This window comes from Scomber japonicus, chromosome 21 (genome assembly GCF_027409825.1).
Source record: "Scomber japonicus isolate fScoJap1 chromosome 21, fScoJap1.pri, whole genome shotgun sequence".
Lineage (NCBI taxonomy): Eukaryota > Metazoa > Chordata > Actinopteri > Scombriformes > Scombridae > Scomber > Scomber japonicus.
Genome location: NC_070598.1, coordinates 10161455 through 10412234, shown reverse-complemented (window position 1 = coordinate 10412234; position 250780 = coordinate 10161455). Strand labels below are relative to the sequence as shown.

The window sequence follows — 250780 nt, the reverse complement described above, 5'->3', positions numbered from 1 at the left end:
ATTATTAATTATACAAGTTTTAAAACAACATACCTAACCAAGTTTACAGTAGAAATAGCGTCCTGCCCCAGATCTGATAGACAAAGTAAAGTCTCAACATGTTTTGATTATTTGGAATTTGATTTATTCAGTCTACAGTTAAGTTATATTGTCTGTAAATTGTATTAACCAAATATGAAGGTATCTGCTTTGTCCTCAGCTTTTTATTGTTTCTATTTTTTTAATTAATTGCTTAGGCTGAGAAGTAGGAGAAACATGAAAGAAAAGAAGAAAAGTTAATCAGAAATCATTTGAAGACACATAGCCTATGGTTTTCACTGAACATACAATATGCACACTGTCAGGAATATAAATATTTTATTATCAACCTTGTAGTCATCGTCAAAATGTAATGTTAAGTGGTTTTAAGAGCCCAAGCACCCAAAACCCCCAAATTCCTAGAGCACTGACTCTCACTGATCGTAGGATACCTACGATCCTGTTTTGAAGCACAGAGACACTTTTTAAAATGCCATTTCATTTAAAATAAGGTGAGAAAAGACTTATTGTGTAGCTTGAAGTCAAACTTGTGCGACCTGCAGCCATGGATATAGCCTAGCAACCCCGTTACCAGGCAACAAAGCAGTGACTTCTACGACGCTACAGCTGAGAAAACTAAACTTTATCTTCGCTTAGTTCAATGTTTTTAGCTAAATTACCTTTCTTTATATAAAATATAGACCAGCTGCTGCATCCGGGCTTAATAGCTACTAGTTAATGGAAGGTAAACAGAAAGTTTAACTCAGTTTTAGACCGATACCTGCAGTGTAAATCTTCATAGTAGTGATTTACGGTAGGTTAAAGTTGCGTATGAGTATGCGTATTGTTAGCCCAAGAAGTAGCTAAAAGGTGAGTGATTTAGATGTCTTATTATTATTACATGAAGCTTTTCAACTATTACTTAACTTAGCTTATATGTCATCCTTGCTTTTATTAAGATACTTTTTTAGATATTTTTAAAGCAGCCAAAAAATAAAATGAAACCACCACACCAATCATATATAATTTGTCTTCAGATTGAGAGTGCTTTGTAACAATACATGTCATTGTATAGGCACCTGTTGTTGTTGTTGTTTTTTTCCATAGTGCCATAGACAAGTAAATGTCACATACAGCAGCCACAAGCAAAGGGCTCATTTTCATTGCAAAAAGGTCAGTGGATGCAGCCGAGTCCTTTGTAGGAATTTATGGAGATGGTGATGCCAAGAGGGGAGAGCAGAACAACTACAGTACTCTTACCCAGTCTAACCCCGAGGCTGCCGTCTCAAGGGAGTGGGACATCAAATGGGAGGAAGCTTGGAAAGCCGAATTCGCTCAGCTGTGAAGTGAAGGAAGCTACAGGCAAAGTAAAGTTGTGGCTGTAGTTGCTATGCTGATCAGCTGTGTGCACTTTCAGAATTCTCATACTGTGTGCTCTCTCTTCGTCTGTCTCTCTTTAGGTAATACACTCTAAGAGCAAGCAGCATGTGTTCACTCACGGCTTCCACCGCCTTCAGCATTTCTCTTGTAGCAGCACTGTGCGTTACTTGATGTACTCTGAGTCAACAGCAGCATTCATTAGCCTTCACACAGACAACACAGTCTGCCTCTACAAAGCTGATGGGCACAAGCAGACTCCTTTACTCCACTCAGCACGTTTCTCATTCATGGGCCTGACCTCTACAAAGGTATGTGGCTGTCTGGTGGGCTGGGGCCCAGGGCCAGTCTTCACATTTCTGGATAAGGATTTAGGCCCCCTTGATACTGCTTATGATGCCCTGGACATACGTGTGTGTCAGGCTGCGGAGCACTCTACAGATCTGGTGACAGCAGGTGTGGGGAATGTGTGTGTGTGGTCGGTGATGCTCATGAGGTGTAAGATAAAGATAACAGAGGGGCTGCAGCACAGCACCTTTACTCAAATGGCTCTGGCTACCCCTAGATCTGACAGGCCCCACAGAGCCTTCGTTGTAAGTGGGCGAGTCGTGACAGTGGTGGACCTTGATGCAGGGAAGGTTTTGGAACACAAGGAGGATCTTTGCTCACGGTGTGTGTAATGGTGCATGTGATATAATTAATAAAGGGTGTTATTTTCAGATTGTGAGTGGTGGAATTTAAATATTTGAGCATTGGCATTAACAAGTTGCATTTTGCAGGGATATTACTGCAATGGTGTATTGCTCTCACTTGGACTATTTGATCATTGCATCTCAAGAGCTGTCCATCAGAGTCTGGGGTCCAAACTGGGATTTACGCGTGGCTTTTGTAGGACATAATGGTAATAGTACTCCATATTTCTGTCCACATTAATGTCAATGTTGATTTTTTTCTGATTTCTGTTTCTTTTTGGTGTCCAGATATAGTGAACTCACTGTACTACTGCTCTGAATTAAAAATGCTGCTATCAGCCTCTGTGGATTGCACAATTCGTTGCTGGGATTTGGAGGAGGAGGATGTGGTCGAGTGCGTACACACAGAGCAGAACAACCCTCCACTGAGCATTGGCGGCACTAGAAAGGGAGACACCTTCTTCTCCTTCTCTAAGCAGGGATTGGACTTCTGGAACATCAGAAGCTTGTACTACCTCCACTGTAAACTGGGAAGTGATAAAGGAGTCCCATTGAGGCAAATCCGAGTCTCACATTTCCCTGCTCCTTTCCCTACACGAGTCCTCTGTGTCAGCGGTGACCGTGATATCGCTCTGGTGGCTGCAGAAACAGGAGCAGTGTTAACTTCTTTCAAGACAGAGCAGAGGATTTTGTGTGCTGACTACTGCCTGCACAAAGAGATTCTGTTGGTCCTGACTGAGGCAGGTACAGTGCTCCAAGGCAACACACTAACTAATCCAATAACGTTGATGCAAGAGTGGCGGGGGAGAGGCCAGGGCCGCTGGCAGCGGAGGGACCATGTGACAGAAATTGACGCCCAGAATCTGCCAGTCCCTGGTCTGGCTTGCTGCCTGGTGCTCTACAGTAATGTGGCTGAAACAGAGGGAGCCCTCGAGGAGTGGAGGAGTTTGCAGGATAAAAGAGGATTCAGTCACAGAAACAAGGCAGCTCCAGATGATGCCAAGAATAAGTGTGCTTTTTTTCAGTTTTCAGTACATTTCAAAGTAAATATTGCATGGTGTGTCAGTGAATTTAATTGTATTTCTGCACTTGAGACAGGTTTTTGATAATGCTTGGCCAAAGTGGAGGCTGTGTGAGTGTTCTGAAACTGGATGACGGAAAGGTATTGTTAAGGACACCAGCACATAGTGGCCAGAGAGTCACCACACTGAAGGTATACCCTGAGAATGGTTGCCTACTCTCCTCAGGTATGTACCAGTGTAAATGTATGGCTTTTTATGCATGTCAGTGTTCATTTAACTTTATCCACACCCCCCCCCCCCCCCCCCCCCCCAAGGTGAAGACATGACAGTGACAGTGTGGAAGGTGAACCCCTACGTTGAGGAGTGTCTCAGCAAACAACTGAGTGTGCACTGTGGCCAGCCTCAATACTACCTGGCAGCACTGGGGCCCCAGCTGGCCCTGACATTTCAAGAGCCTGACAATGGCACCTACAGCCTGACACACTTCAACCTGCTCAACCAGAGCTGGACTGATCACCCGCCCAGGGAAGGACATTTAGATCACATTACAGGTCATAAAGACAACTAGCTACAGTGTTTGTATCCAACATGAACTGATTATCTGCTGTGCATGATGATGTTGTGTTGTTTGCATGTGTGTGAGTCAACTGTTTGCTTGTTTTCTTGCAGGACTGTGTGTGTGTCCTGATCTGGAGGTGTTTGTGTCCAGCAGTGTAGATAGGACAGTGCGAATGTGGAACGAGGAGAATCGCCTCATCAGGTTGGAGCTCGATAGATAGATAGATGGATAGATAGATAGAAAGGCTAAATTATATACAATAACTAAATAAATAAAAATAGAATAGAAACTAGCGATATAACTAGCGATAATATACTATTTGCTGAGTAAGCACTGTTTAATAATGTACACTAATGTTCAGTACACTGAGGTGAATATTGCTAAGGCAGTAAGATGCATGATTGTTCATGGATGTTAGAATTAATCGTAATAATAATTTAATAATTTAGATATATATAATAATATGTATGTAACAGTTTATACAGACAGTACTTTTTGCTGACAGTGTTGCTCTCTACTGCAGATATCAAAAGGCCACATCCAGTATAATTTGATATATATATATATTTATAGTATGTACAAATAGTGCAGGTCTCTTTTTGTGACCCTTCCAGGACGTTCCAGCTGAATGCAGTGCCCGAGTGTGTGGCTTACAGTGGGTTTGGAGCAGAAATGTTCCTGGGCATCAGAGGGGACCTGTACAGGATGAGCTGTGCAAAATTTCTACCACACTACTACCAACAAATGGTGACTTAATAAGTTGAACAGGGTGGCTTGTCAGTTGTCTGTGCGGCTGATGGATGTATACATGGTTGGTTGGGACATTTATTGAAGCTGCAAAATGTAAACAAAATGTTCTCATTTTACATTCACAGCTGCTTTACACCTACAGTGGTGAGCCTCTTCCTAACATTCCTATTCTCAAGAATGAAGAGAAAGACAATAAGAGAAAGTAAGATTAATTCATATTACTTGCAAAGAATAAACCATAATTGTGACCTAATAAGCTCTGAACAGTATTGGTACAAACAGGACTGCTAACAGAGACACAGATGAGGAAGAGGAAGTAGTTGGCAGCAATCTATTAATGACTGAAGACATCAGCAGAAAGAAGGTGTGTGAAACAGCACATCATTGGCACACTGAAAAATTTACCTCAACAGCCATGTGAATATCTTTCTGTTTGTCTCGATCTAGGAGGATGAGAGCGTAGTGACCTCGAACATGGATCTCACATCACTCCTACTTGGCACAGTAAAGTGCAAAAAAGAAAAGCCTGCCAGTACAAAAGAAACCAGGAGAGAAGCCTTTGATTGCTACATGAAAATAATATATCGGCTGTCTCCCAATGTTCAGGTTCCTACCACTCCATAAACCCATTTTTCTTTTCAGTAGTTTCAAGAATATGCAGACTTTTGGTGAATATGCTTCATGATCAACTCACCATTGACCTTTCCTTTAATACACCATGGCAGTTTGAAGCTTGTTAGTTTAACCATTAGCTCAAAGATCTTAGAGGACACACATTTCTGGAGACACAACATTAATGTAAAAGCTTTGTTGTCCAAAAATCTGCACATATCTTAAATGATGATCTGCATTTAGGAATGTGCATAAAATTCTACCTCAGCTTTCAGATATCAACTATTTTGCATATGAATTTTGCACATTTTATCTGTCAGAGAGGGAGCCATATCAATCATGGTATGTTGCTGTGTTGTTTCAGGTTGAGTTGGAGGACACATTTGACATAAATACACTGCCATTTGTTCCTAAACCATACCGTAAGGAGCCCAGCAAACCACCTACATTAGAGAAGGTTGTCACCCCTAAATTGAACATTCCAGTTAAAGTGGAAAAGAAGTGTGAGGTAAAGGTAAGCAAATCAGTGCCTCTCAGTTAAAAAAATGTGGTGTCATGAATCCCATTTCATGTTGTATTCTTGTTTTCTCTTATTACTTTGCATGTGTCTCCTATTGTCTAGGAACAAGAATGTGAAAATATACAGTCTGATATAGTCAGTCAGTCTCCGCCACCGCAGGAGAAAAAAGTTCCAGTAATGAACCCCAAACCAAAGACCCCGATAAAAGTCAAGCCACAGCCTGTGCCACGGGTGAAAGAAGTTATCCCAGAGAAACCTGTCATAGTGGAGAAGGAGGAAGAGGTAAGATCATGTATTGTTTTAATTTCACGCAAGACAAAAGAAGACATAATATGTGTGCAGTTATGTATGTGTACATCTGTACTTTCATGTGTCTTGTCCCTGTAGCCTCAGGAGATTATTCCTCCCAAAGAGAAACCTAAACCCATCCTAAAGCCTCCTGCTCTACCTACTCCACCTACTCCACCTACTCCACCTCCTCCACCTCCTCGTCCTCCAAGAAGCCCTGAGGTCCCGTCGTTCCTCAAACAGTTTTCAGAGGATGGCTGGTTTAAAGATTTGTACCCTGATAATAAGGTAGCTTGTGACAATTATATCTGCAGTCCACCATAAAGGACAGTGGTTACGTTTCATCTTAATGTTTGTATATGTGTGTGTACGTATAGAGTGTCCCGAGCAGCCTGTCTCCAGAGGATTTCTCCTTGAAACTTCTCCAGTATCTAAAGACCTCTAGTGGTCCATCCAAGACTAAGATCCTTGCTGCGCTGCAGACATTGCACAGCCAGGGTCTCATACCAACAGACGAGCTTTACCAAAGCATCATTGACCTGGTGCCAAAATTTGCGAGACCTCAAATGGTAACATATGCCCAAGATTGTCAGTTTATTCTAAAAGATGCAGTATTAGAGTATGTTGTGACTATTTTTTTCCTTGTGTGTTTTAGTCACCTATGGAGCGGGCCACACTTGGTGAAATGTTGAATCTGTTGGTGCACCTAAAATCTGTCAGCCACAGTCTTGTGATGAAGCTTCTCACTCTACTGGCCTATAAAGAACTACGTCTCCAGTGAGTCTGTCAATGTCAAAATAACAGTTATTGATGATACCAGCACTTCTTTAGTGTAACTGGAAGTTTGTATCATTGTATTTTCTCATCAATAGAAAAACAATCCTGCGCATACTTACGGCATTAGGTGTGGATGAAGCTGAGGAGTGGCTGTGGCCAGAGCTGGAGAGCTGGGACTCCAAGCTGAAGGACAAGTCTAACATCTGGAAGATTCTCCATGGCAAAGCAGATTCTTGGCTGAAGTCATGGACCTCCAAATACAAAGTAATCAAGACATGCTTCAATGAACTCCTAATCTCTCAATCTTAATGTTTTGTTTTAACATCTGGAAAATACATATTCCCTATTCATTATCACCATCCATTAGGGTATTTTTGATTGTGACAAAAAGTTGGAACAGGTGTTGAAAACTGAGAGGCTCTCCCGCTATCTGATGTCCTTTACTGTGACATTAACTCCTGTAAATATGAGTACATGACAGCTTGTCACAGGCAGTGTTGTTGACTGGTTTTGACTTGCTACTCTAAGTGATTAACTGCTTTCCCTTTGGTCTCCACTCTCTCTTGGCTCTCTCACCACCATGCCACCAGGGACATAACCAGGATCGGCCCCTCAGGTGTGAAGCAACATGTGAGTCCTCAACCTTCACCATTGCGGACGTGCTGAATTACTTCTGCTGTGTCCAAAAAGAGGAGTTCAAAAAGGCCCGATGTGTTGCACCCACTGGAAAGAAAAACACAGTGCTTCTGCCCTTATATGACTGGTATGTGAAAGTCTTATATATACGTTTCTTCTGTATACAGTAGATGCTACAAATCTTTTACTGTTGTGTCTATTTGTGTGTAGTAGCTACCAGCCAATCCTTCGTCTAGGAGAGACTTACAGCATGGCCAGGATACGCAGACCCTCGGGTAAGATTTCACTTCACGTTTGGCAAAGACTACTAATTATATATCGCTGTTTGCTTCTGGAATAAATATGTTTTATAAAGGTCAAATACATTTATGTCTTGTAGGTATAATTTTGCCTCCCCTGCGAAGTCGGCCCTTTCTCATGCACTTTCCCAACTTCATTTCTTTGCCGTTACCCCGAGTCACTCTGTACCCCTTTCACATCTGCTCAGAGGAGGACTGGCTGAAGGCCTTACCGCACCGCTTCTTCATTCAACAGCAGTCTTATGTGGAGTACTACAGATGATGCCTTTTACCTTCTGTTGCCTTAACATTCCCATTTTTTATCATTAAAATGACTCTGAAAACGTTGCCTTTAGGATTGATTTATTGCGTGACTCACAGCATATAAATGCATTCATGTGGTACAAGGGTGATTTGGTACATTCATTTCCTGATGTTGGTGATATGTAGGATTCATTAAACAAGCTGAATGAATACAAAAATCACAATCCTGACCATTTTAAACAAATATTGAAGAAATATAGCATGACAAATTTGTAAAATAAAACAGCATGAACATTATTACAAGAAAACGCGGTCATTTGGTACAGAAGTCAGATTAACCTAAATATTTTGCAGTAACAATCATTTCCTATTTAAGGAAAACTTGTACAAATATTAAGCAAACATTCATTATAAAGTTATCCACTGTCAGACATACTGCAGCAATAGTTACTGTGCAGTACGCACATGCAGTAGCCCAGCAGATATTTGGATAATTGCCTTGTGTATAGAAAAGTACAGGCTATGAACTTCCCAACTATCTTACTAAACTGATTATAAAGCATTAACTTGTTTTTGGTATAAAACCAGCAGTGATTCATATGCAAAAGTTTAATTTATACAGTCATCAAGTGAAGTTATTGTAGTTTGGCACCTTTTGATTGAAGTGTTGAATTCCTGTATTGTCTTTGCCAAAAAGTAGAGGTTATGTGGTCTGAGTGTATGTGTGAGACTAATAAATCTTAAAAACTGCAGATTCCCGTATTCCAAAAAAGGAAGAAACCTTATCTCGTGCTCTTCTATCAGCCCACTAAACCAAATTTTGAAATCCATTTTCTGTTGATAACATGCTCCCAACAAGAACAAACCAATGTGACCCAATGATCTTTTCTTTTCCCCAATGCCACGGTAACGTGATATTGGTTTATCAGTTCATCATATCAGTTTTGGCTGATGTCTGTATTGTAGAGTACTGTCTTGCTGTCTTGTTCCATTCACGTTTTATTAAAAGAGAAAGCATAAATAAATAATAATTTCATGAGAAGGATTGCGATAAAGAAAAGGTAAAAAACGAACAAAAAAAGGATACATATTTTTTAAAAGAATACACCATATTTAGCATCTGACTATCAGGCTAATGAACATTGCGCTGCTCTTTGTCCACGAGCAATCCCACAAAGCACCTGCGTCATTGTTTTGGCCTCTGCTCTAGTCCAACAAGTCTTTATCATAATTGAGCAGGTCACAGGTCAGGAAGAGGTCAGAGCGTCCGCTGTCCAGCAGCACCTTGTTGAGCTGGCTGCTTGTCGTGTTGAGGTCTGTGGCTTCATCCAGCGGCCAGTCTAAGAGTTGGGCGCTAGAGGGTAGGTCAGGAAGGCCCGGCTGGTAGTCCTCCAGGGGGTTGGGATACAGCAAATGTCGGAGGGAGGGCATTCTCACTGCTGTCCTCAACAGGTCCAAGAGGCCAGCCATGGAGAGCGGATTCAGGGCGAATGCTAAGCTCTTGAGGGCTGAGCACATCCCCAGTGAAGGCAGCAAGAGCCCCAGCAGGCCGTCAGTCAGGCCACAGCCACTCAAACAGAGGTGCTGCAGGCTGCTAGAGGCCTGGGAGAGGAGGCGGCGAATAGAGGGCAGGGTGATTTCATCCAAACGGTTTTCACTCAGATCCAGCTGCTGCAGCGTGGAAGCATGATGGCTGCCGGACAGATAGGCAAGGTCGGCTGGACTCAGGCTCAAATATGGCAGCTCCAGTATCTCTAGAGGCTGAGGCAGTGAGCTGAAATGAAAAACAGGAGAACAGGAAGAATATTTAAGTTCTAATTAATATTCAATTAAAGTTTTAAATGCAATGTCCTATTGTTAGTTAGAGTTTTTGGTAGTTTTCATCTAATGGGGATTTAATGCCATACCTGAGTAGCACACGAAGTTGTCCAGGTAAGCGGAGTGCAGTGAGACTGAGCCGTCGCAGTTGTTGCAGCTGTGTCAAACCCTGTGACAGGTCCCTCAATGCCTCTTCTTGGCCAGGGTGGTCTCTACGAAAATCCAAATTACAGTAGTGGAGGCGGAGGGAGTTCAGTGCAGGGAAGTTAGAGATCATAGGTAGCAGCTCAGCCAAACCAGCCACCCCGAGACTGCTGTAGCGAATATCGATCCCCAGAAGACCCTGCTGAGGTAGAAGCTCTAGCAGGGTCTTGATGCTTGAAACTGAAATCTCCTCCACGCGGAGGTACCTGCACTGAAGCTTGAGGGGTCCCGCTGTATTCAGAGCCACACGGACACGCTCCCAAGAGCGAGCGTTGACAAAAAGATCGGCTCTTACATGCACCAACACATCAGTATCCACATCTTTTTCTTCACTGTCCTTTCTGCTGCCTGCTACACCCATCACTGTGCTCCCTCTTTTCCTCTCTACCTCCATCCTCCTCCTTACTCCCTTAATCAACTCCTCCTCACTGAGAACCCCAGATGATTGCATCCTCTCCCCGTCACTTATGACCAGCTCCCTACTGTCTGTGTTTGCCTCTTTGCCATTCGGTTCCTTTACCCTCTTCCTCTCCCCTCTCTCTCTTTTCACATCTTTTTCTCTCTCCAGAGCCGAAATCCTTTTCCTATCCCGCTCTCCTTCTCTCTTCTGTGCCCTCTGTGCTCCAGCTCTGGCCTGGACAACCATGGTGCAGAGAGCTACAGTAAGAGACCAGCCACCCATCGGGTCTCCCATCCCTCCCTCGTCTCCTTGCAGTCCAGAGAGGTCCAGAGCTTGCAGTGCACACCTAGGAAAGAGAAATAGGCCTCAGATGTTACAAACACTTCCTTCTCAGAGGAACAGACTGAAAGCACCAAGAACCAGGATTAACCGCCACCCCCACAGCCTCTCTCCTCAGGCAGTAGCTATCTTTAACAAGGACAGTGTATGTGTAAACATACCAAAAAGGGGTTACATCTGAAGTCAGACCTTTAAGATTTTGCTATTTTTAAAAATATTTAACATGTTACTGAATACATGTATTGCTGTTTTTAATTTTTTAAAATAAATATATGTTTTAATATTTTGTAAATAAAATCATAAAGTGGGCTTATTTGGAGCACACATGGGCTTAAATGGTGTCACATTACCAATAAAGCCCATGCTAGACTTTTGACTATTTTCATAAAATATATATCTACATGAGCTAATGAATACATGTTCAAATGAGAGATAAATCTTGCTTTATAAATAATGATCTCCCTTATAAATCATGTCAGTGTCCATGAAAAACACCTGAACATTGGTGGGCTTAAAAAAGTTAGAAAAGTAGTCAAAAAGTAATCAAATAAGTTACATTACTTTGATTAAGTAATCAAAATTACATTTCAAATAAGGTAACTAGTAATCTATTACATTTCTAAAGTAACCTCCCCAACCCTGTATACAGATTTGATTTTTTCATTAAATGAACATATACTGTACATTCTGTTGATACACATAGTTACAAAGTTGTTTGTGGCTATAATTATTGTTTAAGGTTCATGTTCATTGCTTTTCCTGTTGACATTTTGACCACATTGAGTTCCTTGTACTTGCTACTTGGCGAAAGAGTCTGATTATGATTTTTTTTTAAACAGATAGCCTAAACTACTTCTCACCCTTGATCCGAGAGTCCTCTGACAACTGCGAGTAACAGAGCCTGGATGCAAAGTCGGTTTGGGGATGTCTGCCCCCGTTTCCTTCGTCCTCCGACACGCAGGATGCGTTCAGGCCATCTCTGCACCAGCTCGCCCACAGCCAGCGGTCTGCTGCTTCTGAAGGAGGCCTCCAGCAGCGGTCTGTACAGCTCCCTGGGCACCCATCTCAGCCAGCAGGGCGATGAGCTGTGGTCACTCACCACCTCCCTGGCACAAAGGCTCACCAAGGAAAGCACCATTGAAGCGTGTAGCTGAAGAGCCGAGGTGATGCTGCGTCTAACTCCTCCGCACAGTAACTCAACACATCTGAGTGTTATTAGCTATAGCCGAGATTAGCTTTATGGTAGCAACTTGATGCGTTGTTGTAAAGCTTAAAAAAAGAGTTTATCACACCGTCTAATACCGCTTGGATTATAATTAACACTGATAGTCAACGTGGCGACGACTGCAAACCTTTCGCGGTTGAAACATTAAACGCTGGCACTTGATGGGAGCTAACCAACAAACTGAGGAAGCTGCTCCTGTGTTTACATTTTAGACTGACGCACGCCCGTGACGTAGCACGTATTGGAGAGACGTCACGAGTGTAAAGTTTAAAGCAGAGTGGGTCCTTCACAAAATGTCTTTGAAATCACTTAATTGAGAATATTAATTGGAATAAAACTTGGGAATTGCCACTAATGTTTTTGTTGATGTAGAATTATGGAAGCCCATTTCCACCAATGTGATGAAATAAAAATGCAAGTCATTGTCATGAGAAACAAAGACTTAGTATCTCAAAATAATCAGAAATGATCTCAAAATGATGACCTATCTTATGACTTATTAGCATCTCATTACTTTGAGATTTTAAATCATTATTTTGAGATAAGTCATTTTGAGATAGTTTCTCATTATATTGACATGGGCTTTTTTTCATCACATTGATGGAAATGCACTTAAATAAGATACTAACTGTACTTTTTGCAAACATTTTTTATTTGTCATTTCTATCATATGAAATAACAAAAGGTAACCCCTGCACACTTGCACTAAGCCACAAAGGTGTAATACTACTAATAATAATAGGCTGACAAACGTTATGATTCAATGCACAGGAAAAAAATACAAAAGCCACATTTCACACTACAAAATACACCAAAAATATCACAAATATCAAACATACATCTTATATAAACATTACTAAGTTAGAAAAGATTGCTCAAGAACTTATCTAACCTATCTGTTTATTCACAAAGATGTCAACATTAATGTCTCTGTTCCTTCATGATTTCCCATTTAATTTTAAACTTCTTAAAAATAATAAAATCTATTATTATAATCATCTATCAGTATTCATTTTACTGTTATTGTCCTTGTCGTTGTTTATGTAGTATTTCCTGTTACAAGCATATAAGTTACACCTTGTGTGGGGAGCTCAGAGAAATGCTGGTACATTTATTGTGGTCTTTGTCTGCATACAAAACAAGTAAAAAGTCACGATTATTTACTAATCATATCTACCCTCACTTTACATAACTCTGGAAAAATGTAGCTATTGTTTGGATTCACTTACTATGACAGGAATCTCTGCTCTCAGTTTTGTGTAATTAATCTTTCTATTACTCTGACACAATTGTATATTCACAATAAAACATTTTATGCAAAAAGACAAACTCTTCAGAGCTGACTTTCCATATTAAACAATATGCCTTTTCTATATTTGCATGTATAAACAAAACAACTCCTGTAAGCTTTGCAATACATTTATTTAACTATTTCATTCATTACAGCCTTTAGTTTGTGTTATTTTATTCTCCATTTCATACATTTTTTTGTATAAAACTTGTATTCATCTTCTTTTTTTTTACACCCAGTGCCGCTCTGTAGATAATCTGCATATTCAAAGCTTTACAATACTAAGCACCAAGCTCTGCATCCTTCCTGATGGTGCATCTATTTAGGGAGGCAATACTAGGAAGTGCTCTTGACTTATGCAACAATGTGAACATGGGGTTCAACCCAACTTATCAGACACTGTCAACGCTGCCAAGTTTAGCAGAACAAACCTTAACCTACAGCAGATTTCAGCATGGTTATGCTTTGACAACATTAGGACTATGCTGGGTATGCTATTTAGAAGGAAGCATTCCCTTTGCAATAACACAGAGTAGAAATACCACACTGCAAGTAAACTGCATCAAAATGTACAGAAGCATTGCCAGCTAAATGTACTCAAAGTATGAAGACTAAAAGTACTCATAAGGAATAAAAAAAGATGGATTCATTATTATCTGTAATACCATTTGGAAGCATTACCAGCAAATTGTACTTACAGTATGAATAGTAAAGTAATAAAAAGGTAATAAAATATGGATTCATTATTATGTGTCATAACATTTTAGATTTAATTAATTCCATGGTTTCCTTTTCTGCAGAAGTGTCCAGAAATGTGTAGAAACTGAAAAACCGTTTGCCAGACCAATGATAAAAGAGATCTGGGACAAACCCCTGCATGGTGCTGCTGCTGGGGCAAAGGATATATTACAGATATGTAATATATCCAGATGTACTATATCTGTACTTCATAAACTAGACTTTAATCACACTATACTGAACTTCTGTTTTATGGAGTACACTGACCTTCACCAAGACAGACAGATATGGCCAAGATCTAAACAGTGTGATTAGTTGCAGCTTTACTTAGTGTCTCTTTGTCTATTGAGTACAATTGAGTACTGTAGGCCAGGCAGGGGCCGTCAAATGGAAAATAAATGATATTATGTTTCAAGTTTCCAAAACAGAAAAAGGCCAAAGCTCCAGCAACACTTGTAGTACATAGAACAACTTCATTGTCAGGCCAACGTATTTCAGTTTGTGGCCTTCAGCGGGGTCATCATCAAACACATTGCAAACAACATTTACACAGGGTTGTATGAAAAAAAATATATGAAAATTTAAAAAATAAAATTACAAAATTCAAAACATTCAAATGTGTCAAATGATGGGGCATCTACATAGATGGATGGCATATGGTCTTGTAACTTCAGGCCAATCATTGTCACAGACTGGAAGAAACAACAGTATTTCAATCAAGAAACCAATCCAGATACGTCAAATACATATATTTTTAAAAAGGACACAAGGAAGGAAATATTAAAACCAATTTATTGTAGTGGGTTTTTAAAAAATGAAAAACTCTATTTAGTCTCTGGCTGATGTGTTCATTGTCTCTCCAACAGTCTCTGTCAATTTAAGCTTGTCTTATTTCTTCTGTACCATTTTGTCCGAGTGGAGCATCAGGACATGAGGTAGAGGAGGAAGAGCATGCTGTCCTACATGAGCCGGAGTCTCCCTGAAAAGCTAATTGTAGTGTGGAAACAGGACATCATTTAACCCTTCAGTCCCCAGTGGAGAGGTTTGTCCTTTCATTTGTCTTCACGTCTCTTTGTCCAGAGTTTCCACATCCTGTACATTTTTACATTCATGTCTCAGTTTGTCCACATTTATTTACAGTCTCACTTCAGAGCAGCATCGTGTGACCAGAGTCTTCTTGTAAATGGAGCAGTTCCATCTATATTCCTTCATCTCCATGCTTTGATGACCTGCAAATGAAAACAGAATCAAATTCAGCGATGAGACACATCAACATCAAACCTACGTTAACCTAACCTAAAATAATCTCTAATATATTTGTCTTCAGTTTTAATCACCATTACAACTTTGTCGATTCATCTTGTTGCAAGCTGAGAAATTAATTTAAAGCTAAAATTGAACTGAACAACTTAATGGATTAATAAAACACTTTTTTAAGGAAAGAATTTATGAATTTAATATATTGCTGTTTTATCATCCAACTCTTGCCACTCTATATTTTTGTGTAGCTCAATTTTAGCAAAAGTTGCTAAACGTTGCATGCAAAAGTTATTGATTGAATAAATTAATTACGGCATGTTAAACCCTAAAATTATGTAAGGAAATGTAAATAGACATGACTTCAGTAATTCAACTAAATTACATTATTCTCCTTAAACACAGTCACAGCTCAAAGTTCATTACAGTGCAGTAGTGTTTTTGTATTCAATACAGAGAATATACTTACTGTGAGACACCGTCGGGCGGTCCTTTGGTCTGTGGGGCTCCTATTTCTGCCTGATTCGTCTGTCTGTCCTTTCTCACCTTATTCCAGTATTTATATACTCCCAGGACGACAACTACACACAAAATGGCTCCAACAACCCAAACTGAAAATTTTGAACTCTCTGAAACAAAGAAAGATTCAGTTATTGTAATTTCTTAACAGATACTTATGAGACAAAAATATTTCATGATATATATATATATATGAATAGATATATATTATCTCTAATTGTTTGTACATTGAGACATCAAACTATATGAATTTCAATTAAAAACTCTCTAAAACCTTTGACTATTGTGTCATACGTGTCTTTTGTGTGAATGATGTCCTTGAATTCCTGCTGGGCTTTTATAGAAACATTAAAACTTGACTGGTTATGTTAGATGTTAGATATGTTTTCTACTTCACATAGTTGTCACTCAGACTCATGTCTTAATCCATGTTAGCAGCTTCTCTCAACGTCCAGTATATGTTTTATTAAACGTATCTGTTTAAGTTGTATCAAGCCACCACATGGAGTTGCATTATGGCTGCAGGTATTTTTCATAATACTTACTCTGTCTAATCAAAGAGGCTCTCCTGCTGTTTGTGTGAGTGTTGATGGTGCAGATGTAGTCCAGATCAGTGACGTTGTCTGAGAGCATCAGAGAGCTGCTGATGTTGTACAACTGCTGCTCAGTCCGCTGGACTTTAGTTGTGCTCTGGAGAGTCAGGCTGGATGGAGGATTGATGGACCAGGTGAGCTCAGGCTCAGGGTAGATCCCATCTGAGCTACAGATGATCCTGTTTTCTACCTTCTGAAAGTTGACTTCATGCACTGGAGCTGCAAATTATAATAATATTTTTTTTAAAGTTTATTTCATATAAAAATGCATTTGAAGTGATATAGTAACTGGTGATGTTTTCAATGCTGTACACAGACTGAGGCAAACATTTATATCTGCTGAACTCTATAAGCTTGATTTTCTGCAGGTTTGTGTATCACTGCTCATACTAGCTTTAAACCACAAAACAGATATTATTTTGTATAGAAATATATTCAGTTTGATAGAAATATGTTCAATTTGTATCAATTGTAATGTTATGTGATGGTAGTTAACCTTTTTGTTCATGAATTCACCAATTTCATAAGTTCTCCACACTTGAATGAATTAATGAACTACAAATATAGAAAAATTGAAAAACAATTTTCTTGATTACAGTGTGTATCTCATACCGTCCACTCTGAGGTTTATAAATGACTCATTGTATCCAGTCCTAGTGCTGGCGTAGCACCTGTATCTGCCCTCATCCCGAACTTCCACCTCTGTCAGCTGGAGCGATGCGTTTCCTCTGGAGATCTGATCCCTGAACAGAGAAGTCCTGCCTCTGAAGCGCTGGTCCTGGTGTGTGAGCCAGTTTTTAGTCTTGTAGTATGAGTGTACACTTTCTCTATTGTTTACTGCTGTCATGCTCAGCCAATGGATGACCAATCCATCTCCAACCGGGAAGCTGCACGGTAAGATACAGCTTTCCATGAAAATACAGGACACCTCAGTATCTGTGAAACATCAGGAAAACAGACATTCAGCAAGGTTCGGTCCAGAGAAAACAGCAGCTAATTGCTAAAATACACTAAACAAACATGGAAAAACATGTGCTTCTTCTTTCTGAACTTAATGTATCAAGAAACCTGTCATCTCTTTATTAAAAGGCACACTCCATAATCCACAGTTATTTAAACATAGTTTTGTCTAAAAGCAAAGTTTAACAACTTAATCAAATCTGGTAACACTACTACCAGATATACTACTTAAAATAATAATGATCTAAAAACTCTCTTCAAAGTGTGAATAAACAACATACACAGATATAAGATATAAGTTAATTAATTTGCTTTATGCAAACACATAAAATAATGATAACTCAAGAACTTTATTGGTCACATACACAAAGCATAAAATGCAATGTACTGTAAAATGTACTTTAGGAGCTCTGAGATCATCTTACACCTGGTAAGATTAATAAAAGATAAAGGATCAGACGCATGCTTGTCTGACATTTAGAGTTCAAGGTACAGTGAGTGACTGGTTTATGCTGAAGGTGATATAAACAATATACAGTAGAAGGTATTTAGCTGTACGTATAGTTTCTGTTTTATTGTATGTGCCAATATATTCAGACCGTTTTCTTTTGAGATCTCTGCCTTCACTCCTGTACAATGACAGTTTATTGTTACTCAACAGCAGACTTTATCTTCTCAAACAATCTACTTCCTACAGTTTTCACAGTTTTCTTTGCACATTGGTAATAAAACTACCTGAACAAGCTAAAAATGATTTGTCAATATAGCACCAGTACAAGATTGTCTTAACTTTACTCCAGTATTAGGCAACAAGCTTCAGCTAAAAACTGTCATATGTCAAATCTTTTGTTTTTTGTACAAATAAATGTGCATATGACAGTCAGCATATGTTTAAACATAAATATGATTTATGTTTAAACTAGAATAAGATCAGGCTGTGAACGCCTCACTCACCTCCTCTGACGAAACTCCCCAGAAAGTTGACAACCATTAAAAACAAGACATACTTGACTGCAGCCATCCTGCTTTTTAACTTCCTCTGTTGATATCATGCATAGTACTGAAAAGGAAAGAAATCCACCTTTGCACCCTGTTTCAGTCTGGCTGTAACAGTCAATCATTTCTAGTTTATGATCATTAACATTCATTCAATTGGACAGTAATTTTCAAAATCATAGAACATTAGAATGATTTACTTTTTACCTTCTCTAACTTCACCTGCACAAACTGTGTATAAAGGTCTATACAGAGGAGGTTTATACCATATAGACAGTTTCTGGATAAGAAGGTAAAGGAACAAAAATCATGTAATTGACAAGTAAAGCAAATAATGGCTGACTATTTGTTTCTTCATTTTCTGAAATATAATTTGATTTACACGAAAACAGAAGAGGATGATTGAAGCAACAGTTATTCTTAGACTTCATCTAATGTCTGGTGTGTTATGCCCTATGGGTTTGTCTTTAATACAGTCAGCCTATCACTATCCACTAGATTTTAAATCTAACAAGCAGGACAATAAACCTCTCTGTCGTAGGCCATTTCCTTCTGTGGTTATCCGGGGAGTAAGATTGTTTCAACAGGGCATTTTAAGCTTTGGAAAGACAGCCTACACAGTCTTTTTCCTGCGATCAACAAAGTTTGATACAGTGTCACAGCCCCTTTAATGCAGAGATCACTGAATGTGCATGTGTCTCCTCAGGCTGTAGCCCTGCTGCACTTTCATGGCCTAGTTTCTAGTTCCAAATGCCAATCAAAGCACAATTTAGGTCAATCCCTCCAACAAAGGCTGCCCTAGGGGAGAACTACCTTCACTGTGTAGATGGGGCTATAGTCAAAGACATCTAAAGGCTTACTATGAACATTTCTGGACATGCCTAACAAATGCAAGCACGTCCAGCTATGAACTTGTCTCTTGCAAATGGAAAAAAGGGGCACCAATAGCCAGTGAGGTGATTTTAAAAGTGTGGTGTCTTTTCTACCGTTGGAACTTGTTTGAATCAGCTGAAGTTTATTGAGGTTTTGTTTTGTGAGGCATGCAAGGAATAAGCAAATAAAGTTCATATGTATGGCACCTTCAACATGTACAAAATCATGACAAAAAATATGTTATTAAAGGCAACATTAAAAATATCAAACACACAAACAGCACAGGGCATACAAGATAAAATCACATTAACAACAAACAAATGAGGACAGAAACACATAAACAATTACAAAAATTCAAAGACACAGATGAGGACGTATGCAAAAAAGAAAAAGCAATCAATATATGCAGCCACTATTCAGACAAAAGCCTTAGCTTGAAAAGCACGGTCACCCTGAGTTTTCTAGTTGGTTTAAGGCCCAGGCAGAACATTTTGGTTAAGGGAGAAGGAGGTCAGCAGTATACTGAGAGGTTACTATCAGTCTTTTAAAGTGGATCCAAATTTTTATTGAGAGCCAGTGCAGAGAGGATACACTTAATATATGTGTGATCTCAGAGAAGTTTGATTTAATGAGATTAAAAAAAGCATGACAATAATCTAAATGAAAATAATCATCTTTCATCTCAACCTTGGTCACAACAGTTCTTAATTTAGCAATATTCCTCAATTGGAAAAAAACATGATCACATTAGCTGGCTGACATGATTATCCAGGGACACTGATTGCTCAAACGACCCCATATATACTGCTTTATATTTGGAAGAACATTTTCTTGAGCAATTATAAGAGCTTCTGTCTTATTTGCATTTAACTAAGGCAGTTGTCAGCCATCCAAATCTTGATGACAACCAAACATTCATATACAATGAACAATTAGTTTTTTTCATCAGATTTAAAAAAGAAATAAAACTCATCAGCATAGAAATGATAAGATATGCCGCAAAAAGTACTAATAATCTATCCAAGAGGTAGCATATGATGAGACCAAGTATAGAACCCTGAGGGACACCACATGACAGAGGTGACCCAGAAGTACCCAGCTGGTTTAACCTATTTAGTAGAATACCATTATCTACACTACAGTAACAACAGTAGAACTGAGGTAAAATAACACTAATAATAAGCATTTATTATTATCTGCACTGCCATCACTAACTTTACCAGGAGCCAATTCTGTTGAATGCAGTTCAAGAAAACCTGATTGAAATAAATCATACAGGATAAATGTTTCTGGAACAGTTATAAGAACGAAAGACTTAACATGCTGGTTGCAGTTGAGCTCGTTATCAAAGATAATACAGAAGACAAACATGTTTCCACCAACGCAGCCCCTTAAACTGTTGTAACAAAGGACTGGTTGTCAGTCTGAATGCAACAAGTTTAAGGGACGCATTCAAAAATGTTCTTCATTTGTATTTCTTAGCACCAAAGTAAAATACTGCCAACACTTCACACATTCTAGCTTAATGTCCTCTTCTTAACTATTTGTCACTCCATGGGCATGAGGTAGAGGAGGGGCAGGCCTGATGTACTGCATGAGCTGGAGTTTCCCACCCCCAAACAAGAAAAAAAAAATTAAAAGCTAATTGTAGTGTAGAAACAGTGCATCATTTAATCCTTCATTCCCCAGTGGAGAGGTTTGTCCCTTTATTTGTCTTCATGTCTCTTTATCCAAAGTATCCACTTCCTGTTGTTATGACTGTTTAGTAAGAAAATGAAATGCAATGAAATGTGAAAATCAGTATCAGTGATGTTTGAACATGTGTGAATGTACTGAACCAACAAGGCTTGGTTAAGGGGGAAGAGATCAGAAAACTGGCGTCAAGGCAGGTGGGCTTAAGGAAGTTCTGAGACACTGGTAAGATGTACATACTCAATGGTCTCTCTCCAATATAACTAAATATTAAAATATATAATACATTTTTACATTCGTCTCTCAAGTTGTTCACATAGGTTGAATACAGTCACACTTCAGAGCAGCACCGTGTGACCCAAAGCTTCATGTCAACGGAGCAGCTGGATAAGTATTCCTTCATCTTTATTCTCCTTCATTTTCTCTCAATGGAATCTCCTCGTGTGGACTAAAAATAAAATAGAATAAAATTAGTTTATTAGACACGTCAAGATCAAACCTACATTGAATCATCATCACAACTGTGTCAACGGATTCATCTTTTGAGCTGAGAAATTAATTTAAAGCTTGATTTGTACTGAAGAACTTAATGGATAAATTAAACATTCTTTTATGATAAGACTCTTGTCAGTTTGTATTTTTTCATTGTTTTTTTCATTCTGTCCTGTTTTTGTTAAGCACTTTTTAAATTAAATAAAACTCATCAGTCATACTGTCACATGTGCAAAAGTTATTGAATGTATGAAATGCAGCATGTTAAACCCTAGATGTAATGAAATGTAACTAGACATGAACACAGTAATACATTTAAATGACATGATTCTCCTTAAACACAGTCACAGGTCAGAGTTCATTACAAGCGATGTTTTTGTTTCATATAGAGAATATACTTACTGAGACACCGCTGAGACACTATTGGGTTGTTGTAGGTTCTGTGAGTTGCTGTCTGCCTGATGCATCTGTCCGTCCTGTGGGATCCTTCGATTTCTACAGTATACTCCCACGCCAACACCTACTACACACAAAATGAGTACAACGACCCCGAGTATAGTTCCAATCAAGCTGGTTGAACTGTCTGAAACAGAGAAAGAGTGTTCATTGAACTTTCTACAAACCAAACTTCCACAACTGCAATGACAAACAGTATTGCATCAAATGTTCGTGTGTGACATGTATTAAAATGTTTTCTTTTTTTTCAGGTAAAAGTTATTATATCTATTTTCCATCAACACATTTTATGAAATCTTTTCAATATTAAATACAGGATTTAATCCACTAATTGAATCTGAATCATATCCCTTATTGGGTGGCCGTACAGTGAGTGATGATATAGAGTGGTTTGTGTTTTCACTCACAGTTTGTCTGAGTACAGACAGCAGCTGCAGAGAGCCATATTTTTTATTTGATCATAGATTTAATGTCAATTAGCTAAAGCTGATCAGTATGAAGAGACAGCATATAGTTTATGCTTTTCATTGTTCTTTGCCAATGAAAAAAAGTGAGGAGAGATTAAAGGTTTAATTAGTGAGACTGTCCTTTTACTTATTTTGTCGGCATGACACATCAGACTATATATGTGTGGCTCAAACTGATGATTTGCCTCCTTGGTAAACGCATTATCACACATTGTAAAAGAAACGCCTCAACACTTGAAACCCTTTCAGCACGTTACTCCTTGTGGTACTACTTTCTTATTGTTTATCACATTTCTCCTGTACTTCCAGTCATTTCTTACCTACTAATTTAATGTACCCCTCCACTCAAAAAAAACATTTTTTCTTTTTCTTCTTGTTTCTGCAGTTGAACATTTGAGCTTCTCTGTGCAGAACGATGTATATGCAGAGTTTTCACATTCATCTGCTGAAAGTTTCTCTGTATTCACTGAAAATCTGATTTATGGGCAGGCCTGGATCACGTTAGTGCTACACTGAGACATCTAGTGGTGAATATCATGTATTACAACACGTCAGGAAAAGACAATCACACTGTATTTTATTTGTGTTTTGTGCTTTGCAAAATGATGACCTCCTTACTGAATCCCTGCTGGGGTTTTTTTTACTGTATATATTAAGACTTGACTGCTTATGTTGCTGCTTATACAGAGTCATCTCTTGTGTCCCATTCAGGGACAACAGTCAAAGACATATCTGACCTCGGCTGCTATAGCAACACTATCAGAATGCCTCTTGTTTTCCCCAAAAGGAGCAGACTCACTGCTTACCACTATCTCAAGGGGAGACAGTGTCTAAACCTATCATTTGGTGAGGCCTTGCTATGACCGCAAAGCCTAGTTTGACCCAGTGCATATTAATGATGGAAAATTCCCTAACAGTGTTTTAATCCATGTTCTCTCAACAACCAGTATTCATTTTATTAATTTATTAATTACTGTTATCACTTAATTACTTCCTGTACTGTGACATGATCTTACCTTCTATAATCCTCAGAAAGGTGTTTGTTATGTATGTCTCCTTAGCATTACTGAGTTCACATGTGTATGTCCCGTCATGTTTCCAAGACAAGCTCTTCAGTGTGAGACTGCCTGTCTTGGACACATCTTTCACCTGCTGGATCCACTCTTCTGAAGCATTGTACAGGATGTCGGACCTGGTCTGGGTCAGGATGGTCTGATTGTAGTTGAATCTCCAGATCAGACTTGTTAGGGAAATGTTGGAGGAAGTGCAGGGGATTGTTGTTTCACTGCTGGCACCATTCATAGAAGCTAAAATGAAAAAATTCAAATATGAAAAAGTAATCAAGTAATATTTTGATGCACATGGGTTGTTTTGACAAAGATTAAGACACAACAAGCTCAAGTTTTACCTTAAACTTTGACAAATGTAATGTTTGTTTTACCAAACAACATGCATTTGACATTCAGAACTGCAGGGGACATACTATTAACAATCAGAAACAAATAGTGACATGTAAGCTTAAAAAGAGCTAGATTACATTTGTAACTATCAAATTTAATCAATTTTATTTTTAGTGTATTAGCATAATAACTAATTCATATTATTGGCACTATGAAAGTTTTATAGCTGCTGTTTAAGGCACCACATGGAGTTGCATTATGGCTGCAGTTATTTTTCATAGTACTTACTCTGTCTAATCAAAGAGGCTCTCCTGCTGTTTGTTCGAGTGCTGATGGTGCAGATGTAGTCCAGATCAGTGATGTTGTCTGAGAGCATCAGAGAGCTGCTGATGTTGTATAGCTGTTGCTCAGTCCGCTGGACTTCCGTTGTGCTCTGGAGAGTCAGGCTGGATGGAGGATTGGTGGACCAGGTGATTTTTGTCTCAGGGTAGATCCCATCTGAGCTGCAGGTGATCCTGTTTCCTACCTTCTGAAAGTTGACTTTACGTACTGGAGCTGCAAGTAATAATTACAAATTTAATGTATACTTTATTATATATACGAGTATATTTGAAGTGGTCATGTGGGAAATAAAAAAAATAACCGTGACATTTTCAATGATGTACATTGACTGAAGAAAACATTTATATTTGTTAAATTCCCTAAGCTTGATTTTCTGTGCTTTGGTAAATCACTGCTTATACTGTAGTTACATTAGTTCTCATTCCTCTGTTTGTTACAAACTGCAGAGGTGTCACTGTTTTTGCACATTCTTTTTATAAGTTTTATTTTGTTTAAATCAACATTGTCACAAAAAATGTGAGACTGATAATTGTATTTTATGATACAGTATCTATGGAATATTAATTATTTGATTTTTGAAGTTAGAATACATGAAATCAATGCACATCCCTGTTTTGAATGAACAGGAAACAACTTTGAGGTGTCTATTAAACCTCATGCAAAGAAAAAAAAACATCTGTTTAATAAAAACTAGCTTTTTCATATTTTTTTCTTGAGCTGTTCTACGGACACCTTTTCACAAGTTTTGCAGCTATGAGTAGCTCTTTCATTTAATTATATTAATATATATCAATTTGTATCATACTGTACTGTTTGATTTTACCATGTATAATATAATTTAATATATTATTATAAATTGGAAACACAAACTTTTCTGGGTGACTGAATCAGCCCAAAAAACAGCTAGAGGAAACTAAAAAAACATTCACCAATTTGACACAATCTTGACACTCGAGTGAATATATGCAAATTGCAAATATAGACAATTTGAAAAAATTAGAAACAATTTCCTGTATTACAGTGTGTTTCTCATACCGTCCACTCTGAGGTTTATAAATGACTCTTCATATCCACGTATGGTGCTGGTGTAGCATTTGTATCTGCCCTCATCCTGAACCTCCACCTTTGCCAACTGGAGCGAGGTGTTTCCTCTGGAGATCTGATCCCTGAACAGAGAAGTTCTGCCTCTGAAGTGCTGGTCCTGGTGTGTGAGCTGGTCTGTGTTGCTGTAGTATGAATGTACATTTTCTTCAGTGTTCACTTTTGTCCCTTTCAACCAGTGGATGACGATTTCATCTCCGGCCTGGAAACTGCACTGTAAGACGCAGCTTTCCATGAAAATACAGGACACCTCAGTATCTGCAACACATCAAGAAAACAGTTCAGAGGAAACAGCAGCTAAATCCATGTGAGTTTTAAAACATAATAGAAAATAAAAATAGATCATTTTAAAGTTTAAATCAATGTATCAAATGTATCAAAAGCCTGTCAATTTGAAATTCTGGATGTGTGAAATCATCTTTGTGGATTATGGACTTTAATATTTATACATTAAAGTCTAAATTTAAACAGTTACTTAAACATAAATGTGTTTATCTTAAAGCAAAGTTCAACAATTAAATACAATCTGGTAACACTGCTACCAGATATATTATGGTGACAATAATAGAAGTACTATCTTAAAAGCATAAAACTGAATTAAATTGCAAATACACTTCTTGATATTATAGATTTTTGTATATAATGCAATCATATGATAAAACAGGATTTTAAGGTTTGCAGAAATGTTAACCACTTAACACACGCCCCTGTTTTTTATGCTGTTAGCCTAAACGACATGCCCAAGTTGTGAGCAGCACAGATCCCACATAGTTTGAGACTCAGAGATGTGTCTGGTATCATTGGAAAGGAAACACTCTCAGGATTCTTGTAAAAGTGTGATTCTGTGACTTACTGACAAAGAGTGGCAGAGGTTACAATGATGGGGTTGTTTACTCGCCCATAGGTTTTTATTACATATATATATTATTATTATTATTATTACATATAACCATGTTTTTTTTGTGTGGCCATATCTATCTATCTATCTATCTATCTGTTTATTTTGCTATAAGTCATTATGTTAAGTCGAAGAAGAACCAACCGTGTACCAAAATGCCGAGTGCGTAATGATATATGGTTCAATTCTTTTACGCACCGGGCGCACGCCGGTTACGCTTGGAGTTTGTATATGGACAGCCAAACTTAATAGCTTAGTGTCATCAGAGACATTATAATAAGAGAAGACATATCACTGAAAAAATCTCCCATTGAAATGCATAGGGAAACTACGTAACGCTAAGATGGCCGGTGTTTGCACATGTCCCGCCTCTTCTGGTGCCGTTGCTCCAATCATTTTGCTGGTCCTACGCGGTCACGTTTTTTGCGACACTTGGAAGTCATTTTCAACAGAGACATTGTAAAACACATGATCAGCAGTTTATACTACTTTGTGTACATATATTTTGTAATGCTTTATCCAAAATTGTGGCATGATCTGGGAAAGTTGACTGTGAGCAAACTCCTGTCTCTGCTGTGAGCGTAAGATGACGTCTTGCTGTCAGTGCCTGCCGTAAATGAAGACTGTCGTGAAGTATTGCGCATGCGCAGTCCAAGATGCCTGTAAGGAAAAAGGCTTTTAAAACGTTAATTTGATACCAAACCATCAAACCCTTTCAGCGATTATAGTTTGATTTTCATCGTGATTTCAAAACATGTGTTTTTTAGACCTCGGAAAATGGAGATACAGCTCTCTCCCTATTCATTTAGATAGCCGGTTGGTCTATGGCCAAATAGCTGCCCGGAGGCGTGGCCAACTTTGCCGCCGAGTGAGATCGATGACTTGCCTTAGAAGGACTTTGGTGTCATACACCGTTGGAAACCTCAGACTATTGGCTAAAAGGTTATCAACTTCATTTCACCGTATTTTTCCATAGGCTGGAACAGCTGTCAATCAAAGCCATGTCGTCATTGTTGTCGGTCACATGTCCTCATTGGCTTTGGAGACATGTACTGCCTAATCCTAAACACCGATTGGCTTGTGTGTGGTGTCGTCAGAAGCAGGAGAGGCTCAGGGTCGTAAACATCTAGTCACGTGTGCTCTGAGCTGGACGTGCAGGTCAGGAAATGACGTAAACGGACCGTATATGGTTTGTGTTATTACGTTACGTGTTGGACTAAATACATGGACATATTGAGGAAAGTATTCCGGTTTTATGGAAACGGATTTCATATTTCACAAGAATGGATACTTGGCGAGCTGTACAGAAAGTCCTGAGTCATAAGATGATCGTTGTGGATAAAGGGAAGACTTTGAAGGTATGTAGGCATTATAGCTTTTCTCACTTAGCTGAGTGGCTAGCCGAGCTAATCGCTAATACTATTACGGCTGTGAGCAACCATATAAGTCGTGGTCTTGAATGAATCAGGACAATCTAAGCTTTCCAACAATGTATGGTATGAATATATATGTTTAAGGGTTGGTGTTTAAAACATTCAGAAGAACTTGTGGCTACCTCCTAACATCCGTCCCGTTCCGTTGACGGAACAGCGTGCGTTAAGTGGTTAAAATGCTGCGAGATGAGAATGACACAGGTGTCACCAAACAACAGCCTGCAGCTTCAGGTTGTTCTACAGGCTCGACTACATTGTTTACGCTTTTTAAATGAAGTGGAAACGAAAGTGTTCAGGTTTCACTGTGTGAGTTACTTTGTAGGAGTGCAGCCTGGCTCTGCAGGATTAGTTAAAACTCTCAATATTTTCTTCTTATCCTTAATTTACTGTAACTCAATTCTTATTTTCATTCTTAATTTTCTTAATCCAAGATTATTTACCCAACAAAAACCTCAATTTGAAGGCTGACCTATGACCTGAATTAATTGACATCTGTATTTCTCAAATGTATTTGTAGATATTAGAAACTTCAAGGAAAGTATTACAGTCTGAGCTTGTTGTATTCATTACTTAAATTTAAATGTGTAGTCTGACTAACTCTTGAAGGTATTTGGCTGTGCATATAGTTTCAGTTTCACTGAATGTGCCAATTTATTCAGACATTTGCCTTTTATAAATTAGATGTATAAATACTTCTGCCTTCACCGCGGTACAGTGTGCAGTTTACTGTTACTCATCAGCATATTTCATCTCTATCTATCTATCTATCTATCTATCTATCTATCAATAAACAATCTACCTCTGATAGTTTTCACTGATAGTAGAAACAGTGTCCTGCACTGTTTTGGGACAAACATTGGCAAAAAACAACAAAACCTGCCTAGCTGACTGGCTACAAATTAGAAATAAGTTTACAAAGAGTAGAGATTATAACAAGCTTTTTGTACTTTTTTGGACCTTTTTAAGTTTTAATGTAGATCTGTTTTCATACACTATGACATGCATACATCACAATATACCAAGTTTAAACATATCTGTGATTTATGTTCAAAGTGAATAAAATAAGTGAAATAAGATCAAGCTGTGAACGCCTCACTCACCTCCTCCACCGAGACTCCACAGAAAATTGACGACCATTAAAAACACAACACACTTGACTCCAACCATCCTGCTCTTTAACTTCCCCCGATACCCATTAATGTTGCACTGCACTAGAAAAAAAAATGATGTGGGAGTGTCACAGTGCCAAGGCTGCCAACTGGTCTGACTGCTACTGTTGCCACTGTAATAAGATAATAATATGTGAGCTATCTGAAGTATTTGGCTCCCTGTTTAAATGCGGGTGAGACAGGCTGAGACACTTGCAAATCAAAATCCTGTTTACAAACTATAATACTTAACTACTTAAATACCAACACTTAATGAAAGAGCAATCTTCAAAATAACACCAAAGACACATTCGAAGGAGGAACTCCCTATATATAACCTTCAGCTGCTTGTTGGTATCACAGACAGACAAAAATAAAGGCCTTTAAAGCTACAGAAGAGACTGTTGGGGAAAATCTTTGTGTTCCACGTGTCATTATCTGGTCATTTTCTGTCCTGGGAGCAGAAGGTCAGGACTTGTCTAATTTAGAGCAATTCATCATTCTGTCTACTGAGGTTGGCTGGGATATACAGCGGTCGTGATAAAGCTGTACAAGTACATTTAAGTCTGGGTAGAATTTAATGAGGTTTGCACGTTGATCATGAAACAAAGTATTTGACAAATTGTCATTTTGACCACATGGTGGTGCTAGAGGGATAGTTTTACATCGTGCCTCCTGCTCCACATTTAATCAGGATTGTCTACTTTTATGTAGTTTTTCAGATGCGTTTCATGTTGCTTCTGTGTGTTGTTTTTTTAATTGGATTCATTGTTTATTAAGACACCCTGAGGATGGTTGGTGACAGATCAAAAATGTTATAGTCAAGGAAGACAAAGTACTAACATTTCACTTGTTCATTTGACTCAATCACAATAGAAAAACACTTAAGAGTTTCATCAGAGTGTTTCAATTCAGTCGTATATGAGGGCAGAATTAATACACAGTTGGGAGTTGGACTCAGTCATTTGGGAACCAATGAGTGTACTTCATTTCCTTTGAATGGAATCCTCTCTGTTGGAAAATCCTCTCTGTACAAAAAAAAATTCAGTGATGAGACATGCCAAGATAAAACCTAAAATAACCTAACCTAAAATCTCTAATATATTTGTCTTCAGTCTGAATCATCATCATCACAACTGTCAACTAATTCATCTTTAATTCTTTCCTGTTTTTTGCTAAGCAGTTTGTAAATTTAAGAAAAAAAAGCAGCACAAATAAAAGTTTCTTCTTATTTCTTGTCTCATTAATAAAAACAATGCAATGAATGAGCAGAACATGATATAAATAATAAATACAATTTGCATCACAAATCATCAGTCATACAGTCACACATGTGCAAAGTTATTGATTGCATAAATTAATTACAGCATGTTAAACCGTAAAATGATGTGAAGAAATCTGACTTAGTAATGAAACTAAATATCAATATTTTTGTATTCAGTACAGAGGATATACTTACTGCTCATCATTGTTGGGTTGTTTTCGGTTCAGTTTCCACCATACAAGGACTACTGCTACTACTATGCAAAAAAACACTACAACCGCCACACCTACAATTACTGGACCATTAGTTGAAGAGTCTGAAACAGAGAAAGGGTGTTAATAGAACTTTCTACAAACCAAACTTCCACAAGTGCAGTGACAATGTTCACATGTGACATGTATTAAAATGTTTTCATTGTTTCCAGATAAAAGTCATTACATCTATTTTTCTATACATTTTTGTAATCCTTTCAATTACAGTATTAAATCCGCTAATTGAATCTGATTCCTTTCAAATCCCTTATTTGATGGTCATAAAAATTATGATACAGAATAATTAGTCTCAACATGTGAGCCCCTTTAACATTTCATCACTTTGCTCATTTTTGGCACTACTTTCTTGTTGTTTATGATATTTCTCATGCACTTGTCTACTTCCAGTTTTCACATTCATCCGCTGAAGGTTTCTCTATGCTGACTGATTTATCTAGTGGTCAATGTGATGTATTACAACAAGTCAGGAAAAGACAATCACACTGTATTTTATTTGTGTTTTGTGCTTTGCCAAATGATGACCTCCTTACTGAATCCCTGTTGGTTTTTATTATACTGTATATATATATACTTGACTGCTTATGTTAATATTTACTGCTTATACAGTCATCTCTTGTTTTTTAATCCATGTTCTCTCAACAACCAGTATTCATTTTATTAATTTATTAATTACTGTTATCACTTAATTACTTTCTGTACTGTGACATGATCCTTACCTTCTATAATCCTCAGAAAGGTGTTTGTTATGTATGTCTCTTCAGAATTACTGAGTTCACATGTGTATGTCCCGTCATGTTTCGAAGACAAGCCCTTTAGTGTGAGACTGCCTGTCTTGGACACATCCTTCACCTGCTGGATCCACTCTTCTGAAGCATTGTACAGGATGTCGGACCTGGTCTGGGTCAGGATGGTCTGATTGTAGTTGAATCTCCAGATCAGACTTGTTAGGGAAATGTTGGAGGAAGTGCAGGGGATTGTTGTTTCACTGCTGGCACCATTCATAGAAGCTAAAATGAAAAAATGCAAATATGAAAAAGTAATCAAGTAATATTTTGATGCATATGGGTTGTTTTGACAAAGATTAAGACACAACAAGCTCAAGTTTCACCTTAAACTTTGACACATGTAATGTTTGTTGTACAAAATGACATTCAGAACTACAGAGGATATACATATTATTAACAATCAGGAACAAATAGTGACATGTAAGCTTAAAAAGAGCTAGAGTAGATTTGTAACAATTCAATTTAGTACATTTTGACAGCTCTTCTTGAGTGTTGCATTATGGCTGCAGGTCTTTTTCATAATACTTACTCTGTCTAATCAAAGAGGCTCTCCTGCTGTTTGTGCGAGTGCTGATGGTGCAGATGTAGTCCAGATCAGTGATGCTGTCTGAGAGCATCAGAGAGCTGCTGATGTTGTATAGCTGCTGCTCAGTCCGCTGGACTTCTGTTGTGTTGTGGAGAGTCAGACTGGATGGAGGGTTGGTGGACCAGGTGATTTTTGGCTCAGGGTAGATCCCATCTGAACTGCAGGTGATCCTGTTTTCTACCTGCTGAAAGTTGACTTTACGTACTGGAGCTGCAAATAATAATTAAAAACTATTAAAAATGTATTTTATATACGAGTACATTTGAAGTGGTCATGTGGGAGATAAAAAAGTAACATTTTCAATGATGTACATCAACTGAAAGAAACATTTATATCTGAAGCTTGATTTTCTGTGGGTTTGGTAAATCACTGCTCATAGTCTGTTTATTACAAACGAAGCAAAAGCGTCACTGTTTTTGCACATTCTGTTGTTTTTTTGTTGTTGCCCCCCCCCCCCAAAAAATAGAAACAGCAGTAAAGAGTTTAGCTCTCTCTCTCTCTCTCTCTCTCTCTCTCTCTCTCTCTCTCTCTCTCTCTCTCTCTCTCTCTCTCTCTATGTGTATATATATATATATATGTATATATATGTACACATATATAACCCTCCATCCAGCCTTACTCTGTGATGAAAACAAACTGCCATCTAACTTTTTTATGCTATTTTCAAGCTTTTGTCTTTAAAATCAACATTGCATGTTCGTCACAAAAACTTTGAGACTGACAATTGAACAGTTTCCTGTATTACAGTGTGTTTCTCATACCGTCCACTCTGAGGTTTATAAATGACTCCTCGTATCCACGTATGGTGCTGGTGTAGCATTTGTATCTGCCCTCGTCCTGAACCTCCACCTTTGCCAACTGGAGCGAAGCGTTTCCTCTGGAGATCTGATCCCTGAACAGAGAAGTTCTGCCTCTGAAGCGCTGGTCCTGGTGTGTGAGCTGGTCTGTGTTGCTGTAGTATGAATGTACACTTTCTTTAGTGTTTACTGCTGTCGCATTCACCCAGTGGATGATTACTTCATCTCCACCCGGGAAACTGCACGGTAAGACGCAGCTTTCCATGAAAATACAGGACACAGTATCTGCAACACATCAGGAAAACGTAGAGGTTCAGTCCAGAAGACACAGCAGCTAAATCTATGTGAGCATTTTGTCCATAATAGAATGTAAAAATAAATAAATTAATAATATGTTATTATTCTTCTTTCTGAAATCATTGTATAAAATGTATCAAGAAGCATGTCAACCGGTCAGTTTGAAATTCTGGTTGTGTGAAATCATCTTTGTGGATTATGGACTGTGACTTTTAACAAAATAGATAAAACACGGAAACAACAGTTACTTAAACATAAATGTGTTTATCTTAAAGCAAAGTTTAACTTCTAAATAAATCTGGTACTTCCAGATATACTACTTGTGATAATGACAATAATCTAAGAACTATCTTTAAAGTGTAAAACGGAATTAAATTGCAAATACACTTATTTATATCTCGCATGAAAAACCAAGAGATACACATATACACATATATGCATATTTAATATAAGGTATTAATGTGTTAATTACAAGTAGCATTAACATATGAATAACAATAATAATTAATGATAATTAATAATTATTTTATAATACTCATATTAATACTAATATTTGTTCTTTATACAAAAACATAAAATAATAGATACTTCAAGAAGAGTATTACAAGATGCATTTTTCTAGTCTGACTAACTCAAGTTGTTTATTGGTCAGATACACAAAGCTTAAAATTCATGCAATTGCAGTATGAGCCTTTTGTATTATATACAGCTGTGTATAGTTTCAGTTTTACTGTATTACTGTTTCTCAACAGCAGATTATCTATCTATCCATCTATAAACAATCTACTTCCGATAGTTTTCACTGAGTCGTAGAATAGAGTAGTAGTGTGTAGTTCTCCTTCACTGTTTTGGGACCAACATTGGCACATAACAGCAAAACTGTCTGACTGGCTACAGACTAAAAATCATTTTGGTTTGGGTCGATAAAGAACAAGTACAATGTTGTGCTAACTTTACTTTGTAAAATCTGTGTTACACAAAACAAGCTTCAGCTGAAAATTGTCACAAATGTCAAATGTTTTGTCTTTTGTACAGATACATTTGCATATGTCAGAAGATATTAACAATCAATAACAAATAGTGACAGTTAAGTTTACAAAGAGCCTATTACAACAAGCTTTCTGCACTTTTTTGACCTTTTAATGTAAATTTTAATGTAGATCTGTCTTCATACACTATGACATACAATACATAAAGTACAATATACAAAGTTTAAAATATCTGAACTATAATAAGATCAGACTGTGAATGCCTCACTCACCTCCTCTGACAAAACTCCACAGAAAGTTGACGACCATTAAAAACACGACACATTTGACTCCAGCCATTCTGCTGTTTAACTTCCTCTGATACCTGTTAATGTTGCATTGTACTAGAAAAACGAGAAAAAGAAATGAAGTGGGAGTGTACATCAGTGAGAGCTGTGATTCATGGCTGGTTGCAGGCTGCCTCTGGAAGCTGTGTATTTACATGTTAGAATAGTTATGAAGTGATAGCCCTGGACCCTGCATGTTGTATGCTGCTGCTTTATCAGACGCAGTAACTGGTGTTTGAGTTTGCACACTTGGTTAGCAGAGCGAGGTGTGAAAATTATTTTCTTTGAATGAATGAAATCGTATTTGTGAGATGCATTTGATGGCTATATAAGATCTTTTTTTCTTAAATATATATATATATATATATATATATATATATATACATATACATATACATATATTCCATGCGATGTGTTTTGTAGGTGCTTGTATTAATAATTAAATAGGCAGTCATATTTATTTGAGAAACCAAAATGACTATTGTGAGGTCTCTTTAAATTTAAATAATTTTCAATGATTTGAGTAAGTGGTTATTAAAGGCTTGTATTTGTGTTTTGTTGTTTAGTTTCACGTTGCTGAATGAAAAAAAGAAGTTGCGCCTGTCAGATACTTTCTTCCTTGTTTTTCGAGAGGCCAAGGGCTGCTATACTCCAGCTGATCTGTCTGCTACTGTTGTCACAATAATCAGATAACACGTGAATACCTGAGGTCTCCCTGTTTAAATGTTGGCATGACAGGCTGAGACATTTACCAATCAAAAACCTGTTTACAAACCATAATACCCACTTTGAAACAGTAATCTTCAAAAATAACACCCAAGACACATATTAGAAGAAGGAACTCCCTCTATAACCTTCAGCTACTTGTTGGTATCACATGCCTATAAAGCCACAGAAGAGAGTGTGGGGGAAATATCTGTGTTAATTTTCTATTCTGGGAGCAGTAGATCAGGACTTGTCTAGTTCAGAGTGGTTCATCATTCTGCCTACTGTGGTTGGCTGAGATATGCACAAATATATGTACAAAGGCTGGTGGGGATATTCTTGGCTTTGTGCAGACGGTCAGACTGGTCTCCTCTTTGGATAGCAAGTAACCTGTGTGTAGATTACATGACTTCTGTTAATTTTAATCGGCATAATAGACATTATAAGAAAATCTATGAAGCAACAGTCAGTGATGGTATTTCTGAAAACATAACACAATTATGGAACAAATGATGAATTATAGTTTTGACCACATGATGGTGCTAGAGGGAAGTTTCCTACTGGGCCACATTCAATCAGGATTGTTTTTTTTTTGTAGTTTTTATGGTTTGTTTCATGTTGCTTCTGGGTGTTGTTTTAAAAAGAAATTACAACTCTGTCTCCATGTTGTATATTCAGGATTCTTTCACTACGGTGGGTTACAACAGTGGTTCTTCTTAGGGAATTTTCCATATTTTGGGTCAAGCATGGGCTTTGAGTCCACAGTAAAAGCCACAATATCATCTCAGCAGAAAGATGTACTGCCTCTCTACTTGAGACAGTGAAGGCAACTGTCTGTGATGTTTTGGGGAATGCAGGAATTACCTTTAAGGATATGACTCCATACACCCATAGATGGGACTGGACTCCTGTGTACTTTGTCCACTGATGAGTTAACCATTAACAAATGCATTACATCCATAACAGTTTTCAATATGACCCTCAAGCGTCCTCAATTAGGTTCCAGGGGTTCCCCAGAAAAATGGAGAATATTTTAAATGAACTATTATTACATTAACTAGAAATTAACCCAATTATGTATAGGAAGGGTTATTCTGTTTGTAGGTTGTACACTCATCACGGTTACTCTACTAATCTACAGTACAGACACTTACAGAATAACTAAATCTTATCTGATGGGGATCCCTAAGACTACATTTTGTCCGCAGCCAGATGTGGATCATTTTTGGGGTCCTTGATACCAAAAAGGTTGAGAACCACTGGCGTTTGCATTTTGAGCTGATTTCAGAGATCTGTGAAATCAATATTTATTGGTTTGGGTTCATTGCGTATCAAGACACCATGAGGATGTCTATTTTTAATGTGAAAAGGTGACACATCTCAAATTTTCTAGTCAAGGTGGGCAAAGTACTAATATTTCACTTGTGTATTTGGCTCATATCACAATAGAAAAACAGGTTCACTTCAGTTATATGAGGGCACAGTTAATACACAGCTGGGAGTTGGACTCAGTTATAAGGGAACCAATCATTTTTCTTATCCCATGGTTCTACAAACAAGCATCAATCACAAATATACAAATAAATCTAGTTTAAGCTACATTACATACTTCACAAAACGCTGGCCACCATTGAAGAAAAACATGTTTTCCACTGTGAGACAATCTTCTGAACCAATAGGAATGATTGACAGATCGACACACAGAGCCACTAGTCTTGCTTCATACGTTTACAGTAAATGTGAGCAAGTGTTTGTGACTCATTGATAAGAACCTCATGACAATGAGTGAAAATGAAACAGGTGCATTTACTAGAAAATGATCACACCCTTACTAAACACTGAGAAAAGATTGTGAAGTGATTGAGAAGTTGTGAAAATACTCTTGGACTAAAGTATCCGTAAGGTTTGAAATACAATATTTGAAACACACAAAGAGTAAAAGCTCCAGTTTCTCACAATATGACATTTTATTTTAAGTTATTGTGTGACAGCCTCACAGCTCCAGTTTTTACTTCAGCTGAGTGACAACATTTCACCCTCATAGAAAAACCTATCACATCTTTTCATAAATTACAAAAATTCTTTCTGTTAAACAAAAAGATGACTTTACACATAATTTATTAAAAACATATTATATCAAAATACTCAATTTAATATTAATCAAAAGTTGTTGTTCTTTTATAATTCATTAAACCCTTTTATCATCTCTAGCTGCTCTTTCGATGCTATTCTATTTGTTCTGCTTTTACCTCCAGTGGTCGATGTTGTGACCTTGCTGCAGTCCCCAGACCTGAACCCATTAAAATCACTGCTGGGTGTCATTAAAGGTGCGACAGATTTGATCAGTTAAACCACAGGTTTGTTTTAATACCCAGACTTGTGTAAAGGCTCAGATACTTGCTGGTTTATCTTAATGTGTAGCTAGTGCAAAAAAAGAACAACCTGAAGTTAAACAATGAGACTGTACCTAGTAATTATTATTGATTAATTGTTACTTTCTCCATTAGTTGTTTGTTCTGTAAAATGTCATAAAACAGTTAAAATTACTCACTAAACAATTAATCTATTATGAACTGAGAGAGATATAACAACAACAATCAAAACCATCTACAGTGTAAAAAAAAACTGCACACCAAAACTAGGGCACAACAACCTTCTTGTTTAGTGCAATCATTTCATTTTCTGACAAATAAGTTATCATCAAGTTTTTGTCTAATTTGATTAAAAGTAGGTGTAATTACATCTTATTAGTTTTTGTAAAATTAAGTATGACCCATGTTTTTCTAGCTGTAATGATTCCTCCTGTTCACACTGACCATTGGAAGATCCTTTCATAATGAACTTACAATGTAAGTAATGAAGGACAAAATCCAGAATCCTCCTTCTGTGCAAAAATGTATTTAAAAGTTTATCTGGGGGTTGAGCATGGCTCAGCGGGTAGAGCACCCACCCCATGTGTTGAGGCCATAGCCCTCATTGCAGGTGACCCCGGTTCGAATCCCAAGCCAAGCGGTCTTATCCTGCATGTCATTCCCCCTCTCTCTACCTCCTGTTTCCTGTCTATCTCCACTGTCCTGTACATTAAAGGCATAAAAAGCCCAAGAAAATATACTTAAAAAAAAAAAGTTTATCTGAAACTAATTAGAAGCTTTAGTTGTCTCTTCCTCTTTTTGTTACTATACTTCCACAACAGCTCAACAGGGAAACATGTCAGAGGAAACACAATGAGGGGATTTGATGCTAAACAGATTGTAAATGTGGCAGATATACATGATATTAATACAGTAACTCAACTTTTAAATGAATGTTTGCTCTAAATTACTGTGTGTACTTTCAATGACCAGTATAAGCAGGAGGAGCGATTACAGTGAGGAAAACCTCACTCGAAAAACTGTGAAATTATCCTTTAAGACCATACTCATCTAATTTGTACTTTTTTTTGGCAAACCAGAACTTTGTCACACTTAAAAAGCTAAAATAAATGGATAAAAATATACTTCCTCATGGTGTGACTTGCTGTCATATTTGTCATGGCCATGAGTTAGGTTTGTGACAGTCACTTTATTGGTCTGTTTTTTGTTCTGGTTTTTCCTTCATTCATTTCATCTTTTTGTCCAAGTGTGGAGCACCAGGAGATGAGGTAGAGGAGGAACAGCATGTTGTACTTCATAGTCCTTCAAAGCACTGTAGAAACTGCACTGTGTGGTGCAGAGCTTTGCAGTCAAAGTGCTGAGTATCCTTCATTAATGCATTTGGATTTTCCAGTGAAGAAGAAACAAGTAAAATCATCTTTTCCTGAGATAGCAGAAGACCCAAAGCATGTGTTTGCTTTTCGTTTCCTCTTCATGTGTTCAAGTTTTATTCTTCACTCATACAGCATATGTGATTCCGCACTAGTTTCTTCTTCTTTAGGCCTGCAAACAAAATAGAAAATAATTTAAAGCCCTTAAACACTTGAAGTTTAAAATCACAAGAAATCATTATTTTTCTTAATTATAAATAATAACTTCTGCAAATGAGGATAAACTATGACATTAAGCATGAGAACATTTATTTTTTGTCTTATTCTCATTTCATTGCTTCAAGTCAGATCAACTTGACCCCAAAATGGAGAAACATACATCTTCTCCAAACATAGTCCCAAAAAGCATTTTGCCTTTAAGCTTTATCATCGAACTGATGCTGTGTATTAATTTCATTTCTATGAATTACAAAATTACACATACACAAAGTCAAAGGAGAAATATGTAACATTGACAGCAAGGGGTACTGCATGTTTCCTTAATTTCTGATAATATATTATAGTCATTTTATAAATTCGTTTGAAGCAGTACAGAAGATATATTTACGTTTTGTCATTTTGTTTCCGGTCTTGGCGCTGCTGTGTTCAATAGAGGGGAAATTGTTAGTGCAATCATATCAGACTCTTTTTAATATTAATGTTTTAAATGAGTAATTAAAATAAAAATGAACATATTTAAATCACAGTGTTGTATCATATATTGTATACATATTTTATCATGACTGTTTATTCCTTTAACCTTCACATTTATGAAAGTATTCATGTTAGTAAGACCCCTCAAATTCCCTCACACACTGACATAAAGGCATTTAAAATATTGATGAATTCTTTAAACTGTCCTACCATTGAAATGAATGCAATTAATAAAACATTCACAGGAAGAGGAAAAGCAAGAAAGCAAGATATAAATGTCCTTCACTGATGTTTGAGGCCTAACTAGACAGTTAGGACTTGACAGCAGTCTGTAAATATGTTTTTTTTTAATTTAATACTCCCAATGTCCCATTTTTACTTAATGTTTTATATTACTTCATAATACAAGAATTAAAAAAGGAAGTTCACCTACAGTACCTGCATTTGTTAAAACAATATATTCTATCTGTGTCTCTGTATTTTTTTCATGCCATTTAATCTCATGTTTCGATCCAAACCAACAAAGAACTGATCTACTAACAAGTATTGTGTGTGTATCCTGAGTCTGATATATTCTTCTGTGCTGTACACCTTTGTTATTTTACAAAACATATTTAAAAATGTGCCAGACTACTGCACTGACCAATAACAGTGATCATCTTGTCTCCAGATTGTAGTTCTGTGTAAAGTAGGAAACATTATCTGGGAATTTTGTGACAATCCATATCTCTAACCCTAACCCTAGCCAAAAGGTTATGTTCCTGCACATGCTCAGTGGAGTCTACCTTAATACAGGACTACTCTCTGGAGACTGAAAACATGATTACTGTTATTGGTCTTTGGAGCCATTTCTATACAAACAAAACCAAACTCTTCATAATGTACTGCCCAGAGGCAGTTGTGAGCAGGTGAGTGACAAAGATCTAACCACCATATTATTGTTTGCACCTGCGTGGCTCACCTCAAACAAGCCTACTAATATCAATTCAAATAATACAAATGAGAGGTGAAAGGAAATGTGTGTGTTTGTTGTTGTTTTACCTTTTTACGTCTCAAATATAGTATCAGGACTACTACTACTGCCGCCGCAATTACTACAATCACTGGAATCGCAACTCCAGCAATTATTGCTCCAGGACTTGCTGTAACAGAAAGAAGGTCAGTGAATTAAAATGTCAACCAACCAAACTTCAACAGGTACATTGACTACTACTGTAACTTGAAATAATTTCAATCACAGATGGTCTTCCTCAGGTTAAGATGAAGATGTGAACACAAACTTATAATTACGGTCAGTTTGTGATGAAATGTCATATCATTATCTCATGGTCAGTTAATCTGCTACATATACACCAGGACAATATTCCCAGTCTGTATCTCTCAATGTGAAGATCAATATTATACTCTATAAAGCACACAAGTTTTTAAAACTACATGTTTTGTGATTCATGTTGCCCCCTATATTATATATTATGATTTGGCAAATAAGTCAGCAAATCAGATAGGCATGCACCATGTCTATTGAAAGTAGAGTGTGTGATTCCTATCATGGATTTCTTTAGTTGTATGGTTTCACGATGCACTTCATGGTATTGAATAATGAGTTTTACTAAGCTACCTTCATGGTTTAGTATAGAAAGAGTCCAAACTACCCAAATATTAAAACAGTGATTTTATGTGAATAGTTTAATATTGCATATATTAACAGTTTTAGCTCAGATAGATTTTCGATAAGTATACTTGATCTTACCTGTAATCGTCAGAATGATGTTTTTTATGCGTGTCTCGTCAGAATTACTAAGTTTACATGTGTATGTCCCGTCGTCTTTTGAAGACAAGTCTTTTAGTATGAGGTCACCTGACTCAAACACATCCTTCACCCGTGACTTCCACTCCTCTGAAACTGTGTATTGGTTGTTGGACCCGGTCTGATTCAGGATGATTTGACTGTGGTTGAATGTCCAGACAAGGTCCGTCCATGGAGCGCTTAGAGCAGTGCAGGTGATTTTAGTTTCTGACTTTTCTGACTCCTCACTTTTTTCAGCTGAATTGAAACAATATACAAAAGACAAAATTTTAAAAATAAAACTTCAATAATAATAATAGAATAATAATAGAATTAACCTGATTTATTGGTGGAACCATAGTAATGGATTAGACACATTTCAGACATCTGCCGTTGTAAATAATTCTATGTCCAACAAAGAGGTGGCTGATGTCCTCCAGCCTACATACTTAATTGTTCTTCAGCAAAACTCTTTAAGAGGACGTATCATGCAAATTTCCACTGAAGCATTTTATACATTTCTCAAAAACATCCCTGCATGTTTGAGTTAAAATCTGATCCAAGATATGAGAGAACTTTGCAAATGGAGTATTCAGAGCAGACTGAAGCCCAGACTTTTGACCAGACAGATTTTTTACATACATACATTCACCTCAAGTTTTGGAACTTTGACATGTTTAACATGTGGCAATACAAAATACATCAATAACAGGAGATTACAAAGACATATGTCCCCTTTAACCTTAAACTGCTCACTTAATGTAAGTTGTTTTGGATGAAGGCATCTGCCAAAGTATTGCAGTGTAATACAGTAGTAGTTGTGTGCCATCTATCAAAACTGTTTTCATACAAACAGATACTTACTCTTTGTGCTCAGAGTGGCTGTCTTGCTGCTTCTCTGAGTTCTGATATTGCAGGTAGAAGTAAAATCATCAAAATTGCCTTCAAGTGTCAGCAAATTCTTGATGTTGTAGAGTTGCTGCTCAGTCTGCTGGACATCAGTTTTGTTCTCGAGAGCCACAGAATCAGGGCTGATCGACCAGGTGAGTTCAGGCTTAGGGTAGATCCCATCTGATCTGCAGGTGATCTTATTTTCTACCTGCTGAATAGTGACTACATGGACTGCAGCTGAAAAAAGGAGAAAAAAGGAGATGATTAAATTTACAGGAACATGATTTTAAAGTGGCAATGTAGGAGAACCAAACATTAGGTTTGGGAAATTCACACTATCAAAGTTTTTACTGTAGAATAATCTATCATTCCTCAAGTATTTTGTACTTTTATACTTCAGTCTGTTATCTCAGAGGCCCATCAATCAATGCTGGGTGGGACATTTTTATTACTTTTTATTAGGTACAGGGTTTAGTTTCCATTCTTCACATAAAGTCATTTAAGTAAAAGTTTCTTGCTCTTTGTTCAGTCGTGATTATCACTATTAATGTTCATTAACTGTGTTTCTCCAGACAAAGCAGACATGTAACATTTATCTTGTTTATTTTGATCTTTATTTTTATGAGAAATGTTCAAACTTTATATATTTTGTTTGATTGTAGCAGGAGAAACAAAAACATTAATTTACAGACAAATGTAACTTAATTTCTAATTTCTTAATTAGCACTATCAAATGGATTTAAAAGAGGTACTGACAAACAGGTAGAAAGTACCAAAAGTCTATAAACTTTTTAAGAAACTCACTCTTTATTATACACACTACATTTTATTATATTGTATGTCGTGCTATCAGCACTGTAGGTTTCTTCCAAAATGGACACTAGGTTTATTGTGTGTTCTTATCTACTGCATGACCTTCATTCACAGAGCTTCGCATATTTCAAGATTAACTTCTTGGGACTGAAATGTTGTCAGCCAGATGTCTTTGTGCTGTATCTGAGAGAGCTCAACTCACTAAAATATGAGGAAGCAAAAGATGAAATGTGTTCATTTTCACAGATTTGACAATGCAAACTTAATATAAACTAATAATACAACTAATACCAATGTGTATATATATATAATATTAAAATATACTTGCTTCCTGCTTCCCTAAGAAAGTATTCTCTGCTCTTTAGCTTTTGTAAAACTCAGAGTTAGTGTTCATTCATGTGCCACTGAGTGTGATCCACATCTGAAAAAACACAACACTGATTCACACTAAATGAGTGAATCACTGTGGGGTGTGGAGTTCCTCATTCATACGTACACACTCATAAGTTCTTGTTCATTCAACTTTACTGCTTACTGATCACAGTTGCTGCTACTTGTTTGTTTTCAGCTTAGACAAGTAGCAAACACAACACTGACATATCTGAACTGATATGTTGTACTTGGTATCAGTTGATTATTTCCATATCAATCAGTTACAGAGCAACATTATAATTCATTTGTGATGAACAATTGGTCGATTACACTTAATTCTAATATGATGAAATGCACTGCTAATCATGTTTATTATAATTATTTTCTGGAAATAATTTAAGTTTCCATACCATTTACGTTTAGTATGATAAATGACTCCTTGTTGCCAGTGATGGTGCTGGTGTAACACTTGTATCTGCCACTGTCTCGAACCTCCACCCTTGTCAGCTGGAGCGAGGCGTTTCCTGTGGAGATTTCATTCTTGAACAGCAATGTCCTGCTTTTGAAGTGCTGGTTCTGGTGTAAAAGCTGGTCTTGGTTGTGGTAGTAAGAGTGGACCTGAGCATTTCCTGCTGTCACCTGAATCCAGTGGATGACGACGTCTGCACCAGCTTGAAACTTGCATGGCAAGATGCAGCTTCCCATGAAAGCACAGGTGACCTCAACATCTGAAAAGAAACATTAAATTAGACATCCATCAAAGCTCAGTTCAGGGAAAACTGTTTAATTCAAGTGTGCTTACTGTAAAGATCTGATCTGAACTTCTTTGACCATATAAGTCAGAATAAGAGTTTTATACAGACACAACTGAATTATGTCTTTATTGACCAACTGAAAACCGATCTGAACTTTAGATCATTCAGCCAGAGCAAAGCGTCCTCATACCGACACAGATCGCACCCCTCCCCCGGACCGACACCAAGTGTAACCGACCCCCGGAACGAAACTCCCTTAAATTAGTTTTTGCAGGTTGGGATGTCTGCAAACACCACTTCATACAGAAAGCAGACAATGGCCCTAACATTGTAGTACAATGCAAAGAGTGTTTGCCAGCGGTGAAGGTTAACAGTACTGCTAAAAGGTTAACACTATCAGGTCTTAAAATGTGAAAATGGTTAACAGTCGGGAGCATTGATTCAAAATTAAGAAAAGTAGCTAATCAACATATAATCAAATGTAATTAGTTACATTACTTTGATAAAGTAATTGAAATAGTTACACTACTATTACATTTTCAACAGGGTAACTTGTAATTGTAATCAACTACATTTCCAAAGTAATCTTCCCAACACTGGCTACATGCGTGCCTCAGACAGGAGTTTTTTAAATTGATTTGATTGATTATGTGGCTTATTCTGTAAAAACAGGGCAGATACTACAACAACTTTTTTAATAGACCAGCGCGTTTCAGGTTGCAGCCTTCATCAAGTGTTTATGATCACCTGTTTCTACAAAATAAGTAATAAATCTATTAATAAATAAATCTACCAGTAAAGATTGTTAGTGATTTTAATTATGCAGCCCATACATCAATGGAGAGAGTAGACAGGAGTCCAGGATGTCTTGTATTGAAAAGGTTTATTTACTCCATGGAGGAGAAACGAGCGAATGATCAGTACACGTTATATGCCCTGATGCTTCCTTCAATTCTGAAGCTTCTCTCCTCCGGGGATAGACTTTAAACCACACAGATAATGCCCATGGTTGAGCCATGCCCAAATATGGACAGATCCAACACATCTACAATATACAGAATTTAGTCTACTGGTCTATAGACAAAACATTGCTTAGACAACACAGACTCACTGCTTACCACTATCTCAAGAGGAGACAGTGTCTAAACTTATCATTTGGTGAGGCCTAGCTTATGACCGCAAAGCCTAGTTTGACCCAGTGCATATTAATAATGGAAAATTCCCTAACAAAGATGTTCTATGCTGCTTTGACTATATTGATTATTCTGATGTATTATTATCACTCTCAAGTTTCCCAAATGAGCCACACACACACAATAAACCTCTAAACAAACTTTCAGGAGAGAAACTTACTATAAATAAGGAAAATAACACCAAATCTCTATCTGAAAGGTGTAGTGTTACTGGAAGTTTGTCAAAATGACAATAAACAGATCATTTTCACTGTATATTTTTGCTTAGAACCATGTGTGTGTGTTCATGCAGGCTGTGTTGCTGCTCTAATCTATTAACATGAATGCTGAAATGAAGAGCAAGAGGATCCACAACACACATGAGCTATAAATGTACTGTAATACTAGCTAACACAGGATAACATGTTCCTTAAAGCTGCAGAGTTGGTGACAATGCTCTTTTGGAGGGTCCCCGCTCACATTATACATTTTCATTTGATCTACTATTAAAAATATATAGATTTATTAGAGTAGCTTAGAAATTGGCACACAAAAGTCAAAAGTTGGCAAAATCATAACAGTCATTGGGATGAGAAGGGTGAAGGTTCATTTTCAGAATCATTCTAATGTCTGTGTGGCAATGGACATCAGATTCTTAGTAACACGTTACGTACAACTTTAGGAATGTAAAAACAAAAAACAAAAGCATTTATCTTTGTTTAAACACTCATAGCAATGCATCCCAACAGGTGTGGCAAGTTAGAACAACAAGCTCTACAACATTTTCTACTTCATCTATACCACAGTTTCACCACTTTACATAAAAGAAACAGCGACTTGGACACCTGACTAAAGTTCAGTGGGACTCAGGACTCATTGTTAAATGATTAGCTTAGTGCTCTTTGAAAGTTAGAATACATTTTATAATGAATAGGGTTGACTGTACACTACAAGGTTATAAAAAGCTTGGACATTGACTTCGACTTGACATGTACAGTACATGTAATTTTCATTTGTTTAGAGCCAAATCTCAACATAAGCTTTTGTGTCATTAAAGTTAGTTTTCAAAGCTTTGAGTGCCACAAAAGAAATTCAGGTCACAACTATAGTTTTGTTGTGTTGGCTAAAAAGATAACATCTGAATCCTTAAAACACTGAAACTATCTGAATGTCACTAAGGTACGTACGAAAACATGTTTTCTGATGATGTTAGGTGGATTTACCTTTACTTTAAAATAAATAATCCTGGTTTTCATGACAGTAAGTTTAAAAATATCAGATCTATTTTTAGACTAGAAAAATATCAGACTCACCTCCCCTGGCAGGGGTCAACAGAAAGGTCACGACCACCAAAAACAGGACACAGTTAACCCCAATCATTCTACGTTAACATTTCCTGTCGAAAATGGTCTGTGTAGAGGAATCAAACACTACAGAGTCAGTGACACACAAGCTGTGTGTGTGTGTGTGTGTGTGTGAGCGAGAGAGAGAGAGAGAGAGAGAGAGAGAGAGAGAGAGAGAGAGAGAGAGAGAGAGAGAGAGTGTGTGTGTGTGCCTGTGTGTGTGTGATAAAGGTTGAGTTTCAGAGTAGGCCCTATTAATAAACTGGACAATGTAACATAGTGATACAAGAGAAATAATACTACCAACATATTCCTTAAACCTGCAACAGGCTAACTGATTTTTTTTTTTTTTTACCATTTGGGTCAGAAGAAAAAAAGGTTTCAACACGTTTTCAACTGATAAGCTGTACTTGTTGGTATTTCCACATCCACCAGTTACATAGCAACATTATCATTCATTTGGAGCAGTGTTTCTGTCCACCTGCTGAATGTAAATCCAATATTCACTCTCTTTTAGCTCTGTTTACGCTCTTTATCAACTCCTTGAGATAAAGGCTCTTTGGCTGCTTAATGCTTCACTATGTTAACCAGCTAGTCCTCTGGCGGTACAAAAACTCCACGGTATTCTACCGTACGCATTTTCTTGTAATACGGGGTTGTTGTGTGTGTTGAGCCTGCCGCTTCTCTGTCCGTTGCGGCTCTGCTCGGTCACAGAGCCGCCAGAGAGAGAGAGAGAGAGCGGGCGAGTGAGTGAGTGAGAGGGAGAGAAGCAGCTGCCCCATGGATAACTGACGAGACGTGACAGTGGAGCAACTTGAACCTGTGAGTTATGGTCTAACCTGGGTCTAACTAGTGGCCGTCCACTTAAGCTCTATTTAAATCAATGTGTCAGCTTCTATTTTTGCGACGTCACATAGCACAGAGCAGATCGTGCGGGACAGGAAATCGTGTACAAAATACAAAATAAAACACCGGGTTAAGTTTCAAAATAAAATGCACCATGTTTACGGCAGATCATATTTCCCTCACTACAGGTCTGAAGTAGGCCTACAGGTCTGAGGTTTAGATATAAAGTTTATTGTGACTTTGATAATGTGAATGAACTCATGTTGACAATAATTTGTTGACACAAAAGAAATGGCAATTGCAGATCACTTGCACCTACACATGACACACAGCTAAGTAGTTAGCTTTCTATTAGCACTTTATTTTTTACATTTATTTTACATTAATTTCCATATTGTGTAAAGGACCGGAAAAACCGGGCACATGCTGCCCTTTTCTGAATTTGAGCCCCTGCCCCTCTATAATCATGTGCACGTCCCTGGTGCTGAGCATGTACTGTACATTGGGTTTTTAGTAGGTACGCATGGTCTGAGGAAGTTCTAAATTTGTTCGCAGAGTATGAACAAATTTAGGTAAGAACATATTGATGAATCCCAGATTTGTGTGTCAAACATGTGTACGCACAATTTGTGAATCAGGCCCATTGAGTTTTGTCACAGATTAAAAAGCAGACACAGACACTACAAATTCAGTGATTAGTCTTTTTTAATAAAATTACTTTTTGACACATTTGTGAAGAAGTGTAATTCATGAAATGTGACACATTGATACAGCACAGTGTAGCAGTGCAGAGATGAAAGGAAACTATCTTACTCTGCTGCAGATTATATATTGATAGGACTTGTCAGTGATTGACTCTCAGCAGGCAAATTAACCTTTAATCTCTCCACGTCAAGAAACTCATAATTGCTTAGTCACATTCATTTTATTATCTTGAAACAGATTTCCAGAAGGTGCTTAGGTCTCTTGGTGTCTTTTGCATGCAGCAGGTCTCTATAGGTAGTGGAAACATGAGGCCAGTCTCTTTGTTTTTGGGAATCATTCAACATCCACCCTGTGCACAAGTCCAAGAGCAGAGTGCTGATTGAGACCTCAAGAGAAAAGACAACATCCTCACCTGGTTTAAAAACACAGTATAATTCACACAGAAGTCACTGTTTTTTGCATTTTAGCCTCTCACACGTTGAGTTCACAGACTTTGTAATGCAGCTTTTTGGTTCCCAGCCTTCTGCGAAACACAGGCGCCACCAACAGGAATTATGAGTGTCTTTTGCACATTCCTGTTTTTCTTCCACTGCATTTAAAGAGAGTGACAGTCCACGACAAAATAAATTTCCCTTGGCTTGTCCTAGTGGCACTTAATGCACATAAGGTGTGTGCCCTGCAAACTCTGCTCTAATAGTCTCTGGGCCATCAGAAAGTATGACCCCTTGAGCAGGAACTTTTCTGGGGCAGCAAACTGGCGTAATTGTGTAATCCTGGACCCGTACAAAAGGTTCCTGTGGTGGAAAAGTGCTATGAAAGTCAGCAGAAAGAAGAGATTCACAGCTGAGCTATCATGGCCCACAATCTCTTCATCAAGATATTGAAAGCATTTTGTGTTTATGTTTTTGGCATCTACTGTTTACACATCTGCATGTTCACTCTAAAAAGCAGCAGGGGTTTCTTCTCAAATTCATCAAGAAGAGTTCCTCATTAGAAAAGCAGACAAATATGCCAGAGTAGTGATCTGAAAGTGTACATTATAATTTATTTTTAAATAAAAAGTTCTTAAAGAAACAGTTTTTAAGAAGCTCTTGGGTGTGAAGCCATATGTGTGTTTGCGCTTGTTAGTATTTTGTTAATTCAGGTGAAGCCAGGTTGTTTCTGTTTATCCTCAGGTTATCTCAGGTAGATCCAGTCCGGACGCCTGATTGTCCATTGGTGCCACCAACAGTAAAGGGGTTGCCCGCACTCAAGTTCCTGTCTGCTGTAGAGTCTGTGAGGATAAAAGAACATAAGTCTGTGATTAGAGGATCAATAAATATTGTGAAAACCCAGACTCCAATATTGTAACTTTATTTTGTTTTATGTTTATCTGAGGCAGGGGTGGATCTAGAAGTTGACCAGATCTGGGGTTAAGAACAGAGCACCTAAAGCCAGGGACACATTTTTTTGGATGGATGAAAAAAATAACATAATAATTATGTTGAATTTCTGCAGAACTGTTTTAGAGAAGTGTTGGTTCAGTTTATGGTAATTTTTGAGGCTGCAGGTTTTGCAGATTAATTGTGCTTCCTTATACTGAGAGGTATTTGTAGTATTCTGTCCTACTTATTATTATCAGTGATAGTAGATTGAATGTTATCTTTTGTGTTGCAATTGTACACAGTCACACACAGTAGAGCAGGAAACGGTGAGTTGCACTAATTGAAGTTGTTATTTGGCTCCATCTAGTGTCTGAATTTGGTAGTATCTTTTTTAAATGACAAACCTTTAGCTACATGCAGCTCCGTCATCTCCTCAGGGTCGTTTCTGGCCTTCGAGGTGTTTCCTGTGGACAGAAAAGAGTGACAGAGTGTGTGAGAACTTCTGAAATAATGAATCAATAATTTGTCTTTAGTGCAGTCAGTCTGTCTTCTTTCTTGTCTCAGACTTTTTCTTTACCTCTCATCTTCAGGTAGACCAGCATGCCCGCCAGTGTAAGAACCAGCACTGCAATCACCAGGACGACAATCCACCAATGAAACGGCTTCTCTGCTGTACTAAAATTAACTGCACACAAGTAACGAATACACACACATCAGTACATGATCTGAATTATTGTTTATGTTTACATGTCAAATTGGTCCATGCATATTTTTGTTCTAATATTATATCCTGAAGAAGTACTCTCATACATAACACATTTATTCTTAAGAGGCATGTTTGTATGATTTAAGAGAATTTGTGACATTCACCTATTTTCTCATATTTACAATTTTCTCTTGTAACTGAACAAAATCTACGAGTTCAGACCTGCCGTACAAGTCATGAATAGTCTGACTTTCTTCACAAGAGGAAAAACACTTGTTTAGCTCAAAATTATAAAGTATTCATCTTAATAAAAGAGTTTAAATATAATACCAAAATTAAGTCAAATAAAATATTTAATTAAAGCACACTTTAATATTCTGTTCACTGTATTTTCACCATTGTGGCTGCCTGTTTCCTGATGTGCTGATATTTGCGTCAGTAGTTGTTGTGAACATTTGGCTCACTGTGTTTCTGTAGGTCTTCAGTATCATGTGTGTAACATGACAGTGTAACATCACCTTTATGTGACTGTCACATGACTGTCTCTCACATTAGTCATGGAGTGCTTTGCTTTAAAAAGACTTCACGTCAAAGCGTTTCCCTCTTTACTTCTGTCATGGTGCAGCGTTGCTCTGATGGATTCATATTTTCTGATTGTTTCAGCTCCTCTAATACGACTGCTGACACTGATAAATGTGTCTGCTTGTTTCTGAAAACAACAAGCTTAAACTCTTCTTTTCACTCTTTTGGAACATTTTTGTGATTCAGGCCTGACACCAACGGAACAAAACAGGTTGCCATATTAGGCCATTTTGGGGGCATCAATGAACATGCTTAATGGACGTTCACCTCATGAACAGGTGACATTCATCAGGGTGAAATGTTAATAGTTATGACTAGAGACACAGAAAAAAGTAAGACATTTAGGATAATAGTAAACCAATGTTTCTGGAAATAATTATTGTTGTTAATTGTTTTAATGCTGTGACCAACATAAATTAAATTAAATAAAGTTCTGCTATGCTTCTGAAAGTGATTTGTGTATTTGTGTATAAGTATGGACAAATTATTTGTGTGCAGAACCACAAATGCAGTCATTTAAAGGATACGTTTGGTGTTAATGTGTTTTTCTTATTGTCAACCAATCTCATCAAGACTAAAACCAACAATGAACTGATCTATTATTATTATTATTATTAATTATTGTGTGTTTATCTAAACCCTGATGCATGTCATAACACTATTAAAAACACATTAATGAGTCACTCTGCAGCACTGTTTGACATTCCCCTTCATTAACATGAATTCACACACTGTAGTTTATTTTCACAGACACACACCATCCTGCTTCCATAAATACTCACTAAACCAAATGCAGATTCATCCACTGCTGAAAATAGTCCCCAGCAAATGCACAATTTACAATTTACTGTTTGCAGTGAGTGACCAGGTGTTTTAGGGAATCACTGAGCCTATTTTTAAATTAAACTACATATTTGTATCTCCAGTAGGAGTCAGTGGGCTCGCAGCTGTTGGTTTTGGTCTTTCGTGGCATTTGTTGACAATATGGCAAATATAGAAACAGATTTGTCCTTTATCACGTCCCAGTGTTGAATGTGTTAATGTCATGCAGGTAAATGACTGTGTTTGTGTTTGTGACCTCACCGATGGGAGTGTCGATGGTGACGTCAGAGCGCTCAGTGTGTGTATTGTACGGCATGGCGAACGTGCAGGTGTAGCTGCCCGAGTGCTCTGAGTGCTTGGGGTCCATCAGTCGCAGGGAGCCATCTCCAAATGGGACCCTGAAAGCGTCCAGCTCCACGTGGCTGTTCCAGGGTGGCGAGGAGGCGACATGCCCTGTCAGGCTGTTGTAGGTGAGGATGTGAGCAAGATCCTCACCATTGGAGAAGCTCCAGTCAAGGGAAGGGTTGTTCAAGTATTGAGGGGCATAGCAGGGAATGGTCAAATCCCTACCATCAGTTCCTCGTATTGCTACCAGAGAAGAGTAATTTATCAACCCAGTCCTTTTTTAACATACAAAATCATAAAATATATTTATTTAAAGAAATGTTTTTTTACCTCTCTCCCTGAGTGAGGCCGTCCAGGGTGGACCACCATAGGAAGTGGTGACTTTACAGATGTAGATGAGGCCTGGTTGACCATTCAGCATCTTGAGCCGGCTGTCAACGGTGTACAGTCCCTGCTTGTCGGCCAGCATGCGTGTGATTGGTCGGAGGTCCTCAAAAGTGGGTGGCTCCGTCTCCCAGGATACGCGAGGAGCCGGGAAGACATTACGGACCATGCACTTCATCTCCTCGTAGCCACTCAGCCGCGACAGCTCCACAGACAAGCCTCGGATGGGTGCTACACACACACACACATCAGAGTACATTACATTGATTTACACTTATTTCTTATCCTAACCTTAACGTTTACACAAACCTAAACTAACCTTAACTTTAAACCAACCCTAAAATGAATGATTTACATTCTGGGGACTTGCTTTTTATGCCCATAATGGAGGCAAGTCCACACAACATGACTGTACAGAATTATGTCTTCACAACATGAGGAATACATGGTACACACACACACACACACACACACACACACACACACACACACACACACACACACACAAAGAAACTCAGCATGCTAAAATGTTTCCCAGCAGTCCCTGATGACAGACTGTAAATGCCAGAGCTCAATATAGCCTGGCAATGGGTGATATCATTCTGATGAAGATAACATAAGACCTCCGTTACCACAATACAGAAGATAGTTCTCATAAACTTTGGAAATACTTTACTTTCCTCAATGGACGGGTTCACAATTTCTCAAGTGTGTCTTAAAACAGCAGTCAGGAGGCCAAATGAACATTGAAACCTGTTTTTATGGCTGTAATCATTCCTCCTGCTCATAATGACTACTAGAAGATGCCTTGATAATGAATTTACAATGTAAGCGATGGAGGAAAAAAGTCCACAGTCCTCCTTCTGTGCAAAAATGTATTTAAACTTGATCTGAAGATAATATGAAGCTTCAGTTGTCCAAATGAGTCAATTTAGTGGTCTTTTTAGTGCCAAAGTCCCTCTTTTTGTTACTATGCTTCAACCACAGCTCAACAGTGAAACGCAGAGGGAATTTGATGCTAAAAAGCTTGTAAATGTGGCAGATATCCACCTGATGTGACTAACTTGGACTGCTGAAGCCTCATATAAGCTTCACATCAACTTTTAAATGCCTGTGTGGACACACTGTGGATTTTGGTCCCCATCACTTACATTGCAAGCACATTTGAAGGGGATCCTTTAATAGTCAGTATGAACAGGAGGAATGATTACAGCCTCTTTACCTCTTTTAGTGTTCATATGGACACCAGACTGCTGTTTTAAGACATTGTGAATCTACTCTTAAGCGATTGCTAAACTGAGCACACAGTTTACAGGATGTATTGAATCAAGGCTTTAGAAATATGACCAATGGTATTAAGACAGTTTAAAGGACATTTATGGTGCTTTTCTATATTTTTGTTATCATCAACAAATCTCATGTTTAGAGCCAAACCAACAATCTACAAGTACTCTGCAAGTACAACAAGTATTGTGCATGTATCCAATGCCTGATATATCTTATTCCTCTGTCCAATAGACCTCAGTTGTCCGAAAACTATTTAAAAAAATGTCAGTGAACCACATCGCTGCACTAGGTTACATGTGACTTTGTTTAGAAACTGCTCCAAAGACCAATAACAGTGATCGCGTTTTCAGTCTCCAGAGAGTAGTTCTGTATGCGGCAGATGCCACTGACCATGTGCAGGAATGTGCTTCTGTTTGGAGCTTCACCAGCATGTTGTGCTGCATATCAGCCTCTTGACTTTCTACTGAAGTTCTTTGTGAAATTTTTGTAGTACAAAGTCAAGAGGTTGCGATATGTGGCACAACAAGCTGCTGTTACTATTTACATTTGTACAATTGCGTTTACAAAAGGTGTTATACAAATAAAGTTTGATAAAGGTTGATTATAATCTATTTTTCTGAAATGGTATAAATAATAAATTGCATCACTTAAACACTAACCCCCTGAAGGTTAGAGGTTCATATCAGAAGTCAGTCAATGGAGCTTTTTTTTATAGTAGACATTTTGACACATCAAAACATGAAAATTAATAACATAAATGACTGAGGAATGTCTTTTAGTATTTCCAAATGAATGGCAATGTTATAATGTGCAGTGGTTCTCCTGTGACAAGTCAAAATGTCGGCTATGAAAAACAGCTGCTAATGCATTCACATGGACGTCCACATCAATACTTTCTTCTAGTACATGACCTCTGCATGGCTCAGGACTTTCACACCTGTGGTTTGGTTCACTCAAATTTTTCTTTTAGTTCTCGTCTGTTCTGTGTTCGCAAAGACTTTACATAAAATCATATGAACTAATTGATAAGTCATTCATTGGACAGTTTTGGTGACTCTCATCATGTATCATCAGCCCTACATGGATCAAAATAGCTAAATGCACTTCAGGGAAATGTACCTCAGGGATTATATCAATCGAGAGTGAAACTTGATCTCATTATGTTTCATAAAAACAAATAGCAGATGTCATGCACCACTATGTACAGGTGGTGTTTATTATATTATAGAGGGATAATAGCATCTGGTTTCTACATTTTACTATTTTTTAAATGGAGTATGTCACAAGCATAACACACCTCCATTTTAATCTCTTTGCACTTTCAAATGCTCCTGTACTGACATGCTGATGTGTTACCACAGGAACCACATTATTTTTGCAATATACTGTGGGAGAATGTGTCCTTGACAGTTACCACAGTCAACAGATGATTTTAGCTTTTGACTGTGGTAGAAGAAGTATTCAGATCCTCTACTTAAATAAAATCAGCAACACAGCAATGTAAAAATAATCCATTACACGTAAAAGTCCTGCATGAAAAATACTTCAACAGTAGAAGTGCATAAACATTATGAGCTTGATGTAGTTAAAGTATTATATTATTATATAGTATATTATTATATATGACATCATTAGATTACTAATAGTGAAGCATCAGTGTTAGAGCAGCATGTTACTGTTGTAGCTGCTGGAGGTGGAGCTAGTTTATATACAGTTGAGTTAATGTGTTATATTTTAGAACGTTGTTATATTATCCATTGTGTCAATTCTTCATCACAAAAGTAAGTAAAGCTGTCAAATATACGTAGTGGAGTAGAAAGTACAATATTTCCTTCTGAAATGTAGTGGGGTGGAAGAATAAAGTAGTATCAGAAGGACATACTTGAGTGAAGTGTAAGTACCTAAAATTGTAGTTAAATACAGAACTACTTGCACAAATGGACACAGTTACTTTCCAGCACTGCCTTTTGAATTCAGCTTATTGTCACATTTTGTATCTATCACACAAATCTTGTTTGTTTTTCTTCTTTTTTTCACTCACCTTCCACCTTTAAGATGACTTTTGCATTGTGTTCGCCCACTGTGGTGTTCACATGACACCTGTAGGTGCCTCTGTCCTTGAGACCACTGTTCCTGATGATCAACGTGGCGTTTCCACGGGATATCAGGTGTGGGAAAATAGAGGCACGTCCAGCGATTTGCTCGTGCTCAAAGTGCTCCTCGCTGCTTTCATCATCATCATCATCATCATCATCATCATCGTGGTCATCACCATCCCCATCATCTTCCTGCTTGAACTTGTACATCTCCACATCCTGTCTGTACCACCGGATGACCTCTTTGCTGGCGGGCTGAAAGCTGCAGGGCAGCACGCACTCCTCCGAAACAAAGCAGGTCACAGTGACATCTGAAACATGATAAGGAGACTCACGGTGAGGTCACACTGAGGTCTGATAACAATTAGTCGGTTAGTCGACAACCAAAAATTAATCAGCATCTATGTTGATAATTGAAGAACCATTTGTGTCATTTCTGTGGGAAAATGCCCTGCTGGTTGCTGTTTCAGGAGTGCGATAGTTTGGAAATGGGATACCATATATGATAGTACACTTTGGATTTTAGATTTTTTTAAAAAAAGACATTTGAAGACATCTTGAGCTCTAAGAAATTATAATGTGGCTTTTTTTATCTTAAATTATTTACTGATATTTTGTAGACAAAACCATAAATCATCATTAACTAATTGAGTAAATAAGCGACAGATTAATCAATAATGGAAAATAATCATTAGTTGTATCCATATTATCTTTGGTTGAAACGAGGCACTGAACTGATATTCACAATATTTAACTACAGTTGCCAGATTATTGAACAGTTGGTCATCACACCTGATGGTAGCAGTGGTGTGGGTCAGATAACTGATTACAGGCACACAGCAGACTGCACATTGAAGCCCACCAACGTAGGGCAACAAGATTAACGCAGGGCCAATGTTAGCTGCCTGAAATTATACTTCAGTTGAGCTTTCTAGGGGGTCAACTTGACCGGTTGGTAATTGAGCTGTACAAGGAAACTGCTGCCATGAGCATCAAAACAAACTCCCTTTTGTTATTCACAGATTTACAAGCACGAGCGAGAAATTGCTTCCTATCAAATATCAACATCAGCCTCCATAAACCCAGAAAGGCTGTAGTTGTTTCCTTTAGTCGGCTCAGATTACGCTGGCACTCCTTACTAAGTGCCCTGCAGTGTATGCAAACTGTTACTTTGAGTTTCCATGACTCTGTTCTCACCTGGTGGAACGAACCACACCAAAGGCGGAAATACTCAGCTGTCGTTTCACATCTGTGTCACATCTGCATCAACTCGCCACACAAGCTGCGACTGGTAAATCAAGATCATGAGTCTACTGCTGTGTGTACCTTTGAAATAAAACTCAGTAGATCAAAACAGAGACCTGCTAACCAGGGACCAGATAAACCCCCGTTAAATGATCAGTAAATATTTTGGACAAAGCATCTTTTCCAGTTTGGAAACTACGTGTTTTTTCCTTTAGAGATAAACTTGACGTCAGTGACTTTTTCCAAGTTAGATTGATGTTTTAGAACAATTTGACCCTTAAATATAACATCATACTTGCCAAATTAATTGTGCAAAGGTTGAATTTTTCTTGAATCACCCATTATTGCCACACATGCAGGGTGTGGGCAGCAGGTTATTCATCTCTGCAGTGATGATTTGCTTTTAAGACAAGCATTACACAAAGCAGGAAATTAAACTTTACTCTTGCGGGAAATACAGATGTGGTAACAAAATTCACACACTTTCTGCCTGTCTTACAAAATTGATGTGAAGCTTAAATCAGGCTTCAGCAGAGTTAGTCATGTCAGGTAGATATCTGGCACATTTACAGTCTTTTTAGCATCATATCCTCTCTTTGCATTTCCCTGGTTGAGCTGAGGTTGAAGTAAAGTAACAAAAATAGGGACTTAGGCACTAAAAAGACTATAACATTGAAAGATATCTTCTTGATTTGACTGATTTGGGCAGCTGATGATTCATATTAGCTTCAGATGAACTTTTAAATACATTTTTGTACAGAAGGAGGACTGTGGATTTTGTCCCCCATCTCTCACATTGTAAGTTTGTTATGAAGGGATGTTCTCATCGTTGGTATGAGCAGGAAGAATGATTACAGCAAGAAGAACAGGTTTCAATGCTCATTGGAGCTGCATACTATTGTTTATGACACACCTGAGAAATTGTGAACCTGTCTTTAAGTTTTCAAATGCATCTCTGTCTTCACTTCATTTTGGTACACGAAATAGTCAGAATCAGTCCATAACTGCCCGCTGAGGCCAGAGGGCAGAAAACTCAGCTGGTGGGAGTCTCAGTGGGTATTTTTCTTCCTGCCAGCAGCCACAGGGGGCAACTTACAATCAACTTACTTTGACAAGGAACACAAATGCAAGATGTATGCTGTTTTACAATAGAAACACCTCTGATAAACAGCTTCCTTAAGCTCCTCTATACTATCTTATTTAAAATTATCCTCATCAAAATATGTTTCCAGGTGTTGGGTGGTACTATTTGTAAAGTTGCAAAGTAGGAGGAGCTGCTTTGAGTGTAAAACTCAAGTTAATTTCTTAAGTTACTTGACTCTCACTTTGAGGTCTTCTTTAACATGGATCAACAAGAATCTTCAGGGTGTGAGTTAAATACGACTCCCAAGGTGCATTTTGGCAAGAAACCAGGAGTAACACATGGATGTATTTCAAGAACTGTTTAGGGTACAGCTGCTCAGCAATTAGCCGATTTTCCCAGTGGCCACTCATAGTATTGCAGCTGTTTTGATAAATGAGTTGTTTTGTTGTTTTTAGGCACAACATTTGCTGGTTCCAACCCAAGTATGAGCATTTTATGGTCTTCTTTGTCTTTGTCTAAATATTTTGGGGTTTTGGACTGGGGGTCAAATAAACATTTGAAGACGTCGCCTGGACCTGTGGGAATTTATAACCACTACTTTTCACTATTTTCTGACCATTTATAGTCCAAACAACTTATCAATTAATTGACATTTAACATTTTATATACAAGCTTCTTAACTTAATCAAAAATTGATCAGCAGTGTGCAGAATACTTTCTTACATAGTGTCCTCCTGTTTGCCTTTTTAAAGGGCCTGTGACTCAAGAAGAGAATGTCATTATCATGAGATCCTGCTCTCGTGGTTATGATTGTCTCAAAATAGTGAGTCATAATTAAGAGGTGAGTTTTACAATTTACTTTGGTGAATGCAGTAGTACTGGAGACTTTCACAACAAGAAGGCACTTCTTATCGGCTGTGATCACTAATTGAAGTGTGGTTAAAGTTTGAATGCAACCTTGAAGTTTGACCTGCAGCCATCAACAGCAGTGGTTCAGGGCTGAGAGACACTATTTCCTCCTCTACAGAAATTCCTAAAGACATTTGCAAAGCTCGGGTTTGAATTCCCAACACCACCACCTCCTCTTCTCAGAAAACCCTTTTCATACCTTGCTCGCCTCAGCCGCCCAACCTCTTTTTTCTCTCTGACTGTTTGGTGTTTGAACCAAAACTACATTCTTATATATTTGGTTTTGTGCCAGACTCTTATTTACTTGTGTGTTTGCTTGTTTTCGAGTGCTTTAAAAACAGAGTGATTAAATTACAGATGAATGACCAGACTTTGTCACCTCGGTGGTTCTTTGACACTTCACCCCTCCCCCCTCGGCCTGTGCTGACAGCGTTATGACACGCTTTGCTCTGCCAGCTCCTGCTCACAGCTGTTCCCTCACTTCTTTTAAATCACAGCAGCGATGACTCAGAGCTCTGACTCACAATGCCTACCTGTTTACCTGCCTAACAGCCATGTGACGTGTGTGTAGTGTGGCTCCCGTCACACCGTAATATGACATTTCATGCCCTTGCAATAAGTCTTGAACAATTTGCTGAGTAAATAGGGATTTTGTTCCAGGTAGTGCCGTTATTTTTAAAAGTACATTTGATCTAATCCATATATGTACTTTCACTGATGGGTAAGCAAATGAAGAGTTTAACAGTAAATGAGATAATAAGTGATAGCACAATCTTAAAAGCTTTCCAGGGAACATGAAATGAGAAAAACTCTTAATGTTAGATTGAGGAGTGCAAACAGCATCAAATGTTATGTCAGATATGAAAGCTGAGCTTTATTTTTCTGGCAAATAGTTTCAGTTGTGTTAATATTCCTGCATTTAAGATTAGAGCTGCAATGATTTTTTGATTACTATTAACTATTTTGTCGTCTATGAGAGTAAACTGAATATCTTTGTTTTGTGGACAAAACAAGAAATTGAACAATGTCATATTGGGCTTAGGAAATAGTGACAAATGAAACCAAATGGACCAAATTTGATTAATTGAGACAATGATCAACAGATGAAACAATAATGAGCATAATCATTAGTTGCAGCTTTATACAGGATGATGATTTTTGACCAGATGTTTCTGTTTAACCTATAGTATGAACTAATACAGCACAGTGTAGTGTAATCTTGTTTGTGTGTGTGTGTGTGTGTGTGTGTGTGTGTGTGTGTGTGTGTGTGTGTTCGTAACATAGTTTAAATGTATATTTCAATGTTTTGATGCACTGCCAACTGGCCTAAAAGCAGTTTTGCTCTTATATAAAGTCTATTCTGTGTCCTGAACAGAGGTCAATTAAGGGCCATATATCACTATGAGCCACTTCATGAGACTTTATGACATAAAGCCACTTTATGTGCTTGTTCAGCAAAATCTGTCCCACCCTGCATACTTCAGATTTAGAGATATTAAACGAAAACATCTAGCAGCAGTTGTAATTGAGAAAGGTTTCATTATATTTAAACTAAATTTCTATAAGACAGTTGGTCCTGTTTTGATGCCTTTTCTTGAGACATATGTTGTATATTCTTAAAATAATTTATGCTCAAATTTCCACCTAGCATATTTGCTGATAGATAGTATTCCAACTTTTTCCAACAGCTGTTTCCTATTTTTGAAGTTTTATCCATCAGGAAACAATTCACTCAACAGTTTCACTGGCAATCCACTGCTAGATAAAACAGACTGAAACCAAAACTCTGTTATGGTGCACAGTTTACACTAAAGCACCTACCAGTTTGCAGATCAAGTCTCTGGTTTCACCCTCCTGATTCGTCATACATGACTGTCCATGCTTTTGCTTTCTGTGTCATTTCCAAATAAGTAAAACTGTGGTTCTGTGCATCTCCAGATGTCAGTAATAGAGTTGGCGAGTATCATGTTATGTCAGCTTGTAGGAATGGTTGTACCAGACAATTTTCCTTTAAAGTCTCAGCTGCTTTTATTCACTGGCCGTGGTTGGAGAACGTTTCCATCTTGAGTTAATACCTGACGTCAGAGTGTAATTTCGGGGAAACGTCTGACACTTCTTAAAATGAAGAAACCTTTTGCTATTTTGCAGCTGTCAGCTTAGATTTTTTTTATATTCCTTCCTTACAAACTGGATGTGTGTATCACATTTTGGAAAGAAACCCCTCATCTCTTAATCCCTATGAAAGTCTCCCAACTGCTGGACAAAGGGGCGTTTGTGTCTTACCTGGGGTTTTGTCCTGCGTGGCAACACTGATCCACAGGAGGAAACAGGCCCAGGTGTGTATCGCTGACATGATTTCCTTTCAGTTACACGCATTTAAGACAAAGACAGACACACACACACACTCCTAGGATACAGAGAAACACATGCAGACAGGTTGTCAGTCCATGCTTCTTCCACTGTGGTGATTTCAGCCAAAGGTTTCCACTTGATGTTTTTTTTCTCTTTCTGGCAGGTTTTTCGTTGGATCTCTCTGGGTGGTTTGCCATCACACACACACACACACACACACATATGCACGTACACAAACACAAATACAGGCAAAAAAGGAAGAGAAAAGCATAATTAGAGACACGTTCTTGGTGAAATGGATGCAGGACATGCAGTATAAAACATGACAGAACATGTGCAGCTTTCTGAGAAGAGTTCAGGTTTGATCCTGTGATGAGTGCCGAGGATTTGGCTCAAACCTTCCTTTTCATCATCGGAAAATACTAAATAAAAGTGAGATTTGCAGCTGGAGCCCTGCAGTCTTTCATCCAGCAGACAAGATTGCATTTCTAAGCAGCCTCTTTCTTCTCTTCGCCATCCATCTTTCTGCATTCACCTCTGACATTTCTTTGTCTTATCCTTCACATCGAGCCCTTCTTTTTATCTCTAGAGTGGATTGAATAAGCTATGAGGTAAAAAGGAAGAGGATACGTCTGTCGTCCACACACAATAAAAACCTCTCTGGTTATCTCGACACTATCTCAATGTTCCAAAACAAACACAGGTGAACTTGGTACCGTGCATCAAAGAGCACAAGGAAATGTGACGTATCCGGTCCCTTATAAAGAAGTCAATCAATCTTTGAGGTCAAGGAAGTTTACCAGAGCATGTTTGAAACCCGCAGAAGGAGGGAAAAAAGGGTAATGATTTTCAGCTGAAGTGTTGTGATGTTTGCTGGCTGGGGGTAAGCCAGGCGTGCAGCGGGTATCATTGTTTCATGTTTATGGGGGATCCTTCCTGCATTAGAGCTGAGAACAATTTTCTTCTTTAGGTCTTATACACTACAGAGGGAGCACATTATCTCATATTGACTGCTGATGCCTTCCTGTTGGCTCGAGGAAAAGGTCAGCTCCTGGATTTATTCGTTTTTCTGCGTGACGGAGCAAAAGTGCAGGAACGGTTTGGCAAGTACGACTAAAGTGAGAGACATTTGTTTTTGCTTGTGTTCAGCAAGACAAAAAAAAGCAAGTTTGTCCAATCATCAAGAGCTGATTGATGATGCTTGTCACATTTTTTGTTCCCGCAAAGACAAAACCTGCCCTGCAAACAGTTCAGGTGAAAGTATAAAGCTACCAATGTGTAATAAATGATCTCATTATTTCAAATAATTTAACTTTCAAGAGATATGATGTTTCCTTGTTGCAAATGTTTAACTTAATATGCTTTCAAATAAGAAATGTATTAAACAAATTAAAGACAAGGGGAAATGCACCCTACTTGATATTAACAACACCTTGATTAGTGTTATTAAGATGCTATCAACAGTTTATTTTAAACTCAGTGAGCTTTAGATTAAAATGTGACAATTGAAATGTACAGAAGAATAAGAAATAACACATGCAATACAGTGTGCTGCCTCTAAAACATACAGTAACTCTTTATTCTGCATTATTGACACGTTAATTAAGTCTTATTAACTCTTTCACCACAGGTGCAGTCCTGGTTTACCTTAAACTGAATGTCAAATTACATTTACTTAAAACTATAATATAGAAATGAACAAGAAAATGCACCATTAAGTCATTTAAAACCAGTCACTCTGCTGCTTCTTAAACAAACCCTAACAAGATATATTGGCCTTGTTCTGTAGTTATTTCATTATCCTCATATTTTCATGTCCAATCAAACACTTGCTCCATCGCACATTACATAACAACTCCATATGTCCAACATTAGAAAAAATATACAACGTGTATCTTCCCTCATAACATATGCAAAACAACATCATTTCATTATATGTAGTTCTATAACTTCAAACAACAGGCTATTTATCTGTAGAATTTCACACCGACAACATTTTACACCGAATAGCAATAGAAAGAAAAGAAATGCTAGAAACCTACATTTTTTCATTGATTCAAAACAAACTATTACATTGCTGTTCCCATTAAAGAAAGAACATAATAACAAACCAATACTATAGGACTTCACTTCAAAGCATTTTATCACTGAGATAACATGTTGTATTAATCACTGATTTATTAGACCAACAATGACTTAACATTCACTCTTTGACCTGAGATGCACTCCCAGCTTTCCTCAAAACTACAGCAGTTCAGCCCCTTTCAAAGCAGTTTTTATTAGACTTTCATTCATTTAAGTTTGTGTATGAATGAAAAATATGATTTGCAAGTTTCTGTGTAGCTTTAGAGCTCATCACAGAACCGAAAGTGCTCCTATACAACAAATAAATGATCTAGGACAATGATCAGACAGGCTAAAAGACCAAAAAAAGTAGTATTATTAGTATTAGTTGTAGCAGTAAGAGTAGTAGTAGTAATAGTCACAGTACTTGCTGTAATGCCGTATAAAAGAACCCACTGTGAATGGAATAACTTACAGACATTCCTGGACATCAGCAACAGTAAATCCAAACAGATTCCCTCAATCACAGCAAAAAGACAACCTTTTTATAGACCTGTGATATCACGTAGATCTGTCACAGTATGATGATGTTCTGGGAAAAAGCTAAAAAAAAAAGCCCCCACCCCCATACAAAAAAAAAGCTTAGACTTACAGTGACTAGATTGCAGCTCCAGTTCAGATGTACTTCAGGAGAAAGAGGAAGAAGTGAAGAGCAGAGGAAGAGCCAAGCCTGCTGCCTCCTGAGACTGAGTGTTAGCTTGACTGGATCAACAGGTTATTTAGAGAATAGGCTCCACTCAGACACACATTTCACCATGCACAAGCCACTGCAGGGAGAGAGTAAGGTCGGTCCACATGCACACACACACACACACACACCCCCTTTGGATGGGTGGAGTTTGGTTGTGATTGGCACAGTCACAAACACACACATAAAACATACACAGACACGCGACCCTCTATAGGACAGTGTTTCTTTGGCAGTACCATCAAATGTCAGTGGGATTTGTTTTCAAGGTCCATTACTGTTTTAGTGTGTGCTGTATACCATGTGCTATGAAGTGTATGTCAAACAGCCCACAGAGAAGCTGGGAAAAACTGGCTAACACACACAAATACACACACACACACACAGAGTACAGTAAAGGCTTGGCCTACATTTCTCGGTTTCACACGTACCATGCCAAATAACAAGAGCATCAAATTAAACGTTTCATCTGGCTGGATTTGCTTCCTGTTCCGCGTAAAGAACCTTGAAGTCATGGTTTAGTCATCTTTATGTCATCATTCAGTTATTTAACGGTCCAGTTCAGTTGAAAAGAAAAGTATGGCAATGTGAGACGCAGATGTGTAACCTTGATATAACCTGGGAAGTTGAGCTGAGTGCATTGTTCCCTTTTTTTGGGAAAGCCCTGCCACATTGCACCAGTACTTAACCAGTCTAACCTTTGGGAAACTGAGCAGCTCTAGTGGCAGATGGTGGGGGTTGTTAAGAGCCTGGTAGGGGTAATGAGGGAGGAGAGGGAAACATAGTTAAGAATCTGACTAGCTTTTTTGACTCATGTTTAAAACAGTAACTAGAACGTGAGCACATTTTTAGTCATCTTAGACAGTCCTCACTTTCTGGAACATCTTTAAAGAGCTGTTTGAGGCTTCAGACTTGGTTTTAGGGTGAAGGTTTGAAGTGGGTTTAGGGTTCAGTTTAGGGGAGGGGTTAGGGTTAGGTATTTAGTTTTGATGTTTAGGGCTAGGGTTAGGGGCTAGGCAATGCAGTATTTAAATGAATATCCTCTCTCAGCTATACAAATATGTATGTATGTGTGTGTTTGATTAAGTCTTCCAGAGGTGTAAACTGAGGAAGGAATGAGGTGAGATGGATTAGATGCAGTTTGCTGTACTCCAGTGCAGATTAAACGTCGGCCGATCTTGACGACCTTTTGTTGTTTGAGCCGCTTCCAAACCAGTGATTCATTCTCTCACATAAAAACCCCTCTAAACACATACACACACACACACACACACAAGGCAGAGGTGTACACTACCTCATAATCACACCAGGTGCCAGTTTTTTCATTGTCCTGCTGAGAAAATCCTGATTACTGATGGTGTGTGTGTGTGTGTGTGTGTGTGTGTGCGTGTGTGTGTGTGTGAGTTTGTGTGTGAGTGTGTCAGTTTGTAGGTTAGTAAAAGATTGCTGTGGCTGTAGATAAGAGGATTACGGTGGAATTAGTGTCATTCCTCTATCGCTGCGAGGAATAGATTCATATCGATTTTAATCAGAGATAGAAAGAGCCACCAAATCGCAGATAAAACAGACCGAGGCAGACTGCGAGAGAGGAGGAGTGATTAGAGCCGGCGAGCGAGCAGAGACACCAGAAGGCAAAGATTTCCAGAGATCATCAACATACTGGCTTGGGATGTTCAGCTGGAGATTGAGGAGCCGCAAGACATGGATATAAAAATGCATAAATAAACACAAATACATGCATGCAAGAGGAAACTCATGTATTTGTCTTCATTCTGGAGCTCTCTGGCTGAAGAAACTTCCAGCCACTGGGGGATGTTTGACCAAAACCAGCAGCATTAGTCTGCCGGACGGTGACGGTTGACTCCAGAGACGTGGAGGTGGTGAGGGTTGGGGGGGGGTTGGCGTCCCTGCAGCCGGGATGCTGGCGCTGTGCCCACTGTGGCGGGGAGACCTGTGAAACATGAAGGTGGACGTGCTGACTTGCCTGGCCCTTGCCGTGGCCAGCCTAGTTGCCATGGTGACCGCCGGTCGCAGCTCTGGGCGCAGGAAGCACAAAGAGGTCTTTCTCGGGGAGAACAGCAAGTTCACGTTTGGAGGGTGAGACGCACAGAGACACACTTACACTGTACTCACAGCCTAGAGCAGAATATTTCTTCGGTATTTCTTTCAGAAAAGTTTGAAGTGTGAGGAGCTGTTGTCTTATTTAAAATTATCCTCATCAAAATATGTTTCCAGGTGTTGGGTAGTACTATTTGTAAAGTTGCAAAGTAGGAGCTGCTTTGAGTGTAAAACTCAAGTTAATTTCTTAAGTTACTTGACTCTCACTTTGAGGTCTTCTTTAACATGGATCAACAAGAATCTTCAGGGTGTGAGTTAAATACGACTCCCAAGGTGCATTTCGGCAAGAAACCAGGAGTAACACATGGATGTATTTCAAGAACTGCATAGGGCGCAGCTGCTCAGCAATCAGCCGATTTTCCCAGTGGCCACTCATAGTATTGCAGCTGAAAATCCCCTCATGGCCCAAATAGCATTTTCTCCATGGACCGCCAGTGTAAAAGAGACGTCTGTAAAGCTGTTGACAGGACCCTTCGAACAGCAGACAAGGTCAATTATGACTCTTTCTATTGTAAACCCGTGATGTCAGTGTAAAGTCTATGCACAAAGCTGGAACTTGCAGGCGGACCAGCGGGGTATACAACACTGCGCATATTCATGTCTTTATGGTCAGGTTGGTGGATGGCTCTGAATACTATAATATCCAACAGCTGACAGCACTGGAGAAATCACAGCAAATTAAAAACACAAAATGCACTGTGATGGTTGTTGAATTTTTCCAAAATTAACTCAGAATATGAAAATAAATTGATTTGATGTAAGCTAACGTGAAATCAGTTTTCTCAATGGCACAATCTTTAGCTTTGGTCTGCAGTTGGCAGCGCACATAATCTAATTTTAAGCTCAGTCATTGGATGTTTCTTCAAAATGTGCCTTGGAAGTCCCAGTGGGCTTTTTTTATGCACATACTGTAGTTTTCTACTCTTGACTAAAGACTGAGACATTTTCTTACACAGTTGTTCACCTTTTGCACAGATGATTCAACCTTGAGAGGTTTATGTTAATCCGAGCTGTAAAAAAGCCCAAACTGTGAGTCACAAAAAAAAAAAAAAAAAAAAAAAAAAAAGTCTGTGGGAAAAATAAATGGGACCATTACTTTGGGAACCAGCTCTACCCAAAATAACTCCTCCCACAAAGAAGCTGGTTAGAACATAAAATTCAACATGCTTTCGTTGTTGCAACTGGGAACAAAACCCTGCTGCCAGAATCTGAAAGTGAACCGTTTTAACTACTTATTTACAATCATGTTTGTACCATGTATCATTTTTTAACTTGAGCTAGCAGTTAGCCACAAAAGAAAGCAACATTTTAAGCTCAGTGATTGGACGTTTCTTACTGAAATGTACTTTGGTAGCCACTTTTTATGTCCACAGGCTTGTAACCAGATACACAGTTGTTCATCTTTTGTACTTAAGATGTCCATCCAAGATTTGACATGCTCCATCTGTCGAATTTTCTATGAGAAGATTAATCTGACTTGGCCTGAACGCCTGTACCTCAATAACAACAACCACATTTTGACACCAGCTACTTACACATTCAAGCCTCTTTTTCTTTGTTGCCTGTGGGAAAAGTGAGCATCTTACACTTTGTACATAGCTTAGCATTAGCTAACGGTAGCCACTTTAGTAACTCCCATCATTTACTACAGTATATTCAGTGACTTTTCAGGAGGGGCAGGAAGCTGTGACTTCACTTCTGTACTACACGTCACTCATGTTCCCACAAGTATCACTTCTCTGTTTGACATAAAAACCACAGATTCCTAATGTGAGTTTCTATGCAAGCGGAAAGATGGTGCTGATTTTACTGGTACAACTTAAAAATATCCCAACTTTTGGCAAGACTGTGTTCGAGTTTTATTTGTCCAACGGAAATGAGAACAGGCCACTTTCCTAAAGCTGTTGTTTAAATATATTTACCTAAGTACTGTACAATTTTGAGGTACTTGTACATTACTTGAGTTTTTCCATTTGATGCTACTTTAAAACTTCCACTCCACATTATAGAGGGAAATATTGTACTGTCTGCTCCACTACATTTATTTGACAGCTTTAGTTACTTTTCAGATGAAGTTTTCGACACAATATAACAAGCTTTTAAATACAACACACTGTTAAGATGTGTCTTTTGACATCTAACTTTAACTACATCAAGCTTATAATACTTATGTACTTTTACTGTAGTCGGATTTTTCATGCAGGACTTGTAATGGAGTATTTTTACTTAATTTTATTAATACTTTTACTTAAGTAAAGAATCTGAATACTTCTTCCACCACTCTTTGTACTTTGTTAGTGAAACCATCTGTATAGAGTTTGTTCATCAATGGAAAATATTCGGATCAGGTGACTTACTGCAGAAAAAGTTGCAAAACTTGATGCACTGTTGCAGACAAAGAACCTTTTATCACAAGTGTTGCATTAATATTAATACCCCTGTATTTTACACACCCACATCTTCATGTACAATACTCACTTCACCTCAGTTACTGCCATAAAAGTATCATTTTTATTGCCTGGTAATATTTTTATTATTATTATCATTATTATTATTATTATTTCAGAAGGTGCCCAGTATGTAACTGTAAATTCATGAAAATATTCCAGGAAATAACTTTTGGGGAAATGCAGACATTGTCCAACAGCAGACATTTTGAGCACCAGCATTCTGAAACCAAAGCATCTAAATAGAATAAAAACATCTTGAATCTAATCTTGAATTTGGTTACCTGTGCTTTTCATTCTGTGACTAGTATTTCATCACAAAATAAATATTTGTATGTTTTCAAATGTTTAATTTAAATTCATTTAGAGTTACTGAGAGACCACTGAAGACTAAATGACTAAGTTGAAGCCGAATGAGTGTGTGTGTGTGTGTGTGTGTGTGTGTGTGTGTGTGTGTGTGTGTGTGTGTGGGTGTGTGTGTGTGAGTGTGTATTCAGTGTAGTGTTACAGCAGTGGTTATGCTTGAATGCTGATGTCAACAGCAGCAGCCAGACTACCCTCATCATCTGTGGCTCTGAGGCTTTCTCTGAGTGGTTATAGAAGGGTGTGTGTGTGTGTGTGTGTGTGTGTGTGCGTGTGCGTGTATTTTCATCTTGAAAGGGTTCAAATGTTACCACAACAATAGGATTTTGCATTTTGATTTCTAAAATCTTTGTTATTTCTAATCACCATTTTTGATTTCGAGAACATATTCTTTGATCCTTACTTTTGCCCAAGTTCATTCGGGGAAAGGGGTCAGCCTGAAATGTAATTTGTTGTGTCTGCTGCAGTAACTTATCTGCTCTTTAAATCATTTATCCTGTCTTCTCCTTTGAGATAAACATCCGAAACCAAAAGACACAAATGTATATTTAAAATTCCTTGGTTTCATGAAGCTTCCCTCAGGTTTTCAATTATTTCCATGTAATGTTGTCCATTTACACGCCTGAAAGTTTCACTTCAGACATTAAGCTACAGTGTCTGTGAAACTCATAAAAGACACAAAAGGCCCTCTTTAAAGCCAGTGTTTGGTTTGTCCATTAAGGGCTACTGTAGAAACATGGCGGGTTCTGTGGAGGAGGACCCGCTTCCTAAGTAAATATAAAGGGTTCAGTCAAAGATAATGAAAACACAATTCTTATTTTCAGGTGATTATACACTAAAACTAAATATACTTGTGAATATTATTTTACATTTCTGCTAATAGATTCCACTAAATCTTACACACTGGTCTTTTAAAAATCCCTTTTAGTGACACACTGCCCTACTATGCCAGCTGCTCTCAATCCAACAAAAAGGAGCATTATCTGATATTTCCCCAAAGATCTTTTTTCGTCGTTCTCATAATACCAAACTGTTAAAAACACATTTTTAAAAAACATGTTGACATTACTGAATTCGCTTTAGGACTGCGATAGGTTGTCAGATTTGATTTGTTTTGGGCGATTGTAGTGTTAATTTAAGGGATTATGGAAATGGGATTTGGCTCAAATACATTTTCTGACAATAATAGAAGAATATGTGTGTGCGTGTGTCCTTGTTTGCGTCAAGGTGTGCGACTTTCAAAAAGGCTTTTCATCAGCAGAGAAAATCTCAGACAGCTTTATCGCTTTCACCTCTGTGTGCTCACCTGTGTTCTGCATGTGTGTAAGTGTTTACCCCCTCTCCAAACACACACACACACATACACCGACATACACACACACAAACACACAAATATACACACATACAGATTGCAGCATGTATCCCAGCAGAGAAGTAGACATATCTGGGCTGTAATTACACCTTCTACATCCTGAATGTCATCTCATTGGGGTTTCCCTGGTTGAATGTCAGACGTATATAGTAGTTTATAGTTTATTTAACAGTGAAAGTTGTGTGTGTTTAGTTTATGTTGTCTGAAGACAACAGTACTTTAAACACTCAGACACTGTTGACAAGAAGAAATGTGCTTTTGTATTTTATGGCATGTTTTGCGGAGCTGATGTGACATAACATCCAGATATTTCAAGCATCTCGAGAGTTTTGAGCCTGAAGGTTCATTCATAAACTCTGGAGAGAGGAGTTTGACAAACATCTTATCACAAGGTCAATCGACTTTTCTGGAGTTTTCAATCACATATTGTAGTCTTCATCAGTGCCTACGGTTAAAATCTCACCTCCAATAAATTACATGACTGAAATTCAAGCTTCTCTAAGTCAATGCAACCTCTCATTTAATGTTTGCTTCATTTGTTTTTCTAAAAAAAATAAAGCATCTTCTGGAGTTACTTTCTATATTTTCAGACTGCTCTGCATCCATCCACCACTGGAGATGCTAGCAGAAATTTAAATTAAGTTTTTATTGGGCGTGAAGAGTGGTGTGAACAGCCCCAATAAAATGAGCTACAAGCTTATTACATCACCATGACTTGGTTTTGTCCATATCCATAAAACTCTTCTTGCTAAAGCCAGACTGGTGTTTATTTCTAGTTGTAATCTGTGCTGTGTAAAGACTCCTCTCTGTCCTGCTATTGTTACAGATATGTCTAAACTTGTTGTTATTACGGACTTACCTTCTCTGTCAAGCCATGAAAATTAACCTTCAAAGACAGCTAAAAACATATACATTGATTAAAGTTTTTACCTTTTAGTTCTTATCTAAACATATGAAGCGAGCCACAACACATACTGTTGAGAAAGGTTCTGATCCAAGGATGTATTTTCATGTACTGGCATTGTTATACATGTGAATGGTATTTTTAAGGGTAAGTTTTTCCTACTTATGGAAAAGTCCTGGTTTGACTTTGGCTCTCTATATAAAGGTTAAAGAAAAGAGGACTTGTAAGAGAAATGTAATGTAAATTACATTAGTCTTACTTGAGTGATACACTTCCAGCAGCTGGTTTTATCAGTCCCGAAGTGTTGTGTGAACATAATAAAACTGTTTGTGTGTGTTAAAGTTTTTTTTTGCATGATGAAAACAAGCAGGCAGCAGGGAGAGCGGGAGGGAAAACCCCAAACTGTGTTTTTTTTACAGCCTTAATAAACCAACTAATCCCTCAACACAATATCTCTGTGAATGTGTGTGTGCGTGTGTGTTGTTTCTGCAGACGTATTGACCACAAACTGAAGAAGCAGGACAGCACCAAAACACTGCTAATAAAGAGTGAACAGCTGCTGAGGATTGAGGAGCATGACTTCGCTATGAGACCAGGCTTCGGAGGTTAGACACACACACACACACACGTGCCCACACACACATACACACGCTTATCCCTTTTGAGTTGAAATCTGATGACGATGTCCTCTCCTTTAATGTGAGATCTTCAATGGCTGAACTATCATATCCTCACAAACTCTATTGCAGGCAGGGCATGTTTATATGGTAGTGGAGGTGGAAACCATGCCTGTGTTTCTCCTCACTGTCTTCTGGTTGTCCTCTCTATCTCCAGCATATGAACGGCTGTAGGTTAGTCAAGCGTCACGCTACTGACAGCCCTTTATTACCAATAGTGAAGGCAGGTAGAGGGGGTGGGATGCAGGTACTCCACTGACAGACCACTTTTGTCTTGGTGGTGTTGACAGTCAGCCACATCTTCATGTACGCTCTCACAGCCACCGCTAGGACAGACTGAAGATCCTCCACAGTATAAGCCATAGGAGCACCGTCATCTGCATATTGTATATCCAGGGCCTCCTGACATTAAAGAGGTTGTCATCTAGTCTGTAGTCCACTGAAGTCCACAGTGTTGACTGCTTTGGAGAGGTCGACAAAGACCATAAACAGGTCCTAATGTTGCACTTTTCCTGAAGCTGCCAGGCTGTGAAGATCATGTTGATCTTTGCCAATCCACATTGCAATTCAGGCAGCATTGACTCAGTAATGTTGCTGATGAGTCTTGTCTTGTTTTTAAAGAATAGACAGCTGGTAGAACCTCCTGGAAGGTTGGTGGTAGACTGAGGCCATGGATGGGCGGAATTTCAGGCAGTTCATCCAGGAAGGTGAGGCCTGCATCAGAGTCCTCATTAGGCAGGGTGTATAAATGTTCAGTCCCCTTAACAGGCTGTTGTTTTGATCCCTCAGGAGTGTTAGGACCATCTCTTGTATGACAAAGCAATTTATTTGGCCTTACAAGGTTTTGACAGCATTGTAAAAAAAATGATGCATGTCATTTTTATCCTCTTAGCTGCCTGTCAATGCTGGCTTTTGTCAGTGGATGAAGGTTTGTCTAAAGTTGCCCACAGTTTGCTTTAAGCAAGTTGTGGATGGTGTCTGAGTTGTTGTCAAACCAGTCTCGGTGGTTCCTGCTTTTATGGCTAATGGATTGGGCCTTGTAGAATGCATTGTTTTCCATGGTGTTTTCTGAGCTCAGACAAGGTTCCAGCTCCCTTAGTTTCTCAGCTAGGAAGCATCAAAACATACTTCTTGCCTCTGTGTTTCCTACGCAGTAGCAATTTTAGCAACAAGCGATGCACTTACATATGGAGTTTGTCCCGATATTGTCGATCAAGCAATCTGCATCTCTCATAGTATAGGTGATAAGATAATTCTTGATGTCACTACGTCTGATAATGTTGAGGTCGACCTTTGGGCCCAATGCTGGTCTGAGATCCCCTTTAGTTTGGGACTGTGAAATACCCTGTTTTCTTGTGTGGCCCCAAAGGTAGCACACACACACACCTCATTTCATCTCATATAATTTAATCCACTCACTCACACATCATCTAACAGAAAAAAGTGCTCCTCGTCCCACGCTGATGATGATGATGTGTACGCAGTGGTTTGATGATGTGATGATGGGCACTGGGTCACTCAAACAACGGATGTGTCATTCCAAACCAGCACTGACCCAGATTACACTACATTGTGTGGCAGCACAAGGTTGTGTGTGTGTGTGTGTGTGTGTGTGCGTGTGTGTGTGCGTGTGTGTGTGTGTGTGTCTGTGTCTGTGTGTTTGTGTGTCCGTGAGCATTTGATATACAGTAGGACTCTGTGTGCTCAGTCAAATGGGATTGTGTGTCCTCTGTGTATTCCTGCAATATAATGAGTGCCTCTGTGCATGTGTGTGTGTGTGGTGGGGTATTGTGTGAGTCGGGGGGAGTCATGTGCATTAATCTGGATTATATTCCAAGTCTGGAGCAGATGGAGGGGTGGGAAACAAACTGCTGTCTGCAATGAATATCATCACTATCAAATTCACAACAATATATGCATGCAGACATATATTTCATGACGCAAAACACTAAATGATTTCACATGTAAGAAGAATCAGAGGACATCTATTGGAGCTGGTAGTTCATAACGGGGATTATGGGTGAAAATGAAACTGATATATGAACTAAAAGCTCTTGAAGAGATTTACTTTGTTGCTCTATAATTTATACTCTGTCTATTTATATACACAAAGACATGATAAGGAGATATTCGGTGTTGACATATATAGGTGAGAAATAAAGTATGTTTACTCACACAAGTATAGTTTTTCACATGTATATTTCCATTTTTGGGAGACTTTCTACTTTTCCTCCACTACATTTGAGTGGTATGCAAATATACAAATATGTATATTTGTATGTTTTTCTCAACTACATTCATCTGATGACTGGAGTCATTTTGCAGTTTAGGAAGATATTCCAGATGAGAGCACAAATATTGCTTCAGTCTAATAACAAGTCTACAGCAGGTTTTTGAGAACCATGAGCAAAATTTTGTGCCAGTCCATGATGTTGCGATATTTCCAACCAGTCATCCAAATTAAATTCAAATACATGGTTTGACCATCTGACTCCAGAATGACACATCAGCAGTGATCGGCAGGACAGCATAATTTGTCTTTCCAAAACTGTTCCATATCATTGTTAAAAATGATGACACTGGATTAAAATGATCACTCTGTTAAGGTCAGAGAAACATGTGTTGTCCATTAAAGTTACTACATCCTTAAAGTTTGGCAGCCTTCGTCATCATGGCTACAACAATAGCCACCGGGGTAATCACAGTGGTTGATCATAGGTATGCTTTTTTTTTTTTTAAATGTCCCGACCTGAAAACGAACAGCCGTCTCCTTTGGCAAAGTCCAAAGTTCATGGTATTGGTTAAATGCCTTCATCCACCCAGCCCACCACCCTCAAATGTCATCTCTTTTGCACCACTGGCATCTGTCACTCAAACATAACTATATGTTATTTTTGGGTACCTGATATAACAATCTATTATATTGTTTTTCATGGGAGAAAATTCACAGGATAACTGAATACTTAAAATCTTAAATACTTAATCTGCTGGTGGCACCAGAGGAAAAGTCAAACTATCACCAATGTCAGGATAGGACTTGTCCTCTGAGAAGCATGAAAGTCTGATCAAAGTTTAATGGGAGGAGTCACGATACTAACTGTAGTTTCCGGTGTCTGCATGAGGAACTTTGTGCCCCCAATCAATCATTCCCACTTAAGTGGTTTTACAGTCGATATAAGAATCTTCAAAAAAGGTTGTACATCACCAAAATGCAAACATGAGTCTTTTTAAGTTTTTGAACAAAGGACAATGCTGTAATTTTTCTTGTGATAACAGTCTCTTCCTTTCATTCTTTGAATGATTTGAAAGCAGGATAATCCCCACTTAAAATGATCTACAAGGTTTTTATTAAGACAACCGTAACCTTTACTCTTTGTCGATTTTACTGCTTGTTTAGTTAAAGTAGAAATCTCACTTTTACTCAAGTAAATGTTTTTAGTGCATCTTCCACCACTGGTTCCCATCATATCAAGCACATTTTGACCTTTCTGTTTAATTTCAGAGCTTTTATGAACTGGTATCAGTGTTTTTGGTGTCTTTCTGACCCTGGTAGACACCACACAGTCTCCTTTTTGCCACTTTAGCTTCCTCTTCCTCTCCTCCTTGGTCTATATGGTTGGTTGGTGTCTTGCATGTCTGTCAGGGTGGGGACAACAAAAGCACCACTGTCTGCCCCACTGCTCTGTGGCATTTCCATGGACTATAATTTTACCCTCAAAAGGAAGGAAATCTCAGCATTTTCTGCCTCCGATAAGCCTATAGCCCCTGTGTGTGTGCATGTGTGTGTGTGTTTATGTGTGTGTGAATCATTGAAGAAGCTGAAGAATCAAAACCATTCCTTCCTCAGATCCAGAAATACTCCATGTGACATTTATATATTATTACTTGCATGTGTTAAGGGCTTGTAGTACTTCTATATCTAGGTCAACCTTTAAAGTATGTCTATAAACTTAAATGAATCCCCACAAACTTGTGCTGTAACTCTACATCAGACCACCTCATTCCTTCCACATTACACATCATGACACCAAACGTCTGTGATTGATTTACTCGCAGGGCCTTCCAGATGCTTCTACTGTATATTTTGGCTCTTATTATCATGTGACCTTGACTGGCCCCAGTTTCAGATAAGCAATTCATTTATAACATTAAAAAACAGGATTGATTGCACTGAAGAACATGTCTCACTATCCATACATTATGGAAAATTTGACACATTTTCTGAAATGTCTCTATTAAACCATTCCACAAAATTGTTGTTAGAAGTCCAGGGTCAGTGAAAGAGGTGAGGTTGTTGATACTAACAGATTGAGGTTGGTTAGTGAAGAAGTTTAGTGTCCAAATTGCAGAGGGAGGTGCTGATGCCAAGGTCAAGTTAAGTGGTCACAGTGGCCAAAGTGATCATATTAAAATACGTAGCTAAAGTCAATGAATAAGAACCTAATGTAGGTGTTGTTATTGTCAAGGTGGGTCAGGGCAGAATGAAGTTAATACAGGCATAGAAATGGTTGAGCTTGTGAGGAAGGGAGGTATCATTGACTAGGAGGGGTGTATTTTCCTTTTTATAGTTGGTGATGTTCTGGATGCCTCGCCACATTCGTCTGGGGTCAGAGTTGTTCTTCAGATGCTCAGAGGAGGTGTATGTTTCAATGTCCAGTTGAGAGTCCAGAGTGACCTGGGTAACAAACAAGCTCCAGTCTGTTTACTGGAACGACTGCTGTAATACAGAGTCCGATCCTTCAGGCCAAACTTTTCTCTGTCCTCAAAGAAGATTTTACACGTCTCATGAGGGGTGTGTATTTCGAAAGCAGGAACAGAGAGATGTGATCAGAATGTCCTAGGTGGGGGAGGGTAATGGTTTCCTCAGCAATGTTTGTACATCGTAGTTCAGGTTCAGTTCAGTTCAGGTTCTGGTATCCAGATTACCTTTTCCTCTCTGAATTTAGCAGAGCAGTAGCAGATGGGAGAAAAGAGTTCTTGTATATGTTGTTTCTGCTTTGTGGCAGCCTGAAAACAGCCTAAAGGACAATTGCTGTATGATAATGCAGAGGAGACCTGTCAAATCAATATTATAACCAAATTATTATAATATATAATACTATTATAATATTATAACATTGACAAAAATGCTAAAGATGTGATATTTATTGTGATAAATTAAATTAATTAAATTAAAGTCTGTCACAATTTGTTTTGTTATCCCGGTTTTTTTTCTGACTATGTGTGGAAGTTCAAAATGGTTAGCTATATGACGTAAAGTATATGTTATTTGTAGTGAGTGAGCTTGTACAGTCACTGGTTTGTCCTTTAAAGGTTGAGTTAAAAAAGGCCCTGTGTGTGTGTGTGTGTGTGTCTGTGTAGGCTGAAAACCTACAGATTCACGCAGCTGTGAGCACAGCTTTCATTACATTACAGTGTTTCAGTGTTATGCATTGCTGGGTGGAGTCAGTATGGATTGTGTAGAAGTCTGATTGTTTATGTGTGTTTATGTTCTCCAAAAGCTGCCCAGAGAATCACCTCTTAATCTGTGTCCGCCTCTCACCTTTCACCGTCCTTTGATTGGAGGCGAAGGAGAGTCGAATCAAAACACTCATTGGTGGCTCGACAGAAACATCCTGAGGCCTTAAAGCTGCATTATGCCGCTTATGACTGCATGAATTGATCCATGTGCTGTGTTGTGTTCAGGGATTAAATGACTCACTCTAAAACACTGAGCACACAAATGTTTTGGGACAAAAAAACATGACCTTAAAGCTGCACCAGGCAAGTGTTTTATGTGTTATTGAGGTAAACTGTGAATGTTTTAGATGTACCCAAATACAAATCCATAGCTGGATTGGATGACAATCTGTGCCACACGCAAGAAATCAGACAGAAACCTTTTGCTGCAATATGGAGCCATGTGCCAGAAAAAAATCTGGGACACCCTCTGGAAAGACAAACTGCACATCCTTTACTTCAATTATGAAAAACCTGTAGAGACAAAAGAGCTGTCAGTCACTTAATGTTATGAGCTAAGTCAATAAGAAAAACCTCACCCTTCGTTTCAGTCTTGACACTTAAATCCTGAGGCTGTTGAGTTTTTCTTTGTTTTTGAGACAGGTTCATCAATAACTTTTTCTTCTCAGTACAAATGCATGACAGCACACAGACATTATAGACATCATTTTAGAGTCAGTGACACTTTCTCAATATCTCTATATTCATCACAAATATACTGTATGTCCATAAATCTGCTTAGAAATAATAGAAAACAGACTTATATCCTCATAACTTGCGTGACTATATTTGCATTTCTAAGTCTTCTTAGACTAAGTCTTAGGACCCAGATTAATCCAAGAGTAGCTGTCTGTACATGCATGGATACACTGCAAATAGGAACCTCTAAAAGCTAATTAGGCATACTTTTTAATGGTGACTATTTGCCAAGAATGTGATCAAATGTATAGTAGGTTTAAAAAACGAGGCACGCATTTTTCGAGGGGTCACCCTTAAACCAGCATACTTCTTCAATCTATATGACAGATGTGATGACAGATGTGATGTAAATGATCTTGGCAACCACTAGTATAAAAAGAAAAAAAATAATTGGCAAAACAGGTACCTCACTATTTCAGCTAATAATTCTGAAGGAATAAGGAATTAGAAGGAACACTTATTTTTGAGAGGATGCCTTTTGCTCATCTCTCTATAAAAGTCCTGCCTTATGTTTTAAACGTGTACTCTAACTGGGTGTGACAAGAAGTAAAGAGAAGCGCAAGCGAGTGACCTTCTGTTCCAGGTTTTTCCTAACAACAGCAGCCGTTGTCAGGGCTACGCTAAATGTTGAGTCTGTGCTGCCGGTGGTTTTTACAAGTCACTCTGGGACAAAGCCGGGCTGCCGCAGGAGCTTTATGGTCCTGGCTGTCAGATGAACTTCATTAAATTAAGTGTTTATTGAGCTGCTGGCCTGCTAACAAAAAGGTGGAATTAACACACTTTACATTTGCGTACATGCAAAACAAACACATACGGACATACTTTGGACTTTTTTCTTTCCTTGCAGTGCTTGAGGTTGAAAACAGGAATGTAACCTGGTAAACCATGTCCAGACAGAGGCCACAGACAGACCGAAACCAGTGAGAACGAGACTGTGTGTGTTTCTGCATGCTAAACCAGTAAACATGGTTTTGGTGATTTGCACTTTAAAAGCCATCTGGCGCTGTCTTAATCTTTACTTTGTCTATTTTAAATTAAGCTTATTAAAGTAACATAACAAAAAAGCTAAAAACATTCACAGCCACAGATAATAAATCAGTTTCAAAAATACCAATGACTACATGAGATAACTACAATACCAGAATTAATAACAAGGCACAGATAATCCTTATTAGCCATGTAGGTTAAAACAAGTGGGTTACATTTGATAGAAAAATTACACTTTTTAATCAAGCTTATGTCAATTTGTTGGTCAGTTGAACACTCTGGTCCACACTGAAATAACTCAACAACTATTAGCTGGATTGCCATGACACACACATTCATATCAGATATTCATGAGGCCTGAGTTTTTTTCTGGCGCCACCATGAGGCTATATTTGAGGTTTTGAGTGATATGGATCAACAGCTATTTGATGGATTAATATGACATTTGGTACTCACATTTATATTTATATCCTCATCACAACAACTACAGTAACTCTAGTGATCCCTTAAAGGGGAAGTAACATACTTTTTGGGATTTTCTTTAATTTATATGTTGTTAAAATGTTCTATCCTAAATCTATCCTAAGAATATTGAAAGCTTGTTAACTTGGGGTTAATATACTGTATGTAGAAATGCTACCTTCAAGTTAAAGGCCAGAATTTGAACCTGCTCTGAGCACATTGTTCACAACTTTAAAATAAATAAATATATATATACACATATATATACACACACATATATATATATATATATAAATCTAAAAGGGCCTTTCTATTCTGTAGCCTCCGTTGCTAAATTTATTCCAGCTGTTATGTTTCAGATTGAATTTGGGCTCAAATGTGTGCCGATGTATATGAGAAGTTGACATTTTGAGTAAAGAATGAGATAAAGTAATAAAATGTTGTTAAACTGTTGTTGAGTTTGTGTATCCACCCAGAGGAAGCTAAGTTAACCAATCAGAACAGAGTAGGCTTATTGGGATGGGACCTAAAACGGCCTGTTTCAGACAGTAGCTAAACTGAGGGGCTGCATAAAGGGGCCAGTGTAAAATAAATAAGGAGCTTTTAACTGGAAATCATGCAAAGATATTTTGGTAGAGCCCCAGAATCAAAATAAAGACCTGAAAATGTGCAGAATGTGCCCTGTTTATATTTTCATCTTTTTGAAACATTAATAGATAAAAATGTGAAGTGGTCCAGTATTTTTGGTTAATGACCAGAAAACCTAATACACTCCTATCAGTCTCTACTGTACTTTGTTTTATATAATTCATAAATGATAACTACACAGCACAAAAAGAGGACACTGACTAGTCCAGGTGGCTTAACTTAAAGAAGAGATCAGGTGGTGTAGAAATAGTACCTGCTTTACATATAAAATAATCATTTAAATGCTGTTTAAACAATTACTTTGTGGAGCCAAGATCTTTCCCAAGTTTACAGCAACGTTTGAAGCAGACCAAAGGTGTTTATGAGTTTAAGACAACTGGAAAATTATTCCTGATTTATGTGTTCAGGTCAGGAATGTGGGCCCCAGCGGTGAATGAATCCTAAAATTAACCAAGTATATTTTTGGAAAAGAACAAGACCATCAAACATCACACGTCACAGTTTGTCACTGGGTTGACAAATGTCCTCGAAACTTCCCAAAGTTGGTTAAGTCATGATTGCTTTGTGGAGGCAGAACAGCAAACAAAGGGTGAGTAGCTGTGATTGAAGCATGTGTTTTGGGGTGGGATTTGTGCTGTTTAGCTATTTCTGCTATGTTTGTGTGCACAAATCAGGTTGTTCTGGTTTAGTGGTTAAACAAGTTTAATCTGCTAATGAGGCGGATGCAGTGGGGGACTGTGGAAGACAGATGTGGGTGGCTGCGGTAAACTGGTGGTGAGGACAGAGGATGTTGTTACCAGTGTTTTCACCATAATGAGGTTTTATGGCCGATACTGATTGCCATCAAAGCTACTGAATGAGTGATTTTTGATATGCTGACGTTCTATGAAGTGTTTTCTCCAGATCAATATGTATTCCTCATAGGATGGAAAAGTTCTCAAAACATCATTAATATCATCACGAGAAACTAAAACTCTCCACTTGGACGAGGTTGGAGTGTCTGCAGTGAAGCAGGTTTCAGTTCAGGTTTTCTTCAGAGGGTTTTTTGATTCTGTAAAGTAATGCATTATTACTACTGACAAACTAATGGTGATTATGATCAGGCTACTGTCTACCCAATTTGGCATTTCGAAACATATACTAAATGTAGCAATGTTGTGTTGTTGCCAATATATTATATTATTATACTATACAATAAATACTGCAGTTTCTTTTATTTATCTGAACATACCTGGAAACTGTTTTTCCAGTTATTTTTTTTTATAACATTATCAAACCATATTTCAATTAAAATCTTGGTCTCCTCATCTCATGACTCCTTTTTTCTTTTTCTGGTTCTGATATTAGCCTGCAGAAACTTCCTGTAAATGTTCAGAAAGTGCCAACCATCAAAAAATGGTTTCACACTACTGTAGAAAGGATCTGAACTATGGTTCAGTTTGTTTGTGGTCCAGATTACACACCTGTGATTTTGGTTTGGGTCGAACTGTCCTAAAGCTCCTCTCTTTGTAGGGTCTGTTTTAACAGCAGCACTCTCTCCATTTATAAAGGACATCTGAGCTTTTGAACACATAATTGTTTAGTGCTCAAATATAAGACAGCACCCACTTTTGTAAAAGTAATTTTGAGATTCAATATGGTAATGATGTTCTTCTTCTGTTGTTGTTTCAGGTGGAGCCATCCCAGTAGGCATTGATGTGCAGGTAGAGAGCATCGATAGCATCTCAGAAGTCAACATGGTGAGGACTCAGTTTGTCACATTATTCTACATTTATTCCCGAACTCAAGTGGTTTTGCAGTGTTGATGATAAACAGCATTATTATCATGACTTTTTACACCTTTTCTATCCACTGATGAATGCTTGGTGTATTTCAATGGCAGAAAATGTACACAAGTCAATCATTCATGATTAATTAAAGCAAGTTAGCCTATGTAAAACAACAACAACAACAACAACAAAAAAGAACATATTAACAGTATGACTCTATGACTGATGGGTTTTTTCACTTCCTTATTTTATTCTAGGTTTTAGAAGCCCCTTATTGTTTTACATTAAATTATATTATTAGTAAATTTGAATGTGCATTGAACAATTGACTTCATAGTCTGGCAAGATGTTTTAAAATAAATCTGATTTTCAGTTAAGAGACATGACAAGACAAAATAGTTGTGTTCTTAAATATTTAAAAAATGGCTGACAAAGGTTAAAACCTGCACTTCTGGTAGGTTTTGTCCACTTTCAGACTTCAGACAGCTTCAAAAAGGTTTGTGGCGTCTTTCTCTGAATGAAGGTGAAGGCTGCTCTGACACCACTTCCTGTCGGTTCAGTTCATCTGGGCTCTGACCCCTCGATGGCTCTGCTTTCAACTTGACCAGCCACTTACAAGTTATTTACCAAGTTCCTCCAACAAAGAGAGATAAATTATGGAGGGGAAGGCATTGTCATGGCAGGCATGGTGAAAATCTGTATCCATCCCCCACTGGCGTCAGGCGTCAGTAATGTCTCCTCAGGCAGACTAGAGAAAAAACCTCCATCTCATCCATCTGACACTAGATTTTAAATCTTTTCAGCTCCAAACTCCCAAAATAAGTGACACCATGTTACAGACACAGAGAAAGTGTTTATAAAAGGTTTGAAAAGGTTTGTTGTGTTTTTGTGGCAAGCTTTTATGTCACGTATCCATAGATAAGGAGATTTTAAAATGATTCAGGTGTCTGGTACTGTGTCCTGTAGGACTTCACCATGACTCTATACCTGCGTCACTACTGGAAAGACGAGCGGCTGGCATTTCCATCTCGTAACAACCAGAGTAGGACGTTTGACTCACGGCTGGTGAAGAAGATCTGGGTTCCTGACGTGTTTTTCGTCCACTCCAAACGCTCCTTCATCCACGACACCACCATGGAGAACATCATGCTTCGGGTCTACCCCGACGGAAACATCCTCTACAGCGTCAGGTACAGGACAGGTGTGAGTGTGGAGGTTACCTTTTGGAGGCTACTGATGACAGAGGAAAGTCTGGACAGTAAAAAAAAAAAGCCAATGAAATATAAATAATACATAACCGATAGGTACAAAAGATGCTTTATAATGGTCTCTTTCTACAGTAATTTCAACCTTTGTTGTTATCAGAACAGAAGCAGCAGTTGACTGTCAGCAGTTGCAATGTTATGCACTGTTAGTATAGTCTCATATTCAGCCCTCAAGGCAACTCCAGCTTTCTACCTTGTAGACATATGAGCATTGCCCTATTCATGTTATATCAGAGTTACTGTAATAAAGAATTTCCAACTTGTAAATAGTTTTCTTGTCAACATCCAAACTATAAGTTAACGATAGCTAACTAAGAGTGTTTTTAAACCTGTGTTGTTAAGTCTAGTGGAAACTGATTCATCATCACTGCGTCTTAACAGCAAGGAGAGTGTCCGACTATCACTTTGCATCGTGTAACAACAGGCACTTTCTGTTCGCACTAAATCCATTAAATATCCACTCCTGTTATGTCATGTAAACAAACCACATACCAGCTGTGCACTCAAAATCAGACAGGAGATGTAACCACTTAAGTAAAAGATGGAAGAGTGCTTGCTTTCCTATATTTGTATACTTGTTACCAAAACACATTGTGAAATTTACATGTTTCTTTGCTGGAAACGACAAACAATTTAATCCACAACCACTTAACCAAAACCTGTCACATCCTGCTTGAGCTTTCTGTTTGTGTTTTAGTTCCTGTTTTATTTTGAAAGGGTTTCTCCTTGTGTGTGCTGTTTGTATTTCCTGTGATTTCTCACCTTAGTTGATATCGTCATGTGCTTCACGTGGATTTTGTTTTGCACACCTGTGTCCTGTTTGTAATCCCCCTTGTGTTTTAAGTCTTGGTCTTCTGTTCTGTTGGATCCTCTGATTTTGGTTCTTTTAAATTTCAGTCTGTTTTGGTCCGGTCTGTTGCCCTGCTTTCTCCAAGTCTGGTCCAGCCTTCAATAAAGTGCAGTTTCTATCAGCCTGTCTCTGAATTTGTGTCTACCTGCTCTGCATCTGTGAAAGAAACCCCTGGAGAGCTCCATCCAGCTACCTGCTGCTTTATTTAGGTTATGATAGTTAGATAGATTTTAACCACTGTAAATTAATCAGCTGTTCCTCATCCATGACATGCTTTCAATGTGAGCAACAGTAAGTAAATAATAAAATGGTGTCCAACATACTTCAGCTGTGCAGAGCTGCATTGTTCACAGCCAGTTAGGACACTCCAACACAAAACAAAGAAATCAAATTGATTTTGTTGCTGATACTTGCTAGCGTCACATTCAGTTAGGACACAGTACCTGGTTCATCTCCCCCACCACGCCTCCTGAGATCCTTTAAAGGAAGTGGTCTCTGTGTGGTCCTAAATTAATTCTGGAGCATTTTGTTTGTGTTGGGACTGTGATCCAACCTTCATCTGACTGGGTACAAGGTGTACTTGTGTGTTTGTAGTTAGAGAATGAATCAATATCTGAACTGGACTATAAAGTATGTTGACTTCTTGATATTTGTGTACTGTAGGTAGGAGCTCTGACCTCATAGACATCTGACCAATGAGAGGAGAGAACATTCTCACTTTTAGTCATGCTTTTGGTTCCCTTCAGTATTCTTTGTGTGTGACAGAAACCAAACCTGTTTACCAATCCATGCACTGATTCAAACTGTAGGTTTGAAGAAGCTCTGGCTAACTATTGAGCCAAGACAACAAAAATATAATTCACATGTCAAACCTTTAACAGTAACTGAAACTGAATAAACTAAGAAAATAAGACGAGATTGGAGGAGAGGAAAGTTATGCTTATGTTTCCTTGGCAACAGCAAAAAGGGTCTATCATGTCTACATGACTTTTGTCTGCAGTGCAGGTGTGCTTGTTATGAAAGCTGTATTTTGCTTGTGTGTGTTTCAGGGTCACTGTGACCGCCCTTTGCGCGATGGACTTCAGTAGCTTCCCGCTGGACACGCAGAACTGCTCGCTGGAGCTGGAGAGCTGTGAGAGACAGACAAATACATACACACACAAACACATGCACACAAATAATTACAATAACAATAACAATGACATGTAGAGATTTAATTACATCAAGTAACATACGCGGAAACAAATGACTCAGTGGTAGGATAACCTCAAATGGCTGCCAGAAAAACCAATCTCATTTTTCTTGTTTTCCACGAAACTGAACACTTCGCTGTCTTTCTATGAACAGATGCGTATAATGAAAATGACCTGATGCTTTACTGGAAGAATGGGAACGACTCTCTGAGGACAGATGAGATTGTCTTATCTCAGTTCTTCATTGAGCATTTCCAACCCTCCAGCGGCCTTGCTTTCTACAGCAGTACAGGTCTGTGTGTGTGTGTGTGTGTGTGTGTACTAATTTGTATTCATACTGAAAGGGCTGAGATCTGTTTTCAGGAAGATGCGGAAAGTGGTTCACTGTGGGGAAAAAACAGAGTGAAAGCTGAATAAAGTTGATTGAGATGACAAGATCTCTTTGCAAGGCATCCCTGACCAAGATTGCAGTAATGCAGTGTCAAACAAACATACAAGCAAGTAATTAAAAACACACAAGACAAAACATGAAGAAGTAACTCACAGAACCATATACCTAAAAATACAGACAAGAGGAAACAGATCTAGCCAAGGAAGCAATTACTAAATCCTGCCGAATTATCCTCTAAACCCTTCAGACACTCAGAGGATGTAATTTGAGCACAAACGCAATAATTACTGGTTTTGAGTGACATATACCCACAAAGGCAAGAAAGGTATTTAAAGAGGATTATCATCCCTTTGTTTTTAATCTGGAATATTTTTTGCATGATTTTCAGTTAAAAAAAACGTAATGTCTTTTTGTCTCTGTCAGGTTGGTACAATCGTCTGTTCATCAATTTCATCCTACGGAGACATATCTTCTTCTTCATGCTGCAGACGTACTTTCCCACCATGCTGATGGTTGTTCTGTCTTGGGTCTCCTTCTGGATCGACAGGAGGGCCGTTCCTGCTCGAGTCTCTCTGGGTAACACATACATGAATGTACACACCTGTAACTTTTCCTGTTGATGCTATTAATAAAGTTATACATAAGGGATGATAAAATACAAGTTTTACTGGTACAAAGTACTTTATTTACAGGTTTAATTTAAATTTGCATTAACTTTTTTTGACACTAGGGGTCAGCAGAAACAAGTGGTAAACCACAAGACAAAATTCACTGTTTTAGTTCTGTTTTTGCTCTCTACCTAAGGGTAATGTCTGGCTCATTAGCTGCTAAATGCCCCACTATGTTCACCAGCTAGTTTGGTGTCAAGCATGTCATCCACTACACGTCTGTTACACCATAAGTGTAACCACCAGAGTCTTATTTTTGATTTAAGTGATCAAAACAGCATTAAATTAGGATTTAGATGCTTTAAACATGAATGTTTGGCTTCCTTGACATTGAGAAGTACACGTGTGACACTTTAAACGTGATATTTTACTGCCCAGCTAAAAAATACTGGGGTTGTCAGAAAAATACAAATTTAATGGTTGTTTAAAACTGACATGAATAGTATTTTAAGTGAGATGTTAATCATGATATCTTCTGCAAGACTTCTACGGGTGTGTGAAGCATTAGCTTTTGTCTCACATTGATATCTACATACTCATCACTTAACAGATGAGCTGACCAGCTGACCAGTCTTCACATAACTCACTAAACAAAAGTCAGAGGTCATAATATGTTTAATGTGAAACACACTTCTGCTTTTTCGTCCTGCAGGTATAACCACAGTGCTCACAATGTCCACCATCATCACAGGAGTGTCCTCCTCCATGCCCCAGGTAACAGCTGTTTGTGTGGCTGCAAGAGGCCTTTAGGAAGCCATCTGTGCATGTCTGCATGCTTATGTGACCTCTCAAGGCTTGTTTGGTTTTATATTTCAGACCTTTTACCCCCACATTAGCTTGTATGTAGCTTGAGATTTTTTGTCCTAAAATGAGAGCAGGCAGTCTTTGTATTCAGGGGCCTGAGGCTCTGGACTGATCTGTTGATTAGTATCTTTCCAATCATGTCTTAAATTGCTTATACTGGTTTTACAGTATGGTATGTGAGTGTAACTTAATGAGTTTGACCTGCCTTTACTTGGATTTTAGTTCTTTGTCTTTAATTTTATTTGTCTGAATTATGTTTTATGTCTTTTCATTTGAATCTGTTACAGATTACCATATTTTATTCACCCATTTAACTTAATGCTTATTATTGTTAATTTGCTTCCTATGTAGAGCACTTTGTAACTTTTGAAAATTGCTCTATGTAAATGCACACAACAACAGTTTGACAAATAAAATGCCTCAGAAAATAATCAAGTATAGCTTATTGTGAATATTTAACAGATTTTTTCTTTGTTCATGTGTGTGCTTGCAGGTGTCATATGTTAAGGCAGTTGACATCTACCTGTGGACCAGCTTCCTGTTTGTCTTCCTGTCTGTAATCGAATACGCAGCTGTGAACTACTGCACCACTCTGGAGGAGATGAGGAAGATGAAGAGGGGGAAGGTTAGCACAGGAGACAGCAGAGATCACCTCACATCAACACAGAGGAAATCAGCAACTCACACTTACACAACATCTCACTCTGGTGGCCAATCAGAGACATTGCATCAAATCAAACACAGGGTCTCCTTACTACAAAATATGGGGCACTTTTGAAAGCTGTCCCCAAGTAAATTGTACATCTCTAATTAGTTATTTTTTTTATTTCACATCACTGCTCTGATGAAATCTTTTAGAGGGGAGACAGTTAGTGTTTAGTCAATCAACAGAATACTAACCTGCAGCTATTTTGACGGCTTTTGAAATATTTTAAATTGATATAAATGTATTCTCACACATGGTCACTTGCACTTAATTTGTGCCCAGGTGTAACTAAATCACTTTAAAATGTAAATAATACACTCTACAGGATGTCTAACAATATGTTTTCTGTCTCTGTTGAATACTTTCTGTACATTTCTAGCTCCCATCCACCTTCAATGCCAGCCTGGCGATGGCCTTCGATGGTTGTTTCCATGACAATGACATTGAGCTGTCTCCATTCCCCCGGATGGCACCGACCCTGACCTCTGAGCCCCTCACCACACCAACACAAAACCAGGAAATCCGCCCCTCGGAGGGAACCCGCCTCCGTCGGCAGCGGTCTGTGCGTGAAAACGTGGACCTGCTGGTGAGCAACAGCTATATGATCGACTCGTACTCCCGCCTGGCCTTCCCTCTGTCCTACCTGCTCTTCAACATCATCTACTGGAGCCTGTACTCGTGATCAGGCACTACGAACTCTCCATCAGCTTGTAACAGAGGTCAAGTGTTGAGTCAGAGAGGATGTTAGAAGAGTCCTCCTCTCCACGGGGCTCCAGGCACTTCAGTGAAATAACTGTTGATCACACATTCAGCTCCAGATACGTCGTTAATTCTTTGCAAGAGAGATTCAGATAAAAGCACAGAGTCACTCAGTCTGAGTAGGAACACTCAACTTGTGCATTATTTCCCCGTTACCTTTTTCTCACAGGAGTTGGTCGAGTAATTTCTTGTTTTTTAATAATATGTACATGTGAATCTTCTTTCTGTTCATCTAATATTCAAAGTTTATCTTTCTGAAGTTTAGTACACTTTTGTTTATACCTGTATCTATTCCCATAAACCAAAGGGAAACACTGAATTTGGATAACATCAAATAAAAGTGTGCTTTTTGAAAAATACCCTTCTCTTCTGATGAATAATATTAGTGGAGCTAACCGTTCTTATAATTACATTTTTCTCTTTTTAAAAAAAATGAGGATGTTAAAGTGACTGAATGTAGTTGCTGTACCATCATTATTGATTTTAGGGGTTTAAGCGGCTCTCAGGGAGTTCATTTGAAAACACCAATGACAAACACATGATGGTTATTTTATAAGAGGATTCTAGTATAAAGCAGGCTAGAAGAAATCTGCTGGGGGACTAATCTGCAATAAGAAATTTTAAGATATAGGGTTGGTGGGTATTAAAGCTGTGTAAATGATGACTTGTGTCCACAGCTCTGATATTGCCAATATTATTATAATATTTAACAAACCATATTCAAATAATTCAAATTCAGTTGGCTTTTTTTGGGGAAAAACTCTCAAATTGAATCAGACACCAAAGTTCAAAATGAAAGATTCAACTTGAACATCCAGGATAACAAGGATAATAAATCCAGTCTAAAAACAGTCAATTAGATTAGATATCTGTCTTAAATTACATACTGACAGTCATGTAATCCAAGAAATAGAGGCACTTGATGACATGCAAGAAACACTTCATTCAACCACTAGATGTCGCCCTATTGCACCAACATCTCAGACCAAAAGTGCTGATAAATATGGATCTGGATTATGTGCTTATTTCTCGCCTGAAATGCTTTCAGAAACACATTTTAGTTACTGTTAAGATGTGATATGAGACACTTTGTGATAAGGACATCATCTTGGTATAAGTCATAAGTTAACTTGCACAATTTTAAAGATTCTAAAGATGGGAATTGTTGTTTGTCATTGTCTTTTTAATTTATATGTATCCTATTTTATTGCATTGATCCTAGTTTTATTGTAATAGCCTATATAAATATTCTTGGTGATTCCTTGGTGTTGCAGCATATGCATGAATTTTACTATAGAAATTGAGTTAATTATTAAAATTAAAACCAAATGTATATAGCTGCTTTTCAAGATAACATATTTCATTGATATCTATTTAAATTCCACATCAAGTATTCCCTTTTGGTTCAGTTTCATATAGTGTTATATATACTCACTAGCCTATTTTAGGTACACCCATGAAATCTAATGCAATCCAATACAACAGGTCTGCTATAGATCCAACAATTCTGAAGCTTATATATTTTCAGTTTTTGTTGACATTGTCAAGAAGGTGATAATTTTACTTTAAGTTTATTATTGAAGTCAAAGTGGGTGATGGTGGCGTATTATATTGTATGGTGTTCCTAATATTTTGTCCACTTTATTAACATGCATGAGGGGTGCAAAATATTAGGAGCACCAGTCAATATTACACACCCCAGTACGCCACCATCACTAAGTACGATCTCAGTAATTAACATAAAGTAGCATAAAGTAAAGTGTTAGCCTTTTTGACAATGTTAACAAAAACTGAAAATGTATGAACTTCAAAAAAAAAAAAAAAAAAAAATATGGAGGAGCTGTTGTATTGGATTGCATTCGATTCGACCTAGGGTGAATCAGGGTAATGTGGGACTCTTTTTGATGCTGAAAAACTAGCCCATGCATATGTTACTTCTAGGCTGGACTACTGTAATTCATTATTATCAGGCTGTCCTAACAAGTCTCTAAAGACTCTCCAGCTGGTCCAGAATGCAGCTGCTCATGTTCTGACAAAAACTAGAGTTCCTCTCTCCTCCTCTCTCTCTCTCTCTATCCATCTATCTATATCCATTAACATTCATGTACTACTAATGCAATCAATAACCAAACTTCTTCCCCGGAGTTGTCTGTGCTTTCTCGTCTCACAGGTAATCTGGGCCTGTAGACGTCCGGATGACAGATTCCAGTTCTGGACCTACGAGCTTCATTGTTGATTTTCATTGTGCTTCTCTCTCCTATCCTTCCTCTCTCACTCTCCCCTCTCTACCCCAACCAGTTGAGGCAGATGGCTGCCCACTCTGAGTCTGGTTCTGCCTGAGGTTTCTTCCTGTTAAAAGAGAGTTTTTTCTTGCCACTGTTGCCAAGTGCTTGCTCATGTGGGAATGTTGGGTCTCTTTAAAGTTAAAACCTGAAGAGTTCGGTTTAGAACCTGCTCTATGTGTAAAGTGCCTTGAGATAACTTTGTTGTGATTTGGTGCTATACAAATAAAGATTGATTGATTGATTGATTGATTGATTTTGCAATTCTGACTTGTTTACTCTATTTACATATGAATCCAATACATTACATCATCACCTAATAGCATTATGAAATCCCTGAGATGTTTCCTTGTTAAATCAGAAGACTTTTTTTAGAGTTTTTAGATATTGTACTCAAAAATTTAAAAAAGGCTCATATATTAATGTTCCTTGTGTCCAATTGTTTCAGAATGTGTAGATTTTTTTAATCTGGGACACATTTTTAGTGTTAGAAATACTGATTTATACAAAACAGCCTTATATCTGCCAAAACTTTCTGAACTGTGCATACCCATATTTGGTCATTTAATTTTGTTGGCCTACATGTTTTTTGCTTTCTGAATCAGACAAACAAGTAGCCAGTATGTCCACATGTGTAATGTTAAACAATACAATTTACTGAAAAGAAAGAGATAAACAATTTGAAACTGAAACACTAGGGGAATACATGATGTTGAATTTAAATCTATTAGTGTAATTGTATTTCTAGTTTAAAAAAAAAAAAAAAAAAAAATCTTACAATTTTGACCTTCCCAAACTTCCATACACTATAGTGCAGGCACATGACCTCAGTGTTTCTACAACAACATGGTCACAGCCCCGCAGGTGTGCTGAAATGGTCGTTCGTTGTTTATATTTATTATATATTTTTAATATTAAGACTTTTGTTGCAACGTACAGTTTCCATAGCAACTTAATAGCTTGTGTTTGTGTGTGTGTGTATGTGTGTGTGTGCGTGCATGGTGTTTGTGAAAGTAAACTTAACAGGCGGTTTTATGGAAGAGAAAGTGTCAGAAACACGCCACAAGAGTACAAGAAAACAAGCTGGACTTCATCACAGCAAAGGGGAAAGCAAAGGTGACAGGTGAGTGCTGAAATACTGACGAAGACTGCGCCTTTTCTTTTTTTTGTAATCAATCAAGTGAAACTATATTTAGCATAACATCAACATTAGCAGGCGGTAGCCGTTAGCATCCTTTAACGTTATTGTCATTGTTCAAATTATGGACGTTAAAAGCTAACGGCAGGTAGGTTAAAGTGGCTTAAAGTCAGCTTCTGCTCTTCGCCCTGTAATGAGGATTAAATGCTTATCAGCTCAGTTAACCTGTCTGACACTCAGTGACATTTCAAAAAAGCGTGGAGGCTTTTCTTTTCTTTTTCTTCTTCATTTAATCCTCGTCTTCCAGCTAACAAATGGTTAATTGAAGTTGTCAGCCGTGTAGCCTCTCACCGAAACAACACCCGAGGTAAGCTAGCTGCAAGAGTTTTACTTAACTTAGAGACCCAGCTGCAAATACATGTTGTTTTTTGTCGTCTTAAATGGGAATCATGCTTATTGAGCTTATTTAGCTGCATACAAGTTCAGAAGTGTGTTAATCAGAGGGGGAAATATGGCAGTTAATGACAGTTAGCAAAGTGTCAGTGGAGTATTTAAATATCGACACATCTTCACTTTAAAAACATTGAATTCTTATAAACATGACGTGAGACAGTGTGCTGTGTCTCATAACTTTTCTGTGCAGCCAAAATAATTAAATGTTAACTTACCCTTAAATTATAAAAAAAAGTGGTTCAATCTGTTAATAAGAGCATGGATAAAAGCTTTGGTCACATTTGAATCATACTCTTGTTGCAGGGGATGTTAAAGCTGCTGATGTTGTTACTTGTTGTATAAAAACACAAATCATTGTTTTGAACATTTTTAAGGACTGTTTGTCTGATGCTTTGAAACAATAAGTTAGTGTTAGTTAACCTGGGTTGAACACCAACTAATAACTCATTTATTTGTGCTAATAATGTAAAACATCTAATTGATATTAGTGTCAGTAGCACATGTTAAAAAGATTAACCTAAAGCAAGTATTTTGACCCTCCAATACCTGGGTAAAGACTTGGTGTCAGTGTCTGCTTTGGTTAGTTTTAAATGGAAATGCAACAACAACAAAAAGTTTAGAAAAGGAGAAATCTGTTAGTTAATATCAGTATACCAATATAAGTGTCAGAAATACTTATAGCTGAAATGAGTAATTAATTTGTTGCCAACTATTTAATTGATCTGCAACTATCTTTTATGTGATCAATTGTTTTGAATAATCTGTTAAGAAAAAGCGTCTGGTCCCAGCTTTTCATATGTGAACATTTCTTGGTTTCTTTAGTCTTCTGTGACACTAAACTGAATATCTTTGGACTATTGACAGGGACTACACATTTAGAGACGTCATCTTAACCTTTGGGAAACAATGATTAACATTTTACACAATTTTCTGACATTTTATAGAACAAGCAACTACTCAGTTAATCAAGAAAAGAAGACATATTAATCGATAATGAAAATAGTCATTAATTGTAGCCCTAGATTTACTGTATTGTCTGTAACACTGGTTTTTGTAGTGTATGATGAGCTGCTGATCAGGTCTTGTTGCAGAAAAATGTTAATAATGATTTTAGTTTCTGTTGTTTTCATAGCTGATAGTTAGTGGTCATTATCTCTTCTGGATGTGCTGCTTGGTGTCCTGATGTCATTTCTAAAAGAAAGTTTAAATGTGTTTGTAGTCGCTCTGTGAGTAATAGAGTAGGGCTGTGACTAACATCATCACTGTGATAATCTTAAATCTGTAAAAAAAAAAGAAAAAAAAGAAGCCAATTACATTCTTTTTTTGTCTAACAAAAGATATAAAACAGAGAAAAGCAGCAAATCCTCACAACTGAGGAGCTGGAAACAGGAAATGTTGATGACACAATGACACTTTTGCTTTGGAGAATGACAATTGATTAATGATCAAAACTTTATCTCTAATCACCACACGTTATTAGATCTACACACTGGCATTCCTAATCAGTTGTTAGATGTAACCCTGAAATTAATTGTTTGTTGTTGTCATAAATGCCCCATCCTTTAAATCACTGAAATAATTTACTGGTTAGTTTGAGAGATGTGAAGTGCTTGCTTTACTGTGGTCATAAATCAAGTATTTTATGTTGTTCAGCTGTTTCTTCGACTCTAATTAAAGCATTTGAAACCATAATGTTTGTCTGTGGTAGCTCATGGTGGTCATCTGTCTTAATTCTGTCTGTATTTGTGACAGTGTTTTTAAAGTAAAGTATTAATTGATCTTAAACAAGTTATACAGTAATTCAAGTAGTTATTATGTATGCTGTAGATTTTTCAGATAAATGCCTTGGACTCTTCTTATCTTAAACAAATATGAGACGATGACTTTCTTGTTTACTTTGCAGCTGTTGGACCCGCACTGTTCAGCAGGACAGTTTTAGTTTTAGTGCATATTAAGTGATCTGGTCGTTGCCCTGTTTCCATTGTGCCAGCTGGTGTTGTGACTCATTTCCTTCTCTCCTCCGCTCCCTCCTGCCAGTCTCCGTGGTGACAATCGACAGCAGCAGCACTTGTCCCGTGAAGTTGCCCACCAGCCCGTGTCACATGACGTCAGACCAGAATCCACTGTGTCCAGCTGATCTACAGGTGCAGTTAACGCTCGGAGCGGTGGTCCCTGGATACTGCTACTACCAGGTAGAGTAATATTAATCCTCTCTACACACTCGTTGTCTTACAGTATTCATTAACCTAAAACATCCTTACTACACTGTCCTCTAATCTGGTCCTTGCTCCAGACAGAAGAACTTCATCTTCTTCTTCTTCTTCTTCTGATTATTATTATTATTATTATTATTATTATTATTATTATTGTTATTATTATTTTATTATTTTAACCAACTCCACTGTAAAATTTCAGTCTGGAAACAAAAGTATGCTTAAAAAAACACCATTATAGAAGTATATCATTAAAAAACTACTACTGGGTAATCTGACTGTTTTTTGGGGCCCAGACAGCCATTCAAGCATGCCTGAGGCCCAGGGGGCGGGGGGCTAGTGGGAGGGAAGTGGAGACAGGGAAGGGGGGAGCTGAAGCAATGACTGTAAAACTGATGTAAGTGAAAGGGAAGGATGTCAGTGGGAGGGAGAGAGGAGTGAATGGTGGGAAGGGAGGAAGGAGGAGTTGACACTGCTGCAGTCCTGCTCTGTGATTGGAGGCCACTGGGCCATGTGCTGACCCCTCTCTAACTGTAGCCTAACTAGGGCTCCCACATTCACACACACTCACACACACACACACACACACACACACACACAAAGTGCTATGCAGTCCTCTGTTGAGTGGCAGGGACATGTGAGCCCCTTCACATTTACTATTCTGGGCAGGGGAGGGGAAAACGGGGACGGAAGGGGAGGGGGCGAAGCAGGAGGGAGTAGAGGGTCTTTTCTCTTTCTGCATGTGGCTGAGCCATCGTGAGGAGCTGCGCATGATTTTTGTCTTGTGTTGTTTAGGAACTTACCGTGTGTGGCTATAGCAGTCTTGTGTTTTTATTTCCACTCTAGGCCAGAGAAGATGGGGTGCTGCTTTAGTAAGGAGCTCAACCCCGGCCTGCAGAATGAGAGGAGAGGTCTGTTACAGCCCCAGCTCCACGATGGGCTGAATGACGTGACAGAGCAGGTCAGGCAACATGCCGCGGCTGTAGCTCAACATGTGGGCATGGAGGATGAGAAGACACGTGTGGCAGACGGAACGGCCAAGTGTAAACCTCCACAGGATGAGGAAAGACCGTCAGAAGTGGACAACAAAGTTTGGACAGAGGCGGCCGCGGTCAATAGTGACAAAACCAGGCAGAGTGGGAGAGATCTAAAACCAGGGAGCACTCATGAGGAGGAGCAGGCTATTATTATCACAACCAGCACAAACATACATACAAACACGGACACAGCAACAGGCGTGACACACACTACCAGGCCCAGCTGTGAGCCGGCTCCCTATAAGGAGGTGCCCACACAGAGTCCAGCCAGACAGAAGATTTTGGAGAATGCCACACGCAGGGCTTTATGGTTCACTCAGCACTCAGAGGGGCAGGATCAGAGGATGCCAGTAGGCTCCTGGTCAGCTCCCGCCAGGTTACCCTCTGTTAACTGGCAGGACAACATCGGAGTGAGCCAGGTGTCAGATGACCAGTCGCTGCCGCCGCCACCCGGCATGTGTCAGGAGACGCAGCGGGATTCCCCCAGAGCAGTGCACAGAAATGCAGATGGCGAGGAAGCCTGTGTTGTCACGACAGCGCTGGGCCAGGGTTTCGAAAGGAGGACCCAGAGCTTCTACAGCATATGCTCCATTGACGCCGATGACCTTGACCACGATCATGAACACGGCCAATCCCAAACAGCTGGAGCAACACCCTCACTGCGCACAGCTGAAGTAGAAACAGCTGCTCTCCCTTGCATAGTGGAGTCTCCGGTCCTCAGCCAATCACACCCAAAGGCATCCACAGCCTGCGACCACAAGCCTGACAAAGAATCTAAAATGACCAACCAGTCACATGACGTGGAACCAGCTACACAGTCACATGCTCCCACTGTCCTGTCAGAGACCACCGTACCTCAACCTGTTGTATCTCCACAGATAGTAGACCCGCTGACCCTGACCAGCACTCCCATAACCAGCGAAGGCCCTCAGGCAAATGCACCGGACAGCCCTGATACGGCTGGAGATTTGAATTGGCCGGCAGCTGCAAATATAGATACAGATGAATCCACGGGTGACACATTAATGATGCCGAACACAGAAGAAAATGAATGTGTGGAGGCTGAGAGAGTGATGGGGTCAGAAGATAAGATAGTCACAGAGGATTGTGTGTGTTCAGAGGAGCAGAGTGTGTTCTCAGAGGATTGCAGAGCAGCAGACAAAATCTTTTATGCCACAAAAGGACCATCAGTCGGCTTTGAGAAGAGAGAATCGGATCAGAGTTTAGATTCTGCCTTCAATCCTGCAGACAGTCACCTGCATGAGTCTGAACTCATAACAGAGAAGAGCATCTGTAGTTCACAGCGGGCCACAGAAACTCCTGAGCTGGATGCTTCAAGTCAGAGCTTCATTTCTTCAAAGATTGACTTCAAAGTGCTTCACAAGGAGGAGGAGGAGGAGGAGGACATTTTGCCTGGAGGACAGATGGAGCAGGATAAATCCTCCCTGCAGAGTGAGGCCATCTCTGTGAGTATCTGCCGAAATCAAAGTGAGGAAGAGGATGCCGGCCGCAGCAGCACAGCAGATACAACTCTCACCGAGGTGTCATCAGTCTCCACCATCTCCGCTGTGTCGTCACTGCCCAATGAGCTGACGGCCTTCTCCTGCCACACGAACCTGACAACTCTCTCAGACTTCAATAAAACCACATCTGACAATCTAGATTTTAATTCCAACGATCCAACATTCGAACTCTGCAGCATTAAGCCTCCTGATCAAGACGTCGAATCCGCTGAGCAGAGGGACTCCAAGTTTGATGGCTGTGACAAACTGTTTGACGGTGCTGATGTGAAAGATGGTGGTGAGGGGGTTTCTCTTATAAATGAGGCCAAAACATTTCAGGATGTCCTCATGAGTGGAGATGACAGACAGGTCGCCGAAAAGCCAGAACCAGAAATGTGTCAGAACAGCAAACAAGCTGAGGAAGGTGATGTTACAGCTGATTTAGCTGAAACAGTTCAAAACACCCCTCACCCAGAGTCGAGTGATGAAAAATCTAACATGTTTGAGCACTGTGACGACTACATGGCTGTTAATACAGCTGTGAAAACTGACAGTGAGGTGGTTTCTCTTAAAAATGAGGAGGAGACTTTTCATAACGTCCTCATGAGTGACAGACAGGTCACCAAAAAGCCAGAACCAGAAAAGTGTCAGAACAACAAACAAATTGAGGAAGGTGATTTTACTGCTGATTTACCTGAAACGGTCCAAGACACCCCTCACCCAGAAACAAGTGATGAAAAATGTAACATGCTCGAGTCCTGTGATGACTTCTCAGCTTTAAACGTGTCTGTGAACACTGAGGGTGAGGTGGTTTCTCTTAAAAATGAGGAGACATATCAGGATGTCCTCATGAGTGGAGATGACAGACAGGTTGCTGAAAAGCCAGAACCAGAAAAGTGTCAGAACAACGAAGAAGTTGAGAGAGGAGATGTTACAGCTGATTTACCTGAAACAGCCCAAAACACCCCTCATCCAGAGTCGAGTGATGAAAAATGTAACATGCTCGAGTCTTGTGATGACTTCTCGGCTTTAAACGCGTCTGTGAACACTGAGGGTGAGGTGGTTTCTCTTAAAAATGAGGAGACATATCAGGATGTCCTCATGAGTGGAGATGACAGACAGGTCGCCGAAAAGCCCGAACCAGAAAAGTGTCAGAACAGCAATGAAGTTGAGAGAGGAGATGTTACAGCTGATTTACCTGAAACAGCCCAAAACACCCCTCACTCAGAAACAGGTGATGAAAAATGTAACATGTTGTTCGAGCACTGTGACTACCGCACGGCTGTAAACACAAGCATCTCTCCTCAGGACTATGAGAGCTGCAGTCAGGAGTCGAATGCCTGTCTTCTTTCACAGCCTCATGTTGCTGAAAGCAAGCGTTCTGTTACTTCCTCCTCCTTTCCATCTCTGTCTTCCTCATGCACATCTATTGAGGAAGGTGAGCAGAGGTTTAGTTTCGAGACTGAAGCTAATACTACTGAGAGCAGATGCAGACAAATCCAACTGCAGGTCAACCCACCAGAGAGAGTATGTGGGGAAGGAGAAGAGACAGCAGGTTCTCGGGAGCCTGATCAACCCTTCTCGATGCCTGTTGAGCATGATCTTGCAGTAGAACAGCATCAAATATTTCCCTCCAGTGTTTCCTCTGACTATCTAAAGCCCAGTGTTGACTTCATCCTACAACATGAAGCCTTTAATAGTTTGTCTGAACCTTCAGAATTATCAAATGGAGCTCTCTTGGATGAAATCAACAAGATGAAGATGTCACCAGTGGAGCCCCCATTACTGAACAGCGATATGGCTCCAGAAACTCTGACACTTCCCAAAAGTGTCGAGGTCTGTGTTGACACCAGCATCTATGACTCTTACATGATTCCTAATGGCATTATTTGTGAGGATGACAGAGCTCCGATTTTGGACTGCCAGGAGGACCACAACATGATCAGTGTGGATCCAGGTCAGATTGACATGCACGCCTCAACTCCATCTTACGAGATTCATTTCCTGGGTCATGAGCCATCCGCAGCTGCTGAGGAGGGAGAGAGAGAAGGAGGGATGAGGGAGATGGTGTCTGAGCTGCTGGGAGAGGACGCAGAGTCCTCCGTCTGCCGCCTCTATCCCCACCCCTGGATCAAGCTGGGTCTGGAGGACAGCTGCGGGGCTTGGGCCCAGGGGATGTCAGAGGCCAAGCACGGCCAGGGTGAGGGCGAGACGGGCGCAGACATGGAGCAGATCCCAGCTACGGTCTCGGAGCTCCAGCCCTCCATGGCTCTGCTGGGAGCTTATCCCTACAGTACTGTGATGCCTCAAGGATCCTGTGTGTGGGACTGGCACACAGATTGCACGCAGTCTGTAAGTGTTCACTCAACACATGGGGCAGGTTGAGTGAAGTCAGTTTGCACGTCTGCATCATGATGCATCTGAACTACTGAGTAAATGACAGAGTGTATTAATACACTGATGAACAGAGCAGAGACTAACACTAAACAACTAACTACTGCTGGATGTTAGCAGGCACTCTTTATACTCCCTGTTACAGTTTACAGGTTCATAGACCTCGTGTTAGACTTTGGTAAAGTTTAGTTTAGTTTAGTTTAGTTTAGTTTAGTTGGTAAAGTTAGTCTTGAACATTTAGATTTGAGTGAGACTAAATAGCATGCAGTTCTGTGTATTTTACTCAGTACTCTTTGTCTGGATTGAATCAGGTTCAGTGAAAGCTGCTAAAAGATATTTGCTGTCTGTTCTTGACCTGCAGACACACAAGGTCCTATCAGCTGTCTTATCTGTTTATTTCCATTTGCTCTGTTCTCTGAATAACTCAAAATGTTCTCAATATTTCTGAGTTAACTTTTCATAATAGATTAATATTATGCACACTGTGTCTTTTCATTTCAGGAACCTGTTGCTGCCCCTAGCCTTAACCCTGACGCTGAGGTATGGACCAATCACAGCTTTAACTTGGATGTCACTGGCCCCACTTTCCCACAGACTCAGGAGCCATGGCTGCAGTTCCCCAGCGATCAGATAAATAATGAAGGTAGGCTCGACTTTTCCTTAAACCAGAATAAATCCTTTCTTCAATGATAGATTTCATTAATCTGTGAACGAGATAGAAATATGAGTATATATGAATGTTTGCAGATTATGGTACTGTTGTGGTGGTAAAATACTGTGGGTTAATTTTTAGGATATGTGCCAGAGTTTCAGCTGGAGAATATGGGCCTGACTGAGGCTGATCCCAGCACAGCAGAGTACCAGACACTGGCTGAAGCTCCCATAGTTAATGGAGAGCCCAGTGACCCACCTGTCACAGGTATCAGTCCAATTAAGGTTTTTTTCCCCAGGTTATACTACACTAAAATTGCATTTTCAAAGTTTTCCAATAACAGGAGCACTAACTCTGAGATGTAGTAATGACTTCCTGTGATTTTTAGATGAGATTGCACAACAGCTGAGGACAGTTTTGGAGTCCTGCCTGACCAGGTAGGAACTCTGAACACACCAGTTCTACCAGTCCTATTGAAGTTCAATATCGGAGGCATAAAAACATTTAAAAAGTTTTGATAAAACAACAGAAAACACTTGAATTTTGGCATCCTAGCTGTGTTTTCCTGTGTGCAGCATTATTTGACCTTCCATTCTGCTTTTAGGTTCTACTATTGGTAAGCTTTCCAAACATTTATGCATAGAGGATTCTTCTCACCAGCTGTTCTTTGCCTCCACAGAGAGCACCTTGGCAGCGACCTGTACCTCAAATCTCAGATGGACAGTGACCAGTACATTTCAATCTCAACGCTGGCCAGCCTTGACAAGATCAAAAATCTCAGCACAGACCTGGACCTCATCTCTGATATTCTGAAATGTCAGTGTTTTATGCCCCACAACAATTTCTGACTTACATTTATTGTTTTATTCAAATGTATTTGTGTTTTATTTATTACTCTGTTAGCATTGAAGATATTTTTTCTTGCTCAACACAGCACACACACACTGTAAATGTAAGTTACTTTTTGGTTTATTGTTTTCTCTGAGACCTTCTCTACCTCACTTCCCTACAGCCCTGCCGCTGGTCCAGGTGGCTCCGTGCGGTCAGAAGGTCAGACCCAGACAGAGTCGATGTGTTGTCATCTTGCGTGAGATCCCTAAGACCACACCTCGTGAGGTTGGAGCCCACCTACCACACCAACACAACCAAATTCCTTCCCCTCAGTTTTTATTCAGCTGTTGTATTAGTACATACAGGGAGTTTTAATCATAAAGTCTGTATGTGGTTTCTCAGTTTTTGGAATTTTAACTTCTATTGCTCTGCAGGAGGTGGAGGCTCTTTTTCAGGGAGAGAACCTGCCTGAGTTCCTGAGCTGTGAGTTTGTGAGCAACGATAACTGGTTTGTCACCTTTAAAACGGAAGCTGATGCACAACAGGTAATGGACAGCTGACCATGTTGTCATCATGTTCTTTATGTACTGTATATCACTGCTTCAGTGTTCAATCTGAAATACTAGTAAACACATTTTTTTCTAATTTACCTTCCTCACGGTTAAAAATAAACTGTTGATAATATTTGATATGAGACAGCATAATTCTATAATGATAAGCAGCTTTATTTCAGACATGCATTTGTTTATCTTGGACTATTGGGGCAATTGAAATACAAGCCAGAGTGTAAATTCACAGGTTTTTTGTTGAAATACTGACTAAATATTTTCATCAATTGTCCACCTTAGTTTGTTAGTTTGTGCGTTAGAAATTAGTTTTTTATTTATATCACAAATCACAAATTGGCCTAGACTCCCCAATCTGTACAGCATCTTCTAATGATAGACTCAGACTTAGTAGGTACATTAATAACATTTATGAAGAATATATGAGAACTACATCAGAACTTTGTTAATGTTTGTCAGCAATCTGCAGTGTGTACAATTTCAAACAATCTCATGTTGTCTGCTGTCTGTGTGCGTCATCAGGCCTACAAGTACCTGCGAGAGGATGTCCGGGTGTTCAACGGAAAGCCAATCATGGCGAGGATAAAGGCCAAAACCATGGCAGTCGCTTCTTATGCTCCAAAAAATGGCTACAGACCCGCCCAGCTGGACAACAGCAACCAATATGGCTCCTACTTTCCTCCTGCCTCCTTTCAGCAGCCCTGCCCCGGCCACATGCCTGCACAACACCTTTATGATTTCACCAATGAGGTGTGGACTTCAGCTGCGTCAGGATACTCAGAGTGTGCTGAAGTGAGTTCAAACATTCCTGTAAGAATACAAGAAGAGTTTATTATTACAGGAACATGCTGAGAAAAAAGATTTTCTGCTCATCCTCTTTGTTTTCTTTGATGTGTGGATACTGTTGCTGCTCATGGCTCATTTCATGTGTGAATAGTGACTCTGTGGTCTCTTCTCACACTGTGTTGGCTAATAGATCATAAGCAGTGTGATTTGGTTTCCATCAAGCTGTTGTTTTTTCATCTGTAGCATCCACCATCGATGAATGACTTCGTGAATGGATTCCCAGCAGCTTCCAACTTCAAACCTCGCAACCCACATAGGCCGAGGTAGCTACTTGTCATTCTGTATTTTCTCTGTTGTTTAAATAATTGTTACTGGAAAGAAAGAAGTTTCACGCCTCCTCTTTATTAGCTTTTAAAACATTTTTGTCGTTGCTCTTGTACTTGTGCATTCTTAATGTAAGTGTGAATATGCACCGGCTGGCATTCATAATTCATCTCTTGCAGGAGAGGCTCAAGGTGGTCAAACTCTGGAGACCGCTGGCAGGTCCATCAAAATGACTCCTCTCACCCTTCAGAGCAAGCACCAGAGGAACGCCCGTCTTCTCCAAAGTCCGGTCGAGGGCGGTCGCGAGGCAACCTGCGCCGTCAGAGCAGAGGTGGAAGGACAGAGCCTAACAAGTAAGCCGCGCAGTCCACTTCTGAGAGAGGAAGGTAGCGAAACATCATGTAATTTCCCTGAAGTTTGGGAGTGTCAAGTATGCAGAAACCTGTGGCTGTTTAAAAGAAACCGCACATCGTGATATCTGAACGGAAAAAATGAAAGTCATTTTGAGTTGTATGAATGTAGGAATAAATAATGATGTTTTGGAAAGGCACAGATAAAAATCCATGTTGAAATGTGGGATACAGCAACCCTGAAATGAGGGAAATCAGGCCAAAGCAGCATCAAAGGTAATAATAAGAATCAGCAGGGAGAATAAGCAAATGAACTGTAAGTCTGCAAATAGAAAAAATAAGCAAGAAAAATGAACCAAGGATGGAGGCAGTAAAAGTACAGCTGGTGGATTTGATTTAAGCCTGAATTATACTTCATCATCGAAGTGTTGCCGTAGTTACAGCCGTGGGTGCTGCAGTATAGAAAGTGATGTATTGTCTGCAGTCTCTACTCATTACTGTTATGAGAAGTAGCACATACACAAGTTATATTTCTTTTCAGTCTGCCGTGACTACACAAATACCTCCAGCATATTCAGTAGCTTGAGTGATGCTTTAATGCAGAACTATAAATCAGCATTTACTTGGAGCTGCAGTAACATCACTGCTCTGCTTGATCTCTGCCCTGAAGGAGAGGAAACTTCAGCCAGAGGAGGAACATGAGGTCATGGGACAAATCTTCTGGAAACAATCGAGTAAGTGGCAACTGAGCATTTATTTGTAATATTCACTTTGTTCAAACTGTGCATTGAGTGTGTGTGTGTGTGTGTGTGTGTGTGTGTGTGTGTGTGTAGACTGTACCAAGTCAGTCGCCTCATCGTCAACCTTCTCCTCCTCCCGAGCTTGGACTGTCGAGCTTTCCTCCTCTTCCTCCGGCAAACACTGCCATAGCAACGACACCTGCAGCGAACGGCAGCATCAAGGTAACCAGCTCTCTCTCTCACTCCTTCTCTGTTTCAACAAGGTAACTGAGTCTGTCTGTCATACTCACTCAGTCATGAAAATCCCTCTGTGTAAAAGCCTTAACACTGGCTACAAACACACACACAGACATGCACTGATGGTTGCACTGACTTTTGTTCATCACAGAGTCAAGTCAAAAGCAGCAGCCCCTCTGCACCGGTGTCAGTGATGTCAGAAGAGTCTGAGCCAGTCTCACAGCAGTAAGTATCTCTGACAGCAGCTGGATGATGATTTACAAACAGAGCAGTTTGCTGCATTAGCTGTCATGATTCATTCTCTGATGTCCCTCAAGGTTTCTCTACGATTCACTGTTACTATACTACATAACAAGCTTCCCTGCTTATCTCTTCATTTCGGCCCTCGTATGTGGACATGTTTGTTTGAGATGGCAGTTTTTTTTAGTTTCCATTAGGTTTATGACCTACATGTCATGTTGTGGCAGAGGTGTGAAAGTGGTGTCTATTTGGATTCATCTCTTTGTCCCTGCAGGAATGTGAAGGAGAGCGCAGAGACGACCAGCGATGCCAAACCAGCTCCGCTCACACAGGAACCAGTTACAGTAAGACTTTAAGCAACACGTTCTGCAACTCTGGTGTGTTCAGTAGTTTCTCTTACCCTTGCGAGGCAGCTGGATTCATGAGATCAGGCTTGTCGGAGTTCAAGTTAATTGCTGGTGGTTCAGACCAATCGGCGTCCTGTGAGGATTCTTGCATGATGTCATGATCTTGTGAATTACACTGCTTTGCAAGGTAGGACAATGATAGACAGATGGTTCATCCAATCACCCACTAAGTGTTTTTCGAAAGAGCTCATTCTTTTCTAAACAGTATCCAAGGACGACTTCTCAGATGGTTCTTTGTAACATACCATCTGGCACCTCTGGTTATAGTTTCTCCCTTTCTCCTGTTATGTTAGAGCAATTTGAAATATGACATTTGAAAATGAGAGATTTCTATTAAACCTGATAGTCTGACATATTTTTTGTTGTTAAACTGAACTGGAAACATCACAATGAGGAAGGAATTTGATTAGGATTGCAGACTGCCTTTCATATTTTTAAGTCATTTTTTATGTTCAATGTCTTCTATCCACAAACATCTGCTTGCAACCAGAAGGATAAATATATGCAGAAACAAGTCACTTCTAAATGCAGTTTCATGATAGCACTCATGCATCAGTCTTTGACTTACAGTGAAAATTATCCAGTGTAGTATGTGATATACTGTAATACTATAATACTGTACCCAGTTTGGATACGGGCATCAACCCATAAGATTGCCAAACTTAATTACCAAAATTGTACGAACAATTCAGAGTTCAAAGACTAAAATCCATGACTCTTTTTTTTAAACCAAAGGGAGTACACGATTTCAAGCAGGATGCACAAACCTGCAGCAGCATCTGACTGTAGCAAAAACACTCACGATCTGGACACCTCAAAGCTGAGCATGCATCATGGTCTAGTTGCTCAAAAACTGAGGTGGTATGGTGAATAAGATTTGAAGGATAGAGGAGAGAGCTGCTTTAGTCGTCTACGTATTAGATCAGCTCTGCGTTAAAGTTATTACTGTGTGCAGAAGAGGCCACATGTGACAGAAACACTGACACTACTTTGTGCTCTGATTGACCAGGAGTCCAAGAAGCTGAGTTATGCCCAGATCTGCCAGAGACCGTCGCCCAATGAGCCTGCGACACCCTCTGACCACGCCTCATCTGAGACTGAGCAAATCCCAAACTATCCGGGCCATAAAGGACCCCGCTGTGTTGTCACGGTGATCTTACAGGACGGACAAAAAATACACTTATGAACTTTAAAAAAAAAATCTTTATGAGTGTCGTATAAGCTGAGAATGTAATGTCGTACCAACAGGCTGTACGTTTAACATGAAGAATAACCTGCATGTACAGAGTGATGTGGTGTAATACACAGGGCAGGAAGGTGAGCAGGTGTGGGTCCTGGATTGATTAACCACTCAGGACGTCAAAGCCCATGTTTGAGTTTGATCTGCTACTTTCTGTTTTTGTTTTATTTCTTGGGTCTGTAGTTTAGATCGGTTTAGAGAGCCAGGTTCCACTTTGATTTAGCCTCGTTTCTTTAGCTGATGGCACTTCTTTTCCTGCCGTTTGTGTGTGTTGGGTGTGTTCTCGCTGTACAGGATGTTCTGCCATGATTCTGAACTCTTTTTGGTGTTTTTTGTTTAGTTTTGTTTATTTCATACATCTGTTTTATTCTTTAGTCTACAGAGTGGCTATGGGCACACATGATGCTTTTTCTCTAAATAACGGCATTAGTAGTAGTCACCCAATTTGTTTCCATGAGCCTCTCAAATGCTGGTGAGATGTTGAGGCCTGTAATGAACGAAGGTCCAATATATATATAAGTGAGCATTAGAAGGATCAGATCTCTGTATGGATTGATCTCATGAGTCCAGGAATTGAATCAAACTTTAAAGTATGTTATCCTTGAAAAGCACTGTACATCAATCCTTTATCTCTGCATGATTTTCTTTTTATAAATTTCATTTTAGGATTTAATTTATGTGATTTTTATTTATAATAGATGAGTGATTTTTTGTGTTTAGGCTTTATTGATTTGCAAACATCTGTACCTGTGTTGACAACAAAAAGTCCAGCTGACGTCACCAGTGTCACCGCTTAGTCTCATTGTCTCCGTCTGCTCAAGTGACGCTGAGCTTGGACGCTGGATTTTAGACACAGGTGGGCTCATTTCAGGTCACCACATAAAGGGAAGCATGCTTTTTGGCTGGGCAGGTTAGTTAGTGTCTGTAAACGAGCACTGATTCCACACAGAGAACTTGAATTGTATTGTATTGAGTCCAATGTTCTTTTGTTTAAAATATAACATTTTAAATGTGAAGCAGTTGTCATGAGAGCACATGTTACTTTGTCTGTACAGATGTATATAATATTGAGCAAATATTAAAGAAGTGCCTTTGAAGTTAAAAATGTTTGTTTTGTGTGTATGTTTTTTCAAAGTCTTTCAGGTTTTTTTTATTGAAGCTTTTCTTGAAACACTGCATATTTAAAAAAAATGATACATTTGTATGAAAGGTTTTATCTATACATTTTTATATGTCCTGATGTCCAATAAGAAATGCTCTACTGTGATTTGATGCTACTTTTTATTTCCACTCCACTACATTTCAAAGGGAAATATTATACTTTATATTCCATTACATTTGTATCTGAATACTTCTTCCACCACTGCATTGATCCTTCATCATGACCATCACACAGCACTGAACGCCCTCTCAGAATACAACAGATGACGTCCATCCTGTTTGTTGTGGTTCCTTCTTCTAGCCAACAGATGGCACATGAGTCACATCACAGCGCTCATTACTCCATTATGTGATCCCACCACTTGTTTACGATGAAGATGATTTGATTCTTGGTCGGCAATAGGCTTAATGAATGCGATGAAGACTAATGAAATACAATATTACAAGAACAAAAGTGATGCACACATACAGTATGTGTCACTGCCACATTAAGCTTGTTCAATCACATTGGACTCAATTAAAAATTGTTTGACCTTTAATTCTAATAATATTCTGCATTTCAGGTTCAGTTTCCATGTGCAGATGTGGAAGACAGTGAGTCATGGAAACTGGAGGGAAAGTGAAATCTGTGAGGGCCTGGGTTGAAAAGCCAGGTGAGATGTCAACTATCTCAAACACAAAACATTTCATTGGCACATATATTAGTATGCAGAATATAATCATCTTGACATGTTGTACGGACCTTCTGAAACTATAACAAGAAAAGTTTAAACTATTTAAAATGTTTTAAAATATGAACAATTTGTATTTACTTAATAGCTACAACTCAAATCGAAGTGTAAGCATTTGCATGATTTTTGATCCTTGCAATGAGCTGAAGTTTCAGTTGAAGTAAAAGGGCTACAGGTGTAGTTGAAGTGTAAGAAAAACATTTTATAGATGAAAAATTGGGAACATTTTTTAAAGCTAACTATAGGCCTATTTTAAAATCATGTTGCACAAAACAGAAAAGTGTTAAAATATTAATTAATGCTGAACAAACTGTGCAGCATATGAGTATTATTATTATTAAAAGCTGTAATTAAGCATAAAAACAGCTTCACTCAGGTGTAGTTAAATGCAGTAAGTGTAGGTGTGGTTGCTCGCTGCGCCCCCTGCCGGTGATGACCGTCACCGCCTCCTCCCTCCCGCCCTCCTCCGTGCAGTCACGTGATCCCAGCAGCAAGAAGCAGCGAACGGCGCTGACTCGGAGCCTCCTCCTCCTCCTCATCATCATCATCACTACCACCGACACAACCACGGCAGCGGCAGCGTAGAGAGCCCAACGAGCCACCGCCGGGTCTTTACCGATTCGAGGAGCCGGGCACCATGGCGGGCCCCCGTTAAAAAAAAACAAAAGCCGAGACCCAGATTTATCCTCTTTGTTCTTCCCCTCGACGCCTCGTAGTCTTTCGCCGAGGAGGGGCCGCCAAGGAGAAGCTCTCTCTTTCCGACAGGAGGAGGAGGAGGAGGCGGCGGTGGTTAAACCGGGGAGGTGTTTTCTACGGTACGAGCTGAATGGCGGACCGTGAGGCGTCGCCGATACCGATGGAGATCCGAGCCCGGCTTGCGGAGCTGGAGCTGGAGCTGTCAGAGGGTAAGAAATTCAAAAAACGGGTGCAAAAAAAGCCCCTTCTCTCTCTCTCTCTCTCTCTCCCTCTCTCTCTCTCCTCCACCACCACCTCCTCTTTCCCCTCGTTATCCCGTTATCTCACCACCACCACCACCACCACCACCATCATCATCATCACCGGGAGCCTACCTACTAACGGAATCTTACCGTTCATTCCTACGACCCCCCTCCTCCTCCTCCCTCTCCTCTCCTCCTCCTCCTCCCGTCCCCATCCCGCTCCTCCCATCCAGATGTTTGTCAGCCAGGGACCGGCCTGGCCAGCTCTCTGTAGCCGGGAGAGGATGATGGCAGAGCGGGGGAACACACTGCGGGATTCGGCCGCTGCTCTTTGTCTCAGTTAGAGAAAACAACACCCAGTCAGCATGTTCGCCCGTTTTGGGTCCCAAAAGCAGCCCGTTGTTTGACCTTGAGATGTTGACACAATCAGGGGGGAGTCTACCTGCGTGTATAATGTGTGTGTTTGTGTGTGTGTGTGTGTGTGTGGTCGGGTTTAATAATAGCATTGCGATGCAACACTGCGTGACAGAGCAGCACACAGGGGCAGTTTTGGTTTGATGCCCGTGATCTCAGCCTCCTGCTTCAGTGTTTTTTTGGGCCTGCAGAGCAGCTGAGGATGAGGAGGATGCTTGGGAATATTTTTCACTCCCTCCCCTCCACCACCCCTCCAACCCCACCCCCACCTCCACCTCCTCTTCCTCTCTCCTCTCCTTTCCATGCACAGATACAACAAACACTCTCTCCCTCTCTCTTTTTTATCTCTCTCTTTCTCTCTGTGGGCCATTGAATCTCAATCACAGCAATCCACCCTGCTGCTATTGCAATACATCCCATCTCGGATAGGAACAGGGCATTTCTCCCTTATATAATGGGGGTGGCATATTTTATTCATACCGGCTCGGGAAGGCCTACATTGTGAGAGAGGAAGCCTAGATACATGCTGGATGTGAGCCACCTTGTTGCCTGAAATGTGCATTTTCTTGTGGATAAATGTGTGTGTGTGTGTGAGGCACAGATCTGTGTTAACTGTGGTTTGTCACACCACACTCGGGTTAATTGCGTTGCTTTGCCTTGCAGTAAAAATGCCGGTTGACTGAAGGTGACGAAGATTCCGTTTTTACTCGTCTGTCACTTTTGTCAGGTCTGCAAAAAAATCTGCAGTGAAACCAGCCTCTCCTTGCGGTGATGTGCGACTGAAAAAAAGAACGCCACAGTGTCTGTAGAGTAAGATGCCGTTTCGGTGTGTAAATTTTGGGGCAAATGCTGCATATTTTTTTTGTTCAGACAAACTGACAATCAGGAATCTGCAGCTTCAATCCAAAAACATCAGCGCCAACCTTTGAAATCCCCGAAACTAGTCTAACCTCTATACATCAAACTGTCCCGTTTCCTTCTGATCAGCCTCATCATTCATAAAAGCCTTTATTTTCTCTCACTGCAGTGACACACACACACATATAGACACACACACACACACTGAGGCAGCTGCAGGCCGATAGGAGCTCCTAATCCTGCCGAGAGTGTTTATCAGAGCAGAACCTGCTGCTGGCAGATGTTATTAATGATGGAAATGGTGGGAGAAAGTGGAAACGTCACGGCCGAACGTCAGACCGCATGAAATACTCCAAACATTCAGGTGTGTGTGTGTGTGTGTGTGTGTGTGAGTGGGACTGACAGGGTTATTGGAGGATCACAGCGAGATGAAGCCTGACGGGCCTCCTGATAGTGTGATGGACGTGTCAGCGTGTGTGTCTGTCACTGGTGATCATCGAAACAGCGGGTGAGAATGTGTCGACTATTGGTTTGTGTGTTGATGGCCCGATGCGTGTGTGTGTGCGCTCATGGCCAGCTGCAGATGAGTCCGTGTAAATGGATGGCATGTTTTCAAAGAGGCTTAAAATCGCGAGGGAAAGAAGAACATGGTGATGTACTCAGTTTTTAACTCTGCTTTTCATTGGGACACATCTTCTTAAGAAAATATTGATTTATCATATTCTCAAAAAAAACCTGAAAGCAGTGGAGTTCTCAGAGTTCAGGTTGCCTCTTTTTTTAGGCCCTGCAACTAATCTTTTTAATCTTTCAGTATTTGGTCTCTATAAAATGTCAACCACTGTCTTTAAAACACCCAAGATGCAACCTAAGATGTCTTATTTTGTCCCTACCAACAAAAGATCCAAAAATATTCAGTATTCCTATCAAAGAAGACGAAAGAAACCAGAAAATATTTACATTTAAGAAGCTGAAATCAGAGAAGTTAAAATAGGGACAGAGTGCAACAGGTTTAATCTGTAAACCGCGCCCACCAGAGGAGAAAACAATTGGAGCCATAATATGCAATCAAGGGCTGAAACACAAAATGACTGTAGATGGCTAAAAACAATACATTTCAGCATGTCAAAGGATTATTTTAGCACTCTATATCTATCAGAGAGGAAAAGCATATACTGAAACCCATTACATTATATATGCAAAGTTGCAATACATGAATGCAATGGCTAAAATCACCATAGCACAACTGTATAGCAAACTCCACTCCAGCAGCTGATATGGTGAGTATAGTTCGTAAACATAGGTGAGGAAATTACATGGACAGACATGCAATCATTTACCATTCAGGCTCTTTTAACAGTTAGCATTTCGGCTGATTGCAGGTTAGCTATTCTAGTCATTTACACGTGTATAACAAGCACGGCATACCTTACAATTAAACAGCTGTTCTGTTTTTACGTTCATACATGTGTGTATGCTAGCAGCGTGTTCCGGTATATGTTTTTGAGCAGCAGGCTATCCGTGCAGCTCAGGATGGGTCCATCTCTTCCATGGCCTGTAGCATTATCCACTTGTGTCTCCTTGAAGGTTCAGTTTTTCGGTTTGGCAGCTTATAAAAAATGAGTTCTGGGTTCTTTACGCTGTTGATCGTACATCCCACCACACGGCAGGTTTTTAGGCATTTTTCTGTTTTCTGGCATACAGAAGTGACACGGAGGCACCTTCACTCAATACAAAGTCAGTGGAGAGTGATGAATTCTTTTCTCCTCCATGGTGGGAAGGATTCAATTGTGCTCTGTCTCTATGTGAGCTATTCATATAAAAAGTGGCCAATGTGTCAAACAATGAGGTAAATATATGTAGAAGTAATCGCTATGAGTAAAAAGCAGCGGCTTCGGACTGCTCTGAACACTCGGTTTCTGATGTTTTTTTCTACTTTCAGCTCGAGCCGATGTCAACTGGTGACAGATTTCTTTATATGGTCGTCTGCTCCTCACACAGTGCAACAGTTCTCTGCTCCACTAAGATTATGGCATCATTCCAGTGTAGCAATGACTCCATTAAACAGCAGAGCAACGTAAAATAAGGAGTTTACCTTTTGAAGGGATGCTGGTTCTCTGCCGCTCTTCATCAAACATCATCATCACTGAGGCTGTTTCTGCTTGTACTATTCCTTTCCTGTCTTATTTTTAACTGAAGCGCTGAACAAAGAGCTCCAATAATCTCCATATATTGTTGTGTTGCCGCTAACAAAGCTTTACTAATTATTAATATGTTTACTAAACCCCAGCGGGCTGTGTGAGCTGTGGCCAGGAAGCAAGGCACTGAGGCCAAGGATCAATGCACTGTGGTTTTGTTGTAAAAAAAGTGTGCTTATTACCACCTTTGGAGCACTAACAGAAGAAACAAAAGGTGTAAATGATGTTCTCTCGCTCTTGCTCTGGAGCTTGTTTACTGCTTCTTTGTTAAGGAAATAATGTAGTTTTAGCTGCGTGTGCTCAGGAGCAGGTGACTTGTCATTGCAGTAGTGTTGTGAAGTGTGTCTGTATCATTAGCTTGGGAGCTAATATCTGCAAGGTGTTTCTATTCAGATAGCACCATCTGTATTGTGTTGTTATGCCAGTCGTTTGTTCATGTTAGCGGGAGAGAGGCAATGCACTTGGGAGTACGCAGAAATGTCACATCCACAGTATTTTTGTTAAAAATCCGCCCCATAGAAATCATTCCACAGGCTGTTACAGACAACCAGGAAAGATGTTGAAGGTTTCACTTTTTAAGTTACATTACAACCTGTTCTGTTCATTCATTGGCAAGAAAAACAATTACACATAGAACCTTTAATATGAAGTAGTAAAGCAGGACTCTAACACCGACTCTAACACCGCTGCCCCTCATCAGAACAAAGAGGGTTCATTGGGTGGGGGGCCTTAAAGAAACAGGAGCTAAGACTGCCTGTTAAGATACAGAGGCTGAACTGCTGTATAAAGGGCAGTATAAGATAAGTAAGACGTTTTTTGGGTTGTAATTCATGGAAAGCTGCTCTAGTGGATTCCCCAGCGTAAAAATAGAGACCTGGAAACCCGGTTTCAAGCATTTGAGAAGCTAAAACGTGTCACAGTTGAACAAAATTGAAACACTGCCTACTGGCATGAAAGCAAAAAGCAAGTCTTCTGCAGGATTAACAAAGTTTTCTGTGCTCTCCAATAAGCAGAGTTATTGGATGTAGACCTAACTGTTATTGAGATGCAGAGAAACGAACCTCAGGCAACAATTTCCTGTCAGATTTGATGGGTAGCGCTGCGGGATGAAACTTTTTATTCTTCATCTTTGAGAAGACAAGTCAGTGCTCCACCTGTTTATTAGATAAACTCAGCAATCAGCTGAGCTGTGGTAGATAAGCCTCTCTCCCGCTCCCTCGCTTAGTTCATCTGTGCCGTATTACTGTGACCTCTAGGCATTAAAGCGCCGGCGTTCTCCGGCGTTTTAGAGCATTTAGCTGGCGCTCTTATGCATGGTGACTTGCAGCAAGCAGCGAGCGTAGACGGGATAAACCTGAGCTGTCGATGGACTGGATGTTGACGGGAGGGAACCTGCCAGCTTTCTGTTACAGGACGGTTGCTTCAACTGCAGAGCTGCTCCACTGGTTAAGAAACAGCAAAAAGGAAACAAGTATCAGCGCTGAGATGTCGAGCAGATGCCAGAGTAACCATTAAAGTCTTTACATGATGAAGCTATAAGATAGTCTAGATGCTTTTGGTGCGTTTGATATTTGGGAGATTTTTGCTCAGACTGTTTTTGTGCCAAAAAACAAGGCGGAGCACGGTTTGTGTGAGGCGGCTTTGAAGCTGATGTTAAATATTAAAACGTCTGACCAGGAGAAACAAAGAGAAGCTGATTTAAAATTAAGGAATGTCCACACATACATATTTAATCAACAAAGTGCTGCTCAGGTGTAAAAATTGACGGGACAGTTTCTCCTCTGCTAAATATTTCACATCATATCAAAGCTTGCTTTTTTTTTGTATTGAATATTTATTGAGAGTCAGTGAGGAATGAAATATGTTTCACCTCCAGATTCTTGCAGGTTTGGGGATTTTGGAAAATGCCATATTGCAATTTCTATTTTTTCTAAATATAAGTTAGTGCAGCCCAGGTTTGTGTGTGTGTGTGTGTGTGTGTGCATACAAAGAACAATAATGTGCATCGGTGCCCTAAAGCGGCACATTTAAGATCAGTGTAGGCTTGTTTTTGTGTCTCTGCAGTGCATCACGCTGCAAAAAAATGTGTTCATGAATAATCCATGATTAATTATTCTTTGTTGTGTATTTAAAGTTGATCAGCACAGTGAATGAAACAAAGTGAATATGAAGCTGCCATGGAACTAAAGTGATTTTTGGAGACACATTTTCAGTGAAGTGAATGTCTCTTGATTTGTAAATGAGATGTTTTTAGCTGGTTTCTGAAATGTGAAGATTTGCTGCTTTTCACGTTTTTATATCTTGTCAGTGACATAAAATGAATAATTTGGTGGTCTTAATGTGGACTCTGGGAAATACTGATGGTCATTTTTCACCATTTTCTGACTTTTGACAGACTAAATCATTATTAGATTTTTAAAAAATTGGCATATTAGTCATTGACGACCTCTCAGTGTTTACCACAGAATTAGATTTTAATTGTTGTGGGAATTGTCCAGGGGTGTATAATGAGTAATTTATCATCAACATGCATGCACACACATACTCAGGCTAACAGGCTTGTCCTTTTTTTTCTAGCTCTCCTCCCAAGTTTGTCTCAAAATTAATTGAACATCTGTCCCCGCTTTGATGGGATATCCGCATGAGCTCGATACGCTTGCTAATAAAACACTGAAGAGTTGGGTCTCCAGTATTGTTTTAAGAACATAGATGAATTCATCAGAGTTAACCTAAATGCATCAATTTTTGACAACTTTGTGCAGATATGTTCATGACACTAAACATGTGTGATTCAGCCAGAGTGAAGCCAACATCTATATACCCCCCCCCCCCCCCCCCCCCCCCCAATCTTCTTTTTAGGTTCAAATGGCAGAAGACAAATCAATATTAAAGGGTTGCGTGCCGCTTACTGTACCGGAATGTGTACCATCATGTGTTTGAGAATGACAACGGGCAGAACAGCTCCAAAAATAGAAAATCAGTATGTGGTGGGTGGGCAGTGTTGATATTGTGGTGGACTGCCACAAATAAATGAATGTATGGGAATCCCTGCTTCTCTACTGTTCTTATAGCCGATGCCCTGTGGATCATGAGGTTTACTCGTGTAGATAAAAAGTGTGAAATTTAACAACTGTGGATTATAAAACTTTTGAAGCAAGCCTTAAAGCGACTATAATCCATTTTTTTTTTTATCGTCGTTCGTAGTCATGAAGCTACAGAGAATTATCAGCGCCTCTGCAGCTCTTCTCAGCAGTGAGTTTCAGCTCATTGTTTAGCTGTCTGCCTGCATCTGTGAACAAAAGAAGAAGCTGTATAAAGCTGCTGTACACTACCTGCTCAGCACCAAACAGCAAACACACACAGTTAGCTGTAGATTAGCTATTGAACATGGTGAACATGTTTCCCTCAGGTGTTGATAGAGAGCTAAAACAGAGCTAAAAGAGAGTGACTATTGGACTAACATGACTGCTGGGTGAGGAAATGAGCAACTATTTGCCAACAAGTTCAATATGTCAACTTAAAAGCTGATGATATGTCAGTGTTTTGTTTATTACTTGTTCATCAACGGGTTTAAAAATGCAAGATCTGAGAATCTATTGAGTAGAAATTGGACTAATTGGATCAATGAGTAGATGATTACTTTGCTGCCTCTTGAAATCATCTAAAGGTGAAATCAAGCATGATTCTGCTACATGGAGCAGGTTTGCAGTCAGTAGGACTGGTGTGAATTTATTTGATACTAGTGCTGATACTAGTGCTCTCTTTTTATTCTACAAATCCCATTTTGCTGTTTCCCAAAAGAAGCTAAAGTTCTCAACCACTCATTCAAGAATATAGGCTAAATAAAATACAGTCTATAATTGGAAAAATCCAAATTTATATCTGATTAAAAGAGATTAAACAAGACTTTGAATGTGATCAGACATTTGATGACATCTTTGGGTACTTGACAGTTCTCTATATACTCTGTGCTACCGACACGTTTCAGTCAGAACAGGTAAAGCATTGAGGTTTGATACACACTCGACAATCAGGAATGAAAGCTAGATTTAATAGAAGTTTGCAGAACAAAAGCTGCGTGTTCGCAGTTTAAAATCGGAAGTAAAAGCAGTGACAGCTCCGTGAGCGGTGCGTCGGTGTGTCTTCAAAATAGAGCAGTTGTCAGGCATTTGTCGTGCAGCCAGTTTGAAATGACGTCTGTCTCCATCAAACGCCTGTTGAGCCTCATCAGACAGAACAGAGCACAACTGTGGGCTGCATCTGTGGGTGTGTTGTGTAATTTGACTGCTGACAGAAAACATGAATCAAAGGCGGATTGACTGAAGATCACAGAAAATCAATATCAGGATTTCACATGGCCGAGAGAAAATCGTTCAAAGCGTTGGTAGTTATCATATGATAATGACTCCTAAACAACTACAAGAAGGGTTTTACTTGACCTACCAAAACATTTGACATGTAGCTAATAGTTATTTTCATTATTGATTAACATGTTATCTTTTTGGTTGAATTGATTAGTTGTTTGCTTTATAAAATGTCAGCCTAGGATGAAAAATAAGCCTAGGATGCAACCTAACTGTCTTGTTTTGTTCAGTCCACAACCCAAACATATTCAGTTTACTGTCATAGAAGACTAAATAAATTACATGATATTCACATTTAAAACGCTGGAACTAGAGACGTTTCTTTAAAACAAATCTCAAATCAATTAACCAGTCAAAATATTTTTCAATTAATTTTCTGTCAATCGACTACCATGATTGATTGTTGTAGTTTTCTAAAGGACAGGATTGACCAAAGTAAGTCTAGTTGCACATTTCTCATATTGATAATTGTAGATTTTCAGATTTAGCAGATTGTAGATTTAACTTGGATTACAAGAGTGTAAGTAGTATGACACCTTCGCTGACCTAAATTGGCAAACCAGATAGCTTGTTTCATCTGGGCAACAATCCAAAAACCAAAGATTTGAAATAAGCATCAAATCTTCACATTAGAAAAGCTTGAACAATTACATTTCTGTAAGTTTTTTCTTGATAAATGAACAAAACTGCATCCATGTTTATGTACAGTATAGGACAGTAAAAACATGTAATGCTTTTGTAATCAGTGACATGAAAAGGGAAGTGAAGCAAAGTGATTAAACAGAGCAGTATTTTCTCACTGTGTAGTATTTGTGTGTTTCTGACTGTTTGAATTTGACAGTTTAACATTTTAATGAGACCAAAGTGAAGAGTGGGAGAGACGGGCAGCGAGGTGTCAGTGAAGCAGATCAACTGAGAATTGACTCCAATTTTGATAACTGTTGAACTGCTTGTGTCATTTTTTAGGTGAAAACACCAAAACATCTGCTGATTGTAGCTTCACTAAGCACAGAGTTGCTTGTGGGGCTGCAGTTTGAGATTCTTTTCAGTGCTGATTAATCAGTTAGGTCAATGAATGTCTCAAAAATGATCACAAAAATGAGCAATGATGATGAGTTATTTAAAGAAAATGAATCAAAAAATGCCCAATATATATTGGTTTCAGCTTCTCTAATGTGGGTATTTTCTTCTGTATTTTTCTTATTGCAGATAAATCATCACGTTTTCAGTCTCCAGAGAGTAGTTCTGTGTACGGCAGATGCCACTGAGCATGTGCGGGCATGTACTCCAGTTTACAGCTTGTCACTAGCTTGTTGTGCTTCATCTCACAACTCACAACATCTTGACTTATATACTACACTGTACATTTCTCAAAGGACTTCAGCATAAAGAGAATCTGAACCACGTTCCTGCACATGCTCAGTGGCGTCTGCAGTACAAAGAACTACTCTCTAGAGACTGAAAACGTGATGGCTGTTATTACTCTTTGGAGCTGTTTCTAAACAAACTGACACGATTAAACTCTTCATAATGAAGGAATATGTCACCCAGTGAGGCGTTGTGACTCACTGATGTGATTTTAATAGTTTTTGAGCAACAGAGGTCTACGGCACAGAGGAATAAGATATATCAGGCTTTTGATACACACACAGTACTTGTTAGTAGATCAGTTATATGCTGGTTTAGCTCCAAGCATAAGATTTAAAATGAGAAAAATACAGGAAATCAGCTTTTAAAGAGATCATTTCAAGTTGTAATAAGTGGAGATTGGTATTACTCAGTATTTTTTACATTTATTTTGAAGACCATATTACTAATAGAGATAATGAAAAAACAAGTAATAATCAATAATTACAAATGATGACTCAGGATGTCGGGTTGTATTTACATTAGTGGCATCTTAACCCACTGATTCACCAAGACGCCCTGGTTTTCTGTTTCTCCGGTGGATGTGACACATGACTGCCACTGCCATTGTGTATGTGTATATGTGTGTGTATATATATTTATGTGTGTGTGTGTGTGTGTGTGTGTGTGTGTTGCCCCCTGGCTCTGTAGTGGACACATGCGTCGCACAGCCAGTGGACGCTCCACAGTCCACACGGGTCCCTGCATGTGAGTGTGACTGCCCAAGGTCCCAATGCATGACGCATGCTTCAGTCTGTGTGTGTGTGTGTGTGTGTGTGCGTGTGTGCGTGTGTGTGTGTGTTTTAGCCTGCTGGAGGTAGATTTGGTTACCATGGTGGCTTTGTGGGTGGACTGGCTGTTTATGATGATGTGATAAGAAAAGAGAGAGATCAAATAAAAGCAGGATGTTGAGGAAAAAGACAGCAGAGACAAACGATGCAAGATGAAAAGATGGAGGAACAGGGAGTATGAGGGGAGAGATGGGTGAAGGGGGTGGTGGCGCAGTGTAGATTGGTATTCATCTCTTTTCTCTTTGTAGTAAAAATACATCATGAAAACACTTCAAAAGAGTTACAAATCAACTGTATGTGATGGTATGTGTGTGTTTCAGTGTCTTCTTCCTCCTGACAACACGTCCTGCAGCTTCACATGATTTGAAATTGTTTGATATGAGTGTTCAAGGCTGTGTGACTAATGATTATCATGTTTATTATTTTAAATTTTATTCCCCAGAGTCATACGTGACGTCTTTAGATGTCTCAGTTTGTCCAAATATGCAGTTTACTGTCATGTATGACAAAGAAAAATACTTAATTGTCACATTTGGAAGGCTGAAACCTGCTAATGTTTGCTATTTTGACTAAAAATGACAAAGAAACGTGTTACTGATGAAACTTTAAATTGAATCAGGACTTCTGTCAAAGAAGAATAAGTAAAGAAGATTCCAACTGACCAGAAATTCAGTCCTAGGTTACATTTTGGTAAACATGTTTGTTTGAAGCAGAAATTGTTTTTGAAATCATAACCACCCACAGTTAAATGTCAAGTTTTAATATTAATCCCTCAGAATCAAAGAAGGAATTTCCACATGTTTGAAATCCATCACAGAGGAGGGAGGCAGACCACAAGGAAGGACGTGTTGGGGTTTGTGTAAAAAATCTGGTAAAAATGAAAACATTTGGTCATAGAATAACTCCCAGAATGCATCAAACATTACATATGGAGTTGGGTGTCATTTCAAATTATCCAATACTGAAGTTGTGGCTCAGATACCCCCCTGTTTGGTTTCTTCGAAAAACCGCAAGTCTACAAAAATCAATAACTCTGATCAAAGACGAGCACCAGACATACAGAGCCAGTTTTAACCACTCAAGTTAGTTTTGATGCTTGGTGTCAGACATACATCCAGTCAGTTTAATACCCAGCCCTTATCATCTTATTAACATTCAGTTGAAAGCAAAAGATTAGTGATTAATTGAGTCGACTGATGTAAAAAGATTCTCGCTAATCATTTAAGTCATTTTAAGCCAAAATACTGAAAAAAATCAGCTTCTCAAATGTGAATATTTGCTGGTTTTCTATGATTTCTGTCTTTTTGGGCTGTTGGTCTGATATTTCCTGATGAAATAAATAAGCAGAGCAGATGGAAATAATCAGTGGTTGCAGCTTTAGTCACATTCTGGGGTCATTTTTGGGTGCAAACTGGTGGAAAAACCGAAGGATGGATATAATGTTGTGCTGCTAGAGAAGCACGACTTGAGTCAGAGAAATCAGGAACAATATGTTTACTTCAGACGACTGCACGGGTTTGCGGTGAACCTGCCAAAATGAGTTTTCACAGAGTTTTTAGTGGCGCTGAAAGCTCAGACCTTTGGGCTACACAATCTCAGCGGGCGGAAAAACTCCAATCTGCAGTCGGCCGCTATCGATTCTCTCTCAGCTGTGTGCCATTAAAACAGCCGAGTGTCAGAGAGCAGGGAGGAGAGGGAGCGCCGAGAAGGAGGAAAGTAATTAGACTGCCAATACAGACACACGGTACGACACGCACACACACACACACACTCATGCCCACACACACATCTCAGTCACAAACATATGCACTCACCCTGGCAGGTATCATTAGCCCACTTCTCACATCTGACGCTCCAAATCCAAGATGGCCGTCTCAGGCCTTCTCCAGGAGAACCGTTGCTAGGCAACTCCCTCCCTGCTCGGCTGCGCTGCGAGTGGAAGATGGCGTCTCCCCATGGACCATGTGTGAGTGTGTGTGTGAGAGGGAGAGAGAGCGAGAAAAGAAGAAGCAGGAATGTTGTTATGTTGCGGTTGATCTGAGAAAAGGCCTGATATAACACACACACACAGACACACACACACACACACAGCGGCGCAGCACAGATGAGCAGATTGGACCCAGATGTTCTGGCCATTCTCCATGGTCAGATTGTGAAACACATACTCTTCTCTTTCTCTGTCTCTCACAAGATCAAATCTATCTATCTATCTATCTATCTATACACATATATGTGTATATATATATATATACATACATACATACATACATACATACATACATACATACATACATACATACATACATACATACATACATACATACATACATACATACATACATACATACAATATAATATAATATAATATAATATAATTATCTGCCCGTCTACCAATCAATCTATCTTTTCATCTATTTGTCCATCTGTCCTTCTTCTGTCTGACCTGACGCTCATTGTTTTCTTTCTTTCTTTCTTTCTTTCTTTCTTTCTTTCTTTCTTTCTTTCTTTCTTTTTTCAGCCACATGTTATTCAGTCTCTCACTTCGGACCTGTTCCAAACTGTGTGTTTTGTTTCCAATCGAACAATTCAGCACTATTTTGTACGTTTGAGTTGGAGAGTGGAGATCTGTGAGCTTGATTTGTAGTCTGCAGACTTCCTCAGGAACATATTGTTTGACTCAAAGAGGTTTCTTTTGGAAACTGGATCTGCTGCAATTATAGTTTTGAAATGGAAACTTTTCAATATTTGTTCCAGCGGTAATTTGTTTGGATGCATAAATGCACGACTGCATCTTTGCCCTCGAGCCCCAAGAAAAACAATCTGTATGCAAACAGCTGAGTTCATCTTTTGGCAGATTGAGTAACAGTTTCCACTCAGGTGTGATAATTTCATTTATTTCAAATGGAACAACAACAACAGCTTGAAAAGGGCAACTTACGAGCAACTACAAAACAACAAGTGATTCGCAGTTTTTAAACAAACTGATAGCTGGAAAAAAGGAGCATCTTTCTTGCCCTGTAAGCAGATGTTTTTACTTTAGATGGAAGGTTAAGATGGAAGTTTGCAGTCAGTCAAAGGATAAGTCTGTTGATAGTTAAAAAAGGTCTGCAAATAACAATTATTTTTATTGTCAGTGAATTGTTTCGTCTATAAATATAATTAGAAAAATGGAAATGTCCATCATATTTTCCATACCTCCTAGGTGAGATCTAAACACCAAAGATGTTCACTTAAGAGAGAAATAAAACCACACTGGAGAAGCTGGAACCAGATCATTTTGGGCATTTTTGCTTAAAAAAAGACTTCAATAATGAATAAATCATCAATATAAGCTGCCAGTTAATTTTCTGGCAGTAAACTAATAGATTAATCAACAAATCATTGCGGCTCTAATTATTTTTTTAAAAAGACAAATAATGAATTGGTCCACTAACAAGTAATGTCCGTGATATATCTTATTTGTCTGTGCTGTATAGCTCCGCTGTTGTCCAAAAACTATTAAAAATACATCAGTGAGTCACTCCGCTGTACTCGGTGACATGTTCCTTCATCAGCATGAACACACACTCTGCAGTTTATTTAGACCTTATCCCACACACACCGTCCTGCAGCCAGAAATACTCATTAGACCAACGAATGTGGATTCATCCGCCGCTTAAAATAGTCCCAAACAAATGCAGTGTTTGAGTCGCTGTAACATTTGCTAAGAACTACAGTGGCTGGCTGTTTTAGGAAACTGTATATTTGTGAACTGATTTACAAATTCAGTAGCAAAGTCAGAAAGTATTTAGAGTAGAGCTGCAACTATTTGAATATCTGTGGGTGTTGGACAAAACAAGACATTTGAGGACGTCATCTTGGGCTTTGGGATACAGTGATCAACAAGTCTCATCATTTTCAGACATTTTATGAGTCAAACGTCTAAAATACTCAACAGATTAACCAATAGTGACAATAATTAGTTAGTTTCAGCCTTAATTGCAGGGGCATGTTGTTGGTTGTGGTGTCTTCATGGGATTTATTCACATCAGAGAAAATCTAAAATATCACTAGCGCTTATACTTCTAAAATTAATGTTTACTTCTTCATAACGCAGACACATCTGTTAGTGAGGTCAAACCCTCATTTGTAAATCATTTCCACATGTTTCGAGGAGAGTAACATTTTAAAACTCAACAGTGTGGTTACGTTTACAAGCATATTGAATGTCAGCATGCTTACATGCTTATTTTGCTGGTAGTGTTTCACAGTTTCATCTGATTTTGTTTAGTTTTGGTATTTTCGGTGAGTAAAACCTTTCTAGAGCAATCCAATACCAATCAATAATTAGCAAACTGGTGTGAGGCAGTTTAGCAGCATTTAATGAGGACAAACAAGGAGGTATTAGCCCATATTAGACCTGTTGCGAGGACCCTGGGGTGCTGTGATTGACAGGTGGTGGTTGTGAAAGGAGGGGGGATGGCAGGGGTCGCCTAGGCAGTGAACACCTCCCCCCCTCAGGGATTGTAATGAGTTTCTCCATGGCCGGCCCTCCACGCTGACCTTTGTCCTCCCATCTCTGCTGCTGCCACTGATCTTAACAGTCCACCTTACTAATTGTTAACATCACATTTCATCTCATGACAAGTAAAATCCTCTGATGGTAAAATTCCACCTGTTTATCAGGAAGTTTCAAGATACTGATGTAAAACAAAGTCAATTCAGCCTCTGACCAGATCATGAATGCTTTGTCTTTCCTGGGAAACTTCTCGGGGTCACAGGAGCCCAGAAAAAGTACAAGGGAGTTTGTGTCAGCAACAATAGTTACCATGGAGACTCAAAACAGACCGAACGAAAAGAGTTACTTAGCCAAACTGGTTGGCAAAAATATAAAAAATCATAAATGACTCTTCTTGGCTTTTTACTTGGTAAAGGTTTTATTGCAATAACAGTTAAGTTACAAGTATAGTTGTTGTCAGCGTGGTTTCTTCACCTGGTTCACTGTCTCTCCTCTGCTGCGCTGTGTGCAGCACACATGGAGGGTTCAGAGAGCAGAGGAGAGTAGTGCAACTATAAATGACAGCAAGACGCAGTAGAGACTCACACTGAGTAAATAACTATGTATGTTATTTAGCTAATTTGTGGTTAATTGATTAATGGTTCAGTGAGGGCGGGCCTCAGAGTCCTGTGTGTGTGTGTGTGTGTGTGTGTGTGTGTGTGTGTTGCATGCAGAGCAGCAGAGGAGAGACAATGAAGCTTGTACCCTACAGAGGGGCTATTCCTGTCGCATGGATGTGGTTTCAGTATGAAAGTATTGACATGTACCAGAAATTCATTGAATTTATAGAAAGTGTGCTATACCATGATGTGTAACATTATCTGGATATGAAAAGGCTTCAATTATGATTTGTATCGCACAGATATGTCTCTTGTTCTGATGAACCTACAGAGACGCTGCAGCTTCCCACCTCTTTACGGAGCTTTAGAGTGAGTTTCAGCTCATTGCTGCAACTTTACTGCTCTGGTTTACTTTCAGTGCTCTCAAAGTGTTGTTTTGGGCCGCAGCAGACATCTGTTCTCAGAGAGGAGGACAGTGATAACACTTGCTTGATGGAGGGATTGAAAAGAAAACATTTTTTTATTTGTGTGTGTGTGTTATGGATATTAATTGTTAACATCCTGCAAGAAAGTATGAAAGTGATCAATGGTCAAAAAATCCCAGCTCTACTTAAAAGATTCTGAAGGTTTCTGAAGGTGGCTCGGTTGGTTGTCATGGAGATTATACAGTATGTTGACATACTGCTTTTAATTTAATCTGTAGCACTTTTCTGACTTTTCATGTTGAAGTTCGGTCTTGACCTTGGATACAGCGGTTTGATAAACCAGCAAACAGCTCAAGGTCATTTCATTCATCTTTTCTGGAGCTTTCATCTGCTGATGTACGCCATCTGATATGGTTGAACACTAGAAAGAGCTTTCATAAAATGAGTCGAAGAAAACTGTTGAACAATCCATGTGAAGCTTTACATTATTCTGTATTGCACATTTTTCATTTCCATCATTATTCATCACATTTTTATTTATGTATTTTTTATTTATTTCATTTTTATCTTTAATTAACAGTCTAGAAATGAAATGATTGAGAGAGACAGAGGAGGTGCGGTGACATGCGACAAGTGTATCCAGCCAAACTCAAACTTAATATTGAAAATTGCAATTTGACATCATAACAACAGATGAATGAAATTAATTTTATTGATTAATTTTATTAAAAAAAAACATCCCGCATAGCCGTCACTGGCTCTCTCTCTCACTCTCTATCTCTATTTGTTTGCAGGGGACATCACTCAGAAGGGTTATGAGAAGAAGAGGTCCAAGCTGATCAGGGCATATGTCCCACATGCTGGAGGTAATTTAGCAACCTCTGACCTCCGCCACACACACCTCGCCCTCAGATAAAATATTCGATACTCAGCTCCGGGAGTATCGATCATGAGTATCATGACGAATACAGATGCGATTATACTGTACTCAGTCGATCCAGTCTTCAGCTGCTGCCATTAGCGAATGTAGGTTAAGACTCCCTAGAGCTCAGCTTGGGCCCTCTCCTCTGTATCTGAACGTGCCGTAGTCACTGCTCGTTGCCTACACACACACACAGGTACACACACACATACACAGCAACTAAAACACACACACTGCAACTAAAACACACACGCATCCATCACACACTCTGGTTTATCTTCATCATTTATCACAGGAACGTACGATAGGTGTAGCTGGGTCATGAATTACTGAGGGACATGGTGGATATTTTCAGAAGGCAGCATTACAGTTATCACATTATTTTATTTTATGTTATTTTTTTGAATTATTTCATTTTCTGAAGTCAGAAAAATATGATTTTTCTGCCGAATCCAATCATCTCCATGTTTGTTTTCTTTTTCGCACTGTATCTATTGCTTTTTGTGAAACGTGTATGTGCCTGTGTGTGTGCCTGTGTGTGTGTTTGTCTATATATGTGTGTGTGCGTGCGTGTATCTGTCTGCCTGCTTGTCCACTTGCCTCTGTAGGAATGGAGGGTCCCATGTCTCACAGGGCCCCGCTTGGCCCTCCCGCTGCTGCCCGTTTCCACCGGCGGCGAACTTCTGGCACGAGAGACGAACGCTACCGATCAGGTACAAGACCCCCACTGATCGGAAAAACAGAGACAAGCTAAAAGAGAGTGAATATTGAGAGACTTACACTCAGCAGGTGTGACAGAAATGAATGATGATGTTTCTCTGTAACTGCTGAATGTGGAAATAATCAGCTGTTTGCAAACAACTTCAACATATTAGCTTATAAGGTGATAACAAGTCAGTGTTAGGGTTAGGGTGTTCACTGCTTGTTTCTGATGAAAACTCAAAGTGGGCAAAAAATCAGTTATTGTAGGTTTCAATTATTATTATTATATTATTATAAAGTATTGAACCAACATTAAACACCACTCAATAAATTAGAAATAATATGCATCAGTTGAACATTGATTCTTTTTGCCAGTTATAGTTGTTTTTATTGATATTTTACTAGTCTTATTCATTGTCACTTCTTCACTACTTCAGCTACAGTATGTTGTTTTCCAAGAATTGAAATATCTGTCCTTTCATTGATGTTTAAATAAACCACTAAGATTAGCTCCAGCATAAAAACTGTGCACTCAGCCAGGAAAGTTTCATTTCTACCTCTGTGTTACATCACTCTTTCTCTCTCTGTATCCCTTCGAAGACGTCCACACCGAGGCGGTGCAAGCCGTATTGGCACGACATGTGGAGAGGAAGGTGGCTGTGCCCATGCCTTCCAAAAGACGTTCGCTGGTGGTGCAGACCTCCATGGATGCATACACGCCTCCAGGTGATGAGACATATACAAAAACACACATTAATTGTTGTTTAGCACATACTACGAAAGTACATCCATCTTCTAAGACTTTGAAATAGTTGCACAAAAGAAGGAAGAAGAGAGAGGAAAAGGGAATAATAAACTATTTTCTTCTTACACAGACAAACACCCACAAATCATCACACACACACACACACACACACACACACACACACACACACACACAGACACACGCACACAGTGGTTATCTGAACTGCACTGGGTTGTATTAAGCCTAAAATTTGACCCCATAGCAGCTGCCCTGTGCCCAGACAGGATTATGCTGTAATGCTGCGTCTCTGGTTCTCAGACGTTTTGAGTTCTGACAGAAACACACTCATTTCACTAAAAAACTGCACACACGCACATTTTCTGAGGTACAGAAACCCGCTGACAGACTTACAGCAAAAACAAACCACACACAGTTGTAATGCTGCAGTCAGCCATCAGCAATTGGAAAAATACTGATTATTAGCAACTTTTCAATGTTTTGTGCACTCTGTGACCACAAGCAGACGCTGGCTGAAATGGGATAGCGAAGTTGACCTTTACCTCCAATATGAGCTCATTAGATTGAACATAATCAGAGTTGAAAGCATAATTTTGCCGTTGATTGAATTTTAATGAAGGAAATGTAATAACTTTGTTCACTGATAATTTGCTTTTTAACCTTTGAGAAATCTCTTACGCAAAACCTGACATCTGCCCCAAGCCTCACGCACCTGAAAACTCTTATCATGTTTTCCCTACAACACCCTCCATCACTCTTTTGGGAAAAGTTTGAATCTGCCAGTCACGTTAGCTAAACTTAAGATTTCTGTTCACATTGACTGATAACTAATGAGCCTTCCTCTGCCTAATCAGCTGTGTTCAGATAATTAACTCCAATTTAAAGAGGTAAACTCTGCTTTCTGCAGCCTGAAGCCAGTTCGAACAGGTTTCCGTTCTTGTGGCTGCGCTACTTAAGCTGACTAATTATTGACATTTTGGGGCTGCAAGCTCAGGAGCCTGCAGTCTGTCAGTTAGAGGTCATAAAACCCCAGTGGTGAAAAGTGGTGACTCATGATCTGCTGCCTTTGAAGCATTTTGTTAATGAACTGAGACAATTACATATAAATATCCAATTAAGAGTATCAGATACAGATGTGGATATAAATGGTTACGGACAGTGTTTACTGACCTTACCTACCCCATAGGTTTACTTACCCTATATGGTCAAAAGTATAAAGACACCAGGTCACCCCACCCACATGTGATAGGTGAACATGTCAGTCCAAAACACTCAGCATTAAAGGATATGTTCACAGTTTGTGTGTCTTCAAATAGCAGTCAGGTGTCCTCACTGTAATCATTCTTCCTGTTTATACTGAATATTAAAAGATGCTTTCAGTGTAAGTGTAAGTACAGTAAGTGTAAAAATGGATGCAAAGCTTATATGAGGCTTCAGCAGTCTCAGTTAGTCATATCAAGTGGATGTCTGCCACATTTACAGTCTTTGTAGCATCAAATTCCCTATTTGTGTTTCACTGTTGAGTTGTGGTGGAAGAATAGTAACAAAAAGAGGGACTTTGGCATTAAAAAGACTTGATTTGACTCATTTGTACAGCTGAAGCTTCATATTAGCTTCAGATAATCTTTTAAATACATATTTGCATTTTTGGGGGAATTTGGCCTCCATTACTTACTAAGTGCATTATGAATGGTTCTAATGGTCAGTATGAGCAGGAGGAATGATTACAGCAAGAAAAAACGGTTTCAATGTTCAGTTGGGCTCCTGACTCTTGTTAAAAATTGTGAACCTATCGTTTCGATAAGATGTTGGAATCTGGCTGCAGGGATTTGTACCCGTTGCGCTGCAGGTTTATTATAAACCTCATCATGCCAGTCCTGAAGATATGTGTCCTTGAGTCTGAGGTGAAATTGAAACTGATATCGCCATGATCGTACCGTATAGATACTCTGTCTTTTTAATTGAATAGTTCAGTTATATAGGTTTGGGTGAACTTTTGCATTGACTTTTCCATTGTTAAGTCTTCCTCATATAGTTGAAGTTTGTGTGTAAAAATGTAACCCAAACAGGGAAAGCAACAGCGTTATATAGATGATATAAAGCTCAATAATAGTAGATAATAACAGAATTCATAAGTTAGATATTACTTTTGCAGGTAGTAGTAAGGGTCTATCTCATTATCCACACTGATGATACTGATGCACTTAAGTATGGTATGTAAACTAGTATTAAACTGTTTCAGATGTTACTTTAAGTATTATCAGCCATAAAAGATGCTTCTGTGTACAGTCTGGTATCTCCCTCCTCACAGTAGGGGGCTTCATATATGTGTTTAATGTAGATAAATAACAGAATAAACTACACCTGACTCACTCTCCTTCCAATCCCACTTAGATGATGTATTTAGAGCCAAATGTATCCCACAATTCATCACTGTCTGCTGCGTCACACAAGTCCAGCTGTTGGTGTTAATACACTGAAAAGCTGGTTTTAGGATCAACTAAACAGACATGAAGAAGTTGCAGCATAATGGATTTAGTGTTTAACGTTTATTATTGATGTGCAAAGATGAAATTGTTATTACCTCCACAGATGGGTTCTTCTTGTCGACACTGATAAGAATAATAAATCATGATTAACACTTTTAAGAGATGTGTTCCTTCAGTTTTTTAGCGGATACTTCCTTAATAGTTTTTTGTGCAGTTTCATGTACAGTAGACCTGCACGCTTCTAGATACCTCCATATAATATCTTAATTGTATCATTCCTGTCATAATACTATATGGTTGATTGTACCTGCTAAAACCAACACATATGTATGAGCTCCACTGATTCATAGTACAGTATTGTATTTCATGAGCCACAGAATGGCCTCATTAATCAAGCACTGAGCTCTGATGAACCTCTACACTTTTACAGTCTAAACAAGCACTTTGGCACTGCTGCAGATACCTGAAATTCATCACACAAGTGGCCACTTGACTGTAAACATCACAGCATTAAAGTTTAAGTGTGGGTTTTGGGATGGATTCAAAGTCTTTACTAAAACAACCCTTTTTAAATTCTTTCCCAAACATGGCAGGTTTGCATTGCTCGATATGTAAACACAACTTTTCTTTTCTCCTGACACATTTTTGATCTGGTTTATCCACATTTAGACACGCAGAACTGTTTTATTTTATGTTGCTGAATATAATATGCCAAAAAAGTAACCCAGCTCAGTGTTTCTTACTGTAAACATCTGTGTCAATCAGTGTCATTGTCTTACATGATGATGTGTTAATGTTGTTCTGTTAACAAATAACGGCGGTTACTGACTCTCACTAGGCCTGTCCCCCCTGTGCTCAGACTCGTCGTCGGGCTCAGAGGAGGAGGCGGGGCCAGGTGACGACATGTCGGGAATGGAGCACTGGATGAGCCGCCCTTCCCAGTTAGGCCCCGCCCACCTGGGCTCCACCTCCTCCTCGTCCTCGTCCACGCAGAGTGGAGGCAGCGGTAACGCCGGGCGTCTGGCCGACTCGCTGGCGCACACGCACATCTCGCACTCGCACCTGGCACACACGCACCTGGCACACACGCACCTGGGCCAGTCGCACCACCAGCAGAGCCACCTGTCACAGTCACACCATGGTAAGAGTTTATTGCTTCTCACTCGGTTGGTTGGACTCAGTGTGTGTGTTCTTGTGTGTGTGTGTGTGTGTGTGTGTGTGTGTTTTTGTGTGTGTGTATTTATAATTTCAAATCTGCACCTGTTAGTCTAAAACTGCCCTCTTTAACACTTTACTGTCATGTATGACAAGGACAAACAGTAAATAGTCACATTTTTACTTGAAAAATGACTGAAAGTATTAGACAATTATCAATATAGCTGCCGATTTATTTTCTGTCAATCAAATAATAGATGAATCGATTCATCATTGCAGCTCTAGTAGACATAGACTTGAATCTGCTGTTGATCTCCTCTCTGCTGACCTCATTGTTTCCTTTAACCTCCAAATTCAATTGTCCAGTGTTTCTATCCTGGAAAATTATACCTGGAATCATGCTTTCTGTATGTCTGTCATATGTTTGATCAGATTAAAAAATCAACTTTATTTAGGAATATTTACAGAGAGATCGCAGTATACAGTATATGGCAACAATGTGAGCCTTAGCTTATGTTCTTCAGTGATACAAATTCATTTATCCTCAAATAAATTTGCAATTAGTCAAATATCCAAAAAATAGTGAACCTCAAATTTGAGGGGCTCCTGGGAACCCTCTATCAGGCTGCTTCTTCAAAGCTTGAGTGTAGATGTTGAAAATGAATATATCTGGTTTTACAGATTTAAGGTTTATAGACTGTACACTCTTACACAGTTAATGTAATCTATTAATGTGAATGAATGCACTTTTTACATGATGTGCATATAAAATCCTAAATATTCTGATAGATAATTATTCTTTATTTGATCTTTATATTACATAGTGTCTTTTTTATTCACATACTGGTCGTACAGTATTTCACAGACATTTTCCCACTCAGATTCCTAATGCAATCTGTATCTTGACACCATTTATGATGCTGTGATCAATTTTCATTCATTATTCATTGATCGTTTCTGCCTAACATGCTGTAACATTGACTTGTCTCTCTCCTTTTTGTAATGTTATTTATTGCTCTAAGAATCCTTACAATGATATGCTACCTTTAGCTTTGCATCAGTGTGTAAACCTCAGAGTAAAGCAGCTGAACTGTACTGTATGTATGCATGAAGGCATCGGACACCTGTCTCTGAAGAGGAAGGGAGCTCTGAGTGTGGCAGAGAATGGAGGATCTCTGCGACGATCCTGCGAGTTTGGATCTGACATGCTATGGCCACCACCGCTGGAGTCAGACGGTACGTCCTGCCCAACGCATGCAGTGTTTCCCTTTGACTGTCAGGCGTCGTCAGGTTATGGTAACTCATTGTTGCTAACTTTAGAACTGCCTTCAGCAATTCGGGAAAAAACAGACAAGACTTTTCTTGGTCTTGACACGCTGCAGCATTTATGAAATGACACACTATGTAGCCTTTACTTTACATTCACTGCCATTACAACTTACTGCTAACATTTGCCTCTGCTCACATTCACCGTCACTTTTCAGCCACTCCTTCACCCACTCAGCCACTCACTGTGTGCGCACACACATTATGCACTGCCCTATTTCTTAAAAGGAGTTATGCTACCATAAGTTTCCTAGGCAACGACACAGAGGTTGACTCATGTTTCTGCTGCATAGAGACTCCCAAACGCTATTGATTTCCAAATGAATGGATATTTGGCATTAAAAAAAACGTTTTGGCCTGGCGGAGCTTCATGTTGGTCTGGTGACCCAACAGGTCTGTACAATTATAGGAGAAACACTGACATATATATTAAAAAGGTTTTACCTATTTCTGCAGGCTGTTGAAATGTGTTTATCAGACTAAAGTTTCATTAGAGTGCCGAGTGTCACAAATAGACCTCTGATATGTGCACAACATGTTTTTATACTGATTACAGGTCAAAGTCAGACAGAAAGTCAGCGTGAAACAAACATAGTACATCATTTTGATTCAACAAAGATCTGACACCTGTAAATGGTTTTTAGATGTGTGTGCTCTACACACCGTTTAATATTGATTTAAAGACATTGAAAAAAATATTTGCAAGCTTCATCATGTTTGAGTCTTTTAATGAAAGCATTTGATTTGTTGTCTCGGTTTATTTGTGTTGATGAACAGTCAAATGTGACCTTTGTAAAAGCAAGTTGTATATACACAGTTTACTCCTTGTATCATAAAATGTGCTTTTAATTAGAGCTGCAACTAATGATTTTCATTATCGATTAATCTGTTGATTGTATTGATTAATCAACCAGTTCTATACATTTGATCTATAATCTGTTATGGTGAAATATGTTATTTCACAGAGGACAGCTGTACTTTCAATTTATAAAGTATAAGGTATTGTATTGAATAACCATCCAGTCACACCAGACCTCAGATCCAAATGAACTAAAAACTAATCTGCCATCAAAAAGTCTTTAATTTCCTGTAGACGCTAAACGGTGACTCACCCCTAACCCTGACCGTTTGCCTGTTTGTCAGCCTGTTTTCTGCCTGTTCTCTCTCCATCTGCATGCTTCACTCTCTCCCTCTCTGTCTCCCTCCAGAGAATCACTCGGCCCCCCCGGATGTGACGGGCTACTCGTCGGATTCGTCCCACTCCCACACCGAGCGTCACCACATGGCCAATATGGGAACCATTGCAAGGAACACGCAGAAGTATGGCAACGCAGAGCGCATGGAGACAGGCGACGGTAAGACTAATCACCTTTACTGTGTGAAACACCGTCACAGTGTCGGCCTGATCCCAGCCGGAGCCTCTAACTAAAGAGTCTGAAGACACTCTGATAAAAATAGAAAGTCTTTTATCAGGAGTTGGGCTCAAATTGGACCACAGCCTTAGAGAACTGACCAATTACTCTATGTCTGTTGATGTCACTCCCCTGGATGAACAGCTTGGTCTTTTTTTTTTTTTTTCCTCCTTAGTGTTTCAAGGAAAGCTGATGAGGCGTCTCCCTGTTTTTTTCCAGCACGCTTCACAATCACACAGTCACAGTAAAAAAACAGAGAGCTGCTCAGAGCGACCACAGCCTGTAGGACACTTACTGTAGAGCAAGCTCAAGAAAAAGAAAAGAAGTCTGCTGCCTGGACTGTAGTCAGTTCAGTCAGACTGGAGCCAGCAAACCTCTGTAGTTTGTAACTGAAGATGGTTTTAGAGATTATTGTAAATTACAGAGCGATTCCTAAATACTCGTAGTAGGCTGAGAGCATCAACCTGCCAAAATCTGCAGGAGGAAACAAAGATGATAAACGATTAATCATTCAGTTATTTTTTTAAGCAAAAAATTATTTGATTCCAGCTTTTTAAATGTGGATATTTTCAGATTTCTTTGGTACTCTATGACAGTAAACTGAATATATAAAGTAAACTCTGGGTTTGGACTGTTGGTCGGGACAAAAAAGACATTTGAGGATATCCTCTTGGGCTTTGGGAAACAATGACCTCCATTATTTTCTGATATTTTATAAATCAGATTACTAATATATTGATTAATGGAGCAAACAGTCAACACATTAATCAGTAATGATAATAATCGTTAGCTGTAATTGTTCATTTGTAAGTCTGTAATTTCATCATGAACACTGATGTTCTTTATTAAGCGATGTTTGATATGAAATCAGCGATAATGTGGAAATTAGAAGATAAATCTAAGATAACAGAATTTTATCTTCACTAATGATTCGTCATCACTGCATACTTCTCCCTCTTATCCCCTCATATATTTATTTCATATGACGAAAATGTCTTTTTCCTAATGGTATATGTTCAGCTTTCTATTTACAGTGTGTGTGTTTTTTTTTTCTTTTAGCTTTTTCTTACACACAGCAGGTCTAATTATGACAGAATGATGTATATTTTTGAAACCTTGGAGTTACTTTAAAAGGTATTCAGCATCATCTTCATCACCACAGACAGCAGACGTTAAGTAGCTCTTAAGTGCTGCTTTGGGAGACGCGTGTAGGACATTTAAGAGCATCCGTAATAACCTCTATGATCGATCTTTATCAGGATACAAAGCCCTGATCACAAGCCTGATTCTAGTCCATTTCACTATAAATTACTATTACTCTCAAGGAAGGTGTTACTGTTGCTGCCATGGTATTCATTTCTTCATGCGTGTGGTTTTCCTTGTAGGGGTCCCAGTCAGCAGTCGTGTGTCGGCTAAGATCCAGCAGCTCGTGAACACGCTGAAGCAGCCTCGCAGACCTCCACTACGAGAGTTCTTTGTCGATGACTTTGATGAACTTCTAGAGGGTTAGAGGCCGTCGTCTGTCTGTCTATCTGTCTGTCTATCTGTCTTTAGTTACATTACCTGATGTGTGACTTCACACTTTGGAGTCATTGAGTTTGTTTTAAAGTCCAGAGGGAGGCAACAGGAAAGGTTTTTTTTAGGGATATGTATTGCTGGGCATTTTTTGCTTTTAATCCACAGCTAGTAGTGGAGAAGCAGACAGACCTTGTGTTGAGTAGATGACCCCAAATGGTCCTTGTGTCAGTCTAACAGGATGTAAAATAAAGCTGGGCATATACTGTACTTGGTATTCAGCAACAGGCAGTTAGTGTAATCAATTAGAAGTAATATGGATGCAAATATCGTTATTTAGTTTGTTTCGTAAAGAGTCCATTCTGGTGCATTTTTGAGCAGATATGATGGAGGGCAGCCTAATGCAAAGAAATACAGGAAGTAATAATCAGTCCTTATCATTTTTAGTGTTTTGGGTTTTGTGTTTGTATTAAAAACCCGCCAGGAAGTATCCTTCCCACGTATGAAAAGGGTCCTACTTGAAGTGTACACAGAAGGAACGTAGAAATATTTTGGTTTTGATTTCAACTGTGCTACAAAATCATCCAGAAATTTACACGTGACTGAACGATGAAGTTAAACCATTGGTCGGCTGAATGCTGCTACAGTACTTCCTGTATCCGTTTTTAAATTAAAAGCCTTCTAGTGTTTCATACACAGTCCAGCCATAGACTGTACGAGGTTTTAACCTAATCTTGTTAACAGTTGCTCACTTTGACATCTTGCATTTCCATCAGTGTCAGAACATTGTTTGTGTCTGTGTAAAGAGCCTCATACTGTATGTCTCATGTGTCATGTCTGTCGGCTCTGTTTTCTATCTCTTTATTTCTCATCTGCAATCTTGAAATGTTTCCTTGTTCATGTTTATTTCAAATATGAAAGTAAAGAACAAGAATAACATAAATAACCATCTCATAAATAAACATCATAAATAAATATTACATGTCCAAGAAGGAGGAAAAAGTATGCAGTTATATGGTCCTACAACTTCTTCATAACTCAAACAATGAACTCAATATTTGTCATACAGTATATACTGTAAAGCTCACAACCAACCAATTCTGCCCAGTGTCATAATGATGATATATGATATAATTCAGACAGTTACCACAGTGTTTATCTTCCTCACTACACCTCTTAAAATTGATTTTTTTTTTTTTGGTATATATTCTTGACCTGATTTATATATCCACTTTACTTGATTTCTATATACACAAATTGAAACACACACACTCTTCAAAGTGGTTTTAGAAAAACTACTTTCTAGTTTTGGAAGAAAAATGTTATGTTTTCACTTTCCAGTATATTTTGAATGCATTTGACAGTCGGTTTTAAATAACTGCGGTGTGGTCATGCAAGATAAAGTTGAGCTCAGAGGTTGATGCTGTGGTTAAGACTCTCTGTTCACACAGGAATCACTTTTTATAACAATGGCTCAGGGTTGAATCCTGCCAGATCCTTCCTCATCCTCCAACTCGATATTAAAGAGAATCATTAGTCCAGTCACAGAGCTTACACATTCACATAGTATATCTGCGTTAATAACAAGTAGATTTAATGAATTATCAGTTCATAGAAGTGTGATTATATATGTGATTATTATCACAGCTGCCTGGAGTGTTTTCATCGTAAACAAACTGTGAGCAGTGAAGGTTTGTGAGCCGTGCTTTAACGACACTTATCTGTCTCTGCATCTCCAGTCCAGCAGCCGGACCCCAATCAGCCTCGGCCGGAGGGGGCGGAGATGATGCCCGTGCGAGGAGAGGCGCTGGGGGTAGTCACCAACTGGCCCCCGTCCCTGGAGGCGGCACTCCAACGCTGGGGAACCATCTCCCCGAAAGCCCCCTGCCTCACCAGTCTGGACACGGCAGGGAAGCCTCTCTATGTCCTCACATATGGTAACCTCATGTTGTTTACTCACCCTGTTGTTTACAGAAGTTATTTGTGCTGCGCTAAAATAAGCTGTAAGTTGATTCTTGCTCCAAGCTGCTCTGGACGCCCAAATTAACTTTTCAATTGCTTGTAGAAGAAGATTTAAACACAAACACTCCGATGTAGAGCCTTCACTTTTGTGCTTTCACTTCCACATAATATATCATAAGTAGTCTTTATTCCTACCATATATTGAATCTTATTGAAAGTTTACTTATCTGAAATTGTATTCCTATTACAACCTGCTTTGTTTTAATGCTTCATTTAAATGTTTTATTATTTTTAAAACAATTACTGGTAAAGCACTTTGAGCTGCATTGTATTTGTGAAAGCTGCTGTACAATAATGTTATTATGATGATGATGTATTATCTATACACAACATGCATACAGTACATTTGAATCCCACCTGTGTGCTGATTTGTGCCGATTTCTAATCAGATTGTACAAATGTATTTGAGAAGTTCATAATTAGATTAAAGAACAAGAAAAAGAAGTGAAATCCTGATACTATAGTTTGTTAACGTAGCCTTCAGAGCCAGGAGAAGCTTCTGGGAGATAACCAATCATGGGGAAGGGGACTTTAAAGAGTCAGGAGCTAAAACTGCTGCTTTCAGGCAGAAGCTGAACTAAAGGGCTGCATGAAGGGCGAGTATAAGATAGATAGGGGTTTTCTTAAAATGTAAATCATACAAAGATATTCCAGTATAGAGCTGGAAATGTGCATGATGCGTCCCTTTTAACACATTTAAGGTTTAGCTTTTACTTTAGGCAGGTACGACATGTGAGACAGCTGCTCAGTAATTAAATTGATAATGATACTTTATTATCTGTCTGACAGTATTTGACTGATCATGTCCTGTCTTTGTTTCACTCTAATTAATTAGAGCCAAATGCTGCAAAGTTGTGAAAGTAAAGAAGGTGTTTTGAGTCCAACAGCTCAGTTACTCACACTCGGGGTTGAACATGAACACCTAAAACATTTTCCTGTAGGGACATTGTGGTGATGATACAGCAATAAAAGTTATTAATATTAATCATTAGGTTGAAAAGCTTCTGAAACAACATTAAGAGTGATTGTGCAATTATCAGAGCCACTCATACTGTATTGCAGGATTCAATATTTAATAAAAGAAAATATTTTCAAAGTGTATCAGTGAACATACAGACAAAAATAACTCAAAATGACTCTGATTCCATAAATAATAAAAGTGACCTCTACAGACTGCTGAAAACTCCTAAATGGAATCACTTTAGATCGTTTACTTCTTTCATCGACTGCATTCTCTCAGAATAGAAACCAAGGCACACCAACACTCATATCCTGTGAACTCTGCCTACCCCCCCCCCCCCCCCCCTCATATCTCTCTCTCTCACACCCTTGTATCCTGTGTCCTACTCCCTGCAGGGAAGCTCTGGTCTCGCAGCATCAAGCTTGCCTACAACATCCTCCACAAACTGGGCAGCAAGCAGGAGCCGATGGTGCGACCAGGGGATCGGGTGAGTCACACTCCTCCACTGTGGCGGTGTTGTTAGTTTGTTCAATATGTTATAAGTCTGCAGTGATTCAGCAATGCAAGACTGTTCTTTATAAAACTTGTTTCCTATATATTTGTTGATAGGATGTTTGTGTTCTGTGTAAATTTGCAGCAGGTTTTTTAAATCAAGACGTTTCTATTTGACAACTAGATTTCTTGTTTTACTTCTTTTCGTTCCTGTGTATATTATTTGTAAGCTTACTCAAAGTCACATGTTTTAAAGGAATAGTTCAGCATTTTGGGAAAGACTGTCATCTTATTTGCTTTCTCGCTCAGAGGAAACAGGAGGAAACTGCTAGCCTTGCTCTTAAGCTCACAAATTAAAATCTTTTTAATTATCCTGTTTGTTTAAAGGACCAGTGTGTAGGGCATTAGTGGCATCCTGTAGTGAGGTTGCAGATCTCTAGAGCCAGTGTTTGTTTTTTCCATTCTGGGTTACGATAGAAACATGGTGGTGACATCCATGGATGAGTACGCTCCCTATGTAAATATAAAGGGCTCATGTAAAGAACAAAAACACAAGAATTATATAATTATTATTATTTTCTGGTGATTATACAGTAACTAAAACACACTTATGAATATTATGCTCAATTTCTGTTCCTCTAGTCTCTCCCTCTAGATATCTAGCCTCTAAATTCTACACAGTGCACCTTTAATACATAGAATTTATGCATTAGAGTTTAATAATTAATTAATTACTCGATTAATCGATAAGTTGATCAACTGATAATTAATAAGAAAGTATTTTGATAATTGAATGATTACTTTAATAATTTTTCAGAGCAAGCATGTCAAAAGATTTGCTGCTTTTAGCTTCTCAAATGTGATTTTTAAAAAATGTTTTTCTTTGTCACACATGACAATATTTATGTTAAACTGTAGGTCAAAGTAAGACATTTAAAGACATAATATTTGACTCTGGGCCTTTTTACTATTTTCTGACATTTTATAGGCAAGAAAATACTCAACAGATTAATCAATAATGTAAATAATCATTAGTTGCAGCCCTAGTTAAAACAACAAGTTGTGGTTTCAGAGGGATTTAAGTGCCGGACTGTTTCTTTGCCAGCACCAGTTGCCAGGCAACCAGTGGCAAGAAATGATCCCACTCACAACCCTCATCTTCTTCTACAGATTTAAACATATGAGCTCTAACATGTTCATTAGTGAGCTGTAGAGATGGTCGGCACATTTTGTTACCTTTGCAGAGAGCTGCCAGCTGTCTGCAGTTTTAATGCTAAGCTAAGCTAACCAGCTGCTGGCTTCATATTTATGGTACAGATATGAGAGGATTGTTGATCTTCTTATCTAATTCTTAGTAGGAAAAAGTGGATGACCCAACATTTCAAACTCGTTTATATTTACTCGTTGCTAAGAAACTACTCAGAGGTTCATAAGATTTATTTTCTCTGTCATAAACACAGGATCTGGTTGACTCAGAAAGAGGCTGATCCTATATGCTTCCCCCCACAGGTGGCGCTGGTGTTCCCCAACAATGACCCAGTGGCCTTCATGGTGGCCTTCTACGGCTGTCTGCTGGCTGAGGTGGTCCCAGTTCCCATAGAGGTGCCGCTTAGTCGCAAGGTATCACATTAAATCCATCTGCATTTTGTTTACGGAGAAGTAGTCACACCCTGTCACCAGGCTGTCCTGTACAGCAAATCAAACGCTCCCTGTCGCTGATCTTTAGTCATCAGTGCAGCTCTGCAGCTCATTTCCTTTAGTTTGACACTGAGGCTGCTCAGCAGGATTAGTTTCTGTTTGGGAGGTCAGGTAATTTATTTTTTTACGGCGCTGCTGTGAAATGTTTATCCTCTCCAGTTCGTCCACGTCTGTTTTTCACATCGTACCCAGGAGTGAATTTCAGCTCCAGACTCCTGCTGTGTTTCATTTCAGTCCTGTTTGTGTGGACAACTCAGTGGTACAGCAGACTGTTGAAACAATGTTTTGGATCTTCAGTTTCTGCTATTTGTGTGCAACAAGCATGTCTGACAAAATTACCCTGTTTGAACAGTGAGAAGAAAAACAAGTCAGAGACCCAACATGTTGGAAATACAAGAAACAAGCCCTCCTTCTGCTCGATATCACAGAAAAATACTGTCAACAAATCACGTTACAGCTGTTGATCTTGGTGCCGTCAACTGCTGGGATCTAGTGACTACCTACAGTTTCTGAACGATTCCCACTTTGACAAAAAGCTTTCCGAAAGGAACTGAATTTTACACTCTCGCTGTTTCTGTCGTAGTTTTTATCCACTCTGGACCCTCTTTGGCTCATGTCTGATTGAATGTGCAGCAGTGTGACCTGTGAAGGGTTGGCATGGATGCAGAGTGATCACTCTGCAGCAAAAAATGACTTTTGCTTCACATTGATCTTAAACACCTTCCCCCATCCTGCATTAGTGCTGCAGGATTTTCCATAAAATTTCTGTTCACGCTTGATAAAAAGTGCAGCAGCAGTGCAGGGAGCAGCACTTCTTTATCAGCTACACCTGTCCTATGTGTGTGCATGTACATTTTTTTGTAGAGGTTGTCTGAAAGGTGAAGCAAGAACCTGAAGAAGAAGATGCTTTTAGTTTTTTTTTTAAGTGAACTGAAGTAACTATCTTATTTCTCCCTCCCTGTATCGTCCAATAGGATGCCGGCAGTCAGCAGATTGGATTCCTTTTGGGCAGCTGTGGTGTTACCGTGGCGTTGACCAGTGATGCTTGTCATAAGGGTCTGCCTAAGAGCGCAACAGGGGAGATACCACAGTTCAAAGGTGAGAGTGAAAGTCATCAATCATAGCTGCATTGTTTTCTCTGTGTGGTGGGTGGGAGGGGGGGGGGGCGTTTGGCCTGTCTGTTCATATAATGAGAGAGTAGAGAGTGAGATTCAACTGAAAATCTAAATGACACCTACAACTAAAACACAGTTATTAAACAGATAAGATGTTTGTGTGTTCATAATATTTATCAAATGACTCGAGGTGTGAACTATAGTTTGTGATTGACGCTGTGATGAACTGAAAGTGTCAAGTTGTTTTAAGTGATGATAGTTTCAACATATGTGTGAATCGTTTTACTTTCCTCTTTTTTCTCTCTTCATTTTTGGTGAGATGTAAAACATCAGATTTTCCTTTTCTGGGTTTGATATCCATGTAAATGAAGTTCTCTCTCTGTTCTTTTCTCAATGCATCATTTTTTTTCCTATCCCTCTTTCTGCAGGTTGGCCCAAGTTATTGTGGTTTGTAACAGAGTCGAAGCACCTTTCCAAACCTCCCAGAGACTGGTTCCCCCACATCAAAGATGCAAACAATGACACTGCTTACATAGAGGTGAGCTAAGTTTTTCTCAATATAAATGTGTGTGTTTGGTCGTTTTACAGAAACATCAAAATAAAAAATCACATCTTGTGTTCAGTAGTTTAACTTAGTTGGTCCTCAGTATTTTACTTTATAACTTGTGTCCATTTCAAATGAACAAATTACCCTTTGATTTTCATAGTTAAAGATAAAATATGGATTTTGTCAGACTCAGCAGGCTACAAAACTGTAGTAAAAGTGTCTTCCTCTCATTTCAATGATCCATCTGTTGTTTCTCACTCAGTATAAAACCTGTAAGGACGGCAGCGTGCTGGGAGTCACAGTGACCAGGATCGCTCTGCTCACACACTGCCAGGCTCTCACCCAATCCTGCAGCTACACTGAGGGTAAGCACACACAGACACAGACACACACATTCACAGAGTCTACAGTCTATAGGTCATACTTTAATTATTTAACTCTTTCTGTCTGCAGCTGAGACCATAGTGAACGTTCTGGACTTTAAAAAGGATGTGGGTCTGTGGCACGGCATCCTGACGGTAAGACCTGTATACTTGATGTTAAAGGGTCAGGGTTCATGACCTCCATTTCCTGCTTATTTTACACCCTGTGCACTGGAGCTGGGGGTAAAAGCAATGAAGACAGGGTGACAATCACAGTATTTGCTTTTCTAGCAAAAAATAAAAATGAAAAAAAAGATTAGCACAAAGCTTTTCAAAGCTGTGTAGGTAATATTTGAGCTACAGAAGTGTTCCTGTGTTTTAATATTGTAACAACATAATCCAGACTGTCAACATGTCAACTTTTAAATGAAAAAAAAGGGTAATTATGCAAGTTTTATAAGAAGTCCTTTCAGCTTTAAATGTTAATGTGTAATTATGTGTGTGCGTGTGTGTACCATGCAGAGTGTGATGAACATGATGCACGTGATCAGCGTGCCATACTCACTGATGAAGGTCAACCCTCTGTCATGGATCCAGAAAGTCTGCCAGTACAAAGGTCAGACACGCACTCCACCTGTCACTCAGCTCAGTTGCTTCACTCCATTCACCTGTCTGTCAAATAGATTAAATGCTAATTTTCTTTCTGTCTTTTTGGTGTGTGTGTGTCTATGTGTGTGTGTGTGTGTGTGTGTGTGTGTGTGTGTGTGTGTCTGTGTGTGTCCCTCTACAGCCAAGGTGGCCTGTGTGAAGTCCAGAGACATGCACTGGGCTCTGGTGGCCCACAAGGACCAGAAGGACATCAACCTGAGCTCGCTGCGCATGCTGCTGGTGGCTGACGGATCAAACCCCTGTAATGTCAAGCTCAGCCTCCACAGAGAAGCTCTGTCACTAACTGGGGACTTTAGAGAGGTGTATTTGAGATAGAGAATGTCAGGGATATGGATAAACTCTCTTGGGAGATCGGGAAACTGGGTCACTCCACAGGAATAGGAATCAGCCTAATTGAAGCTGAAAAACAGCAGTAGGAAACCAGGAAATGATCATTTTTTCAGGTCGATACTGGTGATTTTGTATATTTTGACCATTAACTACAAATTCTATGTTTTCATTACTGCAGACTAAGGCGGAACGATTTTGATGAAAATATGTAAATGCAGTTATTTTGACTGATATTGCAAGCGTGATATGATTCACAATATTAGAGGGAATGATCATTTTTACATAATATTTTCATTCTTATGATAATGGTGTGATTTTTGTGGGGATCAGTAGTACCAAACAAATATATTTTCTCAAGTTTATAGAACATGAAATCTCAGGACACATTTTGTCTTATAATATATAATATTACCCTTAGTGAGATTTGATAATTGCAGTAGGCCATATTGCAATTTCAATAAAATTCCAGAAAAACCTCATTCAGATTGAAAAAGTTTATTTTCCTGTCCTGTACACTGACTGTAAAAATATCATATTATGAATGTCAGTATAGCACACAGTGTCTATGATTAGTATGTAGTGTGAGAAAGGGCTTTGGTTTGATTTTCTGACTCATCATTTCAACCTACAATCATTTGCAGACAGTTCATCAGTATGGACGATATCCTTAAATACTCCATCAGTGGGGATTTTTCAGATCTGTTGCCACCATTGCCACCATGACGTTAACAAAAACATAAAGAACATCTTCTACATCTACAGTGATGTAGTTATTTAAGATTAAAATAAATCAAAACCATTGACAGTAAAGTGTTTAAGTGTATTTCGTCATTTAGGGACCAATAAAATGGATTTCACACATTTTTCAGCAAAGTCACTTGATGGCTGTTTGATTCCTGTGCACACCTCAGGAGTTGAACACCTGAGCGAACCTGTTCTCACAGTTTCTTTCTCTTTCTGTCTGTCAGGGTCCATCTCATCCTGTGATGCCTTCCTCAACGTCTTTCAGACTAAAGGGCTGAGAGGCGAGGTCATCTGTCCCTGCGCCAGCTCCCCCGAGGCCCTGACAGTCGCCATCAGGAGGTACAGAAACATACACACATTCACATAAACACACATACGCACTCTCTCCTACTTTACATACACAGAATACATGAATATGCAAATATTTGAGCACACATGAACAGAAATATGCAAATATACAAATCTCACACCGCCACTCACCTACTGTATGCAAACATGCACCAGCAGTACACAGCGTCTGTATTTGTGTGTGTGTGTGTGTTGTCTTCAGGCCAGTGGAGGACAGCAGCCAGCCTCCGGGCCGAGGTGTCCTGTCCATGCAGGGTCTGAGCTATGGCGTCGTGCGAGTCGACACCGAGGAACGCCTGTCAGTGCTCACAGTGCAGGACGTCGGCACTGTCATGCCAGGAGGTATGTCCGTGTGTGTGTGTGTGTGTGTGTGTGTGTCAGTGATGTAACAAAAGATGAGTTTCAAACTTTAATTGAGGGGACACTTTGGCAGCTCTTCACAGCTCTGACAGCGCTCATTTACAGTTTACAGTTCAAAAATCACAGCATCACAGCAGTTTATGTTGGGATTTAACATCTTCACAGTTGAAGCAGGATGTTTGTGGTGTCACAGCAGGATGTGATGGAGAGACAAAAGCTGAAAAAACAGGTGTAGATACATCAAATCTTTGTAAATTTCATCACATTATTGGTCAAAATGTTTTTCTGCCTGTGCACCACCAAATACCCACTGACAGATATCAAGTTTTAGTTCTTTTAGTTTTGACGTACATAACCTCAGGCGTACATTCAGTACTAATATTGGATATTAGGGCTGGGCCAAAAAATCGATTTTTATATTAATCGCAATCTCACAAACTGATGTGATGTGTGTTTTTTGTAAATATGACTTATGATGTATTGTCAAGCGTTTGGTTCAACCTGTTCTTGTTTAAGGAAAGAAAATCACAATAATTGAAATGTAAAATCGAATCGCAATACTTGTTTAATCAGAATCGCAATTTAAATCTAATCGGGACCCAAAAATTGTTAGAGAATCGAATCGGCACAAAAGCATATCGGCCCAGCCCTAGAAAATATCCAGCAGGATGTCAAGATGAGTCCCAGAAACTGAATTAAAAGAAAGTCTTGTCATGTATGTACATATTGTGAACTGTAAAATGAACAAGTCCTGATTTTGTATCATTGTGACATTCAAAATGTAGGTTTAGATAACAGAATTAAAGGAGAAGTGTGTTCATTATTATATATTCATGTTGCAGACATCACCTAATTATCATGCAAAGACACTGTGTTTTTCTGTGTGTGCTTGTATAAAAATGTGATCACCAAAGCTCTCTCCTCCTCTGAAGAGTTGAACTATGGGTCTTCAGTGGTGTCACGCACCGAATGGCAAAAAATCCATTAAGTCCATTAAATAGTAGAGTTTGTTATAAGGGCATGTAAGTGTGTCGCCTCTCCTTTTCATCATTGTCCAACTCTGGGATCGCTCTCTCACCTCTTGACTGAGAGAGTTAAGTAGGATCTGCTTTACATTTTCAAGAGCTTTGAACTCCTGAAAGAAAAGAAAAAAATAAAACAATAAAGAGAGAAGAGTTTTAATATGACTGCAGATCAATCAGCTGCGTTTTTAGTTTCCTGGGAAAAAAGTTCCATAGATAGTTTCAATAATACTGAACATGAAAAAGCTTTTAGTACGTCAAACATTGTCTGCTCAGATCCTAATGACCAATCCACGGAGGACAGTCATATTATTCATAGGCTGACATTCAATTTAAGACAATGTCAAGAAACCATCAAACCTGCTCTCCAATATTAAAAACGATTATTCTTGTTATGGATAGAAATAGTTATATTATTTTTCAGTTAACCCACAAGGTTCACATTAAGATTTTCACTTTTTATTGTAACATGTGTTTTAGTTTTGTCATGTGATGGTCTGACTGTCTCTGAGCTCATGAATAACCTGCTAGACTAGAGACAGAGATACACAATCACTGACATTTTGCTCATATAATTAATTAGATGTTAAATCTTCTAATGAAAACTGTTGCTGATTACCTTACCTTATGTTGATCTGGTTTCATTGACTTATTACAGTGTATATTAACCCATTAAAATAACTCTTTAAATTCACTATGCCATGAGTATTTTTGTGTCCTTAACATGTCACAGATTTAAATGATGTTTTAATATAAAGCACGATGTTTGAAAAATGCAATAATAACCCAATATCACCAATTTAACAACTTGTGGGAAGCATTTGAATTCTTATGTGAGCTTTATTTCCATTAAATACGACACCGAATAATGAGATTTCAGTGAGAAGCTGTTTTTTTTATTCAGGCCGTACCAAAACCTGATCACCATAAATGACAATTAAGCTTGTTTGTCTGTGAGATTGCAAGCCCGTTTATCCTGATGATGTAAATAGAATCCACACATGAGGAAGTGAAGGTCTGTCTCCTATAATCCACAAAGCAGGCAGTAATCTGCAGAAGGGAACGTGTAAACCCTGTTGATCAAACACACAGGCTGCCTGCCACTGCTCATCAAATACCACTGCCACAGACTCCACCCTGTGTTCACTGCGGGAACTACGCCTGCACCATAACAAAGAGGGAGTTTAGTCACGTATCACCTTCGTCGAAGTCTGTTTGTGAGCAGAAGGAAACTGAGCAGTGACTTTCTGAGATCGATCGCTCTGATTTACAAAAAAAGTCTTTCTTAACTCTAAATAACATAAACTACACAGGCATCTGCTTCCTGTTCAAACATTACATGCTGAAGATATTCTGTTTTTGATCCAGTTCTTCAAGTAACCTGCTTTTAGGTCGACACACACTGCACCAGACATCATAATTGGGTTAGAACAACCTACTTTAAGCACAAACTCTTTGAATAATGTGATTAAAACAGGTGCACTGGAGTGAAAGCTATTACAGGTGGGAATTTCCTTGTAGTTTGTTAATGGAAACAAGTCGAATCTCAGTCTGTATTAGTCTGTATAAAAAGTTCAAAGTCTGTATTTAATCAGTTTTGTCAGGTGTAGAAGATTAATATTGCATCTCTGAGGTAACAGGTATTTCACAAAGTTAAACATGACTGGGTAAATCAGATCTGTGCACCTGTTTATAATTCATCAAAGAAAAGAGGGTCAGTTTGTGCTCAGATTAAAGCAGGTATACTGCCGCTTCATGTCGAAGTGGGTCGATACCTTGCTTTGGAGGAGGAAAGTCTAATTTTCCCAGCGTGTGATCTGATTTTGTACATAATCTCCAGAACAAAGTCATGTCCAAAAAAAAGCACCTCATGTTTTGGTCTTTTAGATGAATGTATTTTTGGGCTGACAAGTCTGCTGACATGTTTTAGGATAAAGCTCAAAAAACCGAAACATGAGTTGGGATTTAGCTGTTTTTTTTAAAGGCAGAGCACCTTACTGAGTTTCAGTGCAGGAGATGTGCAGCCATTTCCTCTTATGGACGATCATTTTGCTTTTTTTTTACTGCCTGTTGTTCGGTACGGTTCGTAAATTTCGTGGATATGACTGAAACGGTTGTCTGAAAAGGAGATGTGGGATTTCTTAGATTAATTTGTGACTAACCACAGATTAAAAAACGCATTCATTCATTCAGCAGTGTCTCTGTTTGTCTCCGTCTCTCTCCCTCTCAGGCCTGGTGTGTGTGGTGAAGCCTGAAGGCGTCCCTCAGCTCTGTCAGACAGATGAGATCGGTGAGCTCTGTGTGTGCTCCATCGCAACCGGCACCTCCTACTACGGCCTCACCGGCATGACCAAGAACACTTTTGAGGTGAGGCAGCCTGCAGTGTGTCTGTTTTATGACACTGGTTGTTGGTATTTTTACTGTAAATGATTTTTAATACCAGGTCAGCACGTGTATTAATGTTACAACACACACTAGAACATACATTTTCAACATATAGTGACTGGATGTAGAAACACTGGCTGTTTTTACATGTTTTTACTTATTGCTTGGATTTTGTGTTAATATAGCTGCAACAGTTAGTTTGCTGGTTTTCTTGGTTTTTACATTCCATCACATTGAATATTTTTGGGTAATGGACTGTCATTTTGTGCTCAAACATATTGTGATTATGTATATACCAAACAAACTGAACTTTGAATTAAATAAAAACCTTCTCGGCCATTTTATCCACTCGATTAAGACCAGCAGTGTGACATTATCAGCACAAAGACACTAAGTTAAAAATACTGTCATATCTGATTTTGGCTCTGTGGTGCAGCTCTAGTGCTGGCTCGTTGCCATGGTGACCCTGCAGCTGAACGCCTGTGTGTTTGCAGGTTTACCCAGTGAGCTCCACTGGGGGGCTGATCAGCGAGTACGCCTTTGTGCGGACCGGCCTGCTGAGCTTCATCGGCCCCGGCGGCCTGGTATTCATCACCGGCAAGATGGACGGACTCATCATGGTGAGCGGACGGAGGCACAACGCAGATGACATCGTTGCCACGGCTCTGGCGGTGGAGCCAATGAAATTCGTCTACAGGGGCAGGTGAGTGTGTGGAGGGAGGAGTTTGGTAAAAAGGAGCAAGAGGATCGATTTAGATGAAAATGTGGAAAAAAAGGAGATAAAAAAAAGTCATCTTTTGGATTCAGACACGCTGGCACACGTAGAGCAGAACACCCACAGTCACGCCGAGAGTAAATGAACAGTTTTAACATCGTTCCCATCGACAGCAGTTGAAAACCTGCCAGATGTCTAACGCTGGTACATTTACTGTCACGCTGATAAATGAGCAATACTGCCGCACATAGTAAATCTAATAAAGTAGAGAAATAGTGGATGAATCCAGAAACAGTAATAGAGTGAAGTTTAATTGTGTCCGTGGCCACCGAGGAAGAAATTCATCTTTTACCTGACAGGGTCTGATGACGTTTTCTGGAGCTATTTAAGGTTATAGCTGATGTAGAAAGTGTGAGGCACCAAGTGAATACACAAAGATCCTCTGAATTAAACATGGAAAGATTAAACTGATTATGTTACTGATTTAATATGAAACATTTTATTACAAGTTTGATTAACAGATAACATATAAGTGTTATATTAGGCTGAATGTTACTAAAGAGAACTACACAGATTTCATTATGTGTGTGTGTGCTGCTGTATTTCAAATATATGACTACTGTATGTGTATATGTAGTTTCCTGTTTACCTATGTTTAAGTTTTATTACTCCTGCTGCTGAAGCGTGGTCTGTTCACTGACAACATGCTCCAAATAAAATCATCCAAATGTTTGCATAGTTCGATGTGTAAAATGTACACTCATATATACTTCTGAGCCTCCAGTAATGTCTCCTGCAGCTCTACTTAATGCAGCGTCAATAAAAAAGTAGAATGAAGAAGGTCGAGTGACTTCAGGAAAACACCTGCATCAAACAAACTCTAATCCATCTGCAGTCGAGCTTCCACCTGAAAGTGAATGAACGTTCACCTTTCAGCACAGTCAGCATGATTATCATTCAGCAGGCATGTGTTTAGTCCCGTTGTTCTCCTCTGTTGTGACACCAGACACTTAAATCCTCAGGATCTAAAGGAATCAGATATTTTGAAGTTCTGTGTGTCTTCACAAACTGTTCACTGACTCTCATTTATTTTCTTACTCGATTTCACACACATACTTTAAACCTGTAAAAAGGAAGTAAGAACAACATTAACAGTGTAGTGTGACGCCTCCACACAGACAATAACACTCATTGGATAATGCTGAAAGTAAACATTTCTGCTACTTTTGTTTTGAAGACAGGTTTTTTTTTCACAGGTCCTTGAGATTCACAGGCGTTAAATAGAAAAGGAAAACATACATTTCTCCCCACCCTGCATCCATAAGAATACACACAGGACCAAATACATGTAAATAAAAGGACAATAAAGCATGACACAAAAACATGAAACATAAGTGTGACTAAAAACTAAAGTGTGTAGTGCTATAATAATAATAATAATAATGATAAAAGATGACTTACTTGTAAGAGTAAAAAAAAAGAAAAGAAAAGAAAACTCCTCTGAAACCATATTAAAGCTCTTTATAGCAGATCAGTCAGGTTAACAGTCGTGGCTCAGGAGGTAGAAACAGGTCATCCACTAATTGGAAGATTAGTGGTTCGATCCCCAACTCCTCCAGTCCGCATGTCCTTGGGCAAGATACTGAACCCCAAATTGCTCCCAAAGGCTGCGTCATCGTTGTGTGTGAATGATTAGAAACTCTTCCTGACAGGCAGGTTGGCAGCATGCATGGTCGCCTCTGTCATCAGTGTATGAATGGGTGAATGTTGAGTGTCTTGAGTAGGGTTGCAAAGGGGTGGAACATTTCCGGTAAATTTCCATGGGAAGTTAAGCTGGGGAATTTTGGAAATATTCCAAATTGGAAACTTTCCATGGGAATTATGGGAATTTTATGGGAATTAAATGGGAATTTATGGCAATTGAGGGTAATTTAGTGGAAAGGTATCTCCTAAGCAAAAATAATTGTTTAGTTATAAGCAAAATAATACAATTAAAACAGATACATTTATTTATAAGTTGAACATGATCAAGTTGAACAATCAAACAGAACAAAAACATGAACGTGGAGTTAAATATTACTCAAAAATGAACACAAATGCATCCCCCCAATCCAAAAATCCAAACAAAGTCCCATTCAAAAATGTTGAAGAAATCTCTCCAAAAAAGTCCCAATCAACATGCACATAAAAAATGCACAGTACATGTAGGGGGCGTGGTCTCAGTACCCCTGCAGTAAACAGTGTGCTATGTGAGCATGTGATAGCATAGATATTCAACTGTACTGCATGATATCTGGTTGTTTTAGTCAGGATTAAAATATTATTTTACACAACTATATTTAAGTTCCCTAATAAGAACATACCTTCAGTTTAGTAAATTCCCGGTTTATTCCCATTAATTCCCGTTAATTCCCATGGAAAGTTTCCAAGTTTGAAAATTCCCGGAATTTTGCAACCCTAGTCTTGAGTGATCAGAAGACTAAAAAAGCTGTTATATATATGCAGTAAAAAAATACCAGTTTAATTTTCAGTGTCTAATAGTAGATAAATTGCTTTCTAGCTGTGGTCAGGAAGCTTGAGTCATAACTGTAGATGACTGATTGATTTCGGATTTTAAACATCATGTACTGAATGTGTCAGTGTAGCCTAACAGCTGCTGAAGAGAAAGAGAGAAATAAAGAATGAGTAATAATGTAAAACAAAATCTGGCTTTGAGCTGTACTGAGTGTTTTTTCTTTTCCTCCGGCCCTGCAGGATAGCCGTGTTCTCTGTGACGGTGCTGAGGGATGAGAGGATCGTGGTGGTGGCCGAGCAGAGACCCGACTCCACAGAGGAGGACAGCTTCCAGTGGATGAGCCGCGTGCTGCAGGTAGATTACTGCTGACACGCTGTGGTGCTGTGCGGCTCAGTGCATAGAGTACAATGACGGTGATGATGTCGCACCAGGCAGGATGTTCATGTTAACTTCCACTTGTCAGCCTAAATCAGGTACCACAGCTAGTACAGAGAATGGTGCAGCAAGACACCAGGCAATGAAATATTTCTCATTTATAATGCAGTTTTAATTTATTCTCACATTTGAAATGGACTCATAGGAACTGAGGACAATCTCCCAGTCTCCCTTTCCTTGTTAAGACTGGGAACAATCCAAAGTCTTTAAGGCGTCTCTTCACTTCTGTAAGGCTTGCCCTCAACAAAATGTAAGGGGTGTAGGTTTGTTAGCGGCTGTTCTCTCTCCCACAAAAGCAATTAATCAAAACTTAAGTACAAGCTCCTCAACCACGGTTTCCATAGTAACAATCTAGCATTTATTCATTATTATTATTTATTACTCACCGACCCAAAAGTAGACAGGCTGAAAACAGCAACACTGGAAATGGGAAAGATAAACATATTCAATAGCAAACACTGTAATAATATTAAACTGCTTGTGATTGTTTCTAGTTTATGAAAGAAAAATTAATTCAATAAACTTATTTAACAGTTGTGTCTTTATTCACTATTTTTAGTCATATTTCTACCAAAAGTTAGTATGTTGTAGTAGTTGTCTGAGCAGTTTTACATTATTGATCATTAGCAGTTTGTAGAAATCCCTTTTATTGACAAAATGAACCCCAAACTACATGTTCACAGCTCCCCTCCCTCACTGAAATAACTTCTGATCAGCAGATAATCCCTCTGTCCTCTGCCTGTCCTCTGTCTTCTTTCTCAGGCCATAGACAGTATCCATGGGGTGGGCGTGTTCTGCCTGGCTCTGGTCCCGGCCAACACCCTCCCCAAGACTCCTCTGGGCGGCATCCACCTATCAGAGATCAAGCAGCTGTACCTGGAAGGGGGACTGCACCCCTGCAATGTCCTCATGTGCCCCCACACCTGCGTCACCAACCTGCCCAAACCACGGCAGAAACAGCCAGGTGAGTCTACAGTGTGTCAGGTTCAAACAGGAGCAGTGTGGAGGTACTGAAAAGAGTCATTAGTTACAGTTACTAGTTACTGCTTTCAAAAAGTCATTGAATTACTTACCAATTACTAAATATAAAAAGTAATTAGTTTTTGAGGTACTTTTAACAATCCTTCCCATAATCTCAGAGTTCAATCCACTCAATAAAGACTCTGTTTCGTTTTCCCCACCAAACCAAATCAGTTCAGCTCAATCCAGTTTCACGAACTTAAAAGAAAGACTACTCAAGAATCCATTCCACGTTTCACCGCAGATCCTCAACGCAAACCAGGAAATTAAAGTTGAGACTGCAGCAAGAGTTCAGTATCAGTGATTAATTACAATATATAACGTTATAACTCCAGAGACAAGACTTATGTTTTAGTATGAGTTAGCTACCATGATGCAGATTTCACAACAGACACAGTGAGGTCACATGATGTTTGTGTCGTGTGTGTGTTTGTCTGTCCAGTATCCCATTTATATCTCAGCAATTGTAACTGTGTTATTTCATTTGAAAAGGTAATTGGTTACATCACTAGTTACCACAAAAAGTAGTGAAATAACAGTAACAACACTGACTGTGAGTTTGTTTTTTCAGGATTTTTGATTGGTAGGTCAAGAATTATTTATGTGAAGAATAAAAATGATTAATGACATTGTTTAGTATTGTATCTGAGGGCAAGTCGGTTTTAGAGCTAACAGTTATATCTCATTTAACTTTAAATGATTCATACATTGATCGATTGGTGTTGTTGTACACTGCTGTGCTGATCCTGTGTGTGTGTGTGTGTGTGTGTGTGTGTGTGTGTGTGTGTGTGTGTGTGTGTGTGTGTGTGTGTGTGTGTGTGTGTGTGTGTTGCAGAAATCGGTCCTGCCTCTGTGATGGTGGGGAATCTGGTGTCAGGGAAGAGGATCGCTCAGGCCAGCGGCAGAGATTTGGGACAGACTGATGACAATGACCAGGTAACATACACACACAGACACACACACACACACACACACTTTATATGAGGCGAGGAAAATACTGGATAATCTCTTAACTCTGAATGATAATCAAATGTTAATTAAGGTAAGAATGGAGGAGGAAAGATTTAACATGAAAACTCAAGGCTCACTGCTTTATTGAAGCATGAAGTTTAAAAGCGTTGTGGTGTCCTGTAGCTGAGTGCTTTAGATTCACATCACAGCAGCCCAGCTTTGATTTTGCTGGGAACTTTTGTTCAATTTCACCCCTTTCTCTCTCTCTCTCTCTTTCTCCTGCATGTTTTGTCTGTATCTTAACTAAACAAGTTTTTATAATCGTGGCTACAAGACTAAAAACAAAAACTGACATGTCATATATTAGCTGCATACCGACTCTACTTAGTGTCAAACAATCACACAGAAGTATGTTAAAAGCACAGACATCTAAAAAGAAGCTCTTCCTTTCTTCTGTTTGTGATGAATATATGAGCGTGTTTTGATATATTATAATGATCTGTTGGTGGAGGAGTACTACCCTCCTTTTTGCAGCGAGAGACATTTTTGCTGTTTCTGGTTTAATGAAGCTTGAAGTCTTGAGTGAATTCAGATTACAGATGAGTAAAGTGAAGGTCAAGACTGTTTTGTTTAGTAGATTGAAAACTTGACATTTTGGAGAAACAGTACAGCTAACAGTCTTGACGTTATCAGGAGCTCCGATTGATTTACCATCCTAAACAGCCAATAAAGTTTTTAAACAGGCCAATCACTGTTTCGACTGCTTGATGAAGAAAAGGTTTCATTAGTTATAAATGCTTTGTTCAGAGACAAGTATCGGCAGGTTGTTTCTCACGTCCTGTGAAGTTTCTCAGTCTGTGATATTGATTAAAGCCATTTTAAAGTGCCGGACAGATGGCCGAGCTTCAGCTGCTGCAGTTAAAAAAAAAAGAAATCATGCACTATTAGCAGCTACAGGTGACTAAGCACATACCAACATGGACTTAATATGATGGAGAATTTTCCTACTCATGTCTGGTTTGCTGATGTTAGTGGAATTCGTGGTTAAAAAGCACAATTTTATGGCCTCTGTGAAACTTCTTGGTGCAGCTCTTCTGTTGTTCAAAGTGAATTTAGATCAAAACGAGTCATCTTATGTACTTTTGGTTATGTCTGCTTCACAAATTTAAAGCCGATAGAGTTATATTCACTGAGTTTACAATATTTGAAATTTCACCCTCAGTCCTGAAAAGTGAAATGTGTGGAACTGTAAGATCTGTGTTTATTTCAGATTGCACAAAGAAAGTCTGTGTGAATGTAGGATCTGTGGAAAAGAAAACACACTTCAGGGTGATAAAATGGGTTTGGTTACCTCTGTGTTTTTATAGTTCCTGTTCCTGTCGGAGGTTTTGCAGTGGAGAGCTCAGACCACACCGGACCATGTCCTCTACACTCTACTCAGCTCCCGGGTAACAACACACACCTCTGACCACAGTTATAAGACTTACAATTTATATTCATATGAACAGATGAAGCCATAGAAACAAAAGACAACTTTTATGAACTCAGAGAATGTTTAAGTTCTGTATGTTAATGTTATTGTAACTTCTCTGAATTTTACATCTGTCTCTCCTCCATCCCCTCCGGCAGGGGGCAGTGTCCAGCTCTCTCACCTGCCTGCAGCTGCATAAGAGGGCAGAACGAGTGGCGGCTCTGCTGATGGAGCGAGGAGGTCTGCAGGAAGGAGACCACGTCGCTCTGGTCTACCCACCAGGTCAGAGCTAATGTACACGTCACATCTGAGCAACATTTAAAGATTTTGAGCACTTAAAAAAAAACTCTCTCTAAATTTTCTAAACGTCTTCATGTCTCTATCTGCCTTTGGTCCTGCAGGTATAGACCTGATCGCAGCCTTCTACGGCGCCCTGTATGCCGGCTGTGTTCCCATCACTGTGCGACCGCCTCACCCTCAGAACATCTCTACCACCCTGCCCACTGTCAAGATGATTGTGGAGGTCAGAGCCTGATCCAAAAAACTAATGACTTATAAGCCCCTCCCTCCCCAAAAAAAGTTGATATTTTAGGGACTTTGCACTAAAAATCAGCTTTTTTAGTTTATCAGTGAATATTTATGACATTCAGCCACATTAGACATTGCACTGTAGCGCCAGAATCTCAGACCAAAACAAATGTGCATGTTGTTTACTCAAGTTGAAAAAAAAGAAAGAGAGCCTGCTTTTGTAGAAATAAATGCCATAATTAGTAAGTAATTGCCATTTAAGTACTGTACTGTATGTCATTTTGAGTTTACAAGGTGCACCTGAATACAGCATGAAGTCACTTATTTTTGCAGTGTACAGTCGGCAATGATGCGATGTAGAGATAGCAAGACTGTGCCTATCAGATGTAAAAGGCATGTTTGGTGTTTTTGTCCTTGAGTCTTATGTCTTTTTTCTCCATTGATTTTGAAGCTTGTAAAAGGCATTATGTGACTGCAGGGTAAAAGCTCACAGGAGGCTGTTTGTTAGCAGCGGGGGGAGCATTAGTCAGTGCAGGTGAATCCACGTGTTTTTAGGAGTAAATCAGAGAGAGAGAGCGGGATGCACAGCTCCAAAAATAGAAAATGAATTTGTGGTGGGCACAAATAAATGAATGTTTGGAAAACCCTGAAATACAAACCAAGATTCAGACCAGAGGGACTTCATTTTCTACTCAGGTCAACATTACTCCACTGTATCTTTACGAAGCAGAAAGTTGTTTGCTGACATCTGGTGGGCGAAGTAAATGTCATTTATTGCAACTTTAAACTTTTCTTTTTTTTTTTATGTTGATGTGTGTTGTTCGTCACAAGTCACATTAAAGGCAACCTTAAGATTTTCTCTCTCTCTCTCTCTCTCTCTCTCTCTCTCTCTCTCTCTCTCTCTCTCTCTCTCTCTCTCTCTCTCTCTCTCTCTCCCTCTCTCTCTCCAGGTCAGTCACTCAGCCTGCGTGATGACCACGGCGGTCATCTGCAAGCTACTGCGCTCCAAGGAGGCCACGGCCACGGTGGACATCAGGAACTGGCCCCCTGTCCTCGACACTGGTACAGCATCCTGCCTCTTACAAACAAACACACAAACTGAAAGGACTCACACAGGAACAAAACTTGATGAAACACCTGCATTGTTTTACATAAACCCACAAATGCTTCATTGCAGGCGGATAAACTCTTAAAAAATGTTGGGTGTGTGTTGCACTTCAACCCTAAAATGGATGATCTTTTGGGGATCCAGATATTAGGAGTCCCTGGAATGTGACAGTGTGTATGTTTATTTGCCCTGTAATCTTCTAAAAGTGATCAGTAGTCTGACTATTAACTTGAATGCATCAGTTTTGCGGAGGTGTTCATGATACTAACCATTCATGAACTCAGGATGGATTCTGTTCAGGAGTTCGGCCAGCTGTCTTCTCTGCAGGGAAAAGCCAACAACAATCCTTCCTCCGGCGCATAATCATGTCTTGATTCAGAGTGCATGGAGAGAAGGAGGGGAGAGGACAAGGAGGGGCTGCAAGGAACTCAGATTTTATCCATTTTAAATAATAAAAAGATATAAAAATTCAAGATGTGGCAGTCAGTGTTGATAATGTGGTGGGCTGTCACATATAAATTGATGTTTTGGAAACACTGGCAGTTAAATACAGTCAACATTCAGTGAACCTGGCTTCACTTTTTAAAAAATCTGTCAGTCACATTTTATACAAATAAAACTTTACTTTACTGCAAATGGTATTTGCAAAAATTAAGATTTGGTACTTTTTAAAGGAGCTACTTTTAAAGTAAAATATCAGCCTGTTTCCACTACAACAGGACATATTCTTACATTACTGCTCAAGCTGCATTGTGGGTTCAGCTTGAGGTTAGTGTTTCTGAACTGAATGCAACTCAACAGTCTGTCCTCCTGAGTGTGATAAAACAGAATATATGTGTGTGTGTGTGTGTGTGTGTGTGTGTGTGTGTGTGTGTGTGTGTGTGTGTGTGTGTGTGTTTTTGTGCTGCAGATGACCTGCCAAAGAAGAAGCCTCCCGCTCTGTATAAGCCCACCAACCCTGACGGCCTGGCCTATCTGGACTTCAGTGTGTCGACGACCGGCATGCTGGCTGGAGTTCAGGTCAGCTCAGCGTTAATCCTCATCACCCGACCAAACCGCTTACAGCCTGTGGACCACCTTCCCCTTCTTATTTTATTTATTCATCACTTTTTCATTCCACAGGAAAATTCAGCTGTCAGAGCTGTGACAAACGACATGCAGTGCAGACAGTAAACATGACAAAAGAGCAGAATAAAAGCACATTTGGCTAACAGCATAAACTTCAGACTTTTATTTATGTTCCTTTTTGATATAATCATCACAGTGAAGGCTGTGTCCTCCTCCATTTTACATCAAAGCAGATACATCTGTTAAAGTATTGAATATAAATCTGAGCATGTCCACGTCTTTTTTTTTAGTCATGATATACAAACTATATTTAGGCATGAAAAAGTTTTACATGTGAATTTAAAGATTAACCATCCATCTTTCTATCCTGTTTCTTGTCTGTGTGTGTTTGTGTGTTTGTTGTCTCTCTCTCCTTCCCTCCCATCTCTCCAGATGTCTCATAATGCCGTCGGAGCCTTCTGTCGGTCGGTGAAGCTGCAGTGTGAGTTGTACCCGTCCAGAGAAGTGGCCATCTGTCTGGATCCCTACTGTGGCCTCGGCTTTGTCCTCTGGTGTCTCTGCAGGTTTGTGTAACCCTCAAATGTGTCCCTGCAGACGTACACACTATTAATTATGTATTTCACTCTTTTAAGTGTGCACCAGCAATGTAGTGCTGCACTTCCATGTGAGAGACGCATTAAAAAAGGATCGACAGAGGCTGAGATATCCTGACTTTTAGCCCATAGTATGAGTCAAGCTGTAAAAACACAAGAGTAGAATAGAAAGCCTTTATTGTCATTGTAAATCACTATATAATGAGATTTGGAGAGCTACTCCAGTTCAGTGCAGGCATAAAAACACATAATTTTACTGTACTATTAGTGGCAACCACATTTAAAAAAAAAAAAAAAGTGGCTACTGCAGACAAATCATCATTTAATACCTGTATAACTATTGTTTTCTGTTAGTGTTATTAGAGGAACACTAATAGTAAACTAAAATCACAAAAATTTAGTTCAACATACCAATGAGTGCTTTTAAGTGTGGTGAGTGTTCTGCAATGGAGAGTTAACAGTCTCAAGATAATGTTAATGCACATTCAGTGCAGTCTGTATTATAATGTTAAAGTGCCTGTCTTAGCTTGTTTTCTTTGGCAGTTCCCTGCTGAGTAAAATAGACCTGGCACAGCCGTCCATAGGACCAAAGAAATTGACAACAATAGCATGAGGACATAAGCAATGCATTACGTCCCTGTGAATTCTCATTCAAACCATCAGATGTATGTAGAGTAAGAATAGCTCAGTCCTGGAAGCTTCAGCCTCTATCTCCTCCGTGTCTGTGCATATTAAGCACCTCTAATGCCCATAAATCTGAGGTGGCTGATTCCAATGCTCCGGTGTTCATATAGTTTTGGCCATTTAATATCATTTATATGTTCCTCATAATCACTGACAAGAAAGGGAAGCAAAATATCAAGTAATGTGTCATTGCAGTTCACCATAGTCTTGTTTCATCATAGACCTCTCTGATGCTCTCATTAAGATTTATGTCAGAGAGTCGTCTGGCCTCCTTTAGTAACAGGAAGAGAGATTCACTGTTGTCTGACATGCTCCTCTCGTCTCGACCGTCTGTAAATCTTTTCGGTCTGGTTAATTTTAAATTCTCTGCTCATAAGTTCTGAACTTGGCGAGACCAGATTTCTGCTGCTGAATGTCTTATAAATAAAACAGACTGCAAATCACTTTCAGTATGAGAACATCTCAATGACTTTAAAGCAACAATAACTCACATTTGCACCTGATTGTTATTAAGTGCTTTTGGCTCTCGGGTCTCTCTGGAAATTACATTTCGATCTCAACAAGACTGTTTATGTAACAGCTCAGATTCATTTTATTGCGTGCAACTATTTAAGGGGTCTGTGAATTACGTGTTCGTGTGTGTGTGTGTGTGTGTGTGCGCGCGTGTGTGTTGTCTGCAGTGTGTATTCAGGCCACCAGTCCATTCTGATCCCTCCTGTGGAGCTGGAGTCCAACCCGGCGCTGTGGCTGCTGGCTGTCAGCCAGCTTAGGGTGCGAGACACCTTCTGCTCCTACAGTGTCATGGAGCTCTGCACCAAAGGACTCGGCCTGCAGACTGAGGCGCTCAAGGTCAGCAAGACACTGAAAAAACCTACAATACAAATACATTTATGACATTGGTTTCATGTACAGTATATAGGCTCTTTTTTACTGTGGGAACCTTTTTAGGATCTCAGAAGCGTACAGTTACATTTATTACATTTACTGCAAGTGGCGTTTGATGCAGTAAAAGCTGCTGATTGGTCAAACACAAGCGTCTCTGCTGCTAGAATAACTTTCATTCGGACTGAAAACAAACACCTTCTTGTTGCTAGTATCGATATTTCCAATGTTAGATCACAGTTTCCTTTTCATCATTAGGGAAACTCACATACCACCAGTAATATGTTTCTTGTTGTAGTTCCTGTGGTTGCCATGGTCACACAATGAGTTGTGGCAGCAGGTAGAAAAAGTTAAATCATCATGAGTCTGACTGCAGCAGCAAAGAGCCGCGCACGTTCACAAGAGCAGTCGTGTTAACATTCAAATCAATGGAGCTCCTGCCGGCAGTCTGAAAGCACTGTCACCGTTTGACTGACAGATGATCTCAGTGTTACTTCTGAAATCTGTTTAGCTGCCAAGAGCTGACAAACCTACCAGCTGCTATTTAACAGCTTCATCATGACCACTTTTTCTTAATCTGCATCTGCACAGGTGCACTCAGTATAACCCAGTTTGTCTTACAGCTAAATATGAACGGTGAGAAAATCTGCAACTCTCGAGTCAACTCAGACTCTAACTGACTTCATTTATCTGTCCTCAGTGGTAATAAACTCACACCGCCTCTGTCTGTTTGCTCAGCCCGAGGCCACATCTGAGCGCTGAAGTTAAAGCCACAGACGTCTCTGATTGGTCACTGATGGAAGCTGCAGAGTTAATTTTAGTGATTATCTTTCTGCAAGTCTCCATGGAGACTGAAGGTCGCACGCTGAGTGAAAAGTAGAAATGTTCTTTACTTGCTGGCTGATTTTTCAGCAAACACACACCTGTGTCATTTTGCTCCTGTACAATGATTAAAGCCCACATTGTCTCTTCTTCAGCTACAGATGAATCAAATGTTTTACTTTTCTTAACATATTACAGAACAGATTTTAATAGATGCAGATAACTTTGTTTGGAGATTAAATTCACTGTTATAGTTTTGTTTTCTTAAACAAGATAGCTTGATAAAATAATGTTAAAGTTTTGCTTTGCCTCCGCTGTAAAGACTTAGAGAGATTCATTGAGTATCATGTGACTCATCTCACGTGGCATGAGATTCAGAAGCCAGCAGTAGTCCTGCGTTTTGGCTTCACTGCAGTTAACATGACTCTAAAAAGTCCTAACTGTCTTCTCTCAGGTAACCTTACATGCAGCACACTGGTACACTGAAACAAACAGATTAACCACAGAGCTCCACAGTTAAATAGCATGTAATTAATCAGTAGGAGGTTAAAGTTTCCCCCCGACCTCAGTGAGGATGGAATGGAAGAAACATGTCAACATTCGGAACCGACGATGGTGGCTGAAGAAATTTAGGAAAACATTTAACATACAGCAGGATGAGTGTTTTAATTTACAGGGCTCAAAAAATTCTCCCAAAGTATATTTTTGTACTTTTGGTTCCTGTGTGGATGAATCTGCAGATGCATGATGCAGCCAGTTTAACTTTTCCCCGGGCCCGGTGAGAGATGGGCTCGGGAGACTGCGGCAGGTGGAGGTGGTGGCAGAGCTGCAGCTGCAGTCTGCATTAAATTACCACAGCAAAGCTATTTATTGTATTTTCTTGTTGTACCCTTTATGTTCAGTTCACAAAGTTTGTGACTAAAATACATTTGTTGGATCATAGGTTTTTTGTTTGTGTGTTTTATTGCAGTTTAAATGTAGCCTATTATGTGGATATTTAAACATATGTCGAGAACATTAACAGACTGATCAGTTTTATGATAAAAACCCTCAGACACTTTCATAAATAAAGTTCCTCAGTCCTTTTTTTTCCTGAGACCTTCTCTGAGACCTGTTTGTTCTCCCGCCCAGGCTCGGGGTCTGGATCTGTCCCGAGTTCGGGCCTGTGTGGTGGTGGCAGAGGAGAGGCCCAGGATGTCGCTCACACACTCCTTCTCCAAACTCTTCAAAGACCTTGGCCTTCACCCTCGATCCGTCAGCACGGCCTTCGGCTGCAGAGTTAACCTGGCTATCTGCCTGCAGGTAGAGACTAAATACTGCAGCAGCTTCTGCACACAGACTGTACATGATGTGATTTCAGAAATATTTTAACACATTTTCAGAATTATGACAACATCATGTGCAACTTTTATTAATATGATGTTATTGTGGAACAAAGATAAAGTGCTAAATCACAGTGTTTTTACCAATATGTAAAGCAACTTATTAATGTATTTAGCATATTATCTAGTCACTTTCACAGCACACCACCACGTGCTAATTGTCTTCGTTGTGATTGGCTGCAGGGCACTTCAGGACCGGACCCCACAACTGTGTACGTGGACATGAGGGCGCTGCGCCATGACAGGTACGACAACAACCATAAGTCATGTCAGCTTTCTTTTTTTGACCCTACACACCTGTCCCTAAGACATTATGGTCTTATGGTCAATTTTGACTTTTCCACATTTGTGTGTTTCAGGGTCCGGTTAGTGGAGAGAGGCTCTCCTCACAGTCTGCCTTTAATGGAATCTGGAAAGGTGAGTTAGATTTAGATTTGGATACTACAGATACCACATACAGTACAGTGTTCCATTTAGTTATTTTCTCAAATTCAAGCTCTTGACTTGATTATCAAATTTTGGATTGCAGGATGGATCAAAAGACCACAAAATAAAAATAAACTTAAAACAAACTAAACTGTCCACTCACTATCGTTAAAACCCCAAAACGGATACAATGAAAAATCACAGATGTAAATTAAATTAAATTGTTTTGCCCCTTGGAAGCTCATTGAAGAGGTTTGTACAAGATTTATGTATAAATTGAGGAACTAATATCAGACAGTGGAAGTTGTTATTGAAATATAACAAATTAAATTGTACTGATATTGAATTTTAAACTTTCATTTTTCTATTGAGGAACATTTTAAACACAAACCAGATCACAATGAAAAAAACCTTTACAGAAACACACAAGAAGCACTAAAATGGCCACAAATTGAAGGACAAAAGATTATTTATCAAGGATTATTTCTGCTGGGGACTGAATGTCCTCCTACAGTCAGTGAGTCAAAACAGACAGCTGGTTTGAGTCCGTGACGAGCCCTGAAACATCCTCCCTCCCTCCCTCCCTCCCTCCCTCCCTCCCTCCCCGTGTGTGTCTGTCTTTGGATATGTGGGTGTTGAGAGCATCACATCACATTTATTGGAGTGTTGCCTTGTTTATTGGTTTAAAAAAAACACCTTGTTGGCCTAAAAACTTTTGTCAGGTTCAGAATTTAGATTTCTTTTCACCTCGTCAGATCAGTTTTACATGAGGAGAATTTAGCAGGGGAATTACTGGTCTGGGAGAGCATTAGATTTTGATTAACGTTGTTTGCATCAAAGACTTCTTCAGATTGATCAAATGATCAGTTACAGTACAATAAATAATTGTGTTCCTGTTATCTTGAGGTCACAAGTATCTCATGTATCTTGTAGTTTTCTAGTAATAACTCGCGTTGGATACTCGAGATAATAAAATAATTAAACCGTTATCACAAGAAAATGACTTTGTTGTCCAGAGATAACAGGACGTCGTCGTCACAGGCTGGCAGATGGTATAGGAAGAAATATCATAGCCTACAGAGTATGTCTCGCCCACACTTAGCAGACAATAGTCAAGTCAGTTTATTTATAGAGCACATTTAATGCAACATGTCTGGTGTCCCAGTTGTCAAAGACACATAATGTACCATGTACAGACAACTTGTACTTTTCCTTGTTTTTATTAAAGGGGACATGTTGTGCCTTTTAGTTGTTTTTTTTGTCATTTTTATATTTTCATGAAGTCGGATGTTAAACATGGTTCAGAGTTTAAAACTTGAGGTGAACGTGTTTAAAAATGTCAGCTTCAAGCTTAAAGTCTTCAGCGGCTTCAGCTTCCTGCTCTGACCCTCTGAATGTAAATTACCTATACTTCTTCCTTGTGATGATGAGATTCTTCACACATACCCACAAACCGCCATCCGGTGCTACTAAGTTTGTTCCAATTGTATATTTCAGATCTGATTTGGGCTTAAACATGTATAAATGTATTAATATGTTTATATTTCAAGTAAGGAATTAAGTAGTGAAAGCCTTCTACTATAGTTTGTTTACGTAGCCTCTGGAGACAGAGAAAGCTTCCTGAAGCTGACCAATCAGAATAGAGTAGGTTTATCAGGAGGGGGGGGCTTAAAGAGACAGGAGCTAAAACAGCTTGTTTCAGACAGAGGCTGAACTGAGGGGCTGCATGAAGAGTCAGTATGAGATGAATAAGTAGTTTTTAACCAGAAATCATGCAAAGATATTCCAGTAGTGCTCAAGAATATAAATATAGACCAAGAAATGTGCATCTTCTTTAAATAAACTACCTAAAAGGATGGCAGTCTAGCTACAGTTACAGCTACAGGCTGTGACCATGACGATGACTCAAGTAACATCACAGCCTGTAAACAGATTTTGATATGTAAAATTGTCGGAGTTCCCCTTTAATGCCTTTTTCATCTTGGTTCAGCATCTTTAATTTACAGAAAAACTTGAAGAGTGTTAAGATAACAATTATGAATTCAGCTGAAGACCTAAAAACTGACCTAAGCTGAGCTAAACTGATCTGAAAGACAATCTTCAATCCTACAGAATGGCTTGAAAATAAAAATCCAGGCATCAAGAAGAAGGTAACAGATATTTTTAACCAAACCCAGAGGAAAAACAATGCGTCAAAGTTAAAACTGCATCTTGTATCATCTCATCCCCCTCTCACTCTTATACCTTTATTGACCTTCAGCTAATGGATAAACACAAGAAACTTTAAAAAGTACTTGTTTGCTGCAGTTTTACAGTAATAGAGGCAACAGTTCTCCTGCAGCCACACCTGTGTGCTGCTTTCAGTGCAGGAGAACATGACATTATACTCATCTGATCCCTGAGCAGCACTTACTTCAGTTTCATTACAGATCTCTTAGCAACTGGCAGCGCTGCATAACGTCTAAATATACAACAGTCACCCCAGAGGAACCAGAAAATGAACGTTGTTTATAATTGGTCCCATAACTTTGTGCAAGTACAAGTAGGTCAGGTTTGCTGGCATAAAACACAGAATCAGTGCTGTGTTAAACAATCCAACATTATTCATGACTGATTAATTATAAACCAGCTGGTCAAATATGTTGTCTAAGATATGATTTTAATGTATGATGAATACCAGGAGGAGGATCACCTTAACATCATCAGTAACCTTTCTTTGTTCGGTTTTTTATTCTTACTATTTAATACAATAACATTTTAGTTTAGACAGGCAGGTTAGAGTTAGGTATCATCTTTAGATTGTTTTAACTAATTGCTTTAATTACATTTACATAAATAATTTGCTTATGCTTTATAGTTATTATTATATAGAGATTACAAAGTGTTTTACAAGGACAAAATTATAATGTAAATATCAAATTACACATGCAAACATATTTACCCAGATTGAATGAGGGTATATGGAATACACTGTCATTCATTATCTGTTTATACAGCAGCCTCTAGTTATAGAGGAGATGTGTTTGCTTACAATCAGATTATAATGTGTTATAATCCATTTATTAAATGTTTTTACACTGTGTATAAATGCTATATATGGAAAAAAAACATCAGCCATTTTTTTAAACTGGCAACCCAAAAATATTATTAGAAATTCACAAATAAAGTTTGACTTTTAAGAAAGTGATACCTAGAGTTCTTGAATGTAACTAAACAACACTGAAAATATGAAAATGCAGATGAATATGCTGCAGATATTGTGGTTGAAAAATGTTAACTGTTTCACAAAGTCCAAGATGTCTTTTTCTTTCCTGATCAACAGTCTGCAACCCAAAGACACTCAGTCTACTGTCACAGTGAGAAGCTAAAAAAAGTTCTCAAAATAGTGAATAGATAATCAAAAGAGTTGGCGATACATTTTCTGTAAGTTGACTAATGGTCGTAGCTCTACTCATGTTTAACAGTGTACTGAGATACCTGCAGCTTTATGGATCATGTTCATGCTGGTTTTATGATGTAAAAACAGTCGTGATGGTGCAGGGAAGTGAAATCTTTGTGGACGGTAAATTGACAGATCTTTTCTTGGAGTTTGATGAGACGTTCGTGTCTTTTCTTCCTCCACACTCGCACAAAGAGAGGACGTCATGTTTCAGCGCTGGTCATCGATCAGCCTGACGGTTATTTTGACTCACTGTATGTGGGAGGAGGAGAAAAAAAGAAAGAAAAAGCTTGTTTACCAGTCGATGTTTCCTGTCCTTTAATGCAGCTTGAACAGAATGTTCACAGTTTGTTTGTTGTGTTTGTGGAAAAATCTCAGAGGGCTGAAATCTAATAAAGTGTGTTTCTGTATCTGTTACGACATTAAGAAAGAATAAAATCATTTCATCATTTTTAATGTCACATCAGTTTAGTGGAGATGAAGATGTGCCCTGACACCTGAAATAGAAAGTATAACTAAATTTTAAACATCTGTGTCTATTTTCAGAGACGCATTTAGAACAGAATCAAAGACTCACAAAGAAGCTGTAACCATGGCAACTGCATTTTTATTTATTTTATTCTTAATTGTTTGTTGGGGTTTTTTTCCAGATCCTGCCTGGAGTTCGCATCATCATCGCAAACCCAGAGACCAAAGGACCGCTGGGAGACTCACACCTTGGAGAGGTCACCACAAATAAACTATTTATCTCTTTATTTTTTCTCTTTTCTTTTATTTCTTTCCTTTTTGTTCTTTCTGACTTCTTCTAGTTTTTCTTCTTGTCTTTTCTTAGCTTGTCTGAAACTTGTCACTGTCCTTTTTTTCTTTTCCTTTTGTCCCTTTTCTACTCCCATTTGTTTTTCTTTCTTCCTTTTATTTTTTGTCTCTTCTTTTCCCTTTTCCCCCCTTCTGCCTTGTCTTCTTTTTCATTCTTTTTTTATTTGTTTGTCACAAATCGTCTCAGTTCTTTTGTTACTATATTATTTATTTTTCTCTTTTGATTTTGTTCTTGTCAGTGTGTTCTCTGTGCTCTTTTTTTTCGTCTCCTTTTTCTTTTCCTAACTTTCTCTTTATGTTTTTTATTTTGGTCTTCTGTTTTTGTTTTTCCTCTTGCAGATCTGGGTGCACAGCGCTCATAACGGCAGCGGTTACTACAGCGGTTACGGAGAAGAGGTTCTCCAGTCCGACCACTTCAACTCCAGGCTCAGTTTTGGAGACACTCAGACAGTCTGGGCGAGGACGGGCTATCTGGGCTTCCTGCGCCGCACCGAGCTCACCGACGCTAACGGAGGTTATTTGTTCTTCCCTTTTCCATTTTTCTCAGTTGATTCTCTCCATTCTCTACATCAGCACCAACAATGTCCTCGCTCTCTCTCTTTTGTGTGAACAGAGAGACATGACGCTCTGTTTGTGGTCGGAGCGCTGGAGGAGGCCATGGAGCTGCGAGGGATGAGGTACCACCCCATCGACATCGAGACCTCCGTCATCCGTGCACACAAGAGCATCATGGAGTGGTGGGTCGCAGTTTGATCTCTCGCCAGTTTTCCAACAGACAGACTTTAATTATCACTCCTTTTATTTTTCTTGAAGCTTCCAGACTCTGGTTGTGTTTCAGAAATGTTTAAAGCGTAATGAAACCATGAAACAACTGCTGCTTTTAGCTTCTCCCCAGCTTCTACATATATGTGAAAATCAACCAAAGGGTGGTTGGCTTCCTTTTAGTAACTGTATATTGTGATATTAATATATCAGGATATAGTATATGTTCTGGAAATTGGGAAATCATTTATAGAAGCGAATGTTATCTAAGAAATCAAATTGATCACATTGATGCACAAATCCAACAAATTTATAAATAATTAGAGATTTTAAAAGGGTAGAGACTTTCTCAGCAAAGTCTGATGTGACAGATTTCTATGGTCTCATTGAATACATCTTTATTTGGCACAAACCTAACTTCTACCAGTTGAGGGCATACAGATTTTTTGCCCACGTGCCATAGATAAAACTCAAGCAGAGACTAAATTTTCAAAGCAAGAGACAAAGTCTTAGTCCAGTTTTACCCACAAAAACAGCGTTTAAGCTTTTATCTCAAACTGCATTTCTGACAACATCTGTAGTGTATCTTTATCACTGTAGAAAATGTTAGATGTCAGTTCTTCAGCTTGCTGTGAAGTGTTTCTGCTCTCTGGTGGCCAAAGAAAGCAAATACTGCAGCTTTGAAAACAGATCCAGTAAATAAATCAGATTCTAAGTTGAGTCTCTGTCCTCCTCAGCGCGGTCTTCCCCTGGACCAACTTGCTGGTGGTGGTGGTGGAGCTGGAGGGCTCTGAGCAGGAAGCCCTGGACCTGGTTCCCATGGTGACCAAGGCGGTGCTGGAGGAGCACTACCTGATCGTGGGCGTCGTCGTGGTGACGGACATAGGCGTCATCCCCATCAATTCTCGTGGCGAGAAACAGCGCATGCACCTCCGCGACGGCTTCTTACAAGACCAGCTCGACCCCATCTACGTGGCCTACAACATGTAGCCTGAGTGTGCGTGTGCCTGTGTGCTTGTGTGTGTGTGTTTGTGTGTGTGTTTAGGAATGAGCGAGAGAGCGAGCATGCATTTGTATGCCATGCATATCGCCGTTGTTGTTCATTTATTTCCCCAAATCAAGATGTACTGTATTTTTGAACCTGCAGATGGTGTGGTCTTAAGTCGTCCGTTTTCTTTAAAGTCGTGTTGTGCCGGTTGGTTGATTGATTGATTGGCTGGTTAATTGATTGATTGATTGATTGATTGCTCAGTGGTGGTATGACCATTTTCACACCCCCATTTAATCTCGTGACCGTTACCAGGAGCTTGTCACTGTAGAAAGCCTTAGGGGAACACTGTGTACAGGGCAGAGGCTCTGGTCGTCACACCGCGTGTCGTTTTAGGAGGTAAAAGTAGAGAGAGAAAAATAATAAAGACTTATTTGTCATCATGTTTTACTGGTCGATTCAAAACAAACAAAAAAAAGAAAAAAAAAAACAGATTTGTGGTATTATTTCAATTAGAACAGGGGCAGCCAGATTATTGTAAAAATATAAATATTGTACATAGACATAATAATCTATATGGAGAGGTACCTAAAACACAATGAGGTATAGTAGCCCCTATATGCAGCTCTCTCCACCCACACCCTGTATGTATGTGTGCGTGTGTGTGTCTGCAGTGTGTGTGTGTGTGCGTGTGTGTCTCTGTCTGTGAGTGTGTTCATCCGTCTGTCCATGTGTGACAGGGACATTTTCTGTAGTTCGAATGTGAATCAAACGCCGACTACAAACAGATTTTATCCACAGACGATCAAAGAAGAAAAGCTTTTATTAAGACTTGAAAAACTAAAAGCAGAACCACTGAAAACATCTTTTAAAAAAACGAGAAAAAAAACACAAAAAAAAAAACAACTAGATGTGTTTTCAGTGTCCAAAGTGTCTCAGAAAAATCACACAGATTTATCTTTTCTGACTCTTTTTTAATTTCTCGTGATTTTTCTGACCTCTGAACTATTTCATGGCAAAGAGAAAAAAAAACACCACAAATTCAAGCAAAAAGAAAAGTGCATTGTCTTTCAATAAAGTAGTTCATTTAAAGCAAAAGTTCAACATGCACACTAATCATCATCTTTCATCCTATCAGTCAGCCAGCTTCTCCATTTCTCTTACTTGATTACTTACAGTAAACCTGTGAAATTCTGACCCCAAAGCATCTTTCTTTCTTACCAAGCAAAGTCCACTGTGTGAATATGAAAGAATAGAATATTATTATTATTATTTAAAGGGAGTTTATGGGAAACGAGGTGTTTTGTCCCAGTTTTAGATCAAAGGGAACTGAAGACTTAACAGCCTCGACGTGTTGCTGCAGTTGTTTTACATTTACTTGTTTAAAACAGCCAATTAGAGCGCGGTTGTTAGGATAAAGGGAGCTACAGACAAAGTTTACATGGGAAAGCTAATTTTGTAGCAATAATGCCCAAAAAGACGTTCTTCACTGCAGGGATTAATCCTCTCTAGATTCAAGACATGACATGAAATCAGTAAGAAGTCCGACTGAAATGAAGTGAACGTTTATAGATCATATATATATCTGAGCTGCAAATGACTTCCTGTGTCCTGTGTTCTCCTTTGAGAAAAAATCCGAAAATTCAGGGAAGTAATATATTTAGTTTCGTTACACTAATTAATTAAATACCACTAGTTCCTGCATACTCAGCAGGAGCCCTTCTTTCCATACAGCCAATCAAATCTTTGCATAAAACGTGTCTGTTTCTTACATAGCCGTGAGTCACACTGAGCCTGATAGCCTCCTGCTACACAGACTCTGAACAACGGCCCACATCAGCTTTCCTGCTGAAGTCTCTGTATTATCCAACTTAGAGTCATGGACACACAGCTTGTCCTGCAGCCTAGCTTATTAAAGGAGCCACCAAACAAAAGGGGAAAAGTGCACCGAGACGCCCCCTAGTGTGGGAAACACTTTCAACAGGTGAAATATTAGTTAATAATACACGATTACAGGAGAATAACAATCTTTTTTTTTTTCATTATATCATAGTAAGAAGTGAAAACATGTCATTACCACAAAAAAAAACTTGTGATTAATTTAAGTTATATGACAAAAACCTACATAAAAATCTGCACTAAAACATCTATCTGACACAAATTGTTTGATTTAGTTTATGACAAGAATCCCCAGTAAAGAACGTCCTCTGGGCTTTGGTACCACCCTATGTGCACTGATTCTTGAAATATAATAATAATAATAATAAAGATAGATATTTAACTGTAAAAAGATTTTAAAATATCACTTTATCCCAAAACTTGTAGTGATCAAGGCTTGTTGGCTAACTGTGAAATATGAGAACTATGTGCACAGTTTGGAGGGACACTGCAGGATATATAGAAAACTTTATTCAAAGTGTTGTTATTTAAATTCATCCATGAACACGCATCATTTGTTTACATTCCTGTGAGGGGGGGGGAGTATCTAAAGACATCATCTCATCGTTCTTCTTCTTTTGTCTGTCTCTTCGTCTTTTATCATCGTTTGTCTTTTTATCAGAAGAAAAAAAAATCTTTATGCATATCAGAAGTTGCTTAGCGCTTGTTTGGCTAACATAGCAGTTTGGATTTGTCGGTAGCAGCGTAGCGGTCATGTTTCAGTCCCTGAGTGTGTGTGTGTGTGTGTGTGAGTGTGTGTGTGTGTGTTAGAGAGAGAGAGAGAAAAAGAGGTGGAGGTTGTTGAACAAGAAGGAAATCCCATCAGAGACCCAGAGGACTCGTCTGTGTGTTCAGAGCTGGATGGGAGAGAGACCGCATGGTGAGTGTGTGTGTGTGTGTGTTAGGTGTGTATGTATGTGTGTGTGTATATTGTATGTAAATAGTGTTGATTTTGTACGGTACAAGTGTGTGTGACTTGTTTTGTACACATGATAAAAAAGATTAAATGACACTTTTATAAGAGCCTGCTATTGGCTCACCGTCACACTATACAGTGCAATAAAGTGCTTTGATTGGCTACAACTGACGACTGTTTTATTATTTGGACTCATCATTAATGTCACGTGACTAGTTAGTTTTGGATCTGTGCATTTTTCATATTAGAAACTTAAATATTAAAATGAAAAAGTATGAGTTTTTTCTACAGAGTCAGAGAAAGGCCACAAAGAAATACAATCAGTAATTTATGCTCTCAATTTAATAATTAATGCTCTTGATTTAATTATTTGTGCTTGATTTATAATTTGTGCACTTGATTTAGTAATTAGTGCTCTTTATTTAATAATTTGTGTTCTTGATATAATTAGTCATTTGTGCTTTTAATTTAGTAATTGGAGCTCATTTTCATAATTCACACTCGATCTAGTAATAAGTGCTCTCAATTTAGTCATTAGTGATCTACTGTAGATTTGATCATTTATATTGTTGATTCAATAACTAGTGCTCAATCATGTAGTTAGTGCTCTTTATTTGATGATTAGTGCTGTATTTAGTAATTAGTGCTCAATTTTGTAATTTGTCTTCTCAATTTAATAATTAGTGCTCTATTTAGTTATAAGTGGTTTTTATTGATTCATTTGTGTTCTCAATTTAATAATTAGCACTTGCTTTTGTAAATTTGTGCTCTTTACTTAATAATTAGTGTTTTCAGTTTAATAATTAGTGCTCAATTTAGTAGTTAATTCTTTTGATTTAATAGTTAGTGCTCTTGATTTAGTCATTAGTGGGCTGTAAAGGGTTAGAAAATAAACAGCAACATTTTGATGTATGTATATTGAAGTTTGGATCATTTCTGATTCATTTAAAACAGGCAAATGTCTCTTTAATTGTCTTCTAGTGCGTCATTTACCTACTTTAAAGATATTCTTTTAGTTCTTACATTCATCTTGATTTTGTTTCTAAGTGTCATTTAAAAATATCTTTAAAAATCTAATGATGAAGTCAAATTCTTTATCAAATATAAAAAATGCCAAACTAAAAAGTGAAGGTTGTTTTGTTGCAGGTTGTTTCAGGCCAAACCGAATTCTGCTATGTTCAGCGATGACGATCCAGCAGAAAGTTCAGTGAGATGCTGCTGATCATCCTCATCATCAAACACACTTCAGCTACTGTCAGCGCTGTGCTTTGTTCTGTCTTTATGATCCTTCTTCCTCTTTAATCTCTCTTTTTTTATCTTCTGTTTCATCTCTTCTATAAGCCTCCTGTCAGTGACTCCCTGCTTTTAAAGCAATAATTGACCGCAGAAGTTGCTCGTACTGTTTTATGTCTCTCTGGCTACACACATATTAAAATAACAGTCAGTATATTTTGCTTTTAAATTAAATTAGCCTAAAATGAATATATGGTAGAGGTTGATGTTTTTGAATAATTGTACCACTGTTGATATATCATATTTGTATTATACCTTACCTTTAGTAACCAGAAATTCTTGGAGAGCAGCAGCAAAGATTTATGGGATATGTAGTCTTAATTTGGAGAAACAAGAGCAATGCATTGTGCACTTACTGCAGGTCGCCTTTAATGTTGCAACTTGTAAAAACATCACTTGAAACATCATCTTTTGTCACTAATTTAACACAGACTGAAAAGTTTACTTCATTTCAATTTAATTCATTTTAAAAATGTATAATTTTCATTTTTTAGTGCATTTCAGAATCTCAAAGTTCAATGACCGTTCTGCTGGCAGTTCAGTCAACTCTGACTTTCTTGAAGTGTCTTGACATTAACAGACTTCCCAGCATGCATTGTTTGAGAGTTTCATCTCTCCAGAGACTCTTTGTAGTTTAAAGAAAACACATGAGGGAAACTTGCTCTGTGACTTTAGTACAATCTGGTTCCAACTACAGCAGCCACATCTGTAAATTATTTGTAACAAACTGAGGAAGTGAGTCTATAAATAAAAAGCATCATCTACACTTCACTGTGGAGATGCTCTGCAGAGATCTAACATTCATAACAGGTGGCGGCTTTAACACTCATCACTGTGGCTCATAAAGAGTGTCGGCTGTTCTGTCTGTCAGTCAGAAGAGATCTGCCCTTCAGTCTATTTAGCTCACATTTTCTGCAGTTTTATTCAAATTCACTTCTGTTCTTTGTTAAAGAAATGTCCAAATTTAAAACAGTTTGATTAAATGACCTTTAAACCTTTTGATTTCAATGTTTTAACTGAGTCCAGAACTGACTAGACTTGAACCTGGTGGTCAGATGTGAGTGAAGATCTTACAGCTTGTTTTTAATTCATTACTGTTGAATATGAATGTATTCCTTATCCCTCTCTATAAATGTAGCATTTTAATGGTTGTATTACATTAAGTTTAGTTGGTTTTACATTTTCAAAACACATCAGGCAACTTTGAAGTAATTATTCAACTTAAGTTCAGTTAAACTCACATTTCTAACATGAACAAGCTTAATATGTTTTGTATTATTAGAGTTAACTAAATATATGTTTTAGAAAATAACTCAGCTGTTTGGCAGCTTTGAACTAATTGTTTATTTACAGAACTTTTGACTCTTTCCAGTCCTCTCTCCATCTCTCAGCGTTCCCAGAGGCAGACTGATTTTGCTGGCTCACTTTCACTGATAATAAAAACCATAACCATAAAATGAAGAGAAGTAAAAACAAACAAACATCATACATCAAAAATTATATTTTCGGGAATGCTCATGCACATTTTCCTTCCTCTTTTATCTTTTTACATTTTGTTTCTGATTTCCTCTCCTTCTGTCTGTCTGATCAGACTGTATATCTTCAGCTTCAGTTGTTAATGTATTAAGAGTCACAAATGACTAAATGATCTGTGGTTTCAGCAGATGGAGGGAAGTTCCCGTCTTTTCCAATCCTGCATTCTTTAATCCACCACAAATACCTTTAAATTTACAGTTTACAGTACATTAAACTTACAGTGATGTCTGATCAGCTGAAAGCATTACTCATGTTGGTGACTTCTCCTCGAGCACAGACACTGAGATATTCTCTGCAGGCAGTGAGACAGACTATAAGACAAAAAAGATGATTACTTTAACAAAACAGTACTTCAGATTTTTTTGTTAAACTCTTTAAAATAAACAAACTATTTGACATTTTAGAAATTAACATCCGTTAAAATGATATGTTTCCTACAACACTAATGTCATCAGGCTGAACTCTTCCTCTTGTTGACACATGCAGGATGAGATATCATAAAAACTTGTGATGTTAACAGTTCACAGAAGAGGACTTTTCAGTGACCTTCTCGCCTTTTTCTTTAGCACCATCACAATCCATGAAATCTATGATCTGTACAGCTTCCTTTGGATGTTATCTGATGTTTAGTTCGCATATTCAAGACCTTTAAAGTTTATAGTTATCACAACCACACTAAAACACCAATGCAGGTCTCTGAAGCCTTAAATAAAACTAAATAAGTAAATACATTTCACATTTTCAGGTTTTAACAGTTGTATTTTTCATCTCCAGCTGTAGTGAGGAAGCTGCTTCGATGGACTGCCAGACAAAAAAACATATATCATATTTTTTTATTCCATGCATTTGTCTTTCTGGTCAAAACGTGCATGTGCCTACATTATCCAATGAAACCCTGATATTCATTCATTTCTGCAGAATGTAGTGAATGAAACCAAATATCAGTAGGCTGAATCTTGTTGTGTATTTAATATGTCTATAAGTTAATATATGATGTTATGATGCATTCATGTTAAAGTGGCTCACTGATTTTTCAATATAATATAAACAGTTTCTAAGATAAAGATGCAACCAGCAGTCCAAAATTCAAAGTTATTCAAAGAAAATCATTGTATTATCATATTTGAGCTTAAAAATATATAAAATAATAATTCAGTTAACTGATTAATCAATCAATCATTGAAGCTCTGGCTGTATAGTGTCCATTCTGAGGTTATTTTAAGTCTTTCTGCAAAGTCAGACAGTTTTTCATGTTGTTTTAATGTTTTATTTGTCTATTTATATCTTTTTTCATACTTCTGATGTTTTGACTTTTTATGGCCCAAGGACCAGTATTTGGGAACCAATAAGTTACTGTAAGAACTTTTTATTATTGCAGTTCTTAGTTGAGTTTTCCCACAAGAGGTCGCTGTTGTTGTTTCACACACACACACAAACACACACACACACACACACACACACACACTCCTTCAGGTCTTGTATGGCGGCGGGAGCGCGCATCAGTCCGCGGTGTCCTTAGGGACACGTGTGAAGGGGACGCGCTTCTGATTTGAAAGTGAAGGGAGAGTGAAGCAGACCACCGCCTCACTGCAGCTCCACACACCGGAGCTCCCACACCTCCTCTTGCTCCTCCACAGACAGTTCGTGTGAATATTTTACTCATACCTTCATTTTTGTTTTGTTTTGTTTTTTGGGGTTTTTGCCAAAGTTAGTTTTGATTGACAGTGATGGTGCAGTGAGCCAAACGGTGCGTAAAACTGGTGACGTGTTAAACTCATTGTGACTGGATGTTTTCTCAGCCTGAGGTTTGGTAACATTTAACTTCACGCGTTTCCGTGCTGAGGATGACCCACGGATGAAGTGACAGCTGTAGTTCAGGTGGGCTTCACCCTCCGCTGGATGAGATGTCCTTTACGCACCGGCTCGCTCTGCTTCTGCTGGGCTTCGCCTTCATCCACACGGTCAGTCCGGTCACCTATTATGATTATAATTATTACACATTTATTTTAAAATGCCACAAACTTTAAAAAATATAGAATTAATGTTTACATACAGAAGTTTAAATGGTTTTATTATTGTACCATTAGGCAAAACATATTCCCTAAAACCGAGTTTATTGTATTCACCTGTTTTATTCATATTTCCTCTAATATTCCTACATGGACAGCTGTGTGTGTACTTCTGAAGTTGCTTTTTGTGCACATGAGAGATATTTTGATTCTGATGTTCTTGCCATTTTGTCAATTTGTCATAATCCATTAAACAGTGGTTGGACCTTTCAGAGCAGCAAATCACCACAAGCAGCAGCCTGATGAACCTTCATCTTCAATGTCTAGTTAACAGCGTGAAAACATTAATTATAGATTCACTTTCTAAAGTAGCTGTCGGTTAATTTTTAATATTCAGGCCTGATTTACACGGTAGACTCGAGTCTAAATTTAGACTGTGCAGCCTGGACCATTAGCGCATTTATAGAAGTTATTATAAAGTGTTGGATGAGAAGCAGGAGGCTCGCTGCAGGTTTACATGTTTGCATCTAAAACATTAACACCAGATGACTTAAATGGATGGTTGAATCACTTGATGTCAGTCTGTAGAAGTGATGTCAGTGGTCCCAAAAAGAAATAAAGCTACAAAATATGATCATTCTGAAGATCCTGGATTGTAGTAGGAAAACTTATACTGTATAAAAACGTGTATTTTGTGCGTTTTTAAAAAGATAATTAGATACATCTGTTATAAAGCTGAAGCAATTAGTCGATTAATCCATTAGTCGATGAAAAGAAAATGAATTGGCAAATATTTTGATGATCGATTTGAGTCATTTTAGTCAACTTTTAAGGGAAATTTGTTGTAGTTTTTCAAGTGTGATGATTTTCTTTGTCACATATGAAAGTAAATGAATATTTTGGGGGGCTCTATATCCGAATAAAACAAGCGTCTATATAACTTTTGGACATTTTATAGATAAAACGATTACAGTAACAGCCCCAATCTGTTGGTTTCTGTTTCCACAAACACGTTTAAAAGCAAAACCACAACCTTGAAACACAGATTGAGTTGTTCTCTTCTCCACATATTTTGATATTGATTAATCTTTTTGAGTAATTTTTTTCTTTTTACAAAAAAAGTTCAAATTCACTGTGAATATGTTCTTTCTTTATTCTTCTTTGACAGTAAACTGAATATCCTTGTTTTGTGGACATTTGATCAACATTTTCACAATGTTCTGATATTTTAAAGACCAAACAACGAAGCAAGTAGTATCTAAAATGCACTGAGTGACATTAGTCCTTGTAGCTGTTTTAAACAAACTAATGTCAGACTCTTCGTAATGAAGGAACATTTCACCCAGAGCAGCGGTGTGATTCACTGACGTATGTTTAATAGTTTCTAGACAACAACAGTAGTCTGCACCACAGAGGAATAAGGTATACCAGGTTTTTGATACACACACAATATTTGTTAGTTGATCATTTTATTGTTGGTTTGGAAACTTCACCTAAAATGGTTCCTCTCGGTTAGAAGTATACATTTCACATCAGACTTTTGCTGTAAAGAAATATAGTCTAGTCTAGTTGTATGTGTGGCACGTGTTTCCTTTTATTATTCTGTGGAAAGCAAGTTCCTGCTGCTGTGTCAACAGGCTGCAGACACATGACTCAGCATTAAATATAGTTTTACTTTCAGTTATTACATAAACATTTTCCATTTCCTGTATTTTTGATACGAGACCTTACACTGTAAAAAAGAAAGAGTTGAGAAAACCCCAAATTTCTCACTTAGCAGTGAATCACAGATTAAGTTTCAGCCCTAAAAAGGACCTAAGTATTTCTTCCACTTCTGTCTATCCATCTCCTAATCAAAGACTCTCTGACATTCATTTGTCTTGTCTCTTTGCATCTATATAAACCTCAAAGGTCAGCTGAGTTTTACCTCAGACTGTAAAAAATAATGAACATTGCCACTGTAAAATCACCTTTTGATTTGTGGACTCCTGATTTGAAGCTCCAAGTTTGCTTTTGGACTCGCCATCTTAGATTTTTTAGAGCCAGAAATTACCACATTTGGACAAAAGGGTGAAACTGACCCTAATGCTAGCTGATAGTTTGGTTAGCACGTTCCATTTACAGTCCATGTGGTAATGCTAATGCTAATTTTCACTAGCAAAAAAAACAAAACAGACTCAAAACCATTAAAACAAAATGTAAAAAAAAATGTCCAAACATCCAATTAGTTAGAGGGTCTTTTATTACAACCAAATACTGAACAAGATGTTTTTAGGTGAACTTTCAGGGCTCGCTCACTTTTGTTCCATTTCAATTTTTATTTTAAGGGCTGATTATTTGTGTTTCTGAGGCCTAAAAACATAGCTTGCTATGTACTGTATGTCAGATAATATGTTGATATTTTCACAACAGACAAAGGTAAAGGAGAAGGAAAAAAAGAAAGTTTAAAATTAAACAATTGCAGCCCCCACATAAAAATCTAAGTTCATCACCCCAAGTGAGATTATTAAAGCAAAGCAGCAATGAACTGATTTAATCTCATGTTGGTTTTGTACTGTATGTTTTACTGTCAAAGCTGCAGCAGGTGACAGACTCAGCAAGATAATCCTGCACACGTCACTAAACTGTTCATATGTTGTCAAACCGAAGCTGAAATATGAAGTCAAAGCAGAAGTGCCAAAAACTGCAGTTCCTCAAATGGCCCTTGAGTCTCGCTCCAAATTCGAGTCAATTCCCACAGAAGTTAACTAGTCCAACTTTACAGCAGAGATAAATGTTTACAGCCTGATACAACAACACGTTTTTGGCTTCTATTTTCCTAGCTCAACTGTACAACTGTACGGGGAGTGAATTTTTATATAACTCACCAGTTTCTGTTGTGGGGGGGGGGGGGGGGGCGGTAGTCTTCCCTCCACAATAAGGGAATGCCCCACATACTCTTCTTTTAAAGGACAACTAAAACATTGGCTCAAATCTAATCAAAAATGCGAGCACTAACTGGACTTGACACTGACTGAACATTACTTTTTATTACATTGTTGTATCCTTTCTGGATCTGACATCCTTTTGATTGTGTATTGTGCTGTGTGTGTTCTATTTGTATCTTATCTATTTATTTGCTGTCTCTTCTATTTGTATTCTTTTTATTTATTCACTAGAGACTACGGATGCAAATTAGCAGCTTTGCTATAATCCGGCATGTTTACAGAGATCTTTTAATATCGATGTTCATCGATATGCACTGTCCCTATCCAAAAATAAAGTATTCATTATTATTATTATATTTTATTAAGGCTTAAAGTTATGCATAATTAAGGGACAGTGACAATGTTGGTTAAGTAAAATAACCATGGTGTAATCCCAGGTTCACTGTTCAGTTCATGAAAGTTCACCTAAAAGCATCTTGTTCAGTATTTGGTTGTAATAAAAGACCCTCTAACTAATTGGATGTTCTTTTTCTTTTTTTTCTTTTTTTACATGAGTACATTTTGTTTTAATGGTTTTGAGTCTGTTTTGTTTTTTTTTGCTAGTGAAAATTAGCATTAGCATTACCACATGGACTGTAAATGGAACGTGCTAACCAAACTAGCAGCTAGCATTAGGGTCAGTTTCACCCTTTTGTCCAAATGTGGTAATTTCTGGCTCCAAAAATCTAAGATGGCGACCGTCCAAAAGCAAAGTTGGAGCTTCAAATCAGGAGACCACAAATCAAAAGGTGATGTTACAGTGGCAATGTTCATTATTTTTTACAGTCTGAGGTAAAACTCAGCTGACCTTTGAGGTTTAAATAGATGCAACGAGACAAGACGTGGAAGAAGTACTCGGGTCCTTTTTATTTAGGTAAAACAATGTAAAAATCTTCCATTACCAGTAAAAGTCCTGCATTTAAAAGTATCAAATGTTAATGTACTTGTTCTGCAGAAAAATGACCTCAGTGACTGAAGCATTAGTGTGTAAGGTGGAGTTTTTTGGTAGCGTTGTCCAGTGGTCCAACCGAGGAGTTGGGCCCCTCCAAGGGATCACCATGTAAATATGAGGGGTCGTGAGATGATTAATGGGGGAGGAAAGAAGAAAAAACTAAGTGCTGATATACAAATCTGTTTCCAGTTTTTGGACTTTTTCTCTAATCTTTCATTGATTGATTTGGATCATCATATAGGAAGTTTAGAGTTTAAATTGTATCTTTGGTGAAACTGAAACATGATAAGAGGCCCCAAATAGACTTTTTTTGTTGTGTTTTGTAAAGAGCCACAAGAAAAACAGTTCAGCAATGTCTCGTATTCTATAAGTCAGATGAATGAACTAAAAAGAGTAGTACTCACAAAAGACAGAAACTATAACCAGGATGGCCACTTGACAAATCATAATGTACAGTTCCACAAATCCACAAAGAGCACATTTCAGAATGGTCAGTGTCACAAACACACAGATTTTCAGAAATTTTAAATTTTCTAATTTGTAGGAACCAATGGGCTTTGGGTTGAGAGCTGTAGAAATAGATGTTGCCTTTTAAGTGTGATCCCGGCCATATTTTTCATTTTTCAGAAGCCAGATTGATCCGACTGATGATTCCCATGCCAGTAGTGACAGTTATGATACTTTCATTTCCTCATCATTTCATTTCACACACAAGACTGACGCAACACTGCAGAAAGGGGATGAAGAGCAACTCAGAGCTAAAAAAATCAATAAGGACCAATTTTCATGGCTTTAAAAAAAAGTGGTTCTTTTTTTCGTAGTATTTTTTTGTTTTTCAGCTTAATATGAACCGTGATTCATTTCTGTTCTTGCTTACTTTCTCTCTAGAAATATTACATCATGAAGAAAAGCACACTGTTAATACAACTTTAGTTCATAGTATGAAGAAGAAGGGTTGTGTGGGAATTGAATTTGTATACTTATTAGGGTTTCTGGCCTAAATTGGCTCCATCTCACAAAGAAAATAATTGCAACATTGTTAACATGTGCCCCTGTGTGTCTGTTTAGTTGCTGCAGAGCCCTTTTGTTATATTTTGTTTTGACTGTTAATGGTCAGAACGGGCGTATGAAAGCTTGAGGGCATTTATGTATCCATCCAAAAAACAGATTATAGTTTTTCATTCTGGATGTTGGTTTGAACACTGAAGTATTTCACGATGGTTTCATTGTTCTCTGAGAACAAGTTGAGTCTGCTCAGTGATTTTTGGATTCAGTCGAGGTCGAATCAGGTTTAGGATTACAAACTGGGGATAAAAAAAACATTATTTTGTTAGTTTAATCCAGAACATTTTATCCTCTACTTCATAATTGATCTGTGTGTTTGTGTGTATTAGAGGTCATTCAATGACTGAGATTATGTTATTTGTTAGACAGTGGTGGATTGAATAAGGTCAAATGGCTTATTCTCTGCCCTTTGCTTCTTTCTATTTATAGTTTTTTGTTTTGAGAAGCAGGAAATAAATGGCATCAGTAAAGACATGAATCCAAAGCAGACATTGCTAATGAGCTGTAAAATCTGGTGAAAGGCACAGGGTCTCCATGAGGAACATCTGGAGTCTGGAACAGTATTTATTAACTGGAAGCCTAGAAAAATATCTCTAATGTACAAATTTGTCTCGGTTTTTTTGTAATATCTGCCACACTTCCAACCGTTAACGAAGCTATGAGGGGAAATAAAGAAACTATTTTGGATTGCAAAGATTTGTTTACACTGTAATTCAAATTCAAATTCATCATCCGCTCACCACGTCAAGCCTGCCTTGTTAAAGGTGGCAGAAAAGCAAACACACTATGAGTTGTTTGTTTTTCCTACTCAGATGTCTTCTTTCTCTCAAACCACTGAAGGATAAAATGTTCATTACATGTCCAAACAGCTTCTGTAGGGAAAAAAAAACAAAACGTCTCTTTCTTTATCTTCAGTAATATCCTTGCTGAGTAATGTCTGCTGTAAGAATGAGCCATCAGGACTTTAAAGTTAACTTTTAGGCCTCACTGTTAGAGACCAACTCAAACTAATCATCCTGTCCAAGATGTCCATGTTTGTTTACTGTTTATCTGGGTTTGTTGAAACAGTCAGTAGACATGCTGCTGTTTCATATTTGAGGTTAAAGCCATGGGTGCTGGTATTTCCCATCTATGCTTTGAATGCGCCAGATGACCAGCACAATTTCCAGTCTGTAATTTCAACAATAAAAGGATAAGTTCACATTTTCAAAGTATATCTTATAATAATGACATGCCCCTTTGTTCACTGAAAGGTTTACTACAGTCAAGCCTCAAAGAAATCCCTTTCTAAAGCAATTTTAATGTAAGTAATGGTTGGCTAAATTTACAGTCCTTTTTACTTTTTAGTTAAGCTGACGCTAATGAATCTCTTACAGTCTGAGACAGATACATCAAGCATTTTTGGTATGGTCCTGCTTTGTGCTTCCATTGACATTGTTTTGTTTAAGAGCCACAGCGGAGAGACTATAATACAAGGCGGGAATTGTTACTACAAAGACAGTCATGAATTGTCAAACTCATACTGCTGAAGCTTCATATATTAGCTTTATCTAAACTTAAGAATTTATTTTTTATTTTCATCAAATGTCCCATCACTTACATTGAAATGGTATTAAGAAGGGAAGAAGAATTACAGCGACCATTATCTCTTGCAATATACAGTATTTTTTGGCTGTAGTGGATTACACATTTTAAATGTGTAAGGTCTCTAATATAGTTTTTCTAAACAGTCCTGCAGGAATTTTAAGCACATTTGAAGTTTAGCAGACAGACTAAAACTAAAAGATGGGTTTGGTCAATAAGTCCCATTAAAAAAAACAAATCCAACAGTGAATTGATCTATTAATAAGTATTGTGTGTGATATATCTTATTCCTATGTGTCGTTGACCCCTGTTGTCCAAAAACTATTAAAAACACATCAGTGAGTCACACCCCTGTACTGAGTGACATGTTCCTTCGTCACCATGAAGACAAGCACTGTAGTTTATTTTGACTCAATCACACATACACCATCCCGCTGCCAGATACACTTAGTAGAGCAACAAATGTGGATTCATCCGCTGCTGAAAATAGCCCCCCACAAATACACCATTCCCTTCAGTTTGAGTAAAGTTTTCTAAAAAAAACTAACCCTAACCCTTTAAAAATAATTTAAATACATATTTGAGAGATTTTTTAAAAGTGTTCAATAGGAAATAATGTGTTTGGAGCTGAGACACAGTAATACATTGCCCTTTAAGAGCGATACTGTCCCCTTTTTTGTTAGTTTTTTAAAATTATTATCATTATTATTATTATCATTATTAATAATGATAATAATAATAATGTATTTATTTACTTGAGTCATTTTCATAGCAAGTGTTCATAGCAATAATGTTAAAGACTAATACAGACATTTTTACATGAGTATTCAAAAGAAAATTGTGAGAGTGATTGTTGTTTTGTTTCCTCAGTCAGTAATCAGAAAGCAGTGCTCTAGGATGGGACAATTTGTTATTTTTATTTTCTGATTATGGTTTCCGTGTGTTCCGTGTTCCTGATTTTTTGATAATTAGTCTTGCCTGTGAAGCATTTAGCATCCACAGGTGTTAAACATTGTTTTAAAAGCCATCTTTTATGATTGGTCAAGTGAAGATAGAAGTGAAATGGTGTTTAATTGGTCAACAAGATAAGATGATTGGCTTGGTGGACAGATGAGTCCCAGTGGGACGTAACGAAGGCCTGAGAAGTGTGTGTGTGAGGTATAAACACACTGACAGGTCTGAAATGCTGCTGAGAGCGGCGATATATCTCAGTGTAAACAGACCTCCCAGCACATACACACTGTCCATATATCAATGAAGTCAAGTTGACACATGGACTCATTTTGTTTGAGTGTGTTTCTCTTTCTGTAGATTGTTCACGCTGCCCTTTGTTTACACTCTGTTTGAGTGTGTCCTTGGTTACGTCAGCTGTATCAGGACAGGACACACACACACACACACACACACCTACACACACACACACACACACACACACACACACATCGGCCTCTGGGCTGATAGGCAGAAGAATAATGTTTTTTCAGGTAATATACGAGAGACACAAACTGTGGCTGAGTCAGAACATTTGGCATGATGTGGATAATTAAAATGTCGAGATGAGTGGATTCTGATTTATTTTATCTGATTGTAAAATCAAATGCTATCAGTAGCACAAATACAAATCTGCAAAAAGAATTAGCAACTTGTTTTCTCCCTGTTATTTTTTCTTTCATTTTCTTTCCAACAAACAACCAGAGTCTGGCTGAGTCATTGTTAGCATATTAGACTCTTGTTTTGGCAAAACTGAACCCAGCACCACTTAGTTCCCCTTCATGTTATCTTGTGTATACTTTCAGGTCATAGAGGTATCTATTGGGGAAAAAACCCCAGAGAGTCTTTTAAAAACACTTACAACTGACTAAAGTCTAAAAGATTAAAACAAAGGTGGAAAACCCGCTACTTGGATAAGAAACAGAGTAACAACTCAGAAAACAGGTTAAAAATCATTTGGGTATTTCATTACTGGTTAATTATTTTCTAGAGAAACAGATTATAATCATAGCAGGAATGCATGCGATAATACATGAGAGGCAGTAACTGTGGCCAAAGTGGACCAAAAGTGAGGTGGGTCTTAGTTATAAATGGCTGCTGGTCTTGAATCATGCATTCTCAATTAATATTCCCATGCACGTCATCTGACAACTCAGGAAAGTTGTATCTTACCTGAGTTGGTCATATGAGGGTTGAAAATACTGTGCATTGACAAAACTGCATTATATCAAATAAATGTGGATTTAATTACACTGAATGACCGACTTTGGCTGATGTGAGCTGTACATGTGTGCTTGGTTATCAGGTCAGATATATCAGAGCTTTCAGAAAAATCCTTTTTCCATTTTGGGGTGATGAGGGAAGGAGGAGGATGGGTTTGGGGGGTTAGATGGTCACACGCTTTCCGCTGATATGCTTCCAAATCCGATATATTGTACCTTTGGGACTTGGAGGGCTGAGGTTATAGTTGTGAGTAGGTGCAGCAGAAATAACTGGTTTGGTGTAGGTTAAGTTTGGGTCAGGATAATCATGTCAGAGGATGAATGGTAATGATTAAATATGGAAAGGTTTTGTTTCGTTAAAGTGGTTACAATAGTTGTTTTTTAAATAATGATTTCTGAAGAAGTCTTATTTTGTTTGACAAACAGTCCAAAATCCAAAAAAATGTCAGTTTGCTACCGTGTATGACACAGAAAAGCTTCAAATCCTCACACTGGAGAAGCTACAATCAGAAAATATTTGGCATTTTTGTTTTAACAGAGGACTGAAACAATGGCATTGTTATAAAAAATGTTGCTGATTCCCTTTCTATCAATCAATTAATCATTTCAATCATTGCAGCACTAGATAACTCATTGTTTTACTATAAAAACTTTGATACTGCAGATTTTATGCAGCTCCCAAAATCCCTTGGGGACCTCCTGATGGCTAAAGTGTGTTCGTTTGTGGGATAAAAATGAAATCATGATGATACAAATGACAAAAGTGAAGGAATGCAATAAATGTGTTGGCTGCTAACTATTTGAGGACATGAGGGCACAGACTTCTAATCTAAGGAAACACAAAAATGCCTTCCATGAAACCTCAGAGATAAAGCTACAGAAAAGCAGCAAATAGATTACAGGAACATGAACTTTCGTCCAGAAAACTGAAGCACGTTTATCAAATACCGTATACTGGCATGCAGCCTGAGACACAAGGAGCCAGAACCTGAACTTTTGACTGACAGAGAAGGTTTGTTCATGTTGGAGATAATATTCATAATATTTATTTCCTCCCATCCCGACAGGTTAATGGAAAGCTTCCTCACTGCCAGTTCTTTTGGGAGATGGAGAGAGCCAGGAGAGACTGTCAGACACAACTACAGCAACAGACGCCTGCTAGCACAGGTACACACACATTTCCATCCTTGTGAGGATAGACCATCATGACTCAATTCCAAACCCAAATCTTAACCTGACACTGAACCCAAACCTTAACTATAAAAAGTCTTAACCTTCAGACAGCCCTTTGAAGTCTGAAGTGAGTTTCAGTAGAATGTCTTCAAAATGTCCTCTCCCCCATGGTCTGCTATTGTTATCTTTTATACTGTTGAGTATTTTATTTTGATAAATTATGATTATTATTATTTTTTACTCATTTTGGACCTTTTAATATTTTATTCCTGATTCTACCACTTTGTTTTTAACAGTGCTGTATTCAAATTGGTTCTCACAAAGATAAATGTACACACACCTACACACATACAAGGAATTCCCATCACATGACTAATAACTAACAGGGTTGGCATGTTCAGGAACCAAAAATACTCAGAACATAGATATTACTTATACCTGTATTACTGACATTAAGGGGACCCACCTCTTACAGCTACATTATGAGGACAAAGAGCAAGTCCCCATAATGAAACAAAAAATATTAGGGTTAAGACTTGGTTTATGGTTAAGGTAAGATTAGGGTAAGTTTCTGTGAAATGAAATGTCCTCTGAAGTTGTGGAAGCTCCCTGTGTGTGAGTGTGTGTGTTCTTATCTTTCTATCCTTGAGAGAACCAATTTTGCTTGAAAACCAGCATTGTGAGGACATTTGTGCTGCAAGGACCTTTTGACCGGTCCTCACAACTTCAAAGGGCAATTTGAGGCTTCAGACTTGTTTTTAAGGGTAAGGTTAGAATTGGGTTTTGGTTCAGTTTTGGGTAAGGGCTGGATTTAGACATTTAGTTGTGATGGTTAAGGTTAGGGTAAGGGTCTAGGGAATGCATTATGTCAATGAGTGTCTTAACAAAGATAGAAATACAAATGTGTGTGTTGAATGAGGTCAGGTTTTGAGGAGAAGGGTGTGTCTGCAAGCAGTTTCAGCTGGTGTTGCAACACTCTCTCTATCAATCATTTATTTACTTCTCAGACCAAACACTCGAGAGTCGTGAGCAGCACAGGAAGTAGGCATACATGCACACACACAGTACATTTTTCTAAAGAGTCACGTATGTTTGAGTGTTTCACCACAGTGATAATAAAAATGGTTCTATCTGTTTGATTTGCAGCTTGTGAATTCCTCTTTCTTTCCCACACATGTCTATAGATGTGTGTGTGTTTATCTGTATGTTACACTCACATGAAGTCTATCTTAAAGGACAAACCACCATCAGATATGTTTGTTAGATATGAACTGATCAGATCTGTCTTGCAGTGGCCAATTTTAGAAGTCAAATATTTAAATTATTTTCAGCTTGAAATCAGAGGTTTGGACATCCTTAAAAAAAAGCTTTAAAGTGTCTCAAACAACTAAATAATCTGTACAGAACTAATTCAAACCTCTATTTAATGTGATTGTAATGTCTTAATTTGCAATGTCAAGAGTGGTATTTTAAGTTAAAACTTAATAATTAATGTAAGCTCAGACTGAAGAGCATAAGTAATATATATTCTAATAACATTCTAATAACATTTCGACTTTGGTCTTTTAAGGATTTACCTTTCCCCATAAAATAATATTAGTCTATGAAAACTTAAAGGATGGGTTCACATTTTTTCCAAGTCTGTCTTAAAACACAGTGAGGAACCCAAATGAACATTGAAACATGTTTTTCTTGCTGTAATAATTCCTCCTGTTCATACTATTAGAAGATCCCTTCATAACACATTTACAATATAAGTGATGGGGGACAAAGTCCACAGTCCTTCTTGATATGACTAACCCAGACTGCTGAAGCCTCATATAAGCTTCACATAAACTTTTAAATGCATTTTTGCAATAAATGACATTGGGACCCCATCACTTACATTGCAAGCACTTTTAAAGGGGATCCTTTAATATTCAGTATGAACAGGAGGAACAATTACAGCGAGGAAAACCTCTTTTAGTGTTCATATGGACACCTGACTGCTGTTTGATGACACACATTAAAATTGGGTAGGGATTATAAAGAGTATTTTCTGTATTATATTAAGGATTTTTGATTCCTACTGAATGTAATGTAGCCTAATGTAACAAATCCACAGGCTTACATGTCGACTTGATTTACAGCCTGACTGTTTATTCAGCAGCACACGGGATCAGTGGGTTAGGAACAAGTGGTTCAGCCAAACAGGAAGCTCTAAGAAGTCTAAATTATGCCTCTAACGCGTATGTGTCCAGGATGTCATGGCGAGTGGGACAAGTTCTTGTGTTGGAAGAGCGCTACGGTTGGCGAGGTGATGACCCTCTCCTGCCCTTCCCCTGTCCAGCGCCTGTTTGGAAAGAAAGGTGAGCCTCATCTCATCTCAAACACACACACACACACACACACACACACACACTCACACACACACACACACACACACACACACACACACACACACTCACACACTTCCTCCTCCGGCCCTTCATCCAGGCATCCACTGTGACTGAACACACACACTTTCTCCACACTGCCCAAAATGTATTATCATCATGTAAGTCTGTATATTCTACAAATCATCTGTTTAAAGTTGCATTTGACAGAGCTAAAGTTAGTAATATGTATGTGTAAGTGATTACATTTTTCAAGTAACTTGTTTTTAGTGTTTACTTGTCCATTTCCAGTGGTGTTTTGGCTAACAGTTGGGCACAGGCCTGGTACAACATGTCTGTCACAGTATGGCCGCAGCAGAGCGCGTCTATTATAATCAACTTAAACTGCTACACTGCACCCGTGGTTTGTTCTTTTTTTTCTCTACAAGTGGCTACTCCAGTACCAGTTAAATATAGCCTCCCTCCCATAACACACTACATAATCACTTAGGAAAACTCAAAATGCAAGCAATGATGGAGACAGAGTTGTTGTGTAGCAGGTAGACAACATCAGTTTGCCCCACTTAAGTGACGCATCAAATCTGTGCTGGGTGCATTTTCAGCTGCAAGGTTGTACATGGCTGCTAGCTTGTAGTTGTGTTAACAGTGGCCTTTTTTTTTGTTTTTTGTTTTTGTTTAGCTAGGTTCGATTTTTGCGTTCACATTTGAGATATTAGTTTTTCTACTCCAGCTTTGACCATCTATGTTATATGATTTGTGACAGTCAACAAAAGTGAGGAGACGTCATGTTGTGTTTGGTTTGTTGCTCTAGTTAGTTGGCATGTTCAGTTCAGACTGAAAGGCTACGGTGATAGTTATAATGATAATGATAATAGCTTTGATTCGAGTTATAATTGCCTGCATGCATCTCTGCCCTGAACTGAACCACCAGAGTCTGTACTGACTGTTGTGTCCGAAGCCTCGACCTCAGCCAGACTCTTCCTTCCTTTCAGCCTCTCGTTTGACAATCTCTCGCCTTTCATTCGATTAATTTGGCTCCATCCAACATGTTGATCACCTTTCATCTGTCTGCCTTTGATCTTCTTCATCCTCTCTTATCTGTGCACATTACAACCTGGCATGTCTTTCATCCCTCTTTCTCCTTTCCTTCCCTCTGCTTCCTTTTCCGCTCCCATCAGCCCCCTCTCTGACTTTGCAGTCTTGACCTTCCTCACCTTCACTTTCACTCATTCAGTCATTCTGTCTAAATATTTTTAATGAAAACTGAACCAATTTCCTTAAAGTTTTATTACAGACTAAAATCTTTAAGACAGGAAAGATATATTGAAATGGTTAACGTATTTGTCTCAAAAATATTGAAGGAAGTTCAGCTTAAAGTACTCAAAAGAAAAAATGAGTTTTAATACTAAATGGTGGAAATGTGTCTCTGGCAAATGTCAGAGAAATATTTAAAAACTATTTTTAACTGTGCTTTTTTCTTCGTGAATATTTTTTATTACAATTATAACAGTATGTTGTGACACAGACAATGTGTTTAGCACCTGTAAATGCTCAATGATTATGACGTGGTGCAATAAAATATGCTCCAGTGCATGTCAATCAATTTGGCCAGGATTAACTTGAAAAGAAACAATTGATTATGTTCACTGGCAGCGCTTTTTTCAAATCCAGATTAAATTAATTAAATCCGTTCCTGGATGACGAAGGCATTGATGCCATTGACTGGCCCTCACGTTCTCCTGACCTAAATCCAGTTGAGCACCTATGGGACGTTATGTATCGTGAATCTGATGCTGCCAAGTACCACCTCAGATTTGTCCACTGATGCCCTGATACAAGTTTGGGAGGAGATGCCCCAGTGCCAAACACACTACTGACTTGAGTTACTGTGATGAAATTCTTGCAAATTGAATTCGATTTTCAATTCAATTTTTTACTTTTATTTTCTATGTTAAAATATTTTTGTTATCAACAAATTATACAATGTAAATCAGTAATGATTTTCAACTTGAATAATTCATCGAGATCTGATTTAAGTGTTCCCTTGATTTTTTTGGAGCAGTCTATACTGTATATGAATGATGTTTTTACAAACAGGGCTGAAACTGACAGTGGACTATAAGAAATAGATTTTCAGAATATACTAATTTTGAGCCTCATTTTACAAAAATATGTGAAAATACAAAAAACCCTTTAATGTTATGACATTGTTTTAACATTTCAAAAATAACGAAATTGCAGAGGTATACAGCCTTAGGATATATGTAGGAAAAAAAAGTTGTATTATATTTTCAAAAAAATGTCAAAAGTTAGTGATACTAAAGCTGTTGTCATGCTTTCTTTCATTTCTTTTATCATCCTGAATCTTTCTTCCACTTCTGTCCATCCTCTTGTTTGGTCCGTCTTCACTCTCTTCCACAAGCATCTTCTCCTCTCCCTCGCTCTGTTTCCTCCTCTTTGGGCTCTTTCTGTTAATGAGTCTAATTATTCGCGGGGCAGCTGACAACATCTGGGCTGGCCGACTTTCTCTGCAAGTTCCCTCCACAGCATCTGTCAGCGGCCTGCCTCCCCACTCCCCCCCTGCTGAGATGGAAAGCATTAAGCCGAGCCAGTTAATGGATGAGGCGTGTAATCAGCACACCACATCAGAGCAACTGCTGCTCTAACATCAAAGGTCACTCACTGAGACCGTGACTATTAAATATTCTCACTCTGCTGTCTGTCAGCATGTAAAAGTGCATGCTCTGGCTCTGCTGACAGCTGTGAAATATAGAATAGAAACAGAATCTAGCTGTCAGTTTGTTAATGAAAGAGAAACTGTGAAATGCTGTTAATGGTGTAATATTTACATATTTAAAACATTCACAACTGTGAATTTACAGATGCTTAGTGTGAAGTGGCTATAATCAATATCTTTATGATACGAATCTCTAAATTGTAAGTGTGTAATGTATTGCAGTTTTTTGCTTAATGGAGCTTTATGGTGAGTTTCAGCTCATTGTTTAGCTGTCTGGCTGCAACTTTACTGTAATGGCTCACTCTCGACACTCTCATAACGTCATTTTGGGCCGCAGGAGGAAGCTGTTTGCAAAGAAACGGCTGTAATTTAATGTTACATTTACATAATTAACTGCCAAATCATATTTATTGGACCTGTCAGAAAAATACCAGTTTCCCAGTTGTAATTATGACTTGAACTTAACGATCAACTCAGACATGACATGAATGCAACATAAGGGCACAACATGTTATGGTTATGGTTAGGTGCAGCTTGTTGGGAATCGAGTAAGGTTAGGGTCAGGATAAGCATGTCAAGGGATGATAGTTAGGGTCAAAAATAAGGTCAGCTATAATTAATATCTTTTAGTAATAACCATGCATATGACCTTTGGTTTACTCATATTACTGGCAAATGTACATAACAAGGTGTATGTCTAAAAGGGGCTTGTTGTTTTAGTGATTAAAAAGTTTTCACTGTACTTAGATTTGTTTACTTTGGAAACATATCTGATCTTGTATGTTGCAGTTTGTGGGTCAGAAGTGAATATTTTCTCGACTATTTAGTTGCTGATCATTCTAGGTTACCCAAAACAAAATCAGAAAACTTTGAATATTTAGATCAATTTAGCTTAAATTTGGTCCTAAAAATCGTCTCTTCTTGAAAACACTTTCACTCTCACTTTTACGGGAATTCAGTTAACGTGAACAAGCTGTCAGCTGGCCAACAGACTCATTAGCAAACACTCCGCTGTGGAGCGCAAATCACGTGTATTTACAGTTTAGCAACACAATCTGTTGCAACTGCTGCCAACAGCTGAGGACTTCCAATATTCCAGTCCCCTGCTATGCTTCCTCTTTATTTACACCAACATTTCTACTTAATATGTTCACAGCTGTAACCCATCAAGTTGAGAGCACTTCATTTCCAGTTCAGAGGGTGGAGATGTCGCTTTTATCTGCATGAGTAAAGATTGAGAAGCCAGAGTCAGATGTGACAGTTCTAGGTGACAAAAGAGAAGTTTTTACTAAGCTATACAACATTTTTAGCTACAGTACATTAGTGGCGCAGTGTGGCTCTAATGCTGGATGTCGATGCCATGGCAATGTATCGTAGATTATTACAAGATTGGAAACCCCTGTTGCTGCCGAAACAAGCTGAATCAATTGAAATGAATCCTAAATTAGCCTTTTTTTAAACAAAACAAACTGTCTTACGTATTTGCAGCATTTTGGATGAAACAAGATAAAAACAGTGTAATGCTGTAATCTGAATCGACTGTATTAGTGTTAATTTTGGATTTGTAACTTTTTTACTTACTTTTTTTTTCTGTCATACAATCCTGATCCTTGAATTTACAGTTAGGTTGACATGAAAGTTTTATTCCACTATGTCATTTTGATTCAGATTTATACTTTCTACACTAGAGGTCATGATCTAGGACTAAAGTAGCACATTGATTTATTTAAATGACTATTGGATGGATCATTTTAGTGATATAAATCTCCGCGCTTATGTGTCTGTCTGTCTCAGGTCATGTCAACAGGAACTGTACTGAGCAAGGTTGGTCAAATGTCTACCCCGTCATCACCTTCGCCTGCTTTTCAAACATCACAGACGAACCCAATGAGGTGAGTTAATCCCCTGCTCCTCTGCAGGAGTCACTTCCTGTGTTTGTGTATGAAGTTATATTAGCACTGCGTGTGTCTGTGGACGCAGATATGAGATGATGATGATGACGATAACGATGAGTGTATGCATGATGCAGAAGTGTTTGTCTGCAAGAAAGGATGAGGTTTGTGGTCGGATGTTTATGGGGGCAGTTTCATATTCAGAAAATGCACCCGTAAACAAACATAAAGTTGTGGGAAATGTGCTTTTGACATCAGATGGAGGCTCATTGTTCCTCCACAAGTGATTAAGTGTCAATGGACTAGTCTGCATTACTGCAAAAAGAAAAGTTTTGTTTTATGACTTCTGTTAATTTGCTTTCCTAGAAAAAACTTAATCAGTTTGTTGTTATGTATAGATGCCTCTCACAATTTCCTACAGAGTAAAGGCCTCCAATTCCTACTGTAACATTCCAAAATCAAATACATTGCCACAAACATATTATATATTATAAATAAAGGTTGAATTAATTTACATTCAAATTACAATCACATTTTACTTAAGCAAAAAATCTTCACATTGGAACCAGCAAATGTTTGACATGTTTGCTTGAAAATTGATGATTTGTCAATTATTAAGCTTGTTGTTGGTCATTGATTTAATGAGTTTACTATAATTTAGAAAATATAGGGAAAGTAGAGACAATACATCTTGTAAGAACTTGCTCATTTATTTGAATTACCAGGAACCAACAATATTAAATTGTATTAAACGTTTTAAATGCTTATTTGTGTTCATGAATATTTACCACATTTTTTGGATTGTACAGTTGTTTTCATGCCTGTAATTAACATCTACACAGACAACTATGCATGTAAACATGCTGTTTGAAGACTAAACTGATGGTTTTGATTGAATTTAATGTGATTATCAGTGTGCTTCAGGAGCTTTAGGTTGGCAGGGCTGGAGTTAAAAAGGTCAAACCAATAACCTGTAAATGCTGCTCGCTCACTTTGACCACACAGTGGTTTCCATTTGTGTTTTTAACAAGAACAAACGTATGAACTACGTGTGAACTCCCACGTAGCAGAATAGAAAGTGCTTGATATGCAGTCTGTAGAGCAGACAGAAGTTCATATTTCTGTTTGACCCACTTTGAAAGCTTTACAGTGGAGGTTTATCACAAATCAACCACAGGCCCAGTTTTCAAATGAACAGTGTTTCTGTGATCTGGTTTAAAAAACTGGTTAAAAAACTGCCACAAACTGGTTTAACTGTTCATAAAATCTGTATGACAGAAAAACTGATTATTTTAATTATCGATTAATCAGTTGGGGGCCAATACAGCACCAATAAAACATTGTGTTAACTTAACCCAGTAGCAAATCTGTTATTCAGAGGGTTTAGTTAAACACTGTCACAAATGTCACTAAAAGTCAATGTGCATACGACATTCAGAACATACACAAGTTATCAACAATCAACAACAAACTGTGACATGTAAGTTTTATAAAAAGAGTTAAAGTAGATTATAACAAGCTTCAGTTTGGGTACAATAAAAAATACCACTGAAACTGGGTCAAAACAACCCAGAGAAAGGAAGTAGAAAGCTACAGTAAATTTAAAGAGAATTACACTCGCATGAGGCCATCCGCCATAGTTGTTATTTTCATTTCTTCTTCTTCCAATGAAACACTACAACACCAAGTCGGCATTTTCAGATTTACATACTCTGGAGGCTGTTTTGGAAAAGATCAGCTTTTAGAGGAGTAAAAACACCATTAAAGTCTCATTTAGTCTTTAGAAACAGAGCAAAAAACATGCATTTACAAAGTTACAAAGTTAGTGTCAACATGGTCTGACTCAACTAGCTCTGGATGAGTCAAAGCCAAAAACAAATCAGTGTCCCTGAAATAGAGCTGACTATCCTTTTTGAAATCAATCAAACAAAATACTTACTAATACAAAATACTTACTAAAACTAATTCCCTAAGTTTTATTTGTACTTTGCTTGTATCACAGCTTTTAATCAGCCTAATAAATTTGACATGACCGCTGTCACGCTATGGTAAAGGGAAGGGCTGATATCATATCAGCGTGGCGTGTCAAGCACCCCTGTGTGTGTTTATCTGTTCGTGGAAGACACTCTGACAGAGATAAACGAAGAGGAAGGTTAGATGTGAGGACAGAGACAGGGGAGAGTTTTTTTGGCTGACAGATCTCTGACCGCCATCTGATCTCTCAGCTCAGCTCCTCTTTTCTGTCCTCAGACCGCCGTGAAATCATCCGTCTCTTTCATTGTATCCTTAGTGTGTTTGTGTGTATCTGAAGTGTGTGTTTATACACCTCAAAATTAGGGAAATCTGTCAGTGGGCAAAGAGTTGGCCGCTCTTTGGGGTCAGGACTGTGAACTGTGGTCACATTTGAGAAATGCTCTAGCATCTCAAACTGAAAAAGGTTAGGATGTTAAATTTGGAGGCAGGTATATTAGAAGATGCGTCTTTGAGTGAGAAGAAAGAAAAGAATAGGAATGTTTTTGTGTTTTTATGATAAAGATGATTGATGATCAGACTTGAATCACACTTGAATTGAAGAATTGTCTCTTTTTCCTCTTGACACGCTAAAGTTTATGTCTTTATTGGACCAAAATGTAAAAGTTTTGCTTTGTTGCTGAAAAAAAAACAAATTTGAATAAGTTATTACCATAAATTCAGTGAAAGTGACTGTGAATATATTTGTAGAGATTAGTACAAGAGTGACTGTGCAGGTCAGAGCTGTCATGGCAGGATTAGACATTTAATAAATAACAAGCAGCAGAAAATAACTTTATCATAACCCTTTTCACGTTATATTCCCAGGAAGTAAACTCATGAACTAAAGCTGCTTTTTGATCAAAAACTAATCTCTAGAACTAAACTAGTAACTAAAAGTCCATGTGGTGCATTCCAGTTTGAATTTTTAACACATCTGAGAAACTAATTAGATCATGCAAATTGGACCCATGACATATTAAAACATATAATGATGGGGCAGTATTAATACATGAGTAAACAACAACATGCCATCTCTTGTTCTTTATATTTACTGTTGCTTGACTCAGATGTTTGATTTCCTGAATGAATGAAAAGGGGAAATCATCTTCTCATTGTTTGACAGTTATTTATTTTTGTTCCATCATGAAACAAACTGAGAATAATCTGAGTTTTATTTCTCTCATTTGCTCACTATTTTGCGCTCTCAGCTGGTTTTTACTCTCTCCTCATTTTCTCTCGCTCAAGCAATCAAATCAACTTCTGAAAAAAAGATATTTGGGCACCAGCGGTAAATATATAAGTATAGCCCTTCATCCGTCTTTCACATTATACAGTACTGTGCAAAAGTTTTATCCATTTAAGATCTTTAAATTCTTCTCCATAATACAACATCATCAGGGAGTTGTCTGTTGGTCCCAAACAGCGAGCCCAAACATGCAGAAAGAGTCATAAAGAACTATCTTCAGCAACAAGAAGAACAAGTAGTCCTGCAGCAGGTGGTTTGGCCCCCACGTAGCTAAATCCACATAAGAAGAAGAACACTATGTGCAGGTGTACTGAAGAGAATTGCTGCTGTTTTAAAGGCAAAGCTGCCACAACACATTTACTTAATATTAGAGGCTAACACTTTATTTTCTTCCATTTTGTAATGTTTTTGTATTCAAATATTTACTTTTATTTAGATTTAGTTTTATTTATGTTGCGGAAAAGCGTTATCAATTAATTTTCATTATAGTTTTCTTTGACGACATCAATGCTATCAACACCTTTCTCTCGCTCTTGTGCCATCAGCAGAAATACAGTCCAGGAATCATAGCTTGAACTGCAGGTAAAGTTCATGAGTCCTTGTCAAAAAAATAAAAAAAATAAACACATCCAATCCAAAGGAGCCATCAGTTGCATTTGGGTTGAACCTTCAAACTGCATGTACTGTATGTTTTGTGAAGACCTGCGGCGAGACACTGGCTTAAATGGCACTCTCTGCTCTCTAATCCGCCCTCGTCTGTTCCCATATCTGCTTTTTTACAAGATGAAGGTAAACTGGAGTTGGGAGGGTTTTTTTTTTTTCACCCTTCAGCCAACTCTCCAGAGGATTATGAAGTGGAATGGCACAGCTGAATATCTGACTCTGTGAATGTTGCAGGTGGTTGCAGGAAAAAGGGCCACCTCCTACAGATTTCCCTTCTTTCTGTGTTATCTGTCTACTGTGTTGGTGTGCATTTATGTGCGTTTGTGCCTTGAAGCATCCCGTGTGATGCCACGGAGCTTATTTTCTGACCCTCTCAGTTATTGCTTGTGTCCGTGGCTGCATTCCAGGACCCTTTGGTTTGTACTGAGCTTTAAACAAGTGAGTAATATGCAGGTTTTAGAGAATATCCGGAGCCATTATTGTGTTCGTGCCACACACTCCTGCTCTCTGTGACTTACTTTTTTTATTGTATAGACTTGTTCTGCAAAATTAAAGTGGAAGTCTCTTTAAAGCAGCTGTCATATAAATCTCTGTGTCTGAATCTCAAATCATTCATAATATACAAAGAAGTGTGATTCCTGGTGGTTTTAATTGATACTTAAATGAATATTAAAATGAAATTTTGGGCCAAGAAGACAAACTTTGATCTTTGAAAAATCTTTATCAGTTTCATGCATGCAACTAAATGCTAAAGGAAATCCCATGAAAAGGCATTATCAGTCTCTCTTTCTGACTTTTCCTCTTATCTCAGCTGATGTAAATCTTAAAAAACAGCTCACCGATATACAGTTTCATGTTCAGCGGTGGATGAATCTACATTTGGTGCTCTCTATTTGGTATTTCTGGCAGCAGGACGGTGTGTGTGGGATTAAGTCAAAATAAACTACAGTGTGTGTTCATGGTGATGAAGGAACATGTCACCCAGTGCAACAGTATGACTCATTAATGTGTTTTTAATAGTTTAAAAAAAATTATTAATAACAACGGAGGCCTACGACACACAGAAATAAGATTGTTGGTTTTTCAGTCGATTCTCTAGGTGAATTGGAAACTTAGCTATTATTTAAAGAGTTATTTATTGTAGTAAAAACATAAAATCCTCCATAACAACCCAAGGAAACAGTAAACTGGTAAAGCAGTGAATAACAGTATCACATCAAAAATCAGTGTTCTCTGAGGTTGTTCAGCAGAAACACAAGCTGAACTGCAGCTAACATTTACTCAGCTTGTTTCTCTGATAACTTCAGATCCAGATGTTGGATGACTAAAACCCTTCATTCAGTTAATAGACATACTTAAAAATGACCAAGATCTAAAAGTTAATTGTAAAAATGTGGCTTGAAACTAAACAAAAATTAATTTATGACAGTTTATGGAGGACAGTATGCATATGAAACCCACAATGCCTGATTAAAATGTTTGGAAACATTTGGGATAATATAAGCACAAGATTAACCAAAATTCATAAAGTATGTCTAATTGTTTTTAGACATTTTAATGCAGAATGGTTACATATTATAGCTTTAAATTAGTAACAAAAATGCAAAAAAAGATCAGACATGATTGTCTTCATAGACAGGTTGCTGTTGTTGTTTGGGCTGGCTGTGGCTTAGGGGGTAGAACGGGTCATCCACTAATCCGACTCCTCCAATCCACCTGTCGAAGTGTCTTTGTGCAAGATATTAAACCCTGTTGCTCCCGATGGCTGCACCAACACCCTGCGTGGTTATCTTGCCACCATCAGTGTGTGAGTGTGTGTTTGAATAGGTCAGGTGTGGCTTGTTGTTGTGCTTTGTAAATGGTGAATGGACTGTACTTATATAGCGCCTTTCTAGTCTTTGCGACCACTCAAAGCGCTTTACATTACATGCCATTCACACATTCATACACTGATGGCAGGAGCTACGACGCAGGGGGGGAATTTAACCATTCATTCACATTCATACACTGTTGGCGCAGCAACTGGAGCAATTTGGGGTTAAGTGTCTTGCCCAAGGACACATCGACATGTGGACTGGAGGAGCCGGGGATCGAACCTTTCAATTGGACCTGAACCTTTCCAATTGGAAGATTGGAGGGCGATCGCTCTCCCTCCTGAGCCACAGCTGCCTCTTTGTGTGGTTGGAAGACTAGAAAGGAGCTATATAAGTGCAGTCCATTCATCATATTATTCATAATAATATAACTTTTAATGTGATACAAAGTTAGTGCCAAAAAAAATGAGCAAGTTTAGTTAACAAGTCAATTTAGGCTACAACAAATCAGTGGAAAGAAGAGCTAGAAATCATGTGAGGTCCAAACATCTGTATCTGTATTTTTGTAGTGTAAAAAATGTTCAAATAAACAAGGAATTAAATGACAAAAAAAGGAAAATCAATCATAAAAATCTTAATTTCTCCTAAACAGAAGAGAAAAATTGGTCTGGCTGAACTGATATTTGAATTTTAAAGTGCTTCAAACTCTCAGAAAGATAGACTGTGTATACTAAATATCATACAGTTCAATGAGGTCTTAAATACTCTCTAGTAGAGGGAAATCTAGCTACTCTTAACACATCTTTATTTTACATCTAAAACTGCTCTCCTGTGGGTACATGTGTATATTTTTCCTCTTCTTTCTTCCAACATGTCTGTCACATCCTTGTATTTCTCTGTTTATAGTATCTTTATTTTCTCATCACTGGGCTGTTTTTCTTTTCTGTGTGTCTGTAAGCATGAACACATTTGGCTTGTTTTGCTCCAGTTTCAGACCTGGTTTTGGTAATGTGAGATGTCCATACTGCAATCATATTTTTCTAATCTACCACACATATGATAGTTTAGATAATAGCTTCATATCTTGGTTTATGATCATTAAAACTGTAACTTACACCAAGATGAAGTGCAGGCTGACTTATAAATACGCTCTTTGTCTGGCTGAACGACAGCTGAAACTGCTGATAGCGTGGAGATGTTAGCTGTTGCACAGAAAACAGATAAGGAAGCAGTGTATGCAGTATTGCCTTGTATAGAAACATGCAGCAGACTGATCTGATAAACTTTCACATATAAACCATAACTGCAACTTGGCTTGAACTGTAGCTGCATTCTTACAGATTACATTTATTTTTGCTTGTGTAAAGATAGTTTGGGTTTTCAAAAATGGGTGACACACGGAGTCAGATTGCTTAATTTGGGCGTCATGCAGGAAGTGCCCATATGAATTGGTTTATTCTTAAGAGGCATTTAAGAAACTTTGTGGCATTAGTGTAGAATTTTCTTTAAGGTACAAACAAAATTAATGAGACCTTTCGTACAAGTCAGTATTTAGACTCTTTGTGTGTTTGTTTTGGTTTTCTGCACGTCTATACTTTTGGTCATAGGTTTTGTTCATTCATATGATTATTTAGCTCATACTGTACTGTTGTGTACTGAAGTTATTTGCTCAAGTTATCTGCTGTGTTTGCTCAGTATGAGAACTTGTACGTGGCTATATTGTGTTTTCTAGGTTATTACTTTTCTGTTTGCTGTGTTCCTTCACTTCTCTCCAGCCCATTTTTTTACCCTCCGCACCTGCCCTGCATCTTGTCCTTCAGCCCTGTCCTGCACTCAGTGTTTTTCCCCAGCCAGTCACTTCCCAGCTTGCCCTTGTATCAAGTAATTTGTTCCCCGTTCATTTATTAGTTCTGTCTGTTTTAAAGTCTTGGTTTGCACTTCAGTTTTCATGGATCCTCTCTTCTGTTCTGCTCAGTTTGTGCTGCTCTTCTCTGTTTAAATGGTTCATTCGGCTCTATTTATTCATGCTTGTCCTGTATCCAGTTTTTGCCTCGGCTCAGCCAGCTTTTTGTTTGTGACCTGCATGAGCCCAGTCTCAGAATAAAAGAAGTTTTTCTCTTCAGCCCCATTTTTGCTATTTATAACATCACAAACAGATAATCTGACTTTCTTCACAAGGGGAGAAACACTTGTTTGGATGTATTACCATCTGGTTATTTTAGATAAAGTAAAGTAAAGTAAATACCTGCAAATCTAGTTATTTTATCAAACAAAATGATCCACATTTTTGTAGTTTTTCTGGTCATAGTAAATTTAATATATTTGGGTATTGGATTTTTGGTTCTCTGAAATTGTGATGGACATTTTATATTCTAAACATTTAATTCATCAGAAAAACTTGTTATGCAATATTGAAAAGAATCATTAGTTGCAACTTAAATCAGATCCATGCAAAGTCTGTTTGATCTTTGTATTTAAAACTGGTATTGCAGTTTTGAATCCATCACAAGAAATCAGAAGAAACTTTGCCGAAACTATTCAGGATCTTTTGAATCAAATCACTACAGTAAAAGAAGGAGAAAACGTTACATTAAAAAAAAACGTGCCTAATCTGAATTATAGTCTGTAATTTTGGTATTTGGTGCAAAATTAATATTCTATTCTATTATCCTCACCACGGCTGCCAAGTTAGTGAGCTTTCTTTCTACATTTCAGTCCATTTTAAACAGTTGGTTCATGGTTTTTCTGCAGCTCTCAGTCCAGCATCATGATGTGTTGCAGCTGATTTAATGAACATGTAGGTTGTAGTATTCTCTGTAATAGCTCTCTGGCGGTCACATGGCTACCCCTCATTTTATTCATGGATGCTTTGCTTTAGAAAGGAGTTTTTTGCATCGAACATTTCCCCTTTATTTCTGTCGCAGTGCAGCTCCTTTGATGGATTCATAGTTTCTTATCATGTCAGTTCCTCTAATACAACTCCTGACACTGATGTATGAGTCTGCTGATTGCTGACAGTGAGTTGACTTACTGTAAATGGTTTTGCTTGTTTTTGTTTACTTGCAAAGTCTAAAAGAACGGAGCAAACTGAGGAAAATGGGGTTGAACGAAAATGAGTAACCCAGAACAGAGACGAATAAATAACACACTGCACACATATCACAGCACGACATAAAGATGAATTTTAACAGCCCTGATACCCTCACAGAGACAGACACACAGCTGGCTCGTGATCCTCTCCAGAGCCCTCAGGTGTGGGATTCCCGTTCTTTGACTCTCGATGAAGCTTCTATTTGTTTCCTGTTGAAGAGACGGAGGTTTTCCGTCTGGAAAACATTCTGCTGAGACCAGACGTCACCTCTGGCACTCGGCTCACACACACTTCACACACAGCAGATAGGGTTGATTATCTTCATCATCCCTCTGAGTCAAACTTTAAATCACACATGAATAGTTTTCAACGAACCTTCAACAGACAAGACAAGGTGCCATTTTGTGATCTTCGGATATAAAGTTGTGTCTTTAACCTGGTTTTAAAGGGTTTTTGGTAATTTTCATACTGTTACGATGTCTGATGTCTGATGTCTGTGATAAACATGGTGAAAGCTCCAGAACTTGATATGACCATAAGTAAAAGTGGTCTCTGCAAGTCTAAATCCAAAACTTCAGTCTCCACTAAATGCGCCGTTTTGCAAAATTGCCTCTACTTCCCTGTCAAACTGAGGTCAGATTGTTTGCACATACCCACAGACAGCTGTAAATTGCATAAAAAAGAAAGAGGAAAAAGAAGTGAAATCCAGCTACTATACTATACTTCCTGAAACTGACCAATCAGAACAGAGTGGGTTCATCGGGAGGAGAGGAGGGATTTAAAACCTCCACCAGCAGACACAGGAGCTGTTGCTATTGTACTTTAACTTCAGCCTCCACTGTTATTTAATTATTTATTGCACATCACATTTATTTTTTGCTCTTGTCACCATTTCTTGGTCCAAATTGCCTGACAGTCTTTCCATAAACAAAAGAGACAGGAGCTAAGACAACCTGTTTCAGACAGAGGCTGAACTGAGGGGCTGCATGAAGAGTCAGTGTAAGATAAATAGTTTTTTTTAAAACTGTAAATCATTCAAAGATATTCCAGCAGAGCCCCAGAATATAAATATAGACCTGGAAATATGCAGAGTATGTCCCCTTTAACTAATTTTCTGTAAATATTTAACTACATGTTTTAAATTTAGACATAAGAACATTAGCTTTCAACAATGCGATTGAAGAACAAACAATTCAAATATTGTTCTCCATTAAAATTATTATTTACATTTTATATCATGACCTTTAAAATTCTAAGGTCATGATTAACTCTGCAAAAAACATCTAAACATGTCCCGTGTGTGATGTGGGGAAGTTTAAAAAAGGGTTGAGCTTTCTGCAGATGTCTTTCAATGCACTGAAGGGACCAGCAGTTAAGTTCATTTTGATTTCCTCATCTTTCCTCAGCAGACAGCACAGACTTATTTTTCCTGCTCCACTCAAGAACTTCTAATTAAATGGAGGAAAAGCTGTTTGTTGCATGCTGTCGAGGCTAGATATAACTATAAAGCAACTGACTTTAATAAGAAAAATGAGGCGTGGAAAACACATCACTCAGGAATTGAACTACAGAAAAGTGTCTGTAAAGTGGCAATGCAGAAGGAAAAACTTCCCAATCTAAGCTCAGGGTGTAAATGATTTGCTTGATGCTAAATACACCTACAAGTTTCAAGCTCATGGTAGACCAAAGACCACACCACACACCACAGTATGTTCAAACATCACACATCATTTGTCTTGTCTGTTTTACACAGTTCACATAACAAACCTCTGTCAAATGTCTCCGACACTCTGGAAGATCGACCTGTTTGTCTTGAACGCGTCTCTTGGTAGCTGAAGTTTATGAAAACATGTATGAAGACAAACTTCTCAGGTAGCCAAAATGACTCCAGCATGCAGAAGTTATATCATCATATCTAAAGCTTTTCTTATGATAGAAAACACAATCAATAAATCAATATTCTGAAATAAATATTCTTAAATGATGGGAGTGCGGGGGTGGGACATAGAAGGGAGGAGGGGTTGTTGCTGTTCAAGTTTTTTTCAAAGTGCTGTGAAATGCAAGAAAGGTAAGAGTTGGTTTAATTTACATGTAAAGAAAGCAAATTACAGTCTGAAGAGCATTTTGGTTTGAATACTTCTGACAATATGACTTCTGAAATATTCCAAATGAATCAATGCAAACTGCTTTTTCCTAGTGTCACAGTAGTGGAGATTTTGTTGGTGAGCAGGTTTGATCTTTATCAACTGGACTGAAGTAAATATGCTTTCAAAAGTTTATATTTTTCCAAAATGCTGACACAACAAATCTCAGCAGCATCAGCTAACTGAGCAGCTCTTACTGACTTCCTCTAATATTTTAGTGGTAAAATGTCTTGTGAAATACTCTCATACCAAAACCGTCCTTCAGTGAGAAATCGCTCACAGTCGGCGCTCTGGTTCATCTCACTATGTCTTTATGCATATGGATGTCTGCACATATTAAAAAAGGAAAGAGACAACATTGGAAGTAAACTATTGTCTAAAATATCATTATAAAGTGTAGCATTAAGATTTTTGTTCATTGAACCTCAGAGACCAAGTCTAAGCCTTGAAAGTAAGAAGTCTAACTCATTTTTATCTTTATGAATTCTGCTTTTAATCATATTTGAACTGTAATTTGCAAATAATTGTGTTTTACCATGAGACAACACATTGAAAGTTGGCACCAACAGCACCACCATATGGTCAGTTATGAAGCACTTTGCATTTTGACTAGTAACTTGTGAACTATGAGGTACAGACTGAACATTGGTATTCTTGGTATTCAGGTTCTTTCAGGACAATTTTATTTTTTACCTGTAGGGGGCACTACAATACAAATACAACCAAAAAGTTACGATGCCAGCAAAGATCGATCAGCATTTTGGGAATATGTGCAATTGACATATCGGAATAATTTGCAAGGTTTGGCAACTTTTGACAACTGGTGTGCTGTGAGCTTTTGAATTTTATAAGAATTAAACATCTTGCAGTAAATCTGTGAGCAGCTGGGCCTGAAAACAGCAGCTGTTAGCAATCACACATAGTTTCTTCAGGAAATGCAGATCTTCTAGTTGTGTCTTTTTAAACATTGACAGAGAGCCATGGCTGTGATGTGACAGACACAAGTATGGCTCATGCTCCTCTTGTCTTGGTGATGGCTCTGCTGCTTTACAACACCACAAAGCACGCAGAAGCAGGAAATAAAGGCAGCCCACCAGTTTCAGACTGTTACCACAGCCAGGAAGCTGCTCAGCCTAAAGTTCAACATCGCTTTAATTCTCTGATGTCAGCAAGGAAGACAGAAAGGGCGAGCCAGGGAGCGAGCCAGAGTTTATGGATGGAGATGTGTTTGGACATAGAAGGCAGTGTGGCTGCAGCAGACCAGAGCCAGCAGGTCATCAGCTCTCAGCCAGCGGGCCTGAGAATCAAACTCAGGAATGAGAGTCTGATGCCAGGCTGTGAGTGTCTCTGTAGTCTCAGACACAGTTCTGCAAGAAGTACTGAAACCTTTCACTGAGGTTAAAGTGGCAATGTGCATCTCAGTCCATGTGAACTTGATGAACGGTGGACTTGGACAGTCCATAGATTTTGCAAACTTCCCAAGAATACTCCTGTTAAGTCGATGAGTCTGCGAGTGTAGTAAAGTCTGGAGTCTGTAGGAAATTTGGATTCATATCTGCTTAGATCACACCCACACAGTCCGGAAGGAGTTTTTGAGTACTACACTTTTTATAAACAGTAACTTATGTTTATTTTCAAACTTTGCATGTTTTGTAATGGATTTTTTTATAATCCTTTTCTTATAGTGGGCAGTTTAATGAAAAACAGATGGACAGTGTAAAGAGTGTAGACATTACAATCAACGTGACTTTTATGAACCCCAACGTACTTCTCATCCCACATAAATAACATAAAGAGAAAAGTACACAAATCGGTATGCAGAAAATTTGAATGATATTAATGACTGATGAATTCAATAAGTAAATAAAATGAATTTCAAAATTTGATGTAATAGCAATGCCTCCACATTTACAGGTGCTTTAAGTTAAAGTTAAGAAATATACTGTATCATAATGAAAAAGTAATCACTGTGTAGAACAACACTGACAATGAAAATGCCCAAAACCAGAAATCAAAGGTTTAAGACTGAGAGAAAGAAAGAAAGAAAGAAAGAAAGAAAGAAAGAAGGAAAAAAAGAAAGAAAGAAAGAAAACAGATGAAAGTGGGCATGGAGTGACAGATGGAGTGAAATAAGAAAAGAAGAGGAAAATTAGAAAGTCTCCAAAAATGGAAATCTTTACATAAAATACCAGACAGTGTCTCAAGAAGATACTTAAGAAAAGCAGCTGGATAAGTGGGTGCACAGGACATTCCACTTGTGTATGTGTGTCTGTATGTGAGTGCACGTATGTGTCAGTGTGTGTGTGTGTGTCCTCTTGCATTTTGTTTGTATATATTTGTATATATTTGGAACTTTTAAACACTTAACTGATGTATTAGTTGGATTGTAAACCCACTTGTTTGCATGAGTGTATTTAAATGTGTGTTTAACAGTATGCGAAAAAAAGACTCATGTATGTCTCAATATATATATTCTGTTTGTGTGTGTGTGTGTGTGTGTGTGTGTGTGTGTGTGTGTGTGTGTGTGTGTGTGTCCAGTTAATTGCCAGATGGTGTGTCATACATGGGGAATGTTGTTTATAGATGATGAGAGAGCGATGAATGCCAGGCACCGAGATTTTCTCTCTCTCACACACACACACACACACACACACACACACAGTCCAGTTCTGAAGGGTTTGAGGAGCGTTTGTGATGTTTTGAAACCAACCACATCCTCATTTTGACCCAAATTTGTTCTCATTTTTTTCTTTTTGACTTTTTCTCCATGGTCGGATTAAAAAATAAATACATTCTGAGATCATTAATTACTTAAATATATATATATATTATATATACATACATATATATATATATAAACTCCTCTGTGGTTGTATGTGTGCTTTTTGATCTCACCCTTTAAAGGTTAAAATGAGTTTCAGACACAGAAAACTAATTTCTTTTTTTAATCATTCTCAGAAAGCCACACAGCTCTGATAAGTCAACAGTAATTATTCATATAGTCATTCTTGTAAATGGGAGGGAAGGTTTGGTGTATAATGTCACATATATTTATCTTATTTATTATTTGGATTGAAGAAGTTAAGCTAGCTTCTTGCAAATACAAAAATCTATTATGTGTAAATTTAAAAAATAGGGAACAGCGTCCCCTAGTGGATGTCAGTTCTTGCCTCTACTGAAAGAACAACTGCAACCCAGTTTGTCTCATTTTATTTATATTTCATTCATGTAATGTATTTATATATTTTAACAAAAAATAAGAACTGCTTCTTTGAAATGTCATCAAGAAACAAACAATGATTAAATCAAGTCAAAAAATACAATACAATAAAATAAAAAGGCCTAGGCTCCTCACAAGGATTTTAATTCTACATTTTGTGTTTAATTTATCTTATTAAGTATTTTGTGTGTTTGTGTGTCCAGCTAGTTTTCTACAGGGTGGTAAAGATTTTGTCCACGCTGGGTCACAGCCTGTCCTTCGTCACTCTGCTCACCAGCACCATCATCATCTGTTTGTTCAGGTAAACACACAAACTCACCTGTCCACCCGTCCACCGGTCACACAACCACTACCAGTTAAACCAGTGAATCCAGTCTTCATGTTTCCTCATACCCCCCAAAAAAGTGATATGATATTAAAAAAGGGGGCTCTGTAAAGACAATAAACAAAAGTGTCTTTAGTTTATATAATGTTTTGCCTTAAGAGAGTGTTACACTTTTTTTTACACTGTTAGTCCTTTAACATAATAACCCTTAATATTTAGAAATAACCCTCCAAAATGTATTTTTATGCAGAATCTTCAATAGTCAAGATAACTATTTTTTACACACATATAAAGAAGAAGATTTTGTGTGTGTGTGTGTGTGCTTTAAAAAAAAAAAAAAATCAAAAACTTGGTTATGTGCAGGATGTTTAGTGCAGTTTTATAAACTCCTGGTGAAAATTACAAGAAAGAACAGCCCTCCCTCAAGAGGGATTTCACAGGCTGCTTTTGATACATACAAAAATAACTGGATCAGTGATGATTTAGGTAAAGCTAAAACACCTTCACTAAGTATTATGTTAAGAAGATGTATATATTTCTCCTATTTCTCCTACATTCCCGAGAGTGGATGACTCACGTCAGACTTTGTGTGCAGAATAACAAGTCAAAACAACTTGGATATATTAACTGAGGTCATATGTAGGATAACTCAGCATATATAACATAAACGTACATGTTTCCTAACACTCATGCTCCTCAGGGTGATAACAGTTTGTTGTAGAAGTGTATGAGACTGATGAACGCTGCAGCTCGGCCTGGATCAGCTCCAGCTGTTCACTCGGCTGCTATCAGCGTGTTTAGATACCACATCTTTCACTGGACTGATTCACACCCTGACACCGTCTGTAAACACACTTCTTAACATTCTTCTCTGTGTGTGTGTGTGTGTGTGTGTGTGTGTGTGTGTAGGAGGCTCCATTGCACAAGGAACTACATCCATCTGAACCTGTTTGTGTCGTTCATGCTGCGAGCCGTGACCGTGCTGACTAAAGACACTCTGCTCTTCTCAGATGACTTCCCAGATGAAGACAACACAGACTGCGGCACTCAGCCCTCACTGGTGACCTCACACACAAACACACACACCCCTATTTTTACTGTACTTAAAAGCACTTTTACTTTCAACTTTTCTATTCACCTATAATATGATTGGTAAAATGTAAATTTGGTGATTTACTTAGAAGTATTGTGCATGTATTGAAAGTCAGATTTTTTGTATTCCTCTGTTGTCACTTGTATGTAATAAATAATATTGTTTCAGGTGGGCTGTAAGGCCAGTCTGGTGTTTGTCAATTACTTCATCATGGCCAACTTCTTCTGGTTGTTGGTGGAGGGTCTCTACCTGCACACGCTTCTGCTCGTCATCCACCACTACTCTACCCGTCTATCCCTCTACATGCTCATCGGCTGGGGTAAGAGGCACTGCAGCACAAATACCTGCCTGGATCTTAGTTGTTCTTAGTTGTGGTCATCATTCCTATCAAAACATTTACCCCCAGTTGTATATTTTGTAATGACAAAAGGCATGAATGTACACTCCTGATGTTCAGCTGTGATGTAAAATAACGATGTGAAGATTCACCAGCATAAACACGATGCAACTACCCTGATTAAAGGCCCTGCAACCCCACACAGGTGTTTTCACTTACATGCCTATTTAGACATAAGCTTATCTGAGGACTGTGTGGGCATTTTAACATGTGTCTGTCATATATACTATATGCTATATATACTGACACTATATATAGTGTCCAATTTTAGGGAGGGAGAGATTACACAGTTGTAATTCTTATTGTTTGTTTTTTTTGTTTTGTTTTTTACAATATGTCCAAATGTAATATGCAATTGATGATGGATAAAACTTGAGGTAGTAGTCGGACGGAGGGTGGTGCAATATATACAATAAATACACATCACTCACATGTCAATTTAAACTCACAATCAAGTCCATTTCTTTATTTTTGCAAAACATTTCTTGCACACTCACATGCACATACAGCACAGACAGAGCGACAGACAGTACGTCATGCTGGTGAAGTGGACCAGTGTACAGTCTTTAATGAAAGGTCGGGTCATAAACAGTCTCCTGGACTCGGACTGTTCGCCAAGTTCCGTTCTGCTCTGCCATGTGACACCTACTTACACCATCCATCATCACTTTACCAACACTTCCTCCCTAATGCATCATCATCCAGCCCCAGCTGTTTAATGTACATGTGTGTAGACATCACATTTCCTGCGTGGCACCTCATGAAGATGTTCTGTGTCTGGTAGACTGAGAATCTAAACAGAGTTTCTCTCCCTCTTCCATCCTCTCTCTCTCTCAGGAATCCCTTTTGTATTCATGGTAGCGTGGATTATATGTAGGATAAACCTCGAGGACACAAGGTGAGTCTGCTCCTCCTGCTCCAGTAACAAATTGAAGTGTTTGTGTAATATTTTAATAAACATGAAGACTGTCAGGCTCTCGTGGCCTTTAGCGACACAGCCAGGATTAATAACGTTAGGTTTGTTCCAATGCTGAGTTGGGTTTTCATTGTCTTCAGTACTTTAAAAGTGCCTACAATTTAAAGTGTGTCTTAAAACAACAGTTATGAACAGGTGTCAGGTGTATATTTGAAGAATGAAAGAGGTTTTCCTCACTGTAATCATTCCTTCTGTTCATACTGACTATTAAAAGATCCTTCTCAAATGTGCTTTCAATATAAGGGATGGGGGCCAAAATGCATTATAAAAGTAAATGTGAAGCTTATATGAGGCTTCAGCAGTCTGAGTTACATACCAAGTGGATATCTGCCACATTTACAGGTTATGTAGCATGAAATTCTCTCTTTATGTTTCCTCAGATAGTGTTTCCCAGTTGAGTCGCAGTGGAAGTATAGTAACAAAAAGAGGGACTTTGCCACTAAAAAGACTAATGGTGACAGATATCTACTTGATTTGCCTCATTTGGACAGCTTCATATTAGCTTCAGATAAACTTGTAAATACATGAAATTTTCATCATCAGACACACAAAGTAGAAAGAATAAAGGATGCAACCTGTCACGAATAACTAGAAAGATTAGCCCATGTGAAAATCTGCCACAAACTAAAAAGAAGAATATAAACTCTCTCTACAGACACTTCTATTCTTATCTGGTGTTTGTATTTCCATCGGCCACAGTAATCCCACCATGACAGTGTGTGTTTATCTGCACTTGACAGTTCACACTGACCCGTGCTATGAGAGGTCAGAGGTCAACGAGGAAGAGCGCATGTTGCTCCACTGGTAAATAGAGGAAACAAACTTGAGTGAGAGACAAATTAATTGTTGGGAGGCCTCATGTTTCTTCTTGGAGTGGTCGCATTTGTTTTGGATTGAAGCAGACTGGAGTGCCATTATTTCTGAAGGGTTGATATTATCTCATGTTAAAACTGAGTCAGAAGAGACAAAGACAAGCAACTCTGATATCTGGCCTGATTTGTAGAGCAATGAAGAAACATACAAAATATTATACAAACATAAAGGTGTACTTATTTAGAATCACAGTCTAACGAGGGGTGAATTTTGTTCAATCAGCTGTGAGTTCATCCTGAGTGATGAGAAGAAAAAGTCAATCTGTTGTACTGTACAACTTTCTGAGTCATCACTTTCCCAGATTACGATGAGAAAAGTGAAAATGGCTCTGCATACAAGAATATAGAGAACGGCTTTACAAACTTAACAAACTTTTCCTGCTGTGTTATTGCGTTAAATAAGCCTGTGCTCACAGCTCAGTCCATAATTTGTCAGTAAGCCTTGGGATCTGTGTTAAAGGAAGTTTGCTGCTCTAATTTTCAATATTATAGCCAGAAACTTGAATCCCACACTCGAGAAGTTGGATATCAAAGTCTGGCTTCCTCATGTTATTGACAAAATACTCAATCCTGTCAATAAAGTCCAATTTGGACTAATATACTTAATTTAGTTAATGATAATAACACACTTGTGAAAAGCTCTCTGATTTATTTCTTTATTTTCAGGTGTTGGGAGACTAACGATGACCCCATCCCCAACAGACTCATGGAATGGCCCATCGTGGCGTCTGTCATTGTGAGTTTTGTGCCAGTTTTGTCATCTTTCATCTTATCATGATGAAACTCAAAAGTTCAGTAACATGACTGATTTTAAGATGCACATAGCGTTATTAACTAAAGCACTTTTTTTTAAATGATGGATTACTTCTCTCAAATATCCTGTTTTTGTTGTTTTTGATCATTGTTTGTCAAATATCTTGTGAAAATAAAAAATGAAATCAGACAGAATCAGAGACGGAGTGATGGTTTGACCAGAACCAGTCGAGTTGTTTGTTAAAGTTTTATAGTAGATTAAGGATTCTATTACATCTAAAAAAAGGAGACATGATGCTTTTTTGTGATATTCTGTCAATGATTTACTGCTATAATGTCAGATATTTATTTTGAACAAAGTTCTAAAATTTAAGGTGAAGTTAATCAAAAAATGCTGCCTTCAAAATAAAAAGTCAGGGCTTCAGTCTGCTCTGAACAATTTATTTGCAAAGGTACCTCTATTTCCTCCTCATGATTATGTCAGATTGTTCGTGCATGCCCACAAATGGCTGATGTTGAAGAAGTGACGTTTGCTAATGTAGCACTGTCTCTCTGCTGTGTGTCTCCACAAGGTTAACTTCATTCTGTTCATCAGTATCATCCGCATCCTGGTGCAGAAACTGCGCTGCACTGATGTTGGGGGAAATGAGCAATCACAATACAGGTACACTCCCAAAACGCCAAGAAACAGAAGAATATGTTCTGATCTCAATTTGAGATATTACAAATCAGAAGACAAAAACATACAATATTTAAAAGAGTGTGATCCAGTGCCATCATGCTATATGTGTGTGTGTGTGTGTGTGTGTGTGTGTGTGTGTGTGTGTGTGCAGGCGTCTGGCAAAGTCTACCCTCTTGCTGATCCCTCTGTGTGGGGTGAACTACGTGGTGTTTGTCTATATGATGGAGCCGGCTGATAATAATATGAGACGCATTAAGATCTTCTTTGAACTGGCTCTCGGATCCTTCCAGGTACAGAACCACCAGTGCTGGGAAGGTTACTTTAGATATGTAACAGGTTACAGATTACTACCCTAAACATAATAATGTTACTATTTGAATTACACGTATTATAACAGTGTAAGCCTGTCACTGACAAGGCTCAGATTGTACTGTAGGTTCAAAGAGATATGCAGCTAATAACATTATATTAAAAGTGATTTTACGTTGATGCCAGAAGCCTTTTTGTTAGTACAGTACTAACTGTCATCTTTAAATCAAAAGTCTTCATGCAAAACTATTAAGTGATGCCTAATCAGTAACAGTTGTGTATATATATGTGTGTTTTAGGGTCTAATCGTTGCCATTCTCTACTGTTTCCTTAACAGTGAGGTGAGCCCACACACACACACACACACACACACACACACACACACACACACACATAGGTTTCCATATTCATGAATATGAGTATAATCTTCTGTTCCACAGACATATGACATCAACTTTTGTGTTTTTGAAAAGGTCCAGAGCGAGCTGAGGAGGACGTGGAGAAGTCTGTCTCTCAAGCGTTATGTGGGGCGGGACTACAGGCTACACGCCATGTCAGTCAGCCGAAATGGCACTGAAAACTCCTCCCAGTTCCCCCGAAACTCCCGAGCCCAGTCCATCCTGCAGACTGAGACTATTATGCTCTGACCACGAGACAGAGAGGGTCTGTTTTTGTAAAGACATTCAGAACTGATGCTCGTTTTCAGAGCGACTCAGACTGCAGAAGTCGAATTGAAGGACACTTTTTACACAACATATCGTTTATTGCAGGATTGAACCTGAGACCTGCAGAACATCCTAAGGTGAAGGACATCTTATTGAAGATGCATTATCACACTGGTTCCCAATATCATTCAACTCCACACCATCCACACACGAAACAGTGCCTGCTGCAGTCAAAATCATGCAGAATGGAAACACTTTTTTTTTCAACTGATCAAACATCATAAAAGAAATGTACAGGCTGATCAGATTTGGAGGTAAAAAACAAAAAAAACATTCAAGACAACTATTGATTTAAATAGTGAGTTGTGGTTTTATGCCTGCATTTAAACCACAGTGATGGTTAAAAAGGGCACAGAAACTATGTATTAGAAATATTTTGTTTGATTTTATTGATAACCAAATGAGTTAATATGTGAGGTTGTGATGCCACCTTCATGTTTGTTGGGAAATAACTGCTCTTGTCAGCCTCCTGGTGGTCCATAAAGGTAACTACTGGTATTGACCAGTTCAACCAAAGCTTTACTTTTCTTCCTTCTGTATATTTGAATCATTTTTACCAGCCAAAACTGGTTAGATAATTCATTAGCAAAAAAAATGCAAAAAAGAAATTGGAAGAAAATCCTGAAAGTATGTAATATTGTGTATCAGTTATTCTGCTTTAATATCCTGTTAATCATCTCAAGACCCCTCAGATTTACCAGAGCCTCCCTGCTGCCCTCATTGGATGATAAAGCTTCATCTGGCAGTTCAGGAAATATATATTACTGTAGCTCAAGTGAATCTTGATGGTCCATTTGATTGTTTACTTGATTGTTATTTTTCATGTGTAGTAGTTGTTGCCAAAGTCAGAATTCAATCACTATTGGGCCCTGGAAGGCGATAGTTTTGCATTTCTTATTCAGTCAGCCTTGGATTTCACTGTTTCCAACCACTATCTTCTTTGGAAGGGTAGAAAAGCATCTGAAACTCAACATTATGAGACAAAATGATTTCAAATCCTTCTAATCACACGTTTCTATAGCCGAGATATTACTGCTTCTATGTTCAATAAATTTATTTAAAAAGGCAGAAAACATTTCCTGGCTGGTTTTCCAGACTTTTATCAGAGATTATTGTGTATAATATGTGAAATGCAATTAAAAGCATCATATCAGCTAACAGACACAGCAGCTGTTTATATATACAGAACACTGGATATTATCCAAAATGACACAAACAGGGTTTCAGTTCTACTCATAACAGCCAAAAATAAAATATTATTGCCTTGTACAGACTGACTGTTTGTATTTTATGTTTTTTTAAAACAGTCAAGTGTATTTAATGCTGGTTGTGTACATGTACATAGGGTCCAGACTGAGCATCAATATCATTTGTAAAGTTTTGACCACAATTGTAAACCTTTGACTCCACATATCTTTTATGTATCAAAGCTTTTATCATGTCATGTTTGTTTTTTTCCCCAAACTGCAACTAATGATTATTTTCATTATCAATTCATTTGTTGATTATTTTGTCTATGAATCAATTAGTTGTTTGGCCTATAAAATGTCAGAATATGGTGAAAACATGTCAATCACTGTTTCGTAAAGCCAAAGATGATGTCCTTGAAGTTCACAACCCTAAGATATTCAGTTTACTGTCATAGAAGACTAAAGAAACTAGAAAATATAATTTGAGAAGCTGGAACTAAAGAATTTGGACACTTCATACAGTCAAATAGTGGGACATTTATGTTAATAGTGGTAATTAATTGATTAATCAAGTAATTTTTGCAGCTCTAGTACACACACCTACCTGCAAACATGAATTTGAAAAATGATTATGACAAGAAGAGAGTGTCTAATACATATGTTTGAGTGTCTACGATTGTTGTTTATTCTATTTTTGATTATTTTTCTGTGATATTCTGTCTCTTATGTAAGCAATAACACACAACCAGGTGTTGCTTTGCCTCATTTCTCATTCAGTATCATTTTGATACTTGTGCACAACAGAAAGAGCATTTCTCTCTTTGTTACCATTTGCAAATGTTTTAGCACATTTAGACAAATTTGTCTTTGTGATCAAAATAGTTTGTGTTTCTTCTCAGTTGAATAGTTTTACTCTCAAACATACATCTAATCCATCTAATGCTTCAGAAATTATAATGATATGTAGAGGTTGTTAAGTCTGCTGAATTGATAAATTGATGTTGCCAGGTGCCAACTTAAACTTTCTCACATCCAATAGCAAATGCTGTCCAGTTAGCTTATAGCTTTAAGTCAGCTATACAAATAAAGATTGATTGATTGATTGATTGATTGATCTGCGCAACAGACTTACTACAGTTTGTGAACATGGAATCTGCTCAGATGAACATTGGACAGAGGTGTAAAGTCTGTGATCATCAACCACAAAATCAAATGCCTTGTCTTGCTGCAGTGGATGCAGAGGATGGTTGCAGCGTACAAGACGATTCTTCCCCCGTTGTAGTGAAAGAGAGAGCAGTAGGTGTGGTGAGAGTCTGTGGTCAAACAGAAGGATATCCTGTGATTCCCAGTACGTTTCTATAGTACTGTGTATAGTAGGCCTATGTTATTTTTCTGTTTACTGTATTGTACTGTGTTGTGTGACTGCTGCAGGAAAATAAAATTGTTTTCCTCCACATTATATGCAAATCTCGCCACTCTTTTGCTTTACAAAGGGGAACGTCAAACCTTGTCCTCTTTAAATCAGCGCCTGAAGAATATTCACTTTGATTACAACAGCAGTCAATTCGCTTCAGAAAAACAACAGTCTGGTACAGCAGGCATTCAATGTCAAAGGAAACATGTAGGACAAAACTGTTTGGAAATAAGCAGATGAGAAACACACCTCCAGAGTCCATAGCTAAACATTTCATCCACCTTGGTTATACAAAGTCAAAGGAATGTGTCCTTTTTTGTGGCAACTACTTCATTTTGAACCAAGGGTTAAAGGTTTTGGTGCAGGTTAACTTTAATGTTTCGCTGCATGTGTGAGCTGTTTTTGGAAATACATCCTCAGTGCTGAGAACTTAGAGAATATTTGGAGAAATGTGCCAAAGCAAACGATAAAATCTGTAAATAGAACCATTGCTCCTCTGCATCAGTGCTTTCCACTGACATTGATTGCCTTTACTGTGCCAGACTATTTTCACATTCCTTTTTGTAAAGTAAGAGAGCACTTACATTCTTACATTTGCATATACTGTAATGTGAGGAAAAACTTCATACAACATCATACAACACAGCACAATACAATATACAGAAAAATAACTGAAAATTGAAACAAAACATAGGTCTACCATATACAGTACTACAGTAACGTACTGGGGATCACAGGATATGCCGTTACCTCTGTTTGACCGCAGACTCTCACCACACCTAATGCTTTCTCTTATGGGGGAATAATCGTCTTGTACACTGCAACCATCCTCTGCACGTTTCTGCTGTTACGTCATCACAAGCAGCAGTCACTGCAGCAAGACGAGACATTTGATTTTGTGGTTGATGATCATAGAAGATTTTCACTCATTCTGATGACTTCAACTGTCAGTCGAGAAACGAGTTAAATCAACTGAGAAAACCAGTAGATTGCAGGTAACCATAGAAACAGTAATTATAAGCTTCTTTTTTTTATTTGCTGATATGCTCTCACAAATGCAGTTGCAGAAATGAAACATACAAAAACATGAACAGACAACAAAGTAGAAACCATAAAGGATACAATAAAAGATCAGGAAGATGACTAAATTACTAGTTTTAAACTGACTCTCACTTTTAGAGACACTTCTTCTATTTTTAACTGGTGTTTATATTTCCACTCGCCACAGTAATCCCACCATGACAGTGTGTGTTTATCTGCATTTGACAGGTCACACTGACCTGTGCTATGGGAGGTCAGAGGTCAACAAGGAAGAGCGCATGTTGCTCCATTGGTAAATAGAGGAAACAAACTTGAGTGAAAATTGAATTAATTGTTGGGAGGCCTCATGTTTCTTCTGGTAGTGGTCGTGTTTGTTTTGGATTGGAGCAAACTGGATTGCCATTATTTCTGATATTATCTCATTGGTAAATGTTAAAATTGAGTCAGAAGAGACAAAGACAAGCAACTCTGATATCTGGCTAACTTGTAGGGTAATGTAAAAACATAGAAAATATAAATATGATACAAACATAAAGGCGTATTTCTTCAGAATCACAGACGAGGCATGAATTTGTCCAATCATCTGTTGTACTGTTCAGATTTCTGAGTTATCCATCATTTTGCCAGATTACAATGAGAAAAGTGAATATTTTAGACTTAGCTTTGCCTCTAAGAAATACTTTTATAAAACAAATCTTTCCTGCTGTGTAATAAAGTTAAAGTTAAATAAACCACAGCTCAGTCCATAATTTGTCAGTAAGCCCTGGGATCTGTGTTAAAGGAGGAGAGTAGATATCTGCCACGTTTACAGTCTAAGTAGCATCAAATTCCCTCTTTGTGTTTCCTCAGAGAGTGTTTCCCTCTTGAGCTGTTGTGGAAATATAGTGTGATGGCCCTCTCTCTTTCTCGCCTCTAGTTCTTCTCAGTTATAATCTTGATGTCTTTCTTCCAGGAGTGCTAGAGGTCCATCAGAGTTGATCAGCTGCACCTGATGAGGGAGTGGCCCAAGAATATAAAAGGCGTCTTGCTGTTTTCTGCTGAGCAGCCAGGATGCCTTCCTTATGGCCTTCACTTAAGATTAGTTTGCGCTGCTGTCTATAGCCAACACTTCATGCATCCACACACACTTTACAGCACTGATGTTTGGAGCATAGGTTTTGCACATCCTCAAAAATTAACGTGACACACCTGCAAGATGCAATATGCACATGAACAGTTGGGGGCAGTGTAGGAGAAGTATGGGGATCTGAGAGAGTCAGTGGGCACGTCAGTAGTGACAATAGTGTGAAGTTCTGAAGTTAAATGACCAAGTCTGCAATAACCCCACATCTGTAGGATGTGTTGTGTCACCATGTTTATTTTTAACATAATGATTTGTTTTCTTTGCTTTTTTGACAGATTTTATATTATAGTAGTTCTCTGGTGTGCCCTCTAGTGGAATCCTCCAGTAACACACAGTGTACATAATACAGTATGTGCATAGCAAGTACGTGAACAATTACATTAACATACTCCTGGTGGTGCACAGATTTGGGTCAATACTTTATCGATAACTTCCTCAAACACACACTCACACACTGAAACACTCTCAGTGGCCCTGACATTGTGCTTTTGTGCCTGCATGATTGCAGTTGTGCTTTGATGGAAATATTAATATTTGCACAGTTATGCATGTGCAATAATAGAATCTAACCCTGCGTCACAACCACATGTCAGACCCTTTACTCTCACCAGAAACTTTCCCAATTTGACTTCTCAAGGTCTAAAGCTCAGATTGGTCCTCAGAAAGATAGAAGATCAAGACAATCATCCACTTACACAGACATCAGTCCTCCTGTGTCCTGTACTTCCCCTTCACCTCCATCTTTTCAATTAGCCTCCATCTGCTGTTCCATCTATCTCTCCTCCTTTTGCCCTTCTATCAATCTGTGCTCTCTCACTACTCCTCTCTCTCCTCCTCTGTTGTTTTGATCTTCCTTCCATTTTTACATCCCTCATCTCCCCTCCAGATGAAGCACAGCTTGTGTCAACTCTTCAGTTGCTGAGAGTCTGAGAAGTGGGATGTTCAGTAGCAGATGGTTTAATCACACAACACATGTTCCATGTTGACTAAGTAAGACACACAATATTCAAGCTGTTTTCAGGCTTGAGAAGCATTGTTTTGTGCATACTAAAGTTGCAAAGATTAGTCGATAGAAGTTGCCAACTACTTTAATTAATTATTTTGAGTCCCCTTTTATTAAATAAGGCTACAATTCTCTGGTTTTACTTTCTTGAATGTGAATGTTTTCTGGTTTCTTTAGCTCATGTAGCCTGGAGCTGCTAGCCTCCAGCAGAGAGCCTGTAGAACTTGTAGCCTTCAGTCCCAATTGATGCTGACTCATGTGATGACATTTATCCGAGTCACTCTGCTCCATCTGAAGACACAAAAGGCTTAAACTACTTTTTTCACATGCAGTAGAACTCCACACCACCTGGAAACACAGTTTGATCTGGAATATTGGTGGCATTCCCCTTTAATCCGTAATTTCCAATGTATAGTGTTGATTTAAAGGACTTCTCCAGTGACGTACTGCTCCCCCTCTATGAAATTGGGACTCAGAAGAGACAGATTTTGTAATGAATGGAGAGAATTAAAGATAGATAGATAGCCTTTATTTTTCCCATGCAGGAAATCGTTTTCACAATCTGTCAGAAACACCACCAAACATTGAACAATATACATACACACACACACACTGTACAACACCACTAAACATGAGCAACATATAAATACACACACACTGCACAAACACCAACAGACATTGAACAACCGACACATATGTCACACTCAGGAGGGCTGGGTCCATATGGGGTTATTCAGGGAGGTTATTGAGTGCTGAGATGGCAGACGGGACCAAGCTCTTGTTGAAGCGTGCCCGTCTCCATCTCAGAGTCCTGAATCAGCGACCAGACGGCAGCAGTGTGAAGTGAGGGAGAGTGATCTGGGTCATTAGTTATTGCTTGTGCGAGGCGTGTGACTGCTCTGTGGTTGAGCTCGGTGAGGTTGGGTGTGGGATGGTTAATGATCTTGGATGCGGTGTGTGTTATTTTTGTCAGTTTGTTTCTATTAGTGGTGGTGTTTCTATCAGCATGTTGTAAAAACATGGCGAGCAGTACAGGAGGATGGGTGGGGGGGGCAACAGAGGGCACAGAGTTTGTGAATGACATGGAGTCTCTGTTGGGACCTTTTGTGAATGTTGGTGGTGTGTTGATCAAATGTCCGTTCATTGTCTATGGTGGGTCCGAGGTATTTGAAGTAGTGGCTGACTGTTTGGTTATGGATGGAGGTGGGGACCAGTCCAGATGGAGGTGTGTGTGAAGTGTGGATGACCATTGCTTTTGTTTTGACCACGTTCAGTTCCAGAAAGTTATTGGTGCACCACTGAGTGAAGTGAGAGATGGAACGTTGGTAGGCAGTAATTGAGTTAGCATGGCAGTGTCATCTTAAAACTTGTAGTATGTGGTTAGAGCAGCTAAAATGTTTTGACTATCAGCTCCTGGTATGAGTCAAGTTGCACACTTACCATAATGCATTTCTGTTAGACCTGCCTGTTGCTTTGCCACAATTTAGATTTAGATTTCTTTTTTTAATTCTAATGTCTGTTGGCCTGACTAACAGGATATCTGTGGTTTCTGCAGCTCCACCCTCAGATTGATTTGGCTGATAATAACTCATAATGATGTCAGCAAGTGGAAACACATACTGTAGTTTTTTAGTGTCATATCGCAATGATATTGACTGTTATTAAACATGATGATGTGGTTGGTTTTCTCGATTCAATGTACTTAGCGAGTCAAAAAATAATAATTTTTTGTCAGCTCCTCCCCACCCCCGTCCTTGCACCTCTTCTCAACCAGCTGCTAAAATCGTACATGTGAGTAACAGCAAGCCTGCATATAAAGTGAGAACAGAAGTGACAGACAACTTACAATTGTAAACTTCTTAACAAAAGGTATGCTGCTGCTATGGCTCTACCACTCATGAGTCAGATGAAAGTCTTATTTTCTGTTGGTTCATTGTGTTAGCTGAACTGTAAAATAGCTAGGCTAGGCTAATATTAGCCATCATATAATCTGATACTAATACTTTCACTGGAGCTGCTAGCTGGTTGAGATTAGCTTGCTAATATAAGGTATAGGTCATTTTATTTTTAAGTTGTGTCTTAAAATGTGTCCCATCCAAAAAGGTGAACATAGCAACAGGCAGGAAGGGTGGCCAGAGAGGGAGAGGAGGCACATTGACCAGGTAATGAGGTCAGAGAGTTAAAATGCTATGGCCCACAAACACTGTTTAGCAGGCTAAACGACCTGTAAGAGTTTTTTTTTTTTTTTTTTTTCCTGGACCATGTTGTTTCCCCACAGTGAGAGATGAGGTGCGGGCAGATGAGCAGTTGAGAACATAAATACTCTGGCTAGGACACAATAATGAATACACACATGCAAACAGTCAAGAAAACCAAACATGATTTATTTTTAATTTTTTTTTTATTAATATAGGGTTTAAAGTTAGAAATATGATATATTAAACATTTATTTTATGTTGCTTCAGCTTACAATTAAAGCCATTGAACAGCCAATTTGCAAAATGTCCCTGAACCCTCCCTGGTCCCACCCTCCCACCCCTTCCTAATGATCAACCATTACACCCTTCATGTTTCAATGCTGTTTAATATGAGAAATTGCAACCCAGTCTTACAAGCAACATACTATAACATAACCGATTAAAGAGACATTGATCAACAAAATATGATGCCATGAATAAAAAAAAACCCCACAAATATAATTTTTATTTTAGGATACAAATATGATTATTGCTTATTAATACACTTTCTGCACATATATCAGCTGCAAGGACAGAGGCATTCAGGAGGGATTATTAGGCATTTAATATGTGTATATATGTATGTCTATCTATCTACAGTATCTATCTATCTGTGTGTGTGTGTGTCTGTGTGTGTGTGTGTGTGTGTGTGTGTGTGTGCATGATGGTGTTTTCAAACAGGAGCAGGAAAATGTAGATCAGAGACAATTCTTCACACCTTTCCAACTTCAACTTGTGTCATACTGGCGATTTCTGGAAAGCAGAAAGAAAACAAATCATAAAGTGCTGGTGTGTGTGTGTGTGTGTGTGTGTGTGTGTTTTGTGATGTGTTTGCCACAATGAGTAACTTACGTTTCTTCACCCATGCAGCGTTGGGATCAACACAGACCCTTCTACCGCCTTTTTTTGTCCTGAAACTGAAAAAGAAAAAGAAAATAGGAAAATGATCCAGAGTCTTTGTGTGTGTGTGTGTGTGTGTGTGTGTGTGTGTGTGTGTGTGTGTGTGTGTGTGTGTGTGTGTTTGTGTGTGGCAGAGACAATATTTAAACTTACATTATAGCATTCACACATTCGCCATGGGCAGTCTGGTTTTGGTAATTGTTCCCTTTTATGTCTTTGGAGATATTTTTCAATGAGACCCTTGTGCAGCATTGCGTCTTTTTTCCAGCAGTGCGGCCTGAAATAAAGACACAGACAGATGTTGAGTGTTGGGGAGAGTTCCTGTTGCTGCTTGGTGGGTTGTACTTACTCTAATTTGCAGGTGGCACACTGCTTACACATCTTTAAAGACAGCGTCTTTACATAGATTTAAAAAAAATAGAAACTATCAGGTGCCCACATAAAAATGGGATTTTGCTTGCTGAAATCATTCCTCCTGTCCATGCCAGCCATTGAAAGTTTCTCTCCAAATGAGCTTAAAAATGCTTAAAAAAAATGTATCCACCACCCTCATCTTGAGCAAAATTGTACTTAAAAAGTTATCTCAAGATAATATGAGTCTGACTTAATAAAATAATATCTTCTTCAATTACACTTTTTTCAGTAAAAAAAAAACCCTCTCTGTGTCTGTGGACAGCTGCAGTGGAAGGATTGTTATAAAAAGAATTTGGTACTGAAATGACAAGAACATATATTGAAAAATGAAAGGAGGACTGTGGATTTCGTCCCTCATCACTTACTCAAGTGCATTAACAGGAGTAATGATTACAGTGTGGAAAACATGTGGCAAGTCTGTGTTTTAAGACAGACTTGCAGATCTTTACAACATGATGTGGTTGTACACATTGAAAATGGCAAACACTACTACTTTTGTCCATAGAGGCTGCTAAAATCAACATAAAATATTAAAATTCCTTGTAGTAACTAATCAGAATATAGAAATTGGTAATGTTAATGGTAATAGAAAAGTTGACAAAATAAGGTAAGGCATCATGAGACTCTACTTGTCTGTCTATTCTTTATTTACAGCATGTTTCACACAGCCATACAGAGCTTATTAGATGGAGATGGAGAGCAAATTTACTGTATATCCAAAACGTCAAGGGCAGCTGAACTTGTTTTAAGTTCTTGAACATATCAACACAAGAATCTAAACAAGTCTGGTTGCTCTTAACTTTTGGGACATATGATATGATAACTGAGAACATCGTCTTACTCTAAAAGTGACGAACAACCTGAAATCGAACGCTAATTATTGAGCCGAATTAGCATTGTATCTTCAGTAAGTTTGTCAGTAAGTAGACCATGTCTGACGTTAATTTGTCTTCATATTGCAGAAAATGGATCATTAAAAACAAGTTTATGATAAATAGGTGGTAAATGCTCCTTAAACATTTCATTGATGTTATTGGTACAACATGCAGATAATTATTTAGTGTTTTCAGCCCTGAAATTACACATTGCTGCATCTCATTATGAAATAATGAAATATGAAACTGTCTTTATAGGATAAACTGAAGTGTCTCTGTTTCTTGCTATAATTTTAACAAATAATTTGTTATTGCATTTCTGTTGCATTTTCATCTCACAGACTCTTTAAAGTCTTACTATCACATACAGAGTCTTTACATGCTCACATCCTGAACTAGACCAAGTTCTCTGACAAGGACAGCTTTGCCTAAAACCTTAAAACATAACAAAATGAGAGTAAAGTGAAGAGAAGCAGTTCAAGTGTTAGGATGTTTAATACTTACTGTCTGCTGCGGAGTTGCTGCACAGACACAAGAGCAGGAGGAGAGTGATGGACAGGATCATCTTGGACATTTTGGTCGGTTGACTTGTTAGCTGTTCGACTGACTGAACAAACTGGGAGATGTTTCAATATTTATGGGCAACGTCAAAATGAGCATCTTCAGGCGGGTTTGGTTGTATTTAAACTCTAACCCTCTGACGGCAGTGTTGATGACGTATTTATGTGTTATATTTGCACATGTAAAAACAGTGCGTGTGTGTGTGTGTGTGTGTGTCTGTGAGAGGTCATAATATCATAACACCTCCGCCCCTCATCAGAGAATCTTTCTAGCCCTTTTGTGCTTGTTCAAACCACCAACACATCAGTTGACATCTTTCTGAGAAACAACCTGACACACTTCTAAAGAACACATAAGCACAGATATAAAACCACACTGATTCTGCAATTATTACAGTCAGTACAGCTGTAGGTTTTTTGTTATGGGATGTTTGTGTCATGCTTACTCTTATATCAACTCAGGTTAACAGTAACTCACATTCTGTAGTGTCATGACACATGAAATGAAATCAACTAATAGATACCTTAAAATCCACAAAATGAATATGGATATTTGATCCAAAGATAAGTCTAAGTAAAGATACTGTAGGTAGAATATATCTGCATTTAAAATTACAGTCTGTCTCAATTTGGTGTTGTATTTCCCCTCTAACATCAGTTAGAGTTTTTGGCAGGTTATAAGGTCAGACAAGTTTCTCATACACTTGATTCAGTGACATGAATGTGATAGTGTTGATCGTGCTGATATTGACATACAAGCACACTCAGAGACTGTCAAAGACTTTTATATTTGTGTCACTTTATAATTAGCATCAAACATAAAGCTATCAGTAGAGACACTGCTTCCTTTTAGAAACAATGTTCAGGTTACTTTGATAATGTTTAGTTGGTGGTTGCTTGCACAGCCTTTGTGTTAGAGTGGCAGCAGAAGTTTCGATTTGTCACATATACAAAGTATGCCACAACAAACCTTTCTGTAGTATCTGAGTTGATATGAAACCAGGCAAGAGGGAACATATTATGTTTTTTTTGTGCATTGATGAACTTTGGTTGAACATGAAGCATTCAGTTGCTGCAAGTAGCTGCTGGTGCACTCATTTGCGAACGGAAATGTGAAATTTAGTTGAGCAATACAACCTGACGCAACAACTGCTACCAGTCTGACCATACCTCTGCAAATTATGGTTACAGAAATGGAGTACATGTTGTGACTTTTTACAGACTGGGCTTACTGCTACCTAACTGACTGATACAATCACTGATCAAAATAAAAAACTTAATTTTTAACCTAAATGCATATACTGCATATTTTGCAAAAAGGTTAGAAACTGACAGAAGATAAGAGGACATGAATGGACACACATCACATTAAATTAGGTTTGATTAGTGAGGTGAAATCAGAACAGCAAGCCAGTCACATCTGGGAGAGAAAAATAATAAATAACAAAATATAAAAACTTTTTTGAGCTAAGTCTATACTTGAAACAATTTTATTTAAATGAAGAATGAAAAAGAAAGAAGTGATAGACTGAGATCAAAGAAAACTGGAGATTTGAGAACCACATCAGCTATGACTTCACTTCCTGTCTGTCTTTTGTTCCACCAGCTTCTGCAACTCAGTTCAATTCAGCATTTCTTTCAATTGTCTTCATTAAAAATAGGAAGTTGATTCCAGGAGTTTACTTTCCATTCCTTTCTCAGACTGGTCAACTCTACTATAGAGGTTACTATCAGAAACTGGAACTCAGGTTTGAGAAGAATGAGTTTATGAGCACAGATAAAACAGCTCCCCTGAGAAAACTACAAATGCAGAAGTGTGGGCATTAGCATCATCATAACTTCTTCCATATACATAAAACTCCCCAAGGCTTTCCTCTAAAGTCTTTCTTCAACTTCCAACAAAGGAAGAGCATCTCTACGAGCACCAGCAGCATGAATGAGAAGAATGGAAAATGAAGAGGACCCTGATTGATTGACACAGACCTCTAAGCCACTGGTGTCATCCTCGATGACGGGAATGAGAGTAAAGGGCCTACCACACCGGAAAGAGTCGACCTCAATGCTTACTGCTGAGTTGGTGGCACATTTACTGCCAGTCACCTCTTAAAATAAAAAATTGCTTTAATTTGCTGCTTTCATGGTTTCTGTCATGTGATTTATGAATCAGAGAAAAAAAAATGCATTGGCTCTGACTCAACGTGATGTCAGGTTTTATTAGAAACAAGAATTGGTTCACACCCTCCACTGAACAGTAACTCAAACAGAGAGTATGATTGTAGGATGGTTCTGGTGAATGAAAAGGTAGTGTGACGAAATGATAAAGCTTAGAGCCAAACAAGTCAATAGAAAACATTCTCAGTCATCTAGATTGAAAGTAATTGGATATGCAGTTCAAAACAACCTCAGTAAAAATGTTTTTGTTCATTTGCATTGTTTTAGATTGTTACAACAACCCTTCAAGAGCCACAGTATATTTGAACAAGCTTTTTGAGCTCTAACTATACTTTCAGCTTAACTTAGATGTCTAGATGTCTTTTGATTCTTGAAACTATGTTATTAGTATTTGCTAGTCATTGAAGAGGACTGGCCGGTGCAGAGTCCTGTGCTATAGCCACTACTGTTAAGTTTTCAGAATGTTTGTAACCGAAACACCACAGCAACAGAAATATGAAAATGATAAATTTCCACTTTTTTTCTGGTCTGACTAACCATGCAATGGTGCATACTTGTGGGCAGTCTGAAATGTGTTATTGCACTTGTAGTTGTGTGAAGAAGAATGAAAAAAAGAGAGCTTGGGAGAGAAGTTCAGAAAAGGTACCCAAAGTGGGCATGCCAGACAGATCGTGGGTTGTTACAAAACATTTCTCAGACACCTCAACTCTTACTCAAAATGTGGGACGCGAGGGGATTTCAGACTCTGTTCCACAATCCGAGAAGCACTTTATTTGAAGCATTTATGACCTGCATTTAATTTAATTTTACATAATTATTATGCTTGTCATAATAACAATGCTTAATATTGTCTGCTCAGTTATAAACAAAAGCACAATCTTTAAATTAAAGTGTCAAAACAGAATATGATAATGCTCACAGGAATGAGGGCATAATTAAAATCATGAGTGGTAAAAGCAACATCACATGAAAGCACATCTAAAAGTACATTTGCCTTGTTGAGTTTGATTGAATTCATCTCTAGTACATTTCCTCCTTGGTGGTACAAAACAATCTGACTGAGACTGTTGAAGAGGTGCTCTCAGTGCGGTTCATTTGGGGTATGAATGTGATCTGACCTCAGTCAGACCCAACTGCGGGAAACGATGTGAATTTTGTCTTTGCTTCATGTGAAGCAACATAATGTTTGTGAGACGTTGCCCTAAAGTGCTACTATTCTACTTTCTCCACCTGCCAGACTTCTGACCAATGAAGGCAATGGCAGCTCCCACACAGCTTTTGTTGGACAGTTATATTTTTCATTAATTTCATTTGTGCCAAACCATGACCGTGTGAACAAAGGTATTTTAACATACTTATGGAAGACCAGAATGGAAAATGAAGGACAAGATAGTTTACTTTAGTTTACTTTAGTTTACTTTAGTTTAGTTTAGTTTAGTTTAGTAGGACCCCCATTTGCTGAAGCCTTGCTGCAGCTGTTCTTTCCAGGGTCTGACCATATGCATAAAAGTGAACAACATGCATAAAGGTGCACGAGATGGTATGACGATAAAGAAGTGACGTTGACAACTTTATTTGGGTAACTAAATGTTCCAACCACTAACCACAGCTAGCTCTATTTAATGTTTGATCTTTTGACTTCTGTAGATGTCATACATTTATAGCTACTCATTTTTGCAGAAAGGTTGTCAGACAGAGATCAAATAACATGCAGATAAACACTGGATGTAAGCTCATACAATGAACATTTTATTTATGAACAATGTTGTCACATTTGCACAAGTTCACATAAAGTTTCAAATAAATAAATAGCTCAAAACATTTTGAGGATAATTTCTTAAAATAAAATGTTATGTAGTAATAACAAAAACATTTAGCAGAGATAATTTATGACATAACTCCATTAAGTTGTATACAGTAACTTGTAAACAATGAATACATTTGGTAATAAATAAATGAATACTTGTAACGTCACTAGTCAATTAAATTAAATTAATAAATAATTCTACTCCAAAGGCATTAAAAAAACTAAACATATGAACTTAAGTGATAATTTGTGCTACTTCAAACATTTGTTTATATCAATGTCTATATCAAGACCATAATCGTGAACCTTTTTGGCAAAATTTGGTCATTGTTTTCATTGACTGCAGGTGGAGAGGAAGGCAGCCTACTCTTCATACTTGGTTTCATCAACAGGCCTCTGGGAGGTGAAGGAGGAGGAGAAGGAGGGGGAGGAGGAGGAGAAGGAGGGGGAGGAGGAGGAGAAGGAGGAGGAGGAGGAGGAGGAGGAGGAGGAGGAGGAGGAGGAGGGTGAAGAAGGAGAGGCAGTGGATGTGATGATGGAGAGCAGGGAGACAGGAGTCGTGGAGACCACAGATGGACGAGTAGCTTTAGCTTTAGCTTCCCTGAGAGAAAAATTAAAACATAAAAGATGCAAAGGTTATCTTAAGACATTGAACAAACCAAAGACTTTTGGTACTTTAGGATTGAATGAATAATTGTAGATATACAAGAGTGAGCATGTTGATGAATGAACAATAAAACTAAACTCACTGAAATGCCCTAATCTTGCTGCGAACCCAGGGAGCTTTCAGATGGCTGCAGAATAGACCCTTTTCTGTCTGAAAGCTGCAAAAAGGAAGAAAAAACAAATGCAAGATAAGTATTTTTTTTCTGTATTTCCTGTTTTCTCTTGAAATACATGCTGGCTAGAATGTGTGTGATATTAAAAAGCCTAAAAATTGAGTAGAGTACAAGGTTGTATATTTAGCTTCATTTCAAAGCAGTCAAGATGTGTCAGTTTATGGCAAATAAAAAGTAAAGCGTTATTTGTCATTAACAATCACTTTCCAGACTTATAACTCTCCATAATTCAGTTTTAAAGATTATAAATGATGAAAATCAGATTTTTCAAAGAGCACATACAGCACCACATTACATTTTTACTTACATGACAGCTTGAACACATGGAGGGTTACGTCTCTGGACCAAGTATCCCAAGATCGGTTCAGTTATCTCCTGTCTGGTGACTGACGTACAGCAGGATGCAAGCTTCTCAGCTAGAGATGGAAGGTAACAGAAAAGAGTTAAATACAGTATTGGTCATTTTAAATAGCTTATCTATAAGATGTCTAGAATTTAAACTCACCAGCTGATCCAGAATCAGCCAGAACCACAATCACAATGGCGACCAGCGCACACTTCAGCAGGTTTCCAGAGTTCACCATTTTCAAAAAGGATGATTATTAAGAGCTTAATAGATAATGTTGAATAAAGCAACCGCTGTTGGTCCGTCTTCTACCTTTCTCTCCAGAGAGCTTGGTGAACTGACAAACAACTGGAGATACTGGCTATTTATTTAAAAAAAAAGCAGAAGTGGTCCCTCCGGTCAGTCATCGTTCTACTTTTTTTCCCTCCATCCTCTCTCTTCTGTGAAAGAACAGACGTATGGGGATTTCTGCAAAATGACCAACAACTTTCATCATGCACACTGTCTATGGAAAAAATTAAGTCACAGCTTTTCCTGAATAGATTGTCCTGGGTGGGGAGGGTGGGGGTTAGGAAACCCTTACAGGACTAAGGTCACACTCATGTCACAATTTATTTTATCAATGAATTCTTCAAAGTGTTAGCAAAGAAAGGAAATGATGGATTAATTAAAAAACTGACCTCTAACTAGTGTATTCAAAAAGGTTTTTTTTTTAATTTCTCAGTAAAAAAAACAATAAAAACAGTAATAAACTAATTATCTAATGTTTCCAAAGTGAAACTATTGTGGCGAGCTCACGTGGAAGAAGGTGAACTAATAGACAGATTTCAGTTTTGTACAACTCCTGCGTCCCTTACACCGCTCGACCACAGGAGGTGCTATTTATTCTACATCAGAAGTATCAACCACAGTACATGAATACTGGCCATAGGTAATTAAACACACCAGGAGACTCAGTCGCGGTGGCTACACTGTTAATTACAGTCAACATCCAACTTAACACTATGTATGGCCATATAACCTGCCAACTCAAATAACACAATTAAACATGCACACAACATTACTAAAACATGACTTTCCTTTCAACATTAACAGTCCCATGAGCCTTTGAGCTCAAACCAGAGAACCAGCTCAAATTGTCCCAATCAGAGCGACCACTCCCCCCTCTGGTCGCTACATAGCCCCCATCTGAGGGGTCAGCCGTCCTCGGCAACCCCATCACTCAACACAAAGTCTTTCAAATGTCCAGGCTGCCGCCGCTGGCGAGCAGGCCGTCTGGGGCTCAAAGGGGGAGCAACTGGAGGAGAGGCACCCTGATCGTCCCGTGGGAGGCTGCTACTGTCCCCCTCTCCAACTGAAAGCGGGGCAAGGGGTCGGTAGGGTGAGAGTCTGTCCCGGTGCAGCACCACGTTGCGCCCCCGACCGGGCATGCGCACCCGGTACACCACCTCAGACAATCGATCCAAGACCTCGCCGGGCCCTTGCCAGTGGCTGCGGAGCTTGGGGGAAACCCCCTTCTTGCGGACAGGACAATAGATCCATACCTTGTCCCCTGGTATGAAGGCCTGCCCTTGACATCGCGTATCGTAGGCCCTCTTCTGCCGTACCCCAGAGTTGGCCTGGGCCTGGCGGGTGTAGTCGTGGACCACCTGAAGACGATCCCTAAGCCTACGAAAGTAGTCCATCTCTTTTCCCCCAGCAATCTCGGGTTCAGGCGGAGCACCAAACACCAAGTCGACTGGTGTACGGAGCTCCCGCCCGAACATGAGGGCAGCAGGCGTGCACTGGCTAGACTCCTGGACGGCAGTCCGATAGGACCACAGGACCAGGGGTAGGTGGCGGTCCCAGTCGCGCTGGTGTTGGCTGGTGAGGATGGCGAGCTGAGTGGCCAGGGTGCGGTTGAAACGCTCCACTAGCCCATCGCTTTGAGGGTGGAGCGGCGTCGTCCTTGTCTTGTTCACCCCCAGCCGTCGACAGACCTCACCGAAGACTTGGGACTCGAAGTTCCGCCCTTGGTCACTGTGGAGCTCGGCGGGGACCCCGAAACGGGCAAACATCTCCTCCACCAACCTCTCTGCTGTTGTGGTGGCGCTCTGATCTGGCACCGCATATGCTTCGGGCCACTTCGTGAAGTAGTCCATGGCCACGAGGACATATCGGTTGCCAGAGTCGGTGACCGGGAAGGGCCCAAGGATGTCTACTCCAACTCGCTCCATTGGGGCCCCCACCAAGTACTGCTGTAGTGGGGCATGGGAGTGCCGAGTTGGTCCTTTCTGGGCGGTGCAGGAGTCGCAGCAGTGCACGTGCAGCTCCACATCTCGTCGGCAGCCAGGCCAGTAGAACCGCCCCCTGAGGCGCTTGAGGGTCTTGGCGTTCCCATAGTGCCCTGCCCCCACCGAACCATGGACGGTCTGGAGAACCTGCGGGCGGAGCGCCCGGGGCACTAGTAGCTGCAGGAGGTCATTTCCCCGTCCGGAGGCCTGCCATCTCCGGTAAACCAACCCATTGTGAAGCTCGAAGTTGCCCCATTGGGAGTGATAGGCCTTCATTTCAAGACCCAGTGCTGACACCTCTGTCCATGCAGGGCGCTGCCCCATCTCCAACCAGCCTCTCAGCAGCGCCAGGGTGGCGTCTGCCTCCTGCTGTTGCCTCAGCTGCTGAGTAGTCATTGGGAGCCACCCCTCCTCATTGGTGGTGAGGTCAACAGTTGCCACCACTGCTGTCAGCTGGCCCCGTTCCTCTTGCCGCTGGCAGTAACGACACTCCAACGCTGCACAGGGCCGCCTAGAGAGTGCATCAGCATTGCCGTGATGTCGCCCTGCTCGATGCTGGATCTCAAAGTCGTACCCTTGGAGGGCCTCCAACCAGCGGGCCACCTGGCCTTCAGGGTGCTTGAAGTTCAGAAGCCAGGTAAGTGAAGCGTGGTCTGTGCGGATGAGGAAGCGGCTGCCATGCAGATATGGGCGGAAGTGCCGCAGTGCCACGACCACTGCCAGCAGCTCGCGTCGGGTGACGCAGTAGTTCTTTTCTGCCCGACTCAGGGCACGACTGAAGTAGGCCACTGCACGCTCCCCATCTCCTCCCTGCTGTGAGAGGACAGCCCCGATCCCCACATTGCTGGCGTCAGTGTCCACGATGAAGGGTTGTTGGGGGTCGGGGTAGGCCAAGACCGGGGCTTCAGTGAGGGTCTCCTTGAGCCGGGTGAAGGCTGCAGCACAGGCATCGTCCCAGGCGAATGGTCGGCCCTTGTCGGTCAGGCGGTGGAGTGGGCTGGCGATGGTTGCAAAACTTCTGATGAAGCGGCGGTAATATGACGCCAGGCCCAGGAAGCTTCGCAGTTCGCTGATGTTTGCTGGGGTTGGCCAGTCTCGGACAGCAGCCACCTTGGCTGGGTTGGTGGCTACACCATGAGCACTGACGATGTGGCCCAGGAACTCTGTCTCCCTTGTCAGCAGACGACACTTTGCCGGGTTCAGCCGCAGCCCTGCCTGTCGGATGGTAGTGAAGACCTCACGCAGGTTAGATAGGGCCCTGTCAAAGTCGTTGGCGTGTACTAGCAGGTCATCAAGGTACACGACACAGCGACTCCGAGGTACATCCGCCAGCACCCTTTCCATCAGCCGCTCAAAAGTAGCCGGTGCGTTGCAAAGCCCGAAAGGCATGACGCGGAACTGCCATAGCCCCTGTCCGATGGTGAAGGCAGTCTTTGGTCTTGCTTCGGGGGCCAGCTCCACCTGCCAGTAGCCACTGCGCAAGTCAAGTGAGCTGAACCAGCTGGACCCCAGGAGGTAGTCAAGCGCATCGTCGATGCGCGGGAGCGGGTAAGAGTCCTTCCTTGTGATGGCATTAAGGAGTCGATAGTCCACACAGAACCGCCAGCTGCCGTCCTTCTTCCTCACCAAGACAACTGGAGCTGCCCATGGGCTGTCGGAGGGCTCAATTACTCCAGCAGCTAACATTTCGCGGATCTTGTCCTCTGCCACCTGCCGTTTAGCAAGACTCAGCCGATGAGGGCGCAGACGGATGGGCTTGGCGGAGCCGGTGTCGATGGCATGCTGGACCAACCCTGTATGCTTGCAGTCTTCGTCTCTCGCAGCGAAGATGTCCATGTAGTCCTCGAGGAGTTGTTTCAGCTCTTGGCATTGCTGCGGGTTTAGACCATCTTTACTGCGTTGCCACAAGTCCTTTATGGCCTCAGTTGTCTCGGCAGAGGGAGGGACAGCAGGCTCTGGACTAGAGGCTGGGGCAGGCTGTGGCTGTGCAGGGACGCTGGTGGGTGTGCTGGTGGGAGTGCTGGCAGTTGGGGAAACACAGTGGCTCGGTGCCTGCAGAGCAGCCGCTGCTTGGCGACTGGTACGTTGATCACTGGGCTGCTTCTTCTTCCGCCGGCCGGACTGGAGTGCCAAGGTCTCTGTGCCAAGGGTGATGGTTGCCTTCGACACATCGACGAGGGCTCTCCAACGTTTCAGCAAGTCCAGCCCAATGATACATGGGTCTCGGATGTTGGCGAGCCAGAACTTGTGCACCAGCACATGGCCTCCAGCCTGGATTGTCAGTCCCTTCTTTCCTCTCATGTCCGCTTTTTCTCCTGTCACTGTCATCAGTTGGGTGCTAGTTGGGGACCATGCCTTTGAAAGTGGGCCAATGGTGTTTGGGAGGATGCCAGGTCGCACCAAGGAAATGGTAGACCCCGTATCTACCAGGGCCCGGCAGGGTTGGCCATCAATTTGGCAAATCAGATACAGTCCTCTGGTGTGACCCAAGCAGCCGACCAGTGTGTACCGGCCTCGGAGGGGGGTTGGAGACTGGAGTGGTGGCCCCCTCACTAGACCACTCCGCTGTCGTTTCCCGCAGGTTGGATGGCTTTGGTCTTTGGTGCAGGGGCTGGGCAGTTTCGAGCAACATGGCCAGGCTCATCACATCGGTAACAGCGGTCTGTTTGACGAGGGGGACGGCGCCGGGAGGGTGGAGGCCATCGCTGAGACTGTCGTGGTGGAGGCTGAACTTGACAGACCTCTTCAGCATCCTCCTCTTCCTCATCGTAGTCGGCCATCCTGATGTGTGGTTGCAGCGGGGAAACCTTCTGCTGAGTAGACCGTGTAGAGAGCACTGCCTCTGCCCGTTCAGCTTCACGAAGAGCCTCACTGAGAAACTGGGGCATGGCAAGGCGGACATGCTGGCGCAACCTCTCTGGTGTGAGCCCCCGCAGGAACGCATGGAGGGCCAGCTCCTCTTGGGCAGCCGTGTGAAACTGTGGGTAACCGCGTTGAGCATGCAGTTGCACATCTGCAGCGAAGGTACCCAGGCTCTCTCCTTCTCGGCGGTGACGGCTGGCTAGTTGCTCCCTACTCTGGTCAGTAAAGAGTCTCTGCCCAAATCGCCTCTGTAGTGCCATGGTCAAGGCTTGGAGGTCTCGTTGCTCTGCTGGGGTAATGTCGAGGAGCACCTGCAACGCCTTCCCTTCCAATGCCAGGGCCAGGTGGGTGGCAGCTTCTTCGTTGCCCCAGCCGCTGTGCCATGCTGCTAGTTGGACTTGAGAGAGGTATGGCTCCAGTGGTGTCACCCCGTTGTACTTGGGAAGCTTGGCTGGTGTCTTAGGCATGGCTGCAGGGTGCGACGGCCTGGGTGTGGTTACCAGTGCTGGCGGCTCATTGGCAGCAAGGGAGTGTCGACGCCCAGCGCCTGTAGCAAGTAGCAGGGTGTCACCAGCAGTAGCCCTCCTGGTCACTAGGGGGCGGTCAGAGGCAGCAAGCGGCAGGAATTCTTCTGTAGTAGCACTCCCGACCTCTAAGGGGTGATAAGGCCGTGGTGCACTGGAACCATCAGGGTGGGCTGGAAAATGTTCATCTTCAGCAGGTATTCTCTGTCGTTGTTCCAGGTTTTCCAGAAGCTTAAAATTCTGCTCAACGGCTTGCTCTAATTCTGCAATCTGTCTCTCCATTCTTCTCTTTTAAAATCCCACTTCTGACACCAATGTGGCGAGCTCACGTGGAAGAAGGTGAACTAATAGACAGATTTCAGTTTTGTACAACTCCTGCGTCCCTTACACCGCTCGACCACAGGAGGTGCTATTTATTCTACATCAGAAGTATCAACCACAGTACATGAATACTGGCCATAGGTAATTAAACACACCAGGAGACTCAGTCGCGGTGGCTACACTGTTAATTACAGTCAACATCCAACTTAACACTATGTATGGCCATATAACCTGCCAACTCAAATAACACAATTAAACATGCACACAACATTACTAAAACATGACTTTCCTTTCAACATTAACAGTCCCATGAGCCTTTGAGCTCAAACCAGAGAACCAGCTCAAATTGTCCCAATCAGAGCGACCACTCCCCCCTCTGGTCGCTACACTATTCTCATTTTTCGTTGAGGAAGTCACTTGTGTGGAATTTCTGTCGTAATGAATTTGGCAATCATCCTGGGCAGGACTAGCTATAGTGTCGAGTCATGCAGCCCAGTGACACACAGACAAGTCACAACATAGACATGTGAACTCCCACTAATATGTAATATGCTGTACAGCACCAGAGTGCAGGGTCTACATGGAAAAGTATTTGCTATTTAGAATACATTATAGAGCAAGGGTACTCAAATACAAGCCTCCAGATCTCTGTACATGTACAGCATATCTTTATTAATGGTAATAACTGTGTACTCAAGTCTTTAACTTGGGCATAAAAAGGTGCGATGGCCAGGCGGAGACATTAGTGTGTGCTGTATTCTTCACTGCATTCATTGTTGAAATGTTTGACTGAATTATTCTGCTGGAGTCTTAATATCACAACTTCAATCCGTTCACTTTTGTGGTATGTTTGGTGTTGTAGTGGCATTTTGTATTCCCATTCTTCATCATTCATGGTCAGTGTTTCACTGCAAATTAAGCACAATGGTCTGTCTCATACAGTACTTCCCTTCAGCAAAATGAACATTTCTCAGTGCATGTTTTTCACTGTCAACCTCTCTTTTTTTTAAATATCTGCTATTTTCAAACAAGACAGCCAGAGCTCCTACATCCAATAATAACCTTACTAAATGTGGCGACTGGTAGACTGACGATGATAAGTGAGGTCACATGATAGTGATGTGTCACTCAAAAGTGGTTTGGGTCAGGATTAAATTGTTGTCTGGATTTAAATCAAATTGGATCCAGACTGAGAATATGTCCACCATTTGGACAGTGACATCAAAATTCTCTACACCTACCATGTCTATTGCTTTGATGTGTTATCATATAAACTGTCTCATTTGGTGACTAATGGGGACAAACCTTTTTGGAATTGATGCAGTGCTGAGTGTGACTACTTCAATTGGCAGTGTCAGGGATCGAGCAGTGAGAAATGAGGACACAGGAATATAAATTCAAAAGAATAGGGTTTTATTTACACCCAAAAATGAAATCTTGTACAAAAACCAAGGCAAACTATAAAAGAGGTCAACAAAAGATAACTTAACTCAATATAACAACAAAAAACTGAGGTGTTAACTCAACAGAACAGACCTCCCAAAACAACCTAAGGGAACACATATATAGTGGCTTAGCCAAACCAAATAATACAAAAAAGGGGAAACCAAAATGGATGCCAACTGCAACTAAATACAAAGCAACCTAACCAAACCCCAAATCCCCCCATGGCACAGCAGGAAGTAGTCCAGCCTAATTAGCTTGGCCACCCTTGAGCACTCCCCTTAGCTCCGCCTTCTGGTCCACCAGGAAGAGGCCTCACAGCCACAGTAACTCAAACAAAAGAAAGAAAGTATTAATACAAAATAAACAAACTTCTAAATCAAAACAACTGTGTGGTGTGATATTATGTAATGTTAGTTTGGTGTAGTTGGCTGCAAATTAAATGAACCTATATAGGAAATCAAACTAAAGTGGAGTGTGAGTGGATTAAATTTTACCCTTGTGTGGCTGTGGCCATCACACACGCCCCCCCTTCAGGACTCTCGCTGGAACAGCGAGAGAGGTAGTCAGCTGTTACGTTATCCCTGCCTGGGATGTGTTGGATGCTGAAGCGGAACGGCTGCAGGGCCAGGTACCACCGTGTGATCCTCCCATTTGTATCTTTCATCCTCTCCATCCACTGAAATGCTCTGTGATCAGTCTGCAGGGTGGTACAAACTTCCTGTGCACCAGAGTCTGATCACTCCCACTATCAAGTAGGGCTTTGAGAGTTGTTCCATTAACTTCAATATCTGCCATTTTAATAGACTGGTCACTGTTAAGCTCAGGTTCAACGCGAGGGCGTGGCACAAAGCACATCTGTGTTATCTTAGCTGAATTTTTAGGGCACATAGGCTTTATATGACCTTCTAGTCCACAAAGATAACAGACTGGCTTTTTACCCAAAGGTTTCATTGGTGTGCTAGCTGGCTGGTTCTCCCCCATTGAAGGCTTACCCACACTGGTCGCTGGCCTCTGAGGATACTGTTTGGGCGATTTGTAGCTGTCCTTGTTGGTTATCCATGAGTTGTAACTCCATGGTTGTCCCGTATTCCTGGCAGCCACAAAGACATCAGCCAGCTTAGCAGCCTCCACTGCTGAATCTGGATCACGCTCTCGGATCCAAACCTGGAGCTCAGGGGACAGCATTCTCAAATATTGTTCCAATATGATAATTTCACCAATTTCTTGAGCAGTTTTACCTTTTGGCTGGATCCACTTCCCATAAAGCTCCTTGAGTCTTGCATACAACTCCTTGGGACTCTCATCAGGGTCGACCTCTAAGGATCTGAATCGTTGCCTGTAGGTCTCAGGGTTAATGTCATATTTAGCAAGAATGGCCATTTTTACCTGGTCATAATCAAGGGCATCATCAATGTCCATATGCACATATGCCCCTCTAGCTTTACCAGTTAGCAATGGTATTAAGTGAAAAACCCAATCTGCTTTCTGCCACCGGCATGCTACAGCAATGCGCTCAAAGGTAATGAGAAAATGTTCAATATCATCATTATCAGTTAGCTTTTCCAATCTGGGCTCATAGCGTGAATGACACTGACTGGCAGAAGCTATGGTTGGATTTGCAGATATGGAGATAGGCTCAACTTGAGCCTGAATATAATGTGGCATGGAACTTAAAGCCTCCAAATCTGATGGGTTAGAATCTGTTAACAGGGGATCTGGCAGTGGAGATGTCCGGGCCTGTACTTCTAACTGCAACAGCTGAAACTGATGTTGAATAGCCTTAAGCCGCTGTTCCTGCTTTGCAGTTATCTCATTCTGCCTTGCGTCATGAGCATTTTGCTGCCCAATATGAGCCTGGAGAATGGCAACCAGGTCCGAAATGGTTGGCTCTTTACCTTCACCCTCAGTGCTTTCCACCACTCCAGAAGCTCCATTGTCTTCTTCCTCCTCCCCCGCTGGCTCAGCTGCAGGCCCTCCTTGCTTCCTGCTACTTTTCCCTGCACGGTGCATTTCCAAAAAATCCAAAAATTTAAAGGGGGAAAAATAATTCCTGTGTTCCTCCACTGGATGATCCCACCACTGCCACCAATTGTCAGGGATCGAGCAGTGAGAAATGAGGACACAGGAATATAAATTCAAAAGAATAGGGTTTTATTTACACCCAAAAATGAAATCTTGTACAAAAACCAAGGCAAACTATAAAAGAGGTCAACAAAAGATAACTTAACTCAATATAACAACAAAAAACTGAGGTGTTAACTCAACAGAACAGACCTCCCAAAACAACCTAAGGGAACACATATATAGTGGCTTAGCCAAACCAAATAATACAAAAAAGGGGAAACCAAAATGGATGCCAACTGCAACTAAATACAAAGCAACCTAACCAAACCCCAAATCCCCCCATGGCACAGCAGGAAGTAGTCCAGCCTAATTAGCTTGGCCACCCTTGAGCACTCCCCTTAGCTCCGCCTTCTGGTCCACCAGGAAGAGGCCTCACAGCCACAGTAACTCAAACAAAAGAAAGAAAGTATTAATACAAAATAAACAAACTTCTAAATCAAAACAACTGTGTGGTGTGATATTATGTAATGTTAGTTTGGTGTAGTTGGCTGCAAATTAAATGAACCTATATAGGAAATCAAACTAAAGTGGAGTGTGAGTGGATTAAATTTTACCCTTGTGTGGCTGTGGCCATCACAGGCAGCAACAAAACAGGCTGTAATGTAATAATCTATTCACTTAAATCACAAATGATGGAAAAATAGGGTCCGATGCACATTGATTCCTCAAAACAGCAATGTTAGTCACTCCTGTAAATCCTCACTTTAGTAAATCCTCGATACTGTACCTTGAAGGCCTCTTTTGACTATGATTTCACAATGTGGTCAATATGTGATGCATTTAAGTGGCGAATGTAAGCGCTAATAATAACAATGATGATAATAATAATACAGAGTTACAGATGGACAACAAACAGAAATGTTGTGTTTTCTAATGTTCTTTGACTGGAAACGTCAGGGAGAGAAGACATCCATGCCAGCCATAATTTCATCCTATAAATGTATACTACAAAAATGGATTAACAGACCACAGATTATTCATAAATCTCAATATTATTCACATGGTTTTCTCATTGGAACTGACCAGAAAAACTAATGAACATAAACCAGAACAGCTCTAGACAATACTGGAGTCAGATGAGTATAATAAGGCATAAATACAGTAAGTATAAGTTAGTTTGCTGAAGGAGGAGGCAGTAAATTAAACATGTATTGGGTGTGATGATTATTATCTAGTATTAATTATAATAATAAGATACTATGAAAATAAACACCTACATATATTGAGACGTGTGCACCAACAGTGGTATCAATGGGAAAAGACTGATGGCAGACTAAACAAGGAAATGTGTCGCTCATTCAACTAACTAGATTGTAGAAAGGAAACAGGAAGTGACTTGGAAGTGAATCAGAGTTTAAGCAGAACATTCCACTCAGTTTGGTGTGTTCTCGTAAAATGTAAGAGTAAAAGTAAAAGCATCTGTGGCCACAACGTTTTTTCAGGGAAACAAAACCTAAGAGTCTACAACCTAAAAGCTTGGAGCCAGGCTGCTGTTTTAATTTTGATGGAAGTAGTTTGAACCAAGCAGGTGCCTGACAGAGCAATATTATTAATGCTGCCTTGAATGTCATTGTATTTGGTAAAAATAGAAGATTAACTGGACAGTTCGTAAGCAGCCACAATAGCATCAAAACTGTCTTTGTCATCCTACTGACCACATAGTTTTTTGTTGATCTATGTATGTCAGTCAGGGATTTGTTTTTTAGCTTATTAAGTAGACAGTCACAGTTTATGCAAAAGGTGTAAGCGGTGTTAGGACTATGTGTGATTTTGATGAGAGAGTTTTCTGAGAAGTGTTGGGGTAATGAGGTGGGAGGTGTTGCATATACTACAGCTGATAAGGCTTTGGTGAACAGATGTCAAAACAAGCTTGCACACACATGTTCCTCTGTTTGGAAGCAGATGTTAAGATTAAGAGAAACAGATATAAAGAAATGATTGTGTTTTCAGTTGGGATGAGAAAGAAAGTGCAGGTAGAGCACTGAAGCCATGCTTGTATTGGCTGATTGGTATCACCTGTTATATTTTTCAAAATCATTTCATCATTGTGGTGTGATAGCCCTGCTACTGCTGTTTCTGCCACTACCACCACTGTCATAGCAAAAAAACAACACCTCCTCCACCAGCTTCTGCCACTGCTGCCTTCATCTCCCCCCACAAACCTGTGGTGACTGTCCACTTTGACTTTTTTCTTTTTACTTATTTTTGGACTGACTGACGGTGTGACCTAATATGGGCTACGGGATGCCTTAATTTCCTTCTGGATCAATAAAGTATTTATCTTATCTTATAAAGCTTTAACATTTAAAAGGTTTTGTATGAAGAATCAGCTATTTCTTCTCATTAAGGTCTTTACAGGTGGAGGCCTTAAATACTCATCTCTGGAGCACCCTGGTGGTTGAGTTAGAGTGCATGACAAAATTGCAAATTCCCTGGTTCGGATCTGGCAAGAGACCTATGGTGCAGGTCATTCCCCCTCTCTCTCTTTCCCTGTTTCCTGTTGGCCTCTCTGCCAGCTACTGTTTAAAAAAAGGCCAAAATCACTGAATCACTAAGTTTCACTGACCAATTCAGTAACTTTCAGCAATGGAGTTTCCCTCTGGTGACTAAGAGTGGTCACTCCTCATTAAAGCATATTAAGGGAACGCATGATGGCTTGAGATAAGGAAGTGAGTCTGTTCTACAAGGCCCTTATCAAATGCTACATCCACTGATGATAAAGCCCTAGAAGATACCTCCTACAGCACCGAAAGAGGTGCAGCAAGAGATTTTGGGTCTTCTTAGTGATGTATTGGTGTGTTCATCTAAAAATGTTTTATACCCCTTAAACTGGAGGAGAATGTGGAGGCAAACATACACATATATATTTTTGAAGTGTTTCCTCTTAAGTATCCTAACCTTTGGAGGGAGATATTTGATTTACCTGATACAATATTTGGTTGTCAACTACCCAGGGACCCACTACTGGCCATCCTTGGGGCCCCCCAAAAAAATCATTGATGAGAAGCAAAATATATACTTACTGCAAATACCATAAAAGCTGAGGTGGCTTAAAAAATAATTTCATATATTCAAATATATAAAACAAGACAGTCAGTAGTTGCAATGGAAAAAATAACTTTCATACTGAGACTGAAGAATGAATCATTCATAGACTGATGGTCACCTTGGTTGGAAATAATGGAGAAACTCAACATACCTGGGTAACTTTTGCGTTTATCAGTTTATATTTTAAGTACTGTAGGTTTCTGTTGTCGTGCTGGGTACTCGTGTTAGATCTATTACTATTTTTGGAGTGATGGAGGGTGACTAGTGTCTTTTTTTAATGATGGAGGAGGATAGAGGGGAAGATGTGGGAGTGTTTGTGTTACAACATGACATGTGTGTGAATGAATGTAGAGGTGAAAGCGACATGTAAACCCTGTCTAGCCCGTACTGGTCATTTTCAACAGGGTAACTTGTAATTGTAACCAACTACATTTCCAAAGTAATCTTCCCAACACTGGGCATACATTTGTGAGGAGAAGGGAAGTGACGGAAATCTGTAATGGATGGAGGTAGAACCCAATAGCAGCAAAAACAACAAAAAAACACCACAGGGAGCGTTAGTAATGGCAGTTTGAACTTGAGGCAGAAGAACACCAGGCAGCCACAGGGGCAGGCAGATGGAAACCAGGAGGTGTAGAGGCTGAACTTGTGTTTGGGAAAGAAGACTGAAGTGTTTACCAGGGAAGAGACGAGGCAGGGGCAGTCGGCAACGAGAGATCAGTTCAAAAATGAGTGCATCAGGGGCAAAGAACAATCTGGCAATGTGTGAGTGAACATGACAGGTGAACAGAGTTGGCTGATGAGGTGGGTGTGGCTGACTGGCCGAGTGAAGCAGAGGTGGGGTGAATGGAAATTTACCCACAGGTAATGAGAACTGACTGTGACAGAAATCTACATAGGTTACAAGTTTTGGATTTCTATAGAATTGAAAAGAAAAATGTTGTAATAACTGGAATGTGTGTTTATTTAACTTTGCCCACTAAATATAAAGTTGAAAAAAAGCTTATTAAAGAACATAAAAGCTACACACAAAAAAACAATAATGTAATAACTGTGTCATTAATTGACTGTGCTATGAAACTCGTGATCTGAACCTGAATGCTTGGACTCAACAGACTGAACATACAACTGATGTGAAGACAGTCAGAATCATGCTGTGAATGTATCCAGCATGACACATTTATACTGAAATGCATTTCAGCAGTGAAATGATGTGTGATGTGATGATTTCCACATGTCAGTCTAGCTTCAGAAAAAAGGGAACTACATGAGTCAGTGACAGTGAATATCTGAATTAAACTGAACTGAATGAAAGAAGAGCTGGACGAAGTGGCTGGGGAGAGGGAAGTCTGGGCTTCCCTGCTTAGGCTGCTGCCCCCGCGACCCGACCCCGGATAAGCGGAAGAAGATGGATGGATGGATGGATGAATGAAATGATTTGAATCAACAATGATTTGTGATATCCACTTTTATCTCTGACTATAAATGATATAAATGGATGTAAAGCTTATGATCAGTGCCACATTTTCGAGCCAGGACCTTCCAAATGCAGGGTGTTGCCTTTCACACGCTCCACCACCCTAATGTTAGCTAGGCAGCTATTTTAATCAAATAACATTTAACATATGAAATATTGCATGACAGCATCCTGTCAGTAGACCTGCATGTCTGGAGAAGAATCACAGAATTTGTTTCATCATAGTTGTCAATCAAAGCCCACACAGCAGATATAAAACCTACTAAGGGTCTTAAAATCGTACTAATGGAGCATCAATTCCCCAAATGACCTCCAGCACACTTATTAGCAGGCCTGAATTTATTGACTCCATATTGACTCGTCAACCACTTACCAGGCACCTTTAGTTTTGTGGAAAAGCCTTTAAATAATGTTTCCCTAAATAAAAAGGTCATAACCTTGCTCTCATTTGAAAGGTAAAGTGGCCAAATGTGTACCAAATTTTTGCCAAATGGCACAACCAATATTATGGGTCTCACAGGTCCCATGGGATTTAAAAGGTTTAAATAAATGTTTGACTTTGTACTTCTAGAGATAAGTCAACATTTTTTGAATGGGAGTCAGGTGGAGCTAGGATCTTTTGGAGCCAGAGTCACTGGTGGTTATGGGTGGTATTGCACTTTAAAAGTCCAATGTGTAGTGAAGTGGCCAGAACTAAAATTATCAACAGAGTGTGAAGATTACATTAAAGACCTACATGTCCGCTAACTAGCTAGCTCCAGCCCCATCTGGCCTATACTATGATAATACCATTTTGTAGTCCTCAGTTCAACATGAGAGGAAGAAGTAGCACTAAATTTCAGTGTTGGACTGTTTATGTGTCACTTTATTCAGTGTTAATTTTTGTTTTAAATCCAAATAACACAGAAATTGTTGGAGTTTGCTTGTTGGGGAGACATCAACTGTTCATGTCAACTGATCTAATGAACAACACTGGGCTGCACCAGCTATGTGAAAGCTGACCATTTGGCATCATAGCATATCATAGGTAGCTGGATCAATACTGAAATATCAATTAGGTCTCTACTGGTTTATTGTGTTGTAAAATGGTGTGCAGTTAATCAAAAATGATGTGTGGTAGAAAAACAACACTTTTACCATTTGTGAGTTCTGTGGCATGTTATGATTTACACATCCTCGAAGTATGTGTGTTTATATTGAGTTGTAACTCAGACTTATACTGTGGTGTAACCACTTTCTGATCTGTGCAGCTCTTTGGTAATTTGTATTTTACCACTGTCATTTTCATATCTTGGTAACACCATAGCACAGATTCATTGTAACTATAAGCTTTAAGCTTAATGGTGGTGGGGTGAAAGGTTTGGAGAGGGTGATATGCTGCCCCCTCTGTTTGGATCAGGTGGCTAATTCTTACACATTGAACCTTTAAGAACTTCTGCATTGGCTTCAACTAAGTGATGTCTGTTTCTTATCTCGGACTGAACTAAAGCAGAAATGAAATAAGGAAGAATGTAAATAAGACCTAGAAATGGTTTGAGGCCAATACTTTAACAAAATGTGACCCGTAGCATTAAATGTAACTCTAAATAATGAAGGTTACGGTTGTCTCAAGTACTAAACCTCTGAAAGTTGACACACATTAAAGGCTATAAACATCATTTTACCACCATGTACACAGCAAGTTTACAAGATAATGAGGTCAGATAATGTGGCTTAAGATTGAATTCCCCTATAGCTACTTTATCTTAGTGTTGATGGTTACGAGACCAAAATAAACCAAACTTCCTTCCTCCCACAGTTCTCATCCTTTATTGCAACACAGGGTGTTTTTGCAGGGCCTAACATGCAAAATGGACATTTTACAGAAGGTTTCCCCTGTTAAATATATATATATATATATATATATATATATATTGGAAAGGAAAAGTACCAGAGCTTAATTTCTCAATCCTTGTCTTAAATAATTTATCTCAAAAATCTTAGTATTGTGTAAACAGAGATCTAATAACAGAGGAAGAGTTGCATTTTGTGTGTTTATGTCAATATTAGGCATGACTGTAGTTATTTTAACCTCATTTTGCATTCAGCTGAAGACATCTTTGACATGAGCTGAGTGGAAGGAATGTGAAAAAGTCATAATTGGTCACACAGTATATAGAGACATGTAATATGAATTAGAATATGTTAGAAAAGGAACATATTTACTGATATCTGTGTATTGTTTGTATGGGCCACAGTTGTTTTTCGCCATCATAAATAACAATATTTCAGAACAATGTATTGCCTAACACAATTAACATCTGCTTTTTCTCTGAGATGCCATTGTCTGAGTGAAACATGAGTTTGTAAATCAGTCTTACAAACACCTTTGTCTAGATGTGTGAGATAAATTGTCTGAAGAGTGTTTCTACTGCAATATTTGTAGAGTCTTCGAGGCCTTCTTTCCTCTTTACAGCAGCTTGCATTCATAAACACTTCCCCATATCACAATCACTCAGGGTTGAGTGTATGTCTGTAGCTTATCTTGCAATAATTTTAAATGCTAAACTGATTGAGTCATTTCACGTTTACAGTTCACAATTGCATGCAACTTAATGAGTGAACTCATTTTCAAATGTGTCCTCATGTTTTTGCACAACAAAGGTGTACACAGAGTATTTATATTACTGTTATTTTAGTGTTAGGTATAAGTGCTAGTTTAGTGTTTTTTATTAGAGTTATAAGTTTAAGACTTTTTACTGATCTTATTAGTGTACATGGGTGAAAGAGGAACAGTACACTCTGAAAAACACACACTCACTCTTTCCTTTCCTGTCATGTTAACACGTTTAGCATCTCCGCAGCCTGTGGTTTACCACTACTGCAGATGAGATGCTGTTTGTGTGATCTAGAGTGAAAGGCAGAAGTGTTATAGTGCCTTCTCAACATGCATGCTAATAGATAATGACATTTTTATTTAAATTTTTACTCTCAGATCTTCAATTCTTCCTCCAGAAGATCTTTCTTGCATTCAGGGGAGGTTGAACACAGAGCTATGGAGAGCCAATTGACAGAAAATTAACACAATCAAGTATTTTGATAAATAATTAATCATTTTAGTCTCATGTCCAACTAATGAAAGCTTATATGATGGCTTTTACTTGATGTTGCCCATTGTTCTTATTCTCTCCACTCATTTTCCTCAAACTCCTGACCTAACATAGACCTGACCTAAGGATTACTTGCTTTTTTGTACAAGTATTTGTCTTCATATGTTTGTTATGTCCTTTTGTTGTTTCCCCTAATATATATTTTTAATATTTTCGAGATGTGTGCACAGATGTGTGTCTGAAGGTCAAAAGAAGCCTTGTGATAAATAGTAGGAGTTCACTCTAAGTCACCAGGCGCAGCTTCTTACCACTAATGAAACGACTGTGGTCGCTGTGATCTCTTTGTGTATTAAGATGTTTATTTCCATTTGTCAGCATATACCTGAAGAACATATTTGACTGAAACGTTGTATGTATATTAGAGATTAGTAATTTTTTGAACAAAAATGCCAAAAACTCTCTGGCTTCAAATTCTCAAATTTGAAGTCATGCTGCTTTTGTATGTCATATCTGACAGTAAACTGGATATCTTTGTGAGTTGGACTGTTGTTTGGACAAAAAAGGGGAGTTTAAGAAAATTGTTTAATTTAAATGTAAGACAACACATAGAACCACATATTTTCATTACAATATGAATCTCCAATCAGACTGCTGTAATTAACCAAATATATGAAAAATATGTAAGTAGACAAACAGAATGATAGATGTATGTAGGTTTTAAATGGTTACGTTTTGTAGATATCTTGTTTTACAGTGGAAAATGTGTGACCTCATGATTTCCACTTCCAGTAAAGACAGTATTTCCCCAAAAACCAAAACCCCTCAATTACTTCCTGCCTTTCCACTAAAACAAATCAAAAGGGGAAGTAATTCTGCAGAATAAGACCGTTTTTAGACTCACTTAGAAAAGAAGGATGACTGGGTCATGTGGCATGATAATCATACCTCCGTTTCAAATGAATTTATGCAGATATCAGCATTCAGTATTTTACCAATGCTTTCAGTACTGTGCTATTCACTGGGGAAGACCGGATACTGTGTCATGCTCATCATACCACTGTTTCAGGATGTGATGAAATGATGGTCTGTTTGTCATTAATGCAACTCACTCAAATATTTGCCCTTTATTTCAAGACACTCAACTACTTACAATTTATGACATTATATAACTTTTACAATTCAAGGAGAGAAATATTCCAGATCATTTCAGGTCTCACTTTGAAAACAACTAACCATCATTAATATTTGTGTATGTATATTATTTGGTCGGACTCTTGACTACTATACTATACAGCCAGGTGATAAATTAAAAGATAAACCAGAACAAATGAGTGGAGAAACATAATGAAAACAGATGCTTCCACACAAGTGCACTTCATGGTACAATTAAGCAATTCACATCCAATCATGCTCTTTGGCATGTATAAAAAATGCTAAGCAGGCCAAGTTGATTCTGATTTTGTATCAAGATGGCAAGAGGAAAAGATCTGACGGACTTTGAAAGAGAATTCATTGTTGGGGCAGGAGTGTTAGTCATAAAGACTGCTCAACTAGCTCACATTTCAATAAGAACAGTGACTAAAGTGACTTCTGCATTGAGATCTATGGGAAAGACATGATTGAAGACATATGGGAGATTTTGGACCGACATGTTTGACAGCGCTCTCCATCACCATCATTAAAACACCAAATGAGGGAATATCTTTTGGAAGAATGATGTTCATCCCTCCAGTAGAGCTCTCAGACTGTAGAATTAAAACAAGGAGCATTGAAGATGTTCTGGTAGCACATGGTGGCCCAACACCATACTGAGACACTTTATGTTGGTTTTTCCTTTAGTTGATCTTTAATCTGTATGTAACCACCAGTGTTGGGGAACATTACAGAGTTGCTGCCATTAAAAAGTAACTAGTTACATTACAGCATTGCCCTCTGAGAAAAGTAACTGGTTAGAGTACTTTTGTGTTAACGAAAAATGAAAACCCCTTCGTAATTTCTTGTGCATGTTGTTTTAGTCAAGACCTCCTTTAAATATAGTGACTGTACCATCATCACACAGCAAAGTCTAGCCCAAAATCTGTAAATCTTTACACTAATAGCAGGAATAACAGACACAATGTCCCATTTACAGCTCTTTATTGTACTTAAGTGGCTTTTTCTCAAACATATACCCACATACAAGTTATGAAACACATACCTACATCACTTTAGCAGGGCAACAGGCTGTTGTTACCCAGACAACTTGCATGTTACTGTAATGTTCTTGCTCTTATTTCCTCCCATAAAATAAAAAATAATGTGAATATTTGCATGCAATGAATTCTGTCCCATCTTGCACGCCAAGCTGCTGTATACACATGCAGTGATATAACCGGAGCATGTTAATCAAAACAGTAATCTAAGCACTCTAACGCATTACTTTGTTACTTAGTAACACATTACCCCCAACACCGGCCACTACATCCCTCAAGTCCTCTAGTGCTCATCTCTTGGTTGAGAGTCTGGTCTGAGGCTACTTTTAACCACTATGGCTGCAGAGAGAGAAACAGAAAGAGACAGAGAGAGAGACAGAGAGAGACAGAGAGAGAGAAAACACACACCTTTTCAACTTCTTGTTTGAGAGTCTGGTCTGAGGCCACTTTTAACCACAATGGCTGCAGAGAGAGAGAGAGAGAGAGAGAGAGAGAGAGAGAGAGAGAGAGAGAGGAAACACACACCTTTTTAGCCTTTTTAGATTGTAAGTGTAATGTTTAACTCTTAATATTCAGCACTTGGAGTTGTATTTAATATATGACTCGTGCTATATAAATTAAGTTTGCACATAAATAATCTCAAGAAGTCATTTGTACCCTCTTACCAATCAATTAATCTTTATTTGTATAGCACCAAGTCACAACAAAGTCATCTCAAGGCACTTTACACATAGAGCAGGTCTAAACCGTACTCTTTAAGTTTGATTTAAAGAGACCCAACATTCCCACATGAGCAAGCACTTGGCAACAATGGCAAGAAAAAACTCCCTTTTAACGGGAAGAAACCTCAGGCAGAACCAGACTCTATAGGTGGGGGAACATTTGCCTCGACCGGTTGGGGTTGAGAGGAGGGGGGAGGATAAGAGAGAGAAGCACATTGAAAAAAAAAACAAAAAAAACAATCGACATTGAAGTTAGCATGAATCTGTCATCCAGACATCTACAATCCCAGATTACCTGTGAGACGAGACAGCACATAGAACTCCGGGGAAGAAGTTTGGGTTATTGAATGCATTAATAGAACATGAATATTAATCGAAGCTTGATAAGCGCAGTTTCAGGAGCGGGAACACACACCAATTACACGCCTTCCGGCTCCTATATAAACAGACCTAACAGCTTCCCCCTCGTTCACTCTCGCTTTCGAGTTTCACGTGCAGGCAGTCTCAGTCAAGCTTTCATGGTCATCCCAGAAACAGATCGTCCCCCACGGCCACAGCGCCCCCGGCAGGGGCCAGGTAGTATTGCGCTACTAATTCTACACGGACTTGTCAGTATTATCGTTTTGGTGTCATAAAAGAAAAAGAAGAAAAATAAATAAATAAAGTGGCTCCCGAGCAGCAGTCCACAAACCAGTGGGTGACGTCACATTGTTATGTCCATTTCTTCTATACAGTCTATGGCATTATATCAACGGCATCAGTCCTGCATCATACGTTATCCATCTCCACTACTTTGTAGTAAAGATTCATAATTAATTTAAAGTTACTTCCACATTGTCTTTTCCATATACCAGCTGGAAGCTTCTCGCGCAGCTACTCTAGCGTCACTTTGCCATTGCACACCGTTACACGTGCTTGAACATTACAAACACCAGGTTGCACGTTGCCAGCATATCGAGTCAATCGTCATTTTAGGCATCATCTGCCATTAAACTCATCGTATTGCACGTTACTAACACAGTTATCACAATACTAACCGAAATCACTCTGTATCGTCCACGTTAAAAGCTGGATCGCAAGCTACTAACACAATTTATCACAAATACAGCTAACCTGAAATTGCTTCTATATTGTCTGAGTCATAAACCCCCTGCCGTCTCCTCACTCCAACCGCAGCGCCGCTCCTAGACAGGGACACCAGGCACCAGGATGCCTGCGACCCATGCGGTTTCTTACTCCAGCCACAGCACTTCAATCCATTCTTATACACTATGATAATCTGTCGTTGAAATCATTAACCAAGGTCGCACCAACTCCTTTTCATTCATGCGTCGCTCACGTGGCACTCCATCACTAACCAATATATCCTCCGCGCCGCTCACGTTCCAGGCCACCATAATACCATCGCTGACTACCATTCTGTAAGTTCAGAAACTTGGCTCTGCACGCCAAACCGCTGCCGACTCCAGTTCCTCCATATTCTGCACTGACTTCAATCTGTAAATCCATCTTTAATACTCCTGATCTTCGAATTCCAAACTACAATATTAACAGCTTATCTTCTACACTTTCCTCCTACTGGACAGCTTGGAATAATTTCCAACACTTTCATCACCGACACAACATCATTTCCCCCTCGTTCTATCTCACCACCTATGCTCATTCTGCCATGAACATAAAACACCTACTAGGTACTAGTAGGTACTAGTACTACCTACTAGTTTTTCTCCAAACTAATCATAGGTAATCCCAGCCCAGCCATAAACCATCCCCAAGTAAGTCACTTCTCGCTGGTCTCGTCAGCCAAGAACCAGCCAAACGGCTTTCTCTTACCGCCGAACTGCTGTCCACTTGCTTACACACCATTCTCTGAGGATACCAAACTCCTCACATCGCCCTGACCCTCAAAGTGATGTCCATATTCCATATTCCATACAGCATCTTCAGTT

General features: G+C 39.1%; 8 protein-coding genes across 8 annotated transcripts; 4 read left to right on the top strand and 4 right to left on the bottom strand.

The window, feature by feature from the left end:
- Nucleotides 1-8100: 8100 nt before the first annotated feature.
- On the bottom strand, nt 8101-11980 carry si:ch73-174h16.4 (leucine-rich repeat-containing protein 14). Its single transcript, XM_053342461.1, has 3 exons — nt 11415-11980; nt 9701-10561; nt 8101-9567 (listed from the first exon to the last, which is right to left on the bottom strand). Exons 1-3 carry the CDS (start codon nt 11690-11692, stop codon nt 9000-9002), a joined length of 1707 nt encoding a protein of 568 aa, XP_053198436.1. The 5' UTR covers nt 11693-11980; the 3' UTR covers nt 8101-8999.
- A 2962-nt stretch (nt 11981-14942) lies between these two features.
- LOC128382862 (programmed cell death 1 ligand 1-like) lies at nt 14943-17024 on the bottom strand. Its single transcript, XM_053342862.1, has 3 exons — nt 16790-17024; nt 16130-16396; nt 14943-15037 (listed from the first exon to the last, which is right to left on the bottom strand). The coding sequence occupies exons 1-3, from the start codon at nt 17022-17024 to the stop codon at nt 14943-14945; spliced, it is 597 nt and encodes a 198-aa protein (XP_053198837.1).
- A 48498-nt stretch (nt 17025-65522) lies between these two features.
- Nucleotides 65523-88264, top strand: LOC128382276 (gamma-aminobutyric acid receptor subunit rho-3-like). The gene is made up of 10 exons (XM_053342273.1): nt 65523-65659; nt 71259-71371; nt 81410-81477; nt 82474-82697; nt 84672-84754; nt 84970-85107; nt 85630-85782; nt 86527-86588; nt 87172-87303; nt 87764-88264. The coding sequence occupies exons 1-10, from the start codon at nt 65523-65525 to the stop codon at nt 88064-88066; spliced, it is 1413 nt and encodes a 470-aa protein (XP_053198248.1). The 3' UTR covers nt 88067-88264.
- A 3007-nt stretch (nt 88265-91271) lies between these two features.
- On the top strand, nt 91272-107319 carry LOC128382857 (la-related protein 4B-like). Its single transcript, XM_053342854.1, is given in 19 exon segments — nt 91272-91289; nt 91467-91548; nt 91871-91930; nt 94054-94208; nt 99664-99805; nt 99956-100081; nt 100203-100251; nt 100494-100630; nt 100827-100930; nt 101080-101190; nt 101734-102003; nt 102241-102320; nt 102501-102674; nt 103342-103405; nt 103505-103633; nt 103800-103873; nt 104163-104265; nt 105305-105445; nt 107260-107319. Coding segments are annotated over 19 exon segments (2079 nt in total).
- Nucleotides 107320-108253: 934 nt separating this feature from the next.
- On the top strand, nt 108254-169055 carry LOC128382268 (disco-interacting protein 2 homolog C-like). Its single transcript, XM_053342264.1, has 38 exons — nt 108254-108332; nt 124711-124782; nt 125447-125551; nt 126141-126266; nt 129652-129849; nt 132473-132628; nt 134071-134190; nt 135940-136137; nt 137579-137670; nt 139185-139295; nt 140348-140471; nt 140917-141026; nt 141298-141400; nt 141489-141553; nt 141920-142013; nt 142188-142307; nt 143365-143479; nt 143691-143830; nt 147101-147237; nt 147750-147958; nt 150725-150839; nt 151683-151884; nt 152776-152876; nt 153706-153714; nt 154259-154339; nt 154521-154644; nt 154764-154885; nt 155841-155952; nt 156909-157018; nt 157499-157629; nt 159024-159192; nt 161179-161349; nt 161613-161674; nt 161789-161846; nt 165945-166019; nt 166450-166624; nt 166724-166847; nt 167610-169055. The coding sequence occupies exons 1-38, from the start codon at nt 108254-108256 to the stop codon at nt 167860-167862; spliced, it is 4668 nt and encodes a 1555-aa protein (XP_053198239.1). The 3' UTR covers nt 167863-169055.
- Nucleotides 169056-175447: 6392 nt separating this feature from the next.
- Nucleotides 175448-212947, top strand: vipr2 (vasoactive intestinal peptide receptor 2). The gene is made up of 13 exons (XM_053342275.1): nt 175448-175504; nt 185400-185499; nt 187746-187853; nt 192412-192509; nt 206904-207001; nt 207935-208085; nt 208287-208437; nt 209353-209413; nt 211030-211099; nt 211689-211780; nt 211950-212088; nt 212407-212448; nt 212581-212947. Exons 1-13 carry the CDS (start codon nt 175448-175450, stop codon nt 212752-212754), a joined length of 1341 nt encoding a protein of 446 aa, XP_053198250.1. The 3' UTR covers nt 212755-212947.
- Nucleotides 212948-221552: 8605 nt separating this feature from the next.
- On the bottom strand, nt 221553-223669 carry ccl34b.4 (chemokine (C-C motif) ligand 34b, duplicate 4). Its single transcript, XM_053342853.1, has 4 exons — nt 223534-223669; nt 221894-222017; nt 221693-221757; nt 221553-221593 (listed from the first exon to the last, which is right to left on the bottom strand). The coding sequence occupies exons 1-4, from the start codon at nt 223601-223603 to the stop codon at nt 221553-221555; spliced, it is 300 nt and encodes a 99-aa protein (XP_053198828.1). The 5' UTR covers nt 223604-223669.
- Nucleotides 223670-227931: 4262 nt separating this feature from the next.
- LOC128382855 (uncharacterized) lies at nt 227932-229071 on the bottom strand. Its single transcript, XM_053342852.1, has 4 exons — nt 228913-229071; nt 228715-228823; nt 228318-228392; nt 227932-228169 (listed from the first exon to the last, which is right to left on the bottom strand). The coding sequence occupies exons 1-4, from the start codon at nt 228989-228991 to the stop codon at nt 227932-227934; spliced, it is 501 nt and encodes a 166-aa protein (XP_053198827.1). The 5' UTR covers nt 228992-229071.
- Between the last annotated feature and the right edge of the window lie 21709 nt (nt 229072-250780).

Bases quoted from the DNA above. Each gene is read 5' to 3' on its own strand.
- si:ch73-174h16.4 (XM_053342461.1), bottom strand. From the start codon at position 11,692: ATGGTGCTTTCCTTGGTGAGCCTTTGTGCCAGGGAGGTGGTGAGTGAC. The intron at 10,562-11,414 runs GTGAGAAGTAGT...TCTCTTTCCTAG, and splicing joins AGAGGACTCTCGGATCAAGG to GTGTGCACTGCAAGCTCTGG. The intron at 9,568-9,700 runs GTATGGCATTAA...TTTTCATTTCAG, and splicing joins CAACTTCGTGTGCTACTCAG to CTCACTGCCTCAGCCTCTAG.
- LOC128382862 (XM_053342862.1), bottom strand. From the start codon at position 17,024: ATGACAGCAGTAAACAATAGAGAAAGTGTACACTCATACTACAAGACT. The intron at 16,397-16,789 runs GTATGAGATACA...TATAATTTGCAG, and splicing joins TATAAACCTCAGAGTGGACG to CTCCAGTGCATGAAGTCAAC. The intron at 15,038-16,129 runs GTAAGTATTATG...TTTCATTTGCAG, and splicing joins AGCCTCTTTGATTAGACAGA to GTCATCAAAGCATGGAGATG.
- LOC128382276 (XM_053342273.1), top strand. From the start codon at position 65,523: ATGAAGGTGGACGTGCTGACTTGCCTGGCCCTTGCCGTGGCCAGCCTA. The intron at 84,755-84,969 runs GTGAGAGACAGA...TTCTATGAACAG, and splicing joins CTCGCTGGAGCTGGAGAGCT to ATGCGTATAATGAAAATGAC. The intron at 85,108-85,629 runs GTCTGTGTGTGT...TGTCTCTGTCAG, and splicing joins TGCTTTCTACAGCAGTACAG to GTTGGTACAATCGTCTGTTC.
- LOC128382268 (XM_053342264.1), top strand. From the start codon at position 108,254: ATGGCGGACCGTGAGGCGTCGCCGATACCGATGGAGATCCGAGCCCGG. The intron at 166,020-166,449 runs GTCACCACAAAT...TTCCTCTTGCAG, and splicing joins GAGACTCACACCTTGGAGAG to ATCTGGGTGCACAGCGCTCA. The intron at 166,625-166,723 runs GTTATTTGTTCT...TTGTGTGAACAG, and splicing joins GCTCACCGACGCTAACGGAG to AGAGACATGACGCTCTGTTT.
- vipr2 (XM_053342275.1), top strand. From the start codon at position 175,448: ATGTCCTTTACGCACCGGCTCGCTCTGCTTCTGCTGGGCTTCGCCTTC. The intron at 207,002-207,934 runs GTAAACACACAA...GTGTGTGTGTAG, and splicing joins ATCATCATCTGTTTGTTCAG to GAGGCTCCATTGCACAAGGA. The intron at 209,414-211,029 runs GTGAGTCTGCTC...CTTTATTTTCAG, and splicing joins ATAAACCTCGAGGACACAAG to GTGTTGGGAGACTAACGATG.
- ccl34b.4 (XM_053342853.1), bottom strand. From the start codon at position 223,603: ATGTCCAAGATGATCCTGTCCATCACTCTCCTCCTGCTCTTGTGTCTG. The intron at 221,758-221,893 runs GTAAGTTTAAAT...TTTCTTTTTCAG, and splicing joins GAATGTGTGAATGCTATAAT to TTTCAGGACAAAAAAAGGCG. The intron at 221,594-221,692 runs GTAAGTTACTCA...TCTGCTTTCCAG, and splicing joins CGCTGCATGGGTGAAGAAAC to AAATCGCCAGTATGACACAA.
- LOC128382855 (XM_053342852.1), bottom strand. From the start codon at position 228,991: ATGGTGAACTCTGGAAACCTGCTGAAGTGTGCGCTGGTCGCCATTGTG. The intron at 228,824-228,912 runs GTGAGTTTAAAT...TTCCATCTCTAG, and splicing joins GGCTGATTCTGGATCAGCTG to CTGAGAAGCTTGCATCCTGC. The intron at 228,170-228,317 runs GTGAGTTTAGTT...TTTTTCTCTCAG, and splicing joins AGCAAGATTAGGGCATTTCA to GGAAGCTAAAGCTAAAGCTA.